The following is a 243,255-nucleotide window of genomic DNA, read 5'->3' on the forward strand; positions in this document are numbered from 1 at the left end:
CATATTGTATGTTGGTTTCACAGCACTGGTTTTCATTTATCTGTTTATATATAGTTGGATTTTATTTATAATTAGATTTGCTAGCTTTAGGTTACTAGCCCCTTTTACTAAACCGCGATAGCGGTTTTTAGCGTAGTGAGCCGCACTGAATGCTCCATGCTGCTCCCGACGCTCATAGAGCATTCAGCGTGGCTCCCTGCGCTAAAAACCGCTATCGCGGATTAGTAAAAGGGGGGTTAGGTGCCCTCAGAACTTGATTATTGATTTGATCAATGTAAAGGTATGATTCTTATTTGCATTCCATCTCTTTATGTATTAGATAAAATTGACCCTTTATGCTTAGAGGCTCCAAGGGGTCCTTTTACAAAGGCGCGGTAGCGGTTTAACACGCGGAATACCGCGCTCTAAACCGCCTGCCGCGCTAGTACCTAACGCCTCCATTGGCGAGGCGTTAGGATTTTAGCCTGCCGCAGGGGTTAGCGCGTGCTAAAATGTCCGATGCGCTAACCCCCGTAGCACGCCTTGATCAAAGGAGCCCTAAGTGTTGAGAAAATGAAATTAATTTTGACAGTAAATATCATTACACAAGATTTTTAATTTTATCCGTTTCATAACAAAGATGTTTAGATCAATTATGAAAAGTCTTTTGAGTGGTTTTTGTTTTCATATATTTACGGTACATATATTTTACATACTCTCGGATACGTTAAATACAAATATCATGAGATTATCACTCCTAATTAGAAATGTTTTTTTTTAATTACTTTTGGTGTCTTTTCAAAGGTCATTGTAGTTAAAACCTCCCTGTCTAATTTTATTTTATCATCTAAATTTTTCTACATTTTTTTGTTTGGTTTTTTTTAATATATTTTATTAGTTTTTCCAATAACAACAGAAGTGAAACAGCACGAACACCAGATACAAACAAGCAATGAACAAGAACAAATACACCCCATCCCTCCCAACCCCCCCCCCTCACCCACTCCACTCCTATCAAGATCAACTCAACTGTCCAGAGTTCAGAGGGATAACCAAATCAAGGATTCAGCAGATGACTTCGTGCTTTAGTTGTCAAAGTAGGCCAAAAAGGCTCCCAAATTGCACAAAACGTACGATCCAGATCAGACTCCTTTGGGACACAGCAGAGGCGTTCCATAAATGCCTGGTGTAACATAAAGAGTACGCCAGTGTGTCAACGTCGGTGGATCTGAGGTAATCCCACAGTGCAGTATAATTTTCTTCCCCAACAAAATTGCTCTTTCCAAAAAGCCCCGAAACCCCTTCGGAGTTATGCGAGGGAGAGACCCCCAATGAGAATAACAGAGCAGGACATAGAGTGTATCCACATTTGAATTGTATGTTGATGAACCTGAAGAGTTGCGCCAAAGCACATGACCAAAATTGGTGCCCCAGAGTAGCCTGGGATTGCCCGCATTTAAGGCAATTATCAGTAGCACACATCTTGGCACGAAACATATAGGCCGGGAATCTGTAAAGGCGCAACAAAAATTTGTAGTTAGTTTCAATCAGCAGAACCTGTGGTGTAATGCGCAAAGTAGGAAGAAGACAAGCCTTAAAATCAGTTGCTGTAACTAAACATGGTAAATCTCCAGTCCATTTTGCTGCATAATGTTCATAGGAGAGGTCCCCCATTTTCTTCTGTAAATATCTTTGATGAAACTGTAATGGAATTTGAGTCTGTGCAGACAAGCTCAGGGCTCCCGATATAGATTCCCGTCTTCTGTCAGTAATACAGTCTCGAGGTAAAGACCGCACATAGGAGGACATTTGAGAATAAGGAAACCAATCCATGGCCTTTCAGTGGAGATCGGATTGTAAAGTAGCCAGCTTGTGTATTGGTAGTCCGCCACACTGAGTGAGGGAATTGAGAAGTTCCAGGAGGAAAATCCTTATTGTCCAGGAAGGGCAAGAAAGGCGTGGTGACAGATGGAATACCCATAGCCTTGCAAAGGGTCCGCCAGACCCGGCGCAGTGATTTGAACAAGATATCTCCCGTCGGAAGTCTTCTTGTATGTAGGAGATAACTAAAGTAGTAAGGTGCACACAACGTGAGTTCAGACTGGGTCGCGGAAAAAGTGGGACGTGCCTCTAAACCAGTCATTCAAATGTCTTATTTGGCAAGCCTGAGAAAACATCCTTAGATTCCGCAATCCCAGGCCCCCCCCCCCCCCCCCCGATCCTTAGACAGAGGTAATCTGGCTCTTTTCCCATTCCATAAATATAGGCCCAAGCTTCTCCCCAGCTCCTTATCATGTCGAGCAGAAAGCAACACTGGAATCATCTGAAATACAAAGAGCCATTGAGGCACCAACACCATATTATACAATGCATCAATGATAGAGGGAAAGCCCTCCAAATTTGTAATTTCTGTTTATGTTTAAATGATTTTTATTATTCCAGCAGTAAGAAGCAAATACAAACAGTAGTACCATTCAGGAAATAATATTTTCAAAAATATAATCAGTTCCCCTCCCATCCCCCCCATCCCCTCCCCTCCCCAAGAATCCATGGCCAGTCCAACAGCTGAGAGTGGGAGTAAAATCTTAAAGATTCAAAAGTCTACTGCGAGCACGCGGTGTGAGGTCCTGCCAAAAGTGCTCCCACACCTGACAAAATTTGCGACCCGGGCCAAGAGTCAAGTCTCCCACCATGCGTCCCTCCAGTGTTGCGTGCACTATCATTAGGGATCTCCATTGTGCATATGACGGGGGATCACGGGAGAGCCAGTTGATGAGGATGGCTTTTTTTTCCCATCAAAAGGGCTCTGGAGATAAATGTGTAATTTCTGTTTAGTAGCTATCAATAGTGGTCTGACATTCAGCTGATATAAATGTGTGAGATCTGCTGGAATCTTAATTCCTAAATACAACAAAAAATCAGACGCCCACCGCAATGGAAAGTTTCCTCTCCATTTACGAGGTATGTCTGGGGACAAGGGCAACACCATTGATTTTTGTGAATTTAAAACCGAGCCCGAGTACCTGCTAAATTCATCTAATAGTTCCAGGGCCCTGGGCAATGAGACTTCTGGATCTGCAAGAGTGAGCATAGGCCCGAAACCCGTAGTTGAGAATTACCCTCAGGCAACCCCTGCAATTCATCATCCTTTAGTAAAGTGCGCAAAAAGGGATCAAGGTACAATAAAAATAACAAAGGCGACAAGGGACTACCCTGCCGCGTCCCCCTAGCAATGTCAATATAGGCAGTCTTCGTGCCATTCACCAAAATACTAGCTGCGGGATTGGTGTATAATAAGCGCACTACCTCCTGAAACCAACCCGTAATACTCATATAAGTGAGGACTCGAAACAGGTACTCCCAATTAACCTGATCAAAGGCCTTAGCTGCATCAAGTCCCACCAGGATGCCTGGAATTTGGGTTAGATGGGTTCTATGCATGGCTGTCAGTAAGCGACGGACATTCCTCACCGAATGTCGGTGCTGCACAAAACCCACCTGTTCAGGTACTATGAGCTGAGGTAATACGGCTGCCAGACGATTGGCCAAGAGTTTATCTAGAATTTTAATGTCTACGTCTATTAGTGAAATAGGTCGAAAGGATTCTATTTCCTCCTCTGGCTTACCTGGCTTAGGTATTAATGTCATATAAGCCAAATTTGCTCCCTTCGGGAATTCCTCTGCAGACAAGGCTGTAGTATAATACGCCTCCAAAGGACCTCAAATGTGAGGAAACAATAATTTGTAAAATTCAGGGGAAAATCCATCAGGGCCCGGGGAAGAATGAGTTTTTAATTGTTTGACCACCAACTGAAGCTCCTTCCTATGTATGGGCCCATTCAGTTGGGAACGGATAGGGGATGTCAGGCGAGGAACCCCCATATCTTCCAAATAATCATCTGCCTCAGGGCCCCCTGTACCCTCTACGGAAGAATAAGAGGATTTATAATATTGAAAAAAATGTATCTGCTTACCAACTTGCCATCTGGGAGTTTCAAGCAAGAGATAAATTTATTCGACCAATGAGGTTTAGTAAGCGCAGCTAATAATCTACCAGGTTTGTTTCCATATTTATAGTAATGAAACCGGGTATAATACAAAGATTTTTTTGTCCTTTCATGTATTAGTGAATTGAGGGTTTCCTGAGCTGCCTTAAGAGCCTCCCAAGAGGAATCAGTGGGCCTAACAATATGTCTTTTTTTTCCAAGGCAATACATTCCTTTTCCAGCCGAATTATGCCCTGATTGATTCGTTTGGTATGAGCAGCAACATAAGAGATAATGTCACCTCGAAGGACGGAATTTGCAGCTTCCCAAAATAACAGTGGCGTTTAATATGCATTAAAGTGTATATAATCTTCCCATTTGCCTGTTATATACTTTACAAAATCAGGATTATCAACCAAGTAAGAAGGGAAACGCCACCCTCCTGGAGAAGACAATAAGTCCCCCAGGACCGCATCCACCCATATAGGCAGGGCCGGATTTAGATGAAAAGAGGCCCTAGGCTATTCCACTTATGAGGCCCTTTCACCTCCCATTTTTAAGTTTGTAAATTACACGAGAGATAATAAAATACATCATTACTGTGATATATATCAATATGTTAAATGAAACATGTTGTTATTGGTACTAACCTTTATAAAAAATGTGACACGGATCTTGAGGCCCTAGGCTGACGCCTAGTTAGCCTACAGGAAAATCCGGCCCTGCATATAGGACAATGATCCGATATGGAAAGAGGGCCAATATCAGAAGTGTGAATAGAGGAAAAGTAGGTGGAAGAGGTCAAAATATAATCTATTCTAGAAAAAGTGTGGTGTGCTCGAGACTGATGCGTGAAGTCCCGCTCAGTAGGGTGTAAGAGTCTCCAGGGGTCAACCAATGCCAAAGCCTCACACAAATATGGAAGGCCCTTGGCAGGACCACCAGACTGTGACGTGCCCGGTCCCGTTCTATCTACAGCACTGTCCGTCACCTGATTAAAATCTCCTAACACACCTAAGGGAAGAGATGGGTCTTGAAGGCCCAGCTGCGTTAAGGAGGCAAAAAATTGATGATCATATTGACTGGGAGCATAAAATATCAGCAAATTAAACCTCTGACCAGACAAAGTCACCCGGCAATATTTACATCTGCATCTAATTGTTCCACTTTCCCTGGAAATCCCTTCTTAACGATCCCTGCTCTCTTATAAGAAGAAGAAGCAGACTATACTTGCCCCACCCATCCCTTCTGCAATTGTGAATGTTCCTCATTAGTAAGTCGAGTCTCCTGCAAACAAGCCAAGCCTGCCCCAAGATATTTCAGCCAATTAAGTAGTTTAGTTCTCTTTATGGGGGATGTAATTCCACACACATTCTGGGAGAGAATTCTGAATGTCTTACCACACACAACCCCACGGGAGGCAATGCATCAAAACAGCAACAGCAATATGTCTCCCAGACGTCCAGCCCCCGCCCAAGAGAATAGGTGTCCCACAGAATATACATCTACTGAACCCCAAACCACCGCAAAAAAACATACCCCATCAGAACTCTAGAATGAAACAGCTATCCCCCCACCCCACCCCTTTTCAGCACCTCTCCTTACCCCCGTTCTACATCTTTTAAAGAAAAAGATACCTAATATTACTATTTTATTCAATTACAAAATATATTTGATATGTAATTTATCTATATATCATTAACCCCCTCTTTTACGAAACTGTGATAGCGGTTTCTAGTGCAGGGAGCCGAGCTGAATGGCCCGCGCTGCTCCTGACGCTTATAAGAACTCAATGAGCGTCAGGAGAAGCGCAGCTCCCCATGCTAGAAACCGCTATTGCAGTTTCATAAAAGGTGGCCTAACTTTATAATATGTTCTGGTTTTCATGTTACTCTTTGGTTTGGACTGAGAGTTGTAATCTTACGATGGGTATGTTTCTCAATTTTTAGACTCCTAATGCAGACCTTTTAGCTGAAACCCAACCTGTGTCAAATGAAGATTCTGAATAAAGGACATTTATGCATCTTTGCTGTAGTGTTTCCATTTTGGTCACAACCACTTTTTCCGTTTCCTGTTAGTTTTGTGCATTCCTAAACTAGAATATGTGGAGCATGATCTCAGTCTCATTCCTAAACTAGGATATATGGAGCATGATCTCAGTCTCAAATTTACTCCTAACACTCGCCAACTTATCCAGGAGTATCTAGAAGGTTTTTTTTCATCAAGCTTGTGGCATTCAAAATGAAGGGAAATATTTCTATATCTTTTTGCCACAACTGCTCAGTTTTGGACTGCATTTTTTGGTACTTGAGGATCTTCTTTCTCTCCTGTGTGAATTTTTTGATGATTTTTCAGAGTTGAGAGTTGATTGAAACACTTATTGCACTCAGTACATGTAAAGGGTTTCTCTCCATTGTGAGTCCTTTGATGGATTTTTAGAGATAATTGAAAAGTGAAACATTTATCACATTCAGTACATGTAAAGGGTTTCTCTCCTGTGTGAATCCTTTGATGATGTTTTAGATATGATGGACGACTGAAACATTTATTGCACTCAGTACATATAAAAGGTTTCTCTGGGAGCTCTCCCATGTGAATCCTTTGATGTTGTCTCAGACTTGATAAATGTCTGAAACATTTATTACAATCAGTACATGTAAAGGGTTTATCACCTTTGTGACTCCTTTCATGGACAGTCAGAGATAATTGATAAGTGAAACATTTATTACACTCTGTACATGCATAGGGTTTCTCTCCCGTGTGAATCCTTTGATGACGTTTTAGATTTGATAGACGACTGAAACATTTACTGCACTCAGTACATATAAAAGGTTTCTCTCCCTTGTGAGCCCTTTGATGGGTTTTTAGAGAAAACTGATAAGTGAAACATTTATTGCACTCACTACATGTAAAGGGCTTTTCTCCTGTGTGAATCCTTTGATGATCTTTCAGACTTGATAAATAACTGAAACATTTATTACACTCAGTACATATAAAGGGTTTCTCTCCCATGTGAATTCTTTGATGGCGTTTTAGATATGATGGACGACTGAAACATTTATTGCACTCGGTACATATAAAAGGTTTCTCTGGGGGTTCTCTCATGTGAATCTTTTGATGCTCTCTCAGACTTGATAAATGTCTGAAAATTTTATTACACTCAGTACATGTAAAAGGTTTCTCACCCTTGTGAATCCTTTCATGAACTGTCAGAGGGTAAAGATAAGTGAAACATTTATTACACTCTGTACATGTAAAGGGTTTTTCTCCTTTATGAATCATTTGATGCTTTTTCAGATATGATAGGCGACTGAAAGATTTATTGCAGTCAGTACATGTGAAAAGATTCTCTCCCCTATGAATCTTTTGATGACATTTCAGATTGGACAGATGACGGAAACATTTATTGCACTCAAAACATGAAAAGGGTTTTTCTCCTGTGTGAATCCTTTGATGACATTTCAGATGTGATAGACGACTGAAACACTTATTGCACTCAATGCACGAAAAGGGTTTTTCTCCCATGTGAATCCTTTGATGACGTTTCAGATGTGACAGATGACGGAAACATTTATTGCACTCAGTACATGAAAAGGGGTTTTCACCCGTGTGAATCCTTTGATGACATTTCAGATGTGATAGACGACTGAAACACTTATTGCACTCAATGCATGAAAAGGGTTTTTCTCCCATGTGAATCCTTTGATGACGTTTCAGATGTGACAAACGACTGAAACATTTATTGCACTCAATACATGTAAAGGGTTTTTCTCCTGTGTGAATCTTTTGATGTTCTTTCAGGCTTGATAGATGATTGAAACGTTTATTACATTCAGTACATGTGTAGGGTTTCTCTCTGGTGTGAATCCTTTGATGGATTTTCAGAGATGACAGATAATTGAAGCATTTGTTACATTCAATGCAAGCAAAAGATTTCTTTCCCATGTGGATCTTTTCATGCTTTTTTAGAGATGAAGAAACAAAGCTATAATCACAATCAGTACATTTCAAAAGTTTATCTCCCCTCCCTTCCCTATCACTCTGGTCCAAGGTGTAAGTTTTTTTATTTTGGAAGGGTCTTTCTCCTCTCAGGTGTGTCTGGTGCTCAGAGATAATAAACTCTCTGTCACACTGAATTACTCTCACCGTTGAGTCTCCTGCCGTGTCTTTCTGCTCCTTCTTTGATTCCAGCTGATGAATCCTTGTGTTTCTCCTCTCAGGCCCCAGGAAAATATTCTCACAGACATTCCCTGATTGTCTTGGGATTTGTTCCATTTTTACAGGAGATTCTACTTGATTCTGATCCCTCGTCAGCTCTTGCATAGCCTCATTATCTGCTGGATACAAACAGAAGACATTGGTCATGTATAACCGACTTAGGAAAGATCAATATTCAGTCAATGACAGCAGTCTTTTAATCCTTGACTTGAATCTGACCTGCTTATTCAATGCCAGGCCTATTTCAGGTACAGCCTCGGTGGTGCACTGAAGTTATCCATCTACGGCTATTCTTAAGCGCCATGTCCCAATAGCTAACCAGCATAGTTGGGACTGTTTTTATGAGGTCCAACATGCCGGATGAACTATTTTGGCACTAACACTGAATATCTGAGGCTCCCAATAACTCCTGACCTGGCTATCTCCTGTTGAATGCTGGCTCAAGAATTTTCAGCCAGATGTGATCTGTGATATTTAGAAAATGTTATGGGTTAGCTCAGACATCACTGAACTTTTCACTTGGAGGTCAACATAGGATATTTCAAGTCTCTAGGAGGAAAGTCGATCAAAAGAATCCTCAAGAAGTGAATCAAGAAGTAATTCAAGAACCATTGGATATATCTGCCTTATTAGAGTCTTCAGACAGGGAAGTAGCCACTCCGGCCACTTTGCTTCTCTCAGTTGCTCTTACTCTGGATAAAACATGGTTATTGAAGTTATACTTTAAAAATACGAAAAGAGCAAAAACCTCCCATACCCCAAGAAATAAAACTAGATAGGGGGGAGAGACAAGAGCAAGAATGGTAAAACTACTCAAGACAATCTACAAGAAATTATGATATATGCATGTGCATTACCATTCTTGCTCTTGTCTCTCCCCCCTATCTAGTTTTATTTCTTGGGGTTTGGGAGGTTTTTGCTCTTTTCGTGATTTTTCTACCTCCCATACATTTTCGGGTTTTGCGATTTTTCTATAGAATACTTTAAAAATAAACATAAAGAATTTTTGGGATTAAAAGTTCAAATGTTTCCTGATTTGGCCAGGGACACACAGGGGCGTAGAAAAGAATTTTTATTGCTAAGACCAGCAATTACTGCCCTGCGAGCTACCTTTTTTCTTCGATACCCTTGCAAATGTATCGTTCATTATAAGTCACATAAATCTGTTTTCTTTGAACCCTCACAACTGACAACATTCCTGTCTCTGTCAAGGCTGGAGAAAGCTCATGGCGAATAGATGTCTGCCTACCACAGTTTCAACCTATAACTGTTTTTCTTTTTTAACTGATTACTTTAAATTCCGTTTAATTTAATCTTGGATCCTATATGAGGACTTGAGCGAGATTTAAGATAGAATTTATTTTCTTGTTTGGAATGTATATATTATGTTGGATGTTCTCTTTATTTCTTGGATCTTGCTTTCTGTACAAGTTTAACTTGATTGATTATATTTGAAAGTTTATAAATAAATAATTAAAATAAAAATTAAAAAAAGGAAAAAAGGAAAAAAGAAAGAAAGGAAAATTTCAAAAGTAAAAAGATCTAGGTGTCATCGTTGAGGATATGTTGAAACCCTCAGCTCAATGTGTGGCAGTGGCTAAGAAGACAAATAGAATGTTAGGAATTATCAGGAAAGGAATGGAAAGCAAAGATATTGTGATATTGGAGTATTGTGTTCAGTTTTGGAGACTGTATCTGGCGAAAGACGTAAGAAGACTTGAGGCGGTCCAGAGGAGGGCGACGAAAATGATAGGAGGCTTGCGCCAGAAGACGTATGAGGAGAGACTGGAAGCCCTGAATATGTATACCCTAGAGGAAAGGAGAGACAGGGGAGATATGATTCAAATACTTGAAGGGTATTAACGTAGAACAAAATCTTTTCCAGAGAAAGGAAAATGGTAAAACCAGAGGACATAATTTGAGGTTGAGGGGTGGGAGACTCAAGAGCAACGTAAGGAAATTCTTCTTTACGGAGAGGGTGGTGGATGCCTGGAATGCGCTCCCGAGAGAGGTGGTGGAGAGTAAAACTGTGACTGAGTTCAAAGAAGCGTGGGATGAACACAGAGGATCTAGAATCAGAAAATAAGATTAAATATTGAACTAAGGCCAGTACTGGGCAGACTTGCACGGTTTGTGTCTGTATATGGCCGTTTGGTGGAGGATGGGCTGGGGAGGGCTTCAATGGCTGGGAGGGTGTAGATGGACTGGAGTAAGTCTTAACAGAGATTTCGGCAGTTGGAACCCAAGCACAGTACAGGATAAAGCTTTGGATTCTTGCCCAGAAATAGCTAAGAAGAAAAAAAAAATAAAAAAAAAAATTTAAATTGAATCAGGTTGGGCAGACTGGATGGACCATTCGGGTCTTTATCTGCCATCATCTACTATGTTACTATGTTATAATGCCCTTGTATCGCTCTACGGTAAGGCTGCACCTTGAGTACTGTGTGCAGTTCTGGTCGCCTTGTCTCAAAAAAAATATAGCGGAATTAGAAAAGGTACAGAGAAGGGCGACGAAAATGATAAAAGGTTTGGGACAACTTCCCTATGAGGAGAAGCTAAAGCGGCTCAGGCTCTTCAACTTGGAGAAGAAACGGCTCAGGGGTGATATGATAGAGGTATATAAAATAATGAGTGGAGTGGAAAAGGCAGATATGAATCACTTGTTTTCTCTTTCCAAAAATACTAGGAGTAGGGGGCATGCGATGAAGCTACTAAGTAGTACATTTAAAAACAAACTGAAGAAAATATTTCTTCTCATGACGTGTAATTAAACACCGGAATTCGCTGCCAGAGAATATGGTTAAATCAGTTAGCTTAACAGGGTTTAAAAAAGGTTTGGATAGTTTCCTAAAAGAGAAGTCCATAGGCCATTATTGAGATGGCTTGGGGACATCCACTGCTTATTCCTGGGACCTGGGTAGGCCACTGTTGAAAACAGGATACTGGGCTTGATGGACCTTCAGTCTTCATAACCAAAGCGAGTCACCCAAGAACATTCAAAATTTGACTCCTACTTCTTGCTGATAAAACCTGAATATAAACTTCCCAAACCTTACCTGTGTACCTGTTTAATGAGAAAGCAAAATTACTTACCTGTAGCAGATGTTCTCCAGATACAGAAGGATATAAATCCTCACAATTCCCACTCACCTGCCCTGAGAGCTGGCTTCTGTTTACAGCTATATAGAAATGAGATTGGGAAGCCCTGTAGATCCATGGTCCACATCTCCCAAAAGCTCCACAAACTTCCAGAGCTTTCTAAACCCTTTCTGCACTGGGATTGACTAAATTAAATCACCTACTTGTTAGGTTTATATCCTCCTGCCCATAGAGAAACACAAAACCTCTTACAGGAAAGTAATTTTGTTTCACTCTGCTGTATAGTGTTTCCTCCTCTTCCTCTCTATAGTATCTACTAGCTGATGCCCCGGCGTTGCACGGGTATTTAATTATAGCAATAACACTGTAAATGGATTCAAATAAAGATACTTTATAATGGTGAATGAAATTATTTTTTTACAGCTTAATAAAAAGTACAATATTCAAATTATAATGTGAAATATTTGACAAAATGAATACAATACAACTAACGCAAAACGTGATTATAAACAACAATTTTAGTTTCACCTCCTGGAGCAAGAACATATAAATTCTTGGGTGAACCCACCCTTGAGCAAGCAACATAGAGTTGTGGGCCGTGAGACCCCCAGAACATATCACCCCAGGTAGTGAGGGACCTGCATACCAAGTTTCGTTCAAATCGGTCAAGCCGTTTTTGAATTACTGTGAGAATGGCAGCTTTTTACATTTTTTCCATTGACATGAATGGGTGAAATCTGATTTTCTGTTTGTAGCTCCGCCCATGTGTGCAGGTGGGCCGCGAGACCCCCAGAACATATCACCCCAGGTAGTGAGGGATCTGCATACCAAGTTTCGTTCAAATCGGTCAAGCCGTTTTTGAATTACTGTGAGAATGGCAGCTTTTTACATTTTTTCCATTGACATGAATGGGTGAAATCTGATTTTCTGTTTGTAGCTCCGCCCACATATGCAGGTGGGCCGCGAGACCCCCAGAACATATCACCCCAGGTAGTGAGGGATCTGCATACCAAGTTTCGTTCAAATCGGTCAAGCCGTTTTTGAATTACTGTGAGAATGGCAGCTTTTTACATTTTTTCCATTGACATGAATAAGTGAAATCTGATTTTCTGTTTGTAGCTCTGCCCACGTGTGCAGGTGGGCCGCGAGACCCCCAGAACATATCACCCCAGGTAGTGAGGGATCTGCATACCAAGTTTCGTTCAAATCGGTCAAGCCGTTTTTGAATTACTGTGAGAATGGCAGCTTTTTACATTTTTTCCATTGACATGAATGGGTGAAATCTGATTTTCTGTTTGTAGCTCCGCCCACGTGTGCAGGTGGGCCGCGAGACCCCCAGAACATATCACCCCAGGTAGTGAGGTATCTGCATACCAAGTTTCGTTCAAATCGGTCAAGCCGTTTTTGAATTACTGTGAGAATGGCAGCTTTTTACATTTTTTCCATTGACATGAATGGGTGAAATCTGATTTTCTGTTTGTAGCTCCGCCCACATGTGCAGGTGGGCCGCGAGACCCCCAGAACATATCACCCCAGGTAGTGAGGGACCTGCATACCAAGTTTTGTTCAAATCGGTCAAGCCGTTTTTGAATTACTGTGAGAATGGCAGCTTTTTACATTTTTTCCATTGACATGAATGGGTGAAATCTGATTTTCTGTTTGTAGCTCCGCACACATGTGCAGGTGGGCCGCGAGACCCCCAGAACATATCACCCCAGGTAGTGAGGGACCTGCATACCAAGTTTCGTTCAAATCGGTCAAGCCGTTTTTGAATTACTGTGAGAATGGCAGCTTTTTACATTTTTTCCATTGACATGAATGGGTGAAATCTGATTTTCTGTTTGTAGCTCCGCCCACATGTGAAGGTGGGCCGCGAGACCCCCAGAACATATCATCCCAGGTAGTGAGGGATCTGCATACCAAGTTTCGGTCAAGCCGTTTTTGAATTACTGTGAGAATGGCAGCTTTTTACATTTTTTCCATTGACATGAATGGGTGAAATCTGATTTTCTGTTTGTAGCTCTGCCCACGTGTGCAGGTGGGCCGCGAGATCCCCAGAACATATCACCCCAGGTAGTGAGGGATCTGCATACCAAGTTTCGTTCAAATCGGTCAAGCCGTTTTTGAATTACAGCGAGAATGGCAGCTTTTTACATTTTTTCCATTGACATGAATGGGTGAAATCTGATTTTCTGTTTGTAGCTCCGCCCACATGTGCAGGTGGGCCGCGAGACCCCCAGAACATATCACCCCAGGTAGTGAGGGACCTGCATACCAAGTTTCGTTCAAATCGGTCAAGCCGTTTTTGAATTACTGTGAGAATGGCAGCTTTTTACATTTTTTCCATTGACATGAATGGGTGAAATCTGATTTTCTGTTTGTAGCTCCGCCCACATGTGCAGGTGGGCCGCGAGACCCCCAGAACATATCACCCCAGGTAGTGAGGGACCTGCATACCAAGTTTCGTTCAAATCGGTCAAGCCGTTTTTGAATTACTGTGAGAATGGCAGCTTTTTACATTTTTTCCATTGACATGAATGGGTGAAATCTGATTTTCTGTTTGTAGCTCCGCCCACGTGTGCAGGTGGGACGCGAGACCCCCAGAACATATCATCCCAGGTAGTGAGGGATCTGCATACCAAGTTTCGGTCAAGCCGTTTTTGAATTACTGTGAGAATGGCAGCTTTTTACATTTTTTCCATTGACATGAATGGGTGAAATCTGATTTTCTGTTTGTAGCTCCGCCCACGTGTGCAGGTGGGCCGCGAGACCCCCAGAACATATCATCCCAGGTAGTGAGGGATCTGCATACCAAGTTTCGGTCAAGCCGTTTTTGAATTACTGTGAGAATGGCAGCTTTTTACATTTTTTCCATTGACATGAATGGGTGAAATCTGATTTTCTGTTTGTAGCTCCGCCCACGTGTGCAGGTGGGCCGTGAGATCCCCAGAACATATCACCCCAGGTAGTGGGGGATCTGCATACCAAGTTTCGTTCAAATCGGTCAAGCCGTTTTTGAATTACAGTGAGAATGGCAGCTTTTTACATTTTTTCCATTGACATGAATGGGTGAAATCTGATTTTCTGTTTGTAGCTCCGCCCACGTGTGCAGGTGGGCCGCGAGACCCCCAGAACATATCATCCCAGGTAGTGAGGGATCTGCATACCAAGTTTCGTTCAAATCGGTCAAGCCGTTTTTGCGTGATCGCAGCACATACACACATACATACCTCCGATTTTATATATATAGAAGAAGATTACTCACCTGAGTAAGAATGAGTAACCTCTCGTTCTCCTAACTCCTTTGGATCCTGGATGTTCGGCTCTTCCTCTTGTTTAATCCTTGATAATATATCAGCATTGATCCCCTCATAGCCTGTTGCAAGGAATAAAAAAGAACTCTGAGCTAGATTTCCAAATACATAACAGCAGTTCTCAGGGGAGTAGCACATGCATGGGAGGAAAGGGAGGCTCGATTACTGCCTCCATCATAAAACAGAGGATTTGGAGTTATTATACCTCATCTTAAGTACCCTGGTGGTAGAAAAGGTCATATTTTCATATCACCACATAAAGGAAACCTTGGGCTCCTTTTACTAAGCTGCATTAGGGCTTTGCCGCCCGCGCTCGACGCTAACGCCAGCATTGAGCCGGCGTTAGTTCTAGCCGCTAATCTGCTGCTTGCGCTAAAAACGCTAGCGCACCTTAGTAAAAGGAGCCACTTGTTTAGACATTAAAAAGAGAAGTAGCCTTGAAAGAGATTTGGGTGTACTGGTGGACACAACAATGAAGTCAATGAAGCACAATGCGCAGCAGCCGCGAAGAAGGCAAACAGAATGTTGGGTATTATTAAGAAGGGTATTACGACCAGAACGAGAGAAGTCATCCTGCCGTTGTATCGGGCAATGGTGCGCCCGCACCTGAAGTACTGTGTTCAGTATTGGTCACCGTACCTTAAGAAGGACGTGGCAATACTTGAGAGGGTCCAGAGGAGAGCGACACGAATGATTAAGGGCATGGAAAACCTTTCATACACTGAAAGATTGGAGAGACTGGGGCTCTTCTCCCTGGAAAAGCGGAGACTCAGAGGAGACATGATAGAGACCTACAAGATCATGAAGGGCTTAGAGAGGGTAGAGAGGGACAAATTCTTCAAACTTTCAAAACATAAAAGAACAAGAGGGCATTCGGAAAAGTTGGAAGGAGACAGATTCAGAACGAATGCTAGGAAGTTTTTCTTTACCCAGCGTGTGGTGGACACCTGGAATGCGCTTCCAGAGGACGTAATAGGACAGAGTACGGTACTGGAGTTCAAGAAAGGATTGGACAATTTCCTGCTGGAAAAAGGGATAGAGGGGTATAGATAGAGGGCTACTGCACAGGTCCTGGACCTGTTGGGCCGCCGCGTGAGCGGACTGCTGGGCACGATGGACCTCGGGTCTGACCCAGTGGAGGCATTGCTTATGTTCTTATGTTCTTATGATTGCAAACTAATAACACATGTTTTACGTATTTTTAAATAAACATTATCCCAGGACAAGCAGGCAGGTATTCTCACAAATGGGTGACGTGATCCAACGGAGCCCCGATGCGGACGCCTCACAAGCAGTCTTGCTTGAAGAAACTCGAAGTTTCGAGTTGCCCGCACCGCGCATGCGCGAGTGCCTTCCCGCCCAGCGCAGGGCGCATCTCCTCAGTTCTTACTTTTCCGCGGAGCCGAGAAGTCCGTCTTCGACTCTCTGCGTGAAGTTTGTTCACTTGTGCCTTCTAAAGTCCGCGGTTTTGGGTTATTTTTCACTTAATTGCTGATTTTCGTCGTTCTTTATTGTTTAAAAAAAAAAAAAAATTTCTTCCATCCGTTCGACCGGGCAGGCCACATGGCCGCAGCCCCGCGGCTTCGATCTTGCGGCTTTAATTCAGTATATTCTTGTCTCTCTTTATTTTTCTTAATTTAACAGGCAGTCATTATTGAATTGTTCAAAATACATAAAAAAAAGAAACCAAATATCAACGCATCTTTGAGACATAAGAAAAAGGTAAGCATTTATAACCTCCCGTTTTACAAAAGTTTTTACTTAACCCCGACTAAAACAAATACTCAAACGGAAGAGAAAGATTACATTACATTAGGGACTTCTATTCCGCCTATACCTTGCAGTTCAAGGCGGATTACAAAAGAGCTAACTGGACATTTCCAGTGAAGTTACAACAGTTTGGGGGTTTTTTGGTTACAAGGGAGGAGAGGTAGCTGGATTAATTCCGGAATAACTTGCAAATCTAGAGATGGGGCACTAATCTTCCACAAGAGTCAACAAGCGTACAAAACCTCCAGGAAGGATTCATCCTTTTAAAGGAAACTCAGTATCTTATGAAGTCGTAATCTGTGGTACCATTTTGTATATCAAAGATCCCCTAGATAAATATGAAAGAAGTCTCTTTTTAATTCTGACAAGTACAGCTATACAATTGATTACACGTAATTGGAAAAACTTGCGATTGTCTAAATTTTGCATTCTGGTGGGCTAGTTTATGTCAAATATATAAATATGAAAAAATGAGAGCTGATCAGTTAGGGAACTTTAAAAACTTTAATCTAACATAATAATAATAATAACAGTTTATATACTGCAATACCGTTAAGTTCTATGCGGTTTACAATAGATTAAGCGAGGTACAAATTGATTGAATTTAAGAGGGGGGAAGAGGAGAGTTAATAGGACCGGAAATGCGTTATTGAGGAGAAAGAGATTAATAGGACAGAGGAATCACTATGGAGGAGAAAGAAGAAGAGTGGAGAAAGAAATTAATAGGACAGAGGAATCACTATGGAGGAGAAAGAAGAAGAGTGGAGAAAGAGATTAATAGGACAGAGGAATCACTATGGAGGAGAAAGAAGAAGAGTGGAGAAAGAGATTAATAGGACAGAGGAATCACTATGGAGGAGAAAGAAGAAGAGTGGAGAAAGAAATTAATAGGACAGAGGAATCACTATGGAGGAGAAAGAAGAAGAGTGGAGAAAGATATTAATAGGACAGAGGAATCACTATGGAGGAGAAAGAAGAAGAGTGGAGAAAGAGATTAATAGGACAGAGGAATCACTATGGAGGAGAAAGAAGAAGAGTGGAGAAAGAGATTAATAGGACAGAGGAATCACTATGGAGGAGAAAGAAGAAGAGTGGAGAAAGAAATTAATAGGACAGAGGAATCACTATGGAGGAGAAAGAAGAAGAGTGGAGAAAGAAATTAATAGGACAGAGGAATCACTATGGAGGAGAAAGAAGAAGAGTGGAGAAAGAGATTAATAGGACAGAGGAATCACTATGGAGGAGAAAGAAGAAGAGTGGAGAAAGAGATTAATAGGACATAGGAATCACTATGGAGGAGAAAGAAGAAGAGTGGAGAAAGAGATTAATAGGACAGAGGAATCACTATGGAGGAGAAAGAAGAAGAGTGGAGAAAGAAATTAATAGGACAGAGGAATCACTATGGAGGAGAAAGAAGAAGAGTGGAGAAAGAAATTAATAGGACAGAGGAATCACTATGGAGGAGAAAGAAGAAGAGTGGAGAAAGAGATTAATAGGACAGAGGAATCACTATGGAGGAGAAAGAAGAAGAGTGGAGAAAGAGATTAATAGGACAGAGGAATCACTATGGAGGAGAAAGAAGAAGAGTGGAGAAAGAGATTAATAGGACAGAGGAATCACTATGGAGGAGAAAGAAGAAGAGTGGAGAAAGAGATTAATAGGACAGAGGAATCACTATGGAGGAGAAAGAAGAAGAGTGGAGAAAGAGATTAATAGGACAGAGGAATCACTATGGAGGAGAAAGAAGAAGAGTGGAGAAAGAGATTAATAGGACAGAGGAATCACTATGGAGGAGAAAGAAGAAGAGTGGAGAAAGAGATTAATAGGGCAGAGGAATCACTATGGAGGAGAAAGAAAAAGAGTGGAGAAAGAGATTAATAGGGCAGAGGAATCACTATGGAGGAGAAAGAAGAAGAGTGGAGAAAGAGATTAATAGGACAGAGGAATCACTATGGAGGAGAAAGAAGAAGAGTGGAGAAAGAGATTAATAGGACAGAGGAATCACTATGGAGGAGAAAGAAGAAGAGTGGAGAAAGAGATTAATAGGACAGAGGAATCACTATGGAGGAGAAAGAAGAAGAGTGGAGAAAGAGATTAATAGGACAGAGGAATCACTATGGAGGAGAAAGAAGAAGAGTGGAGAAAGAGATTAATAGGACAGAGGAATCACTATGGAGGAGAAAGAAGAAGAGTGGAGAAAGAGATTAATAGGGCAGAGGAATCACTATGGAGGAGAAAGAAAAAGAGTGGAGAAAGAGATTAATAGGACAGAGGAATCACTATGGAGGAGAAAGAAGAAGAGTGGAGAAAGAAATTAATAGGACAGAGGAATCACTATGGAGGAGAAAGAAGAAGAGTGGAGAAAGAGATTAATAGGACAGAGGAATCACTATGGAGGAGAAAGAAGAAGAGTGGAGAAAGAGATTAATAGGACAGAGGAATCACTATGGAGGAGAAAGAAGAAGAGTGGAGAAAGAGATTAATAGGACAGAGGAATCACTATGGAGGAGAAAGAAGAAGAGTGGAGAAAGAGATTAATAGGACAGAGGAATCACTATGGAGGAGAAAGAAGAAGAGTGGAGAAAGAGATTAATAGGACAGAGGAATCACTATGGAGGAGAAAGAAGAAGAGTGGAGAAAGAAATTAATAGGACAGAGGAATCACTATGGAGGAGAAAGAAGAAGAGTGGAGAAAGAGATTAATAGGACAGAGGAATCACTATGGAGGAGAAAGAAGAAGAGTGGAGAAAGAGATTAATAGGACAGAGGAATCACTATGGAGGAGAAAGAAAAAGAGTGGAGAAAGAGATTAATAGGACAGAGGAATCACTATGGAGGAGAAAGAAGAAGAGTGGAGAAAGAGATTAATAGGACAGAGGAATCACTATGGAGGAGAAAGAAGAAGAGTGGAGAAAGAGATTAATAGGACAGAGGAATCACTATGGAGGAGAAAGAAGAAGAGTGGAGAAAGAAATTAATAGGACAGAGGAATCACTATGGAGGAGAAAGAAGAAGAGTGGAGAAAGAGATTAATAGGACAGAGGAATCACTATGGAGGAGAAAGAAGAAGAGTGGAGAAAGAGATTAATAGGACAGAGGAATCACTATGGAGGAGAAAGAAGAAGAGTGGAGAAAGAGATTAATAGGACAGAGGAATCACTATGGAGGAGAAAGAAGAAGAGTGGAGAAAGAGATTAATAGGACAGAGGAATCACTATGGAGGAGAAAGAAGAAGAGTGGAGAAAGAGATTAATAGGACAGAGGAATCACTATGGAGGAGAAAGAAAAAGAGTGGAGAAAGAGATTAATAGGACAGAGGAATCACTATGGAGGAGAAAGAAAAAGAGTGGAGAAAGAGATTAATAGGACAGAGGAATCACTATGGAGGAGAAAGAAGAAGAGTGGAGAAAGAGATTAATAGGACAGAGGAATCACTATGGAGGAGAAAGAAGAAGAGTGGAGAAAGAGATTAATAGGACAGAGGAATCACTATGGAGGAGAAAGAAGAAGAGTGGAGAAAGAGATTAATAGGACAGAGGAATCACTATGGAGGAGAAAGAAGAAGAGTGGAGAAAGAGATTAATAGGACAGAGGAATCACTATGGAGGAGAAAGAAGAAGAGTGGAGAAAGAGATTAATAGGACAGAGGAATCACTATGGAGGAGAAAGAAGAAGAGTGGAGAAAGAGATTAATAGGGCAGAGGAATCACTATGGAGGAGAAAGAAAAAGAGTGGAGAAAGAGATTAATAGGGCAGAGGAATCACTATGGAGGAGAAAGAAGAAGAGTGGAGAAAGAGATTAATAGGACAGAGGAATCACTATGGAGGAGAAAGAAGAAGAGTGGAGAAAGAGATTAATAGGACAGAGGAATCACTATGGAGGAGAAAGAAGAAGAGTGGAGAAAGAGATTAATAGGACAGAGGAATCACTATGGAGGAGAAAGAAGAAGAGTGGAGAAAGAGATTAATAGGGCAGAGGAATCACTATGGAGGAGAAAGAAAAAGAGTGGAGAAAGAGATTAATAGGACAGAGGAATCACTATGGAGGAGAAAGAAAAAGAGTGGAGAAAGAGATTAATAGGACAGAGGAATCACTATGGAGGAGAAAGAAGAAGAGTGGAGAAAGAGATTAATAGGACAGAGGAATCACTATGGAGGAGAAAGAAGAAGAGTGGAGAAAGAGATTAATAGGACAGAGGAATCACTATGGAGGAGAAAGAAGAAGAGTGGAGAAAGAGATTAATAGGACAGAGGAATCACTATGGAGGAGAAAGAAGAAGAGTGGAGAAAGAGATTAATAGGACAGAGGAATCACTATGGAGGAGAAAGAAGAAGAGTGGAGAAAGAGATTAATAGGACAGAGGAATCACTATGGAGGAGAAAGAAGAAGAGTGGAGAAAGAGATTAATAGGGCAGAGGAATCACTATGGAGGAGAAAGAAAAAGAGTGGAGAAAGAGATTAATAGGGCAGAGGAATCACTATGGAGGAGAAAGAAGAAGAGTGGAGAAAGAGATTAATAGGACAGAGGAATCACTATGGAGGAGAAAGAAGAAGAGTGGAGAAAGAGATTAATAGGACAGAGGAATCACTATGGAGGAGAAAGAAGAAGAGTGGAGAAAGAGATTAATAGGACAGAGGAATCACTATGGAGGAGAAAGAAGAAGAGTGGAGAAAGAGATTAATAGGACAGAGGAATCACTATGGAGGAGAAAGAAAAAGAGTGGAGAAAGAGATTAATAGGACAGAGGAATCACTATGGAGGAGAAAGAAGAAGAGTGGAGAAAGAGATTAATAGGGCAGAGGAATCACTATGGAGGAGAAAGAAAAAGAGTGGAGAAAGAGATTAATAGGACAGAGGAATCACTATGGAGGAGAAAGAAGAAGAGTGGAGAAAGAAATTAATAGGACAGAGGAATCACTATGGAGGAGAAAGAAGAAGAGTGGAGAAAGAGATTAATAGGACAGAGGAATCACTATGGAGGAGAAAGAAGAAGAGTGGAGAAAGAGATTAATAGGACAGAGGAATCACTATGGAGGAGAAAGAAGAAGAGTGGAGAAAGAGATTAATAGGACAGAGGAATCACTATGGAGGAGAAAGAAGAAGAGGGGAGAAAGAAATTAATAGGACAGAGGAATCACTATGGAGGAGAAAGAAGAAGAGTGGAGAAAGAGATTAATAGGACAGAGGAATCACTATGGAGGAGAAAGAAGAAGAGTGGAGAAAGAAATTAATAGGACAGAGGAATCACTATGGAGGAGAAAGAAGAAGAGTGGAGAAAGAGATTAATAGGACAGAGGAATCACTATGGAGGAGAAAGAAGAAGAGTGGAGAAAGAGATTAATAGGACAGAGGAATCACTATGGAGGAGAAAGAAGAAGAGTGGAGAAAGAGATTAATAGGACAGAGGAATCACTATGGAGGAGAAAGAAGAAGAGTGGAGAAAGAGATTAATAGGACAGAGGAATCACTATGGAGGAGAAAGAAGAAGAGTGGAGAAAGAGATTAATAGGACAGAGGAATCACTATGGAGGAGAAAGAAGAAGAGTGGAGAAAGAGATTAATAGGGCAGAGGAATCACTATGGAGGAGAAAGAAAAAGAGTGGAGAAAGAGATTAATAGGACAGAGGAATCACTATGGAGGAGAAAGAAAAAGAGTGGAGAAAGAGATTAATAGGACAGAGGAATCACTATGGAGGAGAAAGAAGAAGAGTGGAGAAAGAGATTAATAGGACAGAGGAATCACTATGGAGGAGAAAGAAGAAGAGTGGAGAAAGAGATTAATAGGACAGAGGAATCACTATGGAGGAGAAAGAAGAAGAGTGGAGAAAGAGATTAATAGGACAGAGGAATCACTATGGAGGAGAAAGAAGAAGAGTGGAGAAAGAGATTAATAGGACAGAGGAATCACTATGGAGGAGAAAGAAGAAGAGTGGAGAAAGAGATTAATAGGACAGAGGAATCACTATGGAGGAGAAAGAAGAAGAGTGGAGAAAGAGATTAATAGGGCAGAGGAATCACTATGGAGGAGAAAGAAAAAGAGTGGAGAAAGAGATTAATAGGGCAGAGGAATCACTATGGAGGAGAAAGAAGAAGAGTGGAGAAAGAGATTAATAGGACAGAGGAATCACTATGGAGGAGAAAGAAGAAGAGTGGAGAAAGAGATTAATAGGACAGAGGAATCACTATGGAGGAGAAAGAAGAAGAGTGGAGAAAGAGATTAATAGGACAGAGGAATCACTATGGAGGAGAAAGAAGAAGAGTGGAGAAAGAGATTAATAGGACAGAGGAATCACTATGGAGGAGAAAGAAGAAGAGTGGAGAAAGAGATTAATAGGACAGAGGAATCACTATGGAGGAGAAAGAAGAAGAGTGGAGAAAGAGATTAATAGGGCAGAGGAATCACTATGGAGGAGAAAGAAAAAGAGTGGAGAAAGAGATTAATAGGACAGAGGAATCACTATGGAGGAGAAAGAAGAAGAGTGGAGAAAGAAATTAATAGGACAGAGGAATCACTATGGAGGAGAAAGAAGAAGAGTGGAGAAAGAGATTAATAGGACAGAGGAATCACTATGGAGGAGAAAGAAGAAGAGTGGAGAAAGAGATTAATAGGACAGAGGAATCAGTATGGAGGAGAAAGAAGAAGAGTGGAGAAAGAGATTAATAGGACAGAGGAATCACTATGGAGGAGAAAGAAGAAGAGTGGAGAAAGAGATTAATAGGACAGAGGAATCACTATGGAGGAGAAAGAAGAAGAGTGGAGAAAGAGATTAATAGGGCAGAGGAATCACTATGGAGGAGAAAGAAAAAGAGTGGAGAAAGAGATTAATAGGACAGAGGAATCACTATGGAGGAGAAAGAAGAAGAGTGGAGAAAGAGATTAATAGGACAGAGGAATCACTATGGAGGAGAAAGAAGAAGAGTGGAGAAAGAGATTAATAGGACAGAGGAATCACTATGGAGGAGAAAGAAGAAGAGTGGAGAAAGAGATTAATAGGACAGAGGAATCACTATGGAGGAGAAAGAAGAAGAGTGGAGAAAGAGATTAATAGGACAGAGGAATCACTATGGAGGAGAAAGAAGAAGAGTGGAGAAAGAGATTAATAGGACAGAGGAATCACTATGGAGGAGAAAGAAGAAGAGTGGAGAAAGAGATTAATAGGACAGAGGAATCACTATGGAGGAGAAAGAAGAAGAGTGGAGAAAGAGATTAATAGGACAGAGGAATCACTATGGAGGAGAAAGAAGAAGAGTGGAGAAAGAGATTAATAGGACAGAGGAATCACTATGGAGGAGAAAGAAGAAGAGTGGAGAAAGAGATTAATAGGACAGAGGAATCACTATGGAGGAGAAAGAAGAAGAGTGGAGAAAGAGATTAATAGGACAGAGGAATCACTATGGAGGAGAAAGAAGAAGAGTGGAGAAAGAGATTAATAGGACAGAGGAATCACTATGGAGGAGAAAGAAGAAGAGTGGAGAAAGAGATTAATAGGACAGAGGAATCACTATGGAGGAGAAAGAAGAAGAGTGGAGAAAGAGATTAATAGGACAGAGGAATCACTATGGAGGAGAAAGAAGAAGAGTGGAGAAAGAGATTAATAGGACAGAGGAATCACTATGGAGGAGAAAGAAGAAGAGTGGAGAAAGAGATTAATAGGACAGAGGAATCACTATGGAGGAGAAAGAAGAAGAGTGGAGAAAGAGATTAATAGGACAGAGGAATCACTATGGAGGAGAAAGAAGAAGAGTGGAGAAAGAGATTAATAGGACAGAGGAATCACTATGGAGGAGAAAGAAGAAGAGTGGAGAAAGAGATTAATAGGACAGAGGAATCACTATGGAGGAGAAAGAAGAAGAGTGGAGAAAGAGATTAATAGGACAGAGGAATCACTATGGAGGAGAAAGAAGAAGAGTAGAGAAAGAGATTAATAGGACAGAGGAATCACTATGGAGGAGAAAGAAGAAGAGTGGAGAAAGAGATTAATAGGACAGAGGAATCACTATGGAGGAGAAAGAAGAAGAGTGGAGAAAGAGATTAATAGGACAGAGGAATCACTATGGAGGAGAAAGAAGAAGAGTGGAGAAAGAGATTAATAGGACAGAGGAATCACTATGGAGGAGAAAGAAGAAGAGTGGAGAAAGAGATTAATAGGACAGAGGAATCACTATGGAGGAGAAAGAAGAAGAGTGGAGAAAGAGATTAATAGGACAGAGGAATCACTATGGAGGAGAAAGAAGAAGAGTGGAGAAAGAGATTAATAGGACAGAGGAATCACTATGGAGGAGAAAGAAGAAGAGTGGAGAAAGAGATTAATAGGACAGAGGAATCACTATGGAGGAGAAAGAAGAAGAGTGGAGAAAGAGATTAATAGGACAGAGGAATCACTATGGAGGAGAAAGAAGAAGAGTGGAGAAAGAGATTAATAGGACAGAGGAATCACTATGGAGGAGAAAGAAGAAGAGTGGAGAAAGAGATTAATAGGACAGAGGAATCACTATGGAGGAGAAAGAAGAAGAGTGGAGAAAGAGATTAATAGGACAGAGGAATCACTAAGGAGGAGAAAGAAGAAGAGTGGAGAAAGAGATTAATAGGACAGAGGAATCACTATGGAGGAGAAAGAAGAAGAGTGGAGAAAGAGATTAATAGGACAGAGGAATCACTATGGAGGAGAAAGAAGAAGAGTGGAGAAAGAGATTAATAGGACAGAGGAATCACTATGGAGGAGAAAGAAGAAGAGTGGAGAAAGAGATTAATAGGACAGAGGAATCACTATGGAGGAGAAAGAAGAAGAGTGGAGAAAGAGATTAATAGGACAGAGGAATCACTATGGAGGAGAAAGAAGAAGAGTGGAGAAAGAGATTAATAGGACAGAGGAATCACTATGGAGGAGAAAGAAGAAGAGTGGAGAAAGAGATTAATAGGACAGAGGAATCACTATGGAGGAGAAAGAAGAAGAGTAGAGAAAGAGATTAATAGGACAGAGGAATCACTATGGAGGAGAAAGAAGAAGAATGGAGAAAGAGATTAATAGGACAGAGGAATCACTATGGAGGAGAAAGAAGAGTGGGTCAGTTGTCTAGATACTTTAGGAACAGTTGAGTTGTGGTCCTTTGACGTTTTTTATAGATTTAATATAGTTATACATTCTTGTTGTTAGAAGAATTGCACATCCAGGGAGGGAGGGGGGGAGGGTGGAAGGAATATAAAGGTTATAATCAATTATTATTATGGATGAGGAAAGGGTGGTTTATAAAGTTTAAAATATGTCTAAGTGGGTAAATGTGTAATTTATGTTTAAAATATGTAGTGCATTACGGAATTATGTTAAATTTATAGATACATGAATGATAAAGGATAATTTGAGTGGGGGATTATTGATCTGTAAGAATCTTGTAATATTTTAAGTGATGTCTATAGTGTAAATGTTTTATTTACTGTTCTTCACTTATTGAAATTATTTTAAAATTAATAAAGATTATTAAAAAGTAAATAAATAAATAAAGGAAACTCAGTTTTCAAAGCACCCCAAGTTGTTTTCCATCTTGCTTTGGTGTTTCACCTTGTTGCAGTTAGTTTCTCCATCTTATAAACGGTGACGGGTCAAAAGCGCGCGAGGAAAAAGGCGCGCCGACAACCGAACGCGGACAACTGAGCGCAGGGCTTAATCGCGCCGAAGAAAACCCATATTTTAAAGGGCTCTGCGTGGGGTGTGGGGGAGGAACCCCCCACTCTACTTAATAGGGATCGCGCTGCCTCACGCTGCCATGTTGGGGGGGGGGTGTAACCCCCCCACATTATACTGAAAACTTAACTTTTTCCCTAAAAAACAGGGAAAAAGTTAAGTTTCCAGTATAATGAGGGGGGTTACAACCCCCCAAATCCCCCACAACGCCAGCGCGATCTCTATTAAATAAAGTGTGGGGGGCTTCCCCACCAACACCCCCCATCGGAGCCCTTTAAAATACGTTTTTTCTTCGGCGCGATGAAGTCCTGTGCTCAGTTGTCCGCGCTCGGTTGTCGTTGCGCCTTTGTCCTCGCGCGCTTTAGACTATGAACCCTTATAAACATATAACTAGACAGGCTTTCTACTTAAATACACTATGGGCCTGTTTTACAAAGCCGTGTTAGCAGCTGCCACGCGGCAACAGCCCCGAAGCCCTTTAAATCTCTATGGGCTTTGGGGCCGTTACCGCGCTGCTTTGTAAAACAGGCCCTATATTTATTAAATAAATTACAGCACTGCTTTACATATTAACCAAAATGAAGGAATCCATCTTGTACTTCCAATTGATAAAATTTGTGTTGTCCACTAGAGAATGACACGGTGACAAAATTCATCACCGTTCCCGTCCCTGCGGGAAACCATCTTCATGTCATTCTTTAAGGAGAGAGGGAAGAATCAGAGTATGAATGGCCACAACCACTGACCCTCAAGCTTTGCTTTGAAGAATGCTGGTGTAGAAGGACCGAGGTTGAAACAGACACTACAGAATGACAGTCTCTGGTATCCAGAGCAGATATTGTGATGTCATAATGCCTCATTCCACCAGTGCCTAAGAGCCAACCACATCAGTGATGTCACAATGGCTTCATTATCCTTGGCTCACATAAGAATCAGAGTATGAATGGCCACAACCAGTGACCCGCAAGCTTTGCTTTGAAGAATGCTGAGATTGAGCAGCAACATTCCAGAGCTGAGATTGTGATGTCATAATGCCTCATTCCACCAGTGCCTAAGAGCCAATCACATCAGTGATGTCACAATGGCTTCATTATCCTTGGCTCACATAAGAATCAGAGTATGAATGGCCACAACCACTGACCCGCAAGCTTTGCTTTGAAGAATGCTGGTGTAGAAGGACCGAGGTTGAAATAGACACTAGAAAATGACATGGGATTATTTCCCGCGGTTATTCGCGGGGACGGGATCGGTGATGAATTTTGTCACCGTGTCATTCTCTATTGTCCACCTGGAAGCACCTCATGGGTCTGTGTTTTATTGCATTTCTCCAATGTTCTAACGAACGTTTGCTGGTTCTTAGACAAAGATGATAAAATGCCTTCTTATTCCAATTCAGACTGTATCCAGCCAGCCCGACGCAGCACCACGTTTCGCTATTCCAGCGTCATCAGGAGCTGAAGCTGTGGCAGGTTTTCGACTCCATCACTTTTTCAGTTCGTCATAGAACAGCAACTGCACGGGTTGACAAGCCCACACTCCCCTCAGAAAGGATCCCAAAAAGTAAATGACGGCAGGTAAAGACTGGAATGGTCCATCCAGCCTGCTAATGAAATACACAGAACAAAGTGGGAAGGTCGAGATGTTCCGGTCGGGGGTCTTTATCGTCTGTAACATGACAACATTCAGCGACTCAACACTGCCCGCGTTTCAGTTCTCGGGGTACCTTCCTCAGGAGTCTTGAAATTGTTGTTTAAGAACCAAATGGTTGTGTGTTAAAGGTATGTTTTGAAGAAAAAAAAAATGTTTCCTCTCATAAAGAAAATTTAGACTGGCTCTCAATAAAACAGTGCAATGAAATTCTCTGTCTATCCACTCTGCCCAGACTTTATGATTTATTTAATTATTGGGACTTAAACTTAAATGACTGTCTATAGCAACGGTCTCAAACTCGCGGCCTGCCAGGTACTATTTTGAGGCCCTCGGTATGTTTATCATAATCACAAAAGTCAAAGAAAACCGTTTCTTGATCGTATGTCTCTTTCGCTATAAATGAAAATATCATTATTAAGACTTAGCCAAAAGGAAAGATTTATAAACTATGAAGAGTTTTACCTCATGCAAAATTGTCATTTCTTTAATAAGATATTAACTATTTGTTTTCTGAGGCCCTCCGAGTACCTACAAATCCGAAATGTGGCCCTGCAAAGCGTTTGAGTTTGAGACCACTGGTCCATAGTGTGGTGTAACTCCTCAGTCTTCTAACCACCCCTCCACCTAAAAACAAAGAACAAAGCCATCCCTCCTTTTTCTGCTTAGCTCTGTCATTAGAGGGGATGAACACTTCTGACCAACTCTTGTGTTCCATCCCGCAGGCAAGATTTATTTTACATAGCCAGTCAGAATAGAAAGCAGCTTTAAGGTTTAACCCAGTGGTTCCCAACCCTGTCCTGGAGGACCACCAGCCAGTCGGGTTTTCGGGATAACCCTAATGAATATGCACGAGAGAGATTTGCATATAATGGAGGTGACAGGCCTGCAAATCTGCTCCATGCATATTCATTAGGGTTATCCTGAAAACCCGACTGGCTGGTGGTCCTCCAGGACAGGGTTGGGAATCCCTGGTTTAACCTGTAGTTGGAGATTTTAGCACGGAACCTGCTAGCTACATTTATTGGATATAGTAAAGCAACTAATTTCAATAATAAATGAGTCAATGAAATGTAGCCCTATGTGGCTTGTAAAAAAGCTCAGAGATATGAAATAGAGAATGACACGGTGGCGGTTTACCCGCGGCCACCGCATTTTAGCCGCGGGTCACCCGCCGAAAACGGGGAAGAAAACTAGCAGTCGCTGCGGCGACGGGGACAAGGCCATTCACCGCCCATGGGGCGGTGAATGGTCTTGTCCCCCGCAGTGAGGCATGAAGGATCGCGCGGTCCCCGCAGCTCACACCCGCCCGCCCAATCAATTCCAGTGTCCAGCCAGCTCTCTCCCCTCTCCTCACCCCAGTCCGCAGATCCTCCTCCTCGGCGACCCGCACGCTACCAGAGAGCCGCGCACACCCGCCGCTGCTCAGCCTCGATCTTCTGCTCTGACGCAACCGGAAACAGGAAGTTGCAGCAAAGCAGAAGATCGAACACTGAGCAGCCGCGCGTGTGCGGCTCCCTGGGAAAGCGCGCAGGTTGCCGAAAAAGAAAACCCACAAACCAAGGTGAGGAGAAGGGAGAGAGCCGGCCAAACACCAGGATCGACCGGGCAGGCAGGTAGTGGCCGCGGGGACCGTGCGATCGCTAGTGTTCCCGGCTCAAATTGGAAGGAGGGAGTGAAAGGAAAAAGGCTTATATGGATGCAGCGGGGACGGTGACGGGGCGGTGAATGGGATGGCAGTGGCGGTGACGGGGCGGTGAAAGGGATGGCGGTGACGGTGACGGGGCGGTGAAGGGATCGGCGGTGACGGGGCGGTGCAGAGGATGGTGGGCCGGTGACGGGGCGGTGACGGGGACAGATTTTTTCCCCGTGTCATTCTCTAATATGAAACTCTGAAGGGAAGGCTTTTAAACCTCCCTGAGAGAAGAGTTCACCTTCCAGTCATAGCAACTCAACAAGTTCATAGGGCACATTCAAAAACACTAAAAAAATTTCTTGAGTTTTTTTGAATGTGCCCTTTGAACTTGTTGAGTTGCTATGACTGGAAGGTGAACTCTTCTCTCAGGGAGGTTTAAAAGCCTTCCCTTCAGAGTTTCATATCTCTGAGCTTTTTTACAAGCCACATAGGGCTACATTTCATTGACTCATTTATTATTGAAACCAGTTGCTTTACTATATCCAATACTTTTCTGGTTTCTCCTTGTTTGATATATTCACCCTGAACCCATTGCTTGGAAATGAGCTACATTTATTGGGAATATTTGGAATTTACAAAATATGGAAACAAGGTAGTTCCAGCAGAATTTGTATCATAGTGTCTCAGTTGCTAGGCCCTTCTATAGAATTGCTGATAAGGATCTTGCTGGCTTACTGGGACTTTACCATTATACCATTACTGGTAAGTACAATAAATACCATACCAGTATACTATTATGCATGTATGTTTTAGGGACTTGCTGAAACACGGCCCCTGTTGAGTCCTATATTTCCTACTGGTTGCCAACAAAGTGTGGTTTGTTTGAAGACCAGGCCCGCTCTGTTTCTCATAGTATCACAGCAACACAACTATACGATGGGAGGGATGTTATTGAGTGAGAGTACCCAAGAAAGGGACTTGGGGGTAATGTTGGACATGACAATGAAGCCGACGGCACAATGCGCAGTGGCCGCTAAAAGAGCGAATAGAATGCTAGGTATAATCAAGAAGGGTATTACAACCAGAACGAAAGAAGTTATACTGACGTTGTATCGGGCGATTGTGCGCCCACATCTGGAATACTGCGTCCAATATTGGTCGCCGTACCTTAAGAAGGATATGGCATTACTCAAGAGGGTTCAGAGGAGAGCGACGCGTCTGATAAAAGGGATGGAAAACCTTTCATACGCTGAGAGATTGGAGAAACTGGGACTCTTTTCCCTGGAGAAGAGGAGACTTAGAGGTGATATGATAGAGACCTATAAGATCATGAAGGGCATAAAGAGAGTAGAGGGACAGATTGTTCAAACTTTAAAAAAATAAAAGAACAAGAGGGCATTCGGAAAAGTTGAAAGGGGACAGATTCAAAACGAATGCTAGGAAGTTCTTCTTTACCCAACGTGTGGTGGACACCTGGAATGCGCTTCCAGAGAATGTAATAGGGCAGAGTACGGTACTGGGGTTTAAGAAAGGATTGGACAATTTCCTGCTGGAAAAAGGGATAGAAGGATTATTTACAGGTCCTGGACCTGTTGGGCCGCCGCGTGAGCGGACTGCTGGGCACGATGGACCTCAGGTCTGACCCAGCGGAGGCATTGCTTAAGTTCTTATAACCAGGGGTCCGGGCCTTAAAAATCTCTCTCTACAGACTGTTGTAAATCATCCAGAGAGCTGCTGGCATGGAGGAAGAAGCCATGTCGTCGGCATACAGAAGCTACTTGCTATGATTTGTGGAAATTCAGCAGACTAAAGTTTGGAAAGAGTAAGAACTGATTCTTGTGGGACACCTTTAAGGCTGCTGGTCTGGTGCTTTGTCCTCTTAATATATGGAAGCAGCAGTCAGTGATGGTTTCCTGTATTAGCACGTGGTGATCCTGGAGTAGAAAATGACACGGGGACAAATTTGTCCCCATGAGTTTTAGTCGCTGTCTCTGTTCCCATTCCTATAAAGTTTTAGTCGCTGTCTCTGTCCCATTCCTATAAGCTCTGACTTAACCGCACAAGCCTCGAACACTTATGATTTTAAAGTGTTTGAGGCTTGTGCAGATGAGAACGGAGCTTGCAGGAACAGGGCAGGGACAAGAAAAGAACTCGCAGGGACGGGGAAAAATTGGTCCCTGTGTCATTCTCTACTTGGGAGAACAGTATAAGTTCAATATGATTTTCACTATATGTCTGAAATAATATATTTTGGTTTTGTTCTTGTATTGGGGTGGGAGGGAGGGGAAATGTTTCTGAAGTATTTCAATGATTGATGTAAATGCAATTTTGAAGTTAGTTATAGGCGTATTTTAATGCATAGTTTTTGAATGAAAAATGAATAAAGACTGAATTAAAAAAAAAAAAATAATAATGTGAAAAGTTTCTCTCTGGTAAGCAGAGCTGGTATTGTAAGAACATAAGAAATACCTCCGCTGGGTCAGACCTGAGGTCCATCGTGCCCAGCAGTCCGCTTACGCGGCGGCCCAACAGGTCCAGGACCTGTGCAGTAATCCTCTATTTATACCCCTCTATCCCCTTTTCCAGCAGGAAGTTGTCCAATCCTTTCTTAAACCCCAGTACCGTACTCTGCCCTATTACGCCCTCTGGAAGCGCATTGGCTAAGGCTCTTAACATTTGCATCTCCTCTTCCTATAGGCTAAGGCTCTTTGCACCTGCATTGTGATGTCACAGAACTTTAGTAACATAGAAACATGATGGCAGATAAAGGCCAAATGGCCCATCCAGAGCATCCACTATCTCCTCCTCTCCCTATTGGCTAAGGCTCTTAACATTTGCATCTCCTCTTCCTATAGGCTAAGGCTCTTTGCACCTGCATTGTGATGTCATAGAGCTTTATGGTTATAGAAACCTAGAAACATGATGGCAGATAAAGGCCAAATGGTCCATCCGCAGCATCCACTATCTCCTCCTCTCCCATAAGAACATAAGCGATGCCTCCGCTGGGTCAGACCTGAGGTCCATCATGCCCAGCAGTCCGCTCTTGCGGGCGGCCCAACAGGTCCAGGACCTGTGCAGTAATCCTCTATCTATACCCCTCTATCCCCTTTTCCAGTAGGTAATTATCCAATCCTTTCTTAAACCCCATTACCGTACTCTGCCCTATTACGTCCTCTGGAAGCGCATTCCAGGTGATGTCATAATGCCTCCTTCATCATGGCTTGATTGTCGTAGACTTGGCTCACTTCTACTACATTTTGATTTCTAGAGTGGTATAGTGTAGAGAATGATACAGGGACAAGTTTTTCTCCATCCATACAGGAACTCAATTTCCCCGTCCTGTCCCCGTGAGTTCTGTCATCGTCCCTGTCCCATTCCTATAAGCTCTGCCTTACCCGCACAAGCCTCGAACACTTATGATTTTAAAGTGTTTGAGCCTTGTGCAGATGAGGATGGAGCTTGCAGGAATTGGGCAGGGGAAGGAAAAGAAATCGCGGGGGACGGGGGGAAAATTTGTCCCCCTAGTCAATCCCTATCCTGGAGACAATTCTGCAGCTTTAAAAGTAGCCCAGAGTGTCAAACAGTGTTATAAGGTGAGGAGAGGTCCATGAACACAGCACCGCACTTTTCACCGGTCTCAAAGACTGCTCCGATGAGGTCTATTGCGGCCTGGTGATAAACATTTGTTCTGCTCTGCTCCAAGAACTGGAGGAGGATCTGTATTTTGATTTAAAGGGAAGGAAACATGTAAAACACACAAGATGGTCTTATGGTCCCTCACTCCTCAATCCCACACTGTCATTTTAAGACAGAGAGTAGGACTGAGACAGATTCTGATCAAACTTGGAACTTTTTGAAGTCGGGCCAAAAAATACCTAAAATTACTTTTAATAAATTAGGTATTGTCTGTAAAAAAAAAATAAAAAATGCAAATACTCGAAAGGGTCCAGAGAAGAGCGACTAAGATGGTTAAGGGGCTGGAGGAGTTACCGTACAATGAGAGATTAGAGAAACTGGGCCTCTTCTCCGTCGAACAGAGGAGATTGAGAGGGAACATGATCAAAACATTCAAGATAATGAAGGGAATAGACTTAGTAGATAAGGACAGGTTGTTCACCCTTTCCAAGGTAGGAAGAACGAGAGGGCACTCTCTAAAATTGAAAGGGGATAGATTCCGTACGAACGTAAGGAAGTTCTTCACCCAGAGAGTGGTAGAAAAATGAAACGCTCTTCTAGAGTCTGTCATAGGGGAAAACACCCTCCAGGGACTCAGGACAAAGTTAGACAAGTTCGTGCTGAACCAGAACGTATGCAGATAGGGCTAGTCTCAGTTAGGGCGCTGGTCTTTGACCAGAGGGCCGCCGCGTAAGCACGATAGATCACTGGTCTGACCCAGCAGCGGCAATTCTTATGTTCTTATATCCTTACCTAGGAAGATCAGATTCTCATAATTCTCCTTCATCACCTCCCTGTAAAGCTCCTTCTGCCCCTCACGTAAATACTCCCACTCCTCCTTGGAAAACGAGACAGCAATGTCCTCAAATGTCACCCGCATCTGAAACACAAACCAGAAACACCACTCAGGGACAGAATGCCTTCATTCTCCTGACATTACATCATGGCAAAGGGAACACCAAGATCTCTCTCTCCCAGGAATCAACTTGTTTCCCCCCCCCCCCCTTTGTGTAGCCTTAGAGTCAGTTTCTCCCCTGAACTCCAGGGTTTGCCACAGTGGAGCAGCGTGAGGAATTCAGCAGTAAGGACTGTTGCCTGAAGCCTCAGCAATCTTTATGTTTCAAATCTTTTTATTGGTGTACGAAGAGTCAAGCAATGACAATACATAATGGTTGCCTTTCCGGACCTTGAGTCAATTCTTATTTATTTCAGGAGGTTCACTCAGAACAAAACAAAGAAGGTGGAGAGAGCAAGGGATAAGAATCTAAAAGCGATCATGGAAAGTAGAAACCGAGGAAAGGGACTTGATATCCTACCTCTCTGTGGTTACAATCAAAGCGGTTTATACACAGGGGTACATATTTTGTACCTGGGGCGACAGAATGTTAAGTAATTTGCCCAGAGTCACAAGGAGCTGCAGTAGGAATCGAATCCAGTTCCCCAGGTTCTCTTCTGCCACTGCTCTCACCACCAGACCACTCCTCCAAAAAGCAGGAGCAGCTACTGTGTGAGGGGAGGAGAATCAAGAAGAAGAGCAACTGATTCAAAATACTGCTGCGAAATTGATCTAAACTAAACTAAACTAAACTAAGCCTTAAGTTTATATACCGCGTCATCTCCACAGAAGTGGAGCTCGACACGGTTTACAGGAATTAAAAACAAAGAAAGGAACTCCAATGGAAGGAAGGAGGGTTTGGTAAGTAGAAAGGTGAGGGGGGAAGGGAGGGGGAGTTACATTTTGGCGAAAAGCCAGGTTTTCAGATGTTTTCTGAAGTGTTGGAGGGAGGTCGAACACCGGAGATGGGCAGTAAAGCTGTTCCATAGCTCGGTGATCCTAAAGAGGAGGGATGTTCCGAGCTTTCCTGTATGAGAGATGCCATTTAGAGAGGGGAAGGATAGTTTAAATTTCTGATCTTTGGGAAATGTAAATTTGATCACGTGACTCCGTTGCTCCAAGTCTCCATTGGCTCCCGGTTTATTTTAGAGTTCAATTCAAATTTGCTTGTGTTGTCTTTAAAATCCTATACGGTATCTTTACTCCTCTCCTTCCTTTATCTTGGAAGGTTTACAGATTCTCCTTTGCAAGAGATAATCAACAATTTAAATTCTCTCTTCCTTCCAAGAAAGGGATTAAAGGAGACACGATTTTTAGTCAATCTCTGATTTTTAAGTTTTCTCAACTTTGGAATGATCTTCCACTCCTTTTAAGGAGTTCTGGTTCTTTTCAACTTTTTCGTAAATCTTTAAAAACCATTTTATTTGCTAAACACTTTGAAAATTAATCTTCCGAAATTTAGTCTTATTCTTTATGGTTTTTATTTGTTAAGTTACATTACATTAGTGATTTCTATTCCGCTTGTGCCTTGCGGTTCTAAGCGGATTACAAATTAGAAGATATCTGGACATTACCGAGAGAATTATATAACAGTGATTCTTGTACATTACATAATATAGTTGAGAAATTACATATAAAGATTCAAGTACTTACAGGATACAGTGGAGAAAAATTATATGTTCGGGTAATAGAAGATTACCTAACATTGAAGGAAAAAGTTTGTTGGATACTTGTGGTAGATGCTTTTTAAGGGATCTGAATGGTTTTTGGGGTTTTTTTTTGGTAGGTGAGGTTCGAGGGAATGACTGATGTGCTATTCGCGGGGGAGAAAGCATGTACGAGTGGGAGGAGATTAGTGAGTTAACTATTGTAAACCGAGTGGAGCTTTCTTGGAATGATGTCTCGGTATATAAAGCCAAGCCTTAGATTAGAAGAGCCTGAGGGGTTGGAGGGAATAAAGAGCAGATGATTTGAGCAGTGCCAGGCTCATTTCTTCTTCTGCTTGCCCCGTTCGGCAGTGTGTGTATAAGAGAGCTTCCCAGCACTGGGGATCAGCAGGGCAGTGGAAGATATTTCTGTGTCTATATAATTCTCACTTCCAGAGCAGAATTCGAGCAACTAGAAACAAGTCACAAATAGCATCTGAGACACCAATTCTCTCTTTGTGGCCCTCCTGATCTCTCTTCTTCCTTTTAGGGAAGCCCCCAAATCCCTTTGCTCAGCTGCAGGTCTGCTCGGGACCCGACTCTGCAGTGGCCCAGGTCAGAAAGCTGCAACAGGGTTGGCAGAGAGAAAATAAGAAGTCGGAGACCATCTCCTACCTGAGCCATTTTCCTCTCTGCTTCTCCTGTTTTGCAAGATTAGAAATGAATCCGGGGGGCTCTTTCTCTGACGGTAGGGGAGGAGCTAAGGGCTCTTCTCTTGTCGTAGTGGGGAAGGGTAGAAGCTGCGAGCTGGGGCTAGAAATTCCGGGTTAATCTGCAAATTCCAGGAACAAAGATGAAAACAGACTGATGACATCACCACAAAGGGGGCCCCCGAGAGATTCCCAGAATAATCCCTGCTGGGGATGGGGAGAGGAGGCTTTGAGCTCCTTCTTTCTGACCGGAACCCATTCAGAGGGAGGAGGGCGCCAGGGATAGAGATTTACTGCAGGACTTTCCGTTCAGCCAGTGGTCTCAAACTTGCGGCCCGCCAGGTACTATTTTGAGGCCCTCGGTATGTTTATCATAATCACAAAAGTAAAATAAAACAGATTCTTGATCATATGTCTCTTCAGCTATAAATTACAATATTATTATTAAGACTTAGCCAAAAGGGGGAATCCAAGATGGCGATATGAGACAGGACGCGCTGAGCTGCGTGTCCCAGGATTGTGCCTTTTCAATTTCCTTAACGGTAATCACTTACCGCAATGCCGAAGAGACGGGGCCGGAGTGCCGCTTCTGCCTCGCGGCGTCCTGGAGCCCCGGGTCTCGGGAATATTCAAGATTTACTGCGGCGCATGCAGGAGGTCGCAGCGACGTCGGATGGAGGCCCGCTGACAACACAGGGAGGCGAAACCAACGTGGATGTTCCTGGGCCCGACACCACACTGAGCCCCGACGTTAGGCCACCGCCCCCGCAACCCCAGACGATCAGCTCTCCCAGGGGCGGGGAAACCCCGGATTCATTGGTTTTCTCCTCTCCAGAGGCAAGTAAGGATCCACTGGAGAGCTTGGAGGCTGGGGCCCACTTTTCTAGGGCCCCCATGGAGATATCTGGGGGAATATCATCTCAACATGAGGGGGAAGGGCTGAAGACATCCCCCGAAGGACTTCAGAACGGTGAGAACTCTACATTTACACAAATTTCAACTGAATTGATTAAACCTGCAGAAGTGACTTTAGACTCTATCTGGGACTTAATGGCTGGTTTTGTTAAAAATATTACTCCTACACTTCAACAAATTGAAGGGAAAATTAAGGAACATGATAAGGAATTGAAGGATTTAAGAGAAGAAACAAATACTTCTAACTCATCTGTTCAAAAAATAGAAAAATAAATTGTATCATTGAAACAAATTCAAGAGGCCTTAGTTAAAGACAATATTAGCCTAAGGAAGAAGACTGAAATGCTTGAGAATAATTCACGTAGTAATAATTTAAGGTTAATTAACTTTCCAAGACTTGAGTTAGTAACACCTAGAGATATGCTTAAGAGATATCTAGTAGAGAACTTAGAGATACCCGAAGATTCATTACCACCATTTTCACGGGTTTATTATTTGCCTGATAAAGAACAGAATCAACAACTAAAAGAAAAACCTTCAGATCAAGAACTTCTAAATATATCACAGATCTTAGAAACATCTGAGGATTTAGCATCACCAGCCACCATGATTATTACTTTAGCTTTGCCAATTGATAAAACATGGTTGTTAAAACTTTTCTTTAAAAATAGACAAAAAAGCTTTCTTGGTTATAAAATACAAATGTTCCCAGATTTGGCACGGGAGATGCAAAGGCGCCGCCGTGAATTTCTTCTTTTGAAACCTGGGGTTTTATCTTTGGGGGCAACCTTTTATTTGAGACATCCGTGTAAATGTATTGTATATCACCGTACTCTTAAATATGTGTTTTTTGAACCATCACAATTGACAAATTTCGTGGCTATGTCTCGCCTGAATGTTAACAATCTTTGAGCCCTATATTTAAGATATTGTGACCCTATCTCAGTGCTATAGTTCTCAGTTTCTTTTATAATTTTCTTTTTAGATAATTTCGCCAATTTTCTATAATTCTTGGATCCTAATTGTGGACTTGAGCATAAATAGTATATTTGTTTAATTTAAGATTTATATTGCTTTGTATTTGATATCTATCCTATTCTTGCTTTCTGTACAAGTGTAATACTTGAAATTTAAGTTGAAAATAATAAATAAATAAATTAAAAAAAAAGACTTAGCCAAAAGGAAAGATTTATAAACTATAAAGAGTTTTACCTCATGCAAAATTGGCATTTCTTTAATAAGCCATTAACTATTTTTTTTCTGAGGCTCTCCAAGTACCTACAAATCCAAAATGTGGCCCTGCAAAGGGTTTGAGTTGGAGACCACTGTGTTCAGCTAAACAATGCCGTCCAGCTTCTAAACACACATTTCATGGGGCAAGCAGGAGAAAAATTGAGAGGTGGGGGGGGGGGGTTTATTTTTCATATAATGAGTCAAAATGTTGTGTGATCGTGGCACCGAAGTACCCTCCTCTTCAAAACCCAGCATGTAAAACCAGAAATACAAAAAAACAACAATACAAAATGCAATAAAACTCCTCTTAGAATAAACAAGAGGAGTCAGGCTAAAGGCAAACATTCTTGAGATAAGTAGACATCAACAAATATATTTAAAGCAATAACCAGTTCCCCAAAGCAACGATATCCCCTGTTCGTATCCCCAAAAGCACTATAACCAAAGATTAAGGGGTCCTTTTTTCAAGCTGCGGTAGGGATTTAACACGCGTAAAACCACACGTTAAACTGCCTGCCGCGCTAGCCGCTAACGCCTGCATTGAGCAGGTGTTAGTTTTTTAACTGGCCGCGGGGGTTAGTGGGTGATGAAATGTCCGACGTGCTAACCCTGCTAGCGCGGCTTGATAAAAGGACCCCTAAATTAGATTTTAAAAAAAACAAAAAACAAAACATCCCAAGTTTTATGAAATGCCATAATTCTACCAGTTTTATATGAAGTAAGCAAATATCATCTAATTTCACCAAAATCATATCTAAGGAGGGAGTCAAAGCCTGTTTCCGGTGGCGGGAGATAACAAGCTTAACAGCTACAAAGAAAGATGTTGCAAAAAAATTTTTTATTAGTTCTTTATTAGATTTCAAATTTTTCATGATCATAACAAATCATAATAGTACAATGGAAAAAATAATATCAATGCAAAAATGAATAATAGGAAAATAACATTATTTTCTACAGTTAGTTAGTCCACAATAATAATAATAATAATAAAGTGGGGCGGTGATAACAACAGAGTTTACATACTTAAATCAGGGGCTGACATTTCATTCTTATGAAGTTTATGCCTGAAGATCTAATGGGGTACTGGTCGGAACAAATTAGAACAAATACATAACTGGTTGAATTCAAATAAATTAGCACTAAATATTAATAAGACCAAATCTATTCTATTCAACTGGAAAAAAGACATTTCTCTTACAAAACCGTTTCTCCTCAATAACTTACCTATCAGTATGGAACCCTCAATTAAAATTCTCGGGGTAATATTTGATGATAACTTATCCTATCACGAACATGTTTCTTCTATCGTCAAAAATTGTTTCTTCAAACTACGTCAGATAAGAGCCATTGCCAAATTTCTTAATCCTTCCTCCTTAAAAATCCTAATACATTCATTCATCATCACAAAAATTGACTATTGTAATGCCCTATTTTTAAAAAGAAAAAAGGAGACTCCAAATTGTCCAAAACACGGCTATAAAACTTATCTACAACGCCAAAAAATTTGATCATGTATCCCCATTGCTGATAGACGCGCATTGGTTACCAATTAACCATAGGATTTTGTACAAACTGATGTTTTTAATCTTCAAGACCCTAACATCTAGTGAACCACAATTCATATCTAAATCGCTGATCCCATACAAACCTCAACGATCTTTACGTTCATCCGAATTAAATTTACTATCTGTCCCTTCTTTAAAAATCATCGGAACGAGAAGAGCAGATATGTTCACTGTCGCAGGTCCACAATGGTGGAACTCCCTTCCCCAGTACATTAGAATAGAACAAGATATTTCAGCTTTTAAAAATTTCTTAAAAACTTATTTGTTTAAGAATGCTTATGACCTTTAAAAATTTTAAAATTATCTATTTTGTTTTAATTAATATCCACAAAGTGTGCCTTGAAATTATTTACCCTACCCTTTGTTTTTCCCTTTTTTTCTGTGCCCCTATTGTAACTTTACCACCTTTCCTTTTTTTCATGTTAGTTATTATTGGAATTTTATGTTATTATGTTTAAAGTTGCTTTATTATATTATGTACATCGCCTAGAAAATTCGAAATAGGCGATTCATCAAGAGCTAAATAAACTTGAAACTTGAACAACCTCTTTGCCGGCTATAAATGTAATTAATTAATTTATTTATTTTTAAGAATTTCTATACCGTTTACAACAGTGGTCTCCAACTCAAATCCTTTTCAGGGCCACATTTTGGATTTGTAGGTACTCGGAGGGCCTAAAAAAAAATAGTTAATGTCTTATTAAAGAAATGACAATTTTGCATGAGATAAAACTTTTTATAGTTTATAAATCTTTCCTTTTGGCTAAGTCTTAATAATAATATTGCCATTTATAGCTAAAGAGACATACGATCAAGAAACTGTTTCATTTTACTTTTGTGATTATGATAAACATACCGAGGGCCTCAAAATAGTGCTTGGCAGGCCGCAAGTTTGAGACCACTGGTTTAGATTGTAAGCTCTTTCAAGCAGGGACTGTTTTCTTCTTTGTGACTCTGTACAACGCTGCGTACGACTGGTAGCGCTATAGAAATTATTCATAGTAGTAGTAGTGTGAAGAGTTTCAGTCTGTGGGAAGCAGAGCTGAGTCTGTGATGTCATAATTCCTCATTCCACCAATAAAAGCCAACCTCATCAGTGATGTCAAAATGGCTTGATTGTCCTGGACTCCCCTCTGCCCTCCAACCCGGCCAGCGGATTAACCGTTCCCCTTAACTGTATCCGTGACATCCTGTTTGTCTGTCTTGCCTGTTTAGATCAGTGGTTTCCAACTCAAACCCTTTGCAGGGCCACATTTTGGATTTGTAGGTACAGTACATGGAGGGCCTCAGAAAAAAAATTAATGTCTTATCGAAGAAATGACAATTTTGCATGAGGTAAAACTCTTCATAGTTTATAAATCTTTCCTTTTGGCTAAGTCTTAATAATAATATTGCCATTCATAGCTAAACAGACATACGATCAAGAAACTGTTTCATTTTACTTTTGTGATTATGATAAACATATCGAGGGCCTCAAAATGGTGCCTGGTGGTCCCCATGTGGCACCCGGGCCGCGAGTTTGAGACCTCTGGTTTACAACTAAACGGTTAACAGAACATAAGAAGTTGCCTCCGCTGGGTCAGACCAGAGGTCCATCGCGCCCAGCGGTCCGCTCCCGCGGTGGCCCATCAGGTCTATGACCTGTGAAGTGGTTCCTGACCATTTCTCTAACCTACCCTACTTCTATCTGTACCCCTCAATCCCCTTGTCCTTTAGGGACCTATCTAAACCTTCCTTGAACCCCTGAATATACATACATCTTAATTAATTGTGATGTTTTGAAAAATATATATTTAACACTCTGGAGATTAATCAAACATTTGCAAGGATATCCAAGGGTAAAAGTCGCTCAGATGTTGCAAATTTATGCGTTCGTTGACGACCCCCCCCCCCCCCCCAAGGTTGCAGATGTAAGAGACATATATCAATTTGCTGCGGGTACCAAACGCCCCATGATCTTGACTAGAGATCAAAGAGCAGGGAACCAGGAAGAGAAGCCCGAGACTGCTGTGAAAAGAGAGCAGAACTTCCTTTTCCTAGGCAGTGCCAGGCTTATCTCTTCTTCTACTTGCAGCATGCAAAATGTGCATCAGAGGCTGGCTGGCGTTGCCACACAATCTCCAGCCCTGGCGCCACGCGCGCCCCCCCTGGGAGGAAGGAACTTAGCTCATTCCCTCTCCTCCCCCGGGGACTATTCTGACCAATCGGCACAGAAGGGGGTGGAGCCAAGAAGAAAAGATCGGGGTGTTGTTGTTTTTTTTTCTAGCATTACGAAGCTCTGCTTCTCCTTCGTGATGTCATCACTGTGCTCCGTGAGCAAAAGCCTTTATTTTTCATCCGGGCAGAAACCTCCGATCCCAAACTTCAGGTTCCGCCCTTTTCTGCTCTACCTCGCTGCAAGAGGCGGAAACCCCCCCAATTCATTTCTAATCCTGGCAAGACAGACTGCAAAAGCATAAGAGAATGCCCTCAGGAGCTTCTGCTCGGGGTATGAGATTGTCTCCAACTTCCTGCAAACGCTGCTGCAGCTTCTAACCCAGGGGTCTCAAAGTCCCTCCTCGAGGGCCGCAATCCAGTCGGGTTTTCAGGATTTCCCCAATGAATATGCATGAGATCTATGTGCATGCACTGCTTTCAGTGCATATTCATTGGGGAAATCCTGAAAACCCGACTGGATTGCGGCCCTCAAGGAGGGACTTTGAGATCCCTGTTCTAACCTGAGATACTGTAGAACAGGAGTAGGGAATTCCGGTCCTCGAGAGCCATATTCCAGTCGGGTTTTCAGGATTTCCCCAATGAATATGCATGAGATCTATGTGCATGCACTGCTTTCAGTGCATATTCATTGGGGAAATCCTGAAAACCCGACTGGATTGCGGCCCTCAAGGAGGGACTTTGAGATCCCTGTTCTAACCTGAGATACTGTAGAACAGGAGTAGGGCATTCCGGTCCTCGAGAGCCATATTCCAGTCGGGTTTTCAGGATTTCCTCAATGAATATGCATGAGATCTATGTGCATGCACTGCTTTCAATACATATTCATTGAGGAAATCCTGAAAAACCACTGGAATACAGCTCTCGAGGACCGGAGTTCCCTATCCCTGCTGTAGAATCATCAGGATCCCAAGTTGACTTTAAAGATAGGCTTCTGAGAGGAGCCGCAGTGGCGGCTTTGAACTTAAAAATAACTTCAGCAAGGGACTGTAAGGGAGCCGGCCAGACCACGGGCCGTGCTGTGTTAGATGGAGTGAGGGCGGGAGGGGGGAATCACCTCCTTGCGTCCCTGCTTAAGGTACCTCCGCATGCGCAGAAGAAACCACCGCTCACTCCTTCTACTGCGCATACGAAGCCACGGAGCTACAGAGCACGGATCACGCAGGTAAGAGTGCGCATGCGCGCTTAGGGTTTTATTATTAGCGATGATGATGATATATGTTTATTCAATTTTCCAAGATGCAAAGGCCTACAAAGGCCACAAATTGAACACAAGCAAACTAATAACAAGCAAATGACATTTTGGGACTCTCCTGAGGGGAGGGAAAGAGATCTGGAGTCCCACAAACTGAGGTTTTGTGGCCCAGGTTTTGGTTGTAATTGTTTAGACTGTGAACGGCTCCGATGGCTTCACCAATAAAACAAATACAACTTGGTTTCTAGTTGTTATAATCCTGCTTATAAAGTGTGAATTATAACCTCAAATTCTATTGTCACAAAAACCTCTTCCTCTTTCCTGCTGAGCCTCAACACTAGGAATAGAGAGTTGCACGGGGACAGAAATCCCACCCATCTCCGCCCGTCCCCACCAGGATCCTCTCCGTCCCCATCCGTCCCTGCAAGGAATTACCTCCATCCCCACCCGTCCCCATAAAAAGCAGCAATTTCTTCTGACAGGATCATCAATTCCACAGTTTCTTTTGTGTTTGCACTGCTGTTTTCCTTGTGGAATCTCTTTGGTGGAACCTTTTTTTTGTTTTATGTTCAGGTAATTAACTTATAAACCCCCTAAGGCTGACATGTCCATTATATTATATGTACGAACCCTGCTTCCAAAGCCTTCCATCCCCGTGGGAGTCCTGTGGGCCAGAGGGGGGTCCCCGTGGGAGTCCCGTGGGTTAGGGGGGATTCCCGCGGGACCCGCGGGATTCCTGCAATCCCCGTTCCCGTGCAGACCTCTAACTAGGAAGTCTCCTGATGCATAGGCCTTTCAACACTATATAAGTGATAAGTAGTAAGTCTGTGAATTATGTGATTGTCAGTTATATACCCCGAGAAATCTTTCCCACTGCCCCAATGAGCTTTTGATGGTGATTTAGAAGGCACTGAGGTGTTTCTGGCTTGTGTTTCAGATGCGGGTGACATATGAGGACATTGCTGTCTCTTTCTCCCAGGAGGAGTGGGGGTATTTAGATGAAGGGCAGAAGGAGCTCTACCTGAATGTGAAAAGGAGAATTATCGGACCCTGATCTCACCGGGTAAAGCAGTGTCTCGCAAACTTTGTCAAGCCACGGCACACTAAATGTAGTGGCCGCGGCTCGAGGCATCTGGATGCGCGTGGACATTGACGCGATTACGTTGTACGCATGCGTGAGGCCATCACGTCGACATTCGTGCATGCACGTAGGCCCTCCTGACGGGCCCTTAGTTGCTAGTGGGGGGTGCCAGCGTGGAAGATGTGCGGAGAGAAGGAGAAGCGTTGGCTGTTTTCCTACAGGATGTGCCTCTCACCAAGAGAGGCACATTCTGTAGGCAGTCAGCCTGTGTCTCTCCTCCACCCCTGCATCTTGCGGCACACCTGAAATCTCAGGAGGCACCCAGTTTGCGATACACTGGGGTAAAGGATAATTTTTCTTTATTCTTAGCACCATTGGAGATCATTATAAAGATAATTCTAGGTATGATTTGGTGAGAAAGTAATGTTACCATATGGCTCCAGCAATAGAAGGATTGAGACATCTGGGTTTTACTACCATTGAAAGCAATGGAAGTAAAACCCAGATATTTCAATCTATCCTCCCAAAACAATACAAAATATTTATGTTTCTTTCTGCCATGTTTTCTTGGTCTCTACATTTCTTGATACATAAAGATCTCCATGAGATTCATCAAGTAATTGCTTGAGACTGAAATCTCTGTAATCAAGGCCATTCTGGTGGTTTTCTCTTTTATCACTACATCTGGTTTCCTGGCACTCAATTTTTTTTAATCTGTTGGAATGGGAATGTCATACAAAGATGATTGCTTATCAATCTCTCAGCAGATTAGTAATTAGAGAAGATTGCATGAATTCACTTCAGCACTGCAGCAAAGAAACCCCCCCAAACTGCTGAATACCAAATTAAATCAACATTATTTGCTTCAAACTGCAATATTATTAGGCAATCTCAGATGAATTAGTGTCTTGCAGAGTTAAGGGATTAAAATTCTGTATTTCCCAGTGCTTAATACTTCTTATGAACAACAGAAGTCACAAGAATCAAGTTTAAATTCTGAAATACACCTTTTAGAAGTTCTTATCAATTTCCTTTGTAATATTACTCCAAAGTTACTTAAGAAATTAAACCTCAAGGTTTAATAGAACAAAGGCAGGGTCCCGTCCCTCTTCTGACATCAGAGGAGGGGCGGGACAGCGGTAGAGGAAACAGCTCCGAAGCTGTTTGCAAACATCGCTAATGCCGCGATCTTCTTTGCAGGATGTTCTTCAAAGGTAAACGGGTGCGGGGAAGCCAGACGCCAAGGGGGGGGGCGAAACAGATGCCAGGTGGGGTACCGAACAGCAGCACTTCGCGACTGACCCTCCCCCCTCGCCCTCTAAAGCAGGTGCGGCAGCGGCTGGCCAACAAAAGCAGCGCTGCCGCTCCTGCTTTAGGGGGCAAGGGGGAAGGATCAGCCGAATCGGGAAGCCAATTTTTTGTAATTTTACTTCGATTCAAATAGATTCACCCGAAGTGAATCAGTGAACCAATTCGAATCATGAATTGAGCCTAGTTGTTGCATTGGTTCTCTTCCCCTTTGGTAGTCCTATTTCCACTTTAACCGGATCATGTTGTGGTCACTGGTTCCTAATGGTCCCACTACTTCCACTCCCTTTACGGGTCCTTTCAGCTCGTTGAGGATTAGATCCTGAATCGCTGACCCTCTCGTTGGTTCCTTGACAAGTTGTTCCATGAAGCAGTCCTGTACAGCCTCCAGGAACTCCGTTTCCTTTGTACATTTTGAAATTCCAAGACTCCAGTCTATCCCGGGATAGTTGAAATCTCCCATAACTATGGTGTTAGCGTTCTTGCGTTCCCGCCTCAACTCGGCATCCATTTCTGTATTATTTGCTTCAGTTTGCCCAGGTGGACGGTAGTACAGCCCCATCTTTATCGCGGATCCATTTCTACTTGGTATTTTAATCCATAGTGGAGTGAACAGAGGAGAGGGGTGATGTGAGTTTGGCAGCTCTAGCGAAATACAGTACTCCCCCGATATTAGCGAGGATTCTGTTCCAAGAACCCCCGTAAATCTCAAAAAACTGCGAATACGGTTTTGTGACATCATAATGCCTCATTCCACCAATAAGAGCCAACCTCATCAGTGATGTCACAATGGCTCGATTGTCCTGTACTCCTCTCTGCCCTTCAACCTAGCCAGCAGATTAAGCATTCCCCTTAACTATATCCGTGACATCCTGTTTGTTTGTCTTGGCTGTTTAGATTGTAATGTAAGCTCTTTCCAGCAGGGACTGATTTCTTACTCTTTGTGATTGTGCAGCGCTGCGTGCGTCTGGTAGGGCTTTAGAAACAATTAATGGTAGCAATAAAATAAATAAATATATAAATATATCTAATATAATAAAACGCTAGGCCGCGCATGCGCACTCCCATCTGCGTGCGCCGGTTTTCTGTGAACTGTAGGGCACCGCAGATAGGAGTGCGCATGCGCGCGAAGCCCTCTCTCTCCCTCCCCCCGAGGTGGATGTCGGCCACGGCGGCTGTCGGCGGCCCGAGGCGGATGTCGGCCGCGGCGGCTGCTGGCCGCCCGAAGCTCTCTCTCTCTTCCTCCCCCCTCCCCCGAGGTGGATGTCGACCGCGGAGGCCCGAGTCAGATATCGGCCGCGGCGGCCCGAGTCAGATGTCGGCCGTGGCGGCTGTTGGTGGCTGCAGGCCGCGGCAGCCAAACCCGGAAAGCATTTTAACATAAGTAGGGCATGGAGTTCAGGAGGAAGGTATGGGGGGGAGGAAAATACTGCACAGGGAAGTGGGGTGGGAGGGAAATGCTGCAACACACAGAAATGGAGGTGCAGAAAAGGGGTTGATGGACAGGGGAAGAGGTGCTGATGAACAGGGAGGGGGTCAGAAAAATGAAGACAGGCCTACTGCTGGACAGGGGGAGCAGGAAGGAGGTGATGATAGGGGGAGGTAAAACAAAGGGAGAAGGGCTTCTGCTGCATAAGGTGAGCAGTGATGGGATGGTGGAGGACACAGGGGAGGTAAAAGGAAGGGAGAATGGACAGGGGGAGCAGGCAAGGGGTGGTAGTGGACAGCCAAGGAAAAAAAAAAAAAAAAGACAGACAGAAATACAGAAAGCGGCTAAGGAGAGAGAGAAAAAAATAAAGACAGACACACACACATATATTCTAGCACCCGTTAATGTAACGGGCTATAAGACTAGTAATATATATAAATTCTTCAGACTCTGCTTCTTTTCTTTTGCCTGATTGATTTATTCCTACTCGTCAGAGTTAATCTCCTCCCCTCCCCTCCCCGTAAACATTCTGACCAATAAAAGCCAGAAAGAGGTGTAACTCCTCCTTCTTTCCTCCTTATCAGTTTTCTCATCAGGATAAGGGGGTGGAGCCATCTAACTCCTCCCGCCCCCAAGAACATTCTGACCAATAAGAGCTGTCACTCTCCTCCCCATCAGGGCTAGGGGGTGGAGCCATTTAACTCCTCTTCCCGCCCCACGGCCATTCTGACCAATAAGAGTATGAATGAGCAGTAACTCTTCCTGTTTTCCTACCCATCAGGATTAAGGGGTGGAGCCATCTAACTCCTCCCGCCCCAAAGAACATTCTGACCAATAAGAGCTGTCACTCTCCTCCCCATCAGGGCTTGGGGGTGGAACCTTCCGACTCCTCTTCCCGCCCCTCGGCCATTTTGACCAATAAAAGCCAGAAAGAGCTGTAACTCCTCCTTATTTCTTCCCCATCAGGGCTAGGGGGTGGAGCCTTCTAACTCATTCTGAGCAATCAGCACTAAAAGGGGCCGAGCCAAGCCGAAAGGGCCGTGAAGCTCCGCCTCCCCTTGATGATGTCGTCACCCCCTTTAGTTTTGCGATTCCTTCGAAGAAACTCGGGGGCCAAATCTCAGCTTCTCCCAATTGGTTTCTAGGCAAATGCCCAAAGGAGCTTCCGCTCAGGTAGGAGCTTCCAGCAGACCTGGGGCTGGGTCAGGGTCAGGCACTTGGGGACCCTCTTGAGTGGAGGGAGAGAGATCTGGGCTTATATCCACCCCAGCACCAGCCAGGTTGGGACGGGCCTCTCGCGTTCCCTCCCCTACTACTACTTAGCCCTGTGTATTAAACATTCAAGAGACAGTCCCTGCTCAGTAGAGCTTACAATCTAGTAACTAATAGCAGCAATTCACGTTCTTCCTTTAAAATGTCAAATGCTTAATACCTGAAGTTCTTCTTTGGACAGAGACAAAGACAATCAAACCCACAGCCCCTACTGGGTTTGATTGTAGCTCCTAAAACAAATCTGGAGCTCTCTTTCATTCAAAGAAGATGCAGCCAGCTCTCTGAAAGTACCCTCTAAATGTGAGAAGAGCCACATACTCCAGGCCCAGCCATTTAAAAAGAGCCTTGAAAACTAGGCCTCAGCAATGCCCTTCTCTCTTTTTCAGTATGTTTTTTCTTAAAAGAAATATCAGCACATGTGGTGTGTTTGGGACTAGAGAATGACACGGTGACAAAATTCATCACCGTCCCCGTCCCCGCGGATAACCGCGGGAAACCATCTTCATGTCATTCTTTAAGGAGAGAGGGAAGAATCAGAGTATGAATAGCCACAACCACTGACCCTCAAGCTTTGCTTTGAAGAATGCTGGTGTAGAAGTACCGAGGTTGAAATAGACACTAGAAAATGACATGGGGTTATTTCCCACGGTATCCGCGAGGACGGGAACGGTGATGAATTTTGTCACCGTGTCATTCTCTATTTGGGACCACCTGAGCTGCTTCTGAGAGGTTTTATCACCAAAGAAGTAAATGGTACGAGAGAGAACAAGGGTCACAAGGCTTCAAAAGTGATTTTATTTTTTAATCTGCCCCTTCAAAACCTGCTGGTAACCGTATTAACAAGTGTTAGTTCTCTCAAGATAGCCAGAGAACAAGCTATGCTCCCTGTTATCAGTCAGGCATTAATAAGACAGGGGCAACCAGCTTTTGACAAGTGTCCTATTCCAGCTTTGCATTACAGAGCACTACAGCAAAAGGAAAAGCATTGCATACCTGAGCAAACCATTTTGCTGAAAAGGAATCCTTCTCAAAAGGCTTTTCCAGTCCCTGTCGTGTGAGGACAGACCACAGAGCTGTGGCGGGCCAACTTTGCTCTTCTAAATCCCCACTCCAATATGATGACACTCACTAACCCCAACCATCTCTTGAAACCAGTCTTCACCTGCTCAGGGACATGCAAAGTTCAGGTGCTCCCTCCTTCCCTACTCCACCCCCCCTTCAGCCTGTGCAGCCTCTCCCGGCAGCAGGTCCTGCACACTGCCAGTGGCTAACCCGGAAGCCTTCCCCTCTAATTCAAATGTGTCAGAGAGAAGGCTTCTGGGTCAGTCACCAGCAGCGTGTAAGAGCCCAGCCCAATACTGGGATGGCATCCTGAAATATAACCCTGCTTTTGGGACTGTGTTATGTGTTTGTGAATTATATGACCTAGAAAACTTTCTCCCTGCCCCGAAGAGCTCCAGCATTAGGAGGTGATGGTGATGCAGAAGGTGCTGAGTGTGTTTCTGGTTTGTGTTTCAGATGCGGGTGACGTTTGAGGACATCGCTGTCTCTTTCTCTCCGGAGGAATGGGAGTATTTGGACCAAAGGCAAAAAGACCTGTACAGGGAGGTGATGAAGGAGAATTATGAGATCCTGATCTCACTGGGTAAGGGATATCGTTACATTTTTATTAGAAATATTGGAATATTATTATAAAGAGTATTGTAGGTAGTGTAATTTGGTGGGAAAGTGAGTGAGTGCTGCAGTGATTGCTTTATATCTTCTCAGCAGCTGGAGTCGGTGATAATGGGATTCAGTTAAATTGGAGGTGAGGATCACCAACACGGTAATAAATACTGTTAGGAGCAATTTAAATTTATCTGGTGACACTCAGCACAATGGCAAGCAAATTATATTGTTTATTTAAAGCTTCTATACTGCTGAGTAATGACTATAAAGTCAATTCAGAGCGGTTTACATGAGCAGCTTTGATGGAAATATGAATATTAACTTCAGAAAAGATGATTCAATACATGAACTATAGTCAAGGAGGAACACAACCCTGCTGAAGTTTTGATAAAATTGCTTAGTAATGGTGTTAACATACAGAATTAGATTGTTTTTGAGATGTCCAGTATACATATATATGTTCAAATCATTTACTTTGACTTGACACTGAAGAATACTATAACCCTATATCCCTTCATTATACATATTTATATAATTAGCCTAAAACCTTTTGTGGCCATTTAAATGTATCATAATTTAAACTTCCCTTGTATATCCTGCCTCATCCTATCATGTACAAACTATGAAGTAGTGAGCTAATTCCACTATATTATGTTTGAATATATTTATTAAAATTTCAATAAAGTGCAAAGAAAAATCACACAACAATGCAAATCAAGGACTCTTACATATGCACAAACCAACCCCCCACCTCCCCCGTCTCAATAAAGTCAAAATTCAATAGTCCACCATGTGACTTGTGGCCCCCCTCACAAATTCAATAATCTGCTGCGAGCCTGAGGAGTCAGGTCCATCTAGAAATGCTCCCAGATCCGACAGAAGCGGCGACCCGGTCCCAGGTCGAGATCACCAGCTTGTCTCCGTTCCAAGGAAGCATGCACAATCATTGAAGATCTCCATTGACTATAAGATGGTGGGTCCTGGAACAACCAGTTGGTCAAAATGGCTTCCTTTCCCATAAGCACCGCCCTTGTCACAAAAGCTGTTATCCCTTTCAATTTTGGCGTTGCGATGTTATAATATCCAAATAAAGCTCTGGGCGTAGGGGACCAACACCCACCCCAGAGAGAAGTGATATAGTTGCCCAAGCTGTGCCAAAATTGAAGAATGTGAGGACGAGTCCAAAACATATGTCCCAAAGAAGCATGGGCCTGAGCACACTTAGGACAGTTATGGATAGGGGTGATTCCCATCCGAAATGCCCGTTCAGGCGAAATGTAAAGCCGCAGTACCATCTTCAATTGTAATTCCCAACTTCATTGTTGTGTCCACCAGTACACCCAAATCTCTTTCAAGAGGGAAGTAACCTTGAAAGAGATTTGAGTCTACTGGTGGACACAACAATGAAGTCAACAGCACAATGCGCAGCAGCCGCGAAGAAGGCAAACAGAATGTTGGGTATTATTAAGAAGGGTATTACGACCAGAATGAGAGAAGTCATCCTGCCGTTGTATCGGGCAATGGTGCGCCCGCACCTGGAGTACTGTGTTCAGTATTGGTCACCGTACCTTAAGAAGGATATGGCAATACTTGAGAGGGTCCAGATGAGAGCGACACGAATGATTAAGGGCATGGAAAACCTTTCGTACACTGAAAGATTGGAGAGACGGGGGCTCTTCTCCCTGGAAAAGCGGAGACTCAGAGGAGACATGATAGAGACCTACAAGATCATGAAGGGCATAGAGAGAGTAGAGAGGGACAGATTTTTCAAACTTTCAAAACATAAAAGAACAAGAGGGCATTCGGATAAGTTGGAAGGAGACAGATTCAAAACGAATGCTAGGAAGTTTTTCATTACCCAGCGTGTGGTGGACACCTGGAATGCGCTTCCAGAGGACGTAATAGGACAAAGTACGGTACTGGAGTTCAAGAAAGGATTGGACAATTTCCTGCTGGAAAAAAGGGTAGAGGGGTATAGATAGGGAGCTACTGCGCAGGTCCTGGACCTGTTGGGCCGCCGCGTGAGCGGACTGCTGGGCACGATGGACCTCGGGTCTGACCCAGTGGAGGCATTGCTTATGTTCTTATGTAAGAACATTATAGGACACCCTCCTAATATTTTTCAGCACCTGTTGCACTTGTTGGGCTGTCAAAGAACACTGTAGATCTTCCGCCCAGGACGCTGCCAAAATGTCCAGATTAGGTCCCGCTTGACAATCCCGAAGACCCAGTAAATGGAAGCGAAGCGGGACCATCTGTTGAGCTGAGAGACTAAAAAGCTCAGAGAGTACTTTACGGCTGTCCTCTGTTAAGTGTTCAGTGGGTAGAGAATTGACTTAATGTTGTATCTGGTAATAAGCAAAAATATCTGCAGCTGGAAGGTCAAACGTACGGCGTAAAGTGTCGAAGGACGTCAGCTTGCCCTGCTCCGAAAACAGTTGAAATAAATATTGTAATCCTTGAACCGCCCATCGTTGAAATGAAGCGTTTTTTTAGTCCAGGCAAAAAGTTAACATTGCCTTGAATGGGCAGGTACATGGAAACCCCCCGAGGACAGCCTGGCAGTCCGCCGAGCAAGGGCAAAAATAGAGTAGCTTGCCACCACCACCCGGCGGAGTGCCGGCTCCGTGACATGTAACATATAACTGATACGATAAGGAGCCAAGAAAGATAATTCCATTGGGGTAGCCATAAAATAAGAGGTGCCTCTGAACCAGTCATTGATGTGCCTCATCTGGCATGCTAAGGCATACCAGCGAACATTCAACAAGCCATATGAAAAGGACTTGAATGAGCGGTTCAGTAGAGTGACAATATAATTACAATTATACTTTAGGCGGTCAGTAGACTAAAGAGGGTGGGTAAATAGTGTGGGCAGACTTGATGGGCTATAGCCCTTATCTGCCGTCATCTTTCTATGTTTCATCTTTTTATATCCTCCCTTTTCCCTAGGCAGGCACATCCGTGAAAGTGTCATGCGAGGGCGTTTACCCCCCCCAATAGAAAACGTTGTAAAACCTTAGTGAGTTGAGCATTGTGAGCATGGGACAACAACAAAGGGAGCACCTGGAATCGATACAACCATTTGAGAAAAAGCACCATATTATATAATGCCACATGTCCCGTCACTGAAAGGGGAAATGTGGACCAAATCTGTAGCTTTTGTAAAGTGTCCAGCATTACGGGGGAAATATTACTTTTATAAAGAATCCTGAGGTCTCTAGGAATTCATACCCCCAAATATTTAATGGAGGCTGGGGCCCACATAAAAGGAAAGTCCCCCACCCAAGACTGTTGCAGGGCAATTGGGGTAGCCAGGGCAGTGGATTTCTAGTAATTTAAGGAGAATCCCGAATAAAATCGGAACTAATCCAATGTTTGTAAGAGATGGGGGATAGAGTGACCAGGCAGCGTTAAAGTGCTGAGACTGGAGTCGGTCCAGAGAATGGCCACCCGGATGGTCTCGGGACTCAAGGATCTCCCGTACGAGGAACGGCTAGACAAATTGCGGCTGTACTCGCTCGAGGAGCGCAGAGAGAGGGGGGACATGATCGAGATGTTCAAGTATCTCACGGGCCGCATCAAGGCTGAGGAAGATATCTTCTTTTTCAGGGGTCCCGCGACAACAAGAGGGCATCCGTGGAAAATCAGAGGCGGGAAATTATGAGGTGACACCAGGGAAATTCTTTTTCACTGAAAGGGTGGTTGATCGCTGGAATAGTCTTCCACTGCAGGTGATTGAGGCCAGTAGCATGCCTGATTTTAAGGCCAAATGGGATCGACACATGGGATCTATTCACAGGGCAAAGGTAGGGGAGGGACAGTAGGGTGGGCAGACTAGATGGGCCGTGGCCCTTATCTGCCGTCTATTTCTATGTTTCTAAAGTAATTAAGTCGTCTGCAAACGCCAAAACTTTTACGGCACGGTCTGCAAATTCCACCCCCAATATATCCCTGTCCTGGAAGACAGTTTGAAGAAAAGGTTCTAGATAAAGCAGGAAAAGCAAAAGGGATAGGGGACAGTCCTGTCTAGTGCCCCTCTCTATCAAAAGGGGTCGGTAATGCCATGGGCTGCGTGTAATGTCCGAAGCGCCTGAGCATACCAACCGTGCAATCCCATGAAAGCCAGCACCTCAAATAAATACGTCCAGTCTACTTGGTCAAAAGCTTGTGCAGCGTCTAAACTAAGTAACAGCATAGGTGTGTGTTGAACTTGCGTGTGAGCTAGTGTTAATATCGCCTTACGGACATTATGCACCGCCTGTCGACCTCTTACGAAGCCCACCTGAGCCGGAGCAATAAAGTTAGGGAGGAGAGAAGCAAGTCGATCAGCCAATATTTTAGACCAAATTTTAATATCCACATATAGGAGTGAAATAGGGCGGTAGGACTCGGGAGCCGTACCCTCCCTCCCAGGTTTCATAATTAAAGGTAATTAGTGCCTCATTGGCTCCCGGGAATCTCCCATTCTCAGTAGCCTGTTTATAGTATTCGCGTAGTGGGGGCCCAATTTGGGGGGGATAACAACTTATAAAATTCTGCCGTGAAACCATCGGGCCCCGGGGCAGAATAATTCTGCTGAATCTGAAAGGCCCTCTGCAATTCTTTAGCAGTAATAGGTGCATTCAAAGACTCCACCTCTCCCTCTGTCAATTTAGGGATACCAGAATCCTCCAAGTAATCTCGAATGAGAGGCCCAGCCCCCCCCGAGTCCCACCGAACGTAAACTCCCTGGAAATAGTCGCGGAAAATCCGCGCTATCAAGTCAGTAGAATGTTGCATCTGACCCCTACCATCGCAGAGACCGGATACAAATCTCTGTCCCCGTGACTGTTCAGTTAAGTGTGCCAAGTTTCCCTGAGCGGTTCCCATAACAATGATATTGAAATTTCTGATAAAACAACATCTTGACCATGCGCTCATGTATATATGAATTAAGGGCCATCTCTACCGAGATTAGATGTTCCTTATGAGCTCTGGACAGCTGCTGATTATACAGTCGTTTAGCCGTTGTCAATTCTCGTTCCAAACGGACGATTCCTCTAGACAAGTGTCTATTACGAGCTATAACATACGCAATACAATCCCTGCGAAGGACCACCTTAGCAGTACTCCAAAATAGAATGGGATCTTGACGATGCTGACCATTAAACTTTAAAAATTCTTCCCATTTAGTGGTTAAGTATGTTTTAAAATGATCGTCCCGAAACAAATAACTAGGAAAACCGCCAACAGGCCGGGCCCCGCAAACCAGAGCCCACATTCACATCTATCCAAATCAATGCATGATCCGATATCACCGCGGGGCCAATAACCACAGAGTCTACATTAAGAAAGGCCCGGCTGGTACTGAGAATGTAATCAATTCTAGAAAGTGATCCATGAGCCCGTGATCTATGTGTATAGTCCCTTTCTGTCGGGTGTAGTAGGCGCCACAGATCAATGCGGTACAAAGATACGGAATGCCTCGTGTCTGCGCTTCCCCATAGACGGCCCCGGTGAGGAGCTGTCGCACTGCAAATCCAATACTTGATTATAATCACCCGCTATTAATACTGGATCCGTCAACCGCTCTAACAACATCAGATAAAGCCACAAGTATCTTTCCTGTGGATCACTTTCAATGACACGGGCTGTATAGGGCAGGGACTTACGAAGTAGGACCGCTACACCCGCTCACTTCTTTGGAGAGGATGCTGCATAAACTATACCCACCCAAGATCTTCCCAACTTGGAATGTTCTAGATCTGTCAAACGGGTTTCCTGCAGGCAGACTATGTCAGCCTTGTGACGTTTCAACTGGTTCAAAATCTTCGTTCTCTTAATGGGGGAAGTGATACCCGATACATTCCAGGATATAATTCTCAATGTTGTGGTCATAGTCTAATTAGGGTATGAAATACCTAGTCAAACAGTGGCTACTGAAACAGTGTCGTGCTGTCCCGGGCTCCCAGCCCAACCCAGACAGCAGAAGTAAATTGGAGGCCCACACCCTCCCAGCCTCCGGGTCATCAGGTAAAGACCACCAAGCATTGTTATCAGGACCCGCCAGTCCACATATTCTAAAGATGGTCACAAACCGCCATATGGTCAAAATGCTATTACCCACTCCCACCCAAATCCCAACCCCTACTCCCGCCCTGCCCCCCTGTTCCTGATCCCTCATTCCTAAGCTATCACAGCTACAGACCCACACCAAGATGGCTCTATAGGTGTGAAAGATCACGAATAGGTGTCTCCCCGAGCCCCAAGTCACCAGCATGTCTAAACACAGGATTCCCTCGGATGCCTACAAGTACTCAACAATAGTAATAAATGGGCGTGGAACTAAACCTAATCAACCAGTACATGTTTAGTACAATAATAGCAAAATCTACACAAGTTTAAACAAAAACAGCATAATCGGTTATAGAAACATTAACAATAGGTAATGCAGTGTAGCTGTAGACCCCTCAAAAGCAGGGAATCAGCGGGCCACTCTCCCTCAAGATTGAGGCTTGTAGAACAGCAAAAAAGTAAGAACAAGAGTATATCACCCAATACAGTCAATGGATATCCGGTGGATGAAGCACATGGGTGTTCAGGTAATTGGCTGCCTCCAAAGAGGAATCAAATTCCTTCCCCCATCAGACTCTGCACCCTCCCTCCCTCCCAGGCTGTACACTCTGCCCTCTCTCTATCTGAGATTTGCAGGGCTGTTTCTTTTTAAACTTGCATTGAAAAGTTTCTTCTTATTCAAAAATCCAGACAGACAGTTTAGATAATTCTTAATCTGTATCTTTATTGAATGTTGCTTGCCCCAACATAAAAGCCCGACGGGACCCGTTTCGCCTAACAAAAGGCTTTTTCAAGGGTTCCAAGGGGGGGGGGGGTACTCTTTTTAAGTCCTCTCAATCCCAGGGCAGGAGCGGCTACAGATTAAGAATTATCTAAGCTGTCTGTCTGGATTTTTGAATAAGAAGAAACTTTTCAATACAAGTTTTGAAAGATTTATCTATGACGAATGAGGATTAGTTGCTGTTTCTTTTTAACCAAAGGTTTCAATATTTTTGTTCAGTGAAGTTAGTGGACTTCTTTATGCTGGAAATTTGCCTGACTCTTGAATTTGAGGGAATTGGGCTAATGCAGTTTTCTTACACCTGGAACAGGCTGTCCAAACCTCACCCCTGAGATTATATCGCGCATTGAACGAGGGGAAGAGCCGTACATCAGGGGAGAGCCTGGATCAGAGGAAAGAGAGACTGGGAAAAGCAGCTGCTCAGGTGAGTGCATGACTGGGGTAAAACTGGTGAAATGAGTGGAGTGGAGGTGTAACCTTCATTTCCATAGTGACAAGTTCCATCATAGATAGAAGAAATCCGTTTAATGTAACTAAGTGCACACTGCCAACTGAGTACTGCTCAGACCTGAGGTGGATCCATGTTTAGTCCTCAGGGGTGAACTCTGCCTGAACTCCTCACAGCAGAAGGGCCCCGAGTGACTGAAGCAGAAGATGTCGGGCTCTTAAAGGAGCTCAGTATGACCGTGAGAAATCTCAGTAAGGGTTATGTAGACAACTTTAAGACTGTCCACATATATTCTAAGACAGAAACCATTGAGAATTTTAGTTGCCACTCTCTAGACCAGTGTCTCTCAAACTGTGTGGCCCGAAGAGATTCCGGGTGTGCCACAATAGATTCCCGAATTTTACTTTATTTTAAAAAATTCCCTTCATAAATATACATTAGAATAGATAAGATGTACGTTTGCGTACGCAAGAGTCTGTCAATGTTATGAGCATCTGTATGTGTAAGGGTATAACCTCCCAGACAAGAATCATTCTTTGAAGTGATTGGCCCTTGAAAATAAACAGCTAGTAATTTTATTTTTCATGCAGTAGTTCCCCTAACTTGAGCAACAAAACATTTGGATCTTCTTATCTTTGCAAACTTGGATTTTCAGCTCTGACCGAAATTGAATTGAATAAAAGAGAACGACTACAGGTGGTGGATGATGAAATGCGTGTTTGTCGACTATCGAGCCACATTTTGAGTTAATTTGCACTCAAAAACAAGCCCATCCATCGCATTGAAATTACTCATACATAGCTTAAAGAACTTTAAACAAATAACTCTCAAATTTAATGTTTTATTGGTTTTGCAATTTTATATTTTCAATTACAATTTGCCACAAAAAATATGTGCTCCGTTTAGTGTGTAGGAGCTAAAAAAAGGTTTGAGAGACTGCTGTAGACCAACCCCATCCTGGGTAGATCCTTTTGAAGAGATGATCTCCAGAACTGTATAGAGAACTTCAAATGAGATCTCACCACAGACTGGTACAGAGACACTGTTGCCTCCTGTTTCCTGCTGACCATTCCTCTCCCTATGTACTAAGTATCTTCCTGGCTTTTGCCCTCATCTTTTTTACCTATTTGGCTAACTTAAGATCCTCAGATATGATCGCCCCCCCCCCCCCAGGTCCTGCTCTTGTTTTTTTGCACAGTAGAAAAAATTCAAAGAAGAGGAACCAAGATGATAAAGAGCATGGAACTCCTCTCATATGAGGAAAAGCTAGGGTTAACAGATTTATCCGGACATATCCTCTTTTTAGAGGGCATGTCTGGACAGCTTTTCAAAATCTTGAACTTCGTCCAGGTTTTGAAAAGCTTCTTCTTTGGGACCACGTCCTCCCTCCCAATGAGAACAAGTTGAGAGGGTGGGGGAGGGGCGTATGATGTGGGCGTAATAGGGCGGGGTTATGGGTCTGGATTTTAGTCAACTAAAATCTGGTAACCCTAGGAAAAGCTAAAAAGATAGGACTCTTCAGCTTGGAAAAGAGACGGCTGAGGGGAGATATGAATGAGGTCTACAAAATCCGGAGTGGTATAGAGGGGGTACAAGTGAATTGATTTTTTACTCTATCAAAAATTACAGAGACGCTCAGTGGAGTTACATGGAAATACTTTTCGGTTACATCCACTCAGGATTCCATATGGTGATCAGTCTATTCCAGAAAGGAAAATGGTAAAACCAGAGGGCATAATTTGAGGTTGAGGGGTGGTAGATTCAAGAGTAATGTTAGGAAATTGTTCTTTACGGTAAGCAGGGTAATCTGACACAAGCGCGCTCTAAAGCGACGGTCCCATCTGGGTCGCCAATTGAGCAGCTAGCCTTGCTCTTAAGTGTGCAGAAATAATGGCAATGAAGCAAATTTTTCCAAAAAATTATTGATTTTATTAATTATCAGAACCACTATCAAAAGGTATTTGCGTCATGGGGATTATTACAGAAGCCAAAATCTGGCATTTCTAGTAAAGAACCCGACATCCATATATACCTTACATGACGACATCCCTTCACTAACATCTGACTGGTCAAAAATATTTGCTTCCATATAAGGCTTGCTTCTATACCTTCATATGGGCGTTTCACAAAAGCATTCCTAAAAGTTACATTCTTATACTAAGCTTACATGATTTATAAAAAAAGAAATACAAAAACAAATATTGGAATATACTCGCAAAAGATAATACACACACACAGCTTTAAACCCTTTCTGTTACACTCAGCCTGCGTCTCTGTGCTGATAAGTCTGAGTCCCTTTGTTAACTGAAGAAGGAGCGACTAACACCCCCTCCCAGAGTTTCACAGAGTCTAAAGAGTTACTTAAGGTCAAAGAGGTTAAAATACAGATGTAGTCTTTTCAGAATTTCTCCTTAAAGTTTCTTGAATCTTATATATGTAAAACATTTGAAATTAAATATAAATCATTCTATCACACATCATTCTTAGGGATCCCTTCGCCCATACACACACGCAACTCTCATATTTCGTTCCCGATCAATACTGCATCCAAAGCCTATTCAAGAAAGATTTTTCTTCTATACCCAACATTGGAATGTGAAACTAACCAGCTCGAGCACATGTTATCAATTAGGCCATGAGGCTCAAGGCGGGAAACTGTACAAAGACGGAGAGAGAACAAAGAGAGACAGAAAGAAACATGGAGGCAGTCGTCTTACTATGGCGGTATAGAAAAATAAAGTTATTATTATGTATATCCATACCTGATTCCCCTTATGGTTTTGCTTCACCTAGCAATTTACATAACTATGAAATTCCCATTTTCCTACGCTATATATCAGTTTCCTGGTCTTTTGTTAATTATCCTGACTTCTCAAAGTTTTAAATGTGTTTGCATGTATATAAGACCCTCTGATCAGGACTAGAAAGGTCTCTGTCACGCCCTGCTAATGCTTCTGTGCAGTTTGCGCCAAACCAGGCCTTCTTCAGCGGAGAGGGTGGTTGATGCGTGGAATGTGCTCCTGAGGGAGGTGGTGGAGAAGAAGACGGTGACAGAGTTCAAACAGTGTGGGATGAACACAGAGGATCTCGAATCAGAAAATAATGGGTATACATTGAAGGAAGTAAGGCCAGTACTGGGCCGGCATGCACGGTCTGTCCTGTATATGGACATTCAGTTGAGGACGGCTGGGGAGTTTCGATGGTTAAGATGGGCTGGAGTGAGCTTTGAAGGAGACTCCAGTAGATGGAACCTAAGCACTGGGCAGGTCTCTGGGTTTTTCTGGCCCAGAAATATCTAAGAAAAAGGACCATATATGGATGGACCATTCAGGTCTTCATCTGCCGTCATTTACTATGTTACTATGTAATACCCACACTGGCATTAAGAATTTTAAAAAAGTAGGAGCCCCATATACAGAAATGAACAAGTAAATACCCTTCCAACTCTAGCCTCCCAACCCCCCCTCCCTCCCCTCCCCCCACCACCCAGTCTTCCCCCCCCTTTTCCTTTTATTTTAATATTGTATCCTCCACCCATTCTCCTCGTTTCAATGGTTTACTTAATAGTTGCTTTCAGTTTTTGTCCATTCCCCGCCTTTTAATTAATTTTTATATAATTCTGTAAAGCGCTTTGGTACTTAGAGCAGTATATCAAGTCATAATAAACTTGAAACTTGATATTCTCATTCTTCAGAGCTCTTCCCTCTAATTCTATACAGCAAGGATGTCAAACTCAATCACATTAGGGGGCCGAAATGTAAAACACAGGCTGTCGCGGGCCGGGCCAGACCCCCCCCCCATAATAGTACTAATTGTAATACCATTTTTTCCATTCATTGTTCTTATATACACACAATGTAATCTTATTAACATCACATAATGGTTAACCAGAAAATTAAACTACACAAAGCACACTGTACGTTTGCTTCTCACCATTCATTCCTACAGAACACAGATAACCCCTATGCAAATATGGAACCACAGACTAAAATACTAATATATACAAAGAAAACCCTAAGATTCAAGACTCTGTATGCAGTACAACCCCAGAGCAATAGAAACAAATGCATTTCTTCCTGAACAGTGCAAAATATAGACAGCAGATGTAAATTCTCAACATTGACACAATTCAGTCACTAAATTATGCAGAGAAACGAGTGCGGCAAAGAGCAGGAGGGAGCCTTCCAGAAGGTAAACACCCGGGGGCGGCAATGAGCAAAACGCAGCATCATCCTTAAGCCGGCTGCCTACATCAGGAGTGTCCAAGGCACACAGTCACCGTGGGCCGCATAAAACGGCCAGGCGGGCCAGCCTTATTCTGCAGGCAGGCCTTGTGTGTGTCACATGTGATATACAGTGTCCCAGACATTAAGTGCCACATTTCATGCTAGAACAGCAATTACGTGCCACAGTGGAGGTTATATGGCAGATATAGCTGTAAGTGCGAGGAGTGGTGTGGAAATAGGCAGGACACGAGTGGGCTCTGGGCGAGTCCTGTACTTACACGCAAATCCTATAGAATACTGTCCGTTCTGTACGCAAGTGGTAACATTTCGGCACTCGCGTTTTCACCTGCTACTGCTATAGCTTACGTGTACGTACGGACTTAAGCTAGGATTCTAGAATGGATTTGGCGCGCAAAATTGGCGGAATAAAATACCAGCGTAGCACTCGGATTTTTGACTCTCTTAACCTCTACACACTGCCATTTCCAAAGAACATCTCATCGTCTCACAAACCTGCACTGTGTGGAGATAAATCTTCAAAAAATGGTTTGCGAATAAGAATTTTTTTTTTTTTTTTTTACCGCTTTATTAACTATGAAAAAGAACAATAATACAAAACTCCAAATAGAAAACAGCCAATATACAAACTACAGCCAATACAACAAGCTTTGTTCAGCTGACCCCTGCGAACCCTACACCCCAGAAAAGATACAGTGCAAACAGTAAAAAGAGGCCGGGAATAATAATAATTTTATTTCTTGTATACCGCTCTGCCATTAGTTCTAGGTGGTTCACAACAGTATATAAATACAATCGTATACACATTTCTGGGGGCAGAATTATACATCATGGTTAAAATACAACTTACTTTTTTTGTTAATTTATGAGCTTTATTTAGAACTTTTTTGGAGTTTGTTCTACACTACTAAGTACACTTGCGTTTTTGTTGAAGTCTCTTTCATCCCCTTTCTACCAAATCAAGATGGTGCAATGATAGACGACTGAAAACTCTCACAGGGGAGCATTCCCCGACTCGTGATTTTCTCACCGTTACACGGTTCTGAGCACCGCTTTGGTTACAAAGGCTGAAATAGTCAAAGTTCCTATTTTTTCTTTTTCGGTAGTGCTAGATAAACTATATTGTAATAATCTAAAGTGGACAATACAGTGCTCTGAACTAGTAACTGAAAGAAATCCATGTCAAAATACTTCTTAATAGTCCTTAATTTCCACAATAGTGCATAATTTTTTTGATTAAAAGATCTGTGTGAAAGGTGATGGCTTCCGCAACCGAGGGTGTTATTTGGATTTTATAATATAGCCTCGCCCAAACCCAGGGGAATGTCAGCATTTATCTCCAGAGCCCTTTTGATGGGGAAAAAAGCCATCCTCACCAACTGGCTCTCCCGTGATCCCCCGTCATATGCACAATGGAGATCCCTAATGATAGTGCACGCAACACTGGAGAGACGCATGGTGGGAGACTTGACTCTTGGCCCGGGTCGCAAATTTTGTCAGGTGTGGGAGCACTTCTGGCAGGACCTCACACCGCGTGCTCGCAGTAGACTTTTGAATCTTTAAGACTTTATTCCCACTCTCAGCTGTTGGACCGGCCATGGATTCTTGGGGATGGGAGGGGAACTGATTATATTGTTGAAAATGTTATTTCCTGAATGGTACTACTGTTTGTATTTGCTTCTTACTGCTGGAATAATAAAAATCATTTAAACATAAAAGATCTGTGTGACTAAGATCCAATGTTATACCCAAAATCTTCAAATTTGATACTATCTCAATTTTGACTCCTGAATTTTATCGTTTGGGCTAGCTAAAAAGATCTTTGTTTTTCCAGCATTAAGTTTTAACCTAAACTGCATCATCCATGATTCTACCTTTTCCAAAACATTGGATATCTGATTAATTAGTTCATTTGAGATGGGCTTACAAGGTAACAGAAATAGTAATATCATCTGCATATATGTAAAATATTACATTCAAGCTTTGAAGCAAATAGGCCAGAGACACTCAATATATATTAAACAGCGTTGGGGATAAGGGAGAACCCTGCAGAACTCCACATGAGTTCTTCCATGCAAGAGTATTTATCTTCAGAAAACACTTCATAAGATCTATATTTCAAAACCCCACTAAACCAATTTTTTACATTACCCCTGATCCCAATAGATACCAGCTGCCTAATTCAAATTGATCTCCATTTCTCATAAATAGTCCAGATCTTACTATAGGAGAGCCATGTTTGCCTTCTAGTGGCCACTAATTTTCACATCTGTTGGACATAGTCCGTTTTGCATAGCAGATATCGTTTGGTAGGCAATTTGGGGGAACGCCAACAGCGGGCTAACGCCAGGCGTGCCACCGTAAATGCGAATAAGAACTTGACCAATTCTCAAGTCATACATGGAAAATCCTGGTGTGATATAACCTTATTATATGCAGGTTCTATCTTAGAAACCACTGCTCTTTTCTAACTCATGAGTAATACCTTCTGTTTCTATCCAGCAGATCAGCCGATCTCGCAAGAATGGAAGAATCAAGGAGAAGATCCTCTAGAAATGGAAGAAATTCATACACCATCAGAAAATGTCTGTGAGCATATTTCCCAGAAAACTGAGAGCATTAACACAAAAAATTGTAAGCAGGAATCAAAGGAACAGAGAGACCCTGCAGAAGACTCAAGGGATGGAGCCACTAAGTGTGAGAAAAATGACGGGGAGCTCAGTAACCTCACTGAGGACCAGAGACACCTGGCAGAGAGACCCTCCCAAATTAATAATAGTGACAAAAAGACTTCTAAATTCCAACATGACAAGAGGAAAGGAAAAACACCCCAGAAAGAATTCACATATAATAAGAGCATCATCTTTATTGATCCTAAGTCTAATAAGAGCTTCCCATTGTTTTCCAAACTCCAAATGCAGAAAACGAATCCTAAAAATGAGAAACTATTTCCATCTGCTGAGTGTAATAAAAGCCTCACACACCATTCAACTTTAAAAATTCACCATCAAACCCCCACAGCAGTCAAACCATTTAGCTGTACTGAGTGCAATAAAAGCTTCATTAAGCATACATTTCTAAAAAGACACCAAATGATTCATACAGGTCAACAGACCCACACAGCAGTTAAACCATTTACATGTATTGAATGTAATAAAAGCTTCACTCGGCTTTCAGAGTTAAAAAGACACCGAATGATTCACACAGGTCACAAACCGTTTACATGTAGTGAATGTAATAAAAACTTCAGTCAGATTTCAGATCTAAAAAGACACCGAATGATTCACACAGGTCACAAACCGTTTACATGTAGTGAATGTAATAAAAACTTCAGTCAGATTTCATATCTAAAAAGACACCAAATGTTTCACACTGGATACAAACCGTTTACGTGTACTGAATGTAATAAAAGCTTTACTCAAAGTTCAGATCTAAAAAGACACCAAATGATTCACACAGGTCACAAACTGTTTAAGTGCAGTGAGTGTAATAAAAATTTCACTCAGCGTTCACATCTAAAAATTCATGAACAGACTCACAGAGCAGTGAAACAATTTTCATGTACTGAGTGTAATAAAAGTTTTACTCAACGTTCAGATCTAAAAAGACACCAAATGATTCACACAGGTCACAAACCGTTTACATGTAGTAAGTGTAATAAAAGCTTCATTCAGCTTTCAACTCTAAAAAGTCATGAACGGACTCACACAGCAGTGAAACAACTCACATGTACTGAGTGTAATAAAATCTTCACTCGGCTTTCAGGTCTAAAATTTCACCAGAAGATTCACAAAGGAGACAGACCATTTACATGTACTGAGTGCAATAAAAGCTTCACTCGGCTTGCAGGTCTAAAAAGACACCAAATGATTCACACAGGTCACAAACCGTTTACATGTACTGAGTGTAATAAAAGCTTCACTCAGCTTACAAGTCTAAAATTTCACCAAAGGATTCACACAGGTCACAAACCGTTTGCATGTACTGAGTGTAATAAAAGCTTCACTCAGCTTATAGGTCTAAAATTTCACCAGAGGATTCACACAGGTGAGAGACCATTTACATGTAGAGAATGTAATAAAAACTTCACTCAGCTTTCACATCTAAAAAGACACCAAATGATTCACAGAGGTCACAAACCATTTACATGTACTGAGTGCAATAAAAGCTTCACTCGGCTTTCAAATCTAAAAATTCATGAACAGACACACACAGCAGTGAAACAATATACCTGCACTGAGTGCAATAAAAGCTTTGCTCAGCATTCAGATCTAAAAAGACACCAAATGATTCACTCAGGTCACAAACCGTTTACATGTACAGTATAATCTTGTTATAATGGACTTCAAGGGATCTGGCAAAACAGTCCATTATAATCCAAACTACAAAATATTGCTGAAAAAAAAGATGACTTACTCTTCTTACTAGAAAGGGGCTCATCCTCCGGTTCGGAGTCAATTACTGGGTAAATTAACTTTATTTTTCGAATGTCTAAGTTAACAACTTTACTGCATAATTGTACATTTTTCAAAGTGGGGGACCCTTCTATGCGATGGTTGGAGAGTTCTTCTTGAGATTTGTCTAGACCTGTTGCATCCCTATACATACCTTTTGTGCTAGTGACAATGGCCCGGGGGGGGGGGGGGAAATGATTCTCTGAGTTGTATTATTGTGCATTGTACTGAAGAGTTGCTGAGTTGGGATGTTTGGGAGGGGAGGGGCAATGGGTTCAGTTTTTGTGGTTGAGCTTTATATCTTGCTATTTGTAAGTGATTTACGTTATTAATAAAGAAAAATAATATTTTTTAAAACAAAAGGAAAATAAATTTTTAATGAGTTACCAGAGGCTAAACTAAACCTTAAGCTTATATTCCGCATCTTCTGTATAAAAATAGAGCTGGGCTAACAAAATTGAGCTAGGCAAGCTTCGTCATTCAAGGTTGATTTCCTACAAACACTTTAGAAGCCAGTTGAAAACCTACCTTTTCTCAAAGTATTTGGCCAAATAGCTCTGGGCGTCTTCTATGTTAATTATTAATTTTTTGTTAACCACGTTAAACTTCTGGTTACGAGGTCTATAAACATGATGTTATGTTATTTGATTAATTAATTTGTTATCAATTATATTAAATGTGAATTTGGAGAAGGATTGGAGTCTCCCTCATTTAGTAGAGAAGAGTTTTTAGTACAGCCTCAAGTTTGCTGTGTTTGAGAGGATTCAGCTTGAGAAGCCACAGTAATAGCAGACAGAATAAGTGAACATTTATTTTCCTCTGTGCTTTGGAAAATTTGGGATAAAAGATCAATTGTAGGCAGGACTGAATTAAAGGGTAGGCCCAGTAGTCATTTGCCTTAGGCACATAAGGAGATCAGGGGGGCCTGTGGCCCAGCATTTCCCACCTATTTCCCAGCATGGCCCGATGTTGCCCTACTTCCTACACATCCTCTGAACCACGAAATCTGTCTTCCATGGCAGCAACTCCTATCAGCCGCCTCAAAGATTTCCCTTGGCAGAAGTTGCTTTGGGTGGGCATGGCCAGAACATGGCAGAGGGAAAGTTCCAAAGCAGTTGGTCTGATTCATTGCTGCAGGAAATTGCCTCTTCATACTGGAAGGTGAGAGAGGAAGGGAGGGAAACATTAGGCCATGCTGGGGAAAAGGGGAAGATATGTTGGGCTACAGGACTTCCTGGAGATATTTTAAGATGGGGGAGAGAAGCCTGGAGAAATAAATGACAGGCCCAAAAATGGGGGAGAGGGGAGAGAGAGTTGGTAAACAGATACTGGATGCAGAGGAGATGAGAGGGATGCTGGACAAGCTGCAGTAAGGAAACAAGAGCATGTTGGTCCTGGGGATGGGAAGGAGAGAGGGAGAAATGCTGGTCAAGGAGGGAAGAGAGAGAGAGAGAGAAATGTTGAACTTAGGGAAGGGAGGGAAATATGTTGGATAATGGGACAGGAGTAGGGAAGAACTACAGGAAAGAGGGAGCAGAACTGGAAGGGGGAGAAGGATGAGAGATGGACCATGGTAGGGGAAGGGAAGAGAGATGTTCCAGGAGCATGGTGAAGGAGAGAGGGAGAAGAGATGGAGGGATGGGATATACTAGAAATGGTGGAATCCTGTGGGAGAGATCAAGGGGAGAGGTGGCAAGAAGATGACTAGAAATGTGAAAACAAGGTGTAGATGAAAGGTAGCAGGGAATAGGAGGCTGGGGAAGGAGTGAGATTGGAAATGGCAATGCTACAGCATAAGAGAAGGTGAAAGTTGGAAAGGTGAGAAAGAGGATGAAATTTGAGTGGACGGGACAGAAAAGGATGAAAAAACTAAAAGGGAAGGATTAGTATTTCAGAGACGGGTGCGGTGAGGGATTGAAGACAGGAGAAATGAGAAAAGCCAAATGGATAGCAGACTTTGGAAAGAGAATTAGCAGAAGACACAAAGGCAGGAGAAATTGGGACCAACATGATGGAAAACCAAAATGTCCAGACAACAAAGAGAAAAATTAAAGTACTGTATTTTATTTTGTAATTTATTAACTGGAATTTCTGGTGCAAAGGGTACAGTAGTCTTTACAAATGGGTTTTATCCCCCCTGCAGAAAGCATCGATCCCATTCTTTTCGGCTGCACCTCCTTCCTCAGTGGGCTGTGCTCTAGCTCCTCAGTCTTTCCTTCTGCAAGCGAGACAGTAGGTGTCTTTCTGATCTGCTCTGAGATCATTTTATTATTTTCAGTTATTTGATCTGGATTTCAAGGCTTCCAGTACTGCAGAGGTCTCAGCAGTCCTGTGAAAAGATACAGACTTTTGATGTAGAGGTCTGTAGCTAGCAGAATGCCCCGTTTTACAGGGCACCTGCCTAGCCAGCCTCCATTATTTGGTTCGGAGCTCAGCTCATTCCTAATTTATCCAGAGCTTGAGTACAGGCTGCATGGCCCCAAATTGGTCCTTGTGGTTCTAGCAGATGCTGGCTGCGTTTTTCCTTCCTCTGTCGATGTGTGTGGAACTGTGGGGATCTGAAGTCTCAGTTCAGACTTTGATCTGACAGCCCGAAGTTACAAGCATCTGGATCCATTTACATGCTTGTCTGAGGCAAAGGTCTTCTCAATTTCCACAGCTGCTGCTGCAACTGAGCAGCACCCACAAGACACAGTGAGTACAGGCTATTGTAGCCTATGGGAGACTTTGAAAGGAGGGGGGGGTCTGTAAATTTACTTTTTTGGGGGCTCTCTGTGGCCAGGATTTAGGTTCCCCACCTCCAAAAAACCCTTTTCTTTTAATATTGTTCTCCTGGGCCATTTTCTGATATCAAAACACTGCCATGGTGGCCATCTTGGATTTCCTGATTTGAATTTAAAAGCCTCTATCTGCCTCACACCACCTCAATTTTGCTTAAAATCATTATGTGGACTCCTCAGGCTGTTTTCCCCCAATTCATGCTGGATGGCCGACTGAAGATGTTGTTCATGCCATGGGGTATGTGAGGGGCTGTGAGTTCAAGAACTAGCCCCCTCTGGTCCCTCTAGGGCAGGGGAGTCGCAGGAGGCTCACCTTTTGGGTTCAGAGCCCCTTAACAATGATGCAGCGAAGCGCAGTTGCAAGGATGCCTCAGAGCCCATGAGGTGACATGAAGAGTCCCTACTGATGTCCACTGGGCATACTGTTCAGGTCTGTATTCCTAATTTTGTTGAGATTATGTGTAAAGATTTTTTTGTTTATATGGATCCCTATATGCAATCTGAGGTCCAGCCAGCTGTATCATAGGGGGATTTCCCCTCCCTTAGAGACATAGAAACATAGAGTATGATGGCAGAAAAGGGCCATCGGCCCAACAAGTCTGCCCACTCAAAAGAACCTTCCTTCTAAGCATTTCCCCGGAGTGAACCCACATGTTTATCCCATCGTCCCTTGAAGTTGAGCGCATTACTGGCCTCAACTACCTGATGTGGAAGACCATTCCATCGATCAACCACCCTTTTGGTGAAGAAGTATTTTCTGATGTCACCATGAAATCTCTCACCCTTGAGTTTGAGCGGATGCCCTCTTGTTGCCGTGGGACCTCTGAAGGTTCACTAGTAGTATCCAGAGATTGTCGGAGGGAAGCTGGGATGAATGCATGTACTTCCTCTAAATAAATCGTAAATTATAGAAGGTCCAGATTGTAAGACTGTGACTAGAAGTCAAAAATCTGGCAGAGAGGACCTGAGAGTGTGCTGCCTTTTTAAACTGGTGGCTTTATTGGAGGTCATCATGTTTGTTTGTTGGGGTTTTTTTAAAGTTCTGAAGCTCCTTAGGCTTCTCCTGCTCATTGCTTGGTCATGAGCGGCTCTAAGCCTCAAACTACCCTTTTTTTCCTACACCCTGGAGGGCCCCTTGCGGTTTACCAAAACTATTACAAAGTAGTATCCGCTGGTTCTGGATATTTGACCGCTGTTTGTCCCACTTAAAGTCAATTCGGTGGTAGCGCAAAGAAGCACAAACTCGCAGGGAAGAGTTACTCATCAGAAAACATGTTTAAGGCCTTGTTTTGGGGGGCGGAAGGAGGCAGCAGTGGCTTCCTTGGTCGCTCGCAACTGCCACTCTATTTTGCGTCAAGCTCCCTCTGAGGAGGAGGATGCTTACTCCGGTTACTAATTTTGGGGATGGCTTATGTAACAGATGCTCACTATGAAACGAGCAAGAGTTCGCTTCAACATGGCAGAGGGCCATGTTTTCAATGAGATATTAATTAAAATGCTGAGGGTCAACATGAAGATGGGCTCAAGTGTTACTGAATATCTCATAGACTGCTGTTATTTACAAATATGTAAAAAAAATTCCTAATCTCACTGAAAAAAAAATCTACCCCTCACCTGCTGAACTGCCCCATCACAAATCACAATCGGTTGCAGGAGATGTTTTTATTGTAAATGATGTTTTTGCACTTTATTGGGAATTAGGTTCACCAAGAAACTCCAAACTCAGCTCTCACACCCTCTTCAAATCTTAATAAATTATGAGTGAGCTAAGGAGGGCCATGGAAGTGACTGAATCTGATTTTTGGACCCCTGCTACATGCAATTAATATGTGACACTGGGCAAGTCACTCAATCCTCCATTGACCCAGGTACATTAGATAGATTGTGAACCCACCGGGACAGATAGGGACAAATAACTGAGTACCTGAATGTAAACCGCTTAGACAATTAATAGGCAGTCTATAAATAAATAATAAAGCAAATGCAAAACACCTCAGTTATGTATATCTGTTTTTAAAGGAGACATTACTTAAAAAAAATAAAAAATATCAAAAACAATTTTAAAGGGACACTGTGGAGAGGAACCCCCCAAAAAGCAGTAATGCTTATCCTGAGTGAGCAATCCTCCACGTGCACCACTGAGAGCGGGAGCAGCCATAGGCTTTCGCATCCCAACTCTGATGAGGCTCACCGTAGCTGAATGGGAGAATCAGGAGCACAACAGATCCTCTACAATCTGGCTTTTGCCCCCAACACGCCAGAGACTGCCCTCCCTAAATTCTGCAGTGACTTTTTCATGGCCAGATCTAAGGGCCTTTACTCGACCTTCTCGACCTGTCTGCTGCCTTTGATACTATTAATCACAGATTACTCCATAGCCTCAGGTACGTTAGATAAATTGTGAGCCCACCGGGACAGATAGGGAAAATGCTTGAGTACCTGATTGTAAAACCGCTTAGATAACCTTGATAGGCGGTACATAAAATCCTAATAAACTTGAAACTTGATACACTGTCCTCACTTGGAATGGATTCCATGAATCTGTCCTCTCCTGGTTTGCCTCCTACCTTTCCCAATGCACCTTTAATGAATGTCCTCTTCTGCTGCTTCTCTGCTAGCGGTTGGCGTACTCCAGGGTTCTGTCTTAGGACCTCTTCTCTCTCTACACCTCTTCCCTTGGTGCCCTGATCTCCTCCCATGGCTTCCACTATCACCTATATGCTGACGACTCCCAGATCTACCTCTCTACACCCAAACTTTTACCTAAAGTCCAAGAAAAAGTCTCTGCCTGTTTGGCTGACATTGCTGCCTGGATGTCCTGCCATCATCTGAAACTGAATATGTCCAAGACTGAGTTGCTCCTCTTTCTTCCTAAACCCTCTGTTCCTCCTTCATCTCAGTAAATAATACTGTCATTGTTCCAGTCTCCTCTGCTCGCAACCATGGAGTCCTCTTCGATTCCGACTTCTCATTTTCTATGCACATCCAACAAACTGCTAAGACCTGTCGCTTCTATCTCTTCAGTATCGCCAAAGTTTGCCCCATCCTCTCTGAACACACAACCCAGATCCTTGTTCATGCTCTCGTAACCTCACGCTTGGATTACTGCAATCTACTTCTTAACTAGTCTCCCGCAGTGTCGCCTCTCCCCTTTGCAATCTCTGCTGCACGACTCATCTTCTACCAAGCTTGCTACACTCATGTCACCCCTCTCCTTAAATCTCATCACTGGCTCCCTATCCGCCTTCGCATACAGTTTAAGCTCCTATTGCTGACCTACAAGGGTGTTCATTCTGCCGCCCCTCAATATCTCTCCTCTCTTCTTATACATGTCCCAGAGAACTCCGTTCCTCTGATCAGCTACTCTCAGCTGTACCCTTCTTCTCCACTGCCAATTCCAGACTTTGTTTCTTTCATCTAGCTGCCCACTATGCCTGGAATAAATTACCCGAGTTTGTCCACCAAGCCCCTTTCCTTGTTTAAAACCAGACTGAAAAGCCACCTTTTTTATACAGCCTTCAATCCATAACCTCACTGCCCACCCACCCACCCACCCAGCTGATTAACTGTTCCCCTTAACTGTATCCATGACATCCTGTTTCTCCTTCTTTGTGACTCTGTACAGCAATAAGTACATCTGGTAGCGCTATAGACATAATAGTAGTAGTAATATAAGTGATTTCTGTGCACTTTAAATTTTTAGGTGTGCAGAGTGCATGCCTTGCCTAATACACTTGCACTGGCCATGCCCACTACCCTACCTCCCATATAACATAATAGAATATTCATAATATCCTTATAGATATCATGCCCAGTATTCAGTCTCCTCTCCAGCTGATTCCCCTCCAATCAGGAAAACATGCAAGTTCGATGTTATTTTTCTGTAACAGCAAAGTCTATTCCGAAATATGAGTTATGTACATTGAACGTGTTAATTTTTTTTTTAAAGAACATTTGTGACTTTTATTCTGCCATTACCTTGCGGTTCAAGGTGGATTGCACAAGAGGTTATCTGGCCTTTTCCAGGAGAGTTACAAAGTAGAGCCAGTTACTTTGGGGGAGATCTGGACATTGTATCAGGGTCATTCCAAGACAGATCATTGAGTTGGATCTGGGGAAGATTGAAATGCTTCCTGTGGCCCTGCCTTCAGCTTCACTTCAGTCTCCTACTCCCTTTCTCAGCCAGTCTGGCAGCTGAACCCCCTTCAGTTGATTTCCCTTCCAGAACAGCCAGAATCTGGGTTTTCCTAGGACCATTGCAGGAACTAATAATGTTGGGGGGGGGGGGGGGGGGGGGCTCTTATGTCCCAAGACAGAAGGAAACAGTGAGACGAGGAAGGAACTTAAACTGACCCTTAACTCTGTCTCTAGAGCAGCTGCTGAGTGGGGGAGGGGAGCTTGCCAGAGAGGGGCGAGCTACTTCCGGGAAGTAATGCCAGAGTTGGCTGCATCAGGGGCAAAGTAACCGGCTGGAGAGAATCGTACAATTTCTACCAGTGCTGCAAAGACTGATCCCGGGTCCTTCCTTACAACAGACCTAAGATCAGCCTTTTCAGCACTAGTCAAAGTTGGGTGTTTCCTGGGAGCGTATTCCATAGTCCTCATTCCTCATAGGATCCGCTTCTTCTCTTCTCTCCAAGCTGAATCACAGATCCATTGTCAGGAGGAGGAGTTTAATCTCCCCCACGAACATTCTGACCAATAAGAGTCAGAAAGCTGTAATTCTCCTTTGCTCCCCATCATGGCTAGGGGGTGGAGCCTTCTAACTCCTCCTCCAGACCCACGGCCATTCTGACCAATAAGAGCCAGAAAGAGCTGTAACACCTCCTCTCCTCTCCCCATTAGGGCTAGGGGATGGAGCCTTCTAATTCCTCTTTCCGCCCCACGGCCATTCTGACCAATAAGAGTCGGCATGAGCTGTAACTCCTTGTTTCCTCACCATCAGGCCCAGGGGGGTGGAGCCTTCTAACTCATCTTCCCGCCCCCACGAACAATCTGACCAATAAAAGCCAGAAAGAGCTGTAACTCCTCCTTATTTCTTCCCCACCAGGGTTAGGGGTGGAGCCCTCTAACTCCTCCTCCCGCCCCCACGGCCATTCTGACCAATAAGAGTCGGAATGAGCTGTATCTCTTCCCTGTTTCCTCCCCATCAGGGCTAGGGGGTGGAACTTTCTAACTCATTCTGAGCAATCAGCACTAAAAGGGGCCGAGCCAAGCCGAAAGAGCCGTGAAGCTCCGCCTCCCCTTGATGATGTCGTCACCCCCTTTAGTTTTGCGATTCCTTCGAAGAAACCTCGGGGGCCAAATCTCAGCTTCTCCCAATTCGTTTCTAGGCAAATGCCCAAAGGAGCTTCCGCTCAGGTAGGAGCTTCCAGCAGACCTGGGGCTGGGGCTGGGTCAGGGTCAGGCACTTGGGGACCCTCTTGAGTGGAGGGAGAGAGATCTGGGCTTTTATCCACCCCAGCACCAGCCAGTTTGGGACGGGCCTCTCGCGTTCCCTCCCCTACTACTACTTAGCCCTGTGTATTAAACATTCAAGAGACAGTCCCTGCTCAGTAGAGCTTACAATCTAGTAACTAATAGCAGCAATTCACGTTCTTCCTTTAAAATGTCAAATGCTTAATACCTGAAGTTCTTCTTTGGACAGAGACAAAGACAATCAAACCCACAGCCCCTACTGGGTTTGATTGTAGCTCCTAAAACAAATCTGGAGCTCTCTTTCATTCAAAGAAGATGCAGCCAGCTCTCTGAAAGTACCCTCTAAATGTGAGAAGAGCCACATACTCCAGGCCCAGCCATTTAAAAAGAGCCTTGAAAACTAGGCCTCAGCAATGCCCTTCTCTCTTTTTCAGTATGTTTTTCTTAAAAGAAATATCAGCACATGTGGTGTGTTTGGGACCACCTGAGCTGCTTCTGAGAGGTTTTATCACCAAAGAAGTAAATGGTACCAGAGAGAACAAGGATCACAAGGCTTCAAAAGTGATTTTATATTTTAGGTTCAAACAATTTTTATTGATGCAAGCAACAACAAATACAACAGCATAGCACCCCACGGGTGATCAATACCAACAAGGATGCATCATATACAATAATAGAACAAGCATATACAGAATAAGAATAACTGCAACCAAACTCCCCCCTCCCCTTCCTAATCTACATAGGGCAAGCGAGACCAGCGAGAGCCCCGAAGATGCCACACCACCTCCTCCTCCCACCGAACCCCATAGATCATAACCGTGACAAAGTGCCAGAACCTTTCAATACCCCCCACCTCCCCCCCCAATGGTACTCTCCACCCCGCCCCACCAGTACTCACCATTGCTCTCCCAGCCCTACAAACTGAGCGCCCAGATTAGGACACCCATCTTAAAACCGCACTGCGACCTTTTGGATGCAAGGATTGCAGATATGGCTCCCAGATATTCAAGGACAATATCTTTCGCTTCCTAGCCCCTCAGGCATCTCGCGCCTCCCAGATGGCCAACTGATGCAACTGGTTCTGCCAATGCCAAAACGCCGGAGGGTCAGGGACAGTCCAGCACTGAAGAATACATTTTCTGGCCAGTAAGCTCATCTTCCTACACAGAGCCTTATGCCCCCTTGGCAAATGGCCAAAAGCCTCTGGCACATCCAAGACAAAGTGGGCTGGAGTACTGCTTAGGGATCTCCCTATCAACCCTGATATGTAAGAGATTATACGCCTCCAGAAGCGCTAGATAATGGGACAGGACTAAAAGGCATAGCCCAAAGTGTGCTCCCCGTCTCACATTTATGACACAGTGGTGTAGGGAGACCTCCACTATAATACAACTGTGTACGAGTGTAATAAGCACGTAAGATCGCCCTATAATACGTTTCTCGCAACCAAGCACACGGGGTCACCCCAGGTGTCGCCCTCAAAGTTTGGGCTACATCCCGATGTCCCAAATTAATCTGCAATGCCCCCTTCCATTTACCCCGGATGATTTGGTAGTCCTTAGCTGGTTGTAGAAACCTGCAAACTAGCCTGAATGTTAGACTCCCGTGCCAACAACTCCCGCAGTCTGGCCCCCAAATGCATGCGCAATTGTGCTCTGTCAAGGGATCCCACATAATGCTCCACTTGATGAACACGCGAACTGCGCTCCCCAGGTGTCCCCCACTTTAGCCAACAATTCTGCATGGGGCAACAGCCCCCAATCAAACCCCATGATATGTTTTAAACGCGAGACTCCTCTCGTTTCCCAGGACAGGTACTCCCTGGATTCCCTACCCGGAGGAAAGGCCGGATTGCCCCGCAAGGGCAAGAGATCAGTGACCGTCGGATCCCCTCCCAGGACTTGCACAAGCCAACGCCAGGCCGCTTGCAATAATACGCCAGCTAGAAGAGGGCAACGCCCTCCGGGGATTATGTAATAAACCAAATACATCATAAGGAGCAAAAATCTCACGTTCCATCTGAAGAGGGGTGTAGTTGCTTGACATATTCACCCAATCTCCCAAATGGCGAAGCAAACACACATAATTATAGACTCGCACATCTGGTAATCCCCCTCTGCCAAGTCCCCAGCAACTGAGACAACTGCAATTTCGGTTTCTTGGCCGCCCAACAGAAACGAGCAACCCCCTTATAAAAAAAGGCGCAAATCTCTCTTCATCAAGCACAACGGCAGGGTTGTGATTTTATTTTTTAATCTGCCCCTTCAAAACCTGCTGGTAACCGTATTAGCGAGTGTTAGTTCTCTCAAGATAGCCAGAGAACAAGCTATGCTCCCTGTTATCAGTCAGGCATTAATAAGACAGGGGCAACCGGCTTTTGACAAGTGTCCTATTCCAGCTTTGCATTACAGAGAACTACAGCAAAAGGAAAAGCATTGCATACCTGAGCAAACCATTTTGCTGAAAAGGAATCCTTCTCAAAAGGCTTTTCCAGTCCCTGTCGTGTGAGGACAGATCACGGAGATGTGGCGGGCCAGCTTTGCTCTTCTAAATTAGAGGTCTGAATGGGGATCGCGGGAATCCCGGGGGTCCCGCAGGACTCCCATGGGGACCCCCCTCTAGACAACGGGACTCCCACGGGGATGGAAGGCTTTGGAAGCAGGGTTCGTCCATAGAATATAATGGACACGTCAATCTTAGTAAAAGAGGGGGTTTATAAGTTAATTACCTGAACAGAAAACAAAAAAAGGGTTCCACCAAAGAGATTCCACAAGGAAAACAGCAAAAGAAACTGTGGAATTGATGATCCTGTCAGAAGTAATATGCTGCTTTTTATGGGGATGGAGGTAATTCCTTGCGGGGACGGGTGGGGACGGAGAGGGGACGGAGAGGATCCTGGCGGGGATGGGTGGGATTTCTGTCCCCGTGCAACTCTCTATATCCCCACTCCAATGTGGACACACTCGCTAACCCCAACCATCTCTGGAAACCAGTCTTCACCTGCTCAGGGACATGCAAAGTTCAGGTCCTTCCTCCCTCACTACTCCACCCCTCTCCAGCCCATGCAGCCTTTCCCAGCAGCAGGTCCCGCACACTACCAGTGGCTGATCCTGAAGCCTTCTCCTCTAATTCAAATGTGTCAGAGGGAAGGCTTCTGGGTCAGTCACCAGCAGCGTGGAAGAGCCATTGCTGGCGGCTTGTAGCTGCTAGGTGGACAGGTCTGAGAAGACCTGCCAGTGACTATGCCCCTGCCCAGTACTGGAATGGCCTCCTGAAATAGAACCCTGCTTTTGGGACTGTGTTATGTGTTTGTGACTTATATGACCTGGAAAACTTTCTCCCTGCCCCAAAGAGCTCCAGCATTAGGAGGTGATGGTGATGCAGAAGGTGCTGAGTGTGTTTCTGGTTTGTGTTTCAGATGCGGGTGACGTTTGAGGACATCGCTGTCTCTTTCTCTCCGGAGGAATGGGAGTATTTGGATCAAGGGCAGAAAGAGCTTTACAGGGAGGTGATGAAGGAGAATTATGAGATCCTGATCTCACTGGGTAAGGGAGATCGTTACATTTTTATTAGAAATATTGGAATATTATTATAAAGAGTATTGTAAGTAGTGTCATTTAGTGGAAAAGTGAGTGAATGCTGCAGCTGGAGTTGGTGAGAATGGGATTCAGTTGATTTGGAGGTAAGGATCACCAGAGGATGAGGAACTGAGGGCAGGATGCACAACGCTCCTACAACACGGTAATAAATACTGTGTTTTAAGAGCAATTTAAATTTATCGGGTGACACTCAGCACAATGGCATGCAAATGATACACTTCCCCCTTCGTATTCGCGGGGGTTAGGGGCAGAGCTGGCCCGCAAATATTAAAAAACCACAAATAATATTCATGCCGGTTCTGCCCCTAACCCCCGCTTCCCCCAGCTATTTTAAGCCCTGAAAGCCCCTCCCCTTTAAGCCTTACCTAGTGGTCTAGCGGGTTTCAGGCAGGAGCGATCTTCCCACGCTCCTGCCCCGTGCAGATCGCTTATAGGAAATGGCCGCCTTGAGCTTCCGTAGTCTCTCGAGCCATTTCCTGTGAGCGTGGGAAGATCGCTCCTGCCCCGAAAACCCGCTAGACCACCAGGTAAGGCTTAAGGGGGGGGGGGGCTTACCGAGCTTAAAATAGCCTGAAAATTGAAAATGAATTTTGTGGTTTAAAACCACGAATAAGCGAATCCGTTGATACGGAATTTGCGAATACGGAGGGGGGAGTGTATTCTTTATTATCCCAGGACAAGCAGGCAGGTATTCTCACTAGTGGGTGATGTCATCAGACAGAGCCCCGGTACGGACGTCTCACAAGCACGTGTTGCTTGTAGAAACTTAAAGTTTCTAGATGCCCGCACCGCGCATGCGCCGGTGCCTTCCTGCCCGGAGATCCGGGCGTGTCTCCTCAGTTCTTTCTTTTCCGCGGAGCTGAGAAGTTCAACTTCATCATGCGCTAGCTGAATTCAGTTAAATTTGCCTTCCTTGTCCGCGTTTTCGCTTTCTTTTAATTACAGTTAACAGTACTTTTCTTTTTCAGTAAAAAAAAAAAAAAAAAAGAAGAAGATTATTTCCTCCGGCGGGTCGAACGGGCCGGCCACGTGGCTCAGGCCCACTGGCTTCGACCTCGCGGCGGAGATTTTCCGGCCTATGTCCCGGCCAATCACCGGGTTTAAAAAGTGCAGCAAGTGCCAACGCGCGATTTCACTCACGGACCCTCACTGGCGCTGTTTGCAGTGTTTGGGCCCTGACCACATCCCGAAATCGTGCAGGCCTTGCTCTACCCTTACGGCACGCTCATTCAAGCGGCGTTGCCTATTGTGGGAATCGATGTTCAAGATGGACGCAGCTAAGGATCCCTCAGCCTCCACTTCATCTGATACCTCCCCGGTTCGGGCGAAACCGGTATCGACCCCTCCTGCATCGAGTGTGGTGAAACCGGCATCGCTCAACCCGACACCATCCACGAGCTCGACGTCGGTGCCTGCCCCGGTCTCCTCGGTTCAGGTACCTCTTCCTTCCACAGTGCCACCAGTGGTCATCAAAGTGCCGAAAGCTACTAAGCAGAAGCACTCGGCCTCGAAGGAGCGCGATGTCCGTGCAGGAGGACCCCCTTTCGGTGCGGATCCCTCCTTATCGGCTTCGCTACGGTCCACGGTGCGGATCCCTCCTTATCGGCTTCGCTACGGTCCGTGCTGGAAGCTCAATTCGTTGAGCTCATGCAGACCATCGGACCCGGGCTCATCGCTGCCATACAGGGTGACCTCCCGGTACCGGTCCAAAGGGGCGGTCCGCCCCCTCCCCCTCCCCCACACCGTTCGACCTCGACAACCGACGAGGACGAACGGGGGAGGCCGGCGATGCCCACGCGGCAAGCCTCGCTTACCGATATGCCGCCATTAGAACCCATTACGCCTCCGCGCCAACATGGGACCAGACCTCCGATCGATACTCGAAGCCCTGGGCATAGTCAGGAAGAGTTCTTCCGTACTCCTTACCAGACTTGGGTAGCATCGCAAGAACCCGCATCGCAAACCCAGTTGCGATCCACCGCTTCCAGCCCTATCCACTTGGGGGCCTCGGGAGACCATGCGATGCACAGACGATCCCGATCCCCGTCTCGCCACCGAGACGGGCACCGATCGAGACACTCATCCTGGCACTCCTCACGCCATTCGGAGGTGTCACCGCAGAAAAAAACTGCAACGTAGGGGATACTCCTCATCAGAGGTGTCCCCTCCGGGGGGCCCGGAGTACGAGGAGACATCGGTGCCCGATTCTCCTTGCCACTCCCCGATGTCCATGGACCTGGAGGCCTCCTCCTCCTCCAGCCCGTCCCACAGACCGACGCTGGCGGAACAATTGTCCTTCTCATCATTCCTCCGACAAATGGCGGATGATCTGGATGTGACCCTTGACACGGGCTCCCGATACTCCAAAGAGTATCTGGACACCATGCATTTACCTAACCCTCCAACGGAGTCGCTTCGGCTCCCCTTGCACAAATTACTGGACCAGACCTTCATGCAGTGCTTTGAAACACCGTATTCCATACCGGCGATCCCCAGCAAACTCGATGCTCGATACCGCATCGTGCACCATAAAGGGTTTGAGGGCCCTCAACTCTCCCACCAATCCCTACTGGTCGAGTCCTCCCTTAAACGCTCTCATCCCTCCCAGGTCTACGCCTCTGTACCGCCGGGCCGAGAGGGGAGAACGATGGACAAATTTGGTAGAAAATTCTACCAAAACTCCATGATGGCGTCACGGGTACTAAACTACAATTTCTTTTTCTCTTCCTATCTGGAGTTCTTCTTGCCGGTGCTCCGCAAGTTCACTCCGTTCATAGACAACCAAGCTCGATTCGAGTTCGAGGAAGTGGTAGCCTCCCTCTCCCAATTACGCCTTCAGCTGATGCAATCCTCCTTCGATGCATTCGAACTCTCGGCACGCGCCGCCGCAAGCGCGGTAGCTATGCGTCGCCTGGCATGGCTCCGTACAATCGATATGGATCCCAACCTCCAGGACAGACTCGCCAACGTACCATGTGCTGGAGCTGACCTGTTCGATGAGTCTATCGAAACTGTTACCAAGAAGCTGTCGGATCATGAAAAATCTTTTCAATCCATCCTGCGGCCCAAACCCAAACCTCAACAGTCTCGACCTTCCAGGCCACCCCTGATTTACCAGCGGCGTTACATGCCCAGACAAACGCCTGCTGCGAGACAGCCTGCGAAGAGACAACCTCCCCAGAAGTCTCAGCAAAAACCTCAGCCACCGGCTGCACCTAAGGCTCCCCAGCCCTTTTGACGCCCCTCCCGGGAGCATAACCTCGGCCTCTCCCATAGGGGGCCGCCTCCATCTTTTTTACCATCGATGGGAGGCCATAACCACGGACCTATGGGTCCTCACCATCATAAGAGAAGGATACTCTCTTCAATTCCACCGGGTCCCCCCCGGACCATCCTCCAAGAGAGTATCCTTCAAGCTCGACGCAGACCGCCCTTCTTCTTCAGGAAGTCCAAACCTTACTTCAGCTTCGGGCTGTCGAGCCGGTCCCGTCAGACCAATTGAACCGAGGGTTTTACTCCCGGTACTTCCTCGTCCCGAAGAAAACGGGCGACCTGCGACCCATTTTAGACCTTCGGGCCCTCAACAAGTTTCTGGTCAAAGAGAAGTTTCGCATGCTGACTTTGGCTTCTCTATACCCCCTCCTCGAGCAGAACAACTGGTTATGCTCCCTGGATCTCAAGGAGGCCTACACTCACATCCCCATTCACCCGGCCTCCCGAAAGTTCCTCAGATTTCGGGTGGGAAATCTGCACCTACAGTATCGAGTGCTACCATTCGGCCTATCTTCGTCCCCCAGAGTCTTCACAAAGTGCCTGGTGGTAGTGGCCGCGGCACTCCGGGACAGGAGTCTACAGGTGTTCCCATACCTCGACGACTGGCTCATCAAGGCCCCGTCAGCCCCAGAGGTCACTTCGGCGGCCTTGGCTACAACCTACTTCCTCCAAAATTTGGGCTTCGAGATCAACTTTTCCAAGTCTCATCTACAACCCACCCAGTCCCTCCCCTTCATCGGAGCGGTCCTGGACACCACCCGACTCCGAGCATTCCTGCCCCTGCAACGCATGGAGTCCCTTCTTCATCTCTGCCAGGCGGTGTCTACTCGCCAAACTCTACCGGCGAGACAACTGATGGTGCTCCTGGGCCATATGGCCTCCACAGTACACGTGACACCCTTTGCCAGACTCCACCTCAGGATCCCCCAGTGGACCCTGGCATCACAGTGGAATCAGACGTCCGATCCACTATCCAAACACATCTCAGTCACACCTGCTCTTCGGCAGTCTCTACTTTGGTGGACGACCTCTTCGAATCTATCCAGAGGTTTGCTGATGCACTCTCCCCCCCATCAGAAAGTTCTCACAACCGATTCGTCGAATTATGCATGGGGGGCCCACCTGGATGGTCTCCGCACCCAAGGATTCTGGACCAGTGCGGAAAGACTACACCAAATCAATCTACTGGAACTCAGAGCCATCTTCAATGCGCTCCAAGCTTTCCAACATCTACTTCACGACATGGTAATCCTCATTCGCACAGACAATCAGGCCGCCATGTATTATATCAACAAGCAAGGAGGCACGGGCTCGGCCCTCCTTTGCCAGGAAGCTCTACGAGTCTGGGACTGGGCGGTGCGCCACAACGCCCTACTCAGAGCAGTATACATCCAGGGGGAGAACAACGTCTTAGCAGACAAACTAAGCCGTCTGCTACAACCGCACGAATGGACTCTCCATTCCAGCCCCCTTCACCAAATCTTCACGCAATGGGGGACGCCTCAGATAGACCTCTTTGCGGCTCCCCACAACTCCAAACTGCCTCAGTTTTGCTCCAGGATCTACACTCCTCATCGCCTCGAGGCAGATGCTTTTCTACTGAACTGGGGGAAACGATTTCTATATGCGTTCCCACCATTCCCGCTGATCCAGAAGACTCTGGTCAAGCTGAAACTCGAACGGGCCACCATGATTCTAATAGCTCCTCGGTGGCCCAGACAACCTTGGTTCTCCCTCCTACTCCAACTCAGCAGCAGGGAACCAGTACCACTTCCAGTGTTTCCTTCACTGCTTACTCAACATCAAGGATCACTACTTCATCCCAACCTGCAGTCTCTCCACCTGACAGCTTGGTTCCTCTCAACGTAACCCCTCACCAATTCTCACAAGAAGTGAGGGAGGTCTTGGAAGCTTCCAGGAAGCCCGCCACTCGACAATGCTACTCCCAGAAATGGACCAGATTCTCCTCATGGTGTGTTTCTAAGTCAAAGGAACCTCAGCGAGCTTCCTTATCCTCCGTGCTGGACTATCTCCTACACCTATCTCAATCTGGGCTCAAGTCCACATCCATACGAGTCCACCTGAGCGCTATTGCGGCGTTCCACCAGCCCCTACAAGGGAAACCCCTCTCGGCCCATCCAGTGGTCGCCAGATTTATGAAAGGACTCTTCCATGTTAACCCTCCTCTCAAACCACCCCCAGTAGTTTGGGACCTCAATGTAGTCCTTTCCCGTCTCATGAAGCCCCCGTTTGAACCACTCAACAGGGCCCCTCTTAAGTACCTCACCTGGAAAGTGCTTTTTCTTGTAGCCCTTACGTCCGCTCGCAGAGTCAGCGAACTCCAGGCATTGATGGCGGATCCACCATTCACAGTATTCCATCATGACAAGGTGGTCCTATGCACTCACCCGAAATTCCTGCCTAAGGTGGTCTCCGAATTCCATCTCAACCAATCCATTGTACTTCCAGTATTCTTCCCTAAGCCCCATTCTCACCACGGAGAATCGGCCCTTCACACTCTAGACTGTAAACGTGCCTTGGCTTTCTACCTGGATCGCACCAAGCCACACAGAACCACTCCTCAACTTTTTGTCTCCTTCGATCCTAACAAGTTGGGAAGACCCGTATCGAAGCGCACCATCTCTAATTGGATGGCGGCTTGTATCTCTTTCTGCTATGCCCAGGCTGGATTATCACTTCCTTGTAAGGTCACAGCCCATAAGGTCAGAGCAATGGCAGCCTCAGTAGCATTCCTCAGATCAACACCAATCGAGGAAATTTGTAAGGCTGCCACCTGGTCCTCGGTTCACACATTCACCTCACATTATTGTCTGGATACTCTCTCCAGACGGGATGGACAGTTTGGCCAAACAGTATTGAAAAATTTATTCTCTTAAGTCGCCAACTCCCCCTCCATCCCACTGAGGTTAGCTTGGAGGTCACCCACTAGTGAGAATACCTGCCTGCTTGTCCTGGGATAAAGCAATGTTACTTACCGTAACAGTTGTTATCCAGGGACAGCAGGCAGCTATTCTCACGTCCCACCCACCTCCCCTGGGTTGGCTTCTCAGGCTAGCTACCTGAACTGAGGAGACACGCCCGGATCTCCGGGCAGGAAGGCACCGGCGCATGCGCGGTGCGGGCATCTAGAAACTTTAAGTTTCTACAAGCAACACGTGCTTGTGAGACGTCCGTACCGGGGCTCTGTCTGATGACATCACCCACTAGTGAGAATAGCTGCCTGCTGTCCCTGGATAACAACTGTTACGGTAAGTAACATTGCTTTTAAAGCTTCTATACTGCTAAGTAAAGAAGTCAATTCAGAGCGGTTTACATGAGCAGCTTTGATGGAAATATGAATATTAACTTCAGAAAAGATGATTCAATACATGAACTATAGTCAAGGAGGAACACAACCCTGCTGAAGTTTTGATAAAATTGCTTAGTAATGGTGTTAACATACAGAATTAGATTGTTTTTGAGATGTCCAGTATACATATATATGTTCAAATCATTTACTTTGACTTGACACTGAAGAATACTATAACCCTATATCCCTTCATTATACATCATATATAATAAAACGCTAGCCGGGCATGCGCACTCAGACCTGCGTGATCTGTAATCCCTGATCCGTAGGTCCGTGGCCAGAGTGCGTATGCGGCGGCCAGATCGGGAAAGCACAGCAGAGCCGGCGACTACCCCCTCCCGCCCTCACTCACTGCCAAAACCACCACCTCCTCCTTCTCGCCGGCTCACCCGCGTTTAAATGGAGAGAAAAGCGCTGCACCGCTGTTTTCCTTCTGATTTGGTTTCCTTGCTGACTCGGACTGCTGCTTCTTCTTCACGTCATCACCAGTGTTGCTGTCACTATCACTGTCCTGCCCTTTTTCCATCTGTTCTCCGGAACTGCCACACGTGTCATAAACTGCCACAGGCTCCACCACTGTACGCATCGCAGAAGCAGCATTGAGAGAATAATAATAATAATAATTTTATTCTTCTATACCGCCATACCCGGAGCGTTCTAGGCGGTTTACAGAGTGGTCGACCGTTGGAATAATCTTCCACTTCAGGTAGTTGAGGCCAGTAACGTGACTGATTTTAAGATCAAATGGGATCAACACGTGGGCTCACTTCAAAGAGGAACTTAGAGGGGAGGGTTATTTGAGTGGGCAGACTTGTTGGGCCGTAGGCCCTTTTCTGCCGTCATATTCTGTTTCTGTTACAGTAGTATCTGCGTTGACACGCAGATTTACAAACAGTTTGAACAATTTTAAACAATTTATCAGCAATACACAATTTATCAGATAAAAACAAATGTTAAAGCAGGTTTACAGCAGTTTATCAGGTATAGACAATTTATCCGATATAAGTAGTTTATCGGATTGTTCCGCCACTAATTTCTGTCAAGTGGGATGATCAGGAAAACACACAGACAATATAAAGCATAAACAATAACACTTTATTATACACATATAAGAATTAAATATAAATTATCCTCACCTTGACCCCAGACCCCATCCTCACTATTGGGAACCCCTACAATAGATAGATGGAAAGACCAAAGGACTGTCCCGTGAGACGTGGCCAACCGTCATGGATTCTACTGTCAGGGTCAGAATCCCGGTCTTATATAGGATGCACACTGTGGAGTTCATAGTAAAAGCATAAACAGCTGGTCCTGCTGTTACAATCAGTTCTGTTCTTTTGTTATCTGTTTTGATAACACCCAGGTCTGTCCTTACTGATGTTATTTGAGCGGCAAGGAGGTCAAAGAGGTCAGGATCTATTGTCTCTTTGATGCTATCAAGAAGGTGTTACAGAGGCCATCTGTCTTTACTATCCTTTTGGTGTGGTCAAGGTAACACTAAGGTCAGGAGTTCAGGTAAGCAGACTTTAGGATACATATCATTAATATTCTGAACATGTCAGTAAGTAATATGCTGAACATGTCAGTAATATGCTGAGGTCACGTATTATACTGAGTCCATTTACCCCCTGGGCATAAGGGCATAACACGGATATAAGCAAGTGTTAATCGAACTTAACAGAGGATGACGGGCGGAGGGGAGATAGGGAAGAGGGGAGCAATTAAGGGGAGGAGAAGAGCGGGGGGGAGGGCGGGGGGGGGCGAGTAGTAATGTAAGCGGGGGGGGGGGGGAACTGCCACACGTGCCATAAACTGCCACAGGCTCCACCACTGTACGCATCGCAGAAGCAGCATTGAGAGAAAAGCGCTGCACCGCGCTACCGCTGGCTTCGGCGTCTTCTGTCCACTGCGGCCAACCCTAGCGGAAACAGGAAGTAGTCAGAGAGGGCGGGCCGCAGTGGACAGAAGACGGCAAAGCCAGCGGTAGCGCGGTGCCGCGCTTTTCTCTCAATGCTGCTTCTGCGATGCGTACGGTGGTGGAGCCTGTGGCAGTTTATGGCACGTGTGGCAGTTCCGGAGAACAGATGGAAAAAGGGCAGGACAGTGATAGTGACAGCAACACTGGTGATGACGTGAAGAAGCAGCAGTCCGAGTCAGCAAGGAAACCAAATCAGAAGGAAAACAAAGCCCGTGCTGAGGGGGCCACTTCAGAAAACAAACAAAAACAGCTGCCCCAGTGAACGGCAAATTTGCAGCCCAGCAGAATGAGAATGGTGAAGACAAGAACCGGGAAGAAGACCACAGTTTGGGTAGTGTAAAGCAAGAGGTGCCGACTGAATATACACACAATGACACACACATTGATGCTAAGATGGAATAGTTAGGCAGTGACAGAGAGAGAGACAGATAGAAAGAAAGACAGAAAGCTGCCAAGGAGAGAGAGAAAGAAAGAAAGACAGACAGACAGACAGTGGCCAAGGAGAGATAGAGAAAGAAAGACAGAAGGCGACCAAGAATAGAGACAGAAAGACAGTGGCCAATGAGAGAGACAGAAAGAAAAAAAGACAGACAGACAGGCAGTGGCCAAGGAGAGAGAGAGAAAGAAAGAAAGACAGACAGCAGCCAAGGAGAGAGACAGAAAGAAAGACAGACAGACAGACAGACACATCTATTCTAGCACCCGTTAATGTAACGGGCTTAAAAACTAGTATTTATATAATTAGCCTAAAACCTTTTGTGGCCATTTAAATGTATCATAATTTAAACTTCCCTTGTATATCCTGCCGTTTGGTGGGGGATGGGCTGGGGAGGGCTTCAGTGTCTGGGAGGGTGTAGATGGTTCTGGAGTAGGTTTAACAGAGATTTAGGAAGTAGGAACCCGAGCACAGTACCGGGTAGAGCTTTGGATTCTTGCCCAGAAATAGCTAAGAAGAAAAAATTAAAAAATTTAAACTGAATCAGGTTGGGCAGACTGGATGGACCATTCGGGTCTTTATCTGCTGTCATCTACTATGTTACTGCCTCATCCTATCATGTATAAACTATGAAGTAGTGAGCTAATTCCACTATATTAATTGAAGTAGTTTGAGAAATGAAAGGTCTTCATCCCTTTCTTTAACTTTTTAGTATCTTTTTCTGGTTTTAATTCCTTTGGTAGGGAGTTCCACCACTGAGAACATTCTTTTCCTGACACTTCTGTATTTGATGTCTTTGAAAGATGGTATTTCCAACAAGTATTCTTGGCTCGAGCGAAGTGTGCATGTTGGAGTATGATTGTGTAGTCTGGTTGCTAAGTAATGCGGTTCTGAAAGACGAATGATTTTGTGTGTCGTCAACATGATCTTTGCCCTACTTTCAATAGGGAGCCAGTGTAATTCTTTCAGAGTCAGAGTAGCACTTGTACCCAAAGGTAAAGCAAAGGTAGTAATTGCTGTTTGCCGCATTGTCATTGGAGAGGAGGCAGGAAGATCACTCCTCTGTCTTCCCCTGCGTTTGGGCATTTCTTGAGCAAAAATCCAGAACAAAAGTAGGTATGAAGCCTTGTTTAATAAGAAACGCCAAAGTTGCAGGAGCCTATCACAACGCGTACTACTCTGTCGCCATCTTGGTTTTTCTCGTAGTAGCAGTTACGTTCACTTTGCATCTGATTGGATGGGCCATTTGGCCCTTATCTGTCGTCATATTTCTATGACCTACGAGTACTTTGGCCTTAAAAATATGACACAAATCACAAAATGTCAAAGTATCAGTAGGAAAGTTGCTTAACAGTCTACGTTGACACTTGATGAAAATGGAAGCCTCATTTGTGAAACCAAACAGCCTTAATTTCATTCTGAGTAATGAACTTTGTAACCAGCACAGTCTTATCTATTGCTGCAGCCACTAAACTCTATCTTTCAACAATCATCTGCCCTACCAACTCCTCTGCAGGCAAGTCGTCTTGGGGAGGATTCAATAAATGGTGCTCAGAAATCCAAACCAAGCAACTTTGAGCATGAGGAGTTAGGCCTGCTGACATCTGGTGGAAATCCTGGTGTGCGAGTTGGACCCAGAACCCTCTTATTCTGTAATACTGGACCTAAATACTTGAAAAACCCCTAACTCACTTCCCCCCCCCCCCCCCCCCCCCGCCGAGCCCCTCCTATGGCCATGTTCCTTTTTGGGTTGCACGCAAGACACTTTGGGGAGCCAAAACCTCACTTGTTGTTTTTTTCAAACAAAATGTTATAAAAAGTTATCAGACCACATCGCTGTATCTAAAGATAAATCTAGAGTCTTTCATATAATATTAGCCACATTGTATAAACAGAGCCAAATTCAGTGGGTGACCTTTTTTTATGCACTGGGACAAAAACTCCAGCAGGGACCCTGTGGAGTTGCATCAACGTGAATATTAAAATCTCCAAGGAAGAGAAAATTGGGGGCTCCAGAGGCAGTTTTGGATAACGGAGACTCAGAAATTCTAGGAGTGTGAGTTATGTTATGTTAATCGGTTTTCTATTCACCTATTCAGTTCAAGGTCGGTTTACATTACAAGAGGTTGGGTCTGTTACCCAGGAAGTTAAAATGGACAGTTTGACATGGACATTCAATAGGGTTGATAGTACAGGTAGATGAATATAGTTATTTATACAGTTAAGTCATAGTTACAAATACATAGTTACAAGCTCAAGTATTGTATATACTCGAATATAAGTCGATTCAAATATAAGTCAAGACCCCCTTCCCCCCCAAAAGGAGGAAAAATGGGTCACTCAAATATAAGTCAAGCAGCTTAATATTCAAGTGCCCTACCCTGTCAAGCTCTGTCCATTTCCTTTCCTCCCCTGTCAGGCACTGCACCCAGCACCCTTCCCTTCCTCCCCTGTCAGGCACTGTACCCAGCCTCCTTCCTTCTCTACCTCCCCTGTCAGACTCTGCATCCAGCCCCCTTCCTTCCCTCCCTCCCTCCCCTGTCAGGCTCTGCCCCCTGCCCCCTTCCTTCTGTCCCCTGTCAGGCTCTCCACCAAGCCCCTTTCCTTCCCTCCCTCCCTCCCCTGTCAGGCTCTGCACCCAGCCCCCTTCCTTCCCTCCCTCCTTCCCCCGTCTGGCTCTGCACCCTTCCTCCCTCCCAGGCTGTGCCCCCTCCCCTCTCTCTGCCCTAGCCTCATACCTCATCTGCTGATCCCCGATGGAGGTGCAGCGGGCAGGAGCAAACTTTCCAAGTTCCTGCCCCGCTGCTAACCGGTTGCCACGAGATCGAGTTTCTTCAGCCGCAGAGCTACATGAACAGGAGCACGATTTGGTGCTGCTGCTCGGTGCTGAGTGACTTCCTTACTGGCTCCCGTGAATTATCACCAAACTATAAAGAAGATGGTGTAAATAACTTTTCTGAGATTTGCAGGGCTGTTTCTTTTTAAAGAAATGTTTCAATATTTTTGTTCAGTGAAGTTAGTGAACTTCTTTATGCTGGAAATTTGCCTGACTCTTGAATTTGAGGGAATTGGGCTAATGCAGTTTTCTTACACCTGGAACAGGCTGTCCAAACCTCACCCCTGAGATTATATCGCGCATTGAACGAGGGGAAGAGCCATACATCAGGGGAGAGCCTGGATCAGAGGAAAGAGAGACTGGGAAAAGCAGCTGCTCAGGTGAGTGCATGACTGGGGTAAAACTGGTGAAATGAGTGGAGTGGAGGTGTAACCTTCATTTCCATAGTGACAAGTTCCATCATAGATAGAAGAAATCCGTTTAATGTAACTAAGTGCACACTGCCAACTGAGTACTGCTCAGACCTGAGGTGGATCCATGTTTAGTCCTCAGGGGTGAGCTCTGGCTGAACTCCTCACAGCAGAAGGGCCCTGAGTGACTGAAGCAGAAGATGTCGGGCTCTTAAAGGAGCTCAGTATGACCGTGAGAAATCTCAGTAAGGGTTATGTAGACAGCTTTAAGACGGTCCACATATATTCTAAGACAGAAACCACTGACAAGTTTAGTTGCCACCCTCTAGACCAGTGTGTCTCAAACTCTGTGCCCCCAAGAGATTCCCGAATTTTACTTTATTTTAAAAAAATTCCCTTCATAAATATACATTAGAATAGATAAGATGTACGTTGCGTACGCAAGAGTCTGTCAATGTTATGAGCATCTGTGTGCGTAAGGATATGACCTCCCAGACAAGAATCATTCTTTGACGTGATTGGTCCTTGAAAACTAACTGCAAGTAACTTTATTTTTATTTTTCATGCAGTAGTTCTCCTAACTTGAGCAACAAAGCAGTTGGATCTTCTTATCTTTGCAAACTTGGATTTTCAGTTCTGACCGAAATTAAATTGAATAAAAGAGAACGACTACAGGTGGTGGATGATGAAATGTGTGTTTGTTTGTCGACTATCGAGCCACATTTTGAGTTAATTTGCACTCAAAAACAAGCCCATTCATCGTATTGATTAGCAATTCTATTCTATAGTTTTACCATTGTTAAAATTACCCATACATAGAACAAATAACTCTCAAATTTAATGTTTTGTTGGCTTTGCAATTTTATAAGTTTTTACAATATGCCACGAAAAACATTTGCTCCGCGCTAGCCGCTACCGCCTCCCTTGAGCAGACGGTAGTTTTTAGGCCAGCACAGGGGTTAACACATGATGAAATGTCATGCGTGTTAACCCCGCTAGTGCGGCTTGATAAAAGGAGCCCTTAGTGTTTATTCCAGGTAACCCCACTTCCACAACGTTTTTTTCCTGTACCTGTTCCTTTTATTTTAGAAGAAATTATGTTTGAGAACATACAATAGCATTGGCAATAACAGAAGATATACAATGTTCAGTTTTGTACTCAATAACAAGTAAGTCGGTCTACAGCCTCACCTTTCCTCCTCTACGAACCTTGAAAGCAAAAGACTCCGGAGAAATCACAACAATACACTGCTGGTCCTTGGAGGGTCTAAAACCCAGTCAGACCCCACCTTGCCGAACCAACCAGGGAATCCCATAAGTAGTAAGAAACAGAACAGTACCAACCAACATCCTAAGGCACCTAGAACACATTTGCGCCAAAAGATGTATGAGGAGAGACTGGAAGCCCTGACTATGTAGACCCTAGAGGCAAGGAGGGAGGGGAGGTATGATTCAGACGTTCAAATACTTGAAAGGTATTAACATAGAACAAAATCTTTTTCAGAGACAGGAAAATGGTAAAACCAGAGGACATAATTTGAGGTTGAGGGGTGGTAGATTCAAAGGCAATGTTAGGAAATTCTACTTTACGGAGAGGGTGGTGGATGCCTGGAATGCGCTCCCGAGAGAGGTGGTGGAGATGAAATGGGTGATGGAGTTCAAAAAAGCATGGGATGAACACAGAGGATCTAGAATCAGAAAATAATAGTAAATATTGAAAGACTAACAGTACCGGGCAGAGCTTTGGATTCTTGCCCAGAAATAGCTAAGAAGAATCAGGTTGGGCAGACTGGATGGACCGTTCGGGTCTTTATCTGCCATCATCTACTATGTTACTATGTTACTCCACCCTCCCACACTAGCCAATATACCCAAACCAACAAATACCCACACCAGCATTAACAATAAAGAAAGTAGGAGCCCCATATACAGAAATGACCAAGCAAATACCCTTCCAATTCTAGCCTCCCAACCCTCCTCCCTCCCCTCCCCCCACCACCCAGTCTCCCCCCTTTTTCCTTTTATTTCACCCATTCTCCTCGTTTCAATGGTTTGCTTAATAGTTGCTTTCAGTTTGTTTGTCCATTCCCCGACTTTTAATTAATTTTTATATAATTCTGTAAAGATATAAAACGCTTTGGTACTTAGAGCGGTAAATCAAGTCATAATAAATTTGAAACTTGATACTGTATTCTCATTCTTCAGAGCTCTTCCCTCTAATTCTATACAGTGTCCCAGACGTTAAGTGCCACATTGGCAAGTAACTTTCATGCTAGAACAGCAATTACGTGCCACAGTGGAGGTTATTTGGCAGATATAGCTGTAAGTGCGAGGAGTGGTGTGGGAATAGGCAGGACATGAGTGGGCTCTGTACTTACACGCAAATCCTATAGAATACTGTCCGTTCTGTACGCAAGTGGTAACATTTCAGCACTCGCGTTTTCACCTGCTACCGCTGTAGCTTATGTGTACGTGCAGACTTAGGATTCTAGAATGGATTTGGCGTGCAAAATTGCCGGAATAAAATACCGGCGTAGCACTCGGATTTTTGACTCCCTTAACCTCTACACACTGCCATTTCCAAGGAACATCTCATCGTCTCACAAACCTGCACTGTGTGGAGCTAAATCTTCAAAAAATGGTTTGCAAATAAGAAATTTATTTTTTTTAACCGCTTTATTAACTATGAAAAAGAACAATAATACAAAGCTCCAAATAGAAAACAGCCAATATACAGTACACACTACAGCAAATACAACAAGCTTTGTCCAGCTGACCCCAGCGAACCCTACACCCCGGAAGAGATACAGTGCAAACAGTAAAGAGAGGCTGGGAAGATACCAGCTGCCTAATTCAAATTGACCTTTGAGGAGTAGATCTTCATTTCTCATAAATAGTCCACATCTTACTATAGGAGAGCCATGTTTGCCTTCTAGTGGCCACTGATTTACACATCTGTTGGACACAGTCCATTCTGAGTAGCAGATATTGTTTGGTAGGCAGTTTGGAGGAACGCCAACAGCGGGCTAACGCCAGGCGTGCCACAGTAAATGCAAATAAGAACTTGACCAATTCTCAAGCCATACTTGGAAAATCCTGGTGTGATATAACCTTATTATATGCAGGTTCTATCTTAGAAACCACTGCTCTTTTCTAACTCATGAGTAATATCTTCTGTTTCTATCCAGCAGATCAGCCGATTTCGCAAGAATGGAAGAATCAAGGAGAAGATCCTCTAGAAATGGAAGAAATTCAAACACCATCGGAAAATGTCTCTGAGCATATTTCCCAGGAAACAGAAAGGATTAGCTGTAAGCAGGAATCAAAGGAACAGAGAGACCCTGCAGGAGACTCAAGGGATGGAGTCACTAAGTGTGAGAGAAATGACGGGGAGCTCAGTAACATCCCTGAGGACCAGAGACACCTGGCAGACAGACCCTTCCAAATAAATAATAGTGACAAAATGACTTCTAAATTCCAACATGACAAGAGTAAAGGAAAAACACCTCAGAAAGAATTCACATATATTACAAATAATAAGAGCATCACCTTTATTTCTCCTAAGTGTGATAAGAGCTTCCCATTGTTTTCAGAACTCCAAATGCGCAAAACAAATCCTACAAATGAGAAACTATTTCCATCTGCTGAGTGTAATAAAAGCCTTAAACACCATTCAACTTTAAAAATTCACCAACAAACTGCCACAGCAGTTAAACCATTTAGCTGTACTGAGTGCAATAAAAGCTTCACTAAGCATACATTTCTAAAAAGACACCAAATGATTCATACAGGTCAACAGATCCACATAGCAGTTAAACCATTTAAATGTGTTGAATGTAATAAAAGCTTCACTCGGCTTTCAGGTCTAAAATATCACCAGAAGATTCACACAGGAGACAGACCATTTACATGTACTGAGTGTAATAAAAACTTCATTCAGCGTTCAGTTCTAAAAAGACACCAAATGATTCACACAGGTCACAAACCATTTGAATGTACTGAGTGTAATAAAAGCTTCACTCAACTTATAGGTCTAAAATGTAATGAGTGTAATAAAAGGTTCACTCGGCATTCACATCTAAAAAGTCATGAACAGACTCACAGAGCAGTGAAACAATTTACATGTACTGAATATAATAAAAGCTTCACTCGGCTTTCAGGTCTAAAATTTCAGCAGAAGATTCACAAAGGAGACAAACCATTTATATGTACTGAGTGTAATAAAAGCTTCACTTGGCTTTCAGGTCTAAAAAGACACCAAATGATTCACACAGGTCACAAACCATTTACATGTTCTGAGTGTAATAAAAGCTTCACTCAACTTATAGGTCTAAAATGTCATCAGAGGATTCACACAGGTGAGAGACCATTTACATGTAGAGAATGTAAAAAAAGCTTCACTCAGCTTTCACATCTAAAAAGACACCAAATGATTCACAGAGGTCATAAACCATTTACATGTTCTGAGTGTAATAAAAGCTTCACTCAGCTTATAGGTCTAAAATTTCACCAGAGGATTCACACAGGTGAGAGACTATATACATGTAGAGAATGTAATAAAAGCTTCACTCAGCTTTCACATCTAAAAAGACACCAAATGATTCATAGAGGTCACAAACCGTTTATATGTACTGAGTGCAATAAAAGCTTCATTCAGCATTCAGATCTAAAAAGACACCAAATGATTCACAAAGGTCAGAAACCGTTTACATGTACTGAATGTAATAAAAGCTTCACTCAGCTTTCAGAATTAAAAAGACACCAAATGATTCACACAGGTCACAAACCGTTTACGTGTTCTGAATGTAATAAAAACTTCACTCAACTTTCAGAGTTAAAAAGACACCAAATGATTCACACAGGTCACAAACCGTTTACATGTACTGAATGTAATAAAAACTTCAGTCAGATTTCAGATCTAAAAAGACACCAAATAATTCACACAGGTCACAAACCATTTATGTGTAATGAGTGTAATAAAAGGTTCACTCGGCATTCACATCTAAAAAGTCATGAACAGACTCACAGAGCAGTGAAACAATTTACATGTACTGAATGTAATAAATACTTCAGTCAGATTTCACATCTAAAAAGACACCAAATGATTCACACAGGTCACCAACCGTTTACATGTACTGAATGTAATAAAAGCTTTACTCAAAGTTCAGATCTGAAAAGACACCAAATGATTCATACAGATCACAAACTGTTTATGTGTAGTGAGTGTAATAAAAACTTCACTCAGCGTTCACATCTAAAAAATCATGAACAGACTCACAGAGCAGTGAAACAATTTACATGTACTGAATATAATAAAAGCTTCACTCGGCTTTCAGATCTAAAATTTCAGCAGAAGATTCACAAAGGAGACAAACCATTTATATGTACTGATTGTAATAAAAGCTTCACTTGGCTTTCAGGTCTAAAAAGACACCAAATGATTCACACAGGTCACAAACCATTTACATGTTCTGAGTGTAATAAAAGCTTCACTCAACTTATAGGTCTAAAATGTCATCAGAGGATTCACACAGGTGAGAGACCATTTACATGTAGAGAATGTAAAAAAAGCTTCACTCAGCTTTCACATCTAAAAAGACACCAAATGATTCACAGAGGTCATAAACCATTTACATGTTCTGAGTGTAATAAAAGCTTCACTCAGCTTATAGGTCTAAAATTTCACCAGAGGATTCACACAGGTGAGAGACTATATACATGTAGAGAATGTAATAAAAGCTTCACTCAGCTTTCACATCTAAAAAGACACCAATGATTCATAGAGGTCACAAACCGTTTATATGTACTGAGTGCAATAAAAGCTTCATTCAGCATTCAGATCTAAAAAGACACCAAATGATTCACAAAGGTCAGAAACCGTTTACATGTACTGAATGTAATAAAAGCTTCACTCAACTTTCAGAGTTAAAAAGACACCAAATGATTCACACAGGTCACAAACCGTTTACGTGTTCTGAATGTAATAAAAACTTCACTCAACTTTCAGAGTTAAAAAGACACCAAATGATTCACACAGGTCACAAACCGTTTACATGTACTGAATGTAATAAAAACTTCAGTCAGATTTCAGATCTAAAAAGACACCAAATAATTCACACAGGTCACAAACCATTTATGTGTAATGAGTGTAATAAAAGGTTCACTCGGCATTCACATCTAAAAAGTCATGAACAGACTCACAGAGCAGTGAAACAATTTACATGTACTGAATGTAATAAATACTTCAGTCAGATTTCACATCTAAAAAGACACCAAATGATTCACACAGGTCACCAACCGTTTACATGTACTGAATGTAATAAAAGCTTTACTCAAAGTTCAGATCTGAAAAGACACCAAATGATTCACACAGGTCACAAACCATTTACATGTTCTGAGTGTAATAAAAGCTTCACTCAACTTACAAATCTAAAATTTCACCAGAGGATTCACACAGGTCACAAACCATTTGAATGTATTGAGTGTAATAAAAGCTTCACTCAACTTATAGGTCTAAAATGTCATCAGAGGATTCACACAGGTGAGAGACCATTTACATGTAGAGAATGTAAAAAAAGCTTCACTCAGCTTTCACATCTAAAAAGACACCAAATGATTCACAGAGGTCATAAACCATTTACATGTTCTGAGTGTAATAAAAGCTTCACTCAGCTTATAGGTCTAAAATTTCACCAGAGGATTCACACAGGTGAGAGACTATATACATGTAGAGAATGTAATAAAAGCTTCACTCAGCTTTCACATCTAAAAAGACACCAAATGATTCATAGAGGTCACAAACCGTTTATATGTACTGAGTGCAATAAAAGCTTCATTCAGCATTCAGATCTAAAAAGACACCAAATGATTCACACAGGTCACAAACCGTTTACATGTACAGTATAATCTTGTTATAATGGACTTTAAGGGACCTGGCAAAACAGTCCATTATAACCAGCTTCCCTCGGCGTTCCGTTCTTAAAAGACCCCAAATGATGGCAGATAAAGGCTAAATGGCCAATCTAGTCTGCCCATCCGCAGACTGGATCTTCCTCTCTCTGAGATTCCACATGCCTATCCCATACTTTCTTGATTTCAGACAGTCTGTCTCCACCATCTCTTCCAGTAGACTGCTTCACGCATCTACCACTGTAGGGATGGAGATCTGATAAGTTCTGATCCAGGGCATCAGAACACAGGCAGGGTCAGCACACAGGCATTTCTGAACACAGGCCAGGTCAGCACACTGACCTAGGCCCTGTGTGCGGATCTAGGCCTGTGTGTGGATCTAGGCCTGTGTTTGGATCTGAGGCCCTGTTTCTCATTCCCTTTCCCTCCTGTCACGTATTCATTCTATGCAAGGACAAGGTCTGCACCTTGAGACAGAATGCTGAGGCATTCCCCCCTCCCCGATTCTTGCCACTTATTAACCTGACATAGGTTTACCCTTATCTTATTCCTTATCTTGTTTAAGCATCCCTTATATGGGCAACAATCAGACTTTGACTGAGCAGGCATTGACTTAAGAGCTTAAAGAGTATGCATTATAACCATTGGACTGTCACATGCTATAGTAAGATTTGAGACATATCAGAAATGTACACATTGGGAATCACTTTATTGTAACTGTTATTATGTATTCATATGTCACGTGAGATAGTAACTTTGTGAATCACATGAAATATGTAAACAATGTATTGCCTTGGTCTAATCCTCACTGTAAATGCATTATGACATTATAACCTTGTAGAGCATTAACTAAGTAATTAATGAAACTATGATTCTCAATAAAAGGGGGAGAGACCATCCATTTATGTCGTCTCATCCCACTCTGAGCCTTGTGTGTAAAGCATCATTCCTACATACCACCCTTTCTGTAAAAAAATATTTCTTTAGATTACTTCTGAGCCTATCACCTCTTAACTTCATTCTGTATCCTCTCATTCCAGAGTTTCCTTTCAAATGAAAGAGACTTAACCCCTGTTCATTTATGGCACGTAAGTATTTAAATGTCTCTTATATCTCCCAACTTCCGCATTTCTTCCACAGTATACATATTGAGATCTTTAAGCCTGTCCCTAAACACTTTATGACGAAGACCATTTCAATAGCCTTCCTCTGGACCAACTCCATCCTTTTTATATCTTTTTGAAGGTGGGTCCTCCAGGATTGTACACAATATTCTAAATGAGGTCTCACCAAAGTCTTATACAGGGGCATCAATACCTCCTTTTTCCTACTGGCCATACCTCGTCCTATGCACCTAAACATCCTTCTAGCTTTCGCAGTCACCTTTTCAACCTGTTTAGCCACCTTAAGATCATCACATACAATCATGCCCAAGTCCTGCTCTTCTATTGTGCACATTAAGTTCTTCACCCCCTAAACTGTACCGTTCCTTCGGGGTTTTTGCAGCCCAAATGCATTTCTTAGCATTAAATTTTAGCAGCCAAATTTCAGACCATTTTTCAAGCTTTGCCAGGTCTTTCTTGTTATTCACACCATCTGGGGTATCTATTGCAGATTTTGGTATTATCTGCAAAGAGGCAAATCTTACCTGACAGCCCTTCAGTAATATTGCGTATAAAAATGTTGAAAAGAACAGGCCCAAGAATAGAACCTTGAGGCACACCCCTGCTAACATTCCTTTTTTCAGAGTGTCCCTCACCTCAGGTTATTGTGCAAAATGAGTTCTATAGGATTAGGTGACACTTTGACTAAATGGGTTGAGGACTGGCTTGGTGGTAGGCTTCAGAGGATGGTGGTGAACGGCACCCCCTCCGTAACAACGGCAGTGATCAGCGGAGTGCCGCAGGGCTCGGTCTTGGGCCCAATCCTTTTCAATATCTTTATAAGAGACTTGGCTGAGGGGCTTTGCGGTAAAATAACGTTATTCGCCGATGACGCCAAACTGTGTAATATAACAAGCAAGAGCACAACGGACAATATGAAACACGACCTACTCCTATTGGAGCAATGGTCTAGGACCTGGCAACTGAGCTTCAATGCCAAGAAATGCAAAGTCATGCACCTTGGCAGTCAAAATCCATGCGAGACTTACACCCTAAATGGCGAGATCCTAGCAAGGACTGTTGCAGAACGGGACTTGGGGGTAATCATCAGTGAAGACATGAAGACTGCCAATCAAGTGGAGCGGGCTTCATCTAAGGCTAGGCAGATCATAGGATGTATACGTAGGAGTTTCGTTAGCTGCAATCCTGAAGTCATTATGCCATTGTATAGATCCATGGTGAGGCCTCATCTGGAATACTGCGTACAATTCTGGAGGCCTCATTACCGCAAGGATGTACTGAGGCTTGAGTCAGTCCAGCGAATGGTCTCGGGACTCAAGGATCTCCCGTACGAGGAACGGCTGGATAAATTACGGCTATACTCACTCGAGGAACGCAGAGAGAGGGGAGACATGATCGAGACGTTCAAATACCTCACGGGCCGTATCGAGGTAGAAAAAGATATCTTCTTTTTCAAAGGTCCGACGGCGACAAGAGGACATCCATGGAAAATCAGGGGCGGGAAATTGCACGGCGACACCAGGAAATATTTTTTCACCGAAAGAGTGGTTGATCGCTGGAATAGACTTCCACTTCAGGTGATCAAGGCAAGCAGCGTGCCTGATTTTAAGAAGAAATGGGATCGTCACGTGGGATCTCTGCACAGAGATAAATAGGGGAGGGTCATTGGGGTGGGCAGACTAGATGGGCCGTGGCCCTTATCTGCCGTCTTTTTCTATGTTTCTATGATCTCCATTGACCACTACCACCTAAAAATGAAACAGTTAGCCAGACGTTTAGAAAGAAAATGGAAAAAAACAGGAGATTTATCAGACCGTAACAATTGGAGAGCCAATATAAAAACCTACAAACAACTAATAAAAGATAAACGCAAAGCATTTTACTCAAACAAAATCAATTCATCCTGCAACAACTCACGAGGTGTTAATACAAAAGAGCTGTTCAATCTGGTTACTAACCTATTTGACACCACCCGCTACACTCTACCCACAGACAACTCTAAATTACCCTCGGCGAATGACCTAGCCCTGCACTTTGACTCAAAAATTAAAAAACTAAGAAACAATTGCCCAACAGAAGAACCTAATGAACACCTTATAGCTAACACACAAGGAAATGAAACCCCTGCAGACATGTTCTGGGATTCATTTCAAGACATAGATTGGAATAACTATACCAAATTATACAACAAATACTCCAAATCATACTGCTTGCTGGACTCATGTCCCCCGGAAATCATGAAAGTGGCACCACTTGAATTTAAACTATCTCTACTGCACTACTTAGCCCATAACCTGAAAAACGGAAAATTCCTCACCAACAAAGGCCACATAATAATAACCCTTATCCTAAAAAATAGCAAAGAATCGTCAGCCCTAGTTTCCAATTACAGACCAATTGCTTCCATACCACTCTTTGTAAAGATCATGGAGGGGCTGATACACTCCCAATTAATGGAATATCTAGACCAGTTCTCACTCCTGCATGAGACTCAATCCGCACAGAAACGGTAATTGCGGCCATATTAGATTACTTGCACCTACTTTTAAGCAAAGGTCTCAGTGCCCTGATCATGCAATTCGACATGAGCTCTGCCTTTGACTTTGTAGACCATGCGAATTTGCTACAGTGTCTAGACGCTATTGGCATCAGAGGCGAAGTGCTAAGCTGGTTTCATGGTTTCCTTTCGTCCCGAACCTATCAGGTTCGCTTCAACAATGACCTCTCCATCACCTGGAGCAACCCATCCGGCGTTCCGCAAGGGTCCCTATCCCCTCTGCTTTTCAATATCTACATGACCTCACTGAGCGTTCAATTAACCCAGCTGGGGATAAAATTATTCAGTTACGCTGATGACTTCACAATTATTATCCCATTTGCCAACTCTATCTCGGAAACAATTCCAAAAGCATCAGAAGCCATAAACTTGATGGAACATTGGACGACAAACTTCAAACTCAAGCTCAATACTGAGAAAACAAAATTATTTGTTGCTTCACTGCACCCTCTTGACACCAAAACCCCACTAGACATCAACAAACATAACTACCCCATACAGCCCACCATTAAAATACTGGGTGTAACTCTGGACCAATGCCTCACCATGAAAGATCAGGTGGACTCCATAATCAAAAAGAGTTTTTTCACCCTCTGGAAACTTAAATCCATTAAAGCATACTTTGATAACTCTGTCTTCAGAATCTTGGTACAATCCCTCGTATTAAGTCAACTCGACTACATAGAAAGTGACGGCAGAAAAAGGCCGAGGCCCATCGAGTCTGCCCACACCGCTGACCCACCCCCCCTATTTAATCGCTCTCTGGTGACCTTTCCCTCGTAGAGATCCGACATGAGCATCCCATCTGTTCTTAAAATCCGGCACGCTGTTGGCCTCAATCACCTGCACTGGGAGCTTATTCCAGCTGTCAATCACTCTTTCGGTGAAGAAGTATTTCCTGGTGTCGCCATGAAACTTCCCGCCCTTTATTTTCAGCGGGTGTCCTCTTGTGGCGGAGGGTCCTTTAAGAAGGAACATATCATCTTCTACCTCGATACGACCAGTGACATACTTAAACGTCTCAATCATGTCTCCTCTCTCCCTGCGTTCTTCGAGAGAGTATAGCTGCAATTCGTTCAGCCTTTCTTCGTATGATAGATCTTTAAGCCCCGAGACCATCCTGGTGGCCATCCGCTGTACCGACTTGACTCTCAGTACATCTTTACGGTAATGTGGCCTCCAGAATTGTACGCAATACTCCAGATGAGGCCTCACCATGGTTCTGTACAAGGGCATTAGGACATCGGGCTTCCGACTAACAAAGCTTCTCCGGATACAACCCAGCATTTGCCTAGCCCTGGATGAGGCCTTCTCCACTTGATAGGCCGTTTTCATGACTTCACTGATGATCACCACCAAATCCCGTTCTGCTGTAGTCTTTGCTAAGGTTTCACCATTTAATGTGTACGTTCTGCACGGATTATTGTTGCCCAGGTGCATGACCTTGCATTTGTTAGCGTTGAAGCTAAGATGCCAGGTCGAGGACCAAAGTTCCAATAAAACCAGGTCTTGCGTCATGCTGTCGGACAGACTGCCTCTACTCACAATGTTACATAGTTTGGCATCATAGGCGAATAATGCTATTTTACCTTGAAGCCCCTGAGTCATGTCTCTTACGAATATGTTGAAAAGGATCGGGCCCAAGACCGAGCCCTGCGGCACCCCACTGGTCACCTCCGACGTTTTAGAGATGGTACCATTAACCACCACCCTCTGAAGTCTTCCACTCAGCCAATCGTGGACCCATGCTATAAGTGTTTCACCTAATCCCATCGATTTCATCTTGCCCAATAGCCTGCAGTGGGGGCTTTGCTGAAGTCCAAGTACACGACGTCCAGGGATTCTCCCATATCTAGTTTCCTTGTTACCCAGTCAAAGAAACTGATGAGATTGGATTGACAGGACCTACCCTTGGTGAATCCATGTTGGTGGGAATCGCGTAGCTCCTCCTCATCTAGTATCATGTCTAATTTCCGTTTGATGAGTGTTTCCATGAGTTTACTCACCGGTCTGTAATTCGCAGCCTCTGTCCTACAACCATTTTTGTGCAGAGGAATGACGTTAGCTGTTTTCCAGTCCAAGGGCACTATTCCCGTGCTCAGGGACAGATTGAAGAGTACTGATAACGGTTCCGCTAGGACGTCCCTGAGCTCACTGAGCACCCTGGGATGTAGATTGTCCGGCCCCATTGCTTTGTTCACCTTGAGTCTTGATAATTCGTCGTAGACGTCTCCGGAAGTAAACTCAAAATCCCGAAACGGGTCTTCTGAACTTTGCTTTGCCTGCAGCTGTGGACCGGACCCCGGTGCCTCGCAGGTGAAAACCGAGCAAAAATATTCATTTAGTAGTTCGGCTTTGTCTGAATCTGATTCTACATACTTCCCATCTGATTTCCTAAGGCGCACTATCCCATCAGTGTTTCTTTTTCTGTCACTAATATACCTGAAGAAGGATTTGTCGCCCTTCTTGATGTTCCTTGCTAGGTTTATCTCAGCTTGATGCTTGGCCTCTCTGACTGCCGCTTTCACCGCTGCAGATTTGGCCATGTATTCCAATTTAGCCTCCCTTGTCTCTGAATGTTTGTAAGAAATGAATGCTGATTTCTTTTCTTTAACGAGATCTGAGATCTCTGCGGTGAACCATTGGGGTCTATTGTTTCTTCGCCATTTGCTTGCTGATTTTATGTATCGGTTCGTTGCTACATGTAAGGTAGATTTCAAGGTTGACCACATATCCTCCACATTATTGGCCACAGCTTGGATTTGTAGTGTGTGATGGACGAAATCTCCCATGCGTTTGAAGTCAGCGCCTCGAAAGTTGAGTACTCTGGTTGCCGTGCTTGAACTAGTGAAATCTTTCTTGAGGTTGAACCATATCATGTTGTGGTCACTAGAGGCTAACTTATCGCCTACCGAGACCTCCGATACGCTTTCTCCGTTGGTGAGTACCAGGTCCAATATCGCCTGTGCCCTAGTGGGCTCTGATACCAGTTGTTTGAGTTGTGCTCCTTTAATGGTGGATAATAGCCTTCTGCTGGCACTGGTTGTCGCTGTGAGCGTGTTCCAATCTACATCCGGCATGTTGAAGTCCCCTAGCAGTACAGTGTCCCCCCTTAAAGTGATATTCTCTATGTCGTGGATTAATTCTATGTCTTTGTTTTCCAGCTGTCTTGGTGGTCTGTAAATTACACCAAGATACAGACACTTTTCTTTGCCTCTGGCTAGGTTTACCCAGAGGGATTCTCCGGAGTACTTGACCTCTGTGATTCTCGTAGTTTTAATGTCCTCCCTAGTGTAGAGTGCTACCCCTCCTCCTAACTTGCCCTCTCTGTCTCGACAAAGTAAGTTGTAACCCGGTATAGTCATATCCCACCCATGAGAGTCCGTGAACCAACTTTCGGAAATCGCCACCACATCTAGGTCAGCATTTATTATCTCGGTCTCCAGTTCCAGGATTTTATTGCCTAAACTGTGTGCATTGACATACATAGCTCTCCATGCCTTGTGATTGCTAGGACCCTGTGGGGAGTTTCCCGTCCGAGTTATTTTGTCCCCTAATGAATTGTTTGCAATGTGAGTACTTACCTCGGACTTGGTATTGTTAGTAAAGTGAGCACTTACCTCAGACTCAGAAGTGGAGCTGTGACTCTCCTCCTCAGGATAGTTACCTACTGCACAGGAACCCTCCCCCAACTTACCTAGTTTAAAGCCCTTCTAAGCAGACGGGCTAGTCGGTGTCCGAAGACGTTCTTACCCCTGCTGGTTAGATGAAGTCCGTCTGGTCCCTGAAGTCCCTGTAGTGCCTCTCCATGGTTCAGGAATCCGAAGTTCATCTCCCTGCACCATCCGTGTAGCCACTCGTTGGTCCTCTGGATGCGCTCATCTCTGGCTCTTCCCTTGCCTCTAACTGGAAGGATCGATGAGAAGACCACCTGTGCTCCCGTCTGCCTCAGTTTCTCGCCCAAGGCTCCAAAGTCTATGGCTATATCCTCCGGGGTGTTCCTGGCTGTGTCGTTCGTTCCGACGTGGATAAGAAGCATGGGGAAGTGGTCCTGGGGCGTGAGTAGTCTATCTAGACAGGCGGTGACATCTCGGATCCTGGCTCCAGGCAGACAGCATACCTCCCTTGACTGTATATCTGGTCTACAGATTGGTCCCTCAGTGCCCCTCAGCATGGAGTCCCCAATGACCACAACTCTGCGCTTCTTCGTGGGGGATGATCAGAAGTCTCTGGAACTGGAGCTTCGGGTTGGACCTCATCCTGTTCCTCGTTGGCAGTCCCATCCTGTAGTATCTGGAATCTGTTCTTCAGGGTGAGGTGGGGGGTAGATGTAAAACTGCCCTGTTGATATAAAAAAGAAGAGGATGAAGAAATTGAAGAAGGGGGGATGGGTCTCCTATGCTTACCTGTGGAGGAGGTCACCAGCTGCCAGGAATCAGCATCTCCAGCCATTTCCTGTACCCCAATCGTCGGTTTCAAAGCTAAATGTTTAGGGGTCCTGAGAATGGACTTGTCATACTCCTGCTCGGTGACTTGGGACAGTTCTTGGACGACTCCGTCAATGAAGGCCTCATCCTCTCGGATGCTTCTCAAGCGCTTCACTTCCTCCCTTAGGCTCATTAGCTCCTGTAGAAAGTCTCCGTCCAGCTGGCTCACCTCTTCAGTCTGTGTAGATACTGAGGTGCACCTCAGGGGGATGGCCTCGGTCTGCACAGAGACCTCTTTCCACCGACCTGGGTCCTCCTCCATCTGTGTGCAGGCCGTTACCACCTCCCGGGTCCCATCAGTGACTGGAGTGCTAGTCTTGATAGAAGTCTTAGTGCTTCTTGTTCTTCCTGCCATCTCCCAGTTATGATTGAGGTCGCTAGAGTCCGTTCCCTGCCCTCCTGTGACATGTGGAGCTGCCTGTTTGTGAATAATTTAGAAGAGAAAAAAAAAAAAAATAAAATAAAATAAAATTTTTATTTTTTTTTTTGGTTAGAGAAGTCTGTCTGTGAGTTAGTGTGGTGGGATAAGAGATTAGGGTGTATCAGAGGGTTTGTTATAGATGTTGCTTGTTTGTTAGAGAAGTTAGTCTGATAGCTTGTATTGGGGTTAGGGGACTGGGGTAAAAGATCAAAGGATTGGGTTATAAGTGTAGTGTTGGCTTGCTTGTTAGTCGGCAAGAAAGGCCCTCTTTTTACCCAAGGTGACCCGCTGTATGTAAGTAGGCTCTCCTGAAGGCTCTTCGCAAAGGCGCTCTCGCTAAGGCGAGTGCCTTTGCCGCGCGCCGAACGGCTGCGTGCTGTTGGCTCCTCCCCTTTTATGGGGGGAGTTAGTCTGGTGACATCAGGGGGTAGGCGGAGCTAACTCTCGCCTCTTCCCCTCTCTGTGTACCGTCTGCCTCCCTTACGGCCTGCTCCGATCCTCTCGCTGCCTTCTCCTTCCCTCTCTCTGCTTCCACTGCCTCCTCCGCTCTGCTTTCATTGCCTCCTCCGCTCCTCTTCTCCTGCCTGCAATGTCCTCTCTCCAATTCTCGCCCTGCTAGCTCTCTCTCCGATTCTCCGCCCTGCTAGCTCTTTCTCTGATTCTCCGCCCTGCACCCGGCTTTTGCTGCCTCCTCCGCTGCACTCAGCCACGTGGTCACTAGGCTCAGCTCGCCCTGCAACTCCTTGGCTGGCCCAGCGTTGTGGATTCCTCCACTGGCTCCTCCCCTTTTATGGGGGGAGTTAGTCTGGTGACGTCGGGGGGTAGGCGGAGCTAACTCTCGTCTCTTCCCCTCTCTGTGTACCCTCTGCCTCCTTTACGGTCTGCTCCGATCCTCTCGCTGCTTTCTCCTCCCCTCTCTCCGCTTCCACTGCCTCCTCCGCTCCTCTTCTCCTGCCTGCAGTGTCCTCTCTCCAATTCTCGCCCTGCTAGCTCTCTCTCCGATTCTCCGCCCTGCTAGCTCTTTCTCTGATTCTCCGCCCTGCACCCGGCTTTTGCTGCCTCCTCCGCTGCACTCAGCCACGTGGTCACTAGGCTCAGCTCGCTCTGCAACTCCTTGGCTGTAACATCGTCTACTTATCAATCCCCCAAAAGAATATGCGACGATTGCAACTAGTGCAAACCACTGCGGTCAGACTAATCTTCGGTCTAAAGAAGTTCGATCACGTGACGCCATACTTCAAACAGCTACACTGGTTGCCGGTGGAAGCTCGTGTAAAGTTTAAGTTCGCCTGCCTCTGTTTTAAAGTTTTCTACGGTCTAACCCCTAAATACATCACCGACCTATTCTCCTTCTCAGCAACAAACACAAGAGAAGCTCCCACTTGCACTTCGTTTCTCCCCCGGTTAGAGGATGCAAACTAAGAAAACACCATGAGCATCTTCTCTCACATCATGCTGCTCTAGAACAACTCCTATTGCCCACCACTTATGAGATATTCAGGAAACGCCTCAAAACCCACCTATTCCCGAAAGACCTAGACAGCTGACCCACTTCCCTCTTTCCCCTCTCTTGCCCTTTCTCCCAATTGTTCCCCACATCCCTTAAGTTAATTCAACTTGTACGTCAACTCAACTTGTACCCCACTAATCTTTTGTAAACCGCATAGAACTTAACGGTATTGTGGTATATAAACTGTTATCATTATTATCATTATTATTACTACCATCTGTCGTCTTCCACTCAACCAGTTCCTGACCCAGCCCGTCACTTTAGGGCCCATCCCAAGGGCACTCAGTTTATTTATTAGATGTCTGTGTGGAACACTGTCAAAGGCTTTGCTAAAATCTAAATGCACCACATCTAGCGCACTCCCTCTATCCAATTCTCTGGTCGCCCAGTCAAAGAAATATGATCAGATTTTTTTTTTTAATTCTTTATGTATAATTTTAACAAAAAAGCAAAAACAACCTGTATATCAAGGATATCGATACAAAATATCTCATATTACAGGAAAAAACAGTCCAGATTTTCATGTGTTATCCAGGTTTTTATACATTCTGTTTTTGGGCCTAGCGCTCTGATGTTTAAGTAGGCACATTTGAGTGTGGTTATCTCTGTGTGATAGTTATGAGTTGTATTTGGGTATATAAGTGATTTAGGATGCTGGCGTGGTTTAGTCTTAGTGTGTGTTGGTCTTCTTCCCCACTCAACATTCCATTACCACAGCATGGGGAAGAAGACCAACACACACTAAGACTAAACCACGCCAGCATCCTAAATCACTTATATACCCAAATACAACTCATAACTATCACACAGAGATAACCACACTCAAAGAAAAATCTGAACCTTGGTCAAACCCCTGCGGCATTCCCCAGGGATTCCCTCTATCGCCTACACTCTTCAACCTCTATACAGCCTCCCTCAGCTCCCACCTGGACAAACAAGGCATAACCTCATACAGCTATGCAGATGACATCACCATTCTCGTACCCTTCGATCAACCAAAACCCTCCATGACAGATACAATACACCAAACACTAAAATCAGTAGCGACCTGGATGAAAGATCACAAACTGAAATTGAACCCAGATAAAACTAAACTCATCTTCCTCGAAAACAACAAAATACCAACCATAACCAACATTGAAATCAACGCAATCAACTACCCCATATAACCCACTCTAAAATTACTAGGAATAACAATCGACAGATGCTGCACCATGCAACCGCAAATCAATAAAACAATACAAAAATCATTCTCAATCATGAGAAACTTAAGACAAGTGCGGAAATTCTTCAAAAAATCACAATTCCAGCTTATAGTACAGTCCCTAATACTAGGCCTACTAGACTACTGTAATATCCTCTACCTCCCCTGCCCTGCAACAATAACAAAACAACTACAAACAATCCAAAACACAGCACTAAGACTCATCTACTCATTGAAGAAACATGACCACATTACAGAAGCATATCTCCAATCGCATTGGCTTCCGATCCCAGTAAGAATACAATTTAAATTCTACTGTCTACTATTTAAGACTTTATACGGAGACAGTCCAAACTACCTGAATAACCGCCTCATCCACAACACCTCAACCAGACATAGGAAAACTCACACCCCATTCTCATACCCCCCAATTAAGGAGGTCAAATGGAAAAAACTATATGATGGCCTCCTAGCCACTCAAGCAGCCAAACTAGACAACCAAATCGCCAATCTACTGACGGCATCCCTCGACTACAAGACTTTTAGAAAAGAAATAAAGACCATACTCTTCAAGAAAACCCTGAAAAAAGAAATAATACCGCAAGTCTCAAACTCCACCTCTCACTAAAGCCAACCACCCCAAACAAATAACCTTACCCATTTCTTACTCTCTTTGAAAATGACCAATTATTTTTTTTGTAAGTTCTTGTTGTAATACATCTTGGATAATTCTTTTGTAATCCGCCTTGAACTGCAAGGTAATGGCGGAATAGAAATCCCTAATGTAATGTAATGTAATAAAGAAAAATAATACAGGTTGTAATTAGTCAACCTTATATAGAGAGAAGGAGCCGAAATTAATATGAACAAATACATTTTAAAGGAAAATTATAAATGAGGCGATACAGGTCTCAAACTTTTCTTTCTTTTCGAGTGTGACAATCCTGCAACCCCGAGGCTTGTCACAGAGAGATTTGGGAGGAATTACAAGCCCAGATGCAGGAGGGCGAACCAAGTCAGAGCCCGGGGGAGTAAGTCAGCTGACTATCCTGTGAACCCAGTAGGAGAAAGGAAAGCAGGTCCAGAAAGCTGGGACTGCTCTGATAATGTCCTGAGGTCAAACAGTAAAGATTGGCCTTATGGGTTTGCAGAGTCTGTGAAGCAGAAGGCAGCACAGCAGGGTGCCTTAAGAACAGTTCAAGCCAAGGGAAGAAAACTTTCTCCCCTGCAACGAAAGGGGAGTGGTTTCTTCCCTCAGCTTAAACGGAGAATCTGTAATGAGCTTAGGGGAGCAGCAGGGGAAGCAGGCAGAGGAACGGAAGCCAGAACGAGGAGAAGCCTCAGACCGGAGGAAGGAGCTCTATGGGAGTCTATGCTGACTGAGGAGCAGTCAGAACCATTGGCAGTGAATGACTGGATCATGGAGGAGGACCAGGTTAGAAACCTTCCTGTAGATCCATGTTTGCCTGAGCCTATGATAGTAGAAGCCAGCCTGAATTGATGGAGATTTCATAGTGCCTGTGAGTCTTGAGATAAGGTGGTTTTCACTCCCAGTGTCTGCCTCCTGTTGGGGAAGGTGAATTAATAGGACAGAAGTTGGTCCCTGATTGTATACCTATGTAAACCAGAACAGTTAGGTATGTTGCTTCAGCTGTAGCCCTGCTCCTGCAAACCCAGAGTGAAGAAACAGCTGAAAGACTCTGGTGCCATATTACCAACCTCTATGCCTGCTTGTATCAATTAACCAATTACCCTAAGCAACCTGTGAAGCACAACTAACTCCCTGAGCTTTGGGAAGCTGGGTAAAGTTAACCTAAGGACTGCTCTGTTTGCCATGCTAATTACTGACAAGGCTAGCTTAAAGAATTGTGGCATCTGATTTTTTTCTTTTGATTTTAAGTCTGTTTTGAATTGAAAGTGGTTTGGACTGGGAGAGCCAATTGTCTGTTTAAACCAAGCTCTGGTGAAGAGAAACGCATGGACTGCGTGGCATATAGTGAAGTCCAGAGCTATGGGACTTAGGTTTTGATTTATGAAGAGTCTTTGTTTTGTGCAACTTTCTATCACCACTGAAGCAGTGTTATTCTGTGTTGCTGAGGCTGGGTGCCTAAATAAAGTTCTCAGGTTTTTGATTTAAACCATTCTGACTACTGGACTGTTTGTACTAAAGCACACTTCAGCTGTTCCAGGGGTATCCTGCTTGAGAGGTGGCCCTACTTCAAAGGGGCTCACGCCAGGGTGTCAGAATACGTCACCGCCTAGCTACCAAAATCCGCTCGGCCAGAGACTAGGTGGTGACACGAGCTAACATACTGCTTCTTCCTTTCTTCCACTTTTGTGGAGAGGGACCACATCTGCCCTTCTCCAGTTCTCCGGTACCACTCCCGATTCTAGAGAAGCATTGAAAAGGCCAGCAGAGTTCCTTCATTATCCTCAGATGTACACCATCTAGCCCCATTGCTTTGTCTACTCAGGAAAAGTTGTAGCCTCCTGAAATTACATTTACTTAAACAAGCATAAAGCGAGTTGTCATAGTCCAACTGAGATAAAATAATGGCCTGAACCAAAACTGCAAAATATTGCTGTAGAAAAAGATGACAAACTCTTCTAAGCATCTTTAAACTGAAAAAAGCATTTGTTAGTAACCTGATTAATTTGAATAGATAATGAGAGTGAAGAATCCAGAATTCTAGATGAAAAATCAGTTTTCAGGGAGGTGCCCTTTTGCATCTGCCTATCAGCCCATAAGTTGGCCTGCTATATTTTTACGGCTAGTAGGCTTCTACTGGCTGCCCACTGGAAACTCTGGTTCGGGGTCAATTGCTGGACTTTATTTTTTGAATGTCTAAGTTAACAGCTTTACTCCATAATCAAAGTGTGAGACCCTTCTGTGCGATGGTTGGAGAGTTCTTCTTGAGATTTGTCTAGACCTGTTTTATCCCTAAACATACTTTTTGTGCTAGTGACAATGGCCCAGGGGGGGGGGATTTGGGGGATGATTCTCTGAGTTGTATTATTGCACATTGTACTGAAAAGTTACTGTACAACAATTTGCTGAGTTGGGAGGGGGTCCAGTTGTCGTGGTTGAGCTGTATATCTTGCTATTTGTAAGTGATTTACTTTCTCAATAAAGAAAATTTATATATTTTTTAAAACAAGGAAAATCTTTGTCATTCAGGGTTGATTTCCACTTCCTCGTGTAGTAAGTGTTCCCAAGCAGCTAATTCTTTAGCACACACTTTCTGGAACTGCCCCAAGATTCAGTCTTTTTTTGGCAGCAAATACTCTAGGTAGGTTATGTGGCACGCGGGTGACTTTGTCCCCGCTTGGGGTCCTGTTTGGGAAGGCTGCTGGGACGGGACATACTTTGCTCTTCCAGAAGGCGTGCACAGTGGGCCATAAATGTATAACGCAGAGTTGGTTACAAGATTCGCTGCCTGGATTTTGGCAGTGGCGAAACCAGTTTCATAGGTTACTGTCATTTGAGACAATGGAGATTTGTTTGTCTGCAAAGCGTAGACGATCCTTTTTAGTTATGGGATCGATATTTGTGTTCTTTACCACACAGAGCCAGAAGTCTGATATTCAGTGATGTTGCATGAGCTTCTAATGGAGGGTATACTCACCTGTTCCTGAAGTATCTAGACAGCTGACCCGTTCCTCTCTTTCCCCTCTATAACGGTTCTCTTGCCCTATCCCCCTCTTGTTTTCCCATCCCTTAAGTTCTCTCAACTTGTACTTCATTAATCTTTTGTAAACCGCATAGAACTTAACAGTACTGCGGTATATAAACTGTTATTATTATTATACAGTGCACTCCGATCAGAAAAAGTGTGTGGGGGGGGGGGGAAACGAGGGGGGAGGGTTGGACATAGGGGGGGATTGTCATTGTAACTTATACAGGAATCCACTGTCATGTCTATTTGTCTTGCTGGGTTCATAGACATAATCGCGGAAGACAAAGGCGTGCGCCGACAACTGAGTGCAAGACGGAGGCGCGCGCCGAAGAAAATTACTGTTTTTAGGGGCTCCGACGGGGGGTTTTGTTGGGGAGCCCCCCCACTTTACTTAATACAGATTGCGGCGGTGTTGTGGTGGGTTTGGGGGGTTGTAACCCCCCACATTTTACTGGAAACTTAACTTTTTCCCTAAAAACAGGGAAAAAGTGACGTTTTCAGAAAAATGTGGGGGGTTACAACCCCCCAAACCCCCCACAACACCCCCACAATGCGGTGCGATCTGTATTAAGTAAAGTGTGGGGGGGTTCCCCTCACGCCCCTCTATCGGAGCCCCTAAAAACAGTAATTTTCTTCGGTGCGCACCTCCGCGCTTTGCTCAATTGTCTGCGTGCGCCTTTGTCCTGGCGCGCTTTTGGCCTGACACCGTCTTGCTGATGCCTTTGGATGTACCTGAAAGGGGCCATAAGTGTTCAGTCCTTCGTTTTGCCTTTGTTCTTTGTATGTATTTTGCATTCTCATGTTTTTTCTCTCTATATGACATGTTTTGTCAATAAAACAGTTTACACCTAAATCTCTGTCCACTTCTTCCGTCTGTGAAGGAGGCCTGTATATCACACCAATGTAAATATATTCACCATTCCCTCTTTCCAAACTGATCCACAGTGCCTCTTCCTTGCCCTGCAGATCCTGCAATTGTGTGGCTTTAATATGATCTTTAACATATAACGCCACTCCCCCTCCTTTACTTCCTACCCTGTTTTTCCTGAACAGATTATAGCCCAGTATAACGACATCCCAGTCATGGTTCTCTGTGAACCACGTCTCTGTGATGGCCACTATATCGAGCTCCTCTTCTTCCATCACAGCTTCTAGATCCAGAATCTTGTTTCCCATACTTCGAGCATTAGTATATATTGCTTTCCAGACATTGCCTCCTTTTCCCATCCGTGTAGAGCAGGTCTGCCCAAGTCCGGTCCTGGAGATCTATTGGCAGGCCAGGTTTTCAGGATCTCCACAATGACTATGCATGAGAGAGATTTGCCTGCACTGCCTTCTTCCGATGCAAATCTCTCTCGTGCATGTTCATTGTGGAGATCCTGAAAACCTGGCCTGCCTGTAGATCTCAAGGACTGGACTTGGGCAGACCTGGTGTAGAGGTAGAAACATAGAAACATAGAAGATGACGGCAGAAAAGGGCTACAGCCCATCAAGTCTGCCCACTCTGCTTACCCACCCCCTGTCTATGCCCTAATGACCCAATTTCCTTATCTTGACCCTCGTAGGGATCCCACATGGGTATCCCATTTATTCTTAAAGTCTGCCTCGATCACCTGCACTGGAAGCTTGTTCCAATGATCAACCACTCTCTCTGTGAAGAAATACTTTCTGGTGTCTGCAGCAGCCACTCTCTCCTCCTCTCCCTATTGGCTAAGGCTCTTAACATTTGCATCTCCTCTTCCTATAGGCTAAGGCTCTTTACACCTGCATTGTGATGTCATAGAACTTTCTGAGTAAAGAAACATAGAAACATGATGGCAGATAAAGGCCAAATGACCCATCATAGAAACATAGATGACGGCAGAAAAGGGCTACAGCCCATCAAGTCTGCCCACTCTGCTTACCCACCTCCTGTCTATGCCCTAATGACCCAATTTCCTTATCTTGACCCTCGTAGGGATCCCACATGGGTATCCAGTGGTATTCAGTGATTTACTTACCTGAGGGCTTATACTCACCCCGGAGCTTTGATCGCTTTGCCCCATCACTTCTAGTTTAAAGCCCCCTTCAGTAGATTAGCCAGCCTGCCGCTGAAGACACGTCTTCCCTTCTTTGTTAGATGTCCCTGCTCAGCAGGCCTTGGAACATCATCCCATAGTTCAGGAAACCAAAACGCTCTTGATGACAATATCAATGTAGCCACACATTCATCTCCAGGATGCATGCTTCTCCGACCTAGCCCTTACCCTCGACAGGGAGGATGGACGAGAATACCACCTAACTGCTTCACCTTCTCTCCCAGAGCCACAAAGTCATTTTCTCCCAGGGGAGCTCAGAATAGTTTACATGAATTTATTCAGGTATTCAAGCATTTTCCCTGTCTGTCCCACCGGGCTCACAATCTAATGTACCTGGGGCAATGGGGGATCAAGATTTGGCTAACTTTATTAGCATAACAATTTGACCTGTGCTTTCAAAGTAATACATATTCCGACCCACCTTCACATAACTATTGTTACGATAGTTGTTCATCTGCTGACCATTTCAAAGTTGTTTTTCTTAATCAGGTGCTGCTTTATGGGTGGGGGATATGTTGAAGAACAATGCTTCCCTTCCTCCTGGCTCAGGGCTGCACCCTTCAGTGGTCAGCCTTGCAATTCAAATGTGGTGAAATAGGCAGGGCTGGTTGCTCAGGCATGATGACACTTAGACTGCCACACTAGCTAGCTACTGGAAACAGGATACTGGGCTTGATGGACAATGGCAATTCATGTTTTTATGTGAGCTAAGTGTAGGATAATGAAGCCATTGTGACATCACTGATGAGGCTGGCTCTTAGGCATTGGTGGAATGAGGCATTATGACATCACAATCTCAGCTCTGGAATGTTTTTACTCTTTGGGTTGCTGACAGGTACTTGGAACCTGGGTTGGCCACTGTTGGAAACAGGATACTGGACTCGATGGACCTTCAGTCTGTCCCAGTATGGCAGTTCTTATGTTTTTGGCTGCACTGCCTTTGTGGCCGGGAGTGTGGACCGAGCTCACCTGTGGCCTCTTCAGCAGTCCTTCCTGTCCCGATGGTCTCCACAGCATCACTCCTTTCAGATGCCCCTTCCCTTGATGGAACCAGCATGGAGCAGTCTGCGCTGGTGGATTTGGGGAACTGCTCTGGAGACGGGCGTGCCTCTCTGAGTCGCAGAGTGGATTACACTAATGACTGGAACGCGCTTCCGGAGGTTGTGATAGGCCAGAGCGCACTACAGGGTTTCAAGGAAGGATCCGGACCTTGGCAAGGACCCAAATGTGCACAGACTGTTTAAACCTTCGGCATCATGGGGATGATCACAAAATCCCTCCAAGAGTTGAAGCTAGAGGCTTCCCGGTCCTCAGCCACGGAGTGCTCGCATATGAGCAGCACCGAGGCTCAGTCCTCTTGCTTGTAATCCAAAAAACAAGGCAAGCAGCCCAATGCCAAATATGCACAAGAAGGAACGTGGGGAAGGAACCGTACACATAAAGTACTGAGTACAGTCAAGTCAAATATGTCATATCAAACAATATATCATAACCAAGAGAGAGTGTCAGAGACATTTTTCCTGTCTTTGATTGATATATATATATATATATATATATATACATATATTTTCTAAATCGCCATCTGTACCCCTGAGGCAGGCTTTCATTACAAAGCCAAAACACAAACCATGTCTGGTCCACAAGGATCTACAGCGCTCACTAAGATCTGCAAGATAGATTGGCTATGATATATTGTTTGATGTGACATTTTTGGTCCCCTGACTAGTTGGGGGACTGCTTTTGTACGTCCCTATGGTCTAGAACCGGGGTGGGCAACTCTGGTCCTTGAGGGCAGGAATCCAGTCGGGTTTTCAGGATTTCCCCAAAGAATATGCATGAGATCTATTTACATGCACTGTTTTTAATGGGGAAATCCTGAAAACCCGACTGGATTCCAGCCTCGAGGACCAGAGTTGGCCACCCCTGGCCTATAATGTCTCACCTTTTGCACTGGAAAAGGAGATTATGTACTTACCCTGGTAAGATCTTTTCCAGTAGATAGGTGAGACATTCTAGACTCCCCGCCCTGTCCTTGCTGTGCCTGCTTTCAAATTTCAATGTCACATTTCAGTCTCCTTCACTGTTACCAACTTATTTTGTGGAGACCGGTCAGCCCTTAGGGTAGGGGTGTCAAAGTCCCTCCTTGAGGATTGCAATCCAGTCAGGTTTTCAGGATTTCCCCCATGAATATGCATGAGATCTAATAGCATACAATGAAAGCAGTGCATGCAAATAGATCTCATGCATATTCATTGGGGAAATCCTGAAAACCAGACCGGATTGCGGCCCTTGAGGAGGGACTTTGATACCCCTACGCTAAGGGGTGGAGTGCAGACTGCGCGGTTCTGTGGAGGCACAACCGGGATCGGGACTGGACTGTGTACCTTCCCTGAGTAATCTGGAGGTCTTGGAAGTCACTCACTGGGGTGAATGGGCAAGTGAAGCAGTCAGAAGACGTGAAATACAGTTTTCCAGCTTCCTGAGGTTAGAGATCTCCATGCATGCTTTGTTCAGCTTGCCTGCCATTTCCCCCTTACAGCAGAGATCACAGTGATTAGCTGGTTTGGCAATTTTGGGGTTTGGAGGGGGTTCTAAACAGGGGTTTCTGGGTGGTTTCCCTACATACCCTAAACCCTCCCCCCCCCCCCACCTCTACAATAGTAATATTTCCATTTTCCAGGGTTCCCTACGTTTTTCCTGGGCTACTTTAGGGCAAAATCGGCACCCATGTTTTTTCCAAACTTTTAAAAGTATATTTTTTACACTTAGGAGCTTTGTTTTTGCTCCAAACTTCTCAGATGGCCTCCTCAGGACTTGTTGGCATGGATTCATGCCTTGTTAGTGGCGGATGGCTCTTTGATTCACCGCCGTGTTCCACGTGTGCCGTGGCCCATGAGGGGGCGAAGTGTACGCGGATCCCATGCCTTTCACCTCTGGAGAGGTCTTTCTTGGACCTAATGCTACCAGCGCCACAAAACATGCGCCTCATGACCCTCAGAAGGGTAACAACGACGTTCCGGTGAAACGCAAGCGCAGTTCTGCTCACCTTCAAATCTCTGGTATATAAGACCCCTGCCTTCATTTATAAGTTATTAATTCCTTATACCCCATCCAGATCACTGAGATCTATCGACCAACATTTATTAGTTACACCAGGGGTGTCCCATGTCAGTCCTCGAGGGCCGCAATCCAGTCGGGTTTTCAGGATTTCCCCAATGAATATGCATTGAAAGCAGTGCATGCACATAGATCTCATGCATATTCATTGGGGATATCCTGAAAACCCGACTGGATTGCGGCCCTCGAGGACCGACATTGGACACCCCTGAGTTACACCCTCACTCAAAGTTATCAACACAAGGTGGCAATTTATTTTTTTCTGTTACAGCTCCTCAAACTTGGAACTCCCTTCCTATTTATGTAAAGAGAAGAAAATAACCTAGATAAATTTAAAAGTAAACTTAAGAGCTTTCTTTTTAAAGATGCCTATGATGCTTAAGAGTCCAAACCTACTGCTATAAACTCTTACAAGGTTACTATCTTATTCCCCTCCTATTGTTTTCTACCATAATTGTTCCTCTGTCTATCATCGATATTGTATTTCCTTACCCATTCATTCCTTCTGTTATTGTTAGTTACTAATCTGTTATGTTAATAATAATAATAATAACAGCTTATATACCGCAATACCGTGAAGTTCTATGCGGTTTACAAAGATTAAGCAAAGGTACAAATTGATTGACTTTAAGAGGGGAGGAAGAAAGAGGGTTAATAGGACAGGAAATCCATTTTTGAGGAAAGAGTGATCAATAGAACAAGTTAATCGCTATAGAGGGGAGAGAAAAGAGAGGATCAGTTGTCTAGATACTTTAGGAACAGGTATGTTTTCAGACGTTTCCTACATTCCTCATAAGTAGTGGGCAAAAGCAATTGTTCTAGGTCTTTACCCCATGATGCTGCTTGGTGCGAGAGAAGATGTTCTTGGTGTTTTTTCAGTTTACAACCTCTCACTGGGGGGGGGGGGGGGGAGAAACGAAGTTGGAATGTGAGCTTCTCTTGTGTCTGTTGGCTGAGAAGGCGAAAAGGTCAGTTATATATTTAGGGGCAAGTCCGTGTAGTGCTTTGAAGCAGAAGCAGGCAAATTTAAACTTTACGCGCGCCTCCATTGGCAGCCAATGCAGCTGCCGGTAGTAGGGTGTCACGTGGTCCAACTTCCTCAGCCCAAAGATCAGTTTGACCGCTGCATTTTGCATCAATTGTAAACGCTGCATGTTCTTTTGGGAAATTGCTAAATAGGCGATGTTACAGTAGTCAAGTAGACTCAGTATGAGGGATTGGACTAGGGTTCTGAATGCCGCTGTATCGAAATAAGCTTTAATGGATCTGAGTTTCCAGAGAGTGAAAAATCCCTTTCTGATCAAGGAGTCCACCTGGTCTCTCATGGTTAGTCTCTACTTGCTTTTAATAACCCCAGTTTTAATCTGTAATTTGAAAGATTTGTTCATCGCTTAGAAATTTGAGTAAGCGATTAATCAAATACACAATAAACTTGAAACTTAAATCTTCTAAGCACTCTAGATCGCATGCGCATAGAGCGGCCCTTGCTGCAGGGGATTTCCACCCCACTTCCCCTGGAATTAGTGAATATGATGTATCAGGCACATTTGGGTAAAAAAAGAGAAGAAAATTCCATGCCTGTGGCTTCCCTTCAGAATCCAGCCCAGCAGGTGAGCTCTTCTCCTCTACTGGATTACAGTATGTCTCTGCGTTCGCTGATGGGGACCCCGGAGAATAGATGGGCGGTGCCTGCCATCGTGTCTGCATCTCTTTCCATCTCTCTGTTGCCTCAGGGCACTTTGGAAGCATCCACTGATGCGGCTAACCTAGCTGCCCTTTGTGATCAAGATACATGTGGGACCTGAGATTTGGCGGATCCATCTGCACACAGACTGTTCAAGGCAAGCCATCTTGAGGTCATTTTGGAATCCCTGCGGGAATTAAACCTGCAGTCGGTTCAACATGTCCATGCGGAATGTTCTTTGATGAGTGACAAAAGATCGCTCCCTACCTCCTTTCCGGATTCCTTCAGAGTCTGGGATACCCCGGAGGGTCCCCTGAAATGTACTAGAGCCATGGTGAGGCTGTACCCCATGACACCAGCCTTCTAATCTTTCGCTTCGCCGAAGGTAGATTTGGCTTTGGCTCAAGTCACTAATCGCACTTCCCTACCCTCCATTGTAGGGGTGGTTTTGAAGGATGCTCAGGACAGGCAGGTGGATTTTATCCTTAAACACCTTTTTGATTTGGCGGCGGCCAGAGTCAAGGCAACAGCGGCCATATACTTTGTCACCCAAGCATGTCATTCCAAGCTCCGCCATGCTCCTGCTGTGGTGGTTTTCCAGGATCTTGATTTTCTGATTTCCGAAGCTTATCCCGTGTCCACCAGAGGAATGCTGTGGATACGACAGTGGTCTGGAGATTGTCCTCTGAGGCCACTCTGAGCAGATTGCCTGTTAAAGGATTTCTTTTGTTCAGGCAGGGGCTGGATGACCTTATGGCCAGTGTGTAAGACTGTAAGCCTATGGTCCTGCCGGGCATCAAGCCTCGCCCCTCCAGGGGTTCAGGGCGTCCTAATTTTCATCCCTTCAGACGCCCTTACCCGTATGCTGGTCCCTAGGCTTTGGGTCAAATATTCAATTCTTTGTCCAGACCCCACTTTGAGGGCCCTGCCCGTCAGCAGTCCTCAAATGGATGTCCTCCTGCTCCCAAGAAAAAGCAGTGCTGATGCCAGGCCTTTGGCCCCTCTACCCTGTATCGTAGGGTGTCTCTTGGCTTTCCTAGCAGAGTGGGAGACGGTGACCTCGGACCGTTCGGTCCTATGCGATGGCCTTAATCTGGAGTTTTACCAACCTCTGTCAGATTTTTCTGGATTCACCTGCAGGGAGCCCCGAGAAAGTGCTGCGGGTGCAATCCCTAGTTTGCAGACTGCTAGATATTGCGGCGATCAAACCTGTGCCAAAGGACGACTTAGGCTCGGGGAGATACTCAATATACTTCATTGTTCCAAAGAAAGACTCAAAAGATTGGAGACCGATCCTGAAACTGAAAGCGGTAACTGCAGTCCTGAAAGTCCCACGCTTCAAAATGGAAACTGTGAGATCATTTTTTTGCAGCAGTGGTGCCAGGGAAGTTTTTGTATCTCACGGAGGCGCATCTTCATATCCTCATATTTCTGGGCACAGTAAGTTCCTGCAGTTCCATGTTCTGGACCAACACTTCCAGTTTGCAGCTCTTCCATTCGGCCTGGCATCAGCACCCAGGACCTTCACCAAGATCATTATGGTGGTTGCTGCCCACCTCCGCTCTCAGGGTATCCTGGTCCATATATACCTGGATAACTGGCTGATCAGTGCTCTCTCACTGGCGGAGGGACACTGAGCAGTGCAGTAGGTAGTCCATTTGCTGCAATGCCTGAGCTGGGTAATCAACCTGAGAAAAAGCCACCTGGAACTGACGCAGGACTTGGAGAATCTGGGGGTTCGGTTTAACACAGCCAGGAACCAGGTGTTCCTTCTGGAGTCTCAGAAAATGAAGATACATCAAACCATTCAGGAAATGTTAATAGTTCCGGCTCCAATGGCCTGGCAATATCTGCAGGTCCTGGGACTCATGGTTGTGACGATCGAGGTGGTTCCAGGGGCCAGGGCCCAGCTGTGTCCACTCCAGGAATCGCTGCTGGCCCGGTGGAATCCACAATAGGACTCGTTATCATTGCTGCTGCCTTGGAGGGTGGCGGTGCGCAGCAGTTTGCAGTGGTGGTTGTACCCACTGATCCTGTGCAAAGGTCTGCCAATGAGGGTCTCGGACTGGTGACTCTTTCCACAGATGTGAGTCTCTCCGGTTGGGGAGCAGTATTTACAGTATGTCTGTCCCGGTCCAAGGCTGGTGGTCTCCCTCCGAGAGCAAGTGGTCGTTCAATCACATGGAACTGAGGGCAATTTGCCTAGTCTTGCTGTGTTTTCAGAGGTGTCTTTGTCGAGCTGTCCATGTGTTCTAGGACAATGCAACAGCGGTGGCCTATGTTAACAGGCAGGGAGGCACCAGGAGTCCTCTTCTGGGTCTGGAAGCTTGGGTGCTCTTTTCCTGGGTGAAAAGGCACCTAGTGGCTCTGTCCATGGCACATGTGGCGGGTGTAGAAAACGTTCAGGCAGATTTTTTCAGTTGTCAGACCCTGGATCCAGGAGGATGGTCTCTCTCCTGGTGAGCATTCGAGTGCATAGTGCATCAGTGGAGTCGTCCAACATTCGACCTCATGGCGACTGCCAAGAACAGGTATATGGATAGATTTTTCAGCCATTGGCGAGATACGACAGCGAGGGGCTAGATGCTCTAGTGAAATCTTGGCCTCAAGGTGATCTCCTCTACGTATTTCCACCGTGGACCATGAGAGGATGCATTCCGCGCCGTGTTGCAGGTCAAGGGAGAACATGGATCTTGGTGGCACCAGATTGACCACAGAGACTCTGATCTGCCGATCTAGTTCGGCTCCACCACGGTCAGGGACTCCAGCTCCCTTGTTTCTCTTGTCTTCTCACTCTGGGTCTAATCGCGCTGCAAGATTGCGGCCGCTTAGGTCTTACGGCATGGCTATTGAGCGCGCGGCCTTGACAGCCAGAGGCCATTCGCCCGCAGTCATTGCTACGTTTCTATTTGGCAAGCGGAGATCCACTGTTGTGGCCTATGCAAAGACCTGGAAGTTTTTCCAGGCTTGGTGTTCAAGTTCACAGGTGGATGTCTCAGGTTCCTCAGGTGCTCAAGTTCTGGATTTCCTACAGGCTGGCCTCAAGAAGGGGCTTGCTGTGTCTTCCCTCAGGGTACAGATCACAGGTATCTTTTGCTTGGGTCCTGTTCTGCTCAGATCGCGTCTCATCCAGACGTTGTTCCGTTTCTTGCGAGGTGCAGTTCGGCTGAAGCCTCCTTTGAGGCTTCCTTGTCCAACATGGACTCTGAATCTGGTTCTCCAATCACCGGCTCGTCCACCCTATGAACCTCTTGAGCAGGCCTTGTTGCATGATTTTAAAATCAAGACTATCTTTCTGGTAGCAGTCACATCTGCCCATAGAGTCTCGGAGCCTCAGGTGCTCTCGTGCCGGGATCCTTTTCTGCGGATTCCAATTTCTGCGGTTATCTTATGGACAGGAACATCCTCTCTTCCGAAGGTGATTTTTATCTTTCATGTAAATCAGGAAGTCCATCTTCAGGTGTTTTTTCCATCTGTGTCCGAGTCCAAGGATAGAATTTTGCAAGGAAATACTTTTAAAACCAATTGAAGGAAATTTATTTTCATTCGGAGAACAGTTAAGCTCTGGAACGCATTGCCAGAGGATGTGATAAGAGCGGATAACGTAGCTGGTTTTAAGAAAGGTTTGGACAAGTTCCTGGAGGAAAAGTCCATAGAGTCTGTTATTGAAAAAGACACGGGGAAGTCACTGCCTGCCCTGGATCAGTAGCATGGAATAGTGCTACACCTTGGGTTTTGGCCAGGTACTAGTGACCTGGATTGGCCACTGCGAGAACATTGGTCTGAACCAGTAAGGCTATTCTTATGTTCTTCTAATTATTTTCGTCTTGCAGACCATCTTTTCATGCTTTAGAGTCCTGCCCATTGGGGTAGGCTCGCTTCTAAGGCTACCATTTCAAGATGGATTCATGCTGCCATTTCTGCTGCCTATGTAGTGGGGGGAAAAAGCCTCCCTTTGGGGTGAGGGCTCATTCCACTAGAGGAATGTCTTCCTCTTGGGCTGAATCCATTGCAGTTTCGCCTGAGATTTGCACACTTTTCCCATTTTTTTTACCGGATTGATGTGGCGGCCAAGCAGAATGCTGCATTTAGGGCTTTGATTCTGGCAGTGGGTTCATCGGACCCCCTCCTGATGTTTTGGGACTGCTCTGATACGTCCCAGCAGTCCAGAATAAAGAGGGATTGCACAAGAATGAAAAATTAGGTTCTTACCTCGGCTAATCTTCTTTCTTGTAAATCCTCTCTTTACACCCGTCCGGTTCTTGTCCGATTTGCAGATTGCCTAACCAGTTACTGGTAAACTGGATTTCAATCTATGATGTAGGTTAGAGGGGTTACCCGGGTAGTTGCCCCCTCCTGACTATACAGGCTGTGTCTCCATCTAAAATTTTAAAGTTCAGATTTTAAGGTTCATATCTGTTCTACATTGTCAATGGTTGATATTTTGAATTTGTTAACATGAGTAGAGTTGATTGTTTGGTGGGGAATTCCCCGTCACCCCTCTCTCTCGCTCTCTTTTTGTTTCTTGTTTCTCCTGTAGACCTTCCTGGCTTGGTTACTGACTGGGATTCCAGGGAGCATGCTCCAGGAGATGTATCAGTGGGAGGGGCAGAGCTTTGTTAATTGAAGATCCTACAATCATTGGCTGCCCAAGGTGAATAACCCAGCAGTCCAGAATAAAGAGAGGATTTACAAGAAAGATTAGCAAAAGTAAGAACCTAACCTTTTGCTCTAAGACTTTGTCTCTTTTCTTGGATTATGATACATTTGGTCTTTTTAGATCTTTACACCAAGTGAAGCTTTTATTACCCTCAGTACATGTAAATGGTTTGTACCCTGAGTGGATCATTTTGTGCCTTTTTAGATTTGTAATCAGTGAAGCTTTTCTTACACTCAGTACATGTAAATGGTTTGTACCCTGAATGAATCATTTTTTGTTTTTAGAGATGAAAGCCAAGTGACACTTTTATTACATTCAGTACATGTAAATGGTTTCACTGCTGTGTGGGTCTGTAGATTAATTTTTAGATGTGAAAACTGATTGAAGCTTTTATTACATTCAGTACATGTAAAAGGTTTGTACTCTGTGTGGATCATGTTCTGTCTTTTTAAGGGGAGAGTCTAGTCTAGTCTTCGGTTTATATACCGGGTCATCTCCTAATAGAGCTTGACTCTGTTCACAAATAATTAAGACAAGAATATATAAAAGAATACGAACCTGAGAAAGAGAATGTGAAAATGCAATCAATTCATCACTTTAGTAGGTAAACCATTAAGTTATTGTGTGAACAACAAAGTTTTTAGGGCAGTGATTAAAGCTACAGCCTCAGCACCCTGGGGTTCTAGGTTGAAACCCACACTGCTCCTTGTGACCCTTGGCAAGTCATTTAATCTCCTCATTGTCCCAGGTACATTAGATTGTGAGCCCACTGGGACAGACAGGTAAAAATGTGTAAGTACCTAAATTCATGTAAACCATTCCGAGTTCTCCTGAGAGAACGGTATAGAAAATTGAATAAAATATGAAAACTGAGTAAAAAGCTTTTTTACACTCAATACATGTAAACAGTTGATAAACTTTATTATTTTATGTCATTTTAAATCTGAATGCTGAGTGAAGCTTTTATTACATTCCATACATGTAAAAAGTTTGTGACCTGTGTGAATCTTCTTGTGAAATTTTAGATCTGAAAACCAAATGAAGCTATTACACTCAGTACACGTAAACAGATTGTCTCCTGTGTGAATCCTCTGGTATAATTGTAGACCTGAAAGCCGAATGAAGCTTTATTACATTTAGAGCATGTAAATGTTTTGACTGCTATGTGGGTCTGTTGGTGAACTTTTAGAGTTGAAAGCTGAGAGAAGATTTTATTTCATTCAGTACATGTAAATGGTTTGTACAGTGTGACTTATTTGGTGCCTTTTTAGAACTGAAAGCCAAGTGAAGCTTTTCTTACACTCAGTACAGGTATATGGTTTGGACCCTGTGTGACATATTTGGTGTCTTTTTAGAACTGAAAGCCAAGTGAAGCTTTTGTTACACTCAGTACATATAAATGGTTTGTGACCTGTGTGAATTTTTTGGTGTCTTTTTAGAGTTTGAAGCTGAATGAAGCTTTTATTACACTCAATACAAATATATGGTTTGTGACCTGTGTGAATCCTTTGATGAAATTTTAGACCTGAAAGCTGAGTAAAGCTTTTATTACACTCAGTACATGTAAATGGTTTGTACCCTGTATGAATCAATTGGTGTCTTTTTAGAGATGAAAGCCAAGTGAAGCTTTTATTACATTCAGTACATGTAAATGGTTTGTACCCTGTGTGAATTATTTGGTGTCTTTTTAGATCTGAAAGCCAAGTGAAGCTTTTCTTACATTCAATGCATGTAAATGGTTTGTACCCCGTGTGGATACCCTGGTGAAATCTTAGAGCTGAAAGCTGAGTGAAGCTTTTATTACATTCAGTACATGTAAATGGTTTGTACCCTGAGTGGATCATTTGGTGTCTTTTTAGATATGAAAGCTGTTTGAAATGTTTATTACACTCAGTACATGTCAACAGTTGGTACTCTTTGTGGATCATTTTGTGTTTTTTTAGATCTGAAAGCCGAGTGAAGCTTTTATTACATTCTGTACATGTAAATAGTTTGTGACCTGTGTGAATATTCTGGTGTAGTTTTAGATCTGAAAGCCGAGTGAAGCTTTTATTACATTCTGTACATGTAAATGGTTTGACTGCTATGTGGGTTTGTTGGTGAATTTTTAGAGCTGAAAGCTGAATGAAGCTTTTATTACAGTCACTACACGTAAACGGTTTGTGACCTGTGTGAATCATTTGATGTCTTTTTAAAACTGTACGCTGAGTGAAGCTTTTATTACACTCAGTACATGTAAACGGTTTGTGACCTGTGTGAATCATTTGGTGTCTTTTTAAAACTGTACGCTGAGTGAAGCTTTTATTACACTCAGTACATGTAAACGGTTTGTGACCTGTGTGAATCATTTGATGTCTTTTTAGATCTGAAAGCCGAGTGAAGCTTTTATTACACTCATTACATGTAAATGGTTTTATTGCTGTGTGGGTCTGTTGGGGAATTTGTAGAGTTGAAAGCTGAGGGAAGCTTTTTTTATGTTCAGTAGATGTAAATAGTTTCTCATTTTTATGATTCCTTTTGTGCATTTGGAGTTCTGAAAACAAAGGCAAGCTCTTATTACATTTAGGGCAAATAAAGTTGATGCTGCTATTGTGTGCAATACATGTGAATTCTTTCTGGTGTGTTTTTCCTTTCTCTCCTTCTTGTTGGAATTTAGAAGACACTATATCACTATTATTCATTTGGAAGGGTCTCTCTGCTAGGTGCCTCTGGTCCTCAAGGATGTTGCTGATCTCTCTGTCATTTCTCTCACACTTAGTGACTCCGTCCCTTGATTCTCCTGCAGGGTCTCTCTGTTCCTTTGATTCCCGCTTACAGTTCTTCTCAATTCCCCGAGAAATATTCTCCCAGACATTTTCTGATTGTGTTTGGATTTCTTCCATTTCTACAGGATTCTTCCATTCTTGTGAGATCTGTTTATCTGCTGGATATAAACAGAAGATATTACTCATGAATTAGAAAACAGCAGTGGTATCTACGATAGAACCTTTATAGAATAAGAGGAAGTACATGTTATATCACACCAGGATTTTCCATGTGTGGCTTGAGAATTGGTCAGTTTCCTATGTGCAAAGCACATCTCCACATAATGCAAGTTTGTATGATGATGTGATGTTCCTTCCTTGTCAGTGAGTAGTGTTAAGGGAGTCCATTCTATTAAGGGTGTCAAAAATCCGAGTGTGTCAAATCTGTTCTAGACTATTAATCTAAGTCCGCATGTATGTGCCAGTATTTAGGTGTGACCACTTAAGCCATATCAGTAGCAGGTGTAAATGCGAATGCCTAACGGTCGCCACTTGCACACAAAACTAATATGTGATTTCTATATTGTCTCATTTTATAGTGGGGTTTTTTTGGTGTTTTTATCTTATAATTGGCTGGGGGCTTTTTTGTAATCCATTTATGTATTGAAAGATTAGGTTCTTACCTTTAAAAATCTTCTTTCTTGTAAATCCACCCTCTATTCCTGAACAAGTGGGTTATGCATCCCATGTCACAAGATTGCATATAGGAAGCCTCATTTACATAATTTTTTAAATCCTCCCCTCTTACCTCAGGACTGCCCTCAAGGCTCTAGTTCGTGCAAAAGCAGTCACACCTGTAGAGATATAGACTAGAGAATGACGTGGGTAACTCACCGAAACGGGAAGAAAAAAAACCTGGTTGCAACAGGTACAGGGACAAGATCATTCACCGCCCCATAGAGGGGTGAATGGCCTTGTCTCCGCAGTTAAGTGAGGCAACGTGTGCAAAATACCTATCACACATCGCGATCGCGCAGTCCAGCAGCCCCCTTTTTCCTTCCTCTTGATCGCAGAGGTCCAGGCATCTCCCTCCCTCCCTCCCCTTCGCTGGCGATTTTCATTTTTCTGTCTCTGAGTGGCAAGAGTCTTTAAACAAGTTGTGCGCGGCTGCCTGAAACTTCTCTGATGCAACTGGAAGTTGCGTCAGAGGAGAAGTTTCAGTGTAGCCGCATGCAACTTGAGGAAAGACTTGGGCCGTTCAGAGACAGAAAAATGAAAAATCGCCAGCGAAGATGAGGGGAAGGGAGGGAGGGAGATGCTCGACTGTGGCGATCAGGAGGGAGGGGGCTGCTGAACTGCATGAAGGGTACAGAAGAAATGTAGAAAGAGAGGGGGAGGGGAGAAGATGCTGAAGGAAAATGGGTAGGAGAGAAAGGGGATAAGACGTTGAAGGAAAGTGGGGAGGGGAAAGAGTGGAACAGATACTGAAGGAATGTGGGGAAGAGAGAGAGAGAGAGGGGTGCACATACTGGATGGAAGGAGGGGATAAAGAAAAAAGGGCTCATGCTGGATTGGGGAGACAGATACCAGACCTGAGGGGAGGAAAGGAGGAGAAAGATGCTAAAAACCACTTGGGGGAGGGAAAGAAAGATGGAAGAGAAGAAGACAGAGATGCCAGACTATGGGGGGAGTGGAGGGAAGAAGATGGGTGCCAGACCAATGGGAGGGGGTTGGAGATGGAAGGGAGAGGCACATTAACAGAGCAGATGCCATGTGGAAGAGGTAGAGAAAAGGCAGGCAGTGGATGGAAGGAATAGAATGACGAGAAGATGAGGAAAGCAGAAACCAGACAACAAAGGTAGAAAAAAAAATTTGATTTTTCTTTTTTTTTTATTTTAAGTTAAAGTAGTATATTAGTTGTATTGATCCAGTTGAAGATCTCTTTCTCTAGTTCAGCAGCCAGAACTTTGATTTATAAAATGACAATTGTACAGAATATTGTTTAATTTTATACTTTAATAAAACAGTATAAAACTATTTGAGGCTTGTGCGGATGGTTATTAGTATCAGTTGGTTTGCGGGAACAGGGCCGAGCTCGCGGGGAGGGGACTTTCCACCTGTCATTCTCTAACATAGACAAAAGGGAGAGTTATGGGGAAACTCCCCGACAAATAAGTCAAATTTGCTCATAACATAAAATGTCACAACAATCAAACAATTGAAATAAGTTTCTAAACAGTATAAACTTGAAAGAAACTGCTATAAGGCAACACAGCCTGTACTAACAGAGGGGGTGCCCTAGCTATAACATATTCTGGTCAAAAAACCATAAGTCCAGCTGATTAATTAAGGCAGATAATCAGCGAATTAGGGTGGGTTCCAGGAATAGAGAGTGTGGATTTACAAAAAAGATTAGCAAAGGTAAGAATCTAATCTTTCATTCTTGTACAATCCCACTCTATTCCTGGACAAGTGGGACATAACAGAGCAGTTCCACAGAGTCAGGGTGGGACTGATGAGCCTGCTGTCAAAAACAGAGGAACCAAAAGCAGCATCTGCTTGGCTGCCACATTGATCCTGTAAAACTTGGTAAACGTATGCAAGAAGGACCAAGAAGCAGACCTGCAAATCTCCTCAGCAAGCTATGTTATCCTATTGCTGTTTTCGGAAATTAATTAAGACCACTTTGTTCGATAAGTTTATTACTTAGTGCGTTTTATTATTGAAATTCTATTTTACAAATATTTGTATTTTTTACTGTATTATTGTATTTCGCTGATTGTCCAGCTCTTTTTAGTGTAAACCACCTAGAACTTTTGGTTAAGCAGTATAAAAGAATAAAGTTATTATTATTATTGCCGATGACTCTGCCCAAGAGGCAGAAACGCCTCTAATAGAATAAGCCCTCACAGAAAGTGTGTGTATGGGGGGGGGGGCTTCTTTCCGACAGCAAAAATAACCATAAGAAATAACCATAAGAATCCATCTCGAAATATAGTAACATTGTAAATTAAGGCAGATAAAGACCTGAATGGTCCATCCAGTCTGCCCAACCATACATGCTCCTTAAATTAATCATTTAATTTAAATGGTCCTTTTTCTTAAATATTTCTGGGCCAGAAACCCAGAGTCCTACCCGATAGTCTGTTTAGGTTCCATCTACTGCAGTCTCCGTCAAAGCTCACTCCAGCCCATCTTAACCATCCCAGCCATCAAAACCCTCCCCAGCCTGTCCTCAACTGAATGTCCATATACGAGACACAGACTGTGCAAGCTTGCCCAGTACTGGCCGTTCCTTCAGTGTATACCCATTATTTTCTGATTAGAGATCCTCTGTGTTCATCCCACACTTGTTTGAACTCTGTCACCGTTTTCTTCTCCACCACCTCCCTCGGGAACGCATTCAACGCATCAACCACCCTCTCCGCAAATAAGAATTTTCTAACATTACTCTTGAGTCTACCACTCCTCAACCTCTGTTTTTACCATTTTCCTTTCTCTGGAATAGATTTTGTTCTATGTTAATACCTTTTAAGTATTTGAACATCTGAATCGTAAATCCCCTGTCCCTCCTTTCCTCTAAGGTATACATATTCAGGGCTTCCAGTCTCTCCTCATGCATCTTCTGCTGCAAATCTCCTACCATTTTCATCGCCTTCCTCTGGACTGCTTCAAGTCTTTTTATGTCCTTTGCTAGATAAGGTCTCCAAAATTGAACACAATACTCCAAATGGGGCCTCACCATCAACCTGAAATGGTGGCTCTTGAAGCTGGCCAGCCTTACAGGCAGGACCCACCAGTACGAACAGGTGGTCAGATACCTGAAACTTTTTCGTGACTTCCAAGTACCGCAACAAAAGCCTGTGCACATCCAATGACCTCAGCACTCAGTCCTGCTCTTTCGATCCTGAGGGAATAAAGGTAGGCAGCCAGGCCTAGAGACTAGAGACAACCTTCGTAAGAAAAGAGGGAACAGTATGCAGAATCACGTTGGAATCCATAATCTGAAGAAAAGGATCCATGCAGGATAAAGAGAGAATCTGCCTAGGCATTTCTGGGTGTGATTCCTTTTTCCTTCTAAATGCTTTATTTTTCCTGTGGCATGTTTTTGGGCATAAAATTAATGGAATTGCAACTATAGGAGTACCGTGCTGGTGAAGTGAAGACAAAGTCCAGACACAGTTTTTTGTTGTTTTGAACTATAGCCGGACTGTGTCGTTTGTGAAGCCAGTGTGGCAAGGCTGGCTCAGAGTTTTGATTTCCTTTATGAGACTGTGTTTAAAAGCTATTGATGCCTACTGACAATACCAACTCAGGCTGAGCAGGGGTCAGAAATAAAAGCACAAATTTTTGTTCAGTTCTGGGTGTGCGTTTTCCTTGCTTGTAAGGTATTGGTTACTTACCTGGTATTATACACACTAGACAGGTGCCTTGGGAAGGAACACGCCAAGCCCGTATACGTCACAGATAGCCCGGTCCGCTATGCCTATCAGGAACCGCAGCTGCGACAACACCCTTTAGAATTGGGCAAGATATCTATGCTATCATGCTATGATTGAAGTCTACAAAATCCTGAGTGGAGTAGAACAGGTACAAGTGGATCTATTTTCACTCCGTCAAAAATTACAATGACTAGGGGACACTCAAAGAAGTTACAGGGAAATACTTTTAAAACCAATAGGAGGAAAATCTTTTCACTCAAGAGAATAGTTAAGCTCTGGAACACGTTGCCAGAAGTTGTGGTAAGAACGGACAGCCTAGCTGGTTTTAAGAAAGGTTTGGACAAGTTCCTGGAGGAAAAGTATATAGTCTGTTTTTGAGAAAGACGGGGGGGGGAGGAGAGGGGGGGAAGCCACTGCTTGCCCTGGATTGGTAGCATGGAATATTGCTACTCCTTGGGTTTTGGTCAGGTACTGACCTGGATTGGCCACCATGAGAACGGGCTACTGGGCTTGATGGACGTTTGGTCTAACCCAGTAAGGCTATTCTTATGTTATGTCTTTGTGGTGAACTTAGATTTGGGGTAGGGAGTATTCAGCTGGTGTTTTACTGTTGGGCCACCTAAGGGTTACATAGATTTAGAAACTTTTTAGAGCGGGGGTCATGCTTGATTTTCAAGCACTGCAGGAGAAGTACTCCTTCACAACTGCTGATTAGGTCCAGAAGAACTGGTAGTGAATTATTGCTTAAGTAATAATGCAGATGTGTTTCTGACTTGGGAGGGTGAGAAAATATAAAGAACATATACGTAAGCATGGATTAATGAGAGAAAGCCAACATGGTTTTAGTCAAGGGAAATCTTGCCTCACCAATCTACTGCATCTCTTTGAACGGGTGACTAAACATGTGGATAAAGGTGAACCGGTTGATATTGTGTATTTGGATTTCCAAACAAGGCACTTGACAAAGTACCTCATGAAAGAGGTACTGACTCCCCAAAGGTTCAGGAAACAGTGTTTGTTATACTAGAAATGAAGGTTACACCTCCACTCTTTATCTCACCAGTTTTACCCCAGTTCTATACTCACCTGAGCAGCTGCTTTTCCCAGTCTTTCTTTCCTCTGATCCAGGCTCTCCTCTGATGTAAGGCTCTTCCCCTCGTTCAATGCGGGATATAATCTCAGGGATGGGATTTGAAGAGCCTGTTTTGGGTATAAGAGAACTGCATTAGGTTTTCCAAAATCATTCTGAGCCTGATTTCCTGAAATTCAAGAGTTAGGCAAATTTCCAGCATAAAGAAATTCACTAACTTCACCAAACAGAAATATTCAAACCCTTGGTTAAATAGAAACAGCCCTGCAAATCTCAGAGAAGTTACATAAACCATCTTCTTTAGAGTCTAGTTTCCACTCTACATAGGGCAATTAATTGATTACTAGCTTAAACCTGAGCTGTGTGGATAGACTTCGTTGCCAGAGGATGTGGTAAGAGCGGATAGCGTAGCTGGTTTTAAGAAAGGTTTGGACAAGTTCCTGGAGGAAAAATCCATAGTCTGTTATTGAGAAAGACATGGGGAAAGTCACTGCTTGCCTTGGATCGGTAGCATGGAATGTTGCTACTCCTTGGATTTTGGCCAGGTACTAGTGACCTGATTGGCCACCGTGAGAATGGGCTACTGGGCTTGATGGACCATTGGTCTGACCCAGTAAGACTATTCTTATGCTCTCTACTGTGTCTCTGTCCAGGGCTCCTGCCTGCCTCACCTGCCTGTCCATAGATTTAAGAAAAGAAGAATCATATATAAATTTTAAAAGACATTTAAAAGCACACTTTTTTCAAATGGCTTTTTTAACTTGAAAAAATAAGTTTGGGACTACAGTTTGCATAATGCTGTTATTTATCTTAATACAATTTTTAGGGTATTGATTATTTTAATTTACTGTTGATAAATTGATGATTATAGGAAGATTATGGATTTAAAAAAAAATTCTTTCTTTTCTCTTTCTTTGATACGAATGGAGTTCTTTCAAAATTATTTGTAAAGTGGTACCTCGGTTTACGAGTGCACCGAAATCAGCGCCTCGGAAACCGAGCGTGGCTTGATTTACGAGTGCCCCCCCCCCCCCCGCAATTCGGCACCCTCCCCCCCTGCCGCGATTGGGCATCCCCCCGCCGCTTCTTACCGTCATCTGGGCACCGGCACCGGCATGTCCTGTGCATTGGTGCCAGTGCCCGAAGATTGGCCTCCTCTTCTGCTGGGCCTTGAGCATCTGTGTATGCTCAAGGCCTGCGAGTTCACGTTCTATCTCGGAGAGGCCCAGCAGAAGAGGAGGCCGATCTTCGGGCACCGGCACCAATGCACAGGACATGCCGGTGCCGGTGCCCAGATGACAGTAAGAAGCGGCGGGGGGGTTGCCCAATCGTGGCCGGGGGATGCCCAATCACGGCGGGGGGGGGGGGGGGGGGGTGCCGGATCGCAGGAGGGGGCCTTCGGGGTAAGCAGTGCCGGTTCTCGGGGGGGGGGGGGGAACTTATCAAAGCGAGTTTCCATTATATCCTATGTGGAAACTCGCTTTGATAAACGAGCATTTTGGATTACGAGCATGCTCCTGGAACGGATTATGCTCGTAATCCAAGGTACCACTGTATTTGCATATTGTAAACTGCTTTTATCCTTATGGGGCTGCATACGGGAAATGTGAGACAGCGTTAACTTTGGTTACATTGTTACAAGACCGGAGCGGTTGTGGGACGGGTCACAGCTCCACTGCAGCAAAAGATAAGTCCAGGCTGACATTTTAGTGTGTAAGATCTATCCTAGTATGTGGTGGTATGAGACGGTGATTAGCTGTGATGGTCTCATTAACAACCTGCTCCGTGTTTGTCACCAGAGGTTGCTTGTTGGGTCTGAGCTTTTCACATACACATTTATTTATGAAGTTTTATTAGGTTAAAAAGAGTTTAAGGTGATTTGTGAATTTGATGTATATTTTGATCTCCTGATTTAATTATTTTTGATTTTTCATTATATTTTGAGTTCAATAAACATAAAGTTCAGAGCAGCTTGGCTCCACCTTCATTTCTGATGGGGCAGCCTGGCCCCAGGGCAGCAAAATCTATGGAGACCACCCCTTACATAGACCTTTAAAGTCCTTTGCTTGGGGTTTGGCTTACGCACTTTAGTCGTCATTGTATTGTTTGTATAGTGGGTTTTATATTAACATTTTGGAAGGTTTTATTTCAAAGTGTTTTTTTGTCATTGTTGTTTTACTGTTCATGTAAGCCCGTATTACAGAAAACTACACTGGTTGCCTATGGAGGCAAGGGTCATCTTCAAGTTTGCCTGCCTCTGCTTCAAAACCATAACAGGTTCATCCCCAATCTACCTGTCGCACCATTTTGAATTTCCAGGCACCACTTGCGCACGTAATGCCTATCTGTTTGCCTTCCCATCCTTGAAGGGCTGTATCTACAAGAGATTCCTCGATAGATCACTGTCATTCCAAGCAGGCAAATGGAATAAATGTCTAACCACCCTCATTTCAAATTCACCCTCCTACCTAACCTGACTCTTTCCTGCCTTCTTGTATCTCTGAAATACTTCCGGATATACCTGACTACTCTCGGCTTGCTAATGTAATTTGAAAGTCTTTTCTGTAACATCGCTGTCTGTGTACAGTCTCTTCTTCTGTAAAACACTTGTGGTATTGCAGTATACAAAATAAAGTTATTATTATTATTCTGAAATTGACTATGTGCCTGGGAGGGGGAAGAAGAAGAGTGGTATGTATTCCAGCTAAAAGGGGAGACAACTCCTTAAAATATCATTCAGGAAAAGCACCTTGTGAAACTGTGCTACAGGGGAATTCGTATTTAAGCCTTCTTTACTTTGAAACAATTTTTATTGAACAAGCCCCCCAAAAAACACAGTAGAAAAAAATAACATTTGTTCAGGAACTATACAGCAAGTATACCCCGATCCCAATATCCCATCCCCACCCTCTCCCTTCATAATAAGATAAACCAGAACATACAAATGATTAGTGAGCTGTCAGAAGAATCAAGCACAAGAGATAACAGAAGAAAAATGCTGCAGGCATGAGGAAAGAGTAACCAGCAATATGGTAACAAAAAAAAAGGAGCAAGTATCCCAACCCATGTAACTGAGGAGGCCTGACCAAGACTAAAGCGAAAGTTGGACACTCAGGGCCCTGGACTATGATGAACCCCAAGAGACAATGTATAGGGTCCTCCCTCCCCCCAGAGTCCTCCACCCAAGAGAAAAAAAAACAAAACCAAAACAACCAGCAAAGTTTCAACCAAAAACAATAACAAAAAAACAAAGGAAGGACAGACCAAGCTTAAGTCTTCTTAATATTTGCTTGATGGGAAGCAAAATGTCACCATTTCTGACCTTACTTTGTCCCACTGGTTAGATGAATTGTGAATTACTAAAATGTGGCTTCATAAACATGATCATATTGTACTTTCAGTTGCTCTACCTGCATATGTAGAATTTTTGTCTTGTCAGTGTGAAGTGACTTGTTTTCTGGTTTGTGTGTGTTTTTTTTAATTTTTATTTTATACATTTCATATTTTATATCACCATATCATTGGGGAAAATGAAAACAGAAAAATAATTACATAAATAAAATAAGGCAATACAATTACAAAGTCCACCCACTACATAATAGCAATAAGATCCCAAAATGATAGGAAATTAAGAAAACAATAAAATTCTTAAACTATGAGCATCTTAACCCAAGAGACTTCCCTCCAAGACGGTTTTATCAGTGAACACATGAGATTACATTAAAACATGCACATCTTCCCTAGCCCTCAGGAAATTTTCTGCTTAGGATCATAAAATTGAAACTGTTTCCCTTGATAAAGAATGCAACAAACACATGGAAATCGTAATACAAAATTAGCTGACAAAGCCTGCACCTTAGGCCTTAATGACAACAAAAGATTAGGTTTTTACCTCTGCTAATCTTTTTTCTTGTAAATCCACCCTTTAGTCTGGGAACAGGTGGGAAGTAGCGTTCCCAGGCTAGCCAGGGGCTGTAGGAACTTCATTTAACAGAAATTCAGCCCCCTCCCACAGCACTCATCCCCTGGAGCATGCCCCCTGGTCACCAGTCTTCAAGCAGCCAGGAATCTCTACAGAAGAAACAAAAGAGAGGAGAACGGGGAACTCCCCGCCAAACAATTAATTCTGTTCATGTTAACATATTCAAAACAGCAACAATTCAAATCGGAAAACAGATTATGAAACATTAAAACCTGAACTATAAAACAGGGTTATAGGGAGACACAGAAGGGTGTGAAAACCCAGAAACCCCACTAACTTAACTCCATAGTTAAACAGATGGCATTCGCAGAAAGGCTGGTCTGAGATTGAAATCCAGCTTATCAGTAATTGGCTAGGAAATCTGCAAATCGGACAGAAATAGGGCAGGCTCCCAGAATAAAGGGTGGATTTACAAGAAAGAAGATTAGCAGAGGTAAGAACCTAATCTTTCGTTCTTATACAATCCCCCTTTATTCTGGGAACAGGTGGGATGTAACAGAGCAGTCCCTAAACATCAGGGGAGGGGAAACCAATGAGCCCGCTGCCAATACCAATGCCCCAAAAGCAGCATCCTGCTTGGCCGCCACATCAATCTGATAAAACTTGGTAAAGGTGTGCAGGGAAGACCATGTAACTGTCCTGCAAATCTCTTCCAGCGAAACTGCTGTAGATTCTGCCCAAGAAGAAGACATACCTCTAGTAGAATGAGCCTGAACTCCAAGGACTTTTTCCCCTGTCACCACATAGGCAACAGAAATGTCTGTACGAATCCATCTGGAAATGGTAGCCTTAGAGGCAGGCCTACCCTTACGGGCAGGACCCGAGAGAACAAACAAATGGTCCAAGAGGTGAAACTTGTTGGTGAACTCCAAATAACAAAGTAGAAGGCGGCAAACATCCAGGGACCGCAAGATCCGGTCCCGGGCCTTGGAACCCAAGGAAATGAACGCTGGAAGACGAACTTCCTGCTTCACATGAACGACAGAAACCACCTTTGGGAGGAAGGTACCTTCTGCAAGAGCACTGTGGAATCTGTGATCCACAGGAAAGTATCCCAGTACGAGAGGGCCTGAAGATCCGAGATCCTACGGGCAGATGTGACCGCAACCAGGAAAAGTCTTGATGGTTAGATCCTTCAATGAGGCCTACTTAAGGGGTTCATAGAGTGGACGAGCCAGCGAGTGTAGAACCAGATTCAGTTTCCACATCGGACATGAGAGACGCAATGGAGGCTTCAGCTGAACCGCTACCCTCAAGAAACTGACAATGTCCGGATGAGACGCTAAGGATCCTCTGAGTGATACAGGACCTAAACAAGACCCGTGATCTGAACCCTGAGAGAAGCCACAGCAAGGCCCTTTTTCAGGCCATCCTGCAGAAAGTCCAGAACCTGTGCCACTGAGGGAACTGAGAGGTCCACCTGGGAACTTGAACACCAAGCCTGGTAACACTTCCAGGCTTTTGCAAAGGCCGCAACAGTGGACTTCCACTTGCTATGCAGCAACGTAGCAATGACCGTGGTCGAATAGCCCCTGGCTGTCAAGGCTGTGCGCTCAATAGCCATGCCATAAGACTAAAGCGATTGATCCCTGAGTAAGAAGACGAAGGTAGCAAGGAAGCTGAAGACCCTGACCATGCTGGAGCTGAACCAGATCAGCATACCACAGTCTCCTCGGCCAATCCGGGGTCACCAAAATCACCAGGCCCCAGTGTTCTGCAATGCGATGCCACATGTGTCCTATCATAGGCCACGGGGGAAAGATGTAGAGGAGACCGCCCCGAGGCCAGGACTGCCCAGAGCGTCCAGGCTTTTACTGCTAGCCTCTCGCCAACGGCTGTAAAATCTGTCCGCTTTCCTGTTCTTGGCGATCACCATGAGGTCAAACGTGGGACAACCCCACTGGTGCCTGATGCACTCGAACGCTCTCCTGGAGAGAGATCACTCTCCAGGATCCAATGTTTGTCAACTGAGAAAGTCCACTTGAACGTTTTCTATGCCCATGTGTGCCACGGACAGAGCTACGAGGTACTTTTTTGCCCAGGAAAAGAATAGCCGAGCTTTCATGCTCAGAGGAGGGCTCATGGTGCCTCCTTGCCAGTTGACATAGGCCACCGCTGTTGAATTGTCCAAGAACACTCGGACAGCTTGTTGATGGAGACACTTCTGCAAATGTAACAAGGTGAGGCGGATCGCCCTCAGCTTCAGGCGATTGATCGACAACTTGCTCTCCGAGGGCAACCATCAGCCCTGAGCCGGGGCAGACATACACACTGCCCCCAACTGAAGAGACTCCTGTCCGTTGAGAGAGTCACCCAGCCGAATACACCTTCGGAGAGCTTGGAAAACTCTGGCCATGGGGTAAAGCTTTGCCATGGCCCGAGCGCATTTCAGAGGACCCTCCGGGTTATCCCAAACCTCCAAAAGAATATGAAACAGATCCAGATTATCAGGAAAGGAGGCAGAGAGCGGTCTTTGATCACTTAACAAAGAACATTCCGCCTGGACCAGCTGATCCGACTGCAGGTTTAATTCCCACAGGGATTCTGAAATGAGATCCTCAAGACGACTAGGCTTGGAAAAATCTACGAACGGAAGGTTCGTCCGCTAGATCTCAGGACCCATACAAATCTTGATCACGAAAGTCAGCTAGGTTAGCCACATCAGTGGATGCCCCCAAGGTGCCCTGAGGAAGCAGAGGGATGGAGATGCGGACATGATGGCAGGCATCATCCGCCTTCATTCTGGGGTCTTCGTCTGGGAGCTCAGAGACAGACTGGAGTCCAGCGGAGGGGAAAAACAAGCAGGCTGGGTTGGCTTCTGATGGGGGGACCACAGGCATGGACTTTTTAACCAAGTATGCCTGATACATCATAGTCACAAAATCCGGGGGGAAAAAAAATCTCCCGCGGCAATGGCTTCTCTATGCGCCTCAGACTTACTTCCTCTTTTACTAAGGTGCGTTAACTGATTAGTGCATGCTAAATGCTAACACGCCCATAGACTAACATGCATGCATTAGCGTTTAGCACATGCTAATCAGTTAGCACATCTTAGTAAAAGAGGGCCTTAGAGTGCTTAGATGCTCAAACCGCTAAACCAGGCAGGCAAGCAGCTACTCACTGTGCTATATGCTGAAAAGGAGAAATGGCAGGCAATACTGAAACAGCATGCAGGGAGATCTCAAGCCTCAGGAAACTGGAAAGCTGGATTTCAAGTCTTCTGACTGCCTCACCTGCCTGGTCACCTCGGTCAGTGACTTCCAGCATTAGTTAGGGAAGGTATGCAGTCCGGTTCTGATCCCGAGCGTGCCTCCACAGAACCGCGCACAGCCTGCACTCCACCCACTAGCGGACAAACTTGGGGTGAGCTAGCTTCCAATCCCGGAGCCCCAAATTGATGTGCAGGCTGTCCAGGGGACTTACTGCAGTGGCAGGTAACCCCCCCCCCCCCGAGGTAGATTTTATTCCAAAATCTGTGATCTTCTGCAGCAAGGATGTCTCCACAGGGTATTTCCACAGCACAAGGGCAAAATCGTGAAAAAATTAAAATAATACACTAAATTTCAGAAATGAAGCACGAGCCGAAAAGATGAGCTCCTACAGCTTGGCTTGTAGGGATACAAAACTGGTGTCCAGGGATCATGCTCCAGGGTATGAGTGCAGTGGGAGGGACTGAATTTCTGTTAAATGAAGTTCCTACAGCCCCTGGCTAGCCAAGGAACAATACTTCCCACCTGTTCCCAGAATAAAGGGGGACTGTACAAGAAAAAGGCTTTACGCCTAATTTGTGTATTTTTTGCTAAATCTGGAAAAATTCTTATTTCTGATCTGAACAGAGTTCTGGTTCTAATCTGCTCATAAATGCACTGGAATAATGATAATTGTACAAATATTTCCAATCAAATATTGTTTATTAAATTTAACAGAAATCTTGTTTCAAAAGACATTGGAGACCCATTACCGTCAAGAAGTGTAACTCCCACTTCTCTGACTAAGGTCTCAAAATTCCATCCTGCTAAGTTTACTTATATCCTATATAATAAAACCCTAGCCACGCATGCGCACTCCTACTTGCGTGTTCTATTTTCCCTGGTCCATGTTCTGTAGGTTCGTGGCCGCAGGAGTGCGCATGCGTGAGTCCCCAGCCCCTACCTACACTCACAGGACTGGCCACCAGCGCTGGACTCCCTGCTCTCCACAGGATTGGTAAGTCAGTTCTCCCGATGTCTTGCCGCCCCCCCCCCTTCCTGCGGTCCCAACTCCAAACCTGCCCACTCCAGCAGCCTGCAGCTCTCTACACACGCTGCTTCAGGTCCTTCTACTGCCCTGATTTACTCTGGCACGTCCCTGATGACATCATCAGAGACGTGACAGAGCAAATCAGGGCAGTAGAAGGCCCCGAAGCAGCGTGTGTACAGTGCTGCAGATGCTGCTGGAGTCGGCAGGTTTGTCGGGACCACGGGAAGGGAAGGTAAGCGGCAAGGGACTAAAGAAGCTGGCTAGACCGCGAAAAGGGAAAGGGGGTAGGGGAAACACTGCTGCTGTACAGGGAAATGGGGGGGAGAGAAATGCTGCTGCACAGGAGGCAGGGAGAGAGACAGACAGATAGATAGAAAGAAAGACAGACAGCAGGAGGAAGGGAGACAGAAAGAAAAGAAGAAAGACACAGGGGCAGGGAGAGACACAGAAAGACAGATAGACAAAGGGGGCCAGGGAGAGAGACAGACAGAAAGAAAGACAGCAGGAGGGAGAGAGAGACAGAAATAAAGACAGACAGATATATATTCTAGCACCCGTTAATGTAACGGGCTAAAATACTAGTATACCTAATATATGACGACATTTTATTGCCTACATATAATTGGTCAAGAATACTTGATACCATATAAGGCTTGTACATGCATATTGGGGGGGTGTCTTTCTCCCTCACATAAGAATTTCTAAAAGTTACATTTTAATACTAGCTTATATCATTTATAAAAATGCAGAAGGAAATAAAGAAAAAGTACTGCAATATACTTACAAAAGAAAAATTATCCATACACACAGCTTTAAATATTTTCTCCTTTCTCCCATACTACTGAGTCACTTAACAGGGTGCACTGAAGATCCTTTGTCTCAGTGAAAGAGAAGGGGAGTGGCCAACCCACTCCCACAAAATCTAGTTTTGCCTATATAAATCCTCCAGTACATATTCTAATCTAAGACCTTCAAAATGAAAGTTCCTACATTTGTATTTTAATAGTTTACTAAAATTTAATTCATCATATATGCGTTTTGTATATCCAATTAGTATTTCTAACTTTACTCTGCAAAAAAGGGGGACCCTGGAATGTAATTTCTGTAGTAAGAAGAAAAAGTCCATCTTTAGAGCAACCAGGTCAAAGGCCAAACCTTATCTGCCAAACCTTATCTGGAGACTAGACTGTGCACACACTGGAACAATGGAACTTCATAAAACTAAGCTACAGCCCCTGGTTTATCTTCTCTGGCCTTCAACAGAGCTTATCTATTAATTCTAGTGACCTGAAAGAATGCCTACTCTTCTTCTGTTTACAGTGACCACAGCACAGAGCACATATATTTTTCAGATTAATATATTATCCCATGTTTGTCTACCTGGTTTGTGTTCTGGTTCATCCAATTGTGATTTTATATAGCCGCTCATAAAACCATCTCCTCTGCTCTTGGATTAAGTCCCTATCTTATCAATCAAACTCTAACTAGTAAATCCTAAACAATGGGAAGAAAGTGTAGTGGCTATTTTTATTTCATGCTTGCCCATTAACCACATACCTGTCCCATTTTAATAGGCTGCTACCCCCTAGGCTCATTTGAGACAAAGGGCCACATCAGATCCTAAAAAGTTTTGCTTCCAAGTATCTTAAGGAACGCTTCAACACCGAATTGCGGTCCAGCTCACAGGCAAACAAAATCAAAAGTGTTGTTCTTTGCGTGGTCATCTCCAAAGAAGACGATTCCAAAAATGTTGTCAGACCCATAGTGCCTCCATTCACTCCATGGCCTTTTGATTTAATATCGGAGTGACTTTATCTGTTCTTGCTGATTACAAGTAAATGTTGAGGAGTGGCCTTAGTGCAGTGGGCTGAGAACTAGGGCAACCGGGTTCAGTTCCCAGTGCCGTTCCTTGTGACCCTGGGCTAGTCACTTAATCCTCCATTGCTCCAGATACAAAACAACTCAGATTGTGAACCACTAGGGATATGTAAACTGCTTTGGTTATAGTACAGAAAGGCCGTTTACCCAGGCCCTGCAGCAACTATTGGAAGCTGATTGCCTTCTTTTACAGTTAGGAGCATTTAATTTGATGAGAATTTCTGAGTCTCTGTTATCAATAACTGCTTAATGTCCCTCTAAAGCCCCCAATTTTCTCTTCCTTCGAGATTTTAATATTCACGTTGATGCAGCTCCAAAAGGGTCCCTTGCTGGAGTTTTTGTCCCAGTGCATAAAAAAGGTCACCCACTGAATTTGGCTCTGTTTATACCAGTGGTCTCAGACTCAAACCCTTTGAAGGGCCACATTTTGGATTTGTAGGTACTTGGAGGGCCTCAGAAAAAAATAGTTAATGTCTTATTAAGTCTTAATAATAATATTGTCATTTATAGCTAAAGAGACATATGATCAAGAAACTGTTTTATTTTACTTTTGTGATTATGATAAACATACCGAGGGCCTCAAAATAGTACTTGGAGGGCCACATGTGGCCCCCGGGCCGCGAGTTTGAGACCACTGGTTTATACAATGTGGCTAATATTATATGAAGGACTGTAGATTTATCTTCAGATATAGCGGTGTGGTCTGAAAACTTTTTATTACATTTTGTTTGAAAAAAACAACAAGAGAGGTTCTGGCTCCCTAAAGTGTTTCGTGTGCAACCCAAAAGGGAACATGGCCATGGGAGGGGGGGTAGGTCAGGGAGGGTTTTTTTCCAAGTATTTAAGTTCTGTATTACAGAATACCAGGGTTCTGCGTCCAATTCGCACACCAGAATTTCCACCAGGTGTCGGTAGGCCTAAGTCCTCATGCCCAAAGTTGCTAGGTTTGGATTTCTAAGCACTATTTATTGAATCCTCCCCCCCCAAGATGTCTTGTCTGCAGAGGATTTGGTAGGGCAGTTGTTTGTCGAAAGGTAGAGTTTAGTGGCTGAGGAAGTAGACTGTGGCTTTGAAGCTGTAATCAGCTGAGCCTGCAGGAGGGAGGGCAGCAAAGACAGTACAAAATGGAGCTGACAGGAGGAATGGGGGAGGGGAGGAGCTGTTCCTGCTGTTTTGCTCTTCTGAGCAGGCACCAGACACAGATCCTCCCCCTTTTGCCGGGGCTGCTTTGAACGAATAGCATGCATATAATTTCCATAATTTAAATCATTTCCAACACTGTATTTATTACTGTGCTGCAAGTGTTGTGCATCCTGCCCTCAGCCTCTCATCCTATGGTGATCATTGCCTCCAAATCAACTGAATTCCATTCTCACCAGCGTGTGCACTGCTGAGAAGATATAAAGCAATCACTGCAGCACTCACTCACTTTCCCACCAAATTACACTACCTGCAATACTCTTTATAATAATATTCCAATATTTCTAATAAAAATGTAAAGATATCCCTTACCCAATGAGATCAGGATCTCATAATTCTCCTTCATCACCTCCCTGTACAGGTCTTTCTGCCCTTGATCCAAATACTCCCACTCTTCCTGAGAGAAAGAGACAGCGATGTCCTCAAACGTCACCCGCATCTGAAACACAAACCAAAAACACACTCAGCACCTTCTGCATCACCATCTGGAGACCTCCTAAAGCTCCTTCTGTTCCTTCATTTCTTACTCTACAGTCAGAACTACCCTGCAAGTAGATAAAACGTCTAAAGTTTAGGGTTTTCTTTTAGACCAGGGGTGTCAAAGTCCCTCCTGGAGGGCCGCAATCCGGTCTGGTTTTCAGGATTTCCCCAATGAATATGCATGAGATCTATTTGCATGCACTGCTTTCATTGTATGCTAATAGAGCTCATGCATATTCATTGGGGAAATGCTGAAAACCCGACTGGATTGCGGCCCTCCAGGAGGGACTTTGACATCCCTGTTTTAGACTCTTCGCTTACATTTGAAGATCAAACTTCTAATTTATGGAGGAAGATTTTATATATGATGAGAAGATTTAGACTAGTGAAGTCGTGCTTTTTTGAACAACAATTTGCACGGTTGCTTCAGATGTCAGTGTTAACCTCAACTTGATTACTTTAATTCTTTATATTTGAACTTATCATGAAAACAATTGCAGTTGCTCCAGCATACTGAAGTTAGATTAATTTTTGGTCTAAAAGATATGAAAGTGTTGCAGTGGAGAGGCATAATTAAAACAATCGTTATTTGGTCTTGGAGAATGAGATGTACAGTGTCAGCATCTATGAGACAAACTTGGTTCTTTTTATTACATAGAGCTTTTTGGACCCCAGTTCGTTTACAAAAGTTGGATAGCTCTAAATCTAATAGATGCTGGCACTGTAATCTAGAAGTGGGGACATTGGATCATCTAATTTTTTATTGACCCTGCATTAGGAATTTTTGGAATTCAATTTGGTCTCAAATAAATTGCTTATTGGAAAATCATGTGGAAATATCATATGATACTGTTCTGTTCGGTATGTCTATGAGGAAAAAAAGTCAATTATCAGCACATAACAATAAGCTTTTGATGATAATGACGGGTGTTGCTATGCAACATATTACTAACAACTGGAAAAATTATAGTAATCTCAATTATACGTTTTGGTAGAATTCCCTGTGTCATATTTACAAGATGGAAAGAGCAATTGCAATACAGAAAGGAAGTTATAAAAATTTTTTAAAGATATGGAGACCGATGGTTGATTTTTGTAGTGAATAGGCATCATTTTTCTTTGATAATATACATAGGGGGGTGGGGAGATTGGAAGATAAGATGTAGCAAAATTGAAATTTTGAAGGAATATGATAGTTTTAATCTATCTTCTATCTATATATATAAAATCGGAGGTATGTATGTGTGTATGTATGTATGTGTGTGTGTGTGTATGTGCCGCGATCACGCAAAAACGGCTTAACCGATTTGAACGAAACTTGGTATGCAGATCCCTCACTACCTGGGGTGATATGTTCTGGGGGTCTCGCGGCCCACCTGCACACGTGGGCGGAGCTACAAACAGAAAATCAGATTTCACCCATTCATGTCAATGGAAAAAATGTAAAAAGCTGCCTTTCTCACAGTAATTCCAACTACCTGGGGTGATATGTTCTGGGGGTCTCGCTGCCCACCAGCACACGTGGGCGGAGCTACAAACATAACATCATATTTCACCCATTCATATCAATGGAAAAAATGTAAAAAGCTGCCATTCTCACAGTAATTCAAAAACGGCTTGACCGATTTGAACGATACTTGGTATGCAGATCCCTCACTACCTGGGGTGATTTGTTCTGGGGGTCTCGCGGTCCACCTGCACATGTGGGCGGAGCTACAAACAGAAAATCAGATTTCTCCCATTCATGTCAATGGAAAAAATGTAAAAAGCTGCCATTCTCACAGTAATTCTAACTACCTGGGGTGATATGTTCTGGGGGTCTCGCGGCCCACCTGCACATGTGGGCGGAGCTACAAACAGAACATCAGATTTCACCCATTCATGTCAATGGAAAAAATGTAAAAAGCTGCCATTCTCTCAGTAATTCAAAAACGGCATGACCGATTTGAATGCAACTTGGTATGCAGATCCCTCACTACCTGTGGTGATATGTTCTGGGGGTCTCGTGGCCCACCTGCACATGTGGGCGGAGCTACAAACAGAAAATCAGATTTCTCCCATTCATGTCAATGGAAAAAATGTAAAAAGCTGCCATTCTCACCGTAATTCCAACTATAAAACACTTTCTATGACACTATAACCACTAGGGACATCGTTTCTATTCTACCACGGACACCATACATATAGAGTTTGTATGTTCTAACTGTGTTTGTAACTGTTTCCTTCATGCACCCCAGTTCTTAATGTTATTACATTACGAGTACTCACATATGCTGAACTAGGAACACAGGTTCCATTCTGAACCGGGAAACAACTGCATGGAGTTTCTTTTCAACCTGAGTTTCCACATATTGAGTTGTTTTAATCAATACTGGAACTTTTGGATGCCACTTATTCCAACAGATCTTCCTTTTCAGTTTAAGAGATTGCAAATTCCAGTGAGACTTGCATTCTCTATCACAATCAACAAATCACAGGGACAGACTATTACATACTGTGGAGTGCATTTAAGATCCCCCTGTTTTTCCCATGGACAACTCTATGTTGCTTGCTCAAGGGTTGGTTCACCCAAGAATTTATATGTTCTTGCTCCTGGAGGTGAAACTAAAAATGTTGTTTATAATCAAGTTTTGTGTTAGTTGTATTGTATTCATTTTGTCAAATATTTCACATTATAATTTGAATATTGTACTTTTTATAAAGCTGTTAAAAAATAATTTCATTCACCACTATAAAGTATCTTTATTTGATTCCATTTACAGTGTTATTGCCATAATTAAATACCCGTGCAACGCCGGGGCATCAGCTAGTGATTGTACAGAAAGATGGGAGGGGGGAGGGTTTTTAATTAATTTACATATTAAGAATATAATGTATGATGTTCAAGTGTTATACGATAGTATTTCATGTTGTTTTTTTTGTGCACTTGATGTAAGTTTGAAAAAGAATAAAGAAATTAAAAAAAACAAAACAACCCAACAATCGTCTACGTCAAATCTGGTTGTATGGTGCTAGATGTCCAAAGTCAGAAGTGGGAAAATGTCCATTCTCAAAAAATAGATCTACATTTTTTTAAAAAAAATTGTCTATCTGGACATTCAGGCCATTGATCGTCCAGACCGCCAGTACCACATTTTCGATCAAAAATGTGTCTAAGTCCCAAATGCCCAGAACAAGACTATTTGGACATGGGAGGGACCAGCATTGTGCTGCAAAAGAACACGTGCAGAGAGGGGGAGAGGCACTGGCGGCAGCCGACTGCCTACAGAATGTGCCTTTAGCCGCGAGAAGCAGTCTGCTGGGGTGCTAGTGCCTCTCCTCCTTCCCAGCCTCTCGCGCCACACAGTTTGTGATACATTCGTGTTAGAGGAAAGGCATTCAGGTCAGCCACCAGCAGTGTGCAGGATCTGCTGCCAGCAGCTGGAAGAGAAAGGCTGCGTGGGCTAGGGAGGTACATAGACTAAACCGTGAGTGGACATTGCCAGGCAGACAATCACGTTCAGGATGTCAGCGCGCTGGATTAAAACACAATTTTAAAGCGGTTCGAGGGTGTGTGTGTGTGGGGAACCCCCCCCCCACTTTACTTAGAACAGTTGGCGCTCCCGTTGGGGGGGGTGTTGGGGGAAAGCCCCCATTATAGAGGAAACAGCTTTTTTCCTTCTTTTTTAGGGAAAAATTACAGTTTCCTCTGTAATTGGGGTCCCTTCCAACGGGAGCGCCAACAGTTCTAAGTAAAGTGTGGAGGGTTTCCCCTCCACACCCCCTCAGAGTGTTTAAAAATTGTGTTTTAATCCAACATGCTGACATCCTGCGCGCAGTTTTGACTCGTCACTGGGCTAGGGGGTGGGATAGAGAGGGAACCCCTGGACTTTGCATGTTTCTGTATGCTTGAAGACTGGTTTCAAGAGATAGTTGAGGTTAATGACATTGGAATGGGGATTTAAAAGAGCAAAGCTGGTCTGTCCCCAAATTGACTGGGACTGGAAAAGCCTTTTGAGCAAAAAAGCCTTTTGAACCTTTTCCTTTTTCTGCAGTGTTCTGAAATGTAAAGCTGGAATAGGACACTTGTCAAAAGCCTCTGTCTTATCAATGCTTCTATTGTGTGCCTGACAGGTAACAGGGAGCATAGCATGCTCTCTGGCTAACTTAATAGAACAAATACTTGCTAATGAGGTTAGGGGACGTTTTTGAAGGGGCACATTTAAAAAAATCAGTTTTGAAGCCTTGCGACCCTTGTTCTCTCTCATACCATTTACTCTTCTGGTGATAAAACCTCTCAGAAGCTGCTCAGATAGTTGCAAACACACCACTTCTGCTGAGGTTTCTTTTAAGAAAAAATACTGAAAAAGAGTTTTCAATGGTCTTTTTAAATGGGTAGCCATGGTGTATGTGCTCCCTCTGACTCATTTTCAAGCTATTCTCAACAGTTTAGGGGGCACTTTCAGAGAGCAGGCTGGGTCTTTTTTAATGAATTAGACAGCTCCAGATTTATTTTTTTTTAAGGAGCTGGAATCAAACCTACCTAGCCTTTGCATATTTCTTTTCAAACAAGAACCTGTCAATGTATAGCAAGGATTAAAATATCAAAATGTAATTTGATTTCACTACACATATGTCTGGTTTCTACTTAAAAATTCTGGATTTAGGGGAACATTAAGTACTTTGTCATAGTGATACTGTCCTATTTGTCTGTCTGATTAGACTGCAAGCTCTACTGAGCTGGACTGTCTCTTGAATGTTTTATGTACAGCGCTGCATCCATCTAGCAGAACTACAGAAATGGCTGTCTGGCTACATGGTGCTAGGGTTTGGTAGGGTGATTCAGTGGGGTAATGAAGGAGGTTGGTGCCCCCATCCAGTAGCGTAGCAGGGGTGAGCGATGCCCCTCTCCTGACCTCTTCCCCGCGTGTCCCTCCCCCAACCTCGTGCCACCCCTGTACCTCCTTCCCCTCCCCTGTGCTACCCCCTCCCCATCTTCCCCCTTCCCCATATCTCCACCTGCCCCCTGTGCCAACCCCCTTCCCCCCTCCCTGTGCGTCCCCCATTCCCCCGTGCCTCCCTATCCCCTGTTCTCCCCATCCCCCCTCTCCTATGCCTCCCTATCCCCTCCCCATCCCCCTGACTCCCTCCTTCCCCCATCCCCTCTTTGCCTCCCTCCTTCCCCTATCCCCCTCTCCTCACCAACTCATCCCCGTCCCCCTCTCCTGTGCCTCCCCATCCCCCCGAGCCTCCCTCTTTCCTCCATCCCCTGTGTCTCCTTCATCCCCCTCCCCATGCCAACTCATCCCTGTCCCCCTGTCCTGTGCATCCCTATCCCCCTGTGCCTCCCTCCTTCCCCCTCCCCAAGCAAACTCATCCCCGTCCCCCTCTCCCGTGCCTCCCCCATCTCCTCCCCGTGCATCCCCATTCCCCTGTGCCTCCCCCCTTCCCATCTCCCCGTGTCCCCTCTCCATCTCCCTTCCCCTGTGCCAACTCATCCCCTGTCCCCCTCTCCTGTGTCTCCCCCATCTCCTCCCCGTGTATCCCCATCCCCCCTGTGCCTCCCTCCTTCCCATCTCCCCCGTGCCTCCTCCATTCCCCTTCCCATCTCCCCTTCCCATGCCAACCCATCCTTCGTCCCCCATCTCCTGTGCCTCCCCTTTCCCCCATCCCCCTGTGCCTCCTCCATCTCCCTTCCCCCCTGACAACCCATCCCCGTCCCCCTCTCCTGTGCCTCCCCCATCCCCCCGAGCCTCCCTCTTTCCTCCATCCCCTGTGTCTCCTTCCCCCTCCCCAAGCAAACTCATCCCCGTCCCCCTCTCCTGTGCCTCCCCCCTTCCCATCTCCCGTGTCCCCTCCCCATCTCCCCTCCCCCGTGCCAACTCATCCCCGTCCCCCTCTCCCGTGCCTCCCCCATCTCCTCCCCGTGTATCCCCATCCCCCCTGTGCCTCCCTCCTTCCCATCTCCCCTCCCCATGCCAACCCATCCTTCGTCCCCCTCTCCTGTGCCTCCCCTTTTCCCCATCCCCCTGTGCCTCCTCCATCTCCCTTCCCCCCTGACATCCCATCCCCGTCCCCCTCTCCTGTGCCTCCCCCATCCCCCCGAGCCTCCCTCTTTCCTCCATCCCCCGTGTCTCCTTCCCCCTCCCCAAGCAAACTCATCCCCGTCCCCCTCTCCTGTGCCTCCCCCATCTCCTCCCCGTGCATCCCCATTCCCCTGTGCCTCCCCCCTTCCCATCTCCCCGTGTCCCCTCCCCATCTCCCCTCCCCCGTGCCAACTCATCCCCGTCCCCCTCTCCCGTGCCTCCCCATCTCCTCCCCGTGTATCCCCATCCCCCCTGTGCCTCCCTACTTCCCATGTCAACCCATCCTTCGTCCCCCTCTCCTGTGCCTCCCCTTTCCCCCATCCCCCTGTGCCTCCTCCATCTCCCTTCCCCCCTGACATCCCATCCCCGTCCCCCTCTCCTGTGCCTCCCCCATCCCCCCGAGCCTCCCTCTTTCCTCCATCCCCTGTGTCTCCTTCCCCCTCCCCAAGCAAACTCTTCCCCGTCCCCCTCTCCTGTGCCTCCCCCATCTCCTCCCCATGCATCCCCATTCCCCTGTGCCTCCCCCCTTCCCATCTCCCCGTGTCCCCTCCCCATCTCCCCTCCCCCGTGCCAACTCATCCCCGTCCCCCTCTCCCGTGCCTCCCCCATCTCCTCCCCGTGTATCCCCATCCCTCCTGTGCCTCCCTCCTTCCCATCTCCCCTCCCCATGCCAACCCATCCTTCGTCCCCCTCTCCTGTGCCTCCCCTTTCCCCCATCCCCCTGTGCCTCCTCCATCTCCCTTCCCCCCTGACATCCCATCCCCGTCCCCCTCTCCTGTGCCTCCCCCATCCCCCCGAGCCTCCCTCTTTCCTCCATCCCCTGTGTCTCCTTCCCCCTCCCCAAGCAAACTCATCCCCGTCCCCCTCTCCTGTGCCTCCCCCATCTCCTCCCCGTGCATCCCCATTCCCTTGTGTCTCCCCCCTTCCCATCTCCCCGTGTCCCCTCCCCATCTCCCCTCCCCCGTGCCAACTCATCCCCGTCCCCCTCTCCTGTGCCTCCCCCATCTCCTCCCCGTGTATCCCCATCCCCCCTGTGCCTCCCTCCTTCCCATCTCCCCTCCCCATGCCAACCCATCCTTCGTCCCCCTCTCCTGTGCCTCCCCTTTCCCCATCCCCCTGTGCCACCTCCATCTCCCTTCCCCCCTGACATCCCATCCCCGTCCCCCTCTCCTGTGCCTCCCCCATCCCCCGAGCCTCCCTCTTTCCTCCATCCCCTGTGTCTCCTTCCCCCTCCCCAAGCAAACTCATCCCCGTCCCCCTCTCCTGTGCCTCCCCCATCTCCTCCCCGTGCATCCCCATTCCCCTGTGCCTCCCCCCTTCCCATCTCCCCGTGTCCCCTCCCCATCTCCCCTCCCCCGTGCCAACTCATCCCCGTCCCCCTCTCCCGTGCCTCCCCCATCTCCTCCCCGTGTATCCCCATCCCCCCTGTGTCTCCCTACTTCCCATCTCCCCTCCCCATGTCAACCCATCCTTCGTCCCCCTCTCCTGTGCCTCCCCTTTCCCCCATCCCCCTGTGCCTCCTCCATCTCCCTTCCCCCCTGACATCCCATCCCCGTCCCCCTCTCCTGTGCCTCCCCCATCCCCCCGAGCCTCCCTCTTTCCTCCATCCCCTGTGTCTCCTTCCCCCTCCCCAAGCAAACTCATCCCCGTCCCCCTCTCCTGTGCCTCCCCCATCTCCTCCCCGTGCATCCCCATTCCCCTGTGCCTCCCCCCTTCCCATCTCCCCTCCCCCCGTGCCAACTCATCCCTGTCCCCCTCTCCCGTGCCTCCCCCATCTCCTCCCCGTGTATCCCCATCCCCCCTGTGCCTCCCTACTTCCCATCTCCCCTCCCCATGTCAACCCATCCTTCGTCCCCCTCTCCTGTGCCTCCCCTTTCCCCCATCCCCCTGTGCCTCCTCCATCTCCCTTCCCCCCTGACATCCCATCCCCGTGCCTCCCTCCATCCCCCCTCCTTGTACCTTTTTATCTTTTGGCACCAGCGCGGGTCCTGGAAGTGATGTCAGAGAACGCCAAAGCCGTGCGCGGTATTGAGAGGGGGGCGAGCGCCCCTAACTACGCCCCCGTCCCGTGCTGCCGCCAACCGTTTGAAACGTTCGCCGGCGCCCCGCCTCGCCTCCCTTCTGACGTCACGTCCTGGTTCCACGAGCGGGAAATGACGTCCGAAGGGCGCCGAAGGCGGAAAAGGCGGCTGGCGCGAGCCCTCGTTCGTCTTCGGAAATGGCCGAAGGAGCCTCTGCCCAGGTAAGAAAAGGAGGCTCAGGGGGGATCTGGCCATTGGCTATTATGGGGCTGAATTCCAGACACAGCCCTGGATTTCGAGCGTGGGATGTGGCTACTATTGGGGGGTTTTGGGCTACTGAACCATTGATCTGATCCAGTAAGGCTATTGTTATGTTCTTATATAACTGGTGTGACCATAGGGCTCCAGAAAAAAGGGGACGGATTGAGACATCCGGGTTTTACTTCCATTGAAAGCAACCAAGATGTCTCAATCTGTTCTCCTTACTTCCATTGCTTTCAATGGAAGTAAAACCCGGATGTCTCAATCCGTCCCCTTTTTTCTGGAGCCCTATGGTCACACCAGTTATATAAGAACATAACAATAGCCTTACTGGATCAGATCAATGGTCCAGTAGCCCAAAACCCCCCAATAGTAGCCACATCCCACGCTCGAAATCCAGGGCACACAGTCGCCTCCCAGGGCTGGGGCTCATTAGGGTGGAAGAAAATTTACTGGGTGTCCACAATTCACCATCTCATAAGAATAGTGTTATATATAGTGTGACCATAGGGCTCCAGAAAAAAGGGGACGGATTGAGACATCCGGGTTTTACTTCCATTGAAAGCAATGGAAGTAAGGAGAACAGATTGAGACATCTTGGTTGCTTTCAATGGAAGTAAAACCCGGATGTCTCAATCCGTCCCCTTTTTTCTGGAGCCATATGGTCACACTATATATAACACTATTCTTATGAGATGGTGAATTATGGACACCCAGTAAATTTTCTTCCACCCTAATGAGCCCCAGCCCTGGGAGGCTACTGTTTGCCCTGGATTTCTAGCATGGGATGTGGCTACTATTGGGGGTTTTTGGGCTACTGGACTAGATGGACCATTGATCCAGTAAGGCTATTGTTATGTTTTTATATAACACTATTCTTATGAGTTGGTGAATAAGCTCCAGCCCTGGGAGGCTACTGTGTGCCCTGGATTTGTAGCATGGGATGTGCCAGGTACTAGTGACTTGGATTGACCACCGTGAGGATGGGCTACTGGTTTAGATGGACCATTGATCTGATCCAGTAAGGCTATTGTTATGTTCTTATAGAAGATTATTCTTGTGAGATGGTGAATTATGGACACCCAGTAAATTTTCCTCCACCCTAATGAGAACCAGCCCAAGGAGGCCTCTTTATGGAAGGGCTGCAAAAGATGCTTGAGTGTGTTTCTGTTTTTTATTTCAAACGCAGGTGACATTTCAGGACATCAGTATCTCTTTCTCCCAGGAGGAGTGGGGGTATTTAGATGAGGAGCAGAAGGACCTTTACAGGGAGGTGATGAAGGAGAATTATCAGACCCTGATCTCATTGGGTAAGAGATAAATTGTCATGTTTACTAGCAGTAGTGGCCATCATTATAAAAACTATGTTTGTCTCGTATGATTTGGTGAGAAAGTAAGGGCTTCTTTTACAAAGCCACGGTATTCTATGAGCGTTGAGCATTTATCTCGCTGGCCCGTGTAAAAGCCAGCGTGAGTACTGCAGTGATCACTTGATATCCTCTCAGAAGCGCACATGTTGAGGTCAATATTAGGGAATGAAAGGCTGATGGCTGACTATGTGTCTTTTCTACTGGACCATGAGATTAACCTTTTCCTATCGTAATACATTTTATGTTAAGCTGGTTCCAATCGTAATTATTTTAGCAAAGTTTTGTATTATTCACCGTTATCATTTACGGCTATTGTAAACATAATGTAAATAAGTCATAAGTCTGTAAATTCAAATATTTTGTGTTCCTGGCTCTTTATTAGTATGGCAACAAATGGAGAACCCAAAAAACAAGTAAACAAAATAACCAGACCTTAAGTATCCCAAGGCACCTCCTTTAATCATATAATTGCCTTTTAGTATCTTACATCATTCTGGAACTGTACTTTGTTACCTACGGACACTTTTATTTTTACACTAAAACTGTCCTTACACCCGGTTCGTCTGGGCGCTGCAGCGTTTGCCCGGAAAGCTATTGTTATGGGCATCAAGACTATTCTCCAGTGTTGGTTGTCGCCCAATACCCCGACGGTGTCTCATTGGAGGACTCAGATGATCCAGCTGGCGGGATATGAACGTCTGGCCATTAAGGATAGGGATTCTAAATCTGGCTCCTTTTATCTTTGTTGTTGGTTACCATTTTGTTCTACTTTGCAACCCTCTATATGCAGTAGGCTGCTCAACTGATTGTTGGATGTTGGATTGGCTGTTCCCATGGGGGTGTGGGTGTGGGTGTGGGGGAGTTTTTCTGTCAATTGTTACTTGTTGTACTGTTTCTTTACTATTGTTTGAAATGAATAAACAGATTTAAACATAATTGCCTTTTTGGGAAAAAACAGTTCAGTAATGGTCATTAGGTCAAGTGACATGTGCTGTGCAAAAAATCCACATATAAAGTGCTTAAAGTACTTAAAGTGCATAGAATATTCAATGGAAGGCACTTATAATACTCACCCGATGGCTGCCCAACCGTTTCACATTTTTCATCAGGGGCTGTGCTTCCATGAAGCTATTGCACAGAAATTTTTTTAAGCCAAATTCAAACACATCTTCTGATTTATGCCCGCACAGCAGAGTATTGATGAAAAATGTGAAACGGTTGGACAGCCATCGGGCGAGTATTATAAGTGCCTTCCATTGAATATTCTATGCACTTTAAGTACTTTAAGCACTTTATATGTGAATTTTTTGCACAGCACATGTCACTTGACCTAAGGACCATTACTGAACTGTTTTTTCCCAAAAAGGCAATTATATGATTAAATGAGGTGCCTTGGGATACTTAAGGTCTGGTTATTTTGTTTACTTGTTTTTTGGGTTCTCCATTTGTTGAGATTTTGTTTTTTGGACATTTTTATTCTCTTCATTTTCTTGAATTCTTTATTAGTATGGGACATACGATGGCAACGACATTTTTGGAATGTCCCGTCATCCGGGACACACGAGAGGAAAAGGTTAATGAGAATACTGAACTACCTGGAACTGCTGGTGGGGCGGTATACAAGAAAATAAATTATTATTATTATTTTAGATGGCAGTATAGTAATGAATCAGGAGTGCAAAAAGATGGTGTTCAATCCTGAGCTGTCTGCCATTCTATTTAGTGGCTGTATGTGATTGCACAGCAGCAGTTAGTCATCTGATAAAGGAAGGAAGTGTCAAAATAGGTCTCTGTAAAATCAGGAGTTTTGTCTATTACAGATAAGTTGATGTTTGATTGTTTTGATATATTGCAGTTTGCAGATCCATCTAATTAAACTCATTTATTCAAAGACAAGTCTTTTTATGTTTGCTTCACACTCATTGATGTCACAAAGGTAGTTGATGTTTTTAATATGTTTTAATATATATATATATTTTTTGTATATAAGTTATCCTGGGAAAATTTATCCCACCCGCTGCAATTGCTTTTGAGCAATTTGAGCAGTTTTACCCAGCCAAATAAATTTAGCAAGAATACTATTTAATTTCTTGTGAAAGGACCCCTGAAAATAAACTGGCAACATTCCCATTTGGTAGCAAACTACAGGCAAAATCATCATCTTAACAGTTTGGACTCTCCCCCACCAAGACAGATGTAATGGGTTCCATTGCTCACACATTTCTGCGACCTTTATCAATAAAGATTTTTCATTTACTCTCATCATATCTTCCAGCGTTTTTTGAATCCAAATACCTAAATATTTTATACCCTCTTCTTTCCAAAGAAAAGGAAACAAATCAAATAATCCTTTTCGATAGTGTACATTTAGTGGAAGAACCACCGATTTACTCCAATTTTATTTTATATCCAGAAAATTTCCAAAATCTGTCGATCAAATCCAGTAAATGTGGAGTGGTAGTTTCAGGATTCCTCAAATGAAGCAAAATATCATCTGCGTAAGCAGAGACCTTATATTCCCGACCTGCGTAAGGAATACCCTGAATCTCTTTTGCCTGTTGAATAGCCAATAGCAAGGGTTCCAGAACAATATCAAACAGTAAAGGAGATAATGGACACCCTTGTCTAACTCCCCTCTCCAGACAGAAACGTTCTGAAAAAGTATTATTAATATATAATCTGGCATAAGGGGAACTATACAAGGTTTGAATCATTTGTATAAATCCAGAACCAATACCGAACCAATCCATTGCTTGATACAAGAAGGTCCTTTCCACCCGATCAAAGGCCTTCTCTGCATCCAAGGATACAGAGAAGGCCAGGTCTTCCATGGCTTTTGTTAAATTTAACATATGAAAAGCCAGTCTGGTGTTATTTGAAGAATGTCTTTGAGCAACGAAACCTGTTTGGTGCATACCGATAATATAAGGAAGAGCCTTTGCCAAGCGTAAAGCCAATAACTTAGCCAGAAGTTTTCCATCTACATTAATCAAAGAAATGTGCTTTTCTTGAATTATTATATGTACTTTGTTTATTGCACTGTTGATAGTTTGGAAAATCAATAAAGAATAAAAAAAAAGTATATAAATTATCTAGGCAGACATGTATTTGTATGACATTTTATTGTTTTATCATCATTGTATACATTTAATAATTTCTGTGTGTCATTCTATATGTTATGTATGTCGCAGGCTCCTGAGGCAGGCCATATTGGCCGAAACACGTGCATGTCGAGCCACTGCATAGTTTTTTTATGATTGAAGAATAAATTGCACACCAACATCATTTCGTATCTCCACTGTGGTTTGTTCATTTCTGCTTGGATTGTGGATCTAACTCTCCTGGTTTGTTTGGGAAAACCTAATACATTTTCTTACACCAGGAACAGGCTGTCCAGAACTCACCCCTGAGATTATATCCCGCATTGAACGAGGGGACGAGCTGTACATCAGGGGAGAGCCTGGATCAGAGGAAAGAGAGACTGGGAAAAGCAGCTGGTCAGGTGAGTGCAGAACTGGGGTAAAACTGGTGCGATGGAGAGTGGTGGTGTATTAGTTCCACTATAGATAGAAGAAATTGATCGGTTTTGATTACATCACATTAATATTTATGAATTGCTAATATACCCCAATAGGAGGTCAATGTGATTTCCAAATTCAGAAGAGACTGGCTGTATCCAGGAATTACAATCTTATATTAAAAATGAAAAAATGAAAACAAAAACAGCAAAAATCTGATCATCTATTAAAAGTGCATGAGATATCTTGCAAACAAATAGGTCTTCAGACTTTTATGAAAACTCTCATAATAGGGGATGGTTCTTAAGTGTACTGGAAGAGAGTTCCACCATTTTGCTGCCAAGTATGGAAAAGATACAAAGTGTATTGTTTTTATATTTAATACCTCTAGGTTTGGAAATCTTAACCTTAGATGATTGCTAGTCAAGCTTTAATTCTTATCCAATGGTCATTCTACTAATTTTACCATATAATCCAGGATTTCTCCATGGACGATAATTTTTAAAAAATTCTACGTAATTTTAAAATACCCCTTGCTCTGAAAGGAAGCCAATGTAATCTGAGATATGAAAGCATCATCTTTATCATGTCTTGTTGCTGAAAAAATAAGCCTAGCAGGAACATTCTTGATGGTTTGGTTTGCGGGGCACAGGAGCTTGAGAAGCTCGCTCCTGCGTACCTGTGTGCCCCGAGCCCCGATTGGTGAGTCGAAGGAGGTGCGCAGGGCAGGAGCGCAGTCCTGCCCATACACCGCTGGACCACCATGGATAACTAAAAAGGTATGGGGGGTAGCAAAAAAGGTACCGGAGGGGGGGGGGTGTTTAAAAAAATTATTTGTATTGGCTGGGAGACTAGAGGGATCTCTCTTGTCCCGGCCCGGCCTACCACTAGACAACCAGAGGTGGAAGAGGAGGTGGAACAGGGTGCAGAGCCTAGCAGGGAAGGGGGAACAGGGTGCAGAGCAGAGCCTAGCAGGGAGGGGGCTGGCTGCATAGCCTTGTAGGGCAGGGAGGGAAGGGGGCTGGGTACAGAGCCTGGTAGGGAAGAGGACTGGGCACAGAACTTGGCAGGGAGGGGGCTGAGTGTAGAGCCTGGCAAGGGAGGGCATGAGGGAGAGGACACTGGGTGCAGAGCCTGGCAGGGCATGGCAATTGAATATTAAGCCCCCGTCTTATATTCGAATCAATCATTTTTCCTCCTTTGGGGGGGAAATGGGGGTCTAGACTTATATTTGAGTATATACAGTATCTGGTATTCAGCAGTCCCCATGGGTGCCGGATCGCTGAGAGTCTACAGTATCTCATTTTGATCCTTTGAGATAGGGATCAAAATTATTTTTCTTAATTTTATAGGGCAGATTTCATTTTCTAGTGAATCATTCATCCAGCATAACAGATTTATAATATGTTTTAGATACTGTAGATTTTTAAGTGGGTTATTGGGCAAATATTTGGTTAAAAAGAAGCTAAAAGTATCTGCCGCAAAAGTCAGAACTGTAAACCAGGCGTGGATATTATTTAAAAATACCATCATGGAAACCCAGACCAAATGTATTCCACGTATTAAAGAAGAGAAAACGAGAGCCATCATGGTTAAAAGGAGAAGTGAAAGAGGCTAGTACATCTAAGAAAACATCATTTAAAGAATGGAAAAAGGATCCCAATGAAGAAAATAAGAAGAGACATAAGAACTGGCAAATGAGATGCAAAGCATTGATTAAAGAAAGCTAAACAAGAATAAGAAGAATAACTTGACAAAGAGGCAAAAACTCATAGTAAAAATTTTTTTTTAGGTACAACAGAAGCAGAAAACCTGTGAGGGAATCCATGTAACCACTGGATGATCTAGGAGTAAAAGGAGTGCTTAGGGAGTATAAGACTGAATGAATTCTTTGTTTCAGTATTTACGGAGGAAGATGTAAGAGATCGACCTGAACTGGAAATGGTATTCAAGGGTGATGAGGCAGAGGAATTGAAAGAAATCTCGGTGAATCTAGAAGACGTACTAAGCCAAATTGACAAGATAAAGAGTGATAAATCACCTGGGCTGGATGGTATACATCCCAGGGTCCTGAAAAAACTCAAACATGAAATTGATGATCAGTTGTTAGGATCTGTAACCTGTCACTAAAATTGTCTGTACTACCTGAAGATTGGAAGGTGGCCAATGTTACGCCAATTTTTGAAAAAGCCTCCAGGGTATTACAGACCAGTAAGCCTGACCTCAGAGAATAGTTAAGCTCTGGAACGCTTTGCCAGAGGATGTGATAAGAGCAGTTAATGTAGCTAGTTAAAAAAAAAAAGAAAAAAAAAAAGTTTTGGACAAGTTCCTGGAGGAAAAGTCCATAGTCTGCTGTTTGGACAGACATGGGACGGTAGCATGGAATGCTGCTACTATTTGGGTTTTTGCCAGGTACTTGTGACTTGGCTTGGCCTCTGCAAAGACGGGATACTGGGCTGGATGGACCATTGGTTTGACCCAGTAAGGCTATTATGTTCTTACATAGTTGTCAGCTAGCCAAGGTCCTTCCCCACACTTCTGTGAACACAAAAGTATTTGTTTAATATATCTGCTTTTTCCTCATCACTTTCCACATAGGTCTCGGCATCTTTTACCCCCTCTTCTTTTTTTTTTTTTGTAAATTCTTTATTCATTTTATAACTTACATCAAGTGTACAGTAAATATCAAACAATTATAATACAACATTCATATTCGTGGAGATGATGCGGTATATAAACTTAAGGTTTAGATTAGATTAGATCACTCGAAAAATCTTCAATATCATACACCAATAAGATTTAACCCCCACCCCCTCCCAAATTCATATATGACTAAAATATACTACCCGAAAATAATATCTTATGCCATTCATATAAATTTTCTTAATGAAAAAAACAACAACCCCCATCCCAAATCCACATGTGTATTAAACTTGGGAAAAGTGTAACTTATTCACTATAATAATTTAATAATGGTCTCCACCCATCCTTAAATTTATTATAATAACCTTTTTGAACTGCCAACGCTCTTTCCATTTTATACATATGACAAACTGAATTCCACCAAAAACAACAATTCAGTCTACTACAGTCCTTCCAATTATAAGTTATTTGTTGGATGGCAACTCCTGTTAATATCATCAAAAGCTTGTTATTATTAGCCGATATTTGACATTTAGCTCTCATAGACATGCCAAATAAAATAGTGTCATATGACAATGCTACATGATTCTCCAACAGGCAATTTATTTGATCCCAAATAGACTCCCCAAAAGCCTAAATCAGGGGTCTGCAACCTTTAAGACATAAAGAGCCACTTGGACCCGTTTTCGAAAAGAAAAAAAAACTTGGAGCCGCAAAACCATTATAAAACAAATCTAACACTGCATATATTGTTTCTTATCTTAATGCTATATACAGGATCACTAAATTGAAAATAAAATCATTTTTCCTACCTTTGCTATTTGGTGATTTCATGAGTCTCTGGTTGCACTTTCTTCTTCTGACTGTGCATCCAATCTTTCAGCCTCCTGTATGTTTCCTCTCCTCCAGACCTCATTCTCTCCCCCAACTTTTTCTTTCTGTCTCCCTGTTCCCCCTTCTTTCTGTCTCCGTGCCGTCCCCCAAGCCACTCAGTTTGCTGCCACCGCAATCGGGGAACAGCCCCCAAGCCACCGCCGTCCCAAGCTTTCCCTGCAGAAGTGTTGCGCTGACCAGCATTCCGCTCCCTGACGTCAATTCTGACGTAGGAGAGGAAGTTCCGGGCCAACAAGGCATTTCTCCTCATTCCATCCAGCCTGAGCCCCATCTCTCCTTGATCCAGCATTTCCCTTCTGTGTCTGTCAGAATTACCATTCCACCTATTTTCCAGCATCACCCTTCTTTGTGTCCATCTCACTATATCCCTATCTCACCACTTTTTCAGAATCTTCATTTGTCTCTGTCCTTGTCTTTACCCCATGTTCACCATTTGCCCTTTCAATGTCTTTACCTCTCCCCCCCCTACTTTTTCAGCATTACTTCTATGTCTCTATTTCACCTCCTCTTCATGTCCCCTCTGTAACTCTATCCTTATTCAGTAGGTCCTGCTTACCCTTTCTCTTCTTTGTGTCACTATCTCCATTTTCAGCTTTCCCCCCTTTTCCTTTGTTATTGCACCCTGTAGCCAGAATCTTTCCACCCTCCCTCCACTCCGGCCCAGCCCAGTATGAAATATTTCCTTTTGTTTCCCTCCCCTCTCTCTTTCTCTCTCTCTTCTCCTCCCTCACCCACGAGTCCTGCATCTGGCCCTCTCCCTTCTACCTGCACCTGGCAACACCCTCCTGCTCCGCGGCTCTCTTCAGCAACTCGTCAGCAGCGGTGATCAAGACAAGCTGCCGACATCGAGGCCTTCCCTCTACGAGTCCCGCCTTTGTGGAAAAAGGAAGTTGAAACAAGCGGGACTCGCAGAGGGTAGGCCCCGACGTCAGAAGCTTGTGTCGATCGCTGCTGCTGAGTTGCCGAAGAGAGCCGCGGAGCAGGGGATGTGGCCGGAAGCAGGTAGAAGGGAGAGGGAGATAGGAAGGCTGTAGATCTCCGGAGCATGACACCGACCCCGGCCAGGATGATTTCTTTTTCAGGCGTGCACCTTACAAGTCCAGCGTCGCGGCGGGAAATAGCCATGCTGAGCAGTGAGCTCAGCACTACACAGATGAAAGCCTTGCTTGCTGATTGGTCCGGCGGCACGGCGGGGCGGGGCGGGGCGGGGCCGCCGGACCAATCAGCAAGCAAGGCTTTCATCTGTGTATGTGCTGAGCTCACTGTTCAGCATGGCTATTTCCCGCCGCGACGCTGGACTTGTAAGGTGCATGCCTGCGTGACACACTACCGGAGCCGCAGCAAAGGTGGAAAAGAGCCGCATGCGGCTCTGGAGCCGCAGGTTGCCGACCCCCGGCCTAAATGAATGGACAATAAAACAATAAATGATCTAAAGTTCCAGCCTTGAGATGACAATGTCAACATCTATTAGACTTAGAGCAATCCAATTTTTGTAAACGAAACAATTTTTGTAAACTGCTAGCAGTTGCTAGCACAGAGAGCCGCGCTGCTCCCGATGCGCATTGAGTTCCTATGAGCATCGGGAGCAGTGTGGGCCATTCAGCGCGGCTCTCTGTGCTAGAAAGTGCTAAAACAGTTTTGTAGAAGATGGGGTTAGTCTCACAATTCTATTTTTAATCTCCCTTTTATTAATATATCTGAAAAGAGCCTTCTTTCCTCTCTTTACCTTTCTAGCCATTTTTTCTTCCACCTGAACTTTCGCCAATTGAATTTCTCTCTTCACTTCTTTGGTTTTCATCCAGTATTCTTTCCTGTGTTTCTCTTCTTGCATTTTTTTTGTATTCCTTGAATGACACCTCTTTTGTCTTTATTTTTTGTCACCCGTTTTGAGAACCATAACGGTTTCCTTGTCCTCTTGCATTATTAACTTCCTTTCAGTTGCCATTTTTATAGCTCCTTTCATCTTGGTCCATTGTCTCTTCACTTCCCTTATATCCTCCCATCCCATCTTTCTTCAGTAACACCATTATTTTACTGAAATCAGCATGCTTGAAATCCTGGACTTTGAGTTTTGTGTGTCCACTGTCCTCTTTAGTTCTTACATCAAACCATACGGTATGATGATCATTGCTATCCAGGTGTGCACCCGCCCAGACATTAGACACACATCTAGCGTCATCCCTTTCCTGATAGGGCTGGTCTTGGTCAGGGCGCTGGTCTTTGACCAGAGGGCCGCCACGTGAGGGGACTGCTGGGCATGATGGACCACTGGTCTGACCCAGCAGTGGCAATTCTTATGTTCTCATGGGTTTCACCACCATTTGTCTGAGCAAAGTGCTTTGAAGGGCATCCACAATCTCTTTGCTTCTCTCCAATTCTGCAGTCAGAACATCCCATTCCACATGAGGAAGGTTGAAATCTAGTACTATCACATCCCCTTTCAGACTCAGTTTTTGGATGCTTGCAACCAGCTCTTTGTTCAGCTTCTCTGTTTGTGTTGGAGGCATGTAGACCAGTGTTTTTCAACCGTTTTACACCCTTGGACCGGCAGAAATAAAAGAATTATTTTGTGGACCAGCAAACTACTAGGACTAAAATTTAAATACCCCATTTCCGCTCCATCTCCGCGAGCTCAATCAACTTAGTAACTATAGAAAAATAGACAAATATAGTGCAAAATATAGACAGCAGATATAAATTCTCAAAACTGACACGTTTTGATCACTAAATTGAAAATAAAATCATTTTTCCTATCTTTGCTGTCTGGTGATTTCATGAGTCTCTGGTTGCGTTTCCTTCTGTCTGTGTATCCTTTCTTTCATTTCTTTCTGTACTCAGGCCCAAGAATTGTCCCTTTCTATTCCCTCCCTCTTCCCTTCCCATGTCCTTAGTGCCCCCGGTGCCTCCTTCCCATGTCCTTAGTGCCCCCAGTGCCTCCTTCCCATGTCCTTAATGCCCCTTCCTGTCTTTAGTGTCCCCAGTGCCTCCTTCCCATGTCTTTAGTGCTCCCAGTGCCTCCTTCATATTTCTTTAGTGCCCCCAGTGCCTCCTTCCTATGTTCCACTCACTGCCTTCCACACTTTGTCCCACCCCCACCCCTGAAGCCAGCCAGCCTGCCTGCCTGCCTACCTCCTTTCCCCACAAAAAAAGCCTCCCTCCTTCCTTTACCCTTCTCTTACTGCCCTGCTGCTGCTGCTAAAGCCGCTGCAAGTCTTCTTTCCGACGTCAATTCTGACGTCGGAGAGGACGTTCTGGGCCAGCCAGACTTCCTGTCGGCTTTAGCAGCAGCGACAGGGTGGTAAGAGAAGGGGACCCGGGGAAAGGAAGGAGGGAGGGACAGGAAATGATCGCCTGCAAACGGACCTATGGTCACTTTAATCTTGCCGGCCCTGCGCAGACCGGCGGTTGAAGAACAGTGCTGTAGATGACCCCTGTGTTTATAGAAGTTCCATCTTTTCTCTTCAGGCTAATCCATAATGCTTCCTCTAGTTTCCAGGACCCCTGTATTTCAGCTGCTTTAATGTTTTTTTCCACATATAGCGATACTCTAAACTAAAACTTAATTTTATAGACTGGGGTCTTCAACCAAAAGGTGATCAACTCGGTTTACAATAATGTAAGTACAGTATATAAATATAGAAGAAGAATGTAATCTAGAATGGCTTAGTTTCCAAAGTGTTTAGTAAACAAGACAGTTTTCAGAGCTTTCCGAAATAAAATGAAGGGGCCTAGACTTCTAAGTGAAAGTGGCAACTCATTCCAGAACTCAGTTAGTTTGAAAATGAAAGAGTGGCTGAATCTCTTGAAAGTTCTATTTTTACCCCTAAGGGAAGGAAATGTAACCCCCTCTTTTATAAAACTGTGATAGCAGTTTCTAGCGCAGGGAGCTGCGCTGAGTAGCCCGCGCTGCTCCCGACGCTCATAGGAACTCAATGAGCGTCTGGAGCAGTGAGGGCCATTCCAATCTAAAGGAACCAAAGTAATAAAAATGTCAAAGAGAATTTTAAATGCAATACAAACGCACTTAAATTGAATTCTAAGATACACTGGAAGCCAATGTAACTCCTTGAGCAGTGGGGCTAAGTGATCAAATTTACTCTTACCACAAATGAGCTTGGCAGCGGTAGTCTGTATCAATTGAAATCTCTTCAGACTGACCTTTGAGAGACCCAGGTACATTGAGTTGCAATAATCCAACCTTGATAAGATAATTGGCTGAACCAATACAGAGAAGTGTTGCTGATGAAAGAGCGCTCTCACTCTTCTCAGGATACGGAGGCTAAAGAAACACTTTTTAACAAGAGAATTTAGCTGATACTTAAATGTAAGACATGAATCAATAACAATACCCAATATTAGCGAGGAAAATTCAATTTTCAGAGATTCTCCTGAGTCTAAGGTCACAGCTGAGGAAGAGAATCTAACTTTGGACCGATCCATAAAAGTTTGGTCTTAGCAGCATTCAATTTCATCTGGACCATCATCACTCAGGACCGAAGCTTAGCAATGCAATGGATAATATTGGGTGTTAGATTAACAAGATCTGGGTCAACCTCAAGTAATATGAGGATGTCACCAGCGTACGTTAATAGAGTTTCCATAGCAAAGCAGCAGATGAATCCAGACTAGTGGGGTATAGCTCACATCGACCAGCAGGTGGAGATAGAGAACTGATTAACAGTTGGCCTTAAAGCCTGGTGTTCCGTCTGTTGATTCAGTTTTGCTCTATCTCCCAGCAGGGACTGAGCTAGCCCTCTAGCTCTTGGATTCTGGATGCTGACGGAGATATTGGTGTTCGGTGGACTTCCTCTGTTGAGACTCTGTCTCTTCAGTAGGATAGGGGTGCCTGGCTGAGTGGTGCCAGCTTTAGGAGTTACACCTGGGCCCCCCCAGGTCCCTACTCCACCCTCCCCTCCGGGTGATTGAGGGTTTGTTTGTCCTGCAGGAGTCTTCTTTCTTTCTTCATTCCAGTAAAAAAAAAAAAAAAAGAATCGACTTCCTGTTTCTGGCTGAGCTTGGCAATCTGTGCTTTGCTTGCAGTACACTTACCAGCTGTGTCCTGGCGTCTGGGGTCGCGGGAGCAGAGGGGTGAGTGTATTCCCTGCCTCGGGGCTTGGGTGTCGCGTTCCCGACTGTAGGGGCGGTTAGGGGCGGTGTCGGGAGTCGGCGGCGTTTGCCGCGTGTAAGAAAAAAAAAAAAAGACGCGGCATGGCAACGGAGGCCGGTCAGCGGTGTTCGCGCTGTGGAGCGCGCAGAACACCGTCGGGCCTTTGCTCGGCCGAGTGTGAGCTTGCACTGGCTGAAGGTGCCTTGTTGCAGGCCTGTGAGATAGCGATTACCCGGGTCACAGAGGCACGGGACATGTCCCCGGCACGCAAGGGTGAGTCAGAGCTGCGAAGCTCTTCCTTAGCAGGGGGGAGTTCAGCGGCAGTGGGGGAGGCGGGAGCAATTGCGGAAGTCGCGGCCCCGCTCCCCGGCCCGGAGCAGGGCGGTTCAGCGGCCCTTCAGTGGGGTTCATTTTCGCCGGAATTTGTGATGCTGCTGCACCGGGCGTTTTTGTTACAGGGTGCGCAGCCCGCCCCGCCGGTACCGGTGGTCGATGTGTCCCTTCCGGTGCCCTCGATGTCGGCGGTGGTGCCTGGGGAGACAGGCAACCCGGCTGAGGGCACGGTGGGGTCGCCAGCGGGGGCGCGGGGTGTAAAGAAGCGCAGGCTGGCGACCGTGGAAGCTGAGGATATTCTGGCGAGATCCCCTTTTTCTCTTCCAGAATCGTTGGAGGAGGGGGAGGTCCTGGATTGGGATGCAGGGGATCCCCCGGGTCAGGAAGTGGATGACCCGTCTGCTCTACGGTTATTTCATAGAGAGGAACTGTCTTCCTTAATTTCAAAAGCTTTACAGGGGCTGAATATTTCTCAGGCGGATACTGCGGTATCAGGTAATCCCCTGATGGCTGGCACGCGTAGGCCACCTAAGTCTTTTCCGGTGCATGAAGCCATGCAGGAGCTGATCTCGGCGCAATGGGATACGCCGGAAGCCAGTTTAAGGGTTGCAAAAGCCATGCGGCTCTTGTATCCGGTTGACCCGGCGGAACTGGATAAGTTTAGATTGCCCAGGGTAGATGCTTTGGTGGCCGCGGTAACCAAACGGACTACCTTACCGGTGGAGGGGGGAGTGACGTTGAAGGATGCGCAGGATAGGAAGATTGAATCTTCCTTAAAAATGTCCTTTGAGGTCGCGGCAGTTACCTTGCAGGCCGCCATCTGCAGTTCTTATGCGGCACGAGCATGTCTGCAGTGGGCGCAAGGGATGTCAGATAATTTAATGGAGTCTGGAGATTCGGTCCATTCGGAGCTGGCAGATTTGGAGTCCGGCTTGGCTTATTTGGCTGACTCCTTATATGATATTATTAGGGCGTCTGCGAAGCAAATGTCTCTTTCAGTGGTATCTCGCAGATCCCTATGGCTACGGCATTGGGCGGCCGATGCTGCTTCTAAGCTTCGGCTGGTAAGGCTCCCTTTTAAAGGGGGTTTCTTGTTTGGTGAAGATTTAGATAAACTGGTGAAGGATTTTGGGGATACCAAAACTCAGCGTTTACCGGAGGATAGGGCTAGGCCCCCGGTGAGGCCCTCATCGTCGAGACCGCGCTTCAGGGATGTGCGGAGATCCAGGTCGGGTAAGCCTTTCTTCAGATCGGCTGTTGGTTCTTCCTCTGCTTCGAGACCAAGGTTTCAGCAGAGGGGTTCCTTTCGTACGACGAGACCCTCGTCGGGGCAGTCCACACGTACCCCAGCCACTCGCACTCCACAATGACGGGGGCGTGGCTCCCTCCGCCTTTCCCTTAGGGGGCCGGCTTTCGGAGTTCCGGGCGGAGTGGGCCACGATCACGTCAGATCAGTGGGTGTTGGACATTGTTCAAGAAGGGTACAAGTTAGAGTTTGCCTCTCCCGTCGTAGATTCTTTCTTGGTGTCCCCGTGCAATGGGGCGGCCAAGGGAGACGCGGTCCGGTTGACTCTTCAGGGGCTGCTCGAGCTAGGGGCAGTGGTACCGGTGCCCCCAGAAGAGGTAGGCACCGGTATATATTCCCTTTACTTCATTGTGCCAAAGAAGGGGGGGTCCTTCAGGCCGGTGCTGGATCTCAAACGAGTCAACAGATTTCTCAGTGTTCGCCATTTCCGGATGGAGACGGTGCGCTCGGTTATTGCGGCTGTACGACCGGGAGAGTTCCTCACGTCCCTAGATCTCAAGGAGGCATACCTCCATATTCCGATCTGGCCTCCGCATCAGCGGTATCTGCGGTTTGCGATTCTGGGCCAGCATTATCAGTTTCGGGCAATGCCCTTTGGCTTGGCAACGGCCCCCCGCACCTTTTCCAAGGGCATGGTGGTGGTAGCCGCCTTCCTCCGCAAGGAAGGGATTCGGGTACACCCTTACCTAGACGACTGGTTAATCCGCGCCTCGTCCAGACAGGAGAGTGTGGCAGTTACTCAGCGAGTGATTTCTCTCCTACAGTCGTTGGGGTGGATTGTCAACTTTCCCAAAAGTTTTCTGTCCCCGTCGCAGTCGTTGGTGCATCTGGGGGTGCGGTTCGACACGGCTCTGGGGAAGGGGTTTCTACCCCGAGACCGGGGGGAGAAATTACAGGCTCAAATTCGCCTACTTCTCGGTACGGCCAGACCACGAGCTTGGGATTATGTACAGGTGCTGGGTTCCATGGTGGCGACTCTGGAGGTGGTCCCCTGGGCGCGGAGCCACATGAGGCCCTTGCAACAGTCTCTGCTCTCTCGCTGGTCCCCAGCTTCTCTGAACTACAATGTGCGTCTCCCATGGAGTCGTCGAGCAGCTCACAGCATGCAGTGGTGGCTCCACGAGTTGCATCTGTGGAAGGGCATGCCGTTGGCCACGCCGGACTGGATAGTGGTCACCACGGATGCCAGTCTGCGGGGTTGGGGGGCCCAGTGCCTGCAGGCGTCAGTGCAGGGGAGGTGGTCCGTCCAGGAGGCCCAGTGGCCCATCAATTTGTTGGAATTAAAGGCGGTCAGGCTGGCGCTGCTGGCTTTTCAGTCACTGATTCAGGACAAGCCGACCAGAGTCTTTTCGGACAGTGTCACGGCGGTCGCCTATGTCAATCGGCAGGGGGGCACCCGAAGTCCGCAGTTAGCAGAAGAGGCAAGAAATTTGTTTCGATGGGCGGAGAGGCATGTGCCGCTTCTGTCGGCGGCATACATTGCAGGTCACGAAAACGTGCAAGCGGACTTTCTCAGCAGAAATCTTCTGGATCCGGGAGAGTGGGAGTTGTCTCCTCGAGCGTTCAGCCGGCTAGTCCGTCGGTGGGGCTTGCCGGAGATGGATCTCATGGCCTCGTCCCGCAATGCGAAGTTGCCTCGGTTCTTCAGCAGACGCAAGACAGAGGGTTCGGAGGGGGTGGACGCGTTAGCTCTCCCATGGCCTCCGAATTCCCTTCTGTATGTGTTCCCGCCGTGGCCCATGATAGGGCGAGTGTTGCAGCGCATCTCTCGCTTTCGCGGCAGAGTCATCCTGGTGGCTCCGGATTGGCCGCGTCGGCCGTGGTACGCAGATCTGATTCAGCTGTCGGTAGGCGAGCGGGTGACGTTCCAGGTAACGCCGGACTTACTGACTCAGGGGCCCATATGGATAGAAGATCCGGCCCGCTTTGGTCTTACGGCCTGGCTATTGAGCGGTCAAGGCTAAAAAAGAAGGGCTATTCAGAGAGGGTGATCGCCACTCTGCTTAAAGCCAAGAAACTTTCGACGTCAGCCTCCTATGCGAGAGTCTGGAAGATTTTTGAGGCATGGTGCGGTCGCCAGGGAGTGGCGCCCTTCAAGGCTTCTCTGCCGGCTATTCTTGCTTTCCTGCAGGAGGGCGTGGAGAAAGGGTTAGCCTACAACTCTTTAAAGGTTCAGGTGGCGGCCATTGCCTGTTACAGGGGCCGGGTGGATCGCTCGGCTCTCGCGTCGCAGCCGGACGTGGTCCGTTTCCTCAAGGGGGTGAACCATATCCGCCCGCCGGTAAAGCGCATTTGTCCAACGTGGGATCTGAAACTCGTCCTTGGGAAGTTGCAGGGGGCACCTTTTGAGCCCCTGTCAGCGGCCACGTTGAAAGATGTCACACTGAAAACAGTTTTTTTGGTGGCGATGGCTTCAGCAAGGCGGGTATCGGAGCTGCAGGCGCTTTCTTGCAGAGAACCCTTTTTGCGTTTTTCGGAGACGGGGGTGTCGGTGCGTACGGTGCCGTCCTTCCTGCTGAAGGTTATTTCTTCCTTTCATGTGAACCAGAGTTTGTTCCTGCCTTCCTTTCGGAGGGAGGATTGGGGGAAACGTTTTGTGTCTTTACGGCTGCTAGATGTACGCCGTATGCTTCTCCATTATTTGGAAGTGACGAATGATTTTCATCGGTCGGACCATCTCTTTGTCGCTTTCGCGGGTAAAAACAAAGGGGTGGCGGCGTCTAAAGCGTCCATTGCGTGTTGGGTCAAGGACACTATTGCTTCGGCGTATGTGTTGTCAGGGAAGAAGGTACCGGAGCACCTTCATGCTCATTCCACTCGGGCTTTGGCGGCCTCTTGGGCGGAGTCCGGGGGGATGTCTTTAGAGGAAATTTGCCGAGCGGCCACTTGGTCGTCGACAAATACTTTTTCACAGCATTATCGTTTAGATGTGGCGGCCCGTGCAGAGGCGAGTTTTGGCGCGGCAGTACTGACAGAGGCGGCATTGGCGTCCCACCCAGTTTGAGTTTGCTTTGCTACATCCCACTAGTCTGGATTCATCTGCTGCTTTGCTATGGAAGGTAAAATTATGGTCTTACCTGTTAATTTTCTTTCCTTTAGAAGCAGCAGATGAATCCAGAGCCCCTCCCCAAAGGCACTGGTTGTGTGTAGGGTGTTTAGTTGATTGGGTTGGTTGGGGCTATGGTTGGTAAGTGTATTATTTCATTACTGAAAAAAAAAAAAAGGTACAAGAGAGAGACATATGATCATATTAAGAAGAGAAAGACACATTTTCTACTGGAATGGAGTTTTGTTGCGGCTCATTCTCCTTTCGGGGTGCTTGGGCAGAGTGCATAACTGAATCAACAGACGGAACACCAGGCTTTAAGGCCAACTGTTAATCAGTTCTCTATCTCCACCTGCTGGTCGATGTGAGCTATACCCCACTAGTCTGGATTCATCTGCTGCTTCTAAAGGAAAGAAAATTAACAGGTAAGACCATAATTTTACCTTCCCAAATATTCAACAAAGTACTCATGTAGATGTTAAATAAGATTGGAGACAATGGGGAGCCCTGGGGAACACCACAAAGGGCTCTCCAAGATTTTGAATTAGATCCTGAGTAAGAACAGGAGGATAGAAATTTATCGAACCAGTCCAAGACAGTCTGATCAAGGCCAATGTCTGACAGCAGGTAATGCAGAATGTTATGATTGACTACGTCAAAAGCTGCAGACAAATCGAACTGAAGTAAGATAGCATGTTTCTTACAAGATTGTAACTGCAGAATCTCTATCCTTTCTAAAAAGGTTATATCCTGGTTTGGTTAGATCTCACTCATGACATCTCACTCATGACTCATGACATTGAACCATGTCTCTGATAAGCAACAATATCCAAGTCAACTTCTATCATCAGGGCTTGCAAATCCTGAACTTTATTAGTTAGACTACAAGCATTTGTGCTCTTTGCTTTCCAGCAACATTTTACTGTTACATTACATCTATGCCAGACCAGTCTAGATCGAATGGGTTATGTTCATCTACCAACAGATAGACACAGAAAAAAAGTAGTCCCAAGAGCTTCGCCTTTTAAGGGTATCATGCAACCTGGAATGTTCAGCATTTTTCTCTATCTTCAAGCAGATGGTAAATGAATTGTGCTGCTCCTTCTTGGTGCTTGGCTATAACTCCTGGCCTGGTTAATTTTAGGTGGCAGTTGAACAGGGGTTATGCCGATCAACTTTGCTCAGGTTATAATCTGAACTTTCTCATTGAGCTTGGATGAAACCCAGAGCTTCTGGGTCCCTCATCCTCCAGCTCCATCTGGTGGCGCGAGTTCTCTCCTCTCCCTCAAGATCCACTCCTGACCACTGAGGTGACTTTGGAAATACTTTTGAAACCAATAGGAGGAAATATTTTTTCACTCAGAGAATAGTTAAGCTCTGGAACGCGGATAGTCTAGCTGGTTTGGACAATTTCTTGGAGGAAAAGTCCATAATCTGTTATTGAGAAAGACATAGGGGAAGCCATTGGTGGCATGGAATGTTGCTACTCCTTGGGTTTTGGCCAGGTACTAGGGACCTGGATTAGTCACTGTGAGCTAATGGGCTACTGGGCTTGATGGACCATTGGTCTGTCCCAGTAAGGCTATTTCTTATGTTCTTATGGAGTGTGAAATGAGGCAAAAGTATTAGAACTGTGTGTGGCAGTCTTCTGAAGAACAAGTATGTATTTACTTCAGCGAGGTAAGTTCCTTTTTTTTTTTTGATGGTGGATATGAAGCTTCTGCATCTGTAATTTAAGTGTGTTTGGGGGTTTTAATTACCAGTAACCAAAAAGAAGTATATTGTTGCTGACATTCCAGAATTTGTGTTTTCAGCTTGGCACTTTTGTTTTCTCCTCAGGAGGGCTGGGTTTATTTTTCTTGCTATTAGCTGCCTTAAGAGCATTAGCAGTTTTCTTTTTGGCTGAGGGGTCAGTCGCCTCAGTCTGTAGTGAGCATGATTTTGCTATTTGGTACCTCTTGAGCACCTGTTCTGTCTGAACTAGAGCTGTCCGATTCAGGAAAAAAAAATTTTCGATTCAATTCGTTTTCTATGATATAGTTTTAAAATTAACTGGTGGGTTTATTTTCCAACCTCTTCACCTACCCCACATCCCTTTGCCCTTTCCAACTCTATGCCAGTGCTGTCATTTGTAAACAAAACAAACACTGTTCGGTCCTAGCACATGCCTGCTGTCTAACACCAGCTCTGGCAGGATACACATAATCACAAAATAGAAAATACAATTATTTTTTCTACCTTTGTTGTCTAGTTATTTTATTATTCAAATCATGTTGGTCCCAGGCTTTGATTTCTGTTTGTCTTCTGTTAACTCACTCTTCAGGGTCTCCTGCCCATTTGACATTTTCTTTCTCCATGCTCATCATCCATTATCCACCTTTCCTTCCCTCTCCTCCTCCCTGCAAGTTCAGCATCTCCCCCAATCCAACTCCCTTTCTCCTTTCCCCTCCAGCCCCCAGTCCAGTGTCTCTCTCCCTTCTCTCCAACACTCCCTCTACCCATGTGGCCAGCACCCTCTCTCTCTCTCTCTCTTCCCTTTTCTTCAGCCTAACCCCACCCCATGGTCTGGTATCTGTTTCTTTCCCTTCCTTCCTACCATGCCCTGGCGTTTTTCTCCTCTCCTTCCCATCCCTCCCCCATGCCGTGGCATCTTTCTCCTCTCCTTCCATGCTCTGGCATTTCCTCTCCTCTCCTCCTTTTCCCATGGTCTGGCATCACTCCTCTCCCTTCTCTTTCCCGTCCAATTGGATGGCTTTCTTTCTTACCTCTCCCTCCAGTTAGGTGCATCTTTTCTTTACACCCCCAACCCTGATGAGTGCCTCTCTTTTTCATTGTCAGCAACCTTCACTACTTGCTGCTCTGCTAGCATTGGGCCGTCCTCTCATCATCTCACAGACTTGCACTGTATGGAGATAAATGTTTTAAAAATGCTTTGCACATAAGAAATTGACCAATTCTCAAGCCACACATGGAAAATCCTGGTGTGACATAACATGTCCTTCCTCTTATAATAATAATAATAACAGCTTATATACCGCAATACCATGAAGTTCTATGCGGTTTACAAAAGATTAAGCAAAGGTACAAATTGACTGACTTCAAGAGGGGAAGAAGAAAGAGAAGTAATTAGACAGGAAATTCATTGTTGAGGAGAAAAGTGATCAAAAGGACAGTAGGTCGCTATTGAGAGGAAAGAGATAAGTGGATCAGTTGTCAAGATGTTTTAGGAACAGGTGTGTTTTTAGACATTTCCTAAATTCCTGATAAGTAGAGGGCGAAAGTAATTGTTCTAGGTCTTTACCCCATGATGCTGCTTGGTGTGAGAGAAGGAATTCATGGTGTTTTTTCAGTTTGCAAACTCATACACAGGTTCTATCTTTAGAAACCACTGCTGTTTGGTAACTCATGAGTAATACCTTTTGTTTCTATCCAGCAGATCAGCAGATCTCACAAGAATGGAAGAGAGAAAAGAATCAAGGAGAAGAACCTGTAGAAATAGAACAAATCCAAAGACAATCAAAAACTGTCTGTCAAAATATTTTCCAGGGAATTAAGAGGATTAACATAAAGAATTGTAAGCAGGAATCAAAGGAACAGAGAGACCCTGCAGGAGACTCAAGGGATGGAGTCACTAAGTGTGAGAGAAATGACTGGGAGCTCAGTAACATCCCTGAGGGCCAAAGACACCTCAGAGAGAGACCCTTCCAAATTAATAATAGTGATATAGTGACTTCTAAATTCCAGGAAAGGAAAGAAAAAATACTTCAGAAAGAATTCACAAGTATTGTATATAATAAGAGCATCAACTTTATTTGTCCTGAATGTAATAAGAGTTTTCTGTTGTTTTCAGAACTCCAATTGCACAAAAGGAATCATAAAAATGAGAAATCATTTACATCTAATGAGTGTAATAAAAGCTTCACTCAGTTTTCAACTCTAAAAATTCACCAACAGACCCACACAGCAGTCAAACCATTTACATGCACCAAGTGTAATAAAAGCTTCATTCAGCATTCACAGTTAAAGAGACACCAAATTATCCACACAGGGTACAAACCATTTACATGTACTGAGTGTAATAAAAGTTTCATTCGGCTTTCAGATCTAAAATTTCACCAGAAGATTCACACAGGAATCAAACCATTTACATGTACTGAGTGTAAGAAAAACTTCATTTCGCTTTCAAGTCTAAAAAGACACCAAAGGATTCACACAGGTGAAAAACCATTTACATGTACCGAGTGTAATAAAAGTTTCTCTTGGCTTTCAGGTCTAAAATATCACCAGAAGATTCACACAGAAGATAAACTGTTTACATGTACTGAGTGTAATAAAAGCTTCATTCAGCATGCACATTTAAAGAGACACCAAATTATCCACACAGGTTTCAAACCATTTACATGTACTGAGTGTAATAAAAGCTTCACTAGGCTTTCAGGTCTAAAAAGCCACCAAATGATCCACACAGGGTTCAAACCATTTACATGTACTGAGTGTAATAAAAGCTTCACTAGGCTTTCAGGTCTAAAAAGCCACCAAATGATCCACACAGAGTACCAACAATTTATATGTAGTAAGTGTAATAAAAGCTTTACTCAGCTTTCAGGTCTAAAAAGCCACCAAATGATCCACACAGAGTACCAACAATTTAAATGTAGTAAGTGTAATAAAAGCTTCACTCAGCTTTCATACCTAAAAAGCCACCAAATGATCCATACAGAGTACAAACAATTTATATGTAGTAAGTGTAATAAAAGCTTCACTCGGCTTTCATATCTAAAAAGCCACCAAATGATCCACACAGAGTACAAACCATTTGCTTGTACTAAGTGTGATAAAAGCTTCACTCTGCTTTCATATCTAAAAAGACACCAAATGTTCCACACAGAGTACAAACCATTTGCTTGTACTAAGTGTGATAAAAGGTTCATTCGGTTTTCACATTTAAATTTTCACCAGAAGATTCACACAAGAAACAAACCATTTATATGTACTGAGTGTAATAAAAGCTTTACTCAGCTTTCAAGTCTAAAAACACACCAAAGGATCCACACAGGTCACAAACCATTTACATGTACTGAGTGTAATAAAAGCTTTACTCAGCTTCCACATCTAAAAAGACACCAAATGATCCACACAGGGTACAAACCATTTACATGTAGTGAATGTAATAAAAATTTCACTCGGCTTTCAACTCTAAAAATTCACCAGAAAATTCACACAGGGTACAAACCATTTACATGTACTGAGTGTAATAGAAGCTTCACTCGACTTTCAAATCTAAAAACACACCAAAAGATTCACACAGGTCACAAACCATTTGTATGTACCGAGTGTAATAAATGCTTTGCTCAGCTTTCACATCTAAAAAGACACCAAATGATTCACACGGTACAAACCATTTGCATGTAGTTAATGTAATAAAAGCTTTACTCTGCTTTCAGGTCTAAAATTTTACCAGAAGATTTGCATAGGAGATATATTGAATGTAATAAAATTGTAACTCATCTTTCAACTTTAAAATGTCATTGAAAGACTCGTATACAACGCAAACCATTTACATGTACTGAGTGTAATGCAAGCTTCACTCAGTTTTGAACTCTAAAAAGGCACCAAAGGATTTACACAGGTCAGAAACTGTTTATATCTACTGAGTGTAATAAGTTTCAATCTGCTTTCAAGCTAAAAATTTCCCAAAAGATTCACATCTTGGGATAAGACAGTGGCTGTGCTGACCCCATTACATGGGACAGTCTTTACTATACATATGTGAAATGTATTTTCATATCTGTATATTTGAGTTGTGTAGAATGAATCGGGCCCCTGTAAGATTCCCCATGAACCGTCAATTAGGATAAACTCAACGACATATACGATTCGGCATCTGACCATGAAAAACTAGATAGATGCTGTGGTCCAAAAGGAATATTATATGTTATGGAACTGCGTAGTATTAGACTGTATTTTGAGTTCTCGACATTCAGACTTTTGGTTCAGTCGTCATTGCTGAATCTTCTTGATTACTGCAACATTGTTAATCTAACAATCTCTAAGAAAAACATGGCTAGATTGAAGTTGGTTCAAAACATGGCAGTTAGATTGATCTATCTATGGCCTGAAGAAATATGATCATGCGACACCTTTTTATCGTGCGTTGAATTGGCTTCCTGTGGAGGCTCGTGTCATTTTTAAGTTGGGTTATCTTTGCTAAAAGGTTGCCTTTGGTACAGCTCCACTTTATTTAGCCAATAGATTTCTGTTGGCAGCTAATGAGAATAGTAGATCACATGCCCTGTTCGTCTTTCCATCGGTGCAGGGTTGCAAAAGTAAGAAATTTCTTGATCATACACTTTCATACCAAGCAGCCATTCGTGACAAAGAATTTAGATTGATATTGTTTATATCTGGCTCTTAACATTTTAGAAATCGGTTGAAAACATTTCTCTTTTCTAAACACCTGATTGAATAGATATCATTGTGACTTCTGTAATTTATGTATTGGTAATCTGTTGTAAACCGCATCGAACTTATAGTTATGCAGTCTAGAAATCTGATGTGATGTTATATACTTTGAGGGTCCTAGTGATTAGCCTTTGTAAGCATCTGTTCTGTCTACCTCAGGGTATGTTTGAAGAAGTAAAATTCCCCTTCCCTCCAAATGTTCTCGGAGGAGAAAATGCTGAAGGACATGAGAACTGACTGACATGATGACGCTTAACAGTTTTCCAGTGTGTTTGAGTTCGTGAACGCTCCACTTTGAGGCAGTGCACTGCTGCTTTTATCCTTGTCAAATATAGAAGGCCATAGTGCACGATTATCAACAGGAGTTTGAAGTTAGTCCAGTGATGCTGGGGTGAAGCTTATCAGTGAGAACTATGTGGGAGCTGGCAGGAGTGAGGTCCCAAAAAACAGTCTTGAGGGTTTGGAACCCTCTCCTACATAACAGGACACCTACTGATGCCGAAGCTGAGTTAAGTGCCACTAGTAGCTATTGTATAAATGACTTTCTAACGGTGCTACAAGGTGTCATTTATAGAATTGGTGCCTACTGTCAGAATCCAGCAGACTGTGCCATACAAACTGTGCCAGCAATTCATTTAATGGAGACAATGTGTTAAAACAGGACCAGTGTCTTGTATAATCTGATTACACGTTCACAAATTCAGAGAATTCCTTTGAGCTTATAGACCCTGACCATGACTCAGAAGTCCATCCAGAAATAATTGCTCTTGTAACTAGTATTGTTTCTCAAAGTAAGCTGGAGCTCATTGATTTTCTCGTTTCTCAAGTTAGATAACACTTAGAAGAGCCATCATTTTATACATATTTTATCTTCATTCCATCATTCAACGGGTGAAAGATTAAACATCTGCCTCCAAATTTCTGCCAGAGATGCAGACTTGGAAATCATCGATGACAATTTGGCACCACCTGGGAATTTTGACATTGGATCCTACAGTAGATTATAAGCTTCTAAAGGATCATCACTGAACTAGAGATCTACATACATAGTAACATAGTAGATGACGGCAGATAAAGACCCGAATGGTCCATCCAGTCTGCCCAACCTGAATCAAAGCCTTTGATATTTTCCACTCCCTCTTCGGTGTCTACTCTGTTACAAATCTTGGTATCATCTGCAAAAATGCACACTTTTCCTTCTAGCCTTCAGCAATGTCACTCACAAACATATTGAACAGGATTGGCCCCAGCACCGAACCCTGAGGGACTCCACTAGTCACCTTTCCTTCCTTCGAGCGACTTCCATTAACCACCACCCTCTGGCATCTGTCCGACAGCCAGTTTCTGACCCAGTTCACCACTTTGGGTCCTAACTTAAGCCCTTCAAGTTTGTTCAACAGCCTCCTATGAGGAACTGTATCAAAGGCTTTGCTGAAATCCAAGTAAATTACATCTAGCATATGTCCTCGATCCAGCTCTCTGGTCACCCAATCAAAAAATTCAATCAGGTTCGTTTGGCACAATTTTCCTTTTGTAAAGCCACTTTGCCTCGGATCCTGTAACCCATTAGATTCAAGGAAGTACTCTATTCTTTCTTTCAGCAACACTTCCATTATTTTTCCAACAACTGAAGTGAGGCTCACCGGCCTGTAGTTTCCTGCTTCATCCCTGTGACCACTTTTATGAATAGGGACCACATCCGCTCTCCTCCAATCCCCAGGAATCACTCCCGTCTCCAGAGATTTGTTGAACAAATCTTTAATAGGACTCGCCAGAACCTCTCTGAGCTCCCTTAGTATCCTGGGATGGATCCCGTCTGGTCCCATCGCTTTGTCCACCTTCAGTTTTTCAAGTTGCTCATAAACACCCTCCTCCGTGAACGGCGCAGAATCTACTCCATTTTCTCGTGTAACTTTGCCAGACAATCTCGGTCCTTCTCCAGGATTTTCTTATGTGAACACAGAACAGAAGTATTTGTTTAGCACATTTGCTTTCTCCTCATCACTCTCCACATATTGTTTCCCAGCATCTTTTAGCCTAGCAATTCCATTTTTTATCTTCCTCCTTTCACTAATATATCTGAAAAAAATTTTTATCTCCCTTTTTTACATTTTTAGCCATTTGTTCTTCTGCCTGTGCCTTCGCCAATCGTATCTCTCTCTTGGCTTCTTTCAGTTTCACCCTGTAGTCCTTTCTGCTCTTCTCTTCTTGGGTTTTTTTATATTTCATGAACGCCAACTCTTTCGCCTTTATTTTCTCAGCCACTAGGTTGGAGAACCACATCTGCTTCCTTTTTCTCTTGTTTTTATAGATTTTCTGCACATAAAGGTCCGTAGCCATTTTTATCGCTCCTTTCAGCTTAGACCACTGTCTTTCCACTTCTCTTATGTCCTCCCATCCTAACAGCTCTTTCTTCAGGTACTTTCCCATTGCATTAAAGTCCGTACATTTGAAATCTAGGACTTTAAGTATCGTGCGGCCGCTCTCCACTTTAGCCGTTATATCAAACCAAACCGTTTGATGATCGCTACTTCCCAGATGAGCACCCACTCGAACATTAGAGATACTCCCTCCATTTGTGAGGACCTTATGAAGAGCTATGAACTATGGACCACTGTCCATTCCAGAGACTCGGAGACATGCTGTTTTTCTTTCTATATTTTGTATTGTTTATGTGTCTCTTGTTACAGCTCCTGTGAGACACTGAGAAGAAGTCATAAGAGCGGCCAGGAGCCCGAGTAAACTGGAAGCTTGTCAAACGACAAAGATTCATCCTATATTGGCTTGCATGCTTAAAATGCTTAGTTATTGGTAAAGGGTTAATAGTGGTATTTACTGATACCAGGTAGGGAGCGTTGTAGTTCCATTACAGTCTTTGCGGTATATATGTGTGATGTTTTTTCATTGTCTGAATATTTGATAAATGAGTTTCCCAGCGATTAAACTTTGTAAGCAACTGTGCTGCCTGTCTGGGATATGCTGGGAGGAGCAGAATTCCTCCTTCCCTTCAAAAGTTTTCTGAGGAGAAAGAGCTGAAGAACATGACAACTAAGTGTTAGGGCTGACCCTTAACAATTTTCCAGTGTGTGTTGAGTGTGTGAACATTCCACATTGAGGCAGCACACAACTGTTTATATCCCTATCTAACATAGAAGACCTCTGTGATTTTTACCTGATGGTTTGAGACTAGTAACTTTGATTTATAATCTTGTGTTGCTGTTGGGATAACCGATGTCAATTGGTGCTGGTCTGTGAGTACCTCATTTATTGCCCATTGCCAGTTCTCTCTGGGAGAGGTTAAGTCACACAGACTCATTCTGTATGGACAAAATTCTAATCCAGCTTAAATTTGTTACAAGTGATCTGTTTGATTAATTAATTTGTCATCAATTATATTAAATGTGAATTTGAATAAGGATTGGAAATTATAGTAGTAGTATTTATTTATTTATTCAATTTTCTATTCCATTCTTCCAGGGGAGCTCAGAATGGCTTACATTAATATATTCAGGTACTCAAGCATGATTCCTTGTCTTTCCTGGTTGGCTCACAATCTATCTAAGGCAATGGAGGAGCAGGTGACTTACCACAAGTTTAGCTATTTGGACATACTTTTGGTTAGAAGACCTCGTGGAGGCCTAGATACTGGCTAAGAATCCACCGGTACTTCTTGCATTCTCATATAGCTTTGGTATTGTAGACTGGCTCTTGCCTATGCTAGCTCAAATCCCCAAATGGCAGCTGTGTTCTCCAGTGGCATTCTTGTGATTCTGGCACTGAAAGTCAGAGCAGCTATTTTGATTGGGGAGATGGGCTGGGCAGGAGTGTCTGGGGATTGATCCTGCCTTGATATGCTACTAGACTACCAGAGTGGTAGGATAAGCCCAGGAACATCAGCAGTGGCATTCTGTGGGTGGACTCGGGGAGAGGCAGTGCCAGCAGTCTGTGAGTGAGCCTACTACCGCTATTGACCCATTTCAATCAGGCTTCTAGTACAAAAGGCATATGAGTCTTGACCAATGGGTTATTCTCCCCTAACTGCGAGTTGTGCAGAAAGCAACATCTACCTTTTTCATCTCCGCCTCCTTCCTCAGTGAGTTGTGCTGTATCTCCCCAGTTTTTCCTTCTGTACACAAGTTTGAAGGTGTCTTTCTGATCTGCTCTGAGAATGCTTTATTATTTTTGGGGTTTTATCCAAATTTTGAGGATATTGGTGCTCAAGAGGTCCCCAGCAATCTGGGGCAGTTCTGTCTGGAAGAAGACATAGAAACATGATGGCAGATAAAGGCCAAATAGCCCCTCCAGTTTGCCCATCCGCAGCATCCACTATCTCTGATGTAGACTTTGAGCAGAAGTCTGTAGCTAACAGTGCAACCATTTTACAGGGAACCTGTTTAGCCAAACTGCATTAACAGCTGTGGAGCTCAGGGTCTGATCTCCTGGTAACATAAGAAAAGCCACTGTTGGGTCAGACCAGTGGTCCATCACGCCCAGCAGTCTGCTCACGCAGCGGCCCCCAGGTCAAAGACCAGTGCCCTAACCAAGACCAGCCCTACTTGCGTTCGTTCTGATACAACAGGAACTTGTCCAACCTTGTCTTGAATCCCTGGAGGGTGTTTTCCCTTATAACAGCTACTGGTTGATCAGGAGCTTGAGTGCAGGCTGTTTGGCCCCGTGGTGGTCCAGTGAGCTCTACCAGATGCCAGTTGTGTTCCCCTCCCCTGACAACGTGGGGGTCAGACATCTCAGGCTGACTGGCAGACCAAAGATCACAGCATTGGAACCTTTATATGTACTGGTCTGAGGCAATGGTATCCATATTTTAGCTGCAGTGTGATTTGAAGCAGGCAAGGCACCAGCACAGCGAGTATAGGTTGTTATAGCCTATGGGAGAATCGGGAGGGGAAGGGCTCTGAAATTTGCTGTTATGGTGGTTACCTCCATAAACCCCTTACTTGAATTTTTTTACCTTTGCTATAGCTCTCCTGAGCCATTTTTTTGCACCAAAATGCTACTGTGGTGGCCATCTTGGATTTTCCAATTTGGATTATAAAGTTTCCATGCACCTCAAAACTCCTCAATTTTTACTTAAAAACGATTTATATGGACTCCAAGCTGTTTTCCTCCTTTTATCATGCCAGATTTGTCCTGGATGGTCGGCTGAGAAGCGTCCATGTGCCAAGTGCAGCAGTGCATGTGAGGGGGCAGGAGCCATGGGCTTAGCCCTCTCTGGTACCTCTAGGGCTGGGGTGTTGCAGGTGGCTGGCTTTTTGGGAAAAGATTCCTCCCAGAGCCCTTAGTGGCATGGCGAAGCGCAGAAGCCTCAGCCTATGAGGAGACAAGGTGAGTCTTTGTAGGGGTCCTCTGGGCATCCTATTCAGAACTTTCCCCCTGATTTTGTGAGTCTGATGTGGAAAGCCTATTTGAATTGTCTGGGTCTGCCTACACTGAGGGTGTGCCAGTGTTTTCACAGGGGAGTTTACCCTCCCTCAGAGAAGGACTGGAGATCAGAGTCAAGCCTTTACTGCTCTGGAGTGAATCTTCAGTCTTAGGAGATTCAGGGTCTCAGACAGAGGCCATGGATCAAGAGGTGGTGATAGTACTTCACCAGTGGGAGGACCCGACAGTCTGCTGGCAGCTTTGCTTGAAATTATTACAGATTTGGCTGCGGGAATTAAAAATCCCCACAGACCTCAGCTGCCAGTGCTCTGTCATGAGCAGCACAGACCATGTTTTTTCCTTTGGATCCAGATGTTACTATGCTGCTCGCAGAGCACTAGGAGGCCCTGGAGGGCCCCATGCAGGTTGCTCGGACTATGTCAAAACTGTTCCCAATGGCTCCCAAATTTCAGCAGCTGTTTATTTAGCCTAAGGTGGCAGCAGCAGCACCGTATTTCGTGGCACACACTTGCCATGCTAGATTACATTGGATTTCAGCAGTGGATGACGATGTTTGCCCCCCGTTGTTATTGCCGTGGGTGGATTATGTAGCAGGTACTCTATATCAGTGTTCTTCAACCTTTTTACACCTATGGACCGGCAGAAATAAAAGAATTATTTTGTGGACCGGCATCGGTCTGCAGACCGGCAGTTGAAGAACACTGGGCTAAGTCGTGGGCCAGGCCCTGCCCATCTCTACCCAATCTCCATCCCAGACCCTGCCCCCATAGTCCTAATTGTAACACTATTTTTTCCATTCATTTTTCATACATACACACAATATAATCTTATTAACAACGCATCGATCGCACCGTGGACCGGCAGTTGAAGAATACAGTTTTGGGCCTGATGCACATGCCGGCCCTGTGGACCGGCACCGGTCCATGGACCGGTGGTTGAAGAACATTGCTCTATATGACATATTCAGGGTCATGAGCAAGGTTATTGCTTATTCTATCTCCGCCCACAGAATTCTCTGGATCAGGCAATGGGCAGGAGATTTGGCTTCTAAAGTCACCTTAAGCAGGATACCCTGTAAAGGTCAAATGTTTTTTAGTAGGGGATTGGCCAGTGTCAGATCGTCATCCTAAGGCTTTTTCAGATAGACCTTGTTGCCCCTAGGTGGTCTGGTCAAGATAAGTTGAGGCTCGCTGCGATTTTGTATTGGAGTTCTCAACAAATATTTTGGAAGCACCAGGCAACCTCACCCTCTGGTTCTTACGCAGCACCAGCCTCCAAGTCCCCAGGTCAGTTGACATACCCCCTCGAATAGGAAGGCAGTTGTCCACTTATTGGAAAGCTTGGGTGCAGATTTGCTCAGACAGTTGGATACTGGAGGGGTTTGCAAGCTCAAATTCTGTTTGTGCATTCTCCAGACGGCTAGCCAGAGAAAGCTGAGTTTAATTCTTCTCCCAGCCAGCACGCTTTCAATAAGTCGCGCGTGCGCAGCTGCTTGAATTGTTGAATCTCCTCTGAAGCAACCGGAAACAGGAAGTTGGGTCAGAGGAGAAGATTCAAGCAGCCATGCACGTGGCTTATCGAAAGCGTGTGGCTGGGAGAAGAATTAAAGTCAGACTCGGCAGGCACCTAAGGTGAGGTGGAGGGAGGGAGATGGCAGGACGCAGCGATCGGGCGTGAGGGTGCGTCTGGACCATGTGATCCGTGATTGTGCATGTTTCTTCACATTAGGAAGGAGGGAGTGGACAGTGGTTGCGGTGATGGCGACGGGGCGGGGACAGTGGGGACGGGGACAAATTTTTTCCCCGTGTCGTTCTCTAGCATAGATCTCATGCATATTCACTGGGGAAATCCTGAAAACCCGACTGGATTGCGGCCCTCAAGGAGGGACTTTGAGGCCCCCTTTTCCTCCAACTGCCAATTCCAGACTCAGTTCCTTCTTTCTGGCCATGCCTGGAATAGGCTGCCAGAGTCAATACATCATGCTCCGTCTCTACTACTTATCACTGAAAGCTGTACATTTTGGACAGTTATAGACTAGCAGTATTCAAATCAAAGCTAAAAGCACACTTTTTTTAAAAAGCTGCTTTCAACTCTTAACTCCCACTCACTGTCAGATACTTATACCATTCCTGTTGCTAGAAACTCCCCAACCCTGAGATGTCCCTTCTATCTGGATTAGATTGTAAGCTCTACTGAGCAGGGACTGGCTGTTAAATGTGCAGTGCTGCATACGCCTTTCGGCGCTATAGAAATGATAACCTACAGTGGTGTAGCGAGGGTGGGAGGTCCCCAGGGTTGTGGCAGCCCCCACTTCTGCACCCTTTCATTCCTTTCCCCGCTGCACGCGCCCCCTTCCCCCGGACCTCTTCATCTTTACCGGCGCGAGCACCATCACCAACGTGGTGCCCACACTGGCGTTGGATCTCCCTCTGATTTCACTTCCTAGTTGTGGGACCCAAAAGTGACATCAGAGGGACAGCCGATGCCGGTGTAAGTAGTGGGTTGGGGGTTGCCGCTTGGGCCAGTGCAGAGCAAGAGGTACTGTGTGTGTGTGTGTGGGGGGGGGGGGGGAGTGAAGGGGCATGCAGGGCAGGAGGAGTGGGAATGAGCAGCAGGACAGAAAGGAGAAGAGGCACCAAGATGGTGCCTGGGGCGGACTGCCCGCCCCCCCCTTTTCTGTGCCACTGGATAATTAATAGTAGTAGAGGCTATGCAGGCTTTGGGCTCTCATTATTTTATGTGGGTGGGGCCAGTAGTGGGTTATGTCTGTGTCCTCAAATAAGGTAACCCTAGTCTGGTGCCTCTTAAATATCTGTGGGATCAATGAATGTTGGTACAGCTTCTTATAGAACATAAGAACTGCCATCTCCGGATCAGACTCATGGTCCGGCGATCCGCACACAAGGAGGCCCAGTCAGGTATACACCTGATGTAGTTTTAGTCACCCATATCCCTCTATGCCTCTCATAAGGAGATGTGCATCTAATTTGCCTTTGAATCCCAGCACAGTGGATTCCTTAATAACCTCCTTTGGGAGAGCATTCCAGGCGTCTACCACTCGCTGCGTGAAGCAGAACTTCCTGACATTTGTCCTGGACTTGTCCCCCCTTAGCTTCAAACCATGTCCTCTTGTCCGTGTCGTGTTGGACAATGTAAATAATTTATTTTCCTGCTCTATTTTATCGATGCCTTTCAGCATTTTGAACGTCTCGATCATGTCCCCTCGCAGCCTCCTCTTCTCAAGGGAGAACAGTCCCAGTTTCTTGAGTCGTTCCTCATATTCCAAGTTCTCCATACCTCTTATTAACTTCGTTGCTCGTCTCTGCACCCTCTCCAACAGTTTTATATCCTTCTTTAGGTTGGGAGACCAATGTTGGACACAGTATTCCAAGTGTGGTCTGACCATTGCTCTATAAAGCGGCATTATGACTTTCTCCGATCTACTCGTGATTCCTTTCTTTATCATGCCTAACATTCTGTTTGCTTTCTTTGCCGCTGCCGCGCATTGTGCCGACGGCTTCAGGGTCCTATCTATCAGTACACCCAGGTCCTTTTCTTGTTCGCTCTTACCCAGAGTTGCGCCTGACATTCTATACTCGTATTCCTTATTCTTACTACCTAAATGCAGATCAATGGCATCACAAAGGGGAGGGCGGAGCTTCACACCGATTATAGTTTCTAGAGTCCGCCCTACAGTGGGAAGGGGCGGAGCTTGTAGAGCTGGGATCCATAAGGCCAAAAAGAAGCTGAACAAACAACTCCCAAAGCTGCTCTTCAGGAAGCCGGAAGGGAGGAGCCAGGGCTGGAGACGGAGTTGTGGAGAAGGGCTGCCCAGCTTCCCTTCAGCTGTTGAGAGACAGGCAGGAAATGAGCAGCAGGGGTCAGTGTTCTTCTGCCCTTCTCCAGAGTAGGATTGCCAGCCCTGGCTCCTCCCTCCCTAGGAACATTCTGACCAATGAGTGCCAGAAGGAGCTGAAACTCCTCCTTTAGCCCCTCCCACCCTCTCAGTGCTAGTGGGCGGAACCTTCTAACTACTCTCCGATCCTAGCAATTTTCTGACCAACCAGCACTGAAAGGGTTAGAGCCGAGAGGAAAAGACTGTGTGCGTCTATCTGGCTCCTCCCCCTTTGTGATGTAATCAACCTGTGCCCGAACAGGAAATGATTTTTTTTTTTTTTAATTTGTGGATTAAATAGGCACTTCCGGCTCCAAATCGTTCCTCTTCTCCACACTGCAAGGTTTTTAAAAAACAAACCCTCAGCCAGGGAAAGAGCCCGAAATGCATCTCTAATCCTGCAAACCACAAAAGCAGAGAGGAAAATGCCTGCAGGAGCTTTTGTCCAGGTAGGAGATTGCCCCCCCCCCCTCCAGCTTCTTGCCCTCTTATTGCAAAAATTGCTGCAGCTTTCTGACCTGGGAAACTGCAGAATCAGGGGAAGGAGAGAGATCACGAGTCGTGCTCTGGGACTGATTATGTGACTGCAAACTGTACAGAAATCTATCACTCTGCCTTGCTGAGAGATAGATCCCCTGAAATATAACTCTACTCTGGATTGTGTGTTATGTGGCTGAATTATAGACACACAAAAAAAATCCCCCCTTTGCCTCACTGAGCCCCAGCCCTGGGAGGCTACTGTGTGCCCTGGATTTGTAGCATGGGATGTGGCTACTATTGGGGGGGTTTTGCCAGGTACTAGTGACTTGGATTGACCACCGTGAGCTACTGGGCTAGCTGGACCATTGATGATCCAGTAAGGCTATAACACTATTCTTATGAGTTGGTGAATGAGCCCCAGCCCTGGGAGGCTACTGTTTGCCCTGGATTTCTAGCATGGAATGTGGCTACTATTGGGGGTTTTGCCAGGTACTAGCGACCTGGATTGACCACCGTGAGGATGGGCTACTGGGCTAGCTGGACCATTGATACGTTCGACCCTCCCCCACCTTCCTAAACGCTTTCTTCCCTCTCTTCTACCCACTCCCTTCTTTATCAGCCAAGTTTGGCTAAATTGTGGTATTAATCTAATAAATTGTTGTAAATCGGCATGTCAATGCGGATCCTAATGTAATTGTTGTGAACCGCCTAGAACTCGAAAGGTATGGCGGTATATAAGAATAAAATTATTATTATTATTGATCTGATCCAGTAAGGCTATTGTTATGTTATTATATAACACTATTCTTATGAGATGGTGAATTGTGGACACCCAGTAAATTTTCTTCCACCCTAATGAGCCCCAGCCCTGGGAGGCTACTGTTTGTCCTGGATTTCTAGCATGGGATGTGGCTACTATTTAGGGGTTTTGCCAGGTACTAGCGACCTGGATTGACCACCGTGAGCCTCTTTATGGGAGGGCTGCAAAAGATGCTTGAGTGTGTTTCTGTTTTTTTATTTTAAACGCAGGTGACATTTCAGGACATCAGTATCTCTTTCTCCCAGGAGGAGTGGGGGTATTTAGATGAGGAGCAGAAGGACCTTTACAGGGAGGTGATGAAGGAGAATTATCAGACCCTGATCTCATTGGGTAAGAGATAAATTGTCATGTTTACTAGCAGTAGTGGGCCATCATTATAAAAACAGTTTTGATTGTTTATCTCGTATGATTTGGTGAGAAAATAAGGGCTCTTTTTACAAAGCCACGGTATTCTATGAGCGTCGAGCATTTACCTTGCTGGCCCCTGATATAGAAACCTCTACTGCGGCTTTCTGAAAGCCAGCGTGACTACTGCAGTGATCATTTGATATCCTCTCAGAAGTGCACCTTGAGGTCAGTATTAGGGGCTGATTGCTGAGTGTATGGCTTCTACCATGAGATTACTGAGAATATACGGTGACCTGTGAAAAGCGCACTGGACATTGGCGCGCCGACAATCACGCCCTGACGGTTGTGCGCAGGACAAATGGGCGCTGCCACTCTGACTGCTCTCAGGCCTTCCCCTTTGCACTGTGGGGGAAACAACTGCCCCCCCACTACACTTAAAAGTCCCGCTCTCTTCCCGAAACCCTGCCCTTCCGTTCTGAGGGGGGGTGTATGGGGGCACAAGGAGGGGGGGAACGGGAGGGTGAGCAGGTGTAAGTGTAGTGGGGGAGGGGTTCCCCCCCCCTCACAACGCAAATGGGAAGGCCTGACAGCGGCGGTGTGCATTTCTTCCTGTGACAAATGTCAGTGCGCTTTTGATGGTGTAGCAGACTATACGGTATTAAATGGCAGTGCAATAATGAATCGGGAGTGCAGAGAGATGGTGGTTAGTCCCGGGCTGTCCGCCATTCTATTCAGTGGTTAGATGCGATTGCACAGCAGCAGTTAGGTATCTGATACACTGCAGTTAACAGTTCCTGTGGTCTAGGAAGTGTCACAATAGGTCTCTGTAGAATCAGGGCTTTTGTCTATTACAGATAAGTTGATGTTTGATTGTTTGATTTCATATTGGATATAATTGATCTCATCCAGCCTTGCTTTATTGTAATATACAGAACTAGTCTTATAGCCCGTTACATTAACGGGTGCTAGAATATATGTGTGTGTGTCTGTCTTTATTTCTTTCTCGCTCTCTCCTTAGCCGCTTTCTTTCTTTCTTTTTCCTTGGCTGTCCATCACCACCCCTTGCCTTGCTTGAGATACCAAATGATGTAAAGAGAGCACCGAAATGAAAGCTTAAATTGCTGGGTTTCTTTCATTATTTCTGCTCTGTGGACCACTATTAAATTTAGTGATTCTCTTACCGATTATCCCAACAATAAAAAAGAATAGTCATTTGTTATTTTTCTTGTGCTATTTTTTTAATTTTTCAGATGTACTCTCATCCTATATAGTTTCTTCTGTTAGAGGGCTTTTGTTATTGTGATGTGTAGTGGCATTAGTTGGTTACTTTGGTCATACAGTAGCTCTGATTCTCTCTTCCTTCGTGTCTGTACAAATGGGTAAAGGGGGCAATGTCTGGAAAGCAGTGAACAAAACTGAAAGGGGCTATTGTAAGGGCAGCAAACCATTTTATAAGGAAAGTAAGAGGAAAAAAAGGCTGCCTTGGGTCTCAAAAGTAGTAGCTGAGAAGGTAAGGAAAAAGAATATTGCAGAAAAAGGAAGATGAGTAAAAATATCTGGAAAAGTTTGAGAGGCTGGTTGAGGAGTCAGGAAAGCAAAGATGCAATCAAAAAGATATAAGGATGGAGTCGGTTCAGAGGAAGGCTACTAAAATGGTTGGTGCTGGAACCCATTCTATCTGTGTCTGTGCAATTTACAAAAATGTAAAACTTATGTTGACAGCTGCATCCGGGGAGGGGCCTAAGGCTCATATTGGCCCAGGCGCCTAAGGCCCCTCCTATGGGAGGAGCCTTAAATAACCTGGGCCAATCAGAGCCTTAGGCCCCACCCCAGCGCATCCCAGGTCTAAGCGGTTTTATCCTTACGTACACAGACGCTCGCAACATTGACAGACTCTTGCGTATGCAACATACATGTTATCCATTCAGTGTATGCTTCTGAAGGGAATTTTTTAAAATAAAGTAAAATTCTGGAATCTCTTGTGGCGCATCCGGAATATCTTCAGGGCACACAGTTTGAGAGACACTGAATTAGTGATTGCTTGCAACGTCACACTGTTGCACTTTTTGCATGTTTCCAGGAAGAAAGCCACAGTGTGGTGGCTGAAACGTCAGTTTCTACCTGACAAAGATGCAGCGAGACCCGGAAACCTGCAACAAGCACAATGCCATCTGCGGAAACCCTGAGAGACCAACTAACCCAGTTCCACAGGGGATTGAGGGGTATAGATAGATATAGACCACTACTCAGGCAATGGGCTTGATGAGCCGCCGCAGGAGCAGACCGCTGAGCAGGATGGACCTATGGTCTGCCTCAGCGGAGGCAACTTCTTATGTTCTTATGTTTTTAAACCTACTAGAGACTTTTCCATTCTATGGACTTTCCCGCCAAAATTCAAATTTCTGACCAACTGACTTTCCTGCCAAAATTCAAATTGGTGGACTGCCCTGTTCCCAGTCAGGTCAGTGAACTCATTATTTCCAAAGTGACACTTCAGAGCAGACCCTGAAGAAAGTCACAGAATGGTGGCTGAAACGTCGGTTTCTACCTGACAAAGACGCAGCGAGACCCGGAAACCTGCAACAAGCACAATGTCAGCTGCGGAAACCCTGAGAGAACATCTAACCCAGTTCCATGGGGAGAACATCTTTAAACCTACTAGAGACTTTTCCATTCTATGGACTTTCCCGCCAAAATTCAAATTTCTGACCAACTGACTTTCCTGCCAAAATTAAAATTGGTGGACTGCCCTGTTCCCAGTCAGGTCAGTGAACTCATTATTTCCAAAGTGACACTTCAGAGCAGACCCTGAAGAAAGTCACAGAATGGTGGCTGAAACGTCGGTTTCTACCTGACAAAGATGCAGCGAGACCCGGAAACCTGCAACAAGCACAATGCCAGCTGCGGAAACCCTGCCATTGTTGCGGTTTACGCCTTTTTGAAAGCACTGTTGGCCCGATTCTATAAGTGGCGCCTGATGCGGCAAATGCCTAGAAAACTAGCGCCTGATGCGTGCCGGACATGGAGAGGCACCGCGTACAGAATTGCAGCTACTGGCGCCTAGCAAGAACCTTAGGCACCATAAATATAGGCCAGGGTTTTACAGGCCTACATTTCCAGTGCCTAGAGTCCTTGTAGAAGCGCCGTTAGCGCCGCCAAGGTCCGGTGCTGTCTCTAAGCATGCCCACTTCTGGGCTTAGGTGTCATTAGGGACCCAGGTGCCGGTCCCGGAAGGCAATGAGCGGCGCCTAATTTTTAAAATATGGTTTTAATTGGTTTTGAATTGTGTGACCAATTATTGCGCCAATTAAATCACGTTAGGAGTCTGCTGACACCTAACTTTCAGTGGCCCTATTTGCTTATGCGAATCAGCTTATTCCTGAAATAAAAAAAAGTACACTACCTACATAACATTGCATTACTTTATAAAATCTTTTTATTAGTTTTTCAAATTTGTTCCTCAGAGGTCCCTTTATTTCTTAGCAACTTTCTAACACCTTATACGCCTCCTCGAGCACTTAGATCCCTCAATCAAAATCGTTTAATAGTTCCTACATTCAGAGAGATCTTTTTAGACTCTACTCGTAGTTCTATCTTTTTCTGTTCAGGGACCAGAATTATGGAATTTGCTTCCTAATCGCCCTAGATTTGAAACCTTGCGTAATATTTTTAAGACAGATCGTAACTGCCTTTAGAACTGGGATACAAAGTAACTTTATTTCAAAATATAAGACTCGACATGGCCAGTGTTTCGGTTCTTGCCTGCCTCGGGCGTCTCGAGAGCTGAATGCCAGACACGTAGTGAGGAGAGTACAAGTTTCATTGCATTTGGGATAAATCACTTTGAAAAGAGAAAAGACCTCCGAGGCAGGCAAGAGCCTGTTCAAGTATTTTGCGTTCTAAAAGCAATTTCACTCTTGGGTGGTGATGTTTTCTGCTGTAGATTTTGACTCCCTTTCTTTGTATGCTGTAAAAGACTCTGTATACTGGCTCTTCAGCTTGGAAAAGAGACGGCTGAGGGGAGATATGATTGAACGGGTACGAGTGGATCGATTTTTCACTTCATCAAAATTTACAAAGACTCGGGGACACTCGATGAAGTTACAGGGAAATAACTTTTAAAACCAATAGGAGGAAATATTGCTACTCCTTGGGTTTTGGCCAGGTACTAGGAACTTGGATTGGTCACCATGAGAATGGGCTACTGGGCTTGATGGACCTTTCGTCTGACCCAGTAAGGTTGTTCTTATGTAAGACAGATCTTATGTTTAAATCTGTTTATTAATTTTCAAAAACAGCAAGGAAACAAACACTCAAGATCAGTGAACAAGAACTATCACCTCCCATGCCCACCCCCCCAACCCCCTCCCACTCACCCACCCATGGGAACAGTCAATGCCACATCGAACAATCAGATAGTTAATTGAGCAACCTGCTACGTACAGAGGGTTGTAACGTAGAACAAAAAGGCAACCAGCATGTGAGGTAAAAGGAGCCTGATTTAGAGTCCATATTAGAAATAGCTAAGCGTTCAAATCCCGCCAGCTGAATCATTTGAGTCCTCCAATGAGTCACGGTTGGAGTGTTAGACGACAGCCAACATTGTAGAATAGTTTTGATGCCCATAACTACAGCTTTCCGAGCAAACGCTGCCACACCCGGACGGACCGGGTGCAAGGACAGCTTCAATGTGAAGAGGAAAGTTTCCGTAGGTGTCCAAGTGCAGTTCCAAAAAGATGCAAGATGGTGACATACACGTGTCCGAAAATCCCGTATACCCGGACAGAGCCAAAACATATGACCCAGGGATGCTCTAGGCGTTCTACACTTAGGACAATGATCAGTAGTGCAAAGACGAGCATGAAAGGCTCTAACCGGAGCAAAATATGTCCGGACCAGGAATTTGTAGTAACGTTCTTTCTCCGCTACAGACACCAAGTATTTCGTTCCCAAGGAAACACTCCGCTTTAGCATATCAGCAGAGATAGGGACATGTAAGTCCTGAGTCCATTAAGTCCTGCGATGTCCATTAAGTCATAACGATGATGAAATCGTAAGGGGATAGGCAATTGTGCAGTAAGACACAGAGCTTCGGACATTTTCTCCTGTACAGTCTCAGTCAACGCAGAACCAGGAAGGGAATGTACATAGTGTTGTAGTTGAATGTAAGGGAACCAGACACCAGCGCCAAAGGCGGAAGAGTCACATAACAGCTGAAAGGGCTGAATAGAACCATCATTTTGAAGTACATGGTACAAATAAAAGAGACCCTTTCCATCCCATTGAGGATGTGACTCCAGTCCCATACCAGGAAGAAAATCCCCATTACCAGCAATAGGGAGAGTAAGACAGATCTTAAAACATTTTTATTCACTGAGGCTTATGCATAGGTGTTTCATAATTTATTTTTATAAGTACCTCAGAACAGTGATATAATAAGGGGAGGCAGGGGGGTGACAGTCCACTAGGGCACCCGTCCTCTTCCCCCCCCCCACTACCGCATGTGCGCGCTGCTTCCCTTCCTCCGTAACGTTCCTGGCGCGAGCAGCAACCCCCCCCCCCCAACCTTTTGCGGCGCCAGCGGCGTCTCTTCCTCTGACGTCACTTCTCGGACCCGCACCTTGGAAGTGACATCGGATGAAGAGCCGACGCTGGTGCGACAGTAGCTTGGGGATTGCTGCTCGCGCCAGGAAAGGTTACAGGGTAAGGGAAACGGCACGCGCGCAACAGAAGGGGGCGGGGAAGGAGCGTGTGGAAGTGGGGGGGTGCCGAGACGAGGGAGAGGCACCACCGCCCTGAGCGTCTCTCGCCCTCGCTACGCCACTGCTGCAGAATATCATCAGTTGAACACCTTTTACTAAGGTGCGCTCGCGTTTTTAGCGCACGCACAAAATTAGCGTGTGCTGGCTGAAAAATTACCGCCTGCTTAAAAGGAGGCGTAGCGGCTAGCGCGGGGGGGGGGGGCATTTTAACGCACGCTATTCCGCACGTTAAGGCCCTAACGCACTTTGTAAAAGGAGCCCATAGTCCTGACCTGCTGTGTTTCCATCTCCCTTCTTCTTTTCTATTACAAATTGTCGTTCCTCCCTTTTAACCCTTTCAGGACCAAGGGACATATTTGTCCCATAACTTTAAAATCCTATAAATTTTGATTGGGATAGTCTACAGTTCTAAATTTGATATGTACGGATTCCATATGATACTGCCTTTATGTAAACAAACTGGTTCCGACATTCATTCATTAGCGTCGTTGCCAGATTGACGAGAAGATTCACTTGCCACACTGTCCGTAAGCCAGAAGTTTGATTTTTTTAAAAAAAAATAATGATATTTCACAAAAAAAATCAATTTTTTGGCATCTGCAAGCCCTTTTTACCATAAAAATGTCGTCAAAACCACAAAAATTGGCCTACGATCCTTATGGTCCTGAAAGGGTTAACCTTGCTAGTCTCTGATCTTTAAGTTTTCTCAACTTTGAAATGATCTTCCATTTCTTTTAAGGAGTTCTGGTTCACTTCAGTTTTTTTCCGCAAATCTTTAAAAACTACTTTATTTGCTAAACACTTTGAAAATGAATTTCCCGGAATTTAGTCTTATTTTTTATGATTTTTATTTGTTAAGTTAATTATTGTAAACCGAGTCGAGCTTTCTTAGAATGATGACTCGATATTATAAAGCCAAGCCTTAGATTAGATTAGATTATGTGATGTTTTTATAAGATTTCTTTTTAATTGTTTTATATATTAATTTGTATTATAAGCTGCTTAGACATGATTTGATTTGCGGGATATAAAAAAAAATAATAATAAACTTGAAACTTACACTACTTTAGTGATGGATCTGCCGCACAGTACAAAAATGACAAATTTTTATTAACCTTTGCTTACGCCATAAAGGCTTTGGGATTTGCGCAGAATGGAAATTTGGTTTGAAACGTGCCACCCTGTGATGGTATCGGAGGGACAGTAAAGCACCTTGCAGCGGCCACTGGAGAATCGGATCTTGACGCCACCCCAGCAGTCGGTTCGCACAGCTCGGGTTTAAGCTGGTGATAAATTACCGTATTTCCCCACATATAGGCCATCCCTCCGCATAGGCCACCGAAAAGGGCGGCCTATGTTTAAAAAACGGAAGATGAACCAGTTGCATCAGTTGGCCATCTGGGAGGCGCGGGATGCGGGAGGGGCCAAGAAGCGTAAGTTGTTGTTCCTGAATATTTGGGAACCATATTTGCAAGATTTGCATCCCAAGGGCCGTAGTGCGGGATTGCGATGGGTGTCCTAAAGTGGGTGCCCAGATAGTTGGGTTGGGAGAGTACTGGCGAGTATTGGTGGGGAGTACCTTTGGGAGGGTGCGGGGTTTGGGGTGGGATTGAGGGGTATGGGTAGGTTCTGGGACAGGGTACAGGGGATTCAGTGGGGGGGAGTGGTGTGGCATCTTCGGGGGCTCATCAGAGTCCAGGGCCTCGGAATGCCTTTCCGCTCTCCTTCCACTGCACGCTCTCAGTGGTGTGTGCGGGGGGGGGGGGGGAGTTTGGTTGCTATTCCTCTTGTTTTGTCCTTGTATGTTATATTATTTATATGATGCATATTTGTTTCGTATTGTGCACCTTTGGGGTGCCTTGCTACTGTGTTTTTGTTGTTTGCATCAATAAAAATTGTTTGAACCTAAAAAACAGAAGATAAGCCGCTCCATGGTATTAGCTGCGGCTTAGCTTCCGGTACCTCCCCTGCCTTTTAAAATCTTCCCCCCCCCCCACCCCGATACCTTTTTTGGAGCCCCCTGGATGGCGAATCTCCAGTGGTGCAGGGCAGCCACGATCTCTTCAAGATCTGGCCTGCCTTGCATCGCCCACTGAATGGCCAACGTCAACTCTCGCAGGACTCGTGAGAACTGACGTCGGTCATTCAAGTGGTGCGGGGGCAGGATGCCAAAGAGATTGCGGCTGCCCTGCACCGCTGTAGATTCGCCATCCAGGGGGCTCTGAAAAAGGTACCGGGGGTGGGGGGGGATGATTAAAAATTTTTATATAGGCTGCCCCATATAACTAAGCTGCACCCCATACACGGGTTTTTAAAACCCATGTATAGACCGTGGCCTATATATGGGGAAATACGTTAATTGCACTATTTAGAGCGGGAATTAGACTATAAAGAAGATGGTTTGTGTAACTTCTCTGAGATTTTCAGGGCTGCTCCTTTTTAACCAAAGGTTTGAATGTTTTTGTTCAGCGAATTTAATGAACTTCTTTATGCTGGGAATTGGTCCATGCCTTGAATTTGAAGGAACTGGCCTCAAAATGGTTTGGGAAAACCTTAATACAGTTTTCTTACACCAGGAACAGGCTCTCCAAACCTCACCCCTGAGATTATATCCCGCATTGAACGAGGGGAAGAGCCATATATCAGGGGAGAGCCTGGATCAGAAGAAAGAGAGACTGGGGAAAGCAGCTGCTCAGGTGAGTGCAGGACTGGAGTAAAACTGGTAGTGATGGAGACTGGTGGTGTAACCTTCATTTTCACAGCGACAAGTTCCACTATATGAGATCTGCTTGATTACATTACATTAATCCGAGGTCTGTTCAAAAAGTTCCAGGACAGTTTGAATTGCACACCAACGGGAAGTTCTTTTCAGACGCGCTAGGTGGCGTAGAGAAGCTTTTTTTTTTTAAATTTCTTTATTCAGTTTTGCATATTACAACAAGTGTACCAGAAAAAGTCATATGATCTTATAAGTACACACTTGATTTTCCTACATGTAACACTTTAAGTACAACATATCCTTCTTATATTCATATTCTATAATATCTTGAATATTATGTAATACATCTAATATGTAAAACAATTATAATTGACATAGAAAACCCTCCCAATCCCTCCCTACCCGTTTCAGAAAATCCAACCTAATACATCAAAAATATTAATTAATTCATACATATTATAAGATGAATAAAATAATACCCAGCCACATCCCCTCTTAACAAATATCTTATTATGGGAAAAAGTTATCAGTCATTACAAAAATCTGTTAATGGTCCCCAGATCTTCTGAAATTTACCAAAATAACCTTTCTGTGTTGCTATTGTACGCTCCATTTTATCTTAAATAATAAAATGCTAGCCCGCACTTGCCTCGCGTGTTCCCTGATCCCTTTTCTGTCGGGATGTGGCAAGGCAAGTGCGCATGCGCGCCCTTCCCTGCTCTCCACCTCACACTACGGCCCTACTGGCCAAAGCCGCGGCAAGGCAGTGCAGAGCGGCGGCTGCCGGGAAGAGGCCGCGGCGGCTTGAGGCGAAACGCGGTGCAGAGCGGCGGCTACCGGCCGCTAGCACCCCCTGCCCTCTCCGTCGCGGCCCAAGAAAGACGTGGCAGTGCGAGGCCTGGACCTCACCGCTGCGCGATGCGACGCCTGCGCGCTGCACAAAAAAAGAAAACGCTGCATTTTGCCTGGGCACACATGTTGGTGGTGGCGGCTGTGGAAGAGGGAATGGGAGCAGACACCAGCTCCACGCGACCCGGCAGAGGCCCCACACACTCCCCCCAACTCTGCTGACCACAGGGCACCCCTAGCAATCCTAGCCCACAATAGTCGGCCCAGACCCAAGGAAGAGTAGACACTGGAACACCAACAATGCAACAGGTACTCTGGATGGGGTGAAAAAGGTGGCAATAGGAAAGGTAAAAGGGGAAATGGGAATATTGGTAGGTAAAAAGAAGAGAGAAGGGCTACTGCTGGACAGGGGGAGCAGGGAAGGGGTACTGCTGGACAGGGGGAGGTAAATGGAAGAGAAAAGGGCTACTGCTGGACAGGGGGAGCAGGAAAGGGGTGCTGCTGGACAGGGGGAGGTAAAAAGAAGAGAGAAGGGCTACTGATGGACAGGGGGAGCAGGGAAGGGGTACTGCTGGACAGGGGGAGCAGGAAAGGGGTGCTGCTGGACAGGGGGAGGTAAAAAGAAGAGAGAAAGGCTACTGATGGACAGGGGGAGCAGGGAAGGGGTACTGCTGGACAGGGGGAGCAGGAAAGGGGTGCTGCTGGACAGAGGAGAGGTAAAAGGAAGGGAGAAGGGCTACTGCTGGACAGGGGGGAGAGACAGAAAGAAAGGGGGGCAGGGAGAAAGAAAGAAAGACACACATACATACAGAAAGAGAGAAATAAATGCCTAAGTCTACACATCTAGCACCCGTTAATGTAACGGGCTAAAAAACTAGTATATATATATATATGGCATACAGAATTCCACCAAAAGTTATAACTTAATCTGTCATAATTTTTCCAATTGTATGTTATTTGTCGGATTGCTACTCCAGTCAATATGAATAAAAGTTTGTTATTATGTGATGAAATTTGACTCTTTGCTCTCATTTCTACCCCGAATAAAATAGTATCATAAGTCAAGGTTACTGGATTGTCCATCATCCTATTTATTTGAGGCCAAATTGATTTCTAAAATAATAATATGAATGGACAATAGAATAAAAGATGATCTAATGTCCCTGCTTCAAGATGACATTGCCAGCATTTATTAGATTTAGAGCTATCAATTCTATGTAAGCGTGTAGGGGTCCATAAAGCTCTATGTAAAATGAAAAACCAAGTTTGTCTCATAGAAGCTGACAATGTACATCTTAACCTCCAAGACCAAAGTCGTGGTCATTGAGATGCATTAATTTGATACTTAATCTCAATGCTCCAAATGTCTCTAAGACCATGTTTTGGTTTTTTATTTACAAATCCAGATACAGTGGAACCTTGGTTTATGAGCATAATTAGTTCCAGAAGCATGCTCGTAAACCAAATTGCTCGTATATCAAAGCAAGTTTCCCCATAGGAAGTAAGGGAAACTGCTTTGATTGGTTCCACCTCCTTCCCCCCCTCCACGAGGCTACCGGCGCTGCTCCATTCTCCCCCCCCTTGAGGAATCCGATGCTGTTCCAAACCCCTCCCCGCGATCCAGCTTCCCCCCCCCGTGAACCAGCATCCCCCCCCCGCTTGCGTTGCCCCCCCTCCACCGCGATCCTACTTTCCCACCTCCCGAGCAGTCAATGACACCCTTTACCCGACTTGGCACCAGTGCCGGTGTCCGAAGATCCTCCCTCTTCTGGCGCGGCTGGGCGGTGCGTCGGAGATCCTCCTTCTTCTGGGCTGGGCTGGGCTGGGCTGGACTGGCTTTGAGCATTTGCGCATGCTCAAAGCCAGTCCAGCCCAGCCCAGACCAGAAGAAAGAGGATCTCCAACGCACCGCCTAGCCCAGGCCGCGTCAGAAGAGGGAGGATCTTCGGGCACTGGCACTGGTGCCAATTCGGGTAAAGGGTGTCATTGACTGCTCGGGGGGGGGGAAGTAGGATCGCGGTGGAGGGGGGGGCAATGCGAGCAGGGGGGGGGATGCCGGATCGCCGGGGGGGAGGGCGCTCATATAGCGAGGCAAGCTCGGTTTACGAGGCACCAAGTTTGCGAATGTTTGCTCGTCTTGCAAAACACTCGCAAACTGGTGCACTCGTAAACCGAGGTCCCATTGTATTAATTTGTACCACATTGCGGCCTGGTGACCAAAGCACAAGTAACCTCCTTTTTTCCGTTTGTTGATAATCTGTTTTCGTCTCCGAGCTACAGCAGTTTTTGTGAAAGCGTGTTTTCACGATCGGCTATTTTTTATCACGTGCGACCTCAACGAGCCGCGCTACAGCGTGAAGTTCTGTTTTAAAATTGGGCAAGACCGCCGCAGAAACTTATGAAACGTCGAAAGCGGCTTATGGGGAACACGTCATGCGTCGTGGAAGGTGTTTGAATGCGTCAAAATTCACGAATTTTGTACAAAACCGCGATGACGGTTCTTCCCCAGCCACCTGACTCTCCTGACGTGGCCCTTGCTGACTTCTTGTTTCCTAAACTTAAATCCACGCTGAGGGGAACGCGATTCGACACCATTGAAGACATAAAGCAAAATTCAACGCAGCAACTTTTTGCGATTCCTGACGATGCGTAGACTGTTTCCAGACGTAGAAATGACTTTGGAAAATGTATATACGTAGGGAAGGGGAGTACTTTGAAGGGGACCCGATGGAATAAGTTGTAAGATTGGTTAATAAATTTTTTTATTAAATGTATATTTTATTAAATTTCCAAACATAACAAAACACAGGAACGCAAAGTTCAATGAAAGTAAGCTAAAGGGTACAACATTTCAGTCCATAGCCACTCCCGTCCCCGTCCCCCCACCCCCAACAACAGTAGTTCACCAATCATAAGAGAAATATTCCAGTCCTGTGTGTTGTATTCCAGTGGAGATCAAACATTAATAAATTTTTTCGGTTTAATTTCTTTATTCATTTTTTCATATTACAAGTGTATCAGAAAAATACATATAATCTTATAAACACACACTTGATTTTCCTTCCTGAATACTTTAAGTACAATATATCATATTTATATTCATATTTTTATAATGTTTTAGATAATATGTAAATCATTTAATATGTATGACAAATATAAATATAAATAAAATTTTAAAAAAACAAAACCCCAAGCCCTCCCTTCCTATTTCAGAAACTCTAACCTAATACTTCAAAATGCATTAATTAATTCATACATATTGTGAGGTAAATAAAATAATACCCACCCACATCCCCACTTAACAAATCTCTTATTATGGGAAAATGTTATTAATCATTACAAAAATCTGCTATTCATATTTTATTCATATTAACTGGAGTAGCAATTCAACAAATAACATGTAACTGGAAAAATTATGACACATTAAGTTATAACTTTTGTTTTAATCAATTTTTATTAGAATTTTATAATGAATATAAACAATACAGTCACCATTTGTAAGCCAATCCGTGATATTACAATCTTTCACAAAGCATATAAAAAAAAAAAAAGGAAAAAAAACCCAACATAAGTATATCTCAATCCCGCCACTCTACATAAAGCAAACCAATATAGTCAATAATAACCCCCAACAAATTAAACACCATGAGGAAGTCCTTTCGTTGTTCCTTCAAAAAGACTCCCAATTAACCACACCTCTCCTCCCCCTCTATCCCACCCTCCCACCCCACATGAGGAAATAATTAAATGCACTGAAATATTTTGTCCCAAGTTCGCCTTTGTAAGTCATAATAACCATAATGCTTAGCAGCTATACATTCCATCTGTGCAAGTTTTCGCAATTTCTCTAACCATTCCCCTTCTGGTGGAGCAGCTAACTTCTTCCAATATAATGCTATTAAACATTTGGCCGCTGCCAACCCCATTCTGACCAGTTTTGTCTGCCAAGGAACATCTCTAACATTATGTAACCCTAACAGACAAACTTGAGGTGAAAGTTGCAATGGATCCTGGATCCACAATGTCAAAGATCATGTAACAGTAACCCAAAATTTCTGAATCACCCCACAGTCCCACCAAATATGTATAAAAGATCCAGGGCCCTTACCACATCTCCAACAAGAGTCTGAAACCTGAGGGTACATAATATGTAACCGTGCAGGTGTGAAATACCAGCGTGTTAAGATTTTATAAGCATTTTCTTGGACCAATATACAATGAGATGCTTTCTGTACCTCTATACAAATACGGGACCAATCATCCGCAGAAAGATGCAGCCGGAGGTCCCGTTCCCACTGTTGTTTAAAAGGAAAGGATATCACCACTCTACCGCGCAAGAACTTATAAAGAATGGAAATCGGTCTCGGTACTTTACTCAACAAAAGCCATAAGTTTTCCAAAGATTCAGTCCCCTGGGGATTCCCTTTATCCCAACTTTCCGAGATCATAAAATGTCTCAATTGCATGTATGCAAAAAATTCGCCCCAAAGTTATAACTTTTGGTGGAATTCGGTATGCCATATATATAAAATGGAGCGCACAATAGCAACACAGAAAGGTTATTTTGGTAAATTTCTGAAGACTTGGAGACCATTAGCAGATTTTTGTAATGATTAATAACATTTTCCCAATAAATTTTTTATAAAATCAGTCCTAGGTGGGTGTGGAGGAGTTGAAAACTGAGCTTTTTTGTATCGGGTTGAAAGTTATGTTTTTCTTTTCTGTTGAGCTCCATAAACATATTTGACAATAAAATCAGTCCTGGAACTTTTTTGAACAGACCTCGTACGTATTTATGAATTGCTAATATACCCTGATAGGAGTTCAATGTGATTTCCAAATTAAGAAGAGACTGGCTATATCCAGGAACTTCAATCTTACGTTAAAAAACCAAAACATGGTCCCCAAATCTTCTTGAACTTATCCATATATCCTTTTTGTGTTGCAAATGTACGCTCCATCTTATATATATAACAGATTTTTGCAATGACTGATTTTAATTTTTTCCCATAATAAGATAATGGTTAAGGGAGGGAGGGAAGGGGTAAAGAATTTATTCTCTTTATTATACATTATAAAAAATATATCATAATGAATGAATGATTGTCTTATGAGAAATTAATGTGATAAAGGGAGGGAAAAGGGTTCATAATTAAATAATAATTGATAAAATCATTACAATATATATGTTATATAAATTCATAAGAAAAATAATATAAAATATGGTTTATATAAAATACATTATAGAGATATCAAGTGTATTGTTAAGATAAATGTATGGAAAATTTATAACACTTGTTGATATGTGAAAAAATCAATAAAAAACTTAAAAAATAAAAAACCAAAACATAAAAACAGCAAAATCTGATTATCTATTACAGTACATGAGAAATCTTGCAAACAAATAGGTCTTCAGACCTTTACTAGAGAATGACACAGGAAAAAAATCTGTCCCCGTCACCGTTCCACCATCTCCTTCACTGCCCCATCCCCGCAGCATCTACCCTTCCCTCTCGCCACCTCACTGCCCTTTGGCACCCCTCGCACGGTCCATGCATCTCCCTCCCTCCCCCTTCTCTGCGCGTTTTAAGGTTTCAGAGTACTTTTTAAAAGCCGCCGGAGTGTTCGTGCAGTCGCGTGCGTGTGTGGGCGGAAGCTTCTCTGACGCAACTGGAAGTTGTGTCTGAGGAGAAGCTTCTGCCCACATACGCACGTGATGCACGAACGCTCCGGCGGCTTTCAACAAGTACTCTGAAAACTTAAAACGCGCCGCAAAGGTAAGGGGAAGAGAGGGAGATAGATAGATTTGTAGGAAGGTAAGGAGGGAGGGGTCCTTGCATGTTCGGTGACCACATGCGTTCCCTCCCTTAACTGCGGGGACAAGGCCATTCACTGCTCCACGGGGCCTTGTCCCCATACCTGAGGGGAGCACCTTTCTCCCCTCCAGCATTTTGGCGGGTTACCCGCGGCTAGCCGCGGGTAACATCCACCGTGTCATTCTCTAACCTTTACGAAAACTCTCAAAAGAGGGGATGGCTCTTAATTGTATTGGAAGAGAGTTCTATCATTTTGCTGCCCCGGCAGAGCCGTTCCTCTGACGCGAGCAGCCTGTTTTGAGCGCTGCCTCCTGCTGACCAGCTGCCGCTTCGGTTAAGGAAGAGAGGGTGGGAGCGAGGGGATACGTGGCCCAGGACCGCTGCCTTCTGCTGCTTCGGAGCTTTGTGGTTCAGGACTGCTGGCACTTTGTGGTGGGAGAGGGGGTTAGACAAGGCTTCTAACACAGCACTCTCAATCATCCAGAAAAAGCATCCACCAATCCCCATGGGTGCTGGATAACTGAGATTCTACTGTATTTGGGTTTCTACCAGGTACTTGTGACTTGGATTGGCAACTGTGGAAAGAGGATTCTGGGCTAGATGGACCATTGGCTCTGACCCAGTATGGCTGTTCTTATGTCCTGCGACACTCCCTGGGGTGTTTGCAGCTCAATCTTTTATTTATGGAATGTTCTTCCTGTGATTTTGCTTAAGATTGCATCAATACTGCAGTTTAGAAAATACTTGAAGGCACGTCTTGTTTTCAGAAGCATTTACTGAACTGTTGTGAATTCAGTTTTTATGTTTAAATGATTTTTATTATTCCAGCAGTAAGAAGCAAATCCAAACAGTAGTACCATTCAGGAAATAACATTTTCAACAATATAATCAGTTCCCCTCCCCTCCCCAAGAATCCATGGCCAGTCCAACAGCTGAGAGTGGGAGTAAAATCTTAAAGATTCAAAAGTCTACTGCGAGTACGCGGTGTGAGGTCCTGCCAGAAGTGCTCCCGCAAAGAGTCAAGTCTCCCACCATGCGTCTCTCCAGTGTTGCGTGCACTATCATTAGGGATCTCCATTGTGCATATGACGGGGGATCACGGGAGAGCCAGTTGGTGAGGATGGCTTTTTTTCCCATCAAAAGGGCTCTGGAGATAAATGCTGACATTCCCCTGGGTTTGGGCGAGGCTATATGATAAAATCCAAATAACGCCCTCGGTTGCGGCAGCCATCGCCTTCCCCAAAGCGATATATATAGGCATCTTGGTATATAGGCCAAGATGTCTCCAAAACTGTTGGATTGCGGGGCAGGCCCAAAACATGTGACTCAAAGATGCGTGAGCCTGATTGCATTTCGGGCAAGAATGCGACGCAGTAATCCCCATCCGGGCTGCACGTTCCGGTGGAATGTAAAGTCTAAGAACAATTTTCAATTGCATTTCCCAGTGAGTAATATTGGGTGACACCTTCTGAATGTTCTTCAGGACCCGTTGTAGCTGTTGAGCAGTCAACTGGCAATGCAAGTCCTCAGCCCACGCTGTCGCTAATATATCCAGATTCGTACTTGGTTGGCAATCGTGAATTCAGTTTTTAAAGCCTTGATGATGGTATGAAGTTTTTCTTTGCACTTTCATAAAAGCTGTGTTATCATGATTGTTTTCTGGTTTTTAATAATAAGTTTCAAATTTATTTAAAATACTACTGTTAGATATAACATGGATTTTATGTAACCCTTTGTCTTGTTTTTGTGATGTACAGTGATACCTTGGTTTACGAGCATAATTCATTCCAGAAGCACGCTCGTAATCCAAAGTGCTCGTATATCAAAGCGAAGTTCCCCATAGGCCATTATGGCAACTTGGAATGATTCGTTCCACTGACTTAATAGGTACATCTCTCCGACCCATATCCCTTCTTCTGTCTTCTCCTACTGCTCTCCTCCACTTTGACACCCCACCCCGGGAGCCGGCTTTGCTGCTCCCCTGAGGCCACCGGTGCTGCTCCCTCCCTTCGCGACCGAGATTGCCTCCTCCCCCCACTGACCGGCCCTGTGCTTACCCATGCGCCGGTGCTGAAAGTGCCTGCCACCGGTTCTCTGCTCAGGCTGCTGCGGGGCCTTGAGCTTCTGTGCATGCTCAAGACCTTCTGGCTCTCACCCTCTCCGAGATTCTCATGAGAATCTCGGAGAGGGCCTTGAGCATGCGCAGATGCTCAAGGCCCCCCCAGCAGAGAACAAGGCCTTCTGGCTCTCACCTAACAGGGTTTCATCATTTCCAACAAACATCACCCACACACATCCCATTCACACACCCCTCGATCAAAGAAGTAAAATGGAAAAAAACTATACGATGGCCTCCTGGCCACTCAAGCAGCTAAACTAGATAACCAAATCTCCAATCTACAGATAACGACACCAGACTACAAGACGTTCAGAAAAGAAATAAAAACTATACTCTTCAAGAAATTCCTGAAACAGCCATAACTTCAAACTTACCGTCCTTCCTCCCCCCTCTTCCCGCCACACAGAAACTACATAACCTACTCTTTACCTCTCTAGAAAGGACACATGTTCTTCCATTGTAACCCAACGTTTTTCATCTCTTTTGTAATCCGCCTTGAACCACAAGGTAATGGCGGAATAGAAATCTCTAATGTAATGTAATATTGAGAACTAATTTATTGTCATGCATCCACGATGTTATTCTCTCCATGCACTCAATCAATTTCCTATCTACATAATGTACTCCTTCAGTTACTGGGGGGAAAAATGGATAACTTCCACATAAATTAGGTAATTAACTCCAAGCTCCTAAAAAACATTCCCTACTGGTGCAACGAGAGGACATAGGATGAAGTTAAGAGGTGATAGGCTCCGGAGTAATCTAAGGAAATACTTTTTTACAGAAAGGGTGGTAGATGCGTGGAACAGTCTCCCGGAAGAGATGGTGGAAACAGAGACTGTGTCTGAATTCAAGAAAGCCTGGGATTGGCACGTGGGATCTCTTAGAGCAGGGGTGTCCAACCTTTTGGCTTCCCTGGGCCGCATTGGCCGAAAATAATGTTTCTGTGGCCGCGCAAACGCTGCAGCAAGACAGAGGAGGGAGCCGGCAAGATGGTAAACACCCGGGGGCAGCAGAGGAAAACACTGCATCGCCCTCGACCGGGACCGCACAAAATACTTCACGGGGTCACATGCAGCCCTCGGGCCGCAGGTTGAACACCCCTGTCTTAGAGTGAGGAAGAGGTAATGGTTGCTGTGGATGGGCCATTTGGCCTTTAACTGCCATCATGTTTCTATGTTTCTAACATAAATATTGAACAAAAGGGCAGATAATGAGGACCCCTGCGAAACTTCATGTCCCCTTCCTCCTGGTGCAGGTTACACCCTTCAGTTCTCAGCCTTACCATGCAAAACTGTGGTCAAATAGGCAGAGCTGATTGCTCAGGAATGATGATGCTTAGACTACCACACTAGCTAGCTATTGGAAACAGGATACTGGGCTTGATGGACCTTCGGTCTGTGCCAGTATGCCAATTCTTATGGGGTTTTTTTTTGGGGGGGGGGTTGTAATATCGTGTTTATTGAAGCAGAAACTGCAATTGTTATGTTTTTATGTGAGCCAAGTGTGGGATCATCAAGCCATGGTGACATCACTGATGAGACTGGCTCTTAGGCATTGGTGGAATGAGGCTTTATGACATCAGAATCTCAGCTCTGGAATGTTGCTACTCTTTGGGTTTCTGACGGGTACTTGGGACCTGGGTTGGCCACTGCTGGAAACAGGATACTGGGCTTGATGGACCTTCGGTCTGTCCCAGTATGGCAATTCTTATGTCTAGCCATTGTGACATCACTGCTGAGGCTGGCTCTTAGGCATTATGACATCACAATCTCAGCTCTGGAATGTTGCTACTCTTTGGGTTTCTGACGGGTACTTGGGACCTGGGTTGGCCACTGCTGGAAACAGGATACTGGGCTTGATGGACCTTCGGTCTGTCCCAGTATGGCAATTCTTATGTCTAGCCATTGTGACATCACTGCTGAGGCTGGCTCTTAGGCATTATGACATCACAATCTCAGCTCTGGAATGTTGCTACTCTTTGGGTTTCTGACGGGAACTTGGGACCTGGGTTGGCCACTGCTGGAAACAGGATACTGGGCTTGATGGACCTTCGGTCTGTCCCAGTATGGCAATTCTTATGTCTAGCCATTGTGACATCACTGCTGAGGCTGGCTCTTAGCCATTGGTGGAATGAGGCTTTATGACATCATAATCTCAGCTCTGGAATGTTGCTACTCATTGGGTTTCTGACGGGAACTTGGGACCTGGGTTGGCCACTGCTGGAAACAGGATACTGGACTCGATGGACCTTCGGTCTGTCCCAGTATGGCAGTTCTTATGTTTTTGGCTGCACTGCCTATGTGGCCGGGAGTGTGAAGGAGTAGCCTAGTGGTTGGCGCAGTGGCCTGACAAGCTGGAGAACTGGGTTCAATTCCCACTGCCGCTCCTTGTGACTCTGAACAAGTCACCTAATCCTGATATATAATATGTGAACCGCTGTGATTGTAATAACAGAAAGCCCCTTTCACTCTTAGACAACTTGTCTGCCAGGCAGCATTCTGTGACTGCTTTGTTTGCTGCCCCTTTATGGGTAAGGATCAAATCACACGGTTTGTAAATGAAGACTGAATTTATGGCCACTTAACGGTGGTGGGAAGGAAAGATCCAGGTTACTTGCTGTTTATCTACTTGACCTTGGGTTCTGCCTTGTCAGCTTCAAGTGTCAGAAATCATGAAGCCCACAGGGGGCCCTAGAAGAAAGGCAGATAAAGACCCTAGGGCCTATCTAGTCTGCCTAACAATGCCATCTCCTGTCCCTTAGAGATCTCATGTACTTGTCCCAAGCGTTCGTGAGTTCAGATACACTTTTTTGGAGGCCAGTCCAAGGATTCGCCACCCTTTCTGTGAAAAAGTATTTTCTGAAGTTATTTCTGAATGTATCCTCTTTCACCTTCATCCTCTGCCCCATCATTCCAGTTCCCTTTCAATGAAAGACACTCGCCTTATGCGCATTTATGGCATGTAATCATAATTATAATAATCAGTTTATATACTACAAGACCGTAAAGTTCTATGCAGTTTACAGTAGTTAAAAAAAAAAAACCCAAACCAAAACAGGTTATCTGAATCAGTCCGTGGGTCTAGGTTTTGCTTTCAAGAAATGAAGTGCGAGACCACTGTTCATCCTTGAATGTGAGCTTTGAGGAATGGATCTACTCCTTGGGATCCTGCAGGGTACATTGGGTCTTCTTGTTTTGCCAGAGACTGGATACTGGGCTTGCTTATATTCTTAAATCCATGTACAGATGACCTGGTGTGGCAGAACAAGTCCTGGGAGCTGGAGTTCGGCACCAAGCAGGTGGGTATAAGCGAGCCGAAGTGAGGCCGGGGAGGCGGGCATCCTCTAGCCCTAGCCCCGAGACAGCCGGCTGAGACATCTTTATTATATCCTGTTTATGTCATTTTGACGTTCCAGTCTCCTTTTTCCAACTGGCCATTCCTTTCCCTATGCACTCGAGCATCTTTTTAGCTCCTACTGTCGCATTTTCTACCTGTTTGGCAACCTTAAGATCATCACGTATTAACTATTAGAGAATGACACGGTGGCAGTTATCCGTGACTAGCTGCGGGTAACCCACCAAAACGGTGGGGGGGGGAAATTTTCACTGTGGGCACGGGGACAAGGCCATCCACCGCCCCATGGAGCGGTGAATAGCCTTGTCCCCGCAGTTAAGGGAGGGAAGGCGCGTGGTCACTGATCGCACGTGGCCCCCTCCCTACCTACAGCCAAATCTATCACCCTCCCCCTTACCTTCGCGGCGCTTTAGTAAAAAAAACTTACTGAAGCTGGCAAAGCCTGCCTGCCTGCAGTCGCGTGTGGGCGGAAGCTTCTCCTCTGACGCCCACACACACGCGACTGCAGGCATAGGCAGGCAGCTCCGCCAGCTTCAGTAAGTTTCTTTACTAACGCGCCACGAAGGTAAGAGGGAGGGAGATAGATTTGGCCGGAGGGAGGTGTCAGCCTAGAGGCCTCTGGGAGATTATATCAATCTGACCCTGGCATGGGAAGGCAGATAGACCCTTAGTGCAGGGAAACTGTTTTAAGTAGCCCTGATTGATATATTTTAAGTTTCAAGTAGCCCTGATTGAATCATGGCTAGCTAAAAGGTGTTAATGTCTGATTAAGAGGGTGCTTAGGACAATGGTGCACAGATCAAGCCAGAGACTTAATCCCATCAGATTTCTCACCCTCCTTTGTCTATTAAATTGACCATTGTCTCAAACAGTTTGCAAGTTCTAAACAGAAAGATACTGGGAGATACAATATTTTCTCTATTCAGAATAAGATTCCAAGGTATAAAAGCCTGCTCTCTGCTCTATCAAGTTATCTCTCTCTTTTTCTATTGAGCTATCAGGAAAGGGGTCTTGGCCCTCTCTCTCTCTCTTTCTATCTAGCTATCTCTTGGCTCTTGGCTTGGCACTCTGGCTCCCCCTCTCTCTGTCTATCCTTCCCTTTATCTATGGAACACAAAGCTTCCTAGAACTGCAAGCTTCTATGTCCCTCTTTACCTCTGACCTCTGTAAGGCAGTGAGACTGCTTGCTCTCTGCTTAAGTGTAATGCTCTCTGCTTAATTGTAATGCTTATAAATATTACTTTTCTGTAAGACTATTTCTATAATATATTCTTTATATAATCACCCCTGGCTGTGCTTCTTATTTGATTCTATCTCTAATGAAACTTCTGTGAAGGAACTGAACCTGGGACCTGGCGTCTGTCAGTGCGCATTTCACTTAACCCCTACCACCTAATATTGTGGGGGCCACTTTCAAACTGACAGGAGGGAGATTCTCGGGCCGCTGAAGGGCGGTGAGGTGGTGAGAGGGAAAGGCGGATGCTGCGGGGACGGGGCTGTGAAGGGGACGCAGGGGATGGGGCGGTGAAAGGGACGGCGAGGACGGGGCAGTGAAGGGGACGGTGGTCCGGTGATGGGACAGTGACGGGGACAGATTTTTTCCCTGTGTCATTCTATACTAAGCATCACACTCTCTAGTCCTGCTACTCCTTTGAGTACAAAAGTTTTTCACTCCCTAAACTCTACCGTTCTCTTTGGTTGTTTCAGCCTAAATGCACGAGCTTGCATTTTTCAGCATTAAATCTTAGCTGCCAAATTCTGGACCACTTCTCAAGCTTCGGCATATGTTTGTTTATGAAATAATTTACTATACAGCCTGGCTTTTGAGGGCACAGCAGTGGACAGAGCTACGGTCTCTGCACCCTGAGGTTGTGGGTTCAAATCCCTTGTGACCCTGGACAAGTCGCTTAATCCCTCATTGCTCCAGGTACATTAGATAGAGTGTGAGCCCACCAGAACATATAGGGAAAATGCTCGAGTACCTGAATGTAAACCACTTAGACTATAAGTGGTATATAAATACTTAAATAAAAAATTTTTTTTTTTAAAAAGCTTCGCTAGGTCCTTCCAAATATTATCCACACCATCAAAGTGCAGATTTTGGTATTATCCACAAAGAGGCAAATCTTACCAGACAGCCCTTCAGCTGCTCGATTCAGGGAAAAAATTTCAATTCGATCCAGCCTATTGAATCGATTTTTCAATTCGATTTTCCTGCCCAATTGGGTGTTTTTTTCAAACATCCTGGTGGGTTTATTTTATAGCCTCTTCACCCCCTTTGCCTTCTCCTAACCACACTGGCGCTGTGGTGTAAACAAAATAAACAAATCTCTTAAATCCTAGCTCAGGTTTGTGGTCTAACACCAGCTCTGGCAGGATACACATTTCAAATCTGACATATTGTAATCACAAAACAGAAAATCAAATTAGTTTTTCTACCTTTTGTTGTCTGGTCATTATTCATATCGTGTTGGTCCCCTGCTCTGGTTATCTTCTGATAACTTGCTTGCCAGGATCTTCTTCTTTCTTCTTTCTCCGTGCTAACCATCTATCTTCTATCTATGTCCTCCCCTTCTGTTTCTCTTCCCTCCCCTGGAGGTCTGGCATCTTTCCTTTTTTTCGTCTCCATCCACAGATCCACCTTTTCTCAACTACCCTTTCATCCAGCATCTTTCCCTCCTTCCCCACCACCCCAGGGTCTACCCTCTCTATCTTTCTTTTCCCAACTACCCTCCTATCCAGTATCTCTATCCTCCCTCCACACCATCCCTTGTGTCCAACTTCTCTCCTTTTCTGTTCCTTCCCTCCCTAAATCCCATTGTCCACCATCTCTCTTCCTCTCCTTGGTTTTTAGACCCATTATTTCTTCCCCCCCCAAAGTCCGGCATATGCATGTCTCTTTGGACCCCCTCCCAAAGGTCTGTCCCCCCTGAAGGCCTATGCCACCACCCCTGCAGGCCTGTCCCCCCTTGAAGGCCTGTACCAGCACCTCCGAAGGACTGCACCCCCCCCCCCCCGAAGGACTGCACACACACACACACCACCACCCTCTCTGGAAGGCCTGTGTATTCCCCCTGACCTCCTGTGCATCCATTAACCTCATTTCAGCAGCCTGCAGAGAGGATCGCTTGTGCTAGTGATCTCTTCAAGCTGCTATAGGCCTTGGGAGCTTTCTTCCCTTTGCTGTGATCCCGCCTTTCCTCTGATGTCAGAGGCAGGATCGCGGCAGAGGAAATGGCTCCAAAGGCCTATAGCAGCTTGCAGAGTAGCACAAGCGATCCTCTCTGCAGGCTGCTGAAATGAGGTAAATGGATGCGTGGGAGGCCAGGGGGGAAGCCGGACACCAGCACTTCCCGACTGATCCTCCCCTCTTGCCCTCTAAAGCAGGAGCGGCCAGCCAGCAAGAGGCAGTGCTGCCACTCCTACTTTAGGGGGTGAGGGGGGGGAGGGTCAGTCACTGAATCGGGAAACCGATTTTTGTTTGTTTGTTTGTTTTAAATCGATTCGAATCATGAATCGGGCAATATCGCTTACAAAAATGTTAAAAAGAGCAGGCCCAAGAAGCGAACCTTTCGGCACTCCACTGGTAACATCTTTTTCCTCAGTGCAATCTTCATTGGCCACTATCCTCTTTCGCCTTCCACTCAACCAGTTCCTGACCTAATCCATCACTTTGGGGCCCATACCGAGGGCACTCACATTATTTATTAGATGCCTGCTTGGAACACTGTCAAAAGCTTTGCTAAAATCTAAATACACCACCTCTAGCACTCTTCCTCTATCCAGTTCTCTGCGTGACAAGACTTGCCTCTAGTGAATCCATGTTGCTTTGGGTCCTGTAATCCACTGGATTCCAGAAACTTTATTATTCTCTGTTTTAAAAGTGTTTCCATTCATTTACTTACCTTTAGAAGTCAGTCTTACCAGCCTATAGGTCCCTAGCTTCCTGATTTACACTTTTGTGGAGAGGGACCACAGCTGCCCATCTCCAGTCCTCTGGTGCCACTTTCTGACTCTGGAGAAGCATTGAAAAGACCAACCGGCAGAGCTGCCAGAATTTCCCTAAGTTCCTTCAGTGCCCTCCGATGTCCGCCATCCGGTCCTATCACTTTGTACACCACAAACGCAGTCCTCTGAAAATCATTCGGGGTCTACCATACCTCCATCCCTATTTGTGTTTGTCTTCTGTGGTCCCATTCTCGGTGCTTCGGCTGTGAACACAGAATAGAAATATTTATTAAGCAATTCAGCCTTAACTTTATCAGCTTCTACATATTCCTCCACTTCACCTTTGAGTCTCCAAAGGCCATTTTTGTATTTCCATCTATAATCTATCACTAACATCTCTTTTAAAAAAAGAAAAATGTCTTGTTCTACCTTTTTATGGTGTCGGCTAACTTTTCTTCCGTTTGCATCTTTGCTTTCCTGACTACATGACCAGCCTTTCTTAACTTTCCTAGATAGTTTTGCCTGTCGTCCTCTTTTGGCAATCTTTTGCTGGACAGGGGGGAGGTCAAAGGAAGGAAGAAGGGCTACTGCTGGACAGGGGGGAGAGACAGAAAGACAGACAGGGGGCCAGGGGGAGAGACAGAAAGACAGACAGACAGGGGGCCAGGGAGAGAGACAGAAAGACAGACAGACAGGGGGCCAGGGAGAGAGACAGAAAGACAGACAGGGGGCCAGGGAGAGAGACAGAAAGACAGACAGACAGGGGGCCAGGGAGAGAGACATAACCAAAGAAAGAAAGGGGGCAGGGAGAGAGAAATAAAGAAAGACAGACATACAGAAAGAAATAAATGCCTAAGTCTACACACCGATTCTAGCACCCGTTAATGTAACGGGCTAAACAACTAGTATAGTTTATAATATATTCCCATGCTTCACAGCTCCTCTTCCCTCTAATTCTTTACAGTCTGCCAAACGTTAAGTGCCATGTTTAGCAGTTACGTGCCACGATGGAGTTATATGACAAGTGGTGACATTTACATGTTCTACTGATCTGGCCTAAATGTACATGGGGACTTGCGCTAGGATTCTAGAATGGATTTGGCATACAGAATTGCCATTATAGAATACCAGCTTAGCACTCGGATTTTTGACACTCTTTTTGTAGAATGCACTGCCATTTCCAAGGAACATCTCATCATCTCGCAAACGAGCACGGTGTGGAGATAAATGCTTCAAAAAAAATGCTTTGCACATAAGAAACTGACCAATGCTCAAGCCACACATGGAAAATCCTGGTGCGACATAACCTGTCCTTCCTCTTGTTATACACAGGTTCTATCTTTAGAAACCACTGCTGTTTTCTAACTCGTGAGTAATACCTTTTGTTTCTATCCAGCAGATCAGCAGCTCTCACAAGAATGGAAGAGAGAAAAGAATCAAGGAGAAGATCCTGTAGAAATGGGAGATATCCAAAGGCAATCAAAACCTGTCTGTGAGAATATTTTCCAGAGACCGGAGAGGGTTAACACAAAGAATTGTAAGCAGAAATCAAAGGAACAGAGAGACCCTGCAGGAGACAGACCAGATGGAGTCACTGAGTGTGAGAGAGATGACGGGGAGCTCAGTTACATCCCAGACCACCAGAGACATCTAGCAGAGAGACCCTTCCAAATTGACCGTAGTAATAATGTGACTTCTAAATTACATCATGGCAAGCGGCAAGGAAAAGTACACCAGAAAAACTTCACATGTATTGCATATAATAAGAGCATCAACTTTATTTGTCTTGAGTGTAATAAGAGCTTCCCGTTGTTTTCAGAGCTCCAAATGCACAAAAGGATTCATAAAAATGAGAAACTATTTACATGTACTGGGTGTAATAAAAGCTTCATTCGGCTTTCTGGTCTAAAAATCCACCAAAGGATTCACACAGGTCATAAACCGTTTACCTGTACTGAGTGTAATAAAAGTTTCACTCAGATTTCAAGTCTAAAAAGACACCAAAGGATTCACACAGGGCACAAATTATTTACATGTACTGAGTGTAATAAAAGCTTCAATTGGCTGTCAAGTCTAAAAACACACCAAGGGATTCACAAAGGTCACAAACAGTTTACATGTACTGAGTGTAATAAAAGCTTCAGTTGGCTTTCAGGTCTAAAATATCACCAGAAGATTCACACAGGAGACAAACCGTTTACATGTTCTGAGTGTAATAAAAGTTTCACTCAGCTTTCAACGCTAAAAATTCACCAGAAGATTCACACAGGGTACAAACCATTTACATGTACTGAGTGTAATAAAAGCTTTAGTTGGCCTTCACATCTAAAAATTCATCAAATGATCCACACAGGGTACAAACCATTTACATGTACTGAATGTAATAAAAGCTTCACTCAGCTTTCACATCTGAAAATTCATCAAATGATCCACACAGGGTACAAACCATTTATGTGTAGGGAGTGTAATAAAAGCTTCACTCGGTATTCATATTTAAAAATTCATGAACAGAACCACACAGCTGTCAAACCATTTACATGTACTGAGTGTAATAAAAGCTTCACTCGACTTTCAGATGTAAAATTTCACCAAAGGTTTCACATAGGGTACAAACCATTTACATGTACTGAGTGTAATAAAAGCTTCACTCAGCTTTCAGTTCTAAAAAGACACCAAATGATCCACACAGGGTATAAACCATTTACATGTACTGAATGTAGTAAAAGCTTCAGTCAGCTTTCAACTCTAAAATTTCACGAAAAGACCCACACAGCAGTAAAACCATTTACATGTACTAAGTGTAATAAAAGCTTCACTCTGCTTTCATATCTAAAAAGACACCAAATGATCCACACAGAGTACAAATCATTTGCATGTACTGAGTGTAATAAAAGCTTCAATCAGCTTTCTAGTCTAAAGTTTCACATGAAGATTCACACAGCAGTCAAACCATTTACATGTACTGAGTGTAATAAAAGTTTCACTGGGCTTTCAGCGTTAAAAAGACACAAAATGATCCACACAGGTCACAAACCGTTTACATGTACCGAGTGTAATAAAAGTTTTGCTCAGCTATCGCATCTGAAAAAACACAAAATGATCCACACAGGAAACAAACCATTTACATGTACCGAGTGTAATAAAAATTTTACTCAGCTTTCAACTCTAAAACTTCACCAGAAGATTCATATAGGGTACAAACCATTTACATGTATTGAGTGTAATAAAAGCTTCACTCGGCTTTCAAATCTGAAAACACACCAAAGGATTCACACAGGTCAGAAGCCGTTTATATGTACTGAGTGTGATAAAAGCTTCACTCAGCTTTCACATTTAAAAAGACACCAAATGATCCATACAGGGGACAAACCATTTATATGTACTGAATGTAATAAAAGTTTCACTCAACTTTCATCTCTAAAAATTCACCAGAAGAGTCACACTGGGTACAAACCATTTACATGTACGGAGTGTGATAAAAGTTTCACTCAGCTTTCAACTCTAAAAATTCATCAGAAGATTCACACTGGGTACAAACCATTTACATGTACTGAGTGTAATAAAAGCTTCACTCGGCTTTCAAATCTAAAAAGACATCAAAGGATTCACATAGGTCACAAACCGTTTACATATACTGAGTGTAATGAAAACTTCACTCAACATTTCAGCTCTAAAAATTCACCAAATGATTTATAGACAAAGCATGTAGATATTACTGAGTGTGATAAGTTTTATTCACTTTCAACTAAAATTTCACCAGAAGACTCATTCACAACTAAAACCATTTACATGTACTGAGTGTAATACAAGCTTCACTCCAGTTTTAACTAAAAAAAACAGACACCAAATGATTGACACAGGTCAGAAACCGTTTATATCTATGCAGTGAAATAAGAGTTAATTTGCTTTCAATCTAAAAATTTACTAAAAGATTCACATCATGGAATAAGATACTGGCTGTGCTGTCCCCATTATCTGAGACAGTCTTTGGTGTACATATGTGCAATTTTTTTCATGTTTGTGTATTTGAGTACTGTTACACATCCACAGGCATCTGTACGATGGGTAATTATCCCCTAGATGCAAGTTGCTTGCAAAAAGATATCAATCACATCTTTCAGATCCGCCTCCTTCCCCAGTGGGTTGTACTGCCACCTTCAGTTTTTCCTTCTGCAAGTCAGTTGAGAAGGTGTATTCTGATCTGCTCTGCTTAGTTGTTGGTTTTTTTTTTCTTATTTTCTGGATTTTATTTTTTTCTGTTTCATGAGGCTTTGGTGCCGAGAGGTTCCCAGATTTTGGGGTTACTTTGCCTGGGAGAGGGCTCAGACTCCCCAAGGGTGGTCTGTAGTTGACAGGACAACTCTCTAGTGTACCTGTGGAGCCAGCCCACTTTAATACATTTGGAGCTTGGGGTCCATTCCCCTTGAAGCTAAGAACATAAGTATTGCCATTCTGGGTCAGACCATCGTGCCCAGCAGTCCACTCACACGGTGGCCCCCAGGTCAAAGACTAATGCTCTAAATGAGTCCAGCCTCACCTGCGTACATTCCAGTTTAGCAGGAACTTGTCCAACTTTGTCTTGAATCCCTAGAGCGTGTTTTCCCCTATAACAGACTCCGGAAGAGCATTCCAGTTTTCTACCACTCTCTGGGTGAAGAAGAACTTCCTTATGTTTGTACAGAATCTATCCCCTTTCAACTTTAGAGAGTGCTCTCTCGTTCTCCCTACCTTGGAGAGGGTGAACAATCTGTCTTTATCCGCTAAGTCTATTCCCTTCAGTATTTTGAATGTTTCGATCATGTTCCCTCTCAGTCTCCTCTTTTCTAGGGAGAAGAGGCCCAGTTTCTTCAATCTTTCAGTGTATGGAAACTCCTCCAGCCCCTTAACCATTTTAGTTGCTCTGCTCTGGACCCTTTCGAGTAGTACCGTGTCCTTCTTCATGTATGGCAACCAGTGCTGGACCCAGTACTCCAGGCCAATACCATGGCCCAGTACAACAGCATGATAACCTTCTCCGATCTGTTCGTGATCCCCTTCTTTATCATTCCTAGCATTCTGTTCGCCCTTTTCGCCGCCGCAGCATATTGCGCTTGTCAATCAGAACTCCCAAGTCTCTTTCCTAGGAGGTCTCTCCAAGTACCGCCCCAGACCTCCTGTATTCGTGCATGAGATTTTTGTTACTGACATGCATCACTTTACACTTCTCCACATTAAACCTCATTTGCTGTGTCGATGCCCATTTCTCAAGCTTGATTATGTCACGTTGCAGATCTTTGCAATCCTCCTGTGCCTTCACTACTCTGAATAACTTTGTATCGTCTGCAAATTTAATCACCTCACTCATCGTACCAATGTTCAGATTGTTTATAAAGATGTTGAAGAGCATGGGTCCAAGCACCGAGCCCTGCAGCACTCCACTGGTGACTCTCTTCCAGTCCGAGTATTGTCCATTTACCCCCACTCTCTGTTTCCTATGCTCCAGCCAGTTTTTAATCCATGTGAGTATTTCACCCACGATTCCATGGCTCGCAATTTTCCGAAGTGGTCGTTCTTGTGGAACCTTGTCGAACACCTTCTGAAAATCCAGATTTACAATGTCTGCCTGTTTACTCACTTGAAGAAGTGCAGCAAGTTCGTCAAACAAGATCTGCCTTTGCTGAAACCATGCTGGCTGGTCCTCATCAGACTGTGTCCGTCAAGGTGATCAATGATGCGGTCCTTTATCAGCGCCTCTATCATCTTTCCCAGTACTGAGGACAGACTCGCCTTCTGATTTATCAGAGGCTTGAGTGCAGGCAGTTTGACCTCCGATATAGTCTGCACAAAGGTAAACCAAGAAGAAGAGGACTTCCTTATTATATAATCATCCTACCCAGAATGGCATCTAGCATAGAGCAAATTGGGTCTAATATGGATGTTTCCAAAAGACTTGAAGAATATATAAAAAGCCTACCACAGGCTAGCTTGAGTATGTCTATCTTCAATATTAGTTGTTCCCATGTAGAGTAAATAAGCTATCTTTTTTTATATAAGAAATAAAATTATTATTAAACAATAGATTTACTTGTGGTAAGAGACAGGCGTAGTCCTGTAGTTTTTTTTACACAAAATAGATGAGGTAGGTAGGATGGGACAGGCGTAGGTGATTAAAATTTGGTGTCGGGATGTGGACCTGAAATAATATGGAAATTATAAGAGGTCCTATGATCAGATCACCCACGATTATGATATGCCTGTCTCTTACCGCAAGTAAATCTATTGTTTAGAAAAAGATAGTAGCTTATTTTGCAGTCAGAGAGGCCAAACTCCGAATAGAAGAGAATCTAGCAAAGAACATTAAGAAGGGGGATAAATCCTTCTTCAGGTATATTAGTGACAGAAAAAGAAACACAGATGGGATAGTACGCCTTAGGAAACCAGACGGGAATTATGTAGAATCGGATTCCAATAAAGCCGAACTACTAAATGAATATTTCTCCGTCTTTACCTGCGAGGCGCCGGGGTCCGGTCCACAGTTGCAGACAAGGGAAAGCTTGGAAGACCCGTTTCGGAATTTTGAGTTTACCCCCGGCAGCGTCTACTGTAAACTATCAAGACTCAAAGTGAACAAAGCCATGGGACCAGACAATCTACACCACAGGGTGTTTAGAGAGTTGAGTGATGTCCTGACGGAATCGTTATCCGTGCCCTTCAATCTTTCCCTAAGTACAGGAAGAGTCCCGTTGGACTGGAAAACAGCTAACGTCATTCCACTCCACAAAAAGGGATGCAGGACGGAGGCTGCGAATTACAGACCAGTGAGTCTCACATCAATAGTGAGTAAACTTATGGAAACACTAATTAAACATAAATTAGATACAATCCTGAACGAGGAGAATCTACGTGACTCCCATCAACATGGATTTACAAAGGGAAGGTCCTGCCAATCCAATCTAATCAGCTTCTTTGACTGAGTAACAAGAAAGCTGGATATGGGAGAGTCCCTGGACGTCGTGTACTTGGACTTCAGTAAAGCTTTTGATAGCGTCCCACACCGCAGGTTATTGAGCAAGATGAGTTCAATGGGATTAGGAGAAACATTAACTGCATGGGTCAAAGACTGGCTAAGCGGTCGACTTCAGAGGGTGGTGGTTAACGGTACCCTCTCCGAAACGTCGGAGGTGTTCAGTGGAGTGCCGCAGGGCTCAGTCTTGGGCCTGATCCTATTTAACATATTTGTTAGGGACCTGACTCAGGGACTTCAAGGTAAAATAACATTATTCACCGATGACGCCAAACTATGCAACATAGTAAGCAAAAGCACATTGCCCGACAGTATGACGCGGAACCTACTCTCACTGGAACATTGGTCCTCGACTTGGCAACTAAGCTTCAATGCCAAAAAGTGTAAGGTCATGCACCTTGGCAGCAGAAATCCGTGCAGAACTTACACCCTAAATGGGGAGACCTTAGCTAGGACTGCAGCAGAACGTGACTTAGGAGTGATCATTAGTGAAGACATGAAAACTGCCAATCAAGTGGAGAAAGCTTCATCCAAGGCTAGACAAATGATGGGTTGTATCCATAGAAGTTTCGTCAGCTGGAAGCCCAAAGTCAAAATGCCGTTGTACAGATCCATGGTGAGTCCTCATCTGGAATACTGTGTACAATTCTGGAGGCCACATTACCAAAAAGATGTGCTGAGAGCTGAATCGGTTCAGCGAATGGCCACCAGGATGGTCTCAGGACTCAAGGATCTCCCGTATGAGGAAAGGCTGAGTAAATTGCAGCTATACTCACTCGAGGAACGTAGAGAGAGGGGAGACATGATTGAGATGTTCAAATATATCACGGGCCATATCGAGATGGAAGATGATATCTTTTTTCTTAAAGGACCCATGGCCATAAGAGGGCATCCGCTGAAAATCAGGGGCGGGAAATTTCATGGCGACACCAGGAAGTATTTCTTCACCAAAAGGGTGGTTGATCATTGGAATGAACTTCCACTGCAGGTAATTGAGGCCAGCAGTGTGCCAGATTTTAAGAAAAAATGGGATAGGCATGTGGGATCTCTTAGGGGAAGAAGTTAGGGGGTGGGTCATTAGAGTGGGCAGATTCGATGGGCCGTGGCCCTTTTCTGCCATCATTTTCTATGTTTCTACATGGAAACAGTTAATATTGAAGACAGACATACTCAAGCTAGCCTGTGGTAGGATTTTTATATATTCTTCAAGTTTTTTGGAAACATCCATATTAGACCCAATTTGCTCTATGCCCTGATATAGTCTGGCAAGGCTTAAAGGGTGTCAGCTGTGTTTTACTTTTTTGCCCCCAAGCATCCTGACGTTACTTTGTTAGTCAAGGAGCAATGGGAGTTCCAGGAAGGCTCCTTATGTGTGGCTAAGACTATATTTAAACTTTACTCCATGGCCTCCGGATTTCAGCAGCTCTTTGCCCAGACAAAGATATATTCTACAGTGGCTCAAGTTACTAAATGTACTTCCTTGCCTAGTGAAGGAAGCATGATGTTAAAGGAAGCTCAAGACCTCAAGGTGGACATAATCCTCAAGTGACAATTTGAGGCTCTGCCATTGGGGGATAAAAGCTGCAGCGGTGGCTTCATGTGTAGCATGTGCATGCCATACCAGGTTACTTTGGAATCCAGCTCCAGAGGTGGTGCTGGAGAGGGTAGATTATTGGGAGATGCTCTATATGACATTATAAGGGTAATGAGCAAGGTATCTGCCTATGGTGTTTCTCTGCATGCACAGGATGCTTTGGATCAGATTATGGGCGGGGAACTCAGCCTCCAATGCTACCTTGAGCAAGCTTCCCTTTAAGGGTCAGATGCTTTTTGGTAAAAGCTTGGACGACCTAATGGCCGGTGTGGCAGAATGCCATCCATAGTCTCTGCCAGACAGTAGACCTCGTCACCCCACTAGAGCTGGAAGAGGTAATTTTCATACTTCACAATATTTTCAGCAATATTATACAGGTTCCTCTGCTCAGAGACATTATCAAAGCTCATGACAGATTTACAAGTACCAGATGCCTGGAACCCTCGGGTCCATGCATCAGTTCAGCCGCCAAGAAATCGCAATGATGCCAAGGCAGCAGCCAAACCCCCGCAGATAGGGAGTCTTTTGGCTTTTTGGGAGGCTTAGGCATAGATTTTTGTGGATCGTAGGGTAATAGACCTCATTCAAGAGGGTCACAAGATTGAGTTCTATCATCCTCTACCGGATCTCTTTGTCAATCCCCCATCCTGGAGACTGGAAAAAGTGACCAGGGTCTGTGCAACAGTGTAAATATTATTGGATCTTCGAGCCATAGAGCCTGTTCCTGACAAATAATCGTACTCTGGCAGATAATCCATATACTTCATAGAGCCCAAGAAAGGCTCAGAAGATTGGAGACCAATTCTAGACCTAAAGTCTGTAAATGTGGCTCTGAAAGTACTTCACTTCTGCTTGGAGACCGTTAGGTCAGTCATTGCAGCAGTAGCTCCAGGAGAATTTTTAGCCTCCCTAGATCTGACAGAGGCTTATCTTCACATTCTCATCTTCCCGAACCACAGGAAATATTTGAGATTCTATGCCCTAGAAAGACATTTCCAGTTTGCTGCCTTGCCTTGCACCTTCACCAGGGTGATAGTGGTGGTTGTATCACACCTTCACAAAATGGGGGTCCAAGTGCATCCATCCTTGGATGACTGGCTGATCAAGGCACTGTCCAAGTTGGAGGGAAAGCAGGCATCGCAACAGGTTGTAAGCCTCCTCCAGGAACTGGGCTGGATAGTCAGCTTCAAGAAGAGTCATCTGGAACTGACCCAATGTCTGAAGTATAGTACTTGGAAGTTTGGTTTGATACAGCAAAGTACTATGTCTTTATTTTTTTCCTGAGGCACGCAGACAGAAGCTGGTATAGCGGATTACAGACCTCTTAGTGATGTGGAAGCCCTCGACCTGGCATTACCTCCAGGTTTTGGGGTTGCTGGTGGTAGCCATAGAAGTGATATGCTGGGCAAAGGCTCATATGTGGCCCCTAAAGGACTCTGCTGTCCCGATGGTCTTCAGAAACAGATCCTCTCCAATTGCCGCTTCCCTGGACAGTGAGAGCGCAGTGCAGTCTGTGCTGGTAGCTCCGTTGGGTCTCATTGTCCCAGGGTATGCCCCTCTGGATCTCCTCGTGGGTGATACTAACCACTTCTGCTAGCCTGTACAGTTGGGGGGTACATTGTTCAGGCAGGAGGAAACCCAGGGGCCAGGAAAAAAGTTTGTTTCAGCTAAAAATGCATTGGCATTTTCAGATGGAAACTGAAACAAGGTTGAATGTGAATTTTGCTGCTGAAGCCAAAACTAACATTTGATTGGCCTCTATTGTAGGGCTTCAGCCTGAATAACAAAGGGAGTGGTATGGCCAGTAGGAAAAAGGAGGTATTGATGCCCCTGTATAAGACTCTGGTGAGACCTCATTTAGAATATTGTGTACAATTCTGGAGGCCGCACCTTCAAAAAGATATAAAAAGAATGGAGTCGGTCCAGAGGAAGGCTACTGAAATGGTACGTGGTCTTCATCATAAGGCTTATGGGGACAGACTTAAAGATCTCAATCTGCATACTTTGGAGGAAAGATGAGAGAGGAGATATGATAGAGACATTTAAATACCTATGTAATATAAATGCACATGAGTCAAGTCTCTTTAATTTTGAAAGGAAACTCTGCAATGAGAGGGTATAGGATGAAGTTAAGAGGTGATAGGCTCCGGAGTAATCTAAAGAAATAATTTTACAGAGAGGGTGGTAGATGCATGGAACAGTCTCCCGGAAGAGGTGGTAGAGACAGAGACTGTGTCTGAACTCAAGAGGGCCTGGGATAGACAGACTAGACGGGCCATTATCTGCCATCATGTTTCTATATGAAGCCAGAACCAAGCATCATGGAGTCTGTTACAAAGCAGTATGGACCTGTCAAAGCCATGATGCCCGAGTATGAAGAATGAATATGGACACTGATGTTTGTTTTATACTATACCACATAAAGTATCAATATAGAGCAGGGGTGTCAAAGTCCCTCCTCGAGGGCCGCAATCCAGTCAGGTTTTCAGGATTTCCCCAATGAATATGCATGAGATCTATTAGCATACAATGAAAGCAGCGCATGCAAATAGATCTCATGCATATTCATTGGGGAAATCCTGAAAACCCGACTGGATTGCGGCCCTCGAGGAGGGACTTTGACACCCCTGATATAGAGGATATCATAGAATAATATCTAAGTATATTCCTCACACAACCCTTATTTAATAATTTTCTATGGACCTCAGCGGCTACCCTCAGAGGATCATCTTTATCCAATCTAAGCTTAGGTAAGCTAGATTCTCTTGAGAAGAATATACACGATAATGGGGCCGACATGTAAGTTGAAAGGGATATGCCTTTAGGAGCATAAGAAAATAAGAATAGCCTTACTGGGTCAGACCAATGGTCCACCTAGCCCAGTGGCTAATCCAGGTCAGTAGTACCGATCCAGGGCAAGCAGTGACTTCTCCCATGTCTGTCTCAAGAACAGACTATGGACTATTCCTCCAGGAAACTGTCCAAACCTTTTTTAAAACCAGCTACATTAACCACTCTTAACACATCCTCTGGCAACACGTTCCAGAGCTTAACTAGTCTCTGAGTGAAAAAAAATAATTCCTCTTATTGGATTTAAAAGTATTTCCCTGTAACTTCGTGTCTCTTAGTCTTTGGAGCAAAAAATCGATCCACAGGTGCCCATTCTACACCACTCAGGATATTGTAGACTTCAATCATATCTCCACTCAGCCGTCTCTTTTCCAAGCTGAAGAGCTCTAACCTCTTTAGTCTTTCTTCATACGAGAGTTTCATCCCCTTTATCATCCTGGATGAACCTTTTCTAGTTCCGCTATGTCGTTATTTGAGATAAAGTGACCAGGATTAAATGCAGTACTCAAGGTGAGGTCGAACCATGGAGCAAGGCAGAGGCATTATAACATTCACAGTCGTGTTAAACATCCTTTTTCAAATAACTCCTAGCATTTTGTTTGCGTTTTGGCCACCACCACCCATTGGGCAGAAAGTATCAGCGTATTGTCTACAATGACTCCCAGATCTTTTTCTTGGGCGCTGATCCCCAAAAACTGCATGAGAACTCATCTGCGTCTTCAGTGTGTTCTGCTCTGAAGATGCCGACGAGTTCTCATGCTGGTTTTACATCGGATTTACTACCAGTTTTGTCCTACAGCTTACGTGCTATCAGTCCCCTGAGGAAGGCATCTACGGATGCCGAAACTGGGATCCTAATTGGGACATTTGATGAGACTTTTTATCATAAGGGACATTATATAAGAGATATTTTATGATTTTTGACTTTTTACCATAATAAAGTAATTGTTTGGTTGATTTTGACATCTCATTTATCTCCTTTTTGGTTTTGGTTGTTACATATTAAGGCAAATCTCTTCTTTCTCTTTTTGTTTATCTACATGTTCCACAATTTTATTTTTTATAATTGTTTTCACTATTTTACCTGGCACTGAAGTCAGACTTGCCGGGCTGTAATTTCCCAGATCTCCCTGGAACCCTTTTTAAAAATCGGCGTAACATTAGCCACCCTCCAATCTTCAGGTACAGCAGACGATTTTAGCAACATGTTATAGATCAGGTACTATTTCAATTTATAAATTTTTTGTAAAGATATATCTGTTGTTTGAGAGTTTAAGATTATAAACATATTTCAATGAAATATGGACTTATGAAGAACCTGGCTTACCTGAGCTCAGTTTGGATAAAGATGGTCCTCTGAGGTCCATGGGAAATTATAAAATTAAATAAGGATATGATATATGTATGAGGAATAGACTTTTTGTTTATGTTTTATACCAATGGTTCCCAACCCTATCCTGAAGGACCCCTGGGCCAGTCAGGTTTTCAGGATAGCCCTAATGAATATGCACTAGAGGTCTGCATGGGAATGGGGATCGGGGGGTTCCCGCGGGAATCCCCCCTAACCCATGGGACTCCCACAGGGACCCCCCTCTGGCCCACGGGACTCCCACGGGGATGGAAGGCTTTGGAAGCAGGGTTCGTCCATATAATATAATGGACATGTCAGCCTTAGTAAAAGAGGGGGTTTATAAGTTAATTACCTGAATAGAAAACAAAAAAAGGGTTCCACCAAAGATATTCCACAAGGAAAACAGCAAAAAAAACTGTGGAATTGATGATCCTGTCAGAAGTAATTGCTGCTTTTTATGGGAACAGGCGGGGATGGAGATAATTCCTTGTGGGGATGGGTGGGGACGGAGAGGATCCTGGCGGGGAAGGAGAAGATCCTGGCGGGGATGGGTGGGATTTCTGTCCCCGTGCAACTCTCTAATATGCACGCAAGATTTCTGCATATAATGGAGGTGCCAGGCATGCAGATCTCCATGCATTTTCATTAGAGCTATCCTGAAAACTCGACTTGGCGTCCTCTAGGACAGGGTTGGGAACCACTGTTTTATACTATGTACGTGCCTCAGTCTTGGTATCGGGGATTTTCTCAGCGTCAGATTGAGCTATGAAGACCTTGAAGGTGACACACGGCCTCTTTTACAAAGCTGCACTAGCGTCTGCCACACGGCAACAGCCCCGAAGCCCTTTAAATCTCTATGGACTTCCGGGCCGTTGGCGCAGCGCAGTCGCCAGCGCGACTTTCTAAAAGAGGCCGACAGTGTTGCTCTTCTCTTCAGTCTTGTCCCCATCTAACATCTGCATTTGACTTCTCAGCTATAGGATAAGCTGTATTCTAGAAAAACATTAGCGTTACATCTATCTTATTTTAATGTTCTGAATTGGGCTTATTAGATTCTTCATAGGTATTATATCGCCCTTTTAGTATGTGTTATAATCTATCTTATTTGAATCTCAGTGCTATTAAGTATATTTTTGAAACGTTCATGGTAGTCCTATTAAGTTTCAATGTACCGATTTTGACTTTACTGCATTTATTGTATTTATGCTTATATTTGGTCATTTTACTGCTGTTAACAAAATTGTAAGTCTTATGTTGAATTTACCTGCTGTATACCACCTTGGGTGAATGTCTTCATCGAGGTGGTTAATAAATCCAAATAAATAAATATCGTTTACAGTCAGTCATGGTACCACTGCATTCCTCATCTGCCTTCTGACTCTATCATTGAGGGCCTGATTCTTCTAACTGCCACGTGATAGCGAATATCTGATTGGCTGTACCAGTGTCACCGTGCTCTGATTCCTCCAATCAGAGAGGCAGTTTACAGTGTGCTGAAAATTTGCCAACTGGCTGCTTGATCAATTTATTTTTTTTGCAGTTGGTCAAGGCTTGGTTGAGTGAGGTTAACTGTTTGATGCAAAAAAAAAAACCATTGATCGCTCTGTCTGAGTTAATACTCTTTCAGTTTGGGACTCTTTTTAGCCATTCTATTGGTTTGATATTTATTTTATTCAAATTCTTTCATTTTCTATATCACAAAATTCTCTATATAGGGCTCATTGGGGTGTACAGCAAAGACTTATAATAATAAGTAATACAACATTCTTAGGAATGGTCCAATAAAGATTGAAATAGTAGTTTTAAATATTTTTTTTTTTAACTGCATAAAAGTTACATACTCTTAGATAAGAGGAAAGATCATTCCAGTAAGATTTAAAACCAAAATGAAAAGCCCGAGAAAGAGACACCTTTAGGTTAAAACCCTTAAATTAAGATATGATAACATATTAAGTTTCAAGTTTATTTTAAATTTCTTATACCGCCCAATCAACCTTCTAGGCGGTGTACAAATTCATAAAAACATAGAACATACTTTAGCTAAAATACAAGTTTAGCTGACATTGCGTCACCAAACAGTAACAATAACTTTTGAAGACTTTTAAAAACAAAGACAAACAGGAACAAAAGGTAGAAAGGCAAGAACTACAATAGTCAAAGTAAAAGAGAACAATTAAGGAAAAAAAAACAATAGGACGGGCTGCTATAAATAATGCTGAACTCAATACTGTTGAACTCGGTTGCCCTTAAAAGGACAGTTAGGTCTCAAAGGCATCAAGAAAGAGAAATGTCTTTAGCTTCGTCTTAAAATTATTAAGAATTGATTCTTCGCGTAAGTAATTAGGGATACTATTCAGAGAGAAGGGGCAGTAACAGAGAAGATAGTAGATCTCATTGTATTTATATACTTCAGTGACGGAATAGAGAAAAGGTTATTGGCTGTCGATCTTAGGGTCTTAGAAGGATTATAAGGGGGGGGAAGAAGATTATTAATAAATTGATATACCATTATTCTAATATAATTAATAATCAATGATTCTAATGCTTCAGAAGATTGACCATGAATTAATTTAAAAATATGACAAACACACTTAAATCTGATCCTTGATTCCAATGGTAACCAATGAAGGGCTGTCAAAAGAGGGGAGAGTTTATTTTGATATTTCTGCAGTTTTGTACTTCAGCTCTCACTTTCAATTAATTATTGGAGCATATGAATGTAAGATCTTCTATTAATGCAACATATTCTAGGTTCTTCTACAGGACAACAATCGGTTCTACTACAATTCAACATCTCCACAGCCTTTGACTAAGTTGACCACAATCTACTACTGTGACAACACTGAAAGAATTAGGCTTGACTGGCTCTATTCTCAATTGGTTCAAAGAGTTTCTGATAACAGAGGACTACGTATGGAAAGATGGTTTGTTCTCACAAAATTGGAAATCTTCCTGCAGAGTACCCTAAGGATCCCCAATATCCCCTATACTCTTCAACATATTCATGAGTTCCCTAGGTAGTCTCTCCTTCAACAAGGGTGAAAATCTGTGACAAAGGGCATTCAATAATTTATCCCAGGACAAGCAGGGTGAGTGTGCTAGACCCATGTGGGGGAGGAAGGGAGTGAGTGAGAAGTGCTGGACCTGTAGGGGGGCAGGGAAAGAAGGGAGTGAAAGGTGCCAGACCTATGCAGGGGGGGGGGAGAGCAGGGGAAGAAGTTGATGAGAGGTACAAGACCTGTGTGATGAGTGCAGGGGAGGGAGAGGTATTAGACCTGTGTGGGGGGACAGAGGGAGGAAGGGGATGAGCTGTGATGGATCTGTGTGAGGGGAGGAAGGGAGTGAGGTGTGCCAAACCTGTGCAGGGGAGGGAGTGAGCGGCGCTAGATATGTGTAGGGGCAAGGGGGATGAAGGGAGTGAGAGGTGCCAGACCTGTGGGGGGGACAGGGGGAGGAAGGGGATGAGCTGTAATGGATCTGTGTGAGGGGAGGAAGGGAGTGAGGTGTGCCAGACCTGTGCAGGGGGGTGCAGGGGAGGGAGTGAGAGGCGCTAGATATGTGTAGGGGCAAGGGGGATGAAGGGAGTGAGAGGTGCCAGACCTGTGGGGGGGGGAGGGAGGAAGGGAGTGAGTGAGTGCAAGGTGTTGGACCTGTGGAGAGGGGGCATGTTTTTTTCCCTATATGTTCTCTCCTTTTACTTGAAAATTGTAGTTCTACCCTGTTTCACTTTTTGTTTCTGTTTTTTTTTTTAAATTGTTTTTGAATAACTATTATTGTTTTTAATGATGTATTGTTATCTCATATATGATTTTAAGACAGTGTACACTGCCTAGAAGGCTGATTGGGCGGTATAGGAAATTTTAAATAAACTTGAAACTAAGAGGTGCCAACCTGTGAGTGGGAGCAGGGAAGGAAGGGAATGATGAGAGGTGCAGAGAACCTGCAAGGGGTTGGAAGGGAAAAAGGGGAGAGAAGCTAGACCTGGAATACAGGGGAGGGGAGGGGAAGAGGGAAGAAAGAGAGGAGAAACCTGGAGACGAGGTTAGGCAGAGAGACAGAGAGATTATAGCAGTTTTCTGGGTCTTGCTGCATCTGGTATATAGAACCGACGTTTTAGCCATCATGCTGTGGCTTTCTTCAGAGTATGTTGAGAGGTCTTCAGTGAGTCTTTATATTTATAGTGGGTCCAAGGTCCTGATTGAGAACAGGGTGGTCTGTGGGTCAAGAAATTTTAATTTTTGGTGGGAAAGTTTGTCGGACTGACCTACTGAGAACAGGGAAATCTGTTGGTCATGAATATAATTTTGGCAGGAAAGTTAGTTGGAAACCTAAGTTTGAATGTTGAATATTGGTGGTAATGTTCATGGAGCTAATTTTAAATTCTGGTGAGAGAGTCCATGGTCCCACTTTTTTAATTCTGTCAGAAAAGAGGCTGGAACTTTTGAGATGAGGAAGAAGGTGTTTGTCCTTGGCAGCCCCAGGCCTCTTTGCACTAAGCTCTTTGGATGAGAGGTTGCCATGCTTTGTTTATGGAGAGCCCTTTATCTGCATTCAAGTTATTGGGGTGTCTTGCAATTTCTATTGCCTCTTTGATTCTTTGTGGCCACCAGCATCCATAAATGCCTCCCACCAATATTCAACATTCAAACTTGGGTTTCTATATGAACTTTCCACCAAAATTCAAATTCATGACCAATGGACTTCCCTGTTCTCAGTCAGGACAGTCCAACAAACTTTCCCTCCGAAAAGCCAGACATGAATTTGAATTTTGGTGGGAAAGTGCCAGGTTTTGAAAATCCATCCAGACCCCGAACATGTCCTCGACATGTCCCCAGCAATCAAGTGTTCCACTGCTTATGGTCCTTACACCTTATACTTCATCCCCTCAACTTAAAGAACCTTGTAGAAAAATGTCCAAACGTATGAGAAAGAGCTTACAAGTTTAGGGAAGAGTTGGAAACTATAATTAACTTATAATCCTATATAGGCAGACCTAGATCTACTCTTGAGAGGTGTTCTGTCTCCTGAAGTTAGAGGAAATCTCTTTACAGCAGTAGGGTAGCCCTGGACTGAGCCTGCTAGAGCCGACCTTGAGGCCAGGAACAAGCTTCTCAGGGCGATTTCATGTTCCAGGAAAACAAAGTTGAGTAAGAAAACCAATTACAGGCAGTCCCCGGGTTAAGAACAAGTTCTGTTTTTAAAAACCGTTCTTAAGTTGAATTTGTATGTAACTCAGATCCTGTACAGCACACAGTCTATAAAAACTTTAAAAATTAAAGAAAATCCTCAAAATAAAGTACTGTCATTTAAATAGAAAGAAAAGATAGGAGGTTTACACTTACTTTTGTTCTTCATCAGTCCCACTATTCCCTCTCCACCATCACATCCAACATTTCTCCCTCTCATCTCTCTCTTCCCCGTGCATCTGTACCTCATGCCTCTCTCACCACCAAGACCTGAAAGCCTTCCCTCTGTACAATCAGAGGGAAGGCTTCCTGGGTCGGCCGCATGCAGGAGCCGCTGCTCGCAGCTTTGCAAAGAGAAGTGCGGCTGGGAGGAGGCAGCCAGCCAGTGGAGGTAAACAGTAAACACTCAGGCGAGGGAGGGAGGCACAAATTTGGGACGCAGAACGGAGGGAAGGATGACGAGGGGTGCATTGGGACACGGAAGGGATGAGGAGGGGGCACGTTGGCGCAGGAAAACTGCCTGTACAAGCAAAATGAAGGGGGAGTTATTTGCTGATTATATGGAATCACTGAAAATAGGCCTTTTAACAGACATTTAGAGATAGAAAATACTAGCAAAGATCCCAAAACATCTCAGATCTACTAGGATGGTAAACAAAGCCCCTTGATAATTACAAATCACTGCCTATGTGTGGTTGGCATAGACATCCGGATTTTCCCAGACATGTCCGGGGGTCCGGGTGGCTTTTCAAAACCTGGGATCCGTACTGGTTGAGGCACAGTTTGCGATACGCTACTTTACAGGAATCTAGGCCTGAGTCTGCCTGTCCGACATTGCCACCTGGATGTCTCACCACCATCTAAAGCTGAATATGGCTAAGACCAAGGCCCTTATCTTGCCACCTAACCCCCCCCCCCCCCTATTTCTGTGAACAACACTCTCCTCCTTCCTGTCTCGTCTGCTCACAACCTTGGGATCATCTTTGACTCCTCTCTCTCCTTCTCCTACTCAGATCCAACAAACCGCTACAGCCTGTTGCTTCTTCCTTTATATTACCAAAATCTGACCTCTCCTTGCCGAGCACTACTACCAAAACCCTTATCCACACTCTCATCACCTATCGCTTAGACTACTGCGACTTGCTTCTCTCAGCTCTTCCGCTCAACCATAGAACTGAAAGGTATTGGCGGGATAGAAGACATCAATGTAACGTAATGTAATGTAATTTCTCTCCCCTTTGATCCGTTCAAAATTCTGCTGCACGACTCATTCCACTAGAGCCGCCATACTCACACTACCCCTCTCTTCAAGTCACTTCATTGGCTCCCCATCCATTTCCAAATACAGTGCAAACTCCTCATTGACTTACAGGTGCATTCACTCTGCAGCTCCCCCCCTCCCCCAATATATGTCCTCACTTATCTCCCCCTACGTTCCCCCCTCCCCGTGATCTCCGTTCATGGGGTAAGTCCCTCTTATCCGTATCCTTCTCCTCTGCCAACTCCAGACTCCGTTCCTTCTACCTTGTTGCGCTGTGTGCCTGGAACAGACTGCCGGAGTCAATAGAAACATAGAAAGATGACGGCAGAAAAGGGCTATAGCCCATCAAGTCTGCCCACTCTACTGACCCACCCCATTAAGTCTGAGTACTAATGACCTAGTTCCTTAACTCGACCCTTGTAAGGATCCTACTAGGGCATCCCATTTATTCTTAAAGTCAATAACGCTGGTGGCCTTGATCACCTGCTCTGGAAGCTTGTTCCAGTGATCTACAAACCCTTTCTGTGAAGAAATACTTCCTTACGTCACTATCGAATTTCCCTCCTCTGAGTTTGAGCGGATGCCCCCTTGTGACCGAGGGTCTCCTGAGAAAGAAGATGTCTTCTTCCACCTCGACACGTCCCGTGATGTATTTAAATGTCTCAATCATGTCCCCCCCTCTCCCTGCGCTCCTCTAGAGTGTAGAGCTGCAATTTGTTTAGTCTTTCTTCGTACGAGAGACCTTGAGCTCCCTCTCTAGCAGTATTCAAATCCAAGCTAAAAGGCCAATTTTTTCGAGGTTGCTTTCAACTCCTAACAGCCATTCACCGTAAGATAACTATGGCCATCCTATTATTCTCTTTGCAAGAAACTCCCCAACTCCTAAATATCCTGTCTGTCTGTCCAAATTAGACTGGAAAGCTCTTCTGTGCAGGGACTGTCTGTCTACTTGTTAAATGTACAGCCCTGCGTACGCCTTTCAGGGCTTTAGAAATGATAATAGTAGTAGTAATAATATTTTTGTGACCGTGGTTTCCACCATATTCATGATTCAGTTTCTTGGCTCAACTATTTGTATCATTCCTGACCTTGCTCAAGTGACACAGAAGCAGAGGAAGGACTTTTTTTGGCTTTGAAGCTACAGCATGACACGGGGACCCCATCCCCACAGGAGCTCAATATCCCCATCCCGTCCCCGCATTTTTGTCGCTGTCCCTGTCCCATTTCTGTCAGCCCTGCCGTAACCACTTAAGCCTCAAACACGTGATTTTTTTTAGGCTTGTGCAGATGAGGACGGAGCTTAGGCATTGGTGAAATGAGGCATTATGACATCACAATCTGAGCTCTAGAATGTTGCTACTTATGATTTTAAAGGGTTTGAGGCCTGCGCAGATGAGGACGGAGCTTAGGCATTGGTGGAATGAGGCATTGTGACATCACAATCTGAACTCTAGAATGTTGCTACTTATGATTTTAAAGTGTTTGAGGCCTGCGCAAGATGAGGACGGAGCTTGCAGGAATGGGACAGGATGCGGTATATAAACTTAAGATTTGGTTCTGTGGGACGACTCATTTCTCGGCCACTGGGTGGAGTGCCTTGCTTTTGGCTCCCTTTCACTTTAGTTATTTACTTCATGTGAACCGCTTACTCTCATGGGAGCAGTCTTATGGGGACTTGTTCTTATTTTCCCCTACGTAAAATTTGGAAGTACCTTTGCACTATGTTGGCTATACGGTTTGATATGACACCATGTTTACCTATCACTGGCAATGGGATTTTCTCCCTGGTATGGGTCTGGGCGCTCACTCCTGGTGGCATGGGAGGGGATTGTTTTATTTATTTCATGTTCTGCAGCCAAATGGTTTCTCTCCAGTCCTTTCAGATGTTATGTGACTCTTTTGCCTTGAAGGCTGGGGACTGGTTCTCTTATAGACAATTACAACACTATGTTTGTTCCCTACCTGGATCCGTTCTGACTGAGGAGATTCAGGAGAAGCTGTCTGAAGCTTTCTGTTTAACTGCATCAGGTGCCCATACCCCTGCGTTTTCATCACCGATTTTACAGGAAGTTGGCTGGCGAATTGGACTATGCTACTCTGGCAACCTCAATGGACTCAGGATCTGCAGCTCTCTATCTCTGCGGCCTTGATCAAGCGGAGCATTTTCCTGGGGCGAACGCTTGGTCTCTGCTGTGGAAAAGGATACGGTATTACAAGTTTTTGGTCAGCGCGTATTTTGCTCCCGTCAGAGCCTTTCGAGCACATATTAGTTACACTGACACTTGTGCAAAGTGTGCCGGCACCCAGAGCTCCTTGGGCCATATGTTCTGGCTTTGCCCGGGCATACGGGCTTATTGGAAACGCATTTGTCTGCATGTTAAGTCTTTCTGGAATTGTACCTGGTTGCCAACGGACACCTTTCTTTTCACGCTGAAACTTTCTCTGTTTCCTGTTCATCCGGGTGCTGCTGCATTTGTCCGGAAAGCTATTTTTATGTGGCATCGAGACTATTCTTCAGTGTTGGTTATCTCCTCATACCCTACGGTGTCGCACTGGCGGACTCAGATGATCCAGATGGCGGGTGTGAACGCCTGGCTATTGCTGATATGAACTCTAAGCATGGTTCTCTAATATTTACGCTGTTGGTTACCCTTTTGTTCTACTTTGACACCCAACTGTACGCAGTAGACTGCTGAATTGATTTTGTTGGATACTGGAGTAGCTGTTCCCATGGGTGGTAGAGTGGGTTGGGTGGGGTGGGGGGGGGGGGGGGGGGGGGGGGGGGGATTTTCTTGTGTAATGGTTCTTTGTTTGCTTGTTCAGCTTTCTGTATATTATTTAAATCCAATAAACAGAATTAACCATAAACTTAAGGTTTAGTTTAGCGCACGCATGTTCCACCTCCGGTCCACACCGGCCTCAGCTCCCTTCCTGGTCCCACAACTAGGAAGTGACCAGAAGGGAGCCAAGGCCGACGTGAGCAGGTGCTTCAAGAAGTATACGGTGGGGCGGAAAGAGGCACTGGCAGCAGGGCAGTGTGAAACACCCCCCCCCCCCAACACCACAGTTTGATATCTCTCATTTAAGAACATAAGAATTGCTGCTGCTGGGTCAGACCAGTTGTACATCACGCCCAGCAGTCTGCTCACGCGACGGCCCTCTATAAAGGCAGAAGTGAAAGTGAAACCTGGTCAGGTTCAGCACTCGAGTTTAGGAAAGTGTTTTCCTTCTGTGTAAGTGGAACCTGAAGAAGTTTTGCAGTGAGCTCCAGACCTCAGGTACAGAATTCCCTCTGGATACATTTCATCCTCAGCCTGCAGTGAATCCCCAGGTAACCAATAGGAGAGTAGGAGGTGTTGATGTCATAATGGGGCTGTATGACAGTGAAACCCTGGCAGGAGAGTCTCTCTCACCTCAGAGATTCATTTATCATCAGCCTGTAGTGAAACACAAGGTAACCAATAGGAGAGTAGGAGGTGCTGATGTCATAATGGGGCTTTATGATGGCGGAACCCTGGCTGGAGAAAAGTCTCTCTCACCTTAGAGATTCATTATCAGTCTGTAGTGACATCTGACGTAACCAATAGGAGAGTAGGAGGTGCTGATGTCATAATGGGGCTGTATGATAGTGAAACCCTGGCAGGAGAGTCTCTCTCACCTCAGAGATTCATTTATCATCAGCCTGTAGTGAAACACAAGGTAACCAATAGGAGAGTAGGAGGTGCTGATGTCATAATGGGGCTTTATGAGGCGGAACCCTGGCTGGAGAAAGTCTCTCTCACCTTAGAGATTCATTTATAAGTCTGTAGTGACATCTGACGTAACCAATAGGAGAGAAGGAGGTGCTGATGTCATAATGGGGCTGTATGACAGGGGAACCCTGGCAGGAGAAAGAGTCTCTCTCACCATAGAGAGTAATTTGTCTGGTGTCATTCATACAAAGGCAGGAGTGGAAGTGAAAACTGGTCTAGTTTGGCATTCAGGTTAGAGCCAGAATGGCTTCCCAGGACTACCCAGCACAGGAATTAAAGCAGCCTGATCAGTTTTGTCTAAAGCAGTGGCTCCCAACCCTGTCCTGGAGGACCACCAGGCCAGTCGGGTTTTCAGGATAACCCTAATGAATATGCATGAAAGAGATCTGCATACAGCGGAGGTGCCAAGCCTGCAAATCTGCTCCATGCCTATTCATTAGGGCTATCCTGAAAACCCGACTGGCCTAGTGATCCTCCAGGACAGGGTTGGGAAACCACTGGTCTACAGGACCAGCATAGCAGGAGCCAGCTGGTGAGGGAGAGTCTGCCACCTTGGCCTCATCTCTTTTCCATGCCTGTCCTAACTGTGGTAGTCCTGAGCAGCAGCATGAGATGATCATGGGACACCCTGAAAAGGGCCTGAAATAACACTCCAGGCCAGACCGTACCTGGACAGTGCTGTGGTGCCAAGGAGCTTTTCCAAAAGGTAAAGGCGTACATCAAACTGTTTTCAAACTCTTAAGAATCCATGCAAAGCCCAGAATTTCATTATTACCCCCTGGCTCTGCTCCAACCTAAAGATAGCTTTTGGATCTTAGCAGAATGGCTGGGGTTACTAATTTATCCGATAGTAAGGGGTTGGGATGGGAAATCTAGCTTTAATATGGTCACAGAACAACATAAACTCAGTGAACCAAAAATTGTGTGTATGTGGAGGGGGAGGTGGGTAGGACTGAATTTCAGCTGCAGTTAACATAAGTGCACTGGCTGAAAAAAACCAAATATTATATAAACCCTTATACAATATGTTCTTCCTGTCTAGGATGAGAGGTAGAAATAAGAGAAAAATCAAGGCAGATAAAGACCCTTTGTGCCTATCTAGTCAGTCTATCCATCTCCTATTCCCATCCTCTCCCTTAGAGATCCAATGTACATTGTCCCAACCTTTCTTCAATTCAGATACGCTTTTTGCTCCATCAGGAGCTGTTTCATGAGTACTAGAAACATAGAAAAAATAGAAATAGATGGCAGATAAGGGCCACGGCCCATCCAGGTCTGCCCACACCCAATGACCCTCCCCTACCTTTCTCTGTGAATAGATCCCACGTGTCTATCCCATTTGCCTTAAAATCAGGCATGCTGCTGGCCTCAATAACCTGAAGTGGAAGACTATTCCAGCGATCAATCACCCTTTCAGTGAAAAAGAATTTCCTGGTGTCCCCGTGCAGTTTCCCGCCCCTGATTTTCCACGGATGCCCCCTTGTTGCTGTGGGACCCCTTGAAAAAGAAGATATCTTCTTCCAACCTCGATGCGGCCCGTAAGATACTTGAATGTCTCGATCATGTCACCCCTCTCTCTGCGTTCCTCGAGTGAGTACAGCTGCAACTTATCCAGCCGTTCCTCGTACAGGAGATCCTTGAGTCCCGAGACATCCGGTGGCCATTCTCTGGACCGGACTCCAGTCTCAGCACAATCCTTATGGTAATGCGGCCTCCAGAATTGCACACAGTATTCCAGATGGGGCCTCACCATGGATCTATACAATGGCATAATGACTTCAGGCTTACGGCTGACGAAACTCCTGCGTATGCAACCTATGATTTGCCTTGCCTTGCCTTGGATGAAGCTTGCTCCACTTGATTGGCAGTCTTCATGTTCTCACTGACGATCAAGTGGAGCAAGCTTCATCCAAGGCAAGGCAAATCATAGGTTGCATACGCAGGAGTTTCGTCAGCCGTAAGTTGATATTGGGCTAGATTCACTAAGGCCATGGATCGGATCCGATCCGTGTGCGATACGATCCCAGGCCGAGAAGGGGTTGATTCACAAAGTGCCCTCATACAAACGAGGGTGATCAGAATAGCGATCTCGACGCATGCGCCGTCCATCTGTAGATGGTCTGCGCATGCTTACAGAGCAGCGGCTTTTTTTTTTTTTCACTTCACTTCGCGAGCCCGTGGTTTTAACCCTCTTTAAACTTGCGGATTAAAACCACAGGCTTGCACTGCGGGGAAGGCAAGGAGAGTCAGGGCAGAAGCAGGGCAGCGATCGGGGCAGAGAGCGAGAGACGCGGTCGGAAAGGACGTGAGAGACTGGACCCCAGCAGTCGCTTGTTTCTTGATCGGCCAGCCCAGTCAGTGTTCCGGCTTTTTTGTTAGTGAATCGCTGCCTGTCTATTTTACATGCCGTTTCCAATCATTTGCATGCACGGATCAGAGGATGATCGGCACAGAGGTTAGTGAATCGGTTTGGAGGAAAATCGGGTCGCAAAGTGGTCGCTAACTGGTCGGGACGCGATTGGTGCCCTTAGTGAATTTAGCCCATTGTATGTTCAAATGATTTTTATTGAGCACAAGAGTACAAAAGAAACAAAGAACACATCCGAAGAAATACAGGCTCAAATTTAAAAAAAAAAAAACAAAAACCTGAGAAACTGGAACATTCCCAATCTCCCATCCCAGTCCCCCGTCAAGCCAAATAAAAAATTTAGGGGTAAAAGAAACCTAGAAAATTGCAAAAAACAAACAAATAAGAGAATCAACAATTCAATAGACGACTACTAGCCAAGGAGTCATGGTAGTCCAAAATGGTTCCCAGGTACGTTGAAAGGAGCTCCCTGGCGAAGAGGAAAGGTCCAAAACATCCTTCCGTTCCCATTGTAGAAGAGTAATCAGTCGACATCTCCAGAGAGAGATATCTGGAGCTGCAGCCTCTAGCTACTTAAGCAAAATGCATTTCAAGGCTACCAAGACATGTCTACTTGAGAAAGGATGCGGCTCCCTGTCGACGAGGGTGGTAATGCAGAGGAATTCCAAATATAAGCAGTGGAGAGCGCTGAATAATGTTCCAAATGCATTCTACAAAAATAAACACATGGTCCCAAAAATCTTGAAATGATAGGAGAAGTCCAAAACATGTGGCCCAGACCCGCCTCAGGGTCACGGCAACGAAGACATTCAGCTGATGTCCCGAAATCTGGGAAAGAAATTGCCCTCTTGGGAGAAACATACAGTCGCAATACCAACTTATAATGTTGTTCCCAAAAAGTTCTAAGAAAAAGCTGTCAAAATGTCATATAACAAAGCAAAAAACGCATTGACAGTACTCAATATTTGATTCTCAAAGAACATTCACAAGACCAGAAGAGAAATAATAAATAAATTAATCAATGAATGAGAGACACCTCAATACGGGCCTATGTATATATCGAGTGCCTTATTTTGGCCCTGGGCAGAAACTCATAGGTGACCAGCACCAGGTTTTGAACCTAAATAAGCTCCGCCCCGTACATCATTTGGTCTCAATTATCATAAATAATTCATATGCATAAACGGTCAGTGAAAAATTCTGCATATTAATTATTTATGATAATTGAGACCAAATGATGTACAGGGCGGAGCTTATTTAGGTTCAAAACCTGGTGCTGGTCACCTATAAGTTTCTGCCCGGGGCCAAAAAAAGGCACTCGATATATACCTAGGCCCGTATTGAGGTGTCTCTCATTCATTGATTAATTAATTAATTTATTCTCTTCTGGTCCTGTGAATGTTCTTTAAGAATCAAATACTGGGTACTCTCAAAAGGTAACATATTTGCGAAAAGCAGATAACTTTTTTTATTTTTAAGATTTTGAAAGGACATACCTGATGTTTTGGTTTTTTTAAAAAATAATTCTTTATTGATTTTCAAACGTTAATAGTGCAATACAAATAATTTAAATATAAACACTAGAAAAAAACGCACTTTATCAGATAACTTTTTAAAAGCAAGCAATATCACATCTGCAGGCAAAGCAGTACTGAGATCGCAGGACCAAGCGTCCCTCATCCAACATGGTCAAGCAAGGGAGATTCAGTCTTTCAGGCGACGATGACGAAATTTAAGAGGAACCGGGAGCTGGGAGCCAAAAGTATAAGCGGTGGATAACAGGTTTTGGGTAGCAGCCCGTAAAGAGTTGCAAAGAATTTACATAGTGATGAATCTGCATAAAAGCAAACCCAATAGTGAGGGGGATGGCATAATCCTGTTGCGATCGAGCAAAGGACTTGATTCTCCCATCCTCCTTGACCAGGAGGAATAGAGAATCCACCTTGCTTCCCATTTAGCTCATTGTATTATATTGTTATTTGAATTTTGGTGCTGTTCAATGTGTATGTCTTTTCTACTGTTTCACGGTAATCCTATTATTAGGTTTCAATTTGTCAGTTTCAAGTTTACCCCATTTATTGTATGTACTCATTTTTTAGCCCGTTACATTAACGGATGCTAGAATAGATGTGTAGACTTAGGCATTTCTTTCTTTCTGTCTCTTTCCCTGGCCCCCTGTCTGTCTTTCTTTCTGTCGCTCTCCCCTTCCCCGTCTGTCTTTCTTACGAGCATACTTTCTGCTACTTGTCCTAGTAGATCCCTTCCATGTGGCACCATCCTAATATGAAAGTAATGACTTCTAGTGGTAACATCATAACATTACCGTTATAGGTTTTGGCGGTTCATAGACAACACCGCGAAAGACAAAGGCGCGCGCCGACAACTGAGCGCATGATGGAGGTGTGCGCTGAAGAAAATTACAGTTTTTAGGGGCTCCGACGGGGGGTTTTGTTGGGGAGCCCCCTAGTTTACTTAATAGAGATTGCGCGGGCGTTGTGGGGGGTTTGGGGGGGTTGTAACCCCCCACATTTACTGTAAGCTTAACCTTTTCCCTAAAAAACAGGGGAAAAAGTGAAGTTTTCAGTAAAATGTGGGGGGTTACAACCTCCCAAAACCCCCCACAACGTGGCGCGATCTCTATTAAGTAAAGTGGGGAGGTTCCCCCCCCACGCACCCCCGTCGGAGCACTAAAACAGTAATTTTCTGCAGGCGTGCGCCTCCACGCTGCGCTCAATTGTCTGCACGCGCCTTTGTCCCGGCGCGCTTTTGACCTGACAACCGTTTTGGTGGCCAGCCCCAATGATCCTGGTAAGACTGGGCTTGCCATAGGAGGGGTAAGGGTGGGAGGCCTGCCTGGGGACAGGCTTTCTAATGGCCCTTTCTTTGGTCCTTTGGCTCCTGCTTTTTTTCTGCAGCCCTTTCATAAGTGTTGCTTCTGAGTGTCGTCACCCCGGCCAATCGTCGGCCGCCTTGGTCTGGGCCGCTCCGCGGCGCTAGGCATGTGCAACCCATGCCGCTGTCACGCCAACCCACCGCCGAGCTGTCTTTCTTTCTCTGCCGGCGGGGACCGCCGGGGCCTGGGTGCGGCAGGGAAGGGGGTCTTGCCTGGCCGGGCCGCCCAAAATCCCGGGCCTGCTCTCCTTCTCCTAAGTCCCAGCCCCTCACGTCCGCGCCAATCTAGCGCATGCGCACTCTTGCCGCCACATCCCGACAGATCAGGGATCAGGGAACACGCGGTGAGAGTGCGCATGCGTGCGTAGCATTTTATTATTATAGATGCTGTTGTTAACAGCTTGTTTTATGACTCATTATGACAGGGGTTTGCCATACAACAGATTATGAGAAATTGGAAAGACTGGGATCGATTGGATTATAGCAGGGATCTCAAAGTCCCTCCTTGAGGGCCGGAAATCCAGTCGGGTTTTCAGGATTTCCCCATGAATATGCATTGAAAGCAGTGCATACACATAGATCTCATGCAGATTCATTGCGGAAATCCTGAAAGTCTGACTGGATTGCGGCCCTCAAGGAGGGACTTTGAGACCCCTGGATTATAGCTTTTGGTGGACCTCCCTATGTCAGGGGTAAGGAACTCCGGTCCTCGAGAGCCATATTCCAGTCGGGTTTTCAGAATTTCCCCAATGAATATGCATTGAAAGCAGTGCATGCATATAGATCTCATGCATATTCATTGGGGAAATCCTGAAAATTCGACTGGAATACGGCTCTCGAGGACCGGAGTTCCCTACCCCTGCCCTATGTCATATATTTAAAATGGAAAGAGTAATTGCCATGCAGCAGGGGAATTTTAGGAAATTTTCAGGATATTTGGGAACCATTTTTTTTTTTTTCCAATTCTTTATTTCATTTTGTAAAAAATTTACAATAAGTGTAACAGCATTTATAACATTTTAAACTCAAATACAACACTTAATATTCTGTTAAAATCCATATCAGAATTTATCCCCCCTCCCCCTAATCAATAACATTCTTTAAATTCAAGAAAATCTACCGTAAACCCCATTCCTATATTCCTTATTTAATATTGAAATAAAAAATAACCTTCCTCCCCCCCCCCTCCTAGATGTGCATTTTTAAGGGGAAAAATAATATTCAATCATTACAATAGTTTGTTAATGGCTCCCAAATCTCCTGAAAATTTCCTAAAATTCCCCCTGCTGTGTGACTATTGTCCTTTCCATTTTATAAATGTGACATAAAGAGTTCCACCAGAAGCTGTAATTCAGTCTCTCCCAGTTTTTCCAATTACTCGTAATCTGTTGTATGGCAACCCCTGTCATAATAAGTAGAAACCTGTTATTCTTAGATGAGATTTGGCTCTTGCCCTCATTGACATGCCAAACAGCACAGTATCGTACGATAATGCCACTGGATTTCCAACAACAATTTATTTGACCCCATCTGTTGGTATTGTAAGTTTAAAAATGAATAAAGAATATTTAAAAAAAAACCAAAAACCTTATGTTAAAACTGTACCTATTGTACACCACATCGGATGAATCTCTTCATAAATGCTTATTAATAAATCCCAATAAATAAACAGAGATGGAAAGTGGATTAAAGAGTCCCACACTAGAGCATTAACTCAGATGGAGTGATCGACTTTGGTTGCAAAAACGCAACCAAGCCCTGACCACACTGCAAAACTCAAATGCTCTGCGCACTTCAAACTGCCTCTCTGATTGGAGGAGTCAGAGGCACACTGACACTGGTAGAGCCAATCAGACATTACGCTATCAGGTGGCAGTTAGATGAATCATGTTCTCAATGAGCGTCAGAAGATAGATGAGGAATTCAGTGCAACCCTGATTGACTGTACATAAGAGCAACACTGTGTCATGTTCAAGGTATTCATATCTTAATTTGATGCAGAGAAAGTCCCTGGTACCAAAAAGGCAGCACGTACATGGTATAAAATAAAGAACAATGTCCATATTCATTCTTCACACCGTAGTAGCATGACCTCGGCAGTAGCGACAGGTCCATAGTGCTCTGCAGCGGAGTCCATGATGGTTTGGTTCTGGCCTCATATGCACACAAAAAGATTGTTCAGGCTGAGGCCCTATAATAGAGGTCGGATGAATTTTGGTTTCAGTGTCGGTGTCCCCCCTCTTTTCACCCCTCCTCACCAAACATAAGCAGCCCCTTCCCCTCCCCCCCCCCCAGGTTCACTCACACACTGTTTGTGCTGCTCTCCTCCCCGAGCCCACCTGAAGGTTGCTGTTGCAGCTTTTGGGCTTACCTTATGTCAGTTAGAGAAATGGCAGATGAAGTTTAATGTGGAAAAGTGCAAAGTAATGCATTTAGGCAGAAAGAACAAGGAACACGAGTATAAAATGTCAGGTGCAACTCTGGGTAAGAGCGAACAAGAAAAGGACCTGGGTGTACCGATAGAAACCTTTGGCACAAAGTGCGGCAGCAGCAAAGAAAGCAAATAGAATATTAGGCATGATAAAGGAATCACGAGTAGATCAGAGAGGGTTATAATGCCGCTTTATAGAGCAATGGTAAGACCACACTTGGAATACTGTGTCCAACACTGGTCTCCCAACCTAAAGAAGGATATAAAACTGCTGGAGAGGGTGCAGAGATGAGCAACAAAGCTGGTTAAAGGTATGGAGAACTTGGAATATGAGGAACGACTTAGGAGATTGGGATTGTTTTCCCTTGGGAAGAGGAGACT

At 44.5% G+C, this 243,255-nt stretch overlaps 7 protein-coding genes across 18 annotated transcripts; 5 read left to right on the plus strand and 2 right to left on the minus strand.

The window, feature by feature from the left end:
- Nucleotides 1-5,561: 5,561 nt before the first annotated feature.
- Nucleotides 5,562-41,770, minus strand: LOC117354527 (oocyte zinc finger protein XlCOF6-like). 3 transcript variants are annotated; one of them, XM_033932220.1, is made up of 4 exons: nucleotides 41,668-41,770; nucleotides 33,760-33,886; nucleotides 14,548-14,658; nucleotides 5,562-8,302 (listed from the first exon to the last, which is right to left on the minus strand). In XM_033932220.1, exons 2-4 carry the CDS (start codon nucleotides 33,884-33,886, stop codon nucleotides 6,246-6,248), a joined length of 2,295 nt encoding a protein of 764 aa, XP_033788111.1. In that variant the 5' UTR covers nucleotides 41,668-41,770; the 3' UTR covers nucleotides 5,562-6,245. The 3 variants fall into 3 exon arrangements, with proteins under 3 accessions (XP_033788111.1, XP_033788110.1, XP_033788109.1); XM_033932219.1 differs by lacking the exon at nucleotides 41,668-41,770 and adding an exon at nucleotides 36,163-36,306 and having other exon boundaries at nucleotides 5,562-8,299; XM_033932218.1 differs by lacking the exon at nucleotides 41,668-41,770 and adding an exon at nucleotides 36,163-36,306.
- A 2,502-nt stretch (nucleotides 41,771-44,272) lies between these two features.
- On the plus strand, nucleotides 44,273-66,750 carry LOC117354528 (oocyte zinc finger protein XlCOF6-like). 3 transcript variants are annotated; one of them, XM_033932223.1, is made up of 4 exons: nucleotides 44,273-44,382; nucleotides 49,928-50,054; nucleotides 57,226-57,339; nucleotides 64,110-66,750. In XM_033932223.1, the coding sequence occupies exons 2-4, from the start codon at nucleotides 49,928-49,930 to the stop codon at nucleotides 65,933-65,935; spliced, it is 2,067 nt and encodes a 688-aa protein (XP_033788114.1). In that variant the 5' UTR covers nucleotides 44,273-44,382; the 3' UTR covers nucleotides 65,936-66,750. The 3 variants fall into 3 exon arrangements, with proteins under 3 accessions (XP_033788114.1, XP_033788112.1, XP_033788113.1); XM_033932221.1 differs by lacking the exon at nucleotides 44,273-44,382 and adding an exon at nucleotides 48,126-48,310; XM_033932222.1 differs by lacking the exon at nucleotides 44,273-44,382 and adding an exon at nucleotides 48,126-48,310 and having other exon boundaries at nucleotides 64,113-66,750.
- A 7,325-nt stretch (nucleotides 66,751-74,075) lies between these two features.
- On the plus strand, nucleotides 74,076-95,940 carry LOC117354954 (zinc finger protein 850-like). Its single transcript, XM_033932913.1, has 4 exons — nucleotides 74,076-74,202; nucleotides 77,678-77,804; nucleotides 90,021-90,134; nucleotides 93,353-95,940. The coding sequence occupies exons 1-4, from the start codon at nucleotides 74,179-74,181 to the stop codon at nucleotides 95,938-95,940; spliced, it is 2,853 nt and encodes a 950-aa protein (XP_033788804.1). The 5' UTR covers nucleotides 74,076-74,178.
- Nucleotides 95,937-97,843, plus strand: LOC117354955 (zinc finger protein 271-like). Its single transcript, XM_033932914.1, has one exon. It carries the CDS (start codon nucleotides 95,937-95,939, stop codon nucleotides 97,068-97,070), a length of 1,134 nt encoding a protein of 377 aa, XP_033788805.1. The 3' UTR covers nucleotides 97,071-97,843.
- An 11,269-nt stretch (nucleotides 97,844-109,112) lies between these two features.
- LOC117354544 (oocyte zinc finger protein XlCOF6-like) lies at nucleotides 109,113-177,835 on the plus strand. Of its 3 annotated transcripts, none has more exons than XM_033932252.1 (4): nucleotides 109,113-109,811; nucleotides 153,184-153,304; nucleotides 156,747-156,866; nucleotides 173,645-177,835. In XM_033932252.1, the coding sequence occupies exons 1-4, from the start codon at nucleotides 109,749-109,751 to the stop codon at nucleotides 175,621-175,623; spliced, it is 2,283 nt and encodes a 760-aa protein (XP_033788143.1). In that variant the 5' UTR covers nucleotides 109,113-109,748; the 3' UTR covers nucleotides 175,624-177,835. The 3 variants fall into 3 exon arrangements, with proteins under 3 accessions (XP_033788143.1, XP_033788144.1, XP_033788145.1); XM_033932253.1 differs by having other exon boundaries at nucleotides 109,114-109,811; nucleotides 173,648-177,835; XM_033932254.1 differs by lacking the exon at nucleotides 109,113-109,811 and adding an exon at nucleotides 151,806-151,954.
- LOC117354547 (gastrula zinc finger protein XlCGF26.1-like) lies at nucleotides 124,497-151,865 on the minus strand. Of its 2 annotated transcripts, none has more exons than XM_033932256.1 (4): nucleotides 151,672-151,865; nucleotides 143,480-143,606; nucleotides 131,865-131,978; nucleotides 124,497-126,512 (listed from the first exon to the last, which is right to left on the minus strand). In XM_033932256.1, the coding sequence occupies exons 2-4, from the start codon at nucleotides 143,604-143,606 to the stop codon at nucleotides 124,813-124,815; spliced, it is 1,941 nt and encodes a 646-aa protein (XP_033788147.1). In that variant the 5' UTR covers nucleotides 151,672-151,865; the 3' UTR covers nucleotides 124,497-124,812. The 2 variants fall into 2 exon arrangements, with proteins under 2 accessions (XP_033788147.1, XP_033788146.1); XM_033932255.1 differs by having other exon boundaries at nucleotides 124,497-126,515; nucleotides 151,672-151,864.
- Nucleotides 177,836-185,862: 8,027 nt separating the features above from the next.
- Nucleotides 185,863-216,700, plus strand: LOC117354543 (oocyte zinc finger protein XlCOF6-like). 5 transcript variants are annotated; one of them, XM_033932247.1, is made up of 4 exons: nucleotides 185,900-186,417; nucleotides 187,478-187,598; nucleotides 195,955-196,074; nucleotides 213,583-216,698. In XM_033932247.1, exons 1-4 carry the CDS (start codon nucleotides 186,394-186,396, stop codon nucleotides 215,880-215,882), a joined length of 2,565 nt encoding a protein of 854 aa, XP_033788138.1. In that variant the 5' UTR covers nucleotides 185,900-186,393; the 3' UTR covers nucleotides 215,883-216,698. The 5 variants fall into 5 exon arrangements, with proteins under 5 accessions (XP_033788140.1, XP_033788142.1, XP_033788141.1 ...); XM_033932248.1 differs by having other exon boundaries at nucleotides 185,910-186,417; nucleotides 213,586-216,695; XM_033932249.1 differs by lacking the exon at nucleotides 195,955-196,074 and having other exon boundaries at nucleotides 185,863-186,417; nucleotides 213,583-216,700.
- Nucleotides 216,701-243,255: the final 26,555 nt, after the last annotated feature.

This window comes from Geotrypetes seraphini, chromosome 2 (assembly GCF_902459505.1).
Source record: "Geotrypetes seraphini chromosome 2, aGeoSer1.1, whole genome shotgun sequence".
Lineage (NCBI taxonomy): Eukaryota > Metazoa > Chordata > Amphibia > Gymnophiona > Dermophiidae > Geotrypetes > Geotrypetes seraphini.

Bases quoted from the DNA above. Each gene is read 5' to 3' on its own strand.
- LOC117354528 (XM_033932221.1), top strand. From the start codon at position 48,287: ATGCCCAAAGGAGCTTCCGCTCAG. The intron at 48,311-49,927 runs GTAGGAGCTTCC...TTTGTGTTTCAG, and splicing joins CCAAAGGAGCTTCCGCTCAG to ATGCGGGTGACGTTTGAGGA. The intron at 57,340-64,109 runs GTGAGTGCATGA...GTTTCTATCCAG, and splicing joins TGGGAAAAGCAGCTGCTCAG to CAGATCAGCCGATCTCGCAA.
- LOC117354547 (XM_033932255.1), bottom strand. From the start codon at position 143,606: ATGCGGGTGACGTTTGAGGACATCGCTGTCTCTTTCTCTCAGGAAGAG. The intron at 131,979-143,479 runs GTAAGGGATATC...TACCCAAAACAG, and splicing joins TGAGATCCTGATCTCATTGG to GCTCTTCAAATCCCATCCCT. The intron at 126,516-131,864 runs GTGAGTATAGAA...GTTTATATCCAG, and splicing joins TGGGAAAAGCAGCTGCTCAG to CAGATAAACAGATCTCACAA.
- LOC117354527 (XM_033932218.1), bottom strand. The intron at 14,659-33,759 runs GTAAGGATATAA...TCCTTGCAACAG, and splicing joins TGAGAATCTGATCTTCCTAG to GCTATGAGGGGATCAATGCT. The intron at 8,303-14,547 runs GTGAGTAATCTT...GTTTGTATCCAG, and splicing joins GGTTACTCATTCTTACTCAG to CAGATAATGAGGCTATGCAA.
- LOC117354543 (XM_033932247.1), top strand. From the start codon at position 186,394: ATGCCTGCAGGAGCTTTTGTCCAG. The intron at 186,418-187,477 runs GTAGGAGATTGC...TTTTAAACGCAG, and splicing joins CTGCAGGAGCTTTTGTCCAG to GTGACATTTCAGGACATCAG. The intron at 187,599-195,954 runs GTAAGAGATAAA...TTCTTACACCAG, and splicing joins TCAGACCCTGATCTCATTGG to GAACAGGCTCTCCAAACCTC.
- LOC117354954 (XM_033932913.1), top strand. From the start codon at position 74,179: ATGCCCAAAGGAGCTTCCGCTCAG. The intron at 77,805-90,020 runs GTAAGGGAGATC...CACCTGGAACAG, and splicing joins TGAGATCCTGATCTCACTGG to GCTGTCCAAACCTCACCCCT. The intron at 90,135-93,352 runs GTGAGTGCATGA...GTTTCTATCCAG, and splicing joins TGGGAAAAGCAGCTGCTCAG to CAGATCAGCCGATTTCGCAA.
- LOC117354544 (XM_033932252.1), top strand. From the start codon at position 109,749: ATGCTGACTGAGGAGCAGTCAGAACCATTGGCAGTGAATGACTGGATC. The intron at 109,812-153,183 runs GTTAGAAACCTT...TTTCAAACGCAG, and splicing joins GGATCATGGAGGAGGACCAG to GTGACATTTCAGGACATCAG. The intron at 153,305-156,746 runs GTAAGAGATAAA...TTCTTACACCAG, and splicing joins TCAGACCCTGATCTCATTGG to GAACAGGCTGTCCAGAACTC.
- LOC117354955 (XM_033932914.1), top strand. From the start codon at position 95,937: ATGATTCATAGAGGTCACAAACCGTTTATATGTACTGAGTGCAATAAA.